A 288,358-nucleotide genomic window follows, 5' to 3' on the forward strand; every position below is an offset into this window, starting at 1 on the left:
GGGAACTGTCTGTACCACTATTCCACATACAAACATAATACCATTATATTGTATCAATATATAGCACTGCATCCCACATATTCAGACAACCCATTCCATCTAAGAGAGTCAAATAAGGCTGCATTCACACGACAGTATGGGGGACGTATGTATGGCCGCAAGCTTGCAGCCGTCCATACGTCCTCCATAGATAGCAATAGCCTCACGGAGCGATATAAAGTCCCAATCTTTTAAAATGTAATAATGGTTATTCCTGGCTCTGGACCCTGTAATGGAAAATATAGCCCAAATGTCTGAATTGCCACTTTTTTGCAGCACATTAAAAATGTAATAAAAAGTGATCAAAAGGTCATACAGTCCCCAAAACGGTAACAATGAAAACATTATCATGTCCTGCAAAGATGACATCTTACGCTGCCATGTACTGTTTTAAAACTCTATTACATAATAAAGCCTATATAAAGTTGATATCCCTGTGATTGTACCAACACAAGGAATAAATAAGATGTGAAAGCTGTAAAAACTGTGTCCTCAAGAAATTGTCGCAAATGTGGTTTTTCTACAGTTTTATGGCATTTGGAATTTTTTTCCAGCTTTTTTATATTTAATATGAAATGCTGTCACTAGGAAGTACATTTTGCAGAAATAAAGCTCTCATAAAGCTTTGTAAATGTGAAAAAATTCTGTTTTTAAAAAAATGGGGGGTGAAAAATGGAAACGCAAAAAATAAAAATGACATAGTCCTTAAAGGGTTAAACACGGGTATAATACAAAGTTATAACATTTTCTGTTCTCAGCTAGTTGTCAGAAATCTACCTCAGAAGAAGTGAAGTGGGCGGATACTAACCTATTCCTTTCATTGCGCTAAATCTGAGCCAGTTATAACCTGCCCTTACATCCCATGATGCTTTTGTTCTCTCATTCAGTGATGTAGAAAATAAAGTGAGATACCTACAAGTAAAAGTTCTAAACATTGCATAGAGCAGTGGTGGTGAACCTATGTCATGGGTAACAGAGGTGGCACTCGGAACAGTCTCTGTGGGCACCCAGGCCATGAACACACCACAGAGTTTCCAGACAGGACTCAAAACCTCCTGTAGTCCCTGGCCACCCGGGATGTGCTGTGATAAGTGCTACTTTAACCCCTTCCCGCCGCAGCCCTTTTTCGTTTTTGCGTTTTAATTTTTCACTCCCCACTTCAAAAATCTGTAACTTTTTAATTTTTCCATGTACAGAGCTGTGTGATGGTTTATTTTCTGCGAAACAAATTACACTTCAAAATGGTGGTATTTAATATTCCATGCCGTGTACTGGGAAGCGGGAAAAAAATTCCAAATGCAGTGAAATTGGTAAAAAAACGCATTTGTGCCGTATTCTTGTGGGCTTGGATTTTACGGATTTCACTGTGCACCCCAAATGACATGTCTACTTTATTCTTTGGGTCGGTACAATTACGGGGATACCAAATTTGTATAGGTTTTAGAATGTTTTCATACATTTAAAAAAATTAAAACCTCCTGTACAAAAATTTTTAGGGGGATTTTGCCATCTCTTGGCGCTAATAACTTTTTCATACTTTGATGTATGGAGCTGTGGGTAGTGCCGTTTTTTGCGGATTTTGATGACGTTTACAATGTTATCATTTTTAGGACTGTATAACCTTTTGATCACTTTTTATAGAATTTTAATTTTTTTTTTAAATGGCAAAAAAGTGCCATTTTCGACTCGATTTTCCGTTACGGTGTTAAACGAAGTGAAAAACCATTATCATATTTTGATAGATCGGGCATTTTCGGACGCGGCGATACCTAATGTGTTTATGATTTTTACTGTTTATTTATATTTATATCAGTTCTAGGGAAAGGGGGGGTGATTTGAATTTTTAGGTTTTTTTAATATAATTTTTTTTTAAACTTTTTTTTATTTTTTATTTTTACAATTTTTCAGACTCCCTAGGGTACTTTAGCCCTAGGGTGTCTGTACGATCCTATCATATACTGCCATACTACAGTATGGCAGTATATGGGGATTTTACTACTCATACGGGGAGCGATGATCCTCAGAAAGGATCACCTTTGCGATCAGCAGGAAAACACCCGCGGTCGCTGCCGGCACCGATCGCGGGTGTTACCGGTAAGCCTTTGCTGCAATATGCAGCAAAGACTTACCGGCTATGGAGAGGGCTCGGCCCGCGAGCCCTCTCCATGTACCGGGACCCGACATGTGACGTACTATTACAGCACATGTCGGGAAGGGGTTAAAGTTACACATCCTTAGCTGCCTGGGACTACAGGAGGAGCAAGGAGATGCAGACAAGTATGCATTATTACTGGAGCTCCTGCTATGGGCCCCGCAATTCTTCCTGTTCAGAGGACCCTGGAAGGAAGCTACAATGATAATTTGAATTTCTCCTCTTTCTCAGGATGCAGATACAATTAAAATCCGTGACAAAACAGGTAGCAACATGTTACTGCTTAAATTGCCATGTTGGCACTTTGCATTTAAATGAGTGGGTTTGGTTGTAGTTTGGGCACTCTAAAATGCCCGCCATCACTGGCATAGAGTATACATGGAGCATGGAATAAGTAGTAGAAACCATCAGTGAAATAGTTACATGAAGTGTATAGTCAGTAATGTATGATCACTAAGGGATAACAGCTTGCCTGTTGTGTAGATAGTGTCGGGATACTATTTGTTAATTTTTAGATTTGCAATTCTACTTCTCTTAAAGCTCTGGTGCAGCTGGGTTGAGACCTAGCTGCTGTAACTCACTGAACCCCCTGCCCTTTGTATATCTTGATTGTATTCTGACACCTCAGTCAACTTCTGCAGGAAGGTGGCATTCGGGAGCAATTTCAAAGTAAAAATAAAAAATTTCGAAGGAGGCAGGAGGGAGGATGATAATAATCAATGCAAGAGGAGAAGGAAACACTTTCCTTTGATAAGATATTATACCTGAACAATTAATTTAAACTAATTTTACTGTGTACTATCCCTGTACCAAAAGACAACAGTACTAACCATTGTGATACCACTCATAGCCCCAGATTGAGCTACATTCTCCACACTTATGCATTCTTATGCATGCATGTGGCTCTCAGAGTAATACCGGTTGGTATAATCTAAAACACTAAAGTAACATGGTATTCAGCATACTGGTATCATAAGTCTATGATTATAACCATGTAGATATTTTAGGACTTGTAGGTCCTTCATGATATTTTAACATGATAAACTGATTATGTATTTGTGTGCTGTGTGCTTACAGGTATAATACATATTACGTTATTATGTATATTATGTATTATAAAAAATACATACCTTATAAAACATGCAACACGGCAGTGGATTGTTTAACTAAATGTTATTATAGGCTTAAAGCCATATAGAACCAAAACACTTCTACACCAGCTTTATAAATATGTGAGGAAAAGAAGAAAGAACAGCAGTAAAAAGGAAGGTTCACAATCCAACAATATTATTTATGAAACTATTGATGGGAAGACATTTTGTGTGTTAAATTAATAAATCTGTAATAATGTAGTTGGATTTTTTATCAGAAGAGGTTAATGTTGCCACCGTTTAGGGATGAGAGGTGTGAAGTGAAGCGAGATACTGCTTTTTAAACTGACACCTTCTTTTTTTATTAGAAGACATTATTATTATCAGACATCTGCAGGTAGAGAATTAAAATTAAAATCGCTTTCAACAATTCAATACACTTTTTTATCAGCCATCTATCTGAAAATCATGAACATTCATCATCTGAGCCATTCTCCCTGAAAACAAGAACCCATTCAAATTTTATACAAATTATCATATTTATCATAGTCTGGAACTCCTCTGTAACATCTCTGCAAAGTGTCTACAGAGTCCCCGGGGAGTGGAGGAATTCACTCATATCTGTTACTGCCTGAAAATCATTCTTCCTTTCCTCGCTGTCCCTTCCACATTCATTACTTCCCACTGCCCCAGCCGGCAAGAATCCAGTATAATGATGAAGGAAAGAAGTAAATAGCTTCTGTCTGAAATGACCGGTTCTATAAAAGTATATATTTTCAGCAGCTTATATTCAACAGTATTGTTATTGCCGATACTTGTGTAAGTTTATTTCAAATATTTGATGCACCGGAAATTTGGAACCAATAAAATTTATGATATAGTCCTCTTTGTCCTGCATGTCTGTATATAACTTCATTAGTTTCCATATGATTATGCCCAGTAGGTCGGTTTTATTGGATAGGTGCACTGCACTTATTCTGCTCAGAAATGGTTAAAGGGTAATTATGATAGAATCAGAAAAGTGATTTGTGCAAAAGCAAAAATGGGACCTGGGTCATGCTGGCTAATATCACATGATTATTCTCACCAATGGACAACTTGGGGCTTGTTTGTCATCTTAATAAAATCTTCCAAAATAAGAGAGACTTACCAGAGGCCCCCGTCTAAAGATTCAAACTAAAGTACCCATAGAGCACAAGTGATAGATACACTTGACATGGACATGATTCTTTAGGGTACCTATGAAATACACCTTGTTTGTCTCTATATTATGTATGCACTGGATCTCCAAAAATATTTGTCAAGACAGCAGAACAGTTACCACAATGTCCTACATAATTTTTTACGAAGATACTTTGCTTTCACATGGAGATCCAACTTGCTTGGATGTTTATTGTCAGGGGAAAAGTATGAAAATTTGCTTTCCTCCAGAAGTAAGAAACATTTACTAGGGATTTCAGACGAACTATAGAATAAGGCCTCTTTCAGACGACCAAATATGTATACTAGCTGTACGAACGGCAGCTGTGCATGTACACACACATATGTCACGTGGAATCGCCGGAAGAATGAAAGAGTGTGCCCTATCTTTCACAGCCTGGCAGCATGCCTTCCTATGGAGGGGGAATGAGTGAGGAGCACCCCTCCACCTCTCCAGCCAGACTTATGCTACGTCTGGTTCCCAGCTCAGACGTTGCACATATTTTAATGAAAGAAGCCTAAGGTTGTGAGATGTCCTTTAATCAGCTTTTTAGTTCACTTTAATATTTTGTGCTTCTACATTAAAATAAATTTGGGAAAAAAGTTGAGTATAAAAAGCCTTAGGTTACATGCAGACGCCCGTTGCCCGCGGTGCCATAGCACGGAGGGCACACGGCAGTGCGCTGGGAGAAGAGGTGGAGGTGAGCGCTGCTCACCCCTGCCCCTCTCCTTCGGGATATATGGCACATTGCGCCTTATGCCGTGAAAAGATAGTCTTACTGCCAGTATTTTTTGGCTTGTTTTTTTTTTAACCAACTTTTTATTGGGTCCAAGTGTACAACAAGTACAACATAGTAGTGCATATGTCTTACCGACACAATGTACAGCAAAGATACGATCCATTTTTTTTTTTATACAATAATAATTGTAACAAACTACAAACATTTTATCAGACTTATAGGGATCTTGAATATCAATTGCATATTTTGGCTTGCTTTTATGGCTTTTTTTATCATAGGTGTGTACCTTGCAATTTTTGTTTAAAACTTACAATTTTTGGCTCAAAAAATGTCAGTTTCTTCTAGCCACGTTCACCACCTGAGATTAGGGGAGCATTTGCACATTTTTAGCAACGTAGTCAACACAACGAACATGCGACTAAACATCTATAATAATAGGATAAATATAGTAATAATAGTTAATAATAATATAGCTAATGATAGATAATGCACCATGAGTTGCAGTGAAAATAAGAAAAAGTTGCAAAAAATTTGGAAAATCACAATTTTTGGTTCTAAAAAAAAACAATAAAAAAGATATCTCTCTCCAATAGTCTACTGGTATAGGTGAGCAAATCATTCAAAATTCAGTTCGCTGAAGCTTTACAGAATTTTTCAAAAGATATTTCAGCTTTGATTCGGTTCCTAAAAAATGGCAGATTTGTACCGAGTTTAAAAACCAACAAATGTATTATCTCTATCTGTTCACGTTCATGCATTGTTTAATTTTTTGCATTGCAAGTTACACTTTCCATTAGGGTCAATGCTGCCTGGTTTCGGATTACAATTTAAGGTTTAGGTAAGGTTTTGGTTATTTAGAGAGTTTTTTTTTATCTGTCACCGTTTTCATCTATTTGAGCCATCATCAATTCATCATCAACATGCAGTTCCTGGCATCTACTGGACCTTCCCATTTTCTTCTAGTTCCTGTTAACTGCTATGTCAAAAAATGTACTAATGCAGCACCATATAATATAGTTTTTGTTGCAATTTTCTAATATGCTTTTATATGCTCCTTTTAGAATATAAAATATTTCATGTTCAGTTCAGAGATTGATCAGATGGATTCGGATGCTGGTGCTGGTGAGTTTTCTAGCTTTTTGACAATTTCTCAATTTAAAATTTTTACGCTTGATAATCTTCTGTATGGACTATTATTGGCGATAACCCTGATCTGATACAATTCATTTTCTCCATTTTAAATCAGAAAACTGGACTTCACTGAGATGGATTTACATCAATCTCCGAGGCTCAAGACATTACTAACAGATAAGGGCTCATTTACTAAGGGTCTGAATCGTGCACTTTCGTCTGGTTTCCCGGTGACTTCCAATTTGCGCCGAAATTGCCCCAGGATTGCCCCCCCGCAATCAGATTTTGGCACATCGGCACCGGCTTTCACGCAACAGAAATTGGGGGGGCGTGGCCGTCGGACAACCCAATGGATTCGGAAAAACCCCGGAATTTAAGAAAGAATTTGTGTCGCAAGATCAACACTTACATGCACCGGGACGAAGGTGAACTCTGGCAGTCCTGCGCGCAGCAGTGACACATGGTGGATATCGGGCGCACGGACCTGAGTGAATTCCAGCAGACCCCAATCCTCGTCGGACAACGCACCACGGGATCGCGACTGGACCGGTTGACACTGCTGGGCTCCAAAGCACCCACCTACTATATGACATTTATGTTATAAGAGACTTTGACCCCCTTAGGCTTTGGGGTATGGGTATGTTTATTACTTTTCCACCCCTCTAGATCTTTCACTGGACCAACCTGCTGCTGTATTTTAATCAGCTATGGCAAAAAGGTTTATCAGGCGGTTTGTTTTAGTAAATGCTTCATCTTTATGCAAAAGGGAAATGAAATAAAAAATACCTGATTCAATTATCCAGAACAGCTGGGAAAACCCTGCAGAACTACATTTTTTTCTCTAAAGATCCATATGATCACATATTATCCTGAAGTTACAGAACTTCCAGTATCTCTCCCCCAGCAGTGAAGAAAAGTAGTCCCCCCACACAATATTTGTTAACTAGGTTATCCAGGCTGCAGAAGATTTTAATGTTGAATTTTATAGCTCCACCACGCTCTACAGTCCTTGTGAATATTGTAATATTGCATTTTTTACAAGTTACTCTTCTGTTAATGTTCCAGCTAGTAAGTTTTATAATCCTCCTCAATGAAATTTTTTTGTATTCTTCCGCACCGTTAACCTCAATGGCGGCACCTCAGCCCCTGGCAGGAGGCAGAGATGAAATGAATTCCTCTTTAATCAGAAATAATAATAATAAAAACACACACAAGGATCTCTGTGCGTTTTATTTCATCTTATTTTATCTGTACGGATTGCTTGGAAACCTCAATTACTCTAAACACTAGTTTTGCAGTCATGGAGGACACTCTTGCCTGTGGTTAGAGGTTAAGTAGCTATCATCAGAACTTCAGATGCTTCTTTACTTGGTGAATACTTTTCCTGTATGGCAGATCTTCTTTTCTTTGTTTCCGCATTTATATTTACAGTCAATTTCCAAGAATAACTTGTTTTGAGTAAAGTCACACAAACTAATAAGAGTAGCTCATGGTGGGTAAATGGGGAGGTGGAACAAAGTTTAGATTGTGAGCCCCATGGGGACAGGGACCAATTTGACATGCTTTGTGCAGCGCTGCGTAATCTGTGTGCGCTATATAAATAAAGAATTATTATAAAGAATTATAACATAACTTTTATAGACTCTCTTCAGCCTGTAAATAACTTTATAACATAAAAATTGGATATTTAGAAGCCTTCATTTTTTTCTATTTCAAGTGAAATAGACGTAAAAAAGAGATATTCTGTAGTGAGCTGTATTTATTAATGGCTCCAGCTTGAGGAATTTGTAAAGTGTCAAGTAAGTTTTAGTGGAGTCTGAGAAAGAAAGAAATCAATCCTCTTTTTGTTATTTTACACAGAGCATGGCCCCTCCCTTCTCCATTGCAATGCATTAAATACGACCCATATCATGGGGAAAGATAGAACATGTCCTATCTTTTCCCCGTGTACAGAGTTGTACAGTGCTGCACATGTGGATATTGAATATTTTTCAATTTTTTCAAAAATAATAAAGTGAAAAGTGGGGGGGTGCAATATTATTCTGCCACTTTACTTTCAGTGCAGCAAACTCTCTCCAGAAGTTCGGTCTCTGATCCCTGAATGAACCAATGTTGTCCTAAATGACTTATGATGATAAATATAATCCTCCTGTGTGTAATCAGATCTCTGTATAAATACACCTCCTCTGTGATAGTCTCAGGGTTCTGCATCATGAAGACCAAGGAACACCCCAGGCAGGTCCTGATACTGTGGAGACGTTTAAAGCCGGATTTAAACATCCCAAGGAGCCCTGTGAAAGTTTCATATCAAAATAGAAATAGTATCAGACCACTGCAAATCAGCCAAGACCCGGCCGTCCCTCTAAACTTTCATCTCAAACGAAGAGAAGACTGATCGGAGATGCAGCCAAGAGGCCCATGATCCTCTGGATGGATTGCAGAGATCTATAGGTTAGGTGGGAGAGTCTGTCCATAGGACAACAATCAGTCGTACACTGCACAAATCTGGCCCATATGGAAGAGTGCAAGAAGAAATTTCGTTCCACTTCACAATTGTGTCCCACTTGTTGTTGATTTGTCACCAAAAATATGACAATTTTATACCTTTTTGTTTGAAGCCTGAAATGTGGCAAAAGGTAGAAAAGTACAAGGGGCCGAATTCTTTCACAAGGCACTGTACACGTAGCTGTGTTCCTGTTGATAGTCATCATCCCTTCATCCTCAACATTTCTTGTAATTTTAGTTTTAAAGATTTGCTACTTAGGCTATGGGGCTACTGTGTGTATAACGGTATTTGCTCACTGTTCGGCTAATTGTTCATGGCTCTTGCAGCCATCTATGCCCTCCTCTTTCCTCCCCTGAAGATAGCGAACACATTTGCTGGAATTCCTACATCAGCAGCTCTCAGGCCATGGGAGGGGATGGAGGATTGCATAGATGCTCACAAGAGGTGTGAATAGTTAGCGAAACATGGAGCAAGAAAGGTCTACTGTGATGTACACAGTAGCCCTTGAGTCTAGTTGGCATATTTTTAAAACTCAAATTACAGGCAGTCCCTGGGTTACATACAAGATAGGGTTTGTAGGTTTGTTTTTAAGTTGAATCTGTATGTAAGTCGGAACTGTATATTTTATCATTGTAATCCCAGCCAGAACTTTTTTGGTCTCTGTGACAATTGGATTTTAAAAATGTTGGGTTGTCATAAGAACCAGGATTAACAAAAAAGCTTCATTACAGACACGTTTGATAACTGTTATAGCTGATTATTGTAGCCTAGGACTAAAGTACAATAAATTACCAATATCCAGTGGTCCATTTGTAACTAGGGGTCGTATGTAAGTTGAGTGTTCTTAAGTAGGGGACCGCCTGTAAAAAAAATACTGGGGATTTCAGGGCTATTGAAGATAAGCTCCAGGATCATCAGGCATATAACTACTTGTAAGTGTACTTAGGTTGAAAACTGATGGTAGATTTCCCTTCAGGCTTCTCCATAAGCATAAATGTCTGACCAGTAAGGATACATATCTTCCCTGACAAGACATTTAGACCAATGGTTGGTTCAATAACATGCAACGGAACTATGGATGAAGCTCTTGAGTATATTACACAAATTGCAACTTCAATCTCATTCCCACAAACGTAATAGGAACCGATATGCGATCGCACCATTTGAGGCTGCATATCAGTCCCTATTGACATCTATGGTGCCTGGTCACAGTGAAGAGGGCACACGATTCACTGCACCGTGACCGCGCACGACGAAATATATGGCACATGTCTTATATTTCGCTGTAAAATGGAAGAAGTGGGAAATCCACTCACCAAGGTTCACTGACGATCCTTAGACCATTTAGCAAAAATGAGTGTTTTTATTAGACTCCAGTCTGCACCGCAGGAGGAACATCTCCCCTCCCGCCCTTGGTATGTACTCCCTTGATGCCTAATAAAGACACTTGTTTTTTGCTACATGGTCTAAGGATTGTCAGTGAACCTTGGTGAGTGCCATCCCAATTCTTCCATTTTACATTCACCTCTGCATCACTTTGTTGGATTGAGCACCACCTACATTGACTGGGACCATTCCCCTACAGGACGCAGGGTCTCCTCCAGGAGCACATGTTATAACTCTGAGCGGAACACCCAAGGGGTTGCAGTGCCGGCTCTATCCGTTTTCTTATATTTCGCTGTGTTATGGCACTGACCCTGCACTACTCTATGGAGAGGGGAAGGGTGAGCAGCACTCATCCCTCCTCCCCTCCAGAGTGGTGACGTATGCTCGCCCGGCCGTGCGTGTACCCTAAGAATCAGTCCATGACATGTAATGGAATGTATTTACAATGTTGCACAGTTTTCCATGCTCATTAAATCGACATACAAATTGCAAGTTCGAGTTCATTTTTTAAGTAAAGTAAGTTACAACAAAAGCCTGAGATAAAAAAATGTGGAGATTGAAATATGAATTGAACCCTGTAAGTGACAGTGAAGAAACAATAAATACAGGAACATCGAAGCTTTTACTGTGCTGTGATAAAGAGAGTTCGATAGGGGCATGTTTATGATCCATAGACATATAAGTGAAGTATACAGGGAAACAAATTAGGACTTGTTCAAGCATGACACAGATCATAGAACATAAGACGTAAACTAAACCAGGTAATGGAGCTGTTAAGATTTGGGGTAAGAATACATTTTTCATGAAAGGGTAATCAGAATTTAGAACGCACGTCTAAGACAGCAGCTAGATTTAGGGACCATCCTCTCTCACTAATAATTTGACATCAATATATTTGACAGAAAGTGCTATACCTGTGTAATGTCATTAGCGCTCTCTAATACTACTGCTTGTGAACAATATATGCTGCCACCTTGCTGATAACGTCTGGATGAGTCTCATTCCATTACTCACTGCAGTACTTCTCTATCATGCCTCGATATGCTGTAGATAGGCTGTATTGTTCAACATAGTCCTGCTGCTACTAACAACACACACAAGTTATGGTTAGACAAATCTTCAGTTCTGCTACATAAGACTGTCTGTAGCTTTTTTATGGCCAAAACTGCTGGTAGGTCCCCTTTAAATGTTGATGTTAGACGTTTTTGTAAACTCTATAAATATCAAAATATTAAAACTTTCATTTTATATAACATTTGACATAATTTGGTATAATCTGGGATATGTATGCTATCATCTTAAAGGGGTTTCCCAGTCCCAGGGTCAACATCTGCAAAAAGTTTGTATGTTCCCTCTGTGTTTGCGTGGGTTACCTCTGGGTCCTCCGGTTTCCTCCTTAGACAGTGAGCGCCATGGGGACAGGGGACAGTTTGATAAGCTTTGTGCAGCGCTGCATAATCTGTGTGCACTATATAAAGGAATTATTATTATTAATTATTAGGCTAAAACTATCTATAAACTATCCACAGAATAGATTTGATACGTGGGGGCTCCAACACTCAGAACTTCTACAGATAAACACCCCCTACACAGAGAATGGAACAGGAGGCAGAAATCTCTGTGTAATGACGTATCTCAGTGGATCTGCAGTAACCTGGTCTGACCACTACACTGATAAATGTGCTTATTTTTCATTTTCTGTTACTTAATAACCACTGATCTGTGATGGTGCGTGGTGTTCCCCCTCTGCTGGTTTTGAGAATTATTCTAGTTTTAAAAACCTTTAGTTATGATTTGTACATTGGTGACATATTACTTGGAATCCATTGAGGAATTTTATTTGAAGTTGATGTTTTTGTATACCCCTGATATGTCATGAACACACTGTTTGCATTGGCTAGGGTCTAACATTCCTCCATGTGCCCTCAAGGCACTTCTTAAAGTTCCTTTAGAAAATACAGACCAGAGAACACAGATGGAAAAGCATCATTCCCCGAGGGCGGACTCTTGGTCCTTGTTTATACTTTCAGGAGCAAACAATCCAGTTGTACTAGGGTTTCTAAGATGTTGGAGATACTTAAGTACCAGACTTGTGGATGCTAATCCCTTGGTGAGGGGGGATAGTGATTAATAAGACAAGACTTCCTGTCTGAATCCATCTTTATTGGGAAACATTTTGACAATGATAAACACTGAGAATGGAAAACCAATTGCACATCTGTGCAAGGTTCTAACATTAGCAAATTATTTTGTTTCTCTAGACTATGGTTTCATCAAGATGTAGTCAACTCATACAATTGAATGTTTACTAATTCCTCAGTCAACGTTTTTCATCCCCATTAGCATTCCTTACAAAGGCAGACTCAATAGAAGTATTAAGACTTGTTCATCATCGATTTTACTAGAATGTGATCTACTAGATCTTACACTGCCCACCAAAGTCTTATATAGTAAAAAACTGAAAACACACAAAGAAGTAGAGTTGATTGTGTAGTACTTTGCAGGTAGATTGTTTTTATCAACATATAATATAGTTCTCTCTCCTGTGAACTTGTTATACTATATATTTTTAACTATTGGATCTAATAAATTTACAGAATGGATTGCACCTCTTTTTTTTGGATCCTAGACCTGGTTTTATGGCTAACTCCAGCCACTGATGTTTTACAAATGCAGGAAATTAGTGCTAATAATAAAGAATGTTTTGCTACACTGGATTAAGATTCAGAAACCTTCCATGATTTTGGGATGAGATGGAGAACTTCTCCTGAACTGTGTTAGAGATGACCTGTCCATCCAAACAATACTGAATTCTATACCAATGGCAATAGTTTTCTGAAGATCTGATTGGCTGGTATGATAAAAAAAGCTGTCTAGGCAGATAAAGAGGTTATTGCCCAAAGCTAACTGTCACAGGTGTCCCTGCAAGCCGTGCCCCTCTATGTTCCCTTGGTGCACCACGGCTGGCTCACCTACCTGTCCATGCCCCAGCAATGGCTCCGGCAGTCCGGCACGTGTATCCCCGCGCAAAGGCTTCCAGAGATTACACTACTTGGCACTGGCCACCTGCTACTTAATAAATAGCCAGCCTCTTCCCTCATGCCCCACCAGATCTTTGTGCCTTAATGAAAAGTTTGTTCCTATGCCCTGCGATTATTTGGTGAATTCCCATTGTGACCCCGATTCTGTCCCCGACTTTGCTACTCTGCTGCCTGCCTTGACTTTTTGCCTTGCTCCAGACCTCGATCCTGTGGTGCCTGTCTCAACCTCCTACCTGTCACCAACCACGATTGGCAAGTCCAACCCACTTTGCGGCGGGTTTTGGTGAAGACCAGGTGCCAATTAGACTCCACTCCTAGGTGTCGGCTTACGTCATCGTCCGCGATGGTACAGTGGGTCCACTACCCCTGAATCCTGACACTAACCCATTAACCCTGTACCTGACTATTTGCCCACACTGCACTAACCCGCAGGGGACAGCTGAAAAACAGTCCCTACTCTTAGTAGTTGTATCAAAAAGTAAGCTGACTTGCCAAATATATTTTTATGTCACTGTCTAAACAACCATGGAGAGAACCTTTGTCACACCATAGAGTTGTATATAGTCCAAGCTTAATTTCTCCATCATTAGACTTTTACATTAGTCAATAAAGTCTTATGTCTTTTATGCAATTCAGCTTGAAATGAAAGGATTATGTTCCTCCTATTTGGTTACATTGTCTCTAGACCAAATTAGCATTGCACCAATAATAAAAATAACAGGCTTTTGCCTATAAAAACACCTCCATTTTAGATTTGTAGGTGAGGCATGCGCTGAATCCAATTTCTAATTGCTTTGAACATTAAGAGGAGGGCAAGATAGTCTTTGTTTTCTCTCGCACAGCTGATATTGCTCATGCCCGTCTGGCCATCTTGTCAATTGTCATGTTTCTCAATCATTTCCCGTGGCATCTTTCCACTATTCAGTGAGATGTCCTCAAAGTCTGCAAAGGATTAGCACAAATTAGAAATGACTTTGGCAGCTTTCCGTGTGCCATTTGTAATTTGTTTGGATTCATTTCCTGTGCCCTGATAGGATAGTAAAACAGATTAGGATGAGAATTATCACATTTCGGCTTAATAAGGCAACCCCGCAAATGGCATAAAAGGAATATTATAATGTAGCAGACACAATAGATAATATTTGATGTAAAATTGCTTACTGTAGCTACATCCTTTAGATTTTGCTTTTCTATTGAACCTTGTCTATGGAATTATAGCAGTGTTATCATTCAGTAATTGTTTTCTACTGGTATCAAAAAATCCCACAGCCTCATACATTTTGCTACTGAATCATAGAAACTTCTGTTATTTTTATGGGTTCCTTCTTTTAATATAGTGACTGACAGCAATGGAAGTAGCAATGCAGAGGGTAAACCTATTGATATAAACATATTACAAAGGCTAGAAGCACACAAATGTGTTTATCCCATGAATCATGGACTGTGCAATAGTTGGATTTCATAGATTGATCATAGTCTGATCATAGTCTGTGATACATGATGCAAGGAGTCCCTCATTCCTCATGGTACAGCATCGCTGAACTGTTGGGAAGAAGGGACATTTTGCATCATATATCTTTATGATGTTCGGAGTAATAATAATTCCTATATTTATATAGCACACAGATTACGCAGCGCTGCACAGAGCTTGCCAAATCGGTCCCTGTCTCAGTGTGTTTTTGGAGTGTGGGAGGAAACCAGAGAACGCAAACTCTTTGCAGATGTTGATCTGGATGGGACCTGAAACCAGGACCCAAATTCCGCAAGGCTGTAATGCTAACCACTGAGTCACCATGCTGCCCTTGACCATGGTTGGATTCTTCTCATGAATAGCTTCTCTTGTCTGCACACAGCAGTACTCTTTGCCTCCTGTCCCTCTCCCCCGCATTACAAGACCAGCTCAGACACAGTCACTTCCTGCCAGCAAGCAGCCTGCAGAAACTTACTCTATTAGCTATAGACAGATAAGGTCTTTATGCAGGGGAGGAGGAGGGTGTCATATAGCAGACTGACTCTGTGGGGCTCATTTACTAAGGGTCTGCAGACCGCAAAAACGTTGGATATTCCGATGATTACTGTTTTGTGGCGCATTTAAAAGCAGATTGTGGCGCACACGATTGGATTCTGGTGCAAACATGCTGACTTTCATGTGTCAGAAATTGGGGGGCGGGCCGACGGACGATCCGTCGGATTCAGACAACACGTGGGATTTAACATTCAAAATTGTGTCGCAAGCTATGCACTCACATGCATCGGGAAGAAGATGGTGAACAAAGGCGGACCTGAGCAGGGAAGCGACATATGCAGGAAATTGGACGCACGATCTTAGTGAATCGCGGCAGCTCCGAATCCTTGTGGGACAACGCACCTTGGAGATCACGACAGTAAATGTGCCCCTGTGTGTGTTATAGGGGAGTTAGCAGAGCTGAGCGTGTCATTGTGTTTTATATCCATCTCATGGATCTCATCATCACTCATCTCTCTTTTCCTATGTGTCAGATAATAGTAGACTGTTCAGATGCTAAATAAAAGTGTAGATAAACCCTGTACCCTGATGATCTAAGTATATTGTCAGTACACGGCATCTCGTAGCACAGATGAATCATGAACTGTCTAATTAGAGATTCTCTGCCCACACTCTGGAATCTTACACTGACCATCCCTGAGTTATAGGAGCTAAAGCAGCAATAAAACGGAGTAAAATTGTAAAATAAGGGAGTTAAAAATGTTCTTTATTGTGTAGAACTCACTAGAGGATTACATTTTGAGAACTTTCTTTCATGGGCAAACCCCTTTAATTTAGATCAAGGAAACCTTTCTTTATACTTTGCTATCCTGGAAAAGATACAGTAATTTATAGCCTTGTAGGGCAGACAGACACTTGACCCCATAAACAAGCGAGTGGGCCTGTAAGTTTGAGGATATTACCTCCAGTCCTTAGAAGAGGAAAGAACAATATTATTTGATATGAGATACTTATGCTTACATGTGTGTCTACAGGAAGTGTATTTCACTGTGATTTGTGGCCTCGCTTCCATAATGTTGTATGTAAAAGAGTCTATCATTACTGATGGCAAATGAAAGGCCTGCTTTTCCAAGGTGAATGCCTGACTGTTGTGAACAAGTTATAAAAGCTTTTTTCAACAATTAATGGGGCACAAAATGGCCATTCTTTGTAATTTGTTTGCCCACTGCATGTAGCACAATAATACCAGGGAAATTGAAAATTGCTGCTGTCCTTTAACACTTCCCCCTTGTTTGGAAACATTTTTATGAAGATTGCAGTCCTTATATCATCCATATAAGTGATGCCACTCACTTATTATCGCTGTATTTATTGGCCCGTGGTTAATTCTATTAATGAATATGGAATTTCTAGAACACAATCAAGTTTTGTGGTGCGGGAGTGTTTAAAATACATTTTATTCCTTCCTTTTTCACTATTTTATTTCCTCTATTTCTGCACCGTTGCACCAATTGTTTTATTTCTTTATACTTTAATAATTTGAAAAAGAATCTGCGCTCGTGTGGTGGATACAAATTAAAAAACAGACTTTTGCAGATACATGTTCAGCGTGGAAATGGAAGGACCTGAGAAGTGGACCAGGAATCTGCGCTTTGTAGACATGTAAATACACACTTTAAGCAGTGTTATGACTGAAATAACATAACGCAATATCTATCATCACTTCCACCACTATAACAATGGTCGGGCTTACTGTGTAAATAAGAAATGAAAACTTCCACTTATTGTCAGTCTTTGTTATATTGGAGTCTTATATGGACAATTTATAATAGATACATTTTTGTTATAAAGAGGTCTTTTAACATACCTGTTTTTAGAAAATACTTGTGCAGGCAGTCCCCGACTTAAGGACACCCAACTTACAGACAACACCCCAGTTAAAGACGGACCCCTGTGACCCCTGGTGAAGCTCTCTGGCTACTTAATGTTGTTAAGGTTGTAATGATCAGCTGTAAGGTGTATGTAATAAAGTTTTATTGATTTTCCTTGTTCCCATGAATGCACAAAATTTTACAATTATGAAATATACCTGTTCTGACTTGAATAGAAATTCTACTTAAGTACAAACCTAAAGAATCGATCTTGTGACTAACCCGGGGACTGTCTGTATCTACTACATAAAAAAATATTAAAGCACCTTTCTTTTCAGGAATCAGTAAGCAAACTGGCTAGTACAGGAGGTCCACTGCTTAGGGACACCTGACTTACAGACGACCCCTAATTATAGACACACCTCTCTGACCACTGTGACCTCTGGTGAAGCTCTCTGGATGCTTTACTATAGTCCCAGACTACAATGATCAGCTGTAAAGTGTCTGTAATTAAGTTTTATTGATAATCCTTGGTCCCATTAAGGCAAAAAATTGTCAATGGGGCAAAAAAAAATTTGTCTGGAGCTACAATGATAAAATATACAGTTCCGACTTACATACAAATTACATACTTAAGTACAAACCCAAGGAACCTATCTTACGTAATCCGTACAAGGAACAGGTCCTATTGCTGCCCAGGAAGGCTTTTTCTGCAGTCGTTGGCGTGTGAGTGGACCTCAGAAGACGTTGTCACATGGGCAGCAAACAACAGAACATGAGCCCGTTGTTTGTGGCCTGTAACATGTATGAGGCCTTTGCGGGAGGCAAACAAAGGTACATGATCCCTTGTTAGTGGCCCGTCTGTCATCAGTGGGTAAGCGCCACTAATACGGCAGTTGACGATACAAGATGAATGCCTGGGCCTCATAGAAGGGCATGAATAGGACCTGATTTGCAAGATGTGGCACGGGCAGTTGGGCAGCCTAGGTGAAGTTGTGGGCATGACAAAGTAATGGACATGTGTGTTGGCCATTGAAAAAATGGCTAACACTTGTCCAAAAACGCTTTTGGGCACAAGGCTTTACTCTGTGTATTCCATTATTATTACCCTTTTTTTTAATAAAAGAATGTACAAGTGTGTGTCGTATGTATACTAATAAGACCTACCGTATATACTCGAGTATAAGCCGAGTTTTTCAGCACAATTTTTGTGCTGAAAATTCCCCACTCGGCTTATACTCGAGTATGTAAAAAAATATAAACTCAATACTCACTATTCCGACGCCCCGGGCTGCTCTGCTTCCATCATCATGTCCACGGCAGGTCCGCGGCAGGTCCGCGGCAGCTTCGTCTGCAGCGCCTCTTCTCCTTCAGGCCGGCGCTAGGACCGCGACATCACCGTACGCACGACCCGGCCGGCACACAACTGTGACATCAGCAACTGTGATGTCACAGTTATGTGCCAACCGGGCCGTGTGTACTAAGACATCGCGATCCTAGCGCTGGCCTAAAGGAGAAGAGGCGCTGCAGACGGAGATGCCGCGGACCCGCCGCGGACATGAAGATGGAAGCGGAGCTGCCCAGGCTGTTGGAATGGTGAGTACTGAGTTTATTATTTTTGGGGGCTGGCAGGCTGGCTGTATACAATGGGGGGCTGACAGGCTGGCTGTATACAACGGGGGGCTGACAGGCTGGCTGTATACAACGGGGGGCTGACAGGCTGGCTGTATACAACAGGGGGCTGACAGGCTGGCTGTATACAACAGGGGGCTGACAGGCTGGCTGTATACAACAGGGGGCTGACAGGATGGCTGTATACAACAGGGGGCTGACAGGCTGGCTGTATACAACAGGGGGCTGACAGGCTGGCTGTATACAACAGGGTGCTGACAGGCTGGCTGTATACAACAGGGGGCTGACAGGCTGGCTGTATACAACAGGGGGCTGACAGGCTGGCAGTATACAACAGGGGGCTGGCTATATACTGGGGAGGCTGTGGGAAATGCATTTCCCACCCTCGGCTTATACTCGAGTCAATAGGTTTTTCCAGGTTTTTTGTGTTAAAATTAGGGGTCTCGGCTTATACTCGGGTCGGCTTATACTCGAGTATATACGGTACTTGTCAATTATATTTAAATATTATGACAAAAAAACACGCTAAAATATCTTTTTGATAAAGATGTAAGTTCAGCTGTCTTATAACTCCACCTTTATTGATCAGGAAAATTGCCTAGTATTCAGGGAAACTTTCTCCAACCTGTAATGTTTGGGTTGCATTGGCATTATTGGTTTTTTGTTTTTTAAAGTTTGCTTTAGGGGTCCTTTGCTGCTCTGGTGTCCTTTTTTTTACATAGATACACCATGCCTGATACAAATGTGTTAAGAACAGAAATAAATCAAAGTTAAACAGTAGCCATGTGCAATGGTTTAGCCATGAATAACACAACACCTAGCAGCAAGGGCTAATCAGAATGTCAGGTTCTGGAGGATTAAATCCTTTATCTATTAAATCAAGTCAGAGCTGATATACCACAGCATTGTAACGTTGATAGAGGGGGATGCTTCATTTCCAGAAAACATATCCTGCGCGGGTGAGAAAAGTAACACACAGACAGATCACTGAGCAATATTCCAAGTAAAATGGTTCATAATGGTAACATATATATTTTGCATCCTATATATGGAAACAGCTATTATAGGAACTATATGGTCATATGGGAATATCATGAAGCAGGTACCTATGGTGTACAGGCATAAACCCATATAATTATTATTTAAACAATAGAATTTGTTTCTGCACTAATAAAAAGACACTGGGCCACATTTATCAAAACTAGTGCAAACTGTACTATGCGGAATCTGCTTGTGTAGTGTGCAGAGTGCGGCAGATTCATGAAATGTGGCGCATGCTCTTCATGTATCTGGCACCTACTGCACTGCTCTGACACAGTGCACTAACACTTCTGTTGGACTTTGCATGATAAATGTTGCGCACAGTCCGACTGTGCACCGAAATGCCCCTTTTAGTGCAGAATTTTGCATCACATCGGGTATAGTGCAGCTGTGACACAAATGTGTCCAGAACACTTAATAAGTACATATCCAAGCAGTTTGCACTGAAAAGATCATGGAAAATGAGACAAAACATTGGGGCAGGGGCTTTAATAAATGTCGGACACAGTATTAAGGTATATTGATGCAGGGAAGGACACTTGATGCGTTCAGCTCTTGTTGACTGAGGTATGCCACCAAGGTATCTACCCATTAGATGGTTACTGGTGAGGTTAGTGAGGAATAAGCCACAGACAACTGTCTGTATATTCATTTCTCTGTAGCTATGACCTAAAATAGAATATTTTATGCTCCATACATTTGAAGCCACAGTCCTATTGAAATGGAAGGAGCACTGGTTGCACTTATGTTTATTCAAGTAGTGAATTAATGGACACCTCCAGGACTCGATTATCATAAATAATTACTGTTGGTCTCACCAGTTGGATCCAGGGCCACACCTACTATGAGGCAAGTTGAGCCTTTGGCCTCAGGGTGAAATAAATCAGGGTGGCATTACCTCCAGCTAAATTAGGACTTTTGCACTTTGTAGCTTCTGTAACCGCCTGTAACTTTGTAGCCCCCTTCTCCTTCTGCCCTTAGAAAGAATAACACTGCGCGATGCAGCAAAGACACATATATGCACAGGCACAATGAATAACGCAGCACTGGGCACAAGTAATAGACCATCCCACCCCTTTCATACATAACTCTACACAGCAAGTGTATGTCTTTGTATTAGATTTGTGAACTATATACAGATGTACCAAACATAGGATACAGCCCCGGGTTTGATTTTTAATGTTCAGACATTTATCACCTATCACCTTAGAAAACCATTGCAATGTCATTTTGGCCTATAATTTGTGAAAAAAAATGTTCGTTTCTTAGTTTCTAATATACCCAAAATGAAGTAGAATTGACACAAAAAGCCATGTGAAGCTTTATCTCTTGCATTTTTCTCTACATTTAAGAGTCCGCATGGTCCATATATTACAGCCGAAGGGCAACTAAGGACCTGCCTGCCTACATTTAATGTCTTTCATGTTATTAATGTTTATGATCAGAAAAATGTTACACATTTGTGTAACACTATGTATATGAAATAATATAGAATTGTTCATATAACAGTGGTAACACATTTATACAGTATGACATCTGAAACCTACTATTTGTAAAATATTACAGTCACTATGATTTCTCCCCCCCCATACATCATATAAATAAAACCGTACTACAGCTGCAGACGATGGAAACTTGTGCCAGAGAAGAGTTAAGCAGTAGAACTCTGGCTTTGCGTATTTAGAGTGACTAAAGGTTTAATTACCAAACGATGACAGTGTCATATGGTTTCCGTGATAGTCAGTGGCATCGGATGAATGCAGAAGAAGGGAGGAAGTGAGAAAGGCACTGAGTGACAGTGGGAAGCGAGAAAGCTAAAAATGCAAAAGACAGTAAAACATCTGTAATTTGCAATTCACTGGTGTTCACTGAATGCTCATGGATTAAAGATTAAAATCTATTCTCTGGCAGATGGGAAGGAGAGAGAGGGGGAATATAGTCAGTATATATACATCTGCATTTCATTCTGCTCTCATGATGCAAAAGAAATAAACCCAGATTTGCTTAGCAAGAAACATGTAGCCATTATGGGATGTAATAGGGATGCAGCTTCTAAACACTGTTGTAGCCCATATGGCAGTAGGGATGTGCCGTGTATGACAGATATGTTTTACCATGTGGATTTAACTGCTCTCAACTGATTTTTAGGCCCTGCAGAAACCTACGTTAATATTTGCTTTTCTATTTTTTTTCCATATTATTTGATTTTAAAATAAAAAAAAATAAAATAAATAAATAAATATTATATATATGCACAGATATATACAGTTTTATAATATTATTTCACTTTGGATGATCGTTTTATATTTATTTTTAAATTTTTTTTCTCCAGTAAATTTTATTTAATTTAGAGGTCTTCTCTGTGACTGTGATTTATTTGTACAGCATTGAAACCATTAGATAAAATACCTTCTCTAACAGAATGTGGTAGTAACGCTGCCCTGCCTTTAAAAAGAATTTCCTTCTCCAAAATAAAAGGGAAAATTTGTTAAATACAAGAAACAAAAATCATAAAATAATTAATCTTTATGATAAATTCTCCTCACCTGACAGCATTCAAATCATTATTTATTTTGATAATACTCATGTCTGATTCCTTAATGAATAATACACTATTTATGTTGTATATTGCTTTATTTGATAAATATTTTAAAAGGGATTGTATGGCCACAGAGATTGACAGTCACGATGTGCATTATTGTTGACAATCGCTAATTTAATGTTATTAAAGGGATATTCCAGGAAAAAGCATAATTCATATACAAACGGGTCCTTTAAATATAAGCCAATATGTAATTAGTTATTTATAATTTTGCTTCCCTCAGCAGATAAATTCTGTTGACACACACTATAATGAAGAATTAAAATGCTACTACCCCTTTAATCAGTCTGCTGATTTTCAGAGGACAGAGGATGGCCACAGGTAACATGTCCACAACACATGTCCTGCACCTGCCTAGGTAGTTCATGTGATCATCACTATATTTGTCTGTAGTCGGTTGGTTGCAGTTAGAGATGAGCGAACATGCTCGTCCGAAACCAGGAGACTTACAGCTGGAAATGGGATATGAAACAGCAGTCTTACAGCTTGCTCAGGGGCTGACACAGGTGCCTTCCAGCCTGCTTTTGGGGTAGCCCAATGGTCTAACAGCTCGCACTGTGGTAGGCCTCAGAGCCTTACAGGCCGATCTGGGGGTGACGCAGAAGTCTTCCATCCGGCCCCGATGGTGTTCCAGGGGTCCGCACAGGCGCAGGTTTTAGCACAACTTTAAGTCAGGTAGGGTATTTCATAAAGATTTACGCCAATGCCGCCAAATGTTAAATAATTAAAGAGGCTGGACCCTTCTGATATATCTGGCATGCTGATATATCCGATGCCAGCGTTTTCATCATACAATAGCGCACAATGTGCCAGAGTATGATAAAATCCTCCCATAGTACAATACAGAACCAGATACAAAATCATTTGGTTACACTTTGTAAGGTTAACGGAAAACCAAGTAAAGGGGTTCTCCAGTGACATACAAGTTAGCACCTATCCAAAGGACTGGGGGTGACTTCTTGATCGTTAAACATTAGAGATGAGCGAACATGCTCGTCCGAGCTTGATGCTCGGTCGAGCATTAGGGTACTCGAAACTGCTCGTTACTCGGACGAATACTTCGCCCGCTCGAGAAAATGGCAGCTCCCGCCGTTTTGCTTTTTGGCGGCCAGAAACAGAGCCAATCACAAGCCAGGAGACTCTGCACTCCACCCAGCATGACGTGGTACCCTTACACGTCGATAGCAGTGGTTGGCTGGCCAGATCAGGTGACCCTGGGATAGACTAGCCGCTGGCCGCGCTGCTCGGATCATTCTGTCTCTGGATGCCGCTAGGGAGAGAGCTGCTGCTGGTCAGGGAAAGCGTTAGGGTGTTCTATTAGCTTACTGTTAGGCAGGAGTGATTCTCAAAGAACCCAACAGCCCTTCTTAGGGCTACAATAACGTTCTACTTTTTTTATTTTAATTTGCATCTTTTACCATTTTGTGAGGAATTAGCAGGGGGACTTGCTACCGTTGTGTTTAGCTCTTAGTGGCACACATATCCATAGCAAAGACCGAAGTGGGAAAATTCAGTAGGGGTTGGATTTCTATTAGGCAATAACTCAGTGTCATCTCATCTGGCATAGTAGTGTGCTTCCTTTGATACTTGGCTAGAAAATAGCCATAGGAGAATACAAACAGCTTCTTGAAGCCTACAGTAGCGTTCTATATATTTGATTTCTGGTTGATCTGCTGGTGGCTGTAGTTTCTGCAGTGCATGTACTTGCCAATTCTGAGCAATTTGTAGTGAGACTTGCGACCGCTGTGTTCTGCGCTTAGTGGCGCACATATCCATAGCAAAGGCCGAAGTGGCAAAATTCAGTAGGGGTTGGATTTCTATTAGGCAATAACTCAGTGTCATCTCATCTGGCATAGTAGTGTGCTTCCTTTGATACTTGGCTAGAAAATAGCCATAGGAGAATACAAACAGCTTCTTGAAGCCTACAGTAGCGTTCTATATATTTGATTTCTGGTTGATCTGCTGGTGGCTGTAGTTTCTGCAGTGCATGTACTTGCCAATTCTGAGCAATTTGTAGTGAGACTTGCGACCGCTGTGTTCTGCGCTTAGTGGCGCACATATCCATAGCAAAGGCCGAAGTGGCAAAATTCAGTAGGGGTTGGATTTCTATTAGGCACTAACTCAGTGTCATCTCATCTGGCATAGTAGTGTGCTTCCTTTGATACTTGGCTAGAAAATAGCCATAGCAATAGGATAGGATTGTTTGGTTTTAAAAACTCAAAAAAAAACAAAAAACACAAAAAAAAAAAAAAACACAAAAAAACACAAAAAAAAACAAAAAGAAGTAAAAAAAAAAAAAAAAGTTATAACTCTCATTTTAAAAATGTTTAACCCGAGGGCTAGGGGTAGAGGACGAGGGCGGGGACGTGGGAGTCCAACTACTGCAGGGGTCAGAGGCCGTGGTCCTGGGCGGGGTGAGACACCACCTGCTGATGAGGGAGCAGGGGAACGCCGCAGAGCTACACTCCCTAGGTTCATGTCTGAAGTTACTGGGACTCGTGGTAGAGCACTGTTGAGGCCAGAACAGTGCGAACAGGTGATGTCGTGGATTGCTGACAATGCTTCGAGCAATTTGTCCACCACCAGTCAGTCTTCCACGCAGTCCACCCATGTCACCGAAATCCCCACTCCTCCAGCTCCTGCACCTCAGCCTCCTCCCCCCCAGTCTGCCCCCTCCCAGGAAAATTTGGCATTTGAACCGGCATACTCTGAGGAACTGTTTTCTGGACCCTTCCCACAGTCACAAACCACTTGTCCGGTTGCTGCTGAGCAATTTTCCGATGCCCAGGTTTTCCACCAGTCACAGTCTGTGGGTGATGATGACCTTCTTGACGTAGTGGAAGTGTGTAAAGAGGTGTCCGACGATGAGGAGACACGGTTGTCAGACAGTGGGGAAGTTGTTGTCAGGGCAGGAAGTCCGAGGGGGGAGCAGACTGAGGGATCGGAGGATGATGAGGTGACAGACCCAAGCTGGGTTGAGAGGCCGGGTGAACACAGTGCTTCTGAGACGGAGGAGAGTCCTCGACCTGAACAGGTTGGAAGAGGCAGTGGTGGGGCCAGACGGAGAGGCAGGGCCAGAGCTGGTGCATCAGCGCCACTGTCAACTAGTGAAGCTCCCGTGGTGAGGGCTCTTGCGGCGAGGGCTAGATCTTCAGAAGTGTGGAGGTTCTTTAAGGAAACACCGGATGACCGACGGACTGTGGTGTGCAACATTTGCCAAACCAGGCTCAGCAGGGGTTCCACCACTACTAGCTTAACTACCACCAGTATGCGCAGGCATATGAATGCTAAGCACCCCACTCAGTGGCAACAAGCCCGTTCACCTCCGGCCGTGCACACCACTGCTCCTTCCCCTGTGTCAGCTGCTAGTCAGCCCCCTGCCCAGGACCCTGGCACAAAAACCCCATCGTCGCCTCCACGATCCTCCACAGCATCCACCAGCGTTCAGCTCTCCATACCCCAGACGCTGGAGCGGAAACGCAAATATAGTGCAACCCACCCGCACGCCCAAGCCCTTAATGTGCACATCTCCAGATTGCTTAGCCTGGAGATGCTGCCCTATAGGCTAGTAGAGACCGAGGCCTTTCGCAACCTCATGGCGGCGGCCGCCCCTCGGTATTCGGTCCCCAGCCGCCACTACTTTTCCCGATGTGCCGTCCCAGCCCTGCACCAGCACGTGTCAGACAACATCATCCGTGCCCTGACCAACGCCGTTTCTGACAAGGTCCACCTGACCACGGACACGTGGACGAGTGCTGCCGGGCAGGGCCACTATATATCGCTGACGGCACATTGGGTTAACTTGGTGGAGGCTGGGACCGAGTCTGACCCTGGGGCTGCTCATATACTGCCGACGCCGAGGATTGCGGGGCCTACCTCGGTCCAGGTGTTTCAGGCCTACTATGCCTCCTCCTCCTCCCACCCCTCCTCCACCTCCTCCTCCGAACTACCATCCGTGGGCACGGCGCCATCAGTCGGTAGCTCTAGGCACAGCAGCAGTGCCGTCGCTAAGCGACAGCAGGCGGTGCTCAAACTGCTGAGCCTAGGCGACAAAAGGCACACCGCCCAAGAGCTATTACAGGGCATCACGGCGCAGACTGATCTGTGGCTGGCACCGCTGAACCTCAAGCCGGGAATGGTTGTGTGTGACAACGGCCGTAACCTGGTGGCGGCTCTGCAACTCGGCAGACTGACACATGTGCCATGCCTGGCCCATGTGTTAAATCTGATAGTGCAGCGTTTCCTCAAGACATACCCCAATCTGTCTGATTTGCTCACGAAGGTGCGCCGCATCTGTGCGCATTTCAGGAAGTCCAGCCCAGATGCTGCCACTCTCAGGGCAGCGCAGCGCCGCCTCCAACTGCCCGCTCACCGACTGTTGTGCGACGTGCCCACGAGGTGGAATTCAACACTGACCATGTTATCCAGAGTTTACCAGCAGCGCAGAGCGATTGTAGACTGCCAGATGTCAACTTCCACCAGAACTGGTAGTCAGGTCAGTCAGCTTCCTCAAGTCTACAATGAGGAGTGGACGTGGATGTCTGATATCTGTCAGGTGCTGAGTAACTTTGAGGAGTCAACACAGATGGTCAGTGGCGATGCCGCCATCATCAGCCTCACCATCCCGCTGCTTGGCCTGTTGAAAAACTCTCTGGTCAGCATGAAGTCGGAAGCTTTGCGCTCGTCACAAGAGACGGGGGAAGAATATTCCCTTGTTGATAGCCAAAGCACCCTGAGGTCTGTTTCTCAGCGCATATCGGAGGAGGTGGAGGTGGAGGAGGATGAGGAGGAAGAGGAGGAGAATGTTGGCGAGACACAAGAGGGGACCATTGTTGAGTCCTTCACTGTTCAGCGTGTATGGGCAGAAGAAGAGGAGTTGGAGGAGTTGGAGGAGGAGGAAATGGACAGTCAGGCCAGTGAGGGGAGTGAATTCTTACGCGTTGGTACTCTGGCGCATATGGCAGATTTCATGCTAGGCTGCCTATCCCGTGACCCTCGCGTTCAAAGAATTTATTCCAGCACCGATTACTGGGTGTTCACTCTCCTGGACCCACGGTACAAGCAAAATCTTCCCACTCTCATCCCTGGAGAGGAAAGGAGTGTGAGAATGCATGAATACCAGCAGGCCCTGGTGCACAAGCTGAAACAGTATTTCCCTTCTGACAGCGCTAGCGGCAGAGTGCGTAGTTCTGCGGGACAAGTAGCGAGGGAGAGTAGGCGAGCAGGCAGCTTGTCCAGCACTGGCAAGGGTACGCTTTACAAGGCTTTTGCCAGCTTTATGTCACCCCAGCAAGACACTGTCACCTGTCCCCAGTCTCGGCAGAGTAGGGCTGATCTTTACAGAAAGATGGTGAGGGAGTACGTAGCTGACCATACCATCGTCCTAAATGATCACACAGCTCCCTACAACTACTGGGTTTCAAAGCTGGACATGTGGCACGAACTGGCGCTGTACGCCTTGGAGGTTCTTGCCTGCCCTGCCGCTAGCGTCTTGTCCGAGCGGGTTTTCAGTGCAGCTGGTGGCATCATCACCGATAAGCGTACACGCCTGTCGACTGACAGCGCTGACAGGCTGACGCTTATTAAAATGAATAAAGGCTGGATTTCTCAGAATTTCCAATCTCCACCAGGTGAAGGAAGCTCAACCTGAATAATTGATCCACTCCTCCTCCTCCTCCTCATTTTCCTCCTTCTCCTCCTCTTTGTACAGTAAAGCAGAGGAAAATGGCTATTTTTTGACAGGGCCCACTGGCTCTTGCTATAGTACTTCATGCATTTAATTTTTCTGGAGGGCCACCTACCCGGTCCTCTGTTTGAAACAATTTTTGTGAGTGCCACATACAGGCACTCAATCTATTCCATTTTTCTGGAGGGCCACCTACCCGGTCCTCTGTTTTAAAAATTTTTTGGGACTGCCACATACAGGCACTCAATCTATTCCATTTTACTGGAGGGCCACCTACCTGCTCCTCTGGTTTGAAACATTTTTGGGACTGCCACATACAGGCACTCAATCTATTCCATTTTACTGCAGGGCCACCTACCTGCTCCTCTGGTTTGAACAATTTTTGGGACTGCCACATACAGGCACTCAATCTATTCCATTTTACTGGAGGGCCACCTACCTGCTCCTCTGGTTTGAAACATTTTTGGGACTGCCACATACAGGCACTCAATCTATTCCATTTTACTGCAGGGCCACCTACCTGCTCCTCTGGTTTGAACAATTTTTGGGACTGCCACATACAGGCACTCAATCTATTCCATTTTACTGGAGGGCCACCTACCTGCTCCTCTGGTTTGAAACATTTTTGGGACTGCCACATACAGGCACTCAATCTATCCCATTTTACTGGAGGGCCACCTACCTGCTCCTCTGGTTTGAAAAATGTTTGGGACTGCCACATACAGGCACTATCCAAATTAAATTGTCTCCATAGCAGCCTCCACACGTTGTCTCCATTGCTACCTCCAAAAGTCGTCCATATAGCTGCCTCCATACATCGTCCCTTTATCAAACGAGGTGTGTCAGGCAGAAATTTGGGTTGTTTTCATGGATTCCACATCAAAGTTGTTAACTTTGTCGCCACCCTGCTGTGTTATCCACAAAATATACTGGCAAACTTTTACCATTTAGGGATATTATTTCAGCGCTTCTTGCGCATCTGTTTACATTCCCCTCACCCGGCATATCCTAAACTTATAAGAACGCTACTACACTTGATCTTATACAAAAGGTTCTTAGAAGTGCTGTTTGGGGAGTAGCCTAGAGACAGGGGCTTGGATTGGCGAAAGCTCGCCTGGCAGCGGAACGCCAGCTCCATGCGCATCATGCGCTTCTTGCGCATCTGTTTACATTCCCCTCACCCGCCATATCCCAAACTTATAAGAACGCTACTACACTTAACTTGGTGCAGGCTGGGACCGAGTCTGACCCTGGGGCTGGTCATATACTGCCGACGCAGAGAATTGCGGGGCCTACCTCGGTCCAGGTCTCAAAGGCCTACTATAAATCCTCCCACCCCTCCTCCACCTCCTCCGAATTACCATCCGTGGGCATGGCGCCATCAGTCGGTAGCTCTAGGCACAGCAGCAGTGCCGTCGCTAAGCGACAGCAGGCGGTGCTGAAACTGCTGAGCCTAGGCGATAAAAGGCACACCGCCCAAGAGCTATTACAGGGCATTCCACATCAAAGTTGTTAACTTTGTCGCCACCCTGCTGTGTAATCCACAAAATATACTTGCAAACTTTTACCATTTAGGGATATTATTTCAGCGCTTCTTGCGCATCTGTTTACATTCCCCTCACCCGCCATATCCTAGACTTATAAGAACGCTACTACACTTGATCTTATACAAAAGGTTCTTAGAAGTGCTGTTTGGGGAGTAGCCTATAGACAGGGGCTTGGATTGGCGAAAGCTCGCCTGGCAGCGGAGCGCCAGCTCCATGCCAAGATCCAACTAACATAGTTTTAACTGCAGCACCTTTAATCTACTACTAGTTCACTGCCTCCATACATGGTCCCCTTATCAAACGAGCTGTGTCAGGCAGAATTTTGGGTTGTTTTCATGGCTTCCATGTTAACTTTGTCGCCACCCTGCTGTGTAATCCACAAAATATACTGGCAAACTTTTATCATGTACCGATATTATTTGAGCGCTTCTTGCTCACCTCCTTTGGTTCCTCTCTGCCACCCATTGGTTTGAAGCCTGAGTCCATTTAGGGTATGTCGCCATGACACTCTCTAGCCTGCTGCCGCTGCCTCTGCATGCCGTCCCCTATAGTGTCAGGGTCAATTATTGGATGTTTTAGATGCTATCTAGCTTCATTCTGTCACTCTGTCATGGCCATGCTGTTGCCCATAATTTTGGCATAATGGTGCGATTAGGCAGCCTCAGAGGCATCCATGCATGCTGCCCCTGCTGTTTCCTGTCCATTTCCGTGGTGTTTCCATCCTTTTCTGAGGTTCCCAGGTGTTTGGCCAAGCTTCCCTGTGCAGAGCCTTGGTCCCCTTGAAAAATGCTCGAGTCTCCCATTGACTTCAATGGGGTTCGTTATTCGAGACGAGCACTCGAGCATCGGGAAAAGTTCGTCTCGAATAACGAGTACCCGAGCATTTTAGTGTTCGCTCATCTCTAGTTGCAGTGCATCCAGTATGGCTGGTGTTGTGGTGAGACCCATCTCAGTGATGTAATGTGCAGTAATGGCAGTTACACATCATTACTATGGTAACAGTGCAGGATCATCACTGGCAGCAGTGCATAAGAGGGAGGAGGGGTTACTGGGAAACTAAACTATCATGGGACTTGTAGTTTCCAGTGGCAGCCATCTTGGTGATAACTCCACCTACTTTAGAAAGCCCATAACATGTGAATCAAAAAATCTAACTATTTAAGCTCCATTTTGTGACTTATGACATTAAGTTGTTATAATTAATTTATCTATTGCATTATGGGTTTTTGTATCAGACATTCATATTGCCAGAATACCCTTTTAACAATTCCTGATTATTTTTTAGCTAATCAAATGTGGGAGCATTTCCTGAGACTAGAAGTTTTCATGCATAGTGCGGTGGCCATCTTTAGTCCTCGTTTCATGCCACAAGCGATAGAAGGCAAAAAGTGTTTTAATAAACAAATTTCAAAACAAAAAAAAACCCCCATCAATTTGTGGTTTCACCTCACATATTCAAAATACATATAAAGTATAAATGATTATTTTAAATAGTATTGGTATGTATATGGTAGATGTTGGTATACAGCAGTACTGCTCGTGGGGAAACAACCATAAGCATATCAAGGCACTTGTAGACTTAAAGGGGTATTTTTTCGTTTTGCCTTTTTTATTAATGGATCACTTATCCTTAGTATAGATGATGAATTCAAGATCAGTGGTGGTCCTATTCCTGGAAACCCCACTGATCGACTGCCTTATACTATGCTGGCACTCTGGTGGATGCAACTTCTGCTTTCCAGGTCAGTGACGTTATGTCTGTTCATCATGTGAATTCAAGGAAATGGGACTGCAATTGTAGAATATATTGTTCTGTGCTTATACCACATCGATTGGCTTTTCATGTGCTAAAACCCTTAATAAGACTTTATGGAAATCTACCATCAATATAAACCATGAAAACCAGGAGCACCTACCCATAGAGGTTGTGTCGCATGGAAGCAGCGCAGCTGTGCCAAAAACCGATCACATACAACACAATCCCAGCGCAGACACCTGTTACATACCTGTCCAAGCCGTGCAATCCCCCAAAAAGTCAAATGGTCCGACAAAAGTGTTATCCGCTTCCCTTAGTAAATGAGCCCCAATGCATTACTCCTTTCTTATGTGCATTTTCTAAATTTAACAGTACAACATAAAAGCAGATGGTTAGCATTGCACAAATACATTTTGAATACTTATTTAAGATAGTAAAACAGGTGATATGTGCATAATACATCATAATGCATAATATATCAGGAATATCACAATATTTGTAAGCTATAGTTGATTTCAAATGGTAAGGATTTTGGCATGGATCCTCTGCCACTTTACAAGAACCCATTATTTCCTTTACTAAAGGATTGTGATCTTGTATCATCTGGCAGATGGGCCAGTAACTGTGTGATAAGAGTAATGGAAAATACACGTTGGAAATGAATGTATTCCTTGAGAGCTAAACTGTATTGGTAGAAAGCATCTGCCTTGTACTATGTGAATTATAGTCATAACCATTAGTAGTAAATCAAACAATTAGCAAAGAGTGTTCCCCATTTATTCTTCCACTTTGCTCAGTTAGAAGTTCACAATGGAGGGACAGTTCTGTTCGGTATATACCGCCCTTGTGTATGTGAATTATTAAGAGGGAAGACTAAAATGTCAGCAAGCTCCTAAGGTAACGCAGTCACGCACTTGTAGGGAAGGAGAAGAAGTGAAACTCAGCTTACTACATGTTTAATGCCTTGTAAGTGGTTAAACATTGGGAAGACTCTGATTAGATCTAAGTATTTTCACAGAGGCCGCTTGTAACATGCACTGCGGAGACGGAGAGTAAATAATGGCGCCTAGTATAGCTATTTGTATATAGATATAATAAAATCAGAATGTAGGTAAAGGAGATATGTGGCTACGATTTAGAGATGGAAAGAAAGACTATGCTGTTAACCACCACTTACTGTCAAAAGTATACCAGCTAAAGAATGGTGTATAATAAAATCCAGGGCATACTCTGACAAGCATGCAAGTCATTAAATCTTCTCATTTTAGTATTGGAAATTCGTCAACTCCATGGTGTATCAGCGATGCAGAAATATATATAATTCCAAAAAAAGCATAAATCTATCCAGATTCAGGAGCATAAATCAATTTATTTTATCCACGATCAAACACAAGAGGTGTTAAGGTCTTGGGAGACTGTGAACTGGGCCGTTCAGGAGGAGTCCCGATTTATAATGTTCTTCTGAATTCGCCTTATTGGATCAAGGGAGCGTCTATGGGGAACCATTGATTAACCATGTGGCAGCCGCCTCCAAGAAACGTTTTGTATCATAAAAGGCCAAGATAGGAAGCTTCGTATAATGCACTCTTTTACATTCCACTTCTGATTACTTTTCCACACCGAAGCACCACAATATCTTTTGTTTTAGAACGGCAAAGGAAATGGGTTTGACAATATCTACATGGCCAAGTATTCCTTAGAGCCTGAGAGCAAGGGAGAAAAATGTATTTTATGGCAAAGAATGCATAATAGGAATAGTTATTATAACAATGGGCATAGTAAGAAAGACAAATAACAGCAAACTGTATTATAGGGAATGTAGAATAAGCTAATCCTCCATCAAGATTAACCAACTGCTCAGTGTCTATGGAAAGGCAGTGCATTTCATGGCAGCTGTATTTTATGAACATAGGATTGAAGTTAAGAGCTTTTGTTAGTCTTATATATAAAGCATTTATAGGAAAACAGTCACATTCTAAGTTTCTAAGCTAAATTCTACATTCAGAGCATTAGCTACAAGGGGGGGGGGGGGCACTCTTCGCATTTGAATTCAGACTCTGAAATATGAGAGTGCCTCAATGTCCATCTGCCACATAATATGAGGCCCAATTCATGACGCATTGTGGGAGCTGTTATTTATTTTTCATTGGGGTCTATAACACCTGTTTGTAAATGAACGTGCCCCCCAAAGCTGTCTATACAGATGTGATTTATGGAAGGTTTCACCAACAATTACAGGGGTACAGGATGACCACCAAATGTTTATGCGGGACTCTCCATTCTCCCCTGGTGGAAGGGACTTTTGAGCAAAGAGTGCATTTATGTAGGGAGGTTAGTGTAAAGCTCTTTTTACAAATACCAGGCAGTCCCCAGGTTACATACAAGATAGGTTCCATAGGTTTGTTCTTAAGTTGAATATGTATGTAAGTCGAAACTGTATACATTATAATTGTAGATCCAGACAAAATCTTTTTTTGCCCCAGTGACAATTAGAGTTTCACATTTTTTTTACTATAATTGGACCACGGATTATCAATAAAGCTTCATTGCAGACACCTTACAGGTGATTATTGCAGTCTGGGACTATAGTAAAGCATCCAGAGAGCTTCACCAGAGATCACAGTGGGCAGAGGGGTCCGTCTTTAACTAGGGGTCATCTGTAAGTCGGGTGTCCTTAAGTAGGGGACCGCTTGTAATACATCACAGGCGGTCCCCTTTTGTGGTGCGAGCAGTTGGCCCATTCGCGGCCTGGTGATGCCAGATGCCCTATTTTGTGCAGCTAACTCACGGCCAAAGCACCATTGGTTCACTTTGGTCTTTTATTCCTCCTCGGTAATTAGTTTCTTTAACTTACATCTTGACGGACTTTTACCTCATGAACACTGTGTTCATTTTTTATTCTCACAAGTGCCTCCTGCCCTCTGTGATGATGTCATTAAACCCCACCCCTTTCACTTCATGGCTCATTTCACAAATCCTACATCGGAACAATTTATAGGAGTAAGGAAAGAATCATCAGTGAACAATCGTCCCATATATCCGACGATATATTCTTCCCTGTCACTCAAACAAATGTATGATAGGTTTTGCAAAAAATTAGATAATAACAAGCAATGAGCTATTGACCGTTATGTGACCAGTTAAGTTTTTGACAACTCTTAAGGGACTTTGGCATGCCTGGCATCTTCAGCATGCCTCAACATATAGTCAAATAATTAATCTACTCCATGGCTCGTGCATCAGGGGGTATGCCTAGATGCAGCATAGAGTGAGCAGTTTCCAGGACCTCTGCCCAGAGATGCATCTTCCTGGATTCTGGATTCTCAAAAATCTAATTGTGTAGCATAAAAATAATAAAGATAAATATGCATGCAGATTCTATATCAGGAGAAATAACTGTTGGCTGACTGAATCAGTCCTTGAAATTCATGGAATTTTTGTTTTTAAGCATTCAGCTATACTTAAAAAAAGTTTTTGGAGAAGACCTAAAGTTTTCCATGAGTACAGTTTAGACTATCATCTTATCACCCAGACATGTGCATCCATGGCACGTACGCCTTGTATCATGTATTGATAAATCACAGCAAATATTCTGAAATTTACCATATTATATAACACTAAGCGGGAATGCTGATTTCTCACAACTTTAACTTTTTTAAAATTTAGATCATATGATCGTCTAAGTTCTGGGTGTGTAAAACAGGCATTAGACAATTAAAATCTCTGAAATAATAACATAAGGAAAAAGTCCTTAGCATATATTTATCTCAAGTACTAGAATTACTGTATATGTAAAAGTTGATCTGGCTAGTTTTTGGTTTAGTTTGATTCCTCTTTACGTCAAATATCTGACGTAAAGTCTGAATAAACCGTGAACAAAAGATCCATGGTAAAAGAGGGAGGCAGCATGTCAGATTTAATTAATTACTGCATATTAAAATGTTGGTTTACAGGAATGAGCAGCTACAAGAGGTCTGATGTTAATTAATTTACAGCATTCTTTACAAGCTCCCCTGGCATGTTGGCAAGAAGAAAGCAGCTCCATGGCAGGTATGCCCATGTCTCTTTAGATTTCTGTTATCATTTTTGAGTTACATTGGAAAGACAGTGAAGATGCATCTGCTCATGTTACTAAGGAACGGTTTACAAGAAGATAATTTTGGAATGTAGTTGAGTTCTCCATAAAACAAGCAGCGTAACACTTAAAACATTCCCAAGACATTTACTAAGTTTCACTTCTAATATACCATTAATAAGGTTAAGAAAGCATACCTTATCGTTTAAGAAAAGTAAAAAATTCAAATATTATGTTTTGGCTAATTTCTTGGTTTAATTGTTGGTCTTTCTTCCCTGCCCCTCAAATAAATGTATGATACTTAATAACAAGCAATGAGCTATTGACCTCTATGTAACTAGTTAAGTTCTTGACAACTCTTCGAGGACTTTGGCATGCCTGGCATCTTCAGCATGCCTCCAATAGAGTCAAATCATGCTGGTACTCTGGGGCTCGTGCATCAGGGAGGCATGTCAGATGCAGAATAGAGTGAGCAGTTTCCATAGCCTCTGACCTATTGATTTAGATTCTGGATTCTCCTTACATTAAAGAGACTCATTTTCTGGATACTCCTGGTATTAAATGGGAAGACAGTTGGGACTCATTGGAGTATGAGAGACTGCAGAAAAAGACAAATTCACAGTAGACACACTTGAGGATGGTACAATCTAGGACTAGTTTCTAATGCAGTGCCACCGGGATAACTATTTTGTCACCTTCTTTTTAATATGTTTGTTAATAAATAGAGATGAGCGAGTATACTCGTCCGAGCTTGATGCTCGTTCGAGTATTAGCGTACTCAAAACGGCTCGTTGCTCGGACGAGTATTTTGCCCGCTCAGGATCGAGCTTTTACTTAAGAAAACACAGTGAAGAACAGTGATACCGTTCTGCACTCGTGTCTTCTGATAAGTTAGCAGATGTATGGAAACATCTGCAATGTGTTCTTCACTATTTCCGTACATCTGCTAACTTATCAGAAGACACGAGTGCAGAACGGTGTTCTTCACAATAGTATGTGAAGAACAATGTGTGTGAAGATTCTTATTTCTCAATAAAATGACACATTTTATTGCAGAGCCTTGGTCCCCTTAAATAATGCTCGAGTCTCCCATTGACTTCAATGGGGTTCGTTATTTGATACGAGCACTCGAGCATTTTACTGCTCGCTCATCTCTATTAATAAACTCATAGAGGGTTTGCAGAATAGAGTTTCAATATTTGCAGATAATACTAAGCTCTGTAAAGTAATTAATACAGAGGCAGTTAGCATAAGTGGAAACTGGAGGCTTTAGTTAAGAAATGGCTAACAAAGTTTAATGTAGATAAATGTATGGTTATGCACTTGAGCTGAGTAAAAAAAAGGACAGTTATTTTTTAAATAGTGATTTACTTGGCAAAACTTCATCAGAAGACGACTAGGGGGTATTTGTGGACAGTAAAATTTATATTAGTAACCAATGCAACACAGTTTCTGCCAAAGCAAACTAATTTATGAGAGGCCTGTATGCTCATGTAGGTTTTCAGGTTAAGCACATCACTAATCTGTCTACACATGTTATATTGTGTACAGTATTTGGCAACAGTGTATGAGACATAAAAATCTACAATGTCTGGAAAAGTAAATACTAAAGGATAAGTCACATCAAGTTTAATTAAAATACTTGCTTTATTTTAAATCATATTACAAGATATTTAAGAAGAGATTAAAAGTTCACACCAATCAGGACCTGCGAAAAACCATTAGAAAATTATATTGGACCCTCAAAGTATATTACTGGCAAGATAGTATTGATTTAATATTGTGGCATGTACCTGCTATCACATTAAGGCTGCATTCACACACATGTATGGGGGATGTATATATGGCCGACGTATGTACGGCCGATATACGTCCCCCATACACTTCTATGGGCTCACGGCATGGTACGAGCGCGGTACGGTGCTGCACACGTGCGGCACCGTACCGTTCTGTAGCCCGGGAAAAGATAGGACATGTCCTATCTTTTCCCGTATTATGGCGCCGTGGCCGATATGTTCCTATGGAGAGGGGCGGGGGTGAGCTGCGCTCACCTCCTCCTCTCCCCGCGCGCTGCCGTGTGCCTGCCGTGCAGCACAGGGCTTGCCAAATCAGTCCCTGTCCCCAATGGGGCTCACAATCTAATCAACGTACCAGTATGTTTTGGAGTGAGGGAGAAAACCAGAGGACCCGGAGGGTGTATGTGGATCTTTTGTGGTCGGGACAATGTATTCTATGGCATTATCCTTTTGGGGAAAAAAATGCTGGGCAAAAATTCAAAGATCCAAGTCCATTTAATAATCATTATCACATCTACATTGGTGGTTCCATTAGAAGCTTCTATTGCAGATTATCATCAATTTTGTCTCGAGAACTAAGAGAGACTATATTTAATAGGGATCATCGGGTTCCACTTGCGTCTGTTATATAATGGATTTTTCCAAGCCTTTTGGGATTTCTACTTTATGGTTTTTTTATGGAAAAGAAAAATGGAAATCTGATGGAGAGGCGAAATAGCTTTAGTCAATGGGTTCAAATAGGATATATCACACAACTGACTCTGCACATTCACTGATGCTGACCTTTTCGTTCCTGTGGCTTCATTTTCTGTAAAAGGTCCTGTGACCAAAACGTTACTATAATTGTGGATTGCTACATGAAAATAAAGAAATATATATGGCAATGCAATTGGAGTGCTGATTTATTGTTAAATATTGCTATGAGGCAGTACCCTACCTTAGCATCACCTTTTCCTGAAGGAGTGATGTGCATTATTACACAAACACAAGTGTGGCTTGAGGAGTTGCTCTTACGCAGGGTTATGGAGGCCTCTGAAGTGTGGAAGGGACCATAAAAATACATGTGTTCTATCTGTTCAAACATCAGATAGAATATGGGCAAAAACATATGCATGAGGCCTTAGTTTGCTTCCTGCAGAGTAATTTCCGCAACTGTTCTGCAGGTAATAATAATGTTACATCTCCAAGATGAACTTTACCAATTTCAAATTTAAACCGATAAAACCTGTTGGAATCTGGACTAAATGCCCAGAACATAATTTTCCTTTTTTGTGGGGATTATAACTCCCGTAAGGCACGGAGACTAAATTAATAATAATACTAATATAAAACTTCTGATAATAATAAACCTATAATCTTGTAGAATCTAAAATAGAACGTTCACAAAATCAATAAGTCAAACCTAGAACGCCAAGTCCAATACATTTGCTGTCAACCAATTTCATCCCCCTAATTTTATTATATTACAATCCCACAGCGTTTTTAGAAATGACACGTGTATGCGTGCCGCTGAAGCCATGAAAAATGGGACAAATCCTACCTACTCCATGCAACATAATGTAACTCTTTAGGGGGCTCCCATGAAAGCGTCCTGATGAACGAGCCCCTTGGTGAGAGTTGGAATTACCAATTGTCGCACTGAAAATTTACAATCATAAATTTAAGGCGATCTCCATTGTCCAGTGTTCATAAAGTGTCACACTAAGCAAATCGGTGTCACTTCTCACAGCAGGACATGCTGGGTACTTGATAAATGGACATTAGATTCTAAATGAAAGAAAACACTAGATCTTTTCAACATTTACAACCCTGGGAGAATTGAGATTTTGCTAATTTAGTTATTTCACTTATTTAATCTATACATATACGGTATTATATGTTGCTGATTTACTAGTTTATATTAGAAGTATTTTAAAAAAATACATTTTGCAATTTTTATATTAGATTTTAGGACCAGAACATAATCAAAAATGTATTTCCTGTTTAACTGTTGAATAAACGGATCCCTCCATGTTCCCATACAGCAGATTTATACAAGAGTCTTGCTCCGCGTGCCCTTCTGATTGCCCTTCAGTTGACTAAGGCAACAAGCACTTAGCTATGTCCATGTGTCATCCATTAATCCGATGGATAGAACACAGAATAACTAATTTCCATGGGCTCATAAACATGGCCCGATGTGTGTGACTACTGGCCACAACAGAAACATCGCCAGCAGGTCCAATTCCTGCCTGTGTTTGGAGTTTAGTTAGTCTTTTATACATCATCAGGTTCCGAAAGAAATAATAAGCCAAACCATAGAACTGTTGTTTGCAGTCCAAGAAAACACATGGGGGTGTGCGAGTAGTGTTACATAAATATGCACACTCCTGGCAACTCTCTGGTAGTAGCTTATGAGAGAGTACCCACACACAGTAATTGACAGCTATCTCTGTATCAGTCTTAATAAACATAAGTGGCGTAACTAAAAGCTGTCAGGCCTCAGTGCAAAATGTGTGCCAGACCCCCCAATTATAATGTGTGGTTAATAGTACTAGTCTTCTCCTATAGGAAAGGTACACCATATGGGCCCCCTAAGCGTCTTAGTCCGGTTGTGTCCGCACCCACTGGACCTCCTCAAGTAACACCCCTGTGTCCATTACTGGATGTGGGTGGGGTAATCAGAACTGTTATTCTCTCTCCTAGGAGGCCCAGTAGGTTTTACTGCTTTTTCATCAGCTTCTTATAGACAAGGTGCTAAAAATATTTTCAATTCTGGTTCATTTCCCCATATTAACTACTTCTGACCTTGAAAGCCCTACTGAAAACAGTATTTTTTCTTAAATGTAGTCTATAGAGCAAAATGTTATCATGGAAGGACAATACATATGTAAAATATAGGGGGAGATTTATCACTGCTTCTACTCCAGTGTAAGAATTTGCAATTCCAATAGTGACTATACCTCCATGCTATGTGGGCATGGAAGGGGCATGAAGGGGCGTAGAAGGGCATGGCAGCCAGTGGAGTGGGCCAGCACGAGGCATGCCTTCGCTCTTTTAAAATAGCAGCAAATTTTTACATAAAACTACGGTAGGTCAGACCTGGCGTACTCTTGCCCGGTGCCCAGGCAGGCCTAAGCTTCTTTATGTATCCAGCGTGACAAGATCGGGCTTGACCGCAACCATACGCTGCCGCAGGAGTACCGGCTGCTACAGATCAGTCTGTTTATTATTACTGCTAATATTATTATTTGTGATTTTCTTTTTGACCTTTTTTTGTTTTAAGAATGATTACAGGAAATCTTATTGTGTCCAATAAATAGTCAGTACAATATTACAGCATTATTAATTTACATTCTTCCAAGATTCTGCCTACAGTTATAGCGTTAAAATGCTGGGACTCAAAGAAGATCAGTGGTGATGTCAGTGAAGAAACTGAATTGGTCACCCTCTCCCTCTCTCTCTTTCTCTGCCTGACCCCTTTATGGTATGGTTCATGAAATCGGCAAAACTCTGTGACACAGAAAGTAGGAGACACTTGATCTGTCTGTAACAATTTTCATTCCCTTTGACGAGAATTGGCAATGGAGCAAGGAAGAGAAGTAGAGAGAGAGAGAAAAAAAATCCATTTGTTTTGCTGGGGTTGTGTTCTCATCTTTATTTTTAGCTTCTTCATCTGTTTTTTTCCTTTCGGAGTACCTCTTTATCTAGTGAAAGGGGATGGATCTATGTGCTCCATCAACATCCACTGGAAGAGAAGCACCACTATAAACAGTGACGCAGCGTGTGACAAATTCTACATGGTCTACTACATCTTCTGCCGTGTCAGCTTCCACATTTGTCTGTTCTAGCACATAGAACATGGCCAAGGGCTGAATGATAATTCTGTAAATACTGAAATATTGGAGTTGGGGTAAAAATGAATAAACAATAAGACCAGAAGACAGTGCTGTAATAATAAAAGCTTCTATCTTGCTGATTTACACAGAGTAATAAGATGAGGAGCTCATGGACAATCATCCAAAATTCCCACATTTTTTGAAACAGTGACTAAGACTTTTGCAATTCTTCTCTCCCCTATTTTCAAAATTAGTTGATATTGTCTTCTCAAGACAGATAAATTTTCTGTTGGTAAATTTTCTATATTGTGGATAAAAAGTAGGGTTTTATTACTTTTTTAACTCTAAGGACCATACATATTCTACAGTATTTTAGTGTGTATTTACTTAAAGAGAATCTACCATCAAAATCAAACATGATAAATCAGGGACACTTACTCATATATCCAGCCACTGTGACTGTGGTAATCTTCCTAATTTTTTTTTATCAGCGGCCTCCTTCCAAGATCAACTTTTAAAATTATGCTAATTAGCCCAAGGGTCTCTGTTTTTTTTTACTGAGCCCCTCAGTGATGTCCTATTTATTTGTTGTTACAATGATATATATATATTGATGGCTTATCCATAGGATAATCAGAAGTTGATTCACACACAGAAGACAGGAACGGGAAGTGCAGTTATGCTTTGCAGCTCAGTTCATCTAAATGTCAGACCCCCCCCTCCCGATATGATATAAATAGCCTGTCCTATGGATTAGTTTTTGTAAATGACTGGGTCCAAAACATGAAACATGTACAAATTCATTTACAGACCATATAGTAAGCCAGAATACTTCAGGTACTGTATATCCAAAGTGAACTGACCCACTGTGTACTTTTTGTCTGGATGAGTCCATACCTTTGTTTGGAAAACTATTATAAGGTTCATTTTTGGTTCACTGGAAAACTGTTGGGAGGACAGGGTCCGGGGATAATAATTAAAGGAAATTATACTTACCTTGCTCAGACTCCCTGGCACAACAACCACCATTCTCTTTGAACACATTCTCAAGAACATCACTGATATATCATACTTAGGGCTCTTTCACATTGGGTTTTTTTTCATGAAAGCCATTTTGGCTTGTGGACACACACAGATTTTTATCCTTTTCCTGGCTTCAGTGATTTTTCACTGATGCCTTACTGAACCACTCTTTTCAATGGGCTTTTTCACACTTCAATTTTTTCCAGTGAAATAAATTTAGAACCTAAATTTGAAGCTGATGTGAAAAAAAATGGCAACCCCTGGTAATATCTATTAATCATTACAATGGTTGTCCAGTTTCAGCAAATACATGTTATAATTTGTTTAATAAAAGTTTTAGAACATTTTCCAATATGCTTTCTGTATCAGTTCTGATTTTCTAGATCTGTTTCCCGAGGAACAAAGTTGATTTTGTTTACTGCCAGTGGATGGTCATCTGTCCATGGTCATGTGATGTCACACAGATGCCGAGCTATTTTCTGAAACTGTACAACCCCTTTAAAGTCACATTTCCTAAGATTATGTCATGATTATGTAAGACAATATAGGAATAGAACGATTAAAAACTAAAGTAAAAAAATGGATGCCCCAAAAACCTATTTTCTGACGTTGAAGTGTCCTTTATTTTACCAGGGCATTTATATCTATTCAAGAGAATCAGCAATAGAGAAATATACTTAATATAATAAAAAATCATTATAAGGTTTGTAAAACTAAAACAGGTATCTTCACGGCAACAAAATGAATAGCTTTAAGCTGATTAAATTGTATTATATATAATTGCACTGAAAAAATCTAGATAGCTGTGGGGTTTGTTTGGGTTTATTAAATTTTACCACATATTGAAGTTTTTAAATAATTGTACATTACAAGGGGAATTGAATCATTTCTGATGGCTTCCACATCAAATTTGCACAATGACAGGAATTAGTACAAATCTTAGGAGCAAGAAGAGATTTTCATTTCTGTATTTGATAAAATGATTTTAAAGTATGCATGTGCATGAGTATTGAATAAAAATGTAGTTTTTACTCTTGAATAAATATATAATAAAAAAAAAAAAATAAAAAATATATATATATAATTTCGTTGTTCAATAATTTCATTACAAATTTGTAAATTGTTGAATAATAAATAGAAGTGTAAAAATAAGACTGAATTATAAATATATATTAATAATATTACTTTTGATGTTAGTACTACGATGTGTAGTTATGTTCAATGTTTGTGTATAATATTTTATCTTTTTTTATTCCGAACAAATCAGGCTGAGTGTACAGTTTTATCTTTATTGGTTTATTCTCAGTCCAAAATTATTATGTAATGGGCCTGTATTGAAGAAAAGGGGATTATTTCCTACTTTACTTCTTTATTAAATAAGCTAATTGTTCTTGGATGCCTTTAATAAGAATTTTATCTGACAGCGGGCATCATCATCACGATCATGATTTACAGAAGAATGAAGAGGATTATAGAGTAGGACAACTGCCACCAAAGTGAGGGGACTTGATTTGTGCGCCTATGTGTTTGTGTGCGTTTGCATGTGTATGTGCCTGGGGAGGGATGTCCTGACCTCTCGTCACATCACTCCCTGTCCCCATCTGAAGGCCGGGCATATCCACTCTCACTACTTAATGATACTGACATTACACAGCCGCCCAACATCGCTGTGCTTTTGTCTTCATTCACGGAGAAATGAAGTTCTCTTGGGCGTACTTATCAATCACTCCGTGGCTCCAGCTGTTCAGTCGGCTCTGGATCGACTTCAACAGCCGTGCTTACAAATTGTTTCTCAATAGCACCGAGCTGAGACCCCCTTTTTTGTCATTGTCTTCCGACAAATGTTTTTTTTCTGCAGCCTTTCCCAGACATTGCCGCCTGCCTTCTGCTGCTGATTATTGAAACCAAGCTGTTTTGCATTCGTATGAGTGGGACCTGGGTTCAGAGATCTCTCCCTGACTGCCATTCCACCCAGAGCACGGTGCCAAATACAATTACATGGATAGTTTTGCTGATTGCATTAAAATCATTAGAACGAAATATTCTGAAATCGTACATTAAGGGGTGAAATTAGCAAAAAGCTTTAGAGGCAGACTGAGTTGTCCCAAAAGTAACAGTGACACAATTAGCCTAAATTGTGTTAATATACACACAGAACATAGAACACTTTCTGTACAAATGATCACTTTGCAGATTGCATCAATCTATTAGCCTAGATTGGAATGGATAGGGTTAAGTGGTAGTCATGTTGGAACCAGGAAACTGTATGTCCCTGTTTGGAGACACGATAGCATGTTACTTTGTCAGGGTGTAGAAAAACACTGGAGTATTTGGGATATTTATGCCTCTTCTTCTTTTGCTAATGTCATCATCTGATATGAGCCATCTAGGGGCATAAACTCAAAGTGAATTACATGATGCATTAGAACAAAAAGTTTCAGTTGCCAACAGCTTTCTGGAAATTAGAATTAAAGCTTGCCAGTTGGGTTACCATAGTGCAATTTTAGGTATTGCATGACATAGGGATCCATGTAAGACTAGGTCAATAATAGTTCCAATATCAGATATAAAATCTGAAGCCTTTTCATGCATTCAAACGCGCCAAATCTCAACCCTGAAAAAAAAGATATTTTCTATTTATTTTCACAGCCGATTTGCCCCAGTCTAGCATAAGTTTTTCATGGATCCTCATGCACTTTAGTCATTGAATGAGCCATTGGATATGCTCTACTTTTATCAGATCTATCACACAATCCAATAAAATAACATATTGCATTTAGTGCAGGTCTTACCTCTTAGAGTGGGGTGTATTCTCTTACGGTTGGATCGTGGCCAATCAGTGGTGACAGTGTTAGATATTATAGGGACACAATCCGTTGACATGAGGAATGATAACCCCTATTTTTCAATGAATTCACAAAGGTCTAGGAAAAATTGTAACAGGTGAATGTAATGTTTAGTTAATAGGTAACGCATCAAATAAATGAGGGAAGTTGATATTCCCCCCTTTAAATATGAACACCTGTTCTTATACAGGCGGTCCCCTACTTAAGGACACCCGACTTACAGACAACCCATAGTTACAGACGGACCCCTCTGCCCACTGTAACCTCTGGTGAAGCTCTCTGGATGCTTTACTACAGTCCTAGACTGCAATGATCAGCTGTAAGGTGTCTGTAATGAAGCTTTATTGATAATTCTTGGTCCAATGACACCAAAAATTTTGAAACTCCAATTGTCACTGGGGCAAAGGAAAAAAAATTGTCTAGAACTTCCATTATAAAATATACAGTTTCGACTTACATACAAATTCAACTTAAGAACAAACCTCCAGACCCTATCTTGTATGTAACCCGGGGACTGCCTGTATTCTTAAAAGGGGTTTTCATGACTAATAATGGCCTATCCTTAGAAAATTTAAGGTGGTGGGAGTCCAAAACACCACAATGTATGAAGGCAGAAGCAGGTGTACTATGTGTAAGAAGACATCAGATAATTGAGGGACCCAACTATCCTCAGGAAATGTCATCACTATATAATTGGTGAGGGGTTGACACCTGTCTGTCCCCTAAACCTGTCAGCTAAAACTGATAGCAATAGACACCAGTCTCCATAGAATTACTCGGCACCATAACTGCAGATATGGCATCTATTCACATCAATGGAAACTAAAACTGTAGTTAAAATTACTAGACCTCTGCACATAGCATGGAGCCATGGTCTTCTGACTCCAGGCTCAGTAATTTTCCAGACCCAAACAGCTGGTTGTATGTTATAGGTCCCTCATCCATAAGGTATTGATGGCCTCTCCTGAGGATAAACCATCAATGTTAAATTATGGCTGATTCCCTTAATACATATCTTCTGTTCATTTCCAAAATATCAGGACAATGGGGGACACTGAGGTTCTTCAAGAACTGAATTGTCAAAATAGGGACATTTTATCAGGCTCCATTATCCTCTTATCTCTCAACTGTTAATGGATACAGAACAGAGAACTGATTTACACAAACTGCTTAAAGTGTAACCATCATTTGAGATAATTTTTTTTTATATTGTGTTTGTGGGGTGGGGGCATTCTTATAATATATTTAATTAACAACAGTTGGTAAAAAAATTCAAGCGACTCCCTATTCCAGCCATATTCCAGCCTGTACAGTGTGTGTCTATGGAGGCTTCATGAGCTCACATCTAATCTCCCTGTGTTTGGTTAAACAGATGGGAGGGTAAGCTCCTTCACTTTCAGCTGGATTTTTGAAGATAGTATACAACAGCCTGGGAGAGAATAGGAAGGGTTAACATTCACATCTGTGTAACAAACAGGAGAGGAGAGAGACCTGTCTTCAATCCTGCAGAAAGTAGAAGTAACATTGAAACTAAGGGGCACATTGTAGCCATTTTTTTACAAACTAAGCAGAAGTTCTTAGTGAAATATATTACAAAAATGCTCACAATTTCCAAAATTATCCAAAATGACTGTTACTCTTTAAATAAAGAAGAAAGGCAGAGGAAAAAGAAAGGCACGGGAACATATTGTTTTCATTTAGTATGTTACAAAGTTTATTATTATCATCTGAACTGTTAATGTATGCAATTTTGTCAAAGACTTAGTAATTCTTTAACAAAAACAGAAAAATATGCTGAACTTTTTTGTAAAAAATATTAAGTAAACCTTTACTCCGTCCATATAAATTAGAAGGGTAATTACAGGAAGGTATGACCAGTTTTTATGAAGGTAAAAACAGACATTTTGGGGCATGTATGTGTTTTTATACAATGCCAATAAGGAAAATAGATGCCCTGCCACATTCTCCTCAAGGTCAGAAAGTGTATTGTCCAAAGAAATTGCTAAACAAAAAAATCAAGTACTCCATTTCAGAATCTATAAGCAGTGGAGGGAAGACATAACACATCTGAGACTAACATAACATGGCAGCTGTAGTTTCAAAAGTTGCATCTGAACAAGCCACAAGACTTCTGGAACATTGTCCTCTTGACAAATAAAAACCACATTTCCATCATAGCATCACACTACAAACCCTCATACCAAGTATGATGTTGAGGGTTGATGCTATGGGTGTTGATCACAAGCACACCAGCAAATTTACATACAATGGTTAAAACAAGAAAATCAGGGTGTTGCAATGGTCCTCTGTGGATTTGAGAATAATAAACTTGGGAAAGCCCTTAAAAAATCTGGCCAAAATTCCTCCAGAACAAAAAGATAGTCATACAGAAAGCTATTTCTTCCCGTTATTGCCACTAGAAATGGTTCTACAAGCTATTCATTCATGAGGTGTATTTAGTTTTTCACATATGACTCTCCTATTTTGGCTGAATGTTTATTGAATAAATAATTATCTAGTAGAATCTGCTGCATGCAGTCGTATTCTGTTGTACACCCAAAATATTTACTTTATGTTAAGACCTTCTAGGACCTAATGTCTTAATGCAGAAAGCCATCAAATTCTAAGCGACTAGACTTTCATTTTTCTTTTACCTTGATTGTATTCTGTGTATTTTATTACGTTACCTTGATTTTACATCTTTTACCAATGTCCTCTATAAGTTAATTTAGTTAAGAAGTTTTTTATACAGGTTATTGTGAGCTAAAACCAGGACATAAGGTGTAAAGGAAAATGTGTAGTCTCCACTCTTCAAAAGCTATGTTATGAAATGACGGAGATGTAAACCAGCACTTAGTTTGCATTTTTTTTCCTTCTCTTCATATTGTTTCTATATCATTCTTTTTCTCATTCAAGATCAAAGTTATTTTTCTTTTACTTTAGATACTATTATATTTTTTATGTAATTTTTTTTAAATCAAATGTTTGGTGCCTGATATACGTTGTACAATTTTGTGTTTTCTTTTCTCATCTCTTGCTATTTTTGTTTTAGTTCACAATCACTGTACCCACTATCATAACATAATCATTTATTGTAAAGATTGTAATGATTACAGTGTTCTTTTATATGTTTTTATTATATATATATATATATATATATAAGGTAGGTTCAATAAGTACCCGTGTTTGACGACAGAGGGCGTTCCTGAGAGAAGTTGGTGTTATCATTGTGTGCTGCCATCTATCAAATGACGGCAAAACAAATTGCAGACTGATTCGGTAATTTGCTTTTTGTTTTTGGATGGGAAAAAAATGCGAGATAAAAGCAAAGTTAGATGCTGTTATGGGGACACTTATCCTGGTCACTCCTCCATTTGATGAGAAGTGACCAGGACGCCCAGCAGACTTGTTTACTGAGGAAATCATTCAAAAAGTCCACGGCAAGATCGACGAATGAAAGTGCGCAAAGTAGCAGAGGCTGTAGGTGTGTCAACCGAAACGGCAATTAATATTTTACATGATAAGTTGGCGATGAAAAAAATTGTCGGCCAGATGGGTGCCGCGATTGCTCGAAGCAATTTAAGCGAGATTCGAAGGAATATTTGCGTCTAGTTGGCACCGTTGATGAAACCTGGATTCATCATTACACATCAGAAACTAAGCAACAATAAAAACAATGGATTTCTCTAGGTAAATCTGCTCCAAAGAAGGCAAAGACGTCCCATCAGCCTACAAAGGTCATGGCGACGATTTTTTGGGATGTGAATGGCGTCATCCTCATGGATTTTGTAGAAAAAGGAAGAACGATCACTGGACAATACTAGAGTGAGTTATTGGACTGCTTCGACAAAAAATAAAAGAAGACACGGCTGCATTTGGCGAAAAAGAAGGTGCTGTTTCAACAAGATAACGCACCCGCACATTCATCCAGAGTTGTCGCCGCCAAACTGCAAGAATTCCATTACGAATTACTGCGGCACCCCCCGTATTCATCCGATCTGGCTCGCTGCGATCATTTCTTGTTCCCTAACATGAAAAAATGGCGTATTTTGGAGAGTATTTTTTGGAGGGGTTAAAAATGGCAGAAATGTTGGGAGAAGTGTATCTTTCTAAAAGGGGACTATGTTTAAAAATAAAAATAATTATTTTGAAAAAATGGTGTCTTCATTTCTAACATGGGTACTTATTGAACTGCCCTCGTGTATATATATATATATACACACTCACCGGCCACTTTATTAGGTACACCTGTCCAACTGCTCGTTAACACTTAATTTCTTATCAGCCAATCATATGGCGGCAACTCAGTGCATTTAGGCATGTAGACATTGTCAAGACCATCTCCTGCAGTTCAAACCGAGCATGAGTGTGGGGAAGAAAGGTGATTTGAGTGCCTTTGAACGTGGCATGGTTGTTGGTGCCAGAAGGGCTGGTCTAAGTATTTTAGAAACTGCTGATCTACTGGGATTTTCACGCACAACCATCTCTTGGTTTCCAGAGAATGGTCCGAAAAAGAAAAAACATCCAGTGAGCGGCAGTTCTGTGGGCGGAAATGCCTTGTTGATGCCAGAGGTCAGAGGAGAATGGGCAGACTGGTTCGAGCTGATATAAAGGCAACAGTGACTCAAATCACCACCCGTTACAACCAAGGTAGGCAGAAGAGCATCTCTGAACGTACAGTACGTCGAACTTTGAGGCAGATGGGCTACAGCAGCAGAAGACCACACCGGGTGCCACTCCTATCAGCTAAGAACAGGAAACTGAGGCTACAATTTGCACAAGCTCATCGAAATTGGACAGTAGAAGATTGGAAAAACGTTGCCTGGTCTGATGAGTCTCGATTTCTGCTGCGACATTCGGATGGTAGGGTCAGAATTTGGCGTCAACAACATGAAAGCATGTATCCATCCTGCCTTGTATCAACGGTTCAGGCTGGTGGTGGTGGTGTCATGGTGTGGGGAATATTTTCTTGGCACTCTTTGGGCCCCTTGGTACCAATTGAGCATCGTTGCAACGCCACAGCCTACCTGAGTATTGTTGCTGACCATGTCCATCCCTTTATGACCACAATGTACCCAACATCTGATGGCTACTTTCAGCAGGATAATGCGCCATGTCATAAAGCTGGAATCATCTCAGACTGGTTTCTTGAACATGACAGTGAGTTCACTGTACTCAAATGGCCTCCACAGTCACCAGATCTCAATCCAATAGAGCATCTTTGGGATGTGGTGGAACGGGAGATTCGCATCATGGATGTGCAGCCGACAAATCTGCGGCAACTATGTGATGCCATCATGTCAATATGGACCAAAATCTCTGAGGAATGCTTCCAGCACCTTGTTGAATCTATGCCACGAAGAATTGAGGCAGTTCTGAAGGCAAAAGGGGGTCCAACCCGTTACTAGCATGGTGTACCTAATAAAGTGGCCGGTGAGTGTAAATAATATTTTATATGTTACAGCTGGAATGCCTCTACTACTAGCATGGGCACAGCAGTAGAGGCATGAGTATGTTATGTCCCTGCTTACTCAGAATACTTTTACAAGTAATCCATGAATTATAGATGTTTTTATTTGAATGGGATGTTTTTTTAATTCTGCTAAAAATTAATCTCAATCTATTGGCAATTTTTTTATATTGAAACTAATGTACAAAACAATGGAAAGCATTACTAAATCAATATCCATGAAAAAAATAAAAAAAATATTACTCTTGAAATAAAATGAGGCAAAAACAAAAAGTAAAAAAAAAACCTACAGCCGGGAAGCATCAGTTATGTTATAAACTTTGTTTCCATCACACATTAAAGACTTTTCATCAGTTTGGTCAATAACGTTATTTGTTATGTAGCCTATCAGAAACTGACTTGAGTTGCAAATGGTTATCTCTAAAGTTAACACCAACTGGGGTTGTATTTGAAAGCCCAATTTTGTCTAGGTTCCCTTTAGGTACCTAATTTACTTGGGTGGGCCAGTGTAACCATGTATCCTGCCATATGAAGGCAGCACAAATCAGTATTAGAGTTTATGTATCTAATAATTAGAGATAGGCGAATCGATTCTAACTTCGGTTATAATTTCAGGAAAACTTTGATTCATTGTCATGAATCCAAAGTATACTGTGATTCATGGGAACAAAGCTTTTTTTTCTTCTTTATTACCAAAATGGGCGCGAGCACAACGTGTTACATGGGGCAGAGAACTCTGGGAAGGAGAAAGGAACACCCTCTATCACATGTGCTGACCTGTAAGCGAACGGCAGGCTTATGTGATGTCACACAGCCCTATAAAAACAGGCAGCCATTTTCAATCTCGGCACTTCACACTTCATGTGGTGCCTGTAGCATCCAGCTGCTTCTGCTGTACAGTGTTGTAGTGATTTATACTCCAAGGGTGTCCCGTTTGTATACCCCAAATAGCAGTTCTTTTTTGTTTCTGAAGTGAATAGGAAGAAATCAGTGTGAAATCCAGATACTTTCTGTAGTGATTTCTGCTCCAAACCCAGGTTGTCTGTTTTGGGGGATCTGTATATCCCAAATAGCAGTTCTTTTTTGTTTCTGAAGTGAATAGGAAACCCACATACTTTTTGTAGTTATTTCTGCTACACACCCCACTTCGGAGGTCCAAGTAAGCACTGCTACAGGGGCTCAGCAAGGCAGCGGCATTAGTAGTCACTCAGTGCAGAGCGTTGGCAGTAAAATCACCACCTCGGCAGTGTGGCAGTTTTTTGTTAAGACACCAGGGGAGCCGAGCGAGTGTATATGTAGAATCAGGGCCGGCTCCAGGTTTCAGTGGGCCCCTGGGTGACAGTGCCTCACTGGACCCCTTATCAGTGAACTCATGTGGTGGCATTAAAAACTCAGAACCTTAAGATACCAATATTAATATACACCCCCCAGTCAGGCGCCATTAATTAATATACACCCTCCCCAGCCAGAATACAGTAATAAATATACCCTCCAGGCTCCATTATTAATATACACCCCCCCTCCAGGCTCCATTATTAATATACACCCCCCCAGGCTCCATTAATTAATATACACCCCCCCCAGGCCTCCATAAATTAATATATACCCTCCCCAGGCTCCATTAATTAATATACCCCCCCCCCCAGGCTCCATTCATTAATATACCCCGCAGACAGGCTCCATTAAATAATATACCCCCCCCCCCCCCCCAGGCTCCATTAATTAATATACCCCGCAGACAGGCTCCATGAATTAATAAAAAACACATTAAAAGTGACCAGATAAAAATAATAAACGCTAACTTACCTGAAGCGTTGCACACATCTTCTACATCTTCCAAGTGACAGCAGTGTCTACCGTGCAGCAGCAGGGACGCTGGCGGCGTGATGTCATCACGTCGGCAGCGTCCTGCACAGTATTAGACGCTCCGCGGCAGAAATACATTGGCCGCGCCGATGCACTTACATTGTGTGAGGATCCACTTGCGGTGCCGCCCCCTGTGAGTACGGCGCTTCTCTCAATTACATCGGCGAAGTATGCCGCTGTAAATTGAGCTTACTTATGCTGCCAGTTTGTGCTGTGGGCCCCTCTGGGACCCCTGGGGCCACAGCACTTGCCCGGGTAAGCCCGGTGCTGGCGCCGGCCATGTGTAGAATCAACAGGCATAAAGTGCTAATGTTGGCTAATGTTGGCACCACGGCCCTGAGTCAACACATGCAGCATCACCATCCAAATGACTGGGAGAAACGTGGAACAGATGTGGAGGTCCATCCTGCCGCCGCAGCAACAGCACCTAGTGGCACACATGCCATTTCAGCCAATCAAGGCTCCAGCACCTCTGCCGAAGGGAGCTGTTTGTCTTTGACATCATCTCCCGGCCCAGATGCTCCTGCTCCTCGTTACGCATGGCACCATCAGTCGTTGAAAGAGGCGATAACAAAGAGACAACTGTATGCGTCCAGCCATCCTAAGGTGCAGAAGCTGACCATGCTCTTGTCCAAGTTGTTGGTACTGCAGTCCCTACCTTTCCAAGTCGTGGACTCTGCACCCTTCAGAGAATTAATGGCGTGTGTCGAACCGAGGTGGAGTTCCAAGCCGCAATTTATTTTCCAAAAAGGCACAGCCAGCCCTTCACAAGTATGTAGAACAGAAGGTGGACCAGTACATGAGCTTCTCGGTTTCTGCACGGCAGCGCATACATGTGGAGCTGTAACTATGGTCAGGGCAAGTACATGTCCTTTACGGCCCACTGGGTGAATGTGCTTCTCACCAAGCCACACCAACAACTTGAGATGCCGCTTTCTCCTCCACTTTGTCAAACTGCTGCTCATGTGCCAGTGTCCACCTCCTCCTCCTCCTTCTCCACCACCACCTCTGCCTCCACAAGTCTAAGTGCTGCTCCATCATACCACAAATGCAGGGCACAGCGGTGTCACACAGTTCTACACCTGGTTTGCCTGGGCGAATGAAGTCACACAGGGGAGGGACTGCTACTTGTCATGCAACAAGAAATTAATCTGTGGCTTTCTCCACGACAACTGAAAATCTGAACCATTTTGACATACAATGGGAGGAACATGGTGTCCGCGCTGCACCCGGAGAGGGATGACCCATGCTCCCTGCATGGCGGACCTGTTCAATTTGCTTGTCAACAGGTACCTCAAGTATTCCACCCATCTGCAAGACATTCTAAATATGGCCAGGAAACTGTGCATGCACTTCAGCCATTGTTACAAAGCCAAGCACACCCTCCTCGAGTTGCAGCATCAGAACAGCCTACCTCAGCATAGTCTGATATGCGATGTTTCCCCCCGTTGGAATTCCAGCCTCCATATGCCAGTATGAACAGAGAATAAGAGTATTCCCCAGTGTAACTTTGATGTCAGCCACTGGTAATGTGGAGAGACTTACCTTTGTCAAGATTAATCAGGCTTGGATCGGTCCGGATTTCAACTCACATTATGCATCTGATTAGATAAATAATGCCTCCACCAAATGTTGAGAAATGAGTCTGCATTCTAACTACCTGCCTCAGCCACTATTCTGATGCTGCCACCTGCCTGATGCCACACATCTGCCAGTTGCATCTGCCAGTTGCTCCATCTGCCTCCTGCCATCTTTATCAGGGACTGGAATTGTCCGCCACCGCCACACTCTATCATTGTGCCACTCAGTGGGCTCCTGTTGCTGCTGACACCACCTCCACACTCTATCATTGTGCCACTCTGTGGCTTACCAGTTTGCCGCCACCTCCACACTATATCATTGTGCCACTCTGCGGCCTACTTATGCTGCTACCAACTGACCGCTGTCTCCCTCAAACACCCTGTGATTTCCATAATGACCCTCCACCACTCTATAACGTTGCCACTATGTTTAGTTTTCCCCTTCATTTCATCTGTCAGATGGAATGGAAAGCCTCAGGATTGATAGCCAAAAGCAGGAGTGGATACAGATACAGTGGATATATGAAATATTCCATTTACTGGCCATCTCTGTTTTTGATCCACTCCTGTTTGTTTTTGTCTTTAGCAATACTGATGATGGATTATTGACCAATTGAAAGCGGACACTGACGGATGAAATGAAGGGCAAAATGATCAGTTACGTCAATGCAGAATTACTGGCCAACACCCTCTGCACTCTTTTGGGGGGTTTCTACATTTATCTGCGTTTAACAGAACTGGTTCTGTCTTAATCTATGGAATCATCTGATGTCAGTGTAAAAAGAGTGCACTCTGATGTTATAGTGGGATCTTGGCCCACAGCTCAGTCCTTTTGAGCTGGCACAGACGTTACCTTGTCAGGCTGCATTCCCGCTTTGCTTATTTGGTGAAGTTGGCCTCTATAAGTGCACCCCAGAATTGAAGAGTGAAGCGATTCTAAGAGCGGTGGCTGTCATGTGCGTGTCATACTAAACCACAGAATTGTTTGAAGACAAAACCACGCTCCCTATGCAAATTTAAACATGTCACAACGTTCTACAACACCCTACAGCAGTGGTGGCGAACCCATGGCACGGGTGGCAGAGGTGGCACTTGGAGCCCTTTCTGTGGGCACCCAGGCCTTCACCACAACACAGAGTTTGCCAGCTAAGACTCAAGGCTTTCTCCTGTGATCCAATACAGCCCAGGACGTGCCATGCTCAGCGCTATTTGGCTTCTAGGACTACAGGAGGAGCAAGAAGGTGTGGATAAAGATGGATTGTTATTGGAGCTCCTGCTCTGAGTCCCCTGATCCTTCCTCTTCAGGGGATCCTGGAGGAAATCTACAATCCAAATTTCTCCATTATCTTTATATTGTATTGGTGAACTCAGGGCACCAATACGATTAAAACCTGTGATACAGCAAGAAGCAAGTTACTGCTCAAATTGTCATGTTGGCACTTTACAACATATAAGTGGGTTTTGGTTGTAGCTTGGGCACTCTGTCTCCAAAAGGTTCGTCATCACTGCCCTACAGGCTCTCTGCAGCCAGGAAATACCTTTTTTTTAACATGATTCGTCATGATTCGGTTCGAATCAAATTTAAAAAAAAAATCCGGCGTATCAGGTCGAACCGAATTTCAACAAATTCTCCCATCTTTACTAATAATAATATAAAGTAGAAAAGCCTTCAGAATATAACATGTTTACTGTGGATTTTCCCCCCATTAGCTTACAAAAAACTTGGTGGATAAAGCTATGAAACTCAAATAAATTCATTCTCTTTACGTCATTTCAACAGAGAAGTGAAATTATTTTAAAACAGCATTGAAATTGGTCTTTAAAATATAAAGCCAATGCAACTATATTATTAAATGTGTTCCCAGAAGTAGCTCTAGATGGCCTTAGGTCAAAGATAGAGCAACTACAGAACCGTTACAGACATATGTATTTAATGGAGTACAAGGTGCTGTGGGAACCCCTAAGGATTAGCTCAAGACTAATTTAACCTGTGAACAAGTGGGAGAGGCTGGAAGAAAAAGGCTTGCCTATGGACAACATAGTTTGTCAGGGAGAAATGGCTGCTATGATTTTTCACCTTCTGGCTCCCAGTTAAAATATTGTTCTTCCCCTGTTGAAGATATTTCCTTAATCTGCTTTATATATGTGATGTATTTAAGTGTCTAATCTCAGGGACAAGGAATATGTCATTCCAGAGTCCTCTTAAGAGAGTCATGGATTCTTGTAGATGAAACTAATAGAAGAAGGAGCGGAGAAATGTGAAGACAGGTATGCTTTGGGAAAATAATTATGTTTGATCCACTGGGGTGAGCATTCTACTATTGCTTGAAGGAATGGTTTAATAGTGATATGATAGTCCTTGTAAAACATAAGAATATTGATAGGTATTTATGCTGTTTTGGTGGCGTGAGACAAAGGAGATGAATAGTTATTTAGTTGTAAATTGTATATGAATAAAATATTACCCAAGCCCCAACTACAAATGACCAAAATATATTGCATCGGATAAAGTCAGATTAGATATTACTATACATAGTCCAAATATATGAATGGGAATACAACTCAACACTTAACAATATAAAAAAGAATAATGGGCACAACAATAAAAATTCAAATAAGTATCAGAACTTTCTGAATTGACTCCTTTTTTGCTGGTAGACGGCTCAGCAAATCAGTTCTTCTGGGTTGGAACCACACCTGCTTGTTATGTTGCTGCAGTTGTGTCTCAGGGGCCAACTGGAGTCATGACCAAACCAATCGTCGGCATCCGGCCTATTTAAGATTGCCAGTTTTCTATTCTTTGGGATAGTTTTTCACACCTTTTCTAGTGATAGTCTGAGATTCTCTGCTGTAGTGCTAACTGTTTGCTTGAACCTATTCTTCTACTTCAAACTATTCTTCCGGTTCATAATTATGTAAGTCACTGCCATCTAGTCTTTTACTTGCCTTTTTAGACTTTGCCTTGTTTCTGTCTTGTCCTCTCTGTTTGTCTTTCTGAGCTGTGCATGTATCCAGAGTAGGGACTGTAGCCTAGTTGTCGTCTGTGACTAAGTTAGAGCCAGCAAGTAGGCAGCGTCAGAGATTGTGCTAAGTCCAAGGCTCACACTTCTTCTCTGTTTTGACCACAAGAAGACATGATCCAGAAACATCAATCTAAAGTTTAAAAAAATCTGAAATATTGAAATCATTATGTGCTTTATTATAAAATTTTCAAAATACTGTAAATATATTTTGCACTGGTTTTCTACTTTTTAGTCTTTCATTTGTTAGTAACAGAAAATAATGTAAAGAATGTTTACATTATGTCAATGTCAATGGTTTTCAAGTATATGTAAAAGTGGCCTGCAAAGAAAATTTCAATAGGGAGAATGATCTCTCACCATGCCAAATCAGTTCCCTACATTGTACTGATGAGGAACCATAATTAGGCAACAGTGCTTTTTACAGTGGGTGTTCTATTCCTTTTTTAAGATACTTACAATGTTGGATATTATTCCATTGATTACATGGGTGTAAAGGGAGCTGCCTTAGTTTCTTTTTTCCAGCCTGGAAAACCTATTTTCATATTTTCTCCCAGAATCCTCAGTGAAGTATGCATGGACTTAAGGACGGAGGGTTTTTCGGCTAATTTCTCGCTCTCCAACTTCAAAAATCCATAACTTTTTCATTTTTACGTGTACAGACCTGTGTGAGGGCTTATTTTGTGCGTAACAAATTTTACTTTCCCTTAATGTTATTTATTTTAACATGCCGTGTACTGCGAAGCTGAAAAAAAATTCCAAATGTGGAAAAATTGAAAAAAAAACGCACGTGCTTGTGGGCTCAGTTTTTACGACTTTCACTCTTTGCTCCAAATAACACGCCTACTTTATTCTTTGATTCGGTGTGATCGCGGTGATGCCAAATTTATATAGGTTTATTGTGTTTTAATACATTTTCTAAAATTAAACGAATGTGTACAAAAAAGAAAAAAATTTTTTTGCCATCTTCTGACGCTAATAACTTTTTCATACTTTGGCACACGGAGATGTGTGAGGGGTCATTTTTTGCGAAATGAGGCGGCGTTTTCATTGCTACCATTTTGAGGTCTGTGCGACATTTTGATAATTTTTTATTTCATTTTTTATGTTATGTAAAAAGGTGTAAAAGTCGCATTTCGGACATTTGGGTGCCATTTCCCGCCTCGGAGGTCACCGCCGGCCGTAACCGGTTTTATATTTTGATAGATCGGGCATTTTGGGACGCGGCGATACCTAATATGTCTGTGATTTTTACTGTTTGTTATGTTTTATATCCGTTCTAGGGAAAGGGGGGTGATTTGAACTTTTAATATTTTATTAATTTTTTTTATTTTTTAAACTTTTTTTTTTCACTATCTTTTAGACCATCTAGGGTACATTAATCCTAGATGGTCAGTTCGCTCCTACCATATACTGCAATACTACAGTATTGCAATATATGGCATTTTTGCAGGTCATACATTACAATGAGCCACTGGCTCATTGTAACGAACCTGCATAAACCATGTAGCCTCGTGTCAAAAGAAGACCCGAGGCTACCATGGTAACCGATCGCCGCCCCCCGATGACGTTCGGGGGCGTGGCGATCGAAAAAAAGATGGCGGCGACCGCGCGCCGCCGTCTTTTAAACGCCGCCGTCGACTTTGCCGGCGGCGTTTAGAGGGTTAATAGCCGCGATCGGTGCAAGCACCGACCGCGGTTATTAGCGGTGGGGGTTTTGTGCAAAATGCAAAAACCCCCACCTCTGTATGAAGAGGACTCAGCCCGTGAGCCCTATTCATACATCCCTTACACCTCTGCGCCGTAGAGCTACGGCGCAGAGCGTTAAGGGGTTAAGACCCTTAACATCTGTAAAGGTAGCCTGAAATGGCAATATCTTTGAGGAGAATTAATTCCTTCCTGACCCACTGTGTGTTTTGGCAGTCTGAGAGACAGGGATTCTTTACGGTAAGAGCATTGACACTGTAAAACTTATTGCGACATAAAGTTGTTATGGTTGATACCTTGGAGAGTCTTGAATATACATTATGATTTATTAAAAGTGTCTTAAAGTAAAATGTTACACAGTTAGACTAGCTGGACTTATGCTGCACTAAATTTATCAAAGTGTTTGATACTAGATCATAGATCTGGTTGGCCTCAAACCACCACAATATAGCATGTATGAAGTAATCAGAGGAGTTTGAGGTCATAGAGTACAGAAATAAACAGGGTAGGACATCAAATATTTCAACTTGCTTTTTGTATTTTTTGTGAAAGTTTTATTGTGAAGCATAGGGTTTGCTTAATTTATTTCATGTTTTAAGTGAGGTCAAGGTAGGTCTATTGATAACCATAAATTAACATGGCGGTTGTAGAGTGAAGTAAAAATATCGGATTGCTGTTTAGTGATCGAAGTGGATAAAAATGTGCGGACAGAAGGCTTGCTAGACATGGAAAGGTAATAATGAATGTTAAGTGAGATAATTAGGTGATCTTTGTCCCTAAACTCATGTAAGAAGTTCATCAAGGGATAATCTTCTAGTAATAGACATATAAATGTGGTTGTAATTGGGTCTGTTTTGGGTTTGATGTTCTGTGAACCTGCTACCACTGATAAATTGTGGCAAACTTACCAAGAGAGTGTAAAAGATTACTCAGAAAGTAGATGACTGAAGTGGAGGAGGCCTGAAAATACATTCAGTATTTTACCGGGGGTGGAAAAATGGAATTGTCATGGCACAATGGATGAACTGTATACAGTTTCTCTTTTGGAACTCAGAGAATAATTAAGATAGATGGGCCGATGAATTAGCTGTCCTGCAAGGTCAAAAGTGGCTTGCCTTATTACTCTATTATTTCACTGTTGTAGAGCTATCACCACTGATGCCTTTTTTCATGATATTTTGTACATCGACACAAAAAAAAAAGATACAAATTGATTGTTTGGTTCTCATATCAGTCTTAGTCAATGCCGGCAGTGTTTGGATTAATGGGATTGAAGGCTGTTGGTTGAAGGAAGAAGACGGGCTGAAAAACAAGAGAAATTGGCTTGGACCCTTGGGAATGAAACTGATGTGAGATGTATGGATACACTTTGATGTCGTTTTAAATTGTATGAAAATCATAGATGTCAAAATGTAATGTTTCACAAATTCTGATCTCCAAAAAAAATTCCTTCCCTAAAATGTTTAAAATATATTAAAAATGGTCATGCTATTTTTTACAAAAACATAGCAATGTATGGAGATCATAAAATAGTATAATACAAATTCACTCACAATTAACCATTGCACCTGAAAAAGAAAAGAAAGTGAGAAGATATTCAAGGACTGGAATTTCATTCTGTATAAATAATAGCCTGCAGAATATATAATTTCCCCATTTAACTATTAATTTGTAGACATCATGTTTGTATGGTTTCCTTATTTCCTGGACCAACTATAGTCCTAGCTGTAGGACTCACAAAAGGATAGTCCTCTGTCATTTTGTGACTCCCAGTGGGATTACTGTCCCCTACTGTGTTCATGTATCCATGTAACTCTATTAATATATTGACATAAGGATATAATTATGGCTCTCAGATACAGTTGTGCCTGTTGGACTTCAACTGAAACGTTATCATCCATCCAAACCCATTCAATGCAATCCATTGATCGGAAGCTCCCAAATACTTTCAGAGGCTATCCACTATGGCTTATAAGTAAGATTCCTGGGGCAAGGACTCTCCTCTATAACATTCTGATTTTTCCAATTCGGTTTTATAGGACTACACAGACAGTCCCTGGGTTACGTACAAGATGGGTTCTGTAGGTTTGTTCTTAAGTTGAATTTGTATGAGTCTAAGTGGCACCCGTTTTTCACCAGAGCCCACCGCAAAACGGGTCGGACTGGCTGCGGTGGGATACCACCAGGTTGCACCAAAGGCACAACTTTGCTTGCGGTGGCGGCCAAGGCAAGGTCAGATGAAACTGCTCAGGAAGCTCCACTGTCTCTGTAGTGTTTGGACCATGTTACTGCAGATGCGTTCCCATTCATTTAAATGTGAGTCCATGGACTTCTACACCACCCCATGCCTCCATGGACTTCTATTTCTCCCCCTATATGGGGGAGATGTTGTAGATGTAACAGGACCTTAGATGACATCACCCTGGTCACATGACATGAAGTGCTGAATACTTACAAGAGGCATGGGACATAGGGAGGAGAAGATGGAAGGGGCCGGCTGAGCACATCTCCTATGATGCCAGGGAATATAACATAAAGTTGATTTCTGGAGATGTAGGGGGAACTAAAGAAGGCTGTCAGTTAGTTAATAGGGCTGTAAGAGAATCTATCTCTAACTGTATTTGTGAAAATGTGGTGCAGGTTCCATTTAAGCTGTATCGACTTGGTTCAGCCATTACATAGGGGACGGAGCCCTCTGCTTATCTGTTGAGAACAGCTGATCTTTGGCAGTGCTGATGTTGGTCAGTGTACATTGGATAGGTTATTAATATTGATAGTCTGAAAAACAAGTCACTTTTATCTATAAATCTACATAATTTTTAGCTAAAAACTGATCTATGACATCTGCTCATAATGACATGCTGTGTTGGAAACTATCAAAAACCTAAGATTTATGCAATTAGAACAAAACCTGTTTGGATCATTTGTGGGTTATCTCTTTTCTAAAGGTCGTATCTTTAGCTACAGAATAGGATCTACAGTAATAGTTTGACTTAACCCATTGCACTGATTTGATTGAATTCTGTTATCTCTTGCTGTGTTTTCCACCCACCAGAACTGTCTATGGCCATGGCAGCATCCCCAGAAATGCAGCAGCCACACAGCTTTTATTCCTGGCCAAGAACCCTGTGAAATTAATCCACATCTCGCTGAAATCCTACTCTGCGTTCGGGTCACTGCCTCGTTCCAGCACCGCAAAAGGCAGGGATCCCATGATGATTTATTACCAGCCGCAGCGCACATATTATTATGAAATGAGTTTATTAGACTCTAAATCTCCTGTTAATGTGCTACTGTTTTAATCCTTTTATCCAATTTTCAGTCTAGCAGGCTTGGCTGCTGTTCCCTTGCACAAAACTCTCCATTTTGAAGGTTTTATTGTATCATATCCATATTCATTTGTCGGCCTGTTCGGCTACAGAATCCAGGAAACAAGAAGAAAGAAGAGCAGATTGGCGAGTAAAGAGAAATACGATGGATGTGTGAGCGCAAGGCTTTGTAAAAAGCTGAAAAATATAAAAATGTTATTGTAAATGATCAATAATCACATGTTCAAAATGTGCATATTTCAGATAAGCATCTTAGTTGTTGTAACATCAAAAAACAAAGAGGAAAAACAAAGACAAAATATATAATTTCGGGCCTGGATTTTGGCCCAGAGTTTATTAGATACTTTCAAGGGGATTTCTCACTTTACTAAAAGTTAAACAATACCTTAGTATTGACTAAATAAGAAAAGGCAAATATTTCATTTATCCTTTACAAGTCCCTGATTCACACTGCTTTAGTCCATTTCAGACAGTCCTTGGTCTCAGCAGTGATCTGTACACTCCGCAATGTTACCATAGCCAGAAGCACAGCTCCTTCCATGCATTGTCGGACAGAAATGATCCTCCGTTGGAACCGCAGAGGTCCAGAAGAAGACAACCCAATTTGAAGGCTGCTTGTTACTATTTCCTAGGGGTTAAGGGAGTATGGTCCTCCAGAATAAGTTTCTCTGGTGGGCCCAGTTTGACACTAGGCCCTTAATAATGGGTATGAATGAGAGCTAAGCCAAGGTTTTCTGCTTCTTGAAATTCAATTATTTTGTCCACAATGTAAATTGGATGTACATTTCCTGCAAAATGTATTATTATATTATTTCCTGTTTCACCCTATAGGCAAAAACAACATAATGAACATGAATGAAGAACTAGATATACCAGTTGATGGACACTGGTGTTTCCATGTCTTCTGATTTACAGATTAAATCTGTGACACAGTCTCGAAACTTAGCCTCTAACACTGCTGTGAATATACCCCTAAAGACACATTAAAAATCTATGAAAAAAATCAATCTATATGTGTGTTTTTTTTTTTTATCAAGTTCTTATGCAAAGGGATAACAGTCAATAAAAGGTCCAGGTACAGATAAGTGTAGAAGTAGGAATGAATAACAGGGGGCTTAACTACAGTGGTAGCAGCCATAGCATCTGCTATGGGGCCCACAGTGTGAGGGGGGTCGGCATCTGGGTTATTGGGTGTATGCTCTATGTGTGTATGTGGTGTGTGTATATAAGGTAAATGTATGTATATGCTGTATGTCTGTATTGTATGTATGTGTGTATTTGCTGTATGTGTGTATATGTGATGCATGAATGTATATGGTACTCTATGTGTGTGTATATGCTGTATGTATATGGGGTGTGTGTATACTGTATGTATGTTTATGATGTATGTCTATATACTGTATAGAAATGTGTGTTTATATGAGTGTGTGATATGTATATTTTTTAAGGGGGGTAGGGGGTCCAATTCAGAATCTGCTATGGGACCCAGCCTCTCCTAGTTATGCCCCTGAACAGTAACATATGTTGTATTTCTTGAAACATTGGGATTAATTAATCCTTTGCTCTTTTGTACCTAGATAGAAAGCATAAACCCGCTGACCCTTTGAATTTGCAATGTACACCTTCCAGCAGGGTTTCATCTGTGTCAGTGACCACCCTGTCCCTCTGGGTTAGAAGATGCTGCAGAAATGAGGCATGCCTTCAGTGTACAGCGTCTGTTACAAGCCGCATCATGTGTCAGCACACCCTAACCTTGCATTATTGACTATTGGATTTTGAATTGGATGTGTCTCGTGGCAGACACACACAGCATGAGGAAATATACTATGGCATGTAATGATCCCTCTAAACCAATTCAATACAATCCATTATTCTGAAGCCTCCCGCACAGGTCGCTGCCAGTTTGCTACTTGCAGCACATGTTATCTGAAGCATATGGTGTGGAGAGATGTTTTAGCCATCAGAAATGGTCTTCGCTCAGGCTTTGGCAAACAACGATAGAATTTATTGTGAGCAAAATACAAAAAAGAAAAACAAAATATAGTCAGGGAAAAAAGGTGTTAAGCTGCTGCTGTGTTAGGATCAAGTAGCACTCCAAAGATCATATCACACGCTCAGCGCTCAGATAAAATTTAGTGTGTTTTTTGGGGAAACAGTTTAAAAAAAATTATAATAAATGAAAGGAAATCTACCATTTGTTTTTATGCATTGTGAACCAAACATACCTTGAGAATGCCGTAGCTACACTGATGCAGAAACATGTCATGTTTAATTCTTGAACCAAGTGGTTTTGCTCAAAAAACTATTATAAAATTCAGGACTTTGGGAAAGCTGGGTGCAGGCTGGCTACCGTACATAATAGAGCTGCTTGAACTGTCCAGACAGGACTAATCAACCTGAGCTGGACAACTCATACACAGCAGCTGGGTGATGGTGCAGCGATTGATTACTTCTGGCTGTCAGGGACAACACAGTGATGACATATTCTCAGCTTATGCTGGACAGGACAAGGCTGGAGCAGTGCATAATTAGGGTGAGGAGAGCACCGAGGCAGAAACAGGAGCAACAGAGCCTCATTATCATAATTTTATAATTGTTCTTTCAGCAAAACCACTCAGTTCAGGGATTAAACAAGATATGTTTCTGCATCAGTGTAGCTACAGCATTCTCAAGGTATGTTTGGTTCATAATGCACAAAAGCAAATGGTAGATTTGCTTTAACTTTATACTATGCATACTATACTATATGTTTGGGGAACAATTTTTTGTCTCCATAGAGAACTTGGACTGTGGTTTTCTAGATCTCTGCTTGCTGTTCTGCTATAGAAAGCTTCTATGTTTTCTTCCAGAGGATAGAAATCTGTCCATGGTTTTGTGATGGACACGCAGGTGCACGCACAGTTAGTATCACTCGGCTCTGAATACACTCTGTGATAATAACGAGCCGTGCACCTGTGTGACATCACATGACCATGGACGTCTATACACTGGAAGTAATAATTGATGCTTTCTATAGCAGGACAGCAAGCAGAGATCTAGAAAACCGTGAGGAATTGATACAGAAAGTATATTGGAAAATTCTATAACTTTTTCTTACAAAAACTATATTAATTATTTGCGGAAAGTGGACAACCCCTTTAAGGACTTTAGTTCAGCAGAAGCATTAAAGAAGCAAAGTACAGGAATACACCAGCAAGTAATGGGTGAGGAACCTTTTCTTTCGGATATGTTTCGGAACATGGCTGACATCTTGAAAACTGGTTCAAGGGCAAGTTTTTCCAAAGGTGGTCATGTAGCATATCACAGATGACCAGAATTGTCTCAGAAATTGCTGCCATCAGATTTGTAATACTTCTTGTGGTTAATCTTCTTATATTTGCTATACATGGCCTCCTTATTTCCAAATTCAACATTAAAAATTATGCTAATGAGTCTGAAGAGCTCCAGGGGGTGTTAACCGACCCCCCCCCCCCGTGCTGTAACTTCACAGACTGTTACACTGTTAGGAGCATTTCCCCCCTCGCAATTTGTGCTGAAACTTCCTCTGCTGCATTGAGACTACACCAGGCAGGGAGAAGGAGAGATGTTGACAGTGTAACAGCCTCATTAGCATAATTGTAAAAGTTGCTTTTTAGAAGGAATATAACAAATATAAGAAGATTACCACAGTCCAGTGTCTGGATCTATGAGTAAGAGTCCAGGGTTTATCATGATGGATTCTGATGGTAGATGTACTTTAAAGGACATCTACCACCAGGATGAAGGATTGTAAAGCAAGCACACTAATATAGTGGTGTGTGCCCCCTCTGCCAGGATCTGCTCTTCACTTAGCTTTTCATGCCCTTGTTTTCATTAAAAAAAGGCTTTAAAAATTATGCAAATGAGTCTGTGGAGCTCCAGGCTCCATAGGTGTTAATGGAGCCTGGAGCCGTTAGGCTAATTTGCATAATTTTAAATACTTTTTTCTTTAAAACCAGGGCATAAGAAGCTTAAAGAAGAGCAGATCCTGCCAGAGGATGCACACACCAGTATGTCAGTGTGCTTGGTTTACACACCTTCATCCTGGTGGTAGATTTTCTTTAAGAACCTGCATGATAATCTATGGAGAGTCTGAAATTTAACAAATCTGATAGTGGTAATCGATTTCTTAGACAATTCTGGTAGTCTTTGATATGCTTTATGATCACATTCCCATTGGCAAAACTTGTCCTTGATCCAATAAGGTACAATATAGTTATAGGTAGGCTGAAGTTTCTTTATAAGGTAAAACATATTTGCTTATTTGGCTTTTTACCATTAGGATAAAAACTGCATAAAAGGCAGCATCAAAAATGCTGTAGTGATGCGGTTTTGTGAAGATGCCATAAATGGAAATGAGAATTTAATGATCACAATCCACAGTTCTTCATTATACTAGAAATTCTGGTAGTTTATCTTCAGTCAGTTTCAGGAAACATGAATTGTGTGAGATCAGATTAACGCTTTGACAATTTTGGCATTTTGAGATACGACAAGTTCCATTTGCACACAGTTGTGGCTGGTCCAGGAAATGTGCCCGTTAAATAGTGTAAGGAAGACTTGCTTAAATCAGGTTTACTACACTGACTAATGCTCTGCAATTTTGGGATAAACTGCAATACCAACTACTACCACTGTACAATGTATGGAGATGGGCTTGGTAGCATTGGTTTTAATGCTTTGGTCTTTTTTTTTTTACCATTCCTTGACTTTTTATAGGAGACAATAGTCTATTGCTAAATTTAGTACAGGGCACTTAAATATAGTGTTTTACCTGATAAATAAAGAAACTTCAGCCTACCTATAACTATATTGTAATTTTTTGGATCAAGGGCACATTTTGGCAATGGGAATGTGATCATAAAGCATATCAAAGACTACCAGAATTGTCTAAGAAATCGATTACCATCAGATTTGCTAAATTTCAGAGACTCTCCATAGATTATCATGCAGGTTCTTAAAGTACATCTACCATCAGAATCCATCATGATAAACCCTGGACTCTTACTCATAGATCCAGGCACAGTGACTGTGGTAATCTTCTTATATTTGTTATATTCCTTCTAAAAATCAAATTTTAAAATTATGCTAATGATCAACCAAATCAATCAAATCACATTGCAGTTTGCAGTTAAAATACAAGATCATTTCCCATGATCTAAATTCAAAAGATCTAGAAACTACATTGGAAGGAGCAATAATCCGCATGCTCAGTTACTTACAGCCGGGTCCTGCCAGTAAGGCAGAACCCGGCGAGAAGAGGAGCCGGAAGCCCCGGGGCACTCGTCGGACTCCGGGGCAGCGGTAGAATGGATCGAATCCCCCGGTAAGCACACAGGGGGGTCCGATCCACGGTGGACATACTTACCACTGCATGACCACGGCGTGTAAGGCGTTATACACCTGGGATCAGAGTTTTTCTGATCCCAGGTGTTAGTTCCGGGCTGTGACCCGGTGTCCTGAAATCTTCTTCTGACGCGCCACCGTAGAAAGGTGTCGCATCAGAAGAAGTACCCTTGATGACCGCCATAGATTCCCAATAGGGCGGTCGTTAAGGGGTTAAAGCTCATTTTTTAATGTTGTAAACCAATAGTGCAGGTGATAATAGCAAACTTTGTAAAATACTTCATTACGGAAAGCAGATTCTCTGTGGCTTTTTTCAGCTCTTATTTCCGTAGGGTGAGTAGTGTATATGAATGCCTTCTGAGGACCTCTTCAGACAGATAAGGAGGCTAATGACTAACTCTTTCAATATGTAGAGCATAGTTCCCTTAATGATTCAGCTATCTGAGGAGATTAGACTATCTATGGACTGTAGGTGGAGTGGCTGATCGATGAGTGGTCCATTTCCATTTCCTATCCTCAATTGAAAAACTTGGACAATACGTAGGCCAGAATGCAAAGTCTATACCAGGTCCCTCAGGTATAACGTATTGTAACCTTCCAGAACATTACTTTTTTGCTACTTGGAAAAACAATGAAGGTATTTAAAGGTAACAGCATGCATTTCAATGTGATCATGAGGTAGCCTGGCAATCATGAGGTGATGTCACACTTGAAAGCTGGTGATCTCCAGCTAGAGATGCTCGCAGTCCGATCTATCGCTCCAGTGGTGACAGGTTGAAGTGAAAAGGAAATAATCCTCACCAGTCACACAGGAGTGATTTAGCTCATAAAACATTGTGTGCAGCTTCTTCTCAGCTTAATCGCATCTGATTGCTTTTCTGACTAGAAGCTGCCATGATGATTTCTATCAAGATATATGATACTGTGATATACAATTTTTATTTTATTATGAAAAGCTTTGCGCTGATTATATTTTGCGGGTCAGTCACAAGGTATTTTTTGAGAGTTTGTGTATTATCCAAAGTCGTAGAACCGCCTAGGAAGTTTTGTAACAAAATGGTTGTGGCCGGTGAAAATCCTTGTTCTAGGTACAGTATAGGCAGCTGCTTGAGGCGCTTTTTATTCAAAATAATTTTTAGACCTAAAAATAACATGGAAGTTATGGAACTGTCCCGTTGTCCATGCCATGCCATTCTCCCGGAGCAGCATGCGCCATGTTTATCTTTAGCGCACTGTATGTGTTGGCATCAGACCAGTGATTCTGTACAAGGGGCTGTTTGCTCAATTCATTAACTAAACTCACCCTCTTGTCTGTCTGTATAACACAGAGACTACAGTTGAGCTGAAAGGAAAGGAGACTGTCTTCTGTTTCGGAACAAATGTTAAATGGTCACTAACTTTTCAAAATCTTTTAAGAAATACACAGTACAATAAATATTGTAAACTAGGTTGTTATACTCCTCTTTCATTCTTCTTATCTACTTTTCACTCAAAAATGTATGAATGGTTTCCTCTTTCTAAGAAGACAAAGGCTCTGTGGTGTCTCAGAACATAGAATTTCTATGGAGAAGGCAATGGGGAGGAGTTAGCATGAGCTGAGTTGCAGGAGCTAGCTCTCCTCCCGCCAGCTCAGGAAATAGGATAGGTAAATTTAAAAGGATCCTGTCATCAGGGAGGTTATTTTTATCTGAAGACTGGTTCCAGTAGCCTATGGCATGTTCACTTCAAAAATGTCTCTGTCAGCAATAGGAATAAATCAAGTGCTTTATAATCAATTAGTTTACCTGGCTCCCTGCCAACAGTGTGTGGTGAATCCCGTTGAGAAGGGGTGTAGTTCAAATGGCACAAGATGTCTTCTTCTCAATTCCTCCTCCATTCTCTAATGGGGACTCTGGACTCAGGGATGACAAATATGACAGTGTACCCAAAGAGCCCTTTTTGCCTCTGCATATCCTAGGTGATATGGGACAACCATGAAGATGGTCCCTCCCTATGTCAAAGTGCAGACACAAAATAAGACAAATAAACAGATAAACACAATGAGGGTGGTGAACAACTGAGATAGAATATAAGGTACAGAATTGCATACTCAGGAGGATAGTCAAGAATGAGAGCCACATATTGGAAACCAGAAGTAGAGAACTTAAGAAAGTGAATTGTGGTCAAGGGGTGTTTCCCTGGCCAATCACAACCATGGCTAGTAGCTAGGGACATAAATTTGCCAGATTGACTGTTCTGCCACCAATCCTGCAATATGTCCTGGTCGTGCGGCCAAACACAAACATCGGGTGTCCTTATCTCTAATAATAACAATAGGTGCTCTACATACCAGTAGTGAATTATAATATAGGTGGTTTGTAAAGAAGGGCCCAAGCCTAATAGTGGACCCATGGCCACCCAAACCACTCTCCAAATTTTGTACTGGGAAGGGCCTTCATACATAAAAACCTCATACATCTGTTCTTGCTCTCAATACATGTGTACACAAAAGCCATTTCAGGACCTTTTGACATTTGACGGTTCTCCAAAGGTCTAGAAACTGCACATTAAAAGCAGGCACAAGAATACTTCCTTTATATGTACAAAGTTAATTCCGGATTTGTACAGGCTATAATATTCATACAGCTCTGGGCCCATGGCAGTCTTAATCTCCCTCTGCTACACACATCTGGTAAAGGAAACGCTTACCCTAGAGGGGTTGTTTCATAAACAGACCAATCCCTTATCCAAAGGCTAGAAGATATATTTCAGATCACTAAAAGTCTGACATGCTATTGGGGGAATGAGAACTGAAAGAACCCTGTTAATGAAGTGTCAATGCATATGTTGTAACTTTGCTTTACCATTGTCTGCCAGCCCCATAGAAATGAATGAAGCTATGGTTATGCATGCACATCACTTCTTAATTCTCTAGGAGGGCTTACAGTCCCTCAATTACCTAACACAACAGTTGGACCCATTGCGATATAAGCAACATATGAAGCCACCTCTCTGTAAGGCTGTGCTCCACTTCTGTGGCTTAGTGGCAGCACCTTCAGTAGACGCAGATGAGATCAGATTGCCCATAAGATGGATGAACATAGCCATTGTGCCATCTGTTTCATGATTGGATGTCACCAATGCCATATACTTTTAACTGAGCAGTGGCCACAGCCATAATTTTAATGGACCATGCTCCCAATCCCTTAGAAAGTAGAACATGTCAGAATAATTTATACTATGCTTTACGAGTATCCATGAAAAAACGAATGCTGGATTGAAAGTAATCAGCCATGAAGGTACCATGTAGGTAATAAAAAATGCTAAATAAAAAAACAAAGAGCACATTCAATAAAAAGTGTTAGTAGAAACTCCTAGTTCCCCGTCATTTCATTATATTCTGGCTTAGATTTCGAAACAACTAGAAAAAGTCAAACCAACTTTATGACATTTATTCTATAAACGGGTTAAAAAATACAAGTTATTCAACAACTCCACTAATCCTTGACACCTATTTTATACCCCTCTTCTGCCACCCCACCGTATTTTTTTCCATTCCCCTCTTCGTTATTCCCGATATTCCCTGCTCCCCTCCCTTCCATTCTTCCTCTGGTGCTCGGCTCTTGCCTCTACACTCTGACACAGCCTGTACAACTTCCAAGGCTCCTGCTGTCAGCTGGGGAATAGATAAAGATAAATGATATTATGTTAAATTCCACTTAATGACAAATTTTTAATTTTCTGAACATGGTCATTTTCTGGCTAGTGAATCAAGTGTAGGGAGCTAATTACATGAAGATCTGAGCAAAAATAACTCCTAATTTTCAAGGATAATGGAAGAGAAATGCTGGAGATTAATGGCACTATTTATCTTTTTTAAATTTCTATCTTTCTCTGTGATAGCAGTGCTCCCCAAGGAAAATATTCATAAAATGAAATTGAAGTCGTAACTTAATAGGTTATTAAAATTTTTGAGTGCATATCACTTTCCTTTCGCAGCACTGTAAATTTAAATTGAAGTTTGCGGCTCCCAGAGTCACCAGCAGAGATTTTTTTTATGATGGCACAATAGAGGGAAACATGCATCTTTGTCAGGAGGTATTTGCTATTCTAATTTTATGGCAGGCCGGATTATCAGAAAGGAATGTCAGAGCTCGGGGAAGCTGACAACACTACAGCCTTTAGCCATGTGTTTCCATTAGCGCCCAATGCCGTCCTGGGGTTTGTCTGGACTGTTATTTTTCATTTCAGTCTTTTATCTTGATTTAAAGTGATGGTGGCTGGAAATTCAGCTCTTGTCATTTTTCTCGCTCAGGCTCTTTCTTTCTTCCTATTTGCTCATACATTCTTTTTCCCTGCAGTCACTGCATTTGGGCTCTGGATCGGACGGCTTTTATATTTTATGAGTGATAATGGTATCAGTTTCAGGATGCAAAAGAATATTGATTGCAGGTGCAGGATTAGAGAAATTCTGGAGTTGTTGCCAGAACAGGTGTAAGAACTAAAGAAGGAATAGATAAAGGTTCCAGAACAAAATTCTTCAGATCAGCTGCTTTATATATTTGCTGTGACAAATGACACAAAATGCACTATTGCAGTGATGGCAAACCTTTTGGAGGCCGAGTGCCCAAACTACAACAAAGACCCGCTTATTTATTGCAAAATGCCAACACAGAAATTTAATTTGTGATTTATACTCCCTTCTCTGTCACAGTTTTCATTGATACCAGCACCTGAGGACACCAATAAAGCAGAAAATAGTCCCAGGTAGAGCTGTCACTTTAAAATAGCTCTGTGCACAGCAAGTCCTGGGCTGTCTGGGACTGCAGGAAGATACCTGGAGTCATCTCTGGTGATGGCCTGAGTGCCCACAGAAAGGGCTCCGAGTGCCACCTCTGGCACCAGTGCCATAGGTTAGCCATCACTGCACTATTGTATTAATTCACTTAAAGAGATTTAGGAGGAGCTGACCAAGAACAAAACACTAAATAACATTCTGCTGTTGTACCCCTGCTGCACCCCTGATCAATTAAAATTTCTCTAACCATTCGAGAGATATAGCACCCAGAAGTTTATAGGTGAATTACCTCATACCAACCAAAAGGGCAGTAACTTGTGATAAGCGATTCAGCAAAGATTCACTTCATACAGGCTTCATCGTGTTTTTTTTTAAAAGAGTAAGATTCGGAAACAAATCAGTACAAACTAGAGATGAGCGAACATACTCGTCCGAGCTTGATGCTCGTTCGAGCATTAGCGTACTCGAAACTGCTCGTTGCTCGGACGAATACTTCGCCCGCTCGAGAAAATGGCATCTCCCGCCGTTTTGCTTTTTGGCGGCCAGAAACAGAGCCAATCACAAGCCAGGAGACTCTGCACTCCACTCAGCATGACGTGGTACCCTTACACGTCGATAGCAGTGGTTGGCTGGCCAGATCAGGTGACCCTGGAATAGACTAGCCCCTGCCTGCGCTGCTCGGATCATTCTGTGTCTGGATGCCGCTAGGGAGAGAGCTGCTGCTGTTCAGGGAAAGCGTAAGGCTGTTCTATTAGAATAGTGTTAGGCAGGAGTGATTCAACAAGAACCCAACAGCCCTTCTTAGGGCTACAATAACGTTATACATTTTTTTTTTTTATTTGCAGCTAGTACCATATTGTGAGGAATTTGCAGGGGGACTTGCTACCGTTGTGTTTAGCTCTTAGTGACACACATATCCACCTCAAACACCAAAGTGGGACAATTTATTAGGGGTTTGATTTCAATTAGGCACAGTCTGCCAGTTTCTTTTTATTTTACGTTTATTTTTTGATAACTCAGCGTCATCTCATCTGGCATAGCAGTGTGCTTTCATAGTTGGCTAGAAAATAGCCATAGGAGAATCCAAACGGCTTACTTAGGCCTACAATAGGGTTATATATTTTATTTCTGGTTGATCTGCTGGTGGCTGGCCTTGCTGCAGTGCATATACTAGCCAATTGTGAGGAATTTGGAGTGAGACTTGCGACCGCTGTGTTTAGCGCTTAGTGACGCACATATCCATCGCAAAGACCGAAGTGGGAAAATTTATTAGGGGTTGGATTTCAATTAGGCACAGTCTGCCATTTACTTTTTATTTTACGTTTATTTTTTCATAACTCAGCGTCATCTCATCTGGCATAGCAGTGTGCTTTCATAGTTGGCTAGAAAATAGCCATAGCAATAGGATAGCATCGTTTGGTTTTAAAAACTAAAAAACACACAAAAAAACACAAAAAAAACACAAAAAAAAAGTAAAAAAAAAATTAAAGTTATAACTTTCATTTTCAAAATGTTTAACCCGAGGGCTAGGGGTAGAGGACGAGGGCGGGGACGTGGGCGTCCAACTACTGCAGGGGTCAGAGGCCGTGGTCCTGGGCGGGGTGAGACACCACCTGCTGATGAGGGAGCAGGGGAACGCCGCAGAGCTACACTCCCTAGGTTCATGTCTGAAGTTACTGGGACTCGTGGTAGAGCACTGTTGAGGCCAGAACAGTGCGAACAGGTGATGTCGTGGATTGCCGACAATGCTTCGAGCAATTTGTCCACCAGTCAGTCTTCCACGCAGTCCACCCATGTCACCGAAATCGCCACTCCTCCAGCTCCTGCACCTCAGCCTCCTCCCCCCCAGTCTGCCCCCTCCCAGGAAAATTTGGCATTTGAACCGGCATACTCTGAGGAACTGTTTTCTGGACCCTTCCCACAGTCACAAACAACTTGTCCGGTTGCTGCTGAGCAATTTTCCGATGCCCAGGTTTTCCACCAGTCGCAGTCTGTGGGTGATGATGACCTTCTTGACGTAGTGGAAGAAGTGTGTAAAGAGGTGTCCGACGATGAGGAGACACGGTTGTCAGACAGTGGTGAAGTTGTTGTCAGGGCAGGAAGTCTGAAAGGGGAGCAGACTGAGGGATCGGAGGATGATGAGGTGACAGACCCAAGCTGGGTTGAGAGGCCGGGTGAACACAGTGCTTCTGAGACGGAGGAGAGTCCTCGACCAGAACAGGTTGGAAGAGGCAGTGGTGGGGCCAGACGGAGAGGCAGGGCCAGAGCTGGTGCATCAGCGCCAAATGTGTCACGTAGTGAAGCTCCCGTGGCGAGGGCTTCCGCGGCGAGGGCTAGATTTTCAGAAGTCTGGAGGTTCTTTAAGGAAACACCGGATGACCGACGGACTGTGGTGTGCAAACTTTGCCAAACCAGGATCAGCAGGGGTTCCACCACTACTAGCTTAACTACCACCAGTATGCGCAGGCATATGAATGCTAAACACCCCACTCAGTGGCACCAAGCCCGTTCACCTCCGGCCGTGCACACCACTGCTCCTTCCCCTGTGTCAGCTGATAGTCAGCCCCCTGCCCAGGACCCTGGCCCAAAAACCCCATCGTCGCCTCCACGATCCTCCACAGCATCCACCAGCGTTCAGCTCTCCATACCCCAGACGCTGGAGCGGAAAAGGAAATATAGTGCAACCCACCCGCACGCCCAAGCCCTCAATGTCCACATCTCCAGATTGCTTAGCCTGGAGATGCTGCCCTATAGGCTGGTAGAGACCGAGGCCTTTCGCAACCTCATGGCGGCGGCCGCCCCTCGGTTTTCGGTCCCCAGCCGCCACTACTTTTCCCGATGTGCCGTCCCAGCCCTGCACCAGCACGTGTCAGAGAACATCATCCGTGCCCTGACCAACGCCGTTTCTGACAAGGTCCACCTGACCACGGACACGTGGACGAGTGCTGCCAGGCAGGGCCACTATATATCGCTGACGGCACATTGGGTTAACTTGGTGGAGGCTGGGACCGAGTCTGACCCTGCGGCTGGTCATATACTGCCGACGCCGAGGATTGCGGGGCCTACCTCGGTCGAGGTCTTTCAGGCCTACTATGCCTCCTCCTCCTCCCACCCCTCCTCCACCTCCTCCTCCGAACTACCATCCGTGGGCATGGCGCCATCAGTCGCTAGCTCTAGGCACAGCAGCAGTGCCGTCGCTAAGCGACAGCAGGCGGTGCTCAAACTGCTGAGCCTAGGCGATAAAAGGCACACCGCCCAAGAACTATTACAGGGCATCACGGCGCAGACTGATCTGTGGCTGGCACCGCTGAACCTGAAGCCAGGCATGGTTGTGTGTGACAACGGCCGTAACCTGGTGGCGGCTCTGCAACTCGGCAGACTGACACATGTGCCATGCCTGGCCCATGTGTTAAATCTGATAGTTCAGCGTTTCCTCAAGACATACCCCAATCTGTCTGATTTGCTCACGAAGGTGCGCCGCATCTGTGCGCATTTCAGGAAGTCCAGCACAGATGCTGCCACTCTCAGGGCAGCGCAGCTCCGCCTCCAACTGCCTGCTCACCGACTGTTGTGCGACTTGCCCACGAGGTGGAATTCAACATTAACCATGTTATCCAGAGTTTACCAGCAGCGCAGAGCGATTGTAGACTGCCAGATGTCAACTTCCACCAGAACTGGTAGTCAGGTCAGTCAGCTTCCTCAAGTCTACAATGAGGAGTGGACGTGGATGTCTGATATCTGTCAGGTGCTGAGTAATTCGAGGAGTCAACACAGATGGTCAGTGGCGATGCCGCCATCATCAGCCTCACCATCCCGCTGCTTGGCCTGTTGAAAAACTCTCTGATCAGCATGAAGTCGGAAGCTTTGCGCTCGTCACAAGAGACGGGGGAAGAAGATTCCCTTGTTGATAGCCAAAGCACCCTCAGGTCTGTTTCTCAGCGCATATCGGAGGAGGTGGAGGAGGTGGAGGAGGATGAGGAGGAAGAGGAGGAGAATGTTGGCGAGACACAAGAGGGGACCATTGTTCAGTCCTTCACTGTTCAGCGTGTATGGGCAGAAGAAGAGGAGTTGGAGGAGTTGGAGGAGGAGGAAATGGACAGTCAGGCCAGTGAGGGGAGTGAATTCTTGCGCGTTGGGACTCTGGCGCATATGGCAGATTTCATGCTAGGCTGCCTATCCTGTGACCCTCGCGTTCAAAGAATTTATTCCAGCACCGATTACTGAGTATTCACTCTCCTGGACCCACGGTACAAGCAAAATCTTTCCACTCTCATCCCTGGAGAGGAAAGGAGTGTGAGAATGCATGAATACCAGCAGGCCCTGGTGCACAAGCTGAAACAGTATTTCCCTTCTGACAGCGCTAGCGGCAGAGTGCGTAGTTCTGCGGGACAAGTAGCGAGGGAGAGTAGGCGAGCAGGCAGCTTGTCCAGCACTGGCAAGGGTACGCTTTACAAGGCTTTTGCCAGCTTTATGTCACCCCAGCAAGACACTGTCACCTGTCCCCAGTCTCGGCAGAGTAGGGCTGATCTTTACAAAAAGATGGTGAGGGAGTACGTAGCTGACCATACCATCATCCTAAATGATCACACAGCTCCCTACAACTACTGGGTTTCAAAGCTGGACATGTGGCATGAACTGGCGCTGTACGCCTTGGAGGTTCTTGCCTGCCCTGCCGCTAGCGTGTTGTCCGAGCGGGTTTTCAGTGCAGCTGGTGGCATCATCACCGATAAGCGTACACGCCTGTCGACTGACAGCGCTGACAGGCTGACGCTTATTAAGATGAATAAAGCCTGGATTTCTCATAATTTCCAATCTCCACCAGGTGAAGGAAGCTCAACCTGAATAATTTATGCACTCCTCCTCCTCATTTTCCTCCTTCTCCTCCTCTTTGTACACTAAAGCAGAGGAAACTGGCTATTTTTTGACAGGGCCCACTGGCTCTAGCTATAGTACTCTACACATTTAATTTTTCTGGAGGGCCACCTTCCCGGTCCTCTGTTTTAAACAATTTTTGGGACTGCCACATACAGGCACTCAATCTATTCAATTTTTCTGGAGGGCCACCTACCTGCTCCTCTGGTTTGAAAACTTTTTTGGACTGCCACATACAGGCACTATCCAAATTAAATTGTCTCCATAGCAGCCTCCACACGTTGTCTCCATTGCTACCTCCAAAAGTCGTCCATATAGCTGCCTCCATACATCGTCCCCTTATCAAACGAGGTGTGTCAGGCAGAAATTTGGGTTGTTTTCATGGATTCCACATCAAAGTTGTTAACTTTGTCGCCACCCTGCTGTGTTATCCACAAAATATACTGGCAAACTTTTATGATTAACCGATATTATTTCAGCGCTTCATGCACATCTGTTTACATTCCCCTCACCTGCCATATCCCAAACTTATAAGAACGCTACTACACTTAACTTGGTGGAGGCTGGGACCAAGTCTGACCCTGGGGCTGGTCATATACTGCCGACGCCGAGGATTGCGGGGCCTACCTCGGTCCAGGTCTCAAAGGCCTACTATACCTCCTCCTCCTCCAACCCCTCCTCCACCTCCTCCTCCTCCGAATTACCATCCGTGGGCATGGTGCCATCTGTCGGTAGCTCTAGGCACAGCAGCAGTGCCGTCGCTAAGCGACAGCAGGCGGTGCTCAAACTGCTGAGCCTAGGCGATAAAAGGCACACCGCCCAAGAGCTATTACAGGGCATTCCACATCAAACTTGTTAACTTTGTCGCCACCCTGCTGTGTAATCCACAAAATATACTGCCAAACTTTTACCATTTACCGATATTATTTCAGCGCTTGTTGCGCATCTGTTTACATTCCCCTCACCCGCCATATCCCAAACTTATAAGAACGCTACTACACTTGATCTTATACAAAAGGTTCTTAGAAGTGCTGTTTGGGGAGTAGCCTAGAGACAGGGGCTTGGATTGGCGAAAGCTCGTCTGGCAGCGGAGCACCAGCTCCATCCCAAGATCCAACTAACATAGTTTTAACTACAGCACCTTTAATCTACTACTAGTTCATTGCCTCCATACATGGTCCCCTTATCAAACGAGCTGTGTCAGGCAGAATTTTCAGGTGTTTCACCACATACATAGTGGAACTCGGCGCATCTGTCGCCGCCATGCTGGAGACCTGCAGTTGCAATCATAGAAGCGCAATATGGATGCCCCATACTGTCGCTCTTAATCATGGAAGTCCTCTCCATGGCTGCCTCCAAATGTCGTCCCCTTATCAAACGAGCTGTGTTAGGCTCATTTTTCGGGTGTTTCACCAGATACGTTATGGAACTTGGTCACTATGTCGCCACCATGCTGTGTTATCGACTAAATATACCGTCAACCTTTTGTTCACAGAGGAAATAATTTCAGCGCTTCTTGCTCACCTCCTTTGGTTCCTCTCTGCCACCCATTGGTTTGAAGCCTGAGTCCATTTAGGGTATGTCGCCATGCCACTCTCTAGCCTGCCGCTGCTGCCGCTGCCGCTGCATGCCGTCCCCTATAGTGTCAGGGTCAATTATTGGATGTTTTAGATGCTATCTAGCTTCATTCTGTCACTCTGTCATGGCCATGCTGTTGCCCATAATTTTGGCATAATGATGCGTTTAAGCAGCCTCAGAGGCATCCATGCATGCTGCCCCTGCTGTTTCCTGTCCATTTCCGTGGTATTTCCATCCTTTTCTGAGGTTTCCAGGTGTTTGGCCAAGCTTCCCTGTGCAGAGCCTTGGTCCCCTTGAAAAATGCTCGAGTCTCCCATTGACTTCAATGGGGCTCGTTATTCGAGACGAGCACTCGAGCATCGGGAAAAGTTCGTCTCGAATAACGAGTACCCGAGCATTTTAGTGCTCGCTCATCTCTAGTACAAACCAATATTGCTTCAATTGTCCTGGAAATTGGTATACATCCCCTATAGTCTTCTAGAATGCATTACAAGACTCACCCAAAGCAAGTCAGAAAAAATTCTAATCAGATTCAAATTAGTCCTTGAAATAAGGTTAGATTCGTACCAAATCTATGAACCAATGAATAGATCCAGGTATGCACCGTGTTGGGAACGCTTGGACAGAGAGGGCTCTCCATAGTGGATTCAATCGGTTACTATTACAGCCCCAGGTCTATATTGGATTCCAAGCCTGTCATTCAGCCAACTGTATTGCAGTATACGGTAGAAGCCAAGGGTTAAAGTACCCTGGGGGGAATGAAAAAGCTTAAAGAGGACCTGTTAACCCCCAAAAAGATCCCCACCAAATATGCCCCCCATAATCCTCCCCCTAGCCCCTTTCTATTTATGCCATTTTAATTAAAATTTATGTTGGGAAAGTTTGTTTTAATTGATCCGACCTCTTACCAAATAAGAGGTAGGATCCTTGTATTGTGTCCTCTGCAGTTGGCCTTATTCATGAGTGGGGTGCCCAACACCCCCCCCTCCACGTCCCTGTCAGCGGGGACCTGGAAGAATAGCCGGTAGCAGCGCAGAACTGGTACCGACCTTTATTATTGTAACCCTGCCAGGAGGAAACTGCTGCTGGAAGCAAACTCATATTTTCCATGGATTCTAAGCTGCCAAACCCAGAAACAGTTGTTGTGACGTACGTTGCGAAACCTGTGCAGGGGACCTATAAAAAAAAAAAATGAAGCGAGAACTATTTACAGTGCATGCGTTTGTGTTTTTCAAGGTCTCAGTTTTTTCAGGTTATGTTTCATCTGCTGAGAGTTTCAGGATAAATTGATCTGAAGACCACACCATGACAAATTGGGTTCAGCCTAAAACCCTGAAAGCCCTACAACTGGGCAATAAATTCATAAATGAATACTTCGAGCAACTAAATGACCTTACGAAAACAAAGTCTTCAATGCCGTTTCCACCAGTTTTGTGATGGAAAAGGGAGTGTAAAAACCATTTTTCCTTACATTTTTGTTAGGTAAAGCAAACGCCTGCTGAGGCTCTTAGTAAATTCAGCATTCTGTACGCCAATGGGGGGGAAAAATTAAGGCTGGCATACTGAAGGCCAATCTTACTAACTTTTTTTCCAACATGCTAGATCAGTTCAATTGCATTGAGTACAGCTTGACAAAGACCATGCATGTTGGTCCAAACTCTCCTGTGTACTATGTGCAAGAACAGTACTTGCTCTATTATAAAGCTCATCGATGATATTCTTTTAGCTGAGTTTACTTTGAACAACTGATCATAAATTAATAAAAATTTCCTTTATTTATAATAGTGGGGACATTATGTATGAGTTAAGAGCATTAATTACTAAATGCATTACTAAAACCATTCCAACTTTTCATGTGGCCCCATGGGAAAATTAATTGCTCACCCCTGCTCTATGGCATCTTTTGCAGTAAGTCATAAGGTTAGGCTGTCCACTAAGAATATTAAGTTGTTGGGTATCTGCAGACATTGCAAAATGGCTGCAAGATTTACACTATAGGCTTGTTAACGTAATAGGTCACTGCTGCAGCAGCAAAATCTGCTGCAGTAAGGTTTTTACAATGCAGTTTTTTATATTCCATGCTTTATGTATTACGATTGGATTACCATCAAATCCATACACCACAACGGCAATCTATTATGCTTTGGCATAGCAAAGATGTAGGTATTCTACAATGTATGCAGATATCTGAAGATTCCCATAAAACTAGGCTTTAAATGTATTCTACATGAGGTTTCTGAGGTTATGAACCCTCAAGGTTTTCAATTACCAGTATGTTTTTAAAATGCAAAATGTCTTTCAAATATACTGATCTCCATTCCATCCTATAGAAGCTGGTATTTGAGGATGGGGAAATTGATTTGTGATAAGATCTTTACAATAACTTCATTGGCAAGTATATAGGCTAGAAGAAAGACATTTAGTGCCCACCAGACCAATTCAGTCACGTGATGGGATCCCTTTAAGTAGAGGACATTATCTTATTTAGTTGCTGCTTTCAAAAAGTTTAACCTAGAGCTTTAGTGGTGTCCAGCATGAAACAAATGATGGATGTGTGAGGACATTGCCAATTGACTGCTTTATAAATTCATCCAAGGGACACATTTTTTCCCTTTTGTCCAATAAACTGCTGTGAAGAAGCTATAGAAGCTGAAGGATGCTGTAGTTCCCCTTTCAAGTAACCTTCCTGTGTGATTACTTTAATCCATCTTGCTGTAGTGTGAGTTTACTATTTCTGAAAACTTGTACTTTTCCTTGCATCGCAGAGGGAGAATTGGCTGAACCGTTCCAAAAATACAAAGAAATGCAAATGCAGCTGGGCATAATGTTTCCGCAGCAAGAAGGGGTCCTCGATGAAGAAACCCAATCATTGTACTGTATTACTGCACCACCCCCTTGACTAGTATGAGCTGATTCAAATACAGGTGGTCCCCTACTTAAGAACACCCGGCTTACATACGACTCCTAGTTACAAACGGACCTCTGGATGTTGGTAATTTACTGTACTTAAGTCCAAGGCTCCAATAACCAGCTATTAAGCTTAATTGTTAATCCTGGTTCTTATGACAATCCAACATTTTTAAAATACAATTGTCACATAGACCAAAAAAATTTGGCTGGGGTTACAATTATAAAATTTATAGTTCTTACATACAAATTCAACTTAAGAACAAACCTACAGAACCTATCTTGTATGTAAACCGGGGATTGCCTGGATTAAATTCCAGAGGCCATATATTTTGGACTGATAGACAGATGTAAGTAAAACAAATATCAAAATTATCAAGAACTCTCAATAGAATGAGGTATGTTTTTTAACAAGCCCCATAAATAGTGGAGTGAGCAACATGGGAAAACAAGGCAACTGGAGGGAAGGCATGGAGGAAAATAGAATGTAAGGAGGAGGCAGAAGAAGATGAAGCAGGTGTGACTAAGTTGCCAGTGGTCAGTTAAGGAACAAGAAGCAAAGTCCTGCCAGCCAAGTAATTTTAACAGAAATGGGGCATGGTGGGGAAATTTTGGACAGGGTCATTAGACGTACTATAAGATAAATCACACATAAAATTGGGAACATGATACTGTCGGAATACTTGGTATTTATGGCAACAGGTGGACTGGACCTCTTTCAGGTAGTCTTGGACCTGAGGAGTTTTGATGGACAATCCACTATGTGTAAAGGTGGCAAGCACACAGAGTGGAGGAGGGATTTAAAAAGATTTGGAGAAAGGGTCAAAAGACTGCAGGGACTCTTCCTGCAATTATCGGGATTAGTTATTTGGATATCAAAAAGTTAATTTAGACATTGGAATGTTATTTAAACATTATTTAAAGGAAACCTACCATGAGGAATCTAACATGATAAGTAGATCTGCTGGTAGGTTACTCCTGCCTGCCTCTGCCCTAATCTGTAATTTAATAATCCTGAATTCTAACCTAAATTTATTTTAGTAATATGTAAATTAACTGCAGAGGCTACTGGGGCGTGTGCTAACCTTGCCGGGCACTGGGAGCTCAGGCTACTCCACGCCCCAGTAGCCTCTGCAGTTATTTTACATATTACTAAAATGAGGTTTTTAACAAGTTAGGTTCCAGGATTATTAAATTACAGATCAGGGCAGAGGCAGGCAGAGGCAATCTACCAGCAGATCTACTTCTCATGGTAGATTCCTCATGGTAAGTTTCCTTTAATTTGTGACGGTGCTATTTAAACAGTAAAAAGAAATTACATTTAAAAATAAAGGCAACTGCTGTGACCTTTTCAACCAATACTTGGTGTCCAGTTTTATTCCAAGGAAGGAGATAACATGTGGGAAGTTATACAAGGGGTGGGGGAAATGTGTTGGAATATCTTATATCACCATAGTCACACATTTTGGGCTTTGTGACAGTTTCTCCAAAATGTAAAAATTGTTATAGTAATTTTTTTTTTTTTAAAGATAAGGTTTGTTTTGGAACTCTAGGCAGCTGTATATGATGGACTAGGGTTGAGGTACAGGCTCTACCATGCAGTTTACTTTCTGGTATTCCCATTGAACTTAGCTTCTGGTTACAATGGTACAAGTACCAAACAATGGCCCACATGTATTAAAGCCCTTGCACCAGTTTCTTGTCTGACTTTGCGCCTTATTTTCAGTGCAAACTACTTGCAAATGTACTTATCAAGTGTCTGCGGCACATTTTTGCCGTGGTTGCACTTTACCCGACGCAACACAAAATTATGCACCGGATTATAAGGCGCACCATCAATAAGTGCCTGCTGAAAGATCTAGGTTCATATATAAGGCGCACCGGATTATAAGGCGCACCTGATTATAAGGATGAATGACCAGCAGGTGGCAGACCTGTGCACCTGTTGTCTGTAAGTACGGTAAGTACGGTGTTTTAGTATACTGTATAAGGTTAATAATGTATAAAAGAAGAAAATGTAAAGGAAACTTTGTTTTTTTTAATCATCCTTTGGAAGGATAAATGTTAGTATGATCTGCATTTTCTATGGTGTGCAAAAAATCTATAAAAATTGGATTTTAAACAAAAAAAAAAGTATGGTTCATATACAAGGCGCACTGTACTATAAGGCGCTCCTTTGATTTCTGAGAAAATCAAAGGATTTTATGTGCGCCATATAGTCCGGAAAATACGGTATGCCACAGTCTTATCAGAATGTGTCTTTAAATGTAAAATAGAGAGTTTTTCATGTAAATCTAATATCATTCCAATTACTGTTCCCTGCTATAAAGCATTTTGTTGACTATGTTCGGAGGAGATCTGAATGAAGAATTTGCTGACCAAGCTTCCCGCTCTTTCTGTCTCGTGATGTGTGAATTAGGCCGGTGCTGACATGGTGTTGACTGTTTTAACACTTATAAGTACATGCTTCATGTGCTTATGGCAGTATTGATTTCTTATTATCCATTGGTTCTCATCCAGTGTCTTTACATCTACATTAATAACCCGATAAGTCAACTGTGACGGCGCATCAATCACATCGCCTGCTTTAATACAATAAAGTTGTTTCTCTAGCAAGATGCAATGTACTGTGCATCACAAAACAGCAAGAGGGAGAGAATAAAACATACAGATAAGCAGCCATATTATTAGAGGCTGGATAGTAGCAGGGACTAATTATAACCAGAGGGACTTTCTTTTCTCCTGATGGACAGCAATATCCAGCTGTGTCTTTTTTAGAAACAAAAACACTTACATAGGTGCCATTTAGAGATGAGCGAGTATACTCGTCCGAGCTTGATGCTCGTTCGAGTATTAAGGTACTCGAAACGGCTCGTTGCTCGGACGAGTATTTCCCCTGCTCGAGATCGAGCATTTAATTAAAAAAACACAGTGAAGAACAATGAAGAATAGAATAAAAACAGTGAACACAGGATCATTTAAGTGAAAAACACAGTAAAGAACACAGTGAAGAATAGATTACAGATGTTCGGCACATCTGCTTACTTGTCGGAAGATACCCGCGGAACAAAATAGTATGTGAAGAACAATATATATGTGTGAAGAACACATTGAAGAACACGGGGAGCAGCCCAGAGACACCGGGGAGCAGCACAGAGACACCGGGGAGCAGCACAGAGACACCGGGGGAACAGCACAGAGACACCGGGGGAGCAGCACAGAGACACCGGGGGAGCAGCACAGAGACACCGGGGGAGCAGCACAGAGACACCGGGGGAGCATCGAGGCTGGGGCAGCACGGATACATCGGGGCTGGGGCAGCACGGATACATTGTGGGAACGGGCAGAACGGAGACATCGGGGGAACGGGCAGAACGGAGACATCGGGGGAATGGGCAGAACGGAGACATCGGGGGAATGGGCAGAACGGAGACATCGGGGGAATGGGCAGAACGGAGACATCGGGGGAATGGGCAGAACGGAGACATCGGGGGAATGTGCAGAATGGAGACATCGGGGGAATGGGCAGAACGGAGACATCGGGGGAATGTGCAGAATGGAGACATTGGGGGAATGGGCAGAACGGAGACATCGGGGGAATGGGCAGAATGGAGACATCGGGGGAATGGGCAGAACGGAGACATCGGGGGAATGTGCAGAATGGAGACATTGGGGGAATGGGCAGAACGGAGACATCGGGGGAATGGGCAGAACGGAGACATCGGGGGAATGGGCAGAACGGAGACATCGGGGGAATGGGCAGAACGGAGACATCGGGGGAATGTGCAGAATGGAGACATTGGGGGAATGGGCAGAACGGAGACATCGGGGGAATGGGCAGAACGGAGACATCGGGGGAATGGGCAGAACGGAGACATCGGGGGAATGGGCAGAACGGAGACATCGGGGGAACGGGCAGAACGGAGACATCGGGGGAACGGGCAGAACGGAGACATCGGGGGAATGGGCAGAATGGAGACACCGGGGGAACGGGCAGAACGGAGACACCGGGGGAACGGGCAGAACGGAGACATCGGGGGAATGGGCAGAATGGAGACATCGGGGGAACGGGCAGAACGGAGACATCGGGGGAACGGGCAGAACGGAGACATCGGGGGAACGGGCAGAACAGAGACATCGGGGGAACGGGCAGAACGGAGACATCGGGGGAACGGGCAGAACGGAGACATCGGGGAAATGGGCAGAACGGAGACACCGGGGGAACGGGCAGAACGGAGACACCGGGGGAACGGGCAGAACGGAGACATCGGGGGAATGGGCAGAATGGAGACATCGGGAAAATGGGCAGAACGGAGACATCGGGGAAATGGGCAGAATGGAGACATCGGGGGAATGGGCAGAACGGAGACATCGGGGGAATGTGCAGAATGGAGACATTGGGGGAATGGGCAGAACGGAGACATCGGGGGAATGGGCAGAATGGAGACATCGGGGGAATGGGCAGAATGGAGACATCGGGGGAATGGGCAGAATGGAGACATCGGGGCTGGGGCAGAACGGAGACATCGGGGGAACGGGCAGAACGGAGACATCGGGGCTGATACATCAGGGCAGCACGGAGACACTCACGGAGGGGCAGCAGGGAGACACTCGGGGAGGGGCACACACTCGGGGAGGGGCAGCACAGAGACACCGGGGAGCAGCAGCACGGATCCCGACAAGTAAGCAGATGTGCCGAACATCTGCAATCTATTCTTCACTGTGTTTTTCACAGCGTTTTTCACTTAAATGATCCCGTGTTCACTGTTTTTATTCTATTCTTCACTGTTCTTCACATCTGCTAACTTGTCGGGAGATAATATACACGTAGAACAGTGAAGAATAGATTGCAGATGTTTGCATACATCTGCTAACTTATCAGAAGACATTCTTTTTCAATTAAATAACACATTTTATTCCCGAACCATGGTCCCTTTGAAAAATGCTCGAGTCTCCCATTGACTTCAATGGGGCTCGTTATTCGAGACGAGCACTCGAGCATCAGGAAAAGTTCGTCTCGAATAACGAGCACTCGAGCATTTTAGTGCTCGCTCATCTCTAGTGCCATTATATTAGGTTATGTGCAGTGGCGTAACTAGAAGCTGATGGGCCCCAGTGCAAAGTCTGTGCCAGGCCTCCGACTATAATGTTTGGTTTATAGTAATAGTCTTGAGAAAGTGACACCATAAGGGCCCCCTAAACCTCTTGGGCCCAGGTGCGATCCCAACCTCTGCACCCCCTAAAGTTACGCCCCCGGTTATGTGTGACTTTATTCTTACCTTATCCTCAGCATACCCAGTGACTGGTGCAGTGTAGAGACAGTGGTTAAAGTTGGAACAGAAAGACGAGTCTCGTTGCTACATTAGAGACAACAGATACTCACTCTAGGAATTATGGTTGTGCCACATGTGGAAAACATTAGGTAAGAGACTGCATCTTTTGTGGCTTTTTAAAATGAGCATAATTTTTTGGCCTGCAGAGTTCAGGTTTTTCTTATTTATCGTTGTACAGAATTTACATTCTATGAGTTATTAAAGAGGACCGTGGAAAACCCACCCACCAAATGTGCCCCCCATAATCCTCCTCCCAGCCCCTTTTCTCCCTAGCCGTTTTTTTTTAAATTTATGTGCAGTAAATTGATTTAAAATGATCGAGTCGGCGTTATTCATTAGGGGGCGTGCCGATACACCCCCAGCACGCCCCTGCCAGCGGTCACATTGTACGAGAAGCCGGCAGTATCGCATCGCTGTTGGCTCTCCATGCTGATGTAAATTAGCCCGGCTCGGCCACAGTACAGCGCGGCCGGCCATGTGAATAAGCCAGGTTGCGGCCGCAGCCACTGTTAGTGCAGTGCGGCTGCACTGCGGAGAGTCGACAGCGATGCGATGCTGCCGGCTTCTTGGAAAAAAATGGCTAGGGAGAAAAGGGCTGGGGGGGGGGGGTTATAGGGAGCACATTTGGTGGGTGGGTTTTCTGCGGTGACAGGTCCTCTTTAAGCATTGTCCTTTTTCAGAAAATGAATGTCATTGTTCGTATAATGAAAAGTTACAAAGTTTTCCAAAATACTTTCTTTATCAATTCCTTATATTGATCTCTGTTTGCCATCAGGAAACTTCATTGTTTATTTCCAGTTGGTAAAAATCTGTAAATAGATGCATGGTTCATTATATTCCTTGCCATGTGATGTCACACAGATGCACTGCTTGTTATATCCCTGGCCGAGTGATGGCACACAGGTGCACGCCTCGTTAGTATCACAGAGAGTAATCAGAACCATGTACTATAATGAGCCATGCACCTGCATGTTAATCACATGACCTAGAATATAACGAGCCATGCATCTTTGTGACATCACATGACCAGGGATATAACGAGCCATGCATCTATGTGACATCACATGACCAGGGATATAACGAGCCATGCATCTTTGTGACATCACATGACCAGGGATATAACGAGCAATGCATCTATTTGACATCACATGACCAGGGATATAATGAGCCATGCATCTTTGTGACATCACATGACCTGGGATATAACGAGCCATGCATCTATGTGACATCACATGACCAGGGATATAATGAGCCCTGCATCTATGTGACATCACATGATCAGGGATATAATGAGCCCTGCATCTATGTGACATCACATGACCAGGGATATAATGAGCCATGCACCTGCATGTTAATCACATGACCTAGAATATAACAAGCCATAAATCTATGTTACATCACATGACCAGGGATATAACGAGCCATGCATCTATGTGACATCACATGGCTAGGGATATAACGAGCCATGCATCTATGTGACATCACATGACCAGGGATATAACGAGCCATGCATCTATTTGACATCACATGACCAGGGATATAACGAGCCATGCATCTTCGTGACATCACATGACCAGGGATATAACGAGCCATGCATCTATGTGACATCACATGGCCAGGAATATAACGAGCCATGCATCTTTGTGACATCACATGACCAGTGATATAACAAGCCATGCATCTATGTGACATCACATGACCAGGGATATAACGAGCCATGCATATGTGACATCACATGACCAGGAATATAACGAGCCATGCATCTTTGTGACAACACATGACCAGGGATATAACGAGCCATGCATCTATGTGATATCACATGACCTCTAGGAAGTCTATCAAGCACAGTGGAAGCATAGGTATAGTGGCTGTGCTTTATGTGGTCCCATTCACTTAATTGGGAATGAGTGGGTCTATGGAATAAAAGCCCTACTCATTGGAGCACCATGACCGCTTCAAACATTTTATTATTGGTTGTCCTTGATGTTGGAACCCATCTTACTGGATATAGAAGCAATAGTACCAAGTATTTTTGTTATTCCTAATCCACAAGATGAGGAATAACAATCTAATAGGTGGGGTTCTGACTGCTGGGACATCAATCACAAAAATGATTCCTCACCGATGAGCGGCGCTCCGTTCTCACTTGAATGAAGCGGCAAGTCAAACAAGTGTCCTTCTGGTCCATTGAGACTGTAGGAAACTTGGGAGAAGATAGCCAGCCGATGTGCTCTGCAATTTCCAATGCTGCAGTGTTGAATACAGCATCAAGGCGCAGGACCAGGGTGCCTAGGGCCCATCAGTGAAATTAATTCTGGGGCCCTGACAAATGCTTCAAGTAAATATAACTTAATGATGGTAAAAATGCTGTTATATTTAAGTTGCCTTTTCTTGTGCTTGCAATGTGTTTTAAAATGCAATGCAAATACAAAATGTGAATGCAGCCTAAGACTATATTCACAAAATGCTAATGAATTACATTTTAAAATGCATTTCAAGCACATCTGCAATATCTTCTCCCTGAAAACAGATCTGTTTAGAGCTAAATGCTTGTATTTGATAAGAAGCACCAAGTGTTTTGCAGTGTGAAAAAAACCCCACTTGTTGCACTTGAAATGAATTTTAAATGCAATTAGATAGGACCTCTTACTTATATCAATATGTGCCTACGCCAGCTCCCCCTCATATTGTGGCCCCAAACATCTCTCCCTCTAATATTGTGACCCCATCTCAACTCCCCTTCATATTGTGAATATTGTGGACCCTCTCAACTCCCCCTCATAGTGTAGCCCCATCAGGTGCATAACTACAGTACTAGTACTAGCAGTAATAGCAGCTGCTATGGGGCACACAGTGTGAGGGTGCCCTAGCATCTGGGGTATTGGGCATATGCTTTATGTGTGTATGGCGTGTATATGCTGTATGTCTGTATATGGTATTGTATGTATGTGTGTATTTATGATGTGTATATGCTGCATGGGTGTATACGGTACTGTATGTATATGTGGTGTGTGTATAATGTATGTATGTATAATGTGTGTAATATGTATATTTTTTAAGGGGGAAGGAGGACCCAAATTCGAAATCTGCAATGGGACCCAGCCTCTCATAGTTACCCCCCTGGGTCCCATCTCATCTCCCCCTCATATTGTGGCCCTTCGCATGTACCCCTCATCTTGTGGACCCCTCTGATTGCTTGCTATTCTGTGGATAGGGGATAACAATAATACTTGGCACAACCCCTTTAAGAGCAATATGATAGAAATAATTTTGGGAAAATGTGAAATATAATTTGGAACATATCAATCAAAATCTGTGCTCTTTCTGGATTTAGCAATCCAATGATGGTCCTATTTATAAATTCATGGATAGGTTTGCTCTAAAATTTCCTAATGGGTGAATTTATTTGACTTTTTATTTTTAATCCAGTTCTATTTATGTACTCACAGCTTAATAGTCTGTCCTGAGCAGCACTGGCAATTGCTTCTATAGGAACATAGATAGGAACTTATTATAGTTCATATGAATCATAATTCAATGTTCCTGGTGATTTATTCTTTGGGGAAACCTTTTTTTGTCAAATGGATCTGCCCATCATCAATATAGATGCAGCGCTGATGACACAATCTCTAAAATACTTCTCGTGGCCTTTATGAAATTCAGACGTCTCTAAGGGATGGAGAGAAAAGGAAATAAATGGTTTTGCATTTTCGATACCCCTTCCCCTTTGCCCATAAGGAATCTGAGTAACAAATGAAACACTTATCTTTGCATTAGACTGATGTATTTCTTTACATTTAGCAGGGCCCTAGAAGTCATAGAATAGAAGGAAGAGATTGCGCTTGGGGGGGGGAAGGGGTGATGAGGTTTTATCCTATGCACTCTATGAATGCATTTTGATAGCCAATCACACCAGGACGCTACAAGCATTAGAGCCTCTAGACAACATGTTACCTTGGACAATCATTCAAAAGATGCTGGGATTCTTAGCAGATATTGGGAAGCCACTAACAGGAAATACATATTCTCCCTCAGGGAGTTCTGTGCCTAGACATGCATTACAATCTTGTCTTACATCTTGCTTTTTCGTATAAAAATAACATATCCAAAGCAGGCAAATATTTCAATATGCAGCTCGATGTGTCAGTTTTGAGAAAGTAGGATATCAATGGCTTGGCAGATTTGCGCTGAAAGGAGACAGCTCGTTTCTCCACCAACTGTCCATTGATTAATGTCCTCACTTAATTTCCCTCTATCCAATAGACTGGCTAATGTGAGCAGATTGGGCAGCACCCAGTGGGGTGGGGACTGACCTTACCACCTCTTTCAGACAACAAGGCCAATCAACCTTTAGTAATTGAACATTAATGGACTTGGGCAAGAAAAGACTATTCTCCCAAGGGAAGTCCCCAGGTGGTGATAGACCGAGGTTTCTCATTCATATTCACTTTTTGATTTGTGGGGAAAGTGAGACCCTGCGCACACACCCAGAAAAGGGAGAAGGTTGGGGATGTAGAGTTTAAAGTCGCCTCCTGCATTTACCGTTGTATTGACATAACAGTATATCTTCATTCTATAGTTTTCTTCACAGCTGTACTCATGGGAAACCTGTGTCTTCATAGCTCTTCCTTAACACAGGCAAGTCCCTCACCTCTAAATCTATCTTCCAGCACCCATTCTCCTATACACAATCTCTTCTACTGACACACAGTGTATCTTCATAACCCGTGAAACTTAAAAAGACAACCTGAACAGTATATCTTCATAACCTCTCCTGTCACATATAGACCAGCACTTCTCCCTTCTATCAAGGCACAGCCATTTCTGATCATGAATTCTGAGGCAATTACTTCCTAAGCTACACACTGTCATAGGTTTTTTTTTCTCAAAGTCGGCCCCTTTGTAACTTCTATTAACCGCCTCAATGCCATGAATGTCCAAAGAAATTAACATTTCTAAGGACAAGGCTAACGCATGCTGTGTCTAGGACCAATTTCAAGAGTATTGTCATGTTTTCTGCAGAGAGAAAAGTTTTATCTTAAATTTTTTTTCACTTTTTATAAAATCCCCAAACTCCAGTGAGCCAGTTCACATCCGTTAGCAGTTTTTTTTTAATATTAGTTATTTTGAGCCAAAACCAGGTGTTACCCAAACACCCAAAATGTTGAAAATCTTTCTGTTATACCTTACTTCAGAGTATGTAATCACTCCGGATTCTGCTTTACAAGAAATGATTAAAAAAATTAAAGAAATAACTGAGATTTGAACTGGCTTCAATAATTTTCCTTGATTTCAGGATTGGGTGGTGCAGGGCATCATAGAAAGAAGAAAATGGGTGCACCAGCAGACATGGCCATGTCCTATTGTGTGGAATCCAATTTTCTCTATTCAGTGCCTGCCTCTGATTGCCCCTATGATGAAAATCTGGATAATTTCAAGAATATCAAAACAACCATCTGCTTTTATTAACAACACTCTAATGCTCCCAATTGCCTTCCATTTTTTGTTGACCCATTGACAGTACATTGACAGTAGATACAGTACGAAAATATACCGGTTACAATAACAAATAGACAGACAGTAGTTACTACTGTAGGGTTGCCGGTGCAGTCATACTGGTATTGTGATGAAACAGGGGTGTGCTGCTGTTGGTTTGTCAGAAGAGACACTCCCCGTAGCTCAGATTTTGCCCTGTTTTGGAGCTTAAGCTGCCTGTGCTGGCTACCACTGGATCCTTTGTACAACGTTCCTCTTGACTTGCGTTAAGGCACTGGTTGTGATCACTTGCATTTCAAGTGCTCCGATGACGCCGTTACTGGTGTTCTTGGCTGCCAGGTCCCAGTTTTGGTGCTCTGTTGCACCCAGTTGTATGGCATGGAGCTCCTGCTGCTTCTGATGTGCTTGGTGGTACAGGGGGGTGACAGGGTGAGAGTGCCAAGTTGGTGTCAGAGGGTAGGTTGGGGGTCAAAAGTCAGAGCCAATTCACAGGCAGCCATCAAAAGTGGCATAATCTTGACAGTGCGTCTTTCTAAGTGCCACTACAAGTCCACAAGATTTGGAGTGATTGTCTTTAATTCAGGTATAATTCAGTTTGTGCACTTATGTAGCGGTGCTTAGAAATATAGCTGCACTTAGAAGACCACAGTCAGGTAAGACCTGTAGTTTTCAATTTATACACCCATCAAGAGGGTGGAGAGAAAGAAAGGAGTCAGGAAGCCTCCAGGAAACAGCAGGGAAATAAATGGCATGTGTCTGCTTTATTATACAGATGGCCACTTTTTAACAATTTTAAAAGTGCTAATAATTACAAAAAGTGATCAAAATGTCATATATTTTCTAAAATGGTATCAATGAAAATGTTTTTTTTTTCAAATGAATATGAAAGGCATTAAAACAACACAAAAAAGTACAAGAAGTATACAGTATATATATTAGCCATCTCCATAAATGTGCTGACACAAAGAATAAAAGGGTTGGATTGCACAGTGAAAGCCTTACAAACAAATCCCGGAAGAAAATGTTGACTGTACTGTTTGTAACTTTCACTGCATTTGGAATTTGTTTCCAGCTTCCCAGTACATCATATGTAATATTAAGTGCGGCCAGTAGGAAGTACTACTTGTTCCACAAAAAACTAACCCTTACACCTCTGTAAACTAAATAAAAAGCAAGTTACCGCAGAAAAAACTGATATGTGGAGGTAAAGTATTAATGTAGTAATAAAATAGTAAGTGTAGGGCGGCACGGTGGCTTAGTGGTTAGCATTACATCCTAGTAGTGTGGGGTCCTGGGTTCAATTCTGCAAACATCTGCAAAGAGTTTGTATATTCTCTCTGTGTTTATGTGGGTTTCCTCCGGGTCCTCCGGTTTCCTCCCACACTCCAAAACATACTGTTAGGTTTATTAGATTGTGAGCCCATTGGGGACAGGGACTGATTTGCAAGCTCTGTTGCAGCGCTGTGTAATCTGTGAGTACTAAAATAATAAAAAAATATTATTTTTATAGGAAGTTTTCTATGTCTATATAGTTTACCTTCCATTAAGTGGGCATACAATTACAATACATATAACATGTGTATATAAAGTAGAACAGTCTGCAGATGCAATGCTATCATTGTATATGAATATGTTCAGCTAAAAGTTTTGTAAGCAATCACATTTCTGGCTTTTGAACTTTGTGTGCCGGTCTCTGCATGAGTGTGCTGGTAAACAGGAAGAAGGAATTAAAATTGGTAATTAAAGTGTTTTCATCAGGCTTGTGCTGCCTATTAAGTTGTGCAGTTTTGCAGAGAAAATCATTAATATCTTTAATGCAGGCAGGATGCAGCCGGGGAAAGGGGGCTTGGCTGCAAACCAATAGATCAAACGCATCTCCTATTCACGTGAGGCATGTTACTGGTGAAAATGAGATAGCAGAAGCTGCACTGTGAACATAACTCTATGGTTATTTGGTTTAATCACCTCACTGCCCAAGTGTATTAAGCCTTCTGCCAATATACACCTTTCAAATTGGAAAGTGTTAAAATATTCTTTATTCCACCCTGTTCACTAAAAGATAAGGGATGAGGACTGAAGGGATTTTGGTTGTGCAAGTACAAAATGTTCCCCCAGAGACCCAACACCAAAACATTGGAAATTCATACAATTAAATATGTATCTAGGTAATCGATTCTGTGCTAGAGGTTGATAAAATATCTTAATAAGGATAATAACACAATAAATATAGATTTTCGTAAGAAGACCATTGTTGGCAATATAGATCAATGTGTCTTGCCAAATATATCCAGCTCGAAACATAAGGGTTTATTAATACAGGCAGTCCCCGGGTTACGTACAAGATAGGGTCCGGAGGTTTGTTCTTAAGCTGAATGTGTATGTAAGTCAAAACTGTATATTTTATAACTGTAGATCCAGACAAAAAAATTTTGGCCCCAGTGACAATTGGAGTTTTTTGCTGTAATGGGACCAAGAATTATCAATAAAGCTTCATTGCAGACACCTTAAAGCTGATTATTGCTACTTGGGACTATATTAAAGCATTTAGAAATCTTCACCAGAGGTCAGAGGGGTCTGTCTGTAACAATGCCTGTAAGTCGGGAGTCCTTAAGTAGGGGACCGCCTGTACTGTTATATCTTCAGTCGAAGGAATGTTTCCCTTCATATATAGAGGATTCCCCTTACCCTTCATGCCTCCCACCCACTATTATTATTATAGCGTATTATATTGTTTCAGCATTTTTGGACCTTCATCAGTATATATATAAAGAGGAAAAAGTAAAACATAAAGGGGGCAACTCACCAAAACAAAAGTATATGGAGAGTATCGGCACTAGTATGGTCTGTGTTTACCTGTATACACCACATAACAAAGATGGAGTACAACACAACTGTTGGTAAAAACGATGATCACTAGTTTTATTAGCCACATGTGGACCGGCTGCCACAGATCGCTTAACCACCGAACTGACTGTGACATAAAATATAAAAACTGTAGAATACAAAAACAATATAAAAACAATACCCCTTAAGGGCTATACTGTTCAAAAATAATACCCTTTAAGGGTACACTGTTCAAGGGGTAATCTTTTTCTAGTGTTTTTGTATTCTACAGTTTTTATATTTTTTGTCACAATCTGTATAGTGGTTAATCGATCTGTGGCAGCAGGTCCACTTATAGTAAATAAAACTAGTGATTACAGGTTTTCCCAACAGTTGCGTTGTTCTCCATCTTTGTTATGAGGTGTCTATACAAATAAACAGAGACCATACCGGTACTAGTGCCGATATTCTCCAAATGTATAAGGATGGTTAGGATACAGTCATCCTCTCGATCAACATCATAGGATTGAGCTTTTTTCCATCCTCATCTTATATGAAACTGTGAAAAGATGGTCGTTGTGTGCTTCTGGCTACAAATGTTTCTGCTACTATTACAGTAATAATTAATGAATGTTTTTGAATTTTGCGTTCAACACAGTTATATTTAATAATTACATTATCCTAAGTACAGCTTATAGAGATCTTCTTGGATTCTAGGAAATTGGTATAATTAATAGTTGTTATTTAAAATTTTGTTCCCCATAACAGAAAAATGCTGTTGACATACACTGTAATAAAAAATAAAATGTTACTATAATCAGTCCATTGATTTTCTCAGCGTGGAACAGACACAGGACAGAAGATGGCCGCTGGTCACATGTCCACATCACATGACCACTACGTTTGGCTGTGGTCGGTTGGTTGCAGTGCATCTAGAATGGCCTGTGTTGTGGTGATGTGCAGTGATGGCAGTTACACATCATCACTGGGAGCAGAGCATAAGAGGGAGGAGGAGTTGCTGAGAACTAAAGGACTCGGCCTACTTTAGAAAGTCCATAACATTTTGTGAATCATAAAATCAAACTATTTAAGCTCCTTTTTGTGACTTACGACATTGAGTTTTGTTATAATTCATTTATAGCATTATGGTCTTTTTTATCAGACATCCATATTCGTGGAATACTCTACCTAGTTAGGGTTAGCTAGTTGAGTGTTTGGTCAACAGCTTTTTTTTTAAAGAATTGGCTACTGATTAGGTTTGAAACTGTGAGAGATAGGACCCCAAAGCACACTTCTGAATGGGGCCCTGCCTTCGCTCTTAAAAAAATATACATATAGGTATACTCACACATGTGGGTTACAATCACACACATGTATACAATTTATACACACAGTTCTTTACCCATAATGGTGCACATCCTCCTTTCTTTGCTGTGTCCGGTCGGCTGCTGTGGCCCCATGACACTGCGGGTCCCATAGCAGCTGCAGCAGAAGTAAGAGCGAGCAGCCATTTGCGTCAGCATCCACTAGTGATGACTAAATACAGGATAAACAATGGTCTGAGTATAACCCATCAGTTTCACATAAAAGTGACCTTATGGCAATAACAGTGAAATAAAATAACATACAGTATTTTTCGGACTTTAAGGCATACCGGATTATAAGGCGCACCATCAATAAATGCCTGTTAAATTGTCTAGGTTCATATAAAAGGCGCACCGGATTATAAGGTGCACCTGATTATAAGGATGAATGACCAGCAGGTGGCAGACCTGTGCACAGTTCAAGGCAGCTGTCTGTATGTACGGTTCATATATAAGGCACACTGGACTATAAGGCGCACCTTAGATTTCTGAGAAAATCAAAGGATTTTTTGTGTGCCTCATAGTCCAAAAAATACTTTATTTTTTATTTGAATTAAGATACATTGATTAATTTTTTATTTGAATTAAGATACAGATTCCAATAGGCTGTCCATCTTCACTTTCATATGTCAGTTATCGGATCAATGATTTTGCCCAAACCAGGGAAGGTTAATGTATAATGGAAGTTGAACCACACCTGGTTTGGGCTCATCATAAGACTGGTTTTCCATGTCCCACGTTCAAAACCAAGAATGGATTGAAAGTCATTTACACTTTCTCTCCTCTGAGCCACACCTGGGTTTGGCTGCTGTGACATGACACATTTGCTTCCATTAGTTACCTTCTGTGACATCACAAATATCTTTCTCAGGTAAGTGACTGTGATGAGTCATTGCCCATTCAAGAACTATATTCCTGAATTTTTGGAGAAAAAGAAACCATTGTCTTGGGCGGCCACAGATCACTACATACATGTGGCAGAAGCCACAGATCACTACGTAAATGTTGGGTCATCTCTTCAGGACCTTTTTTTATTGTCAAATAAAGTACAGCCAATGGTCAGATGACTCATTCAATTACCGTCTAATATGGAACCCCCCATAAGAGGTATATAATATATATGATGGGAACCCTACAATGGCACCAGATAGGAGGAACCCATTTCTCATTACTCCAGCATTGTGTGCCTCATTAACAATTATATCCTATTAAATAAAAGCCCAAATAACGCTCGCATCTCCATGCAGGATCATGGATCCTAAATAAAAGGCCGGGTGTTGTTTATTTGGAGTTAATTCTTCAGTCATTAAGCGACACAATACAGGAATTAGTTAGCATGGAGAGCCGAATGTGGAGAGTAGACATCCTGTCTTGTAGGAAGAGGCAATGAGCAGAGAGGAATAAAACTTTAAGCTGATTATCGCTGCAGCCACACAATGCGCTTTTCCCCATTATTTTAGGATCATTCAGTTACCTGGCTGGATTTCAATGGATCATACAAGCTCAGTCTTATGAGACTGGAAACATTCGCTGCCTTCATTCTTGTCTTCTGCTGCCTTCAGGCCCAGCTGAGTTGAATCCATCTCGGGCTCCCCAGCCACAGCGTCTCGTTAGAAAGAAATTAAAAGCCACTCAATTTTGGCTAATATCCCTCTGTAGGCCTTTAACTCCACCTGTGACTAACCCTTTCATAATAGCTCTGGCTTACTGGCTGACGCAGAGTCTCAATTCATTTGCTATGACAGATATATTTCCAGGCTTCTGCCTGGCCTCCATTAATCCTGAACATCATCTTATCTTAGGACATTATGAGAAAAGTGTTACATTTTGCTCCTTCGCCAAATCTAAATGCTTTACTGCAGACCACTTCCAAAATCTAGAGATATGTTGGTCATATGTAGATATTTGACTTATATCTATGTCGCAGCAGTTCACATTTTCTTGAAGGCCCTTGAAGGTTCTCTAGGTTTTTTGTAAAACAAATATGGCCGCAATGCATGGTCCTAAAAAGACTGGAGCAGGTCCCTGTATCAGTCTACAAAGAGCAGGAATGGGAGCCAGAGTATACCACAAATAGGAATTACTTATTGTCAATTGGTCTATATTATATTATCATCAGGCCCGGATACTATTAATTTAATATAAGTAAATACATTTGCATTGTATGTGCATGCAAAATAATATCCACTAAGGGAAAAGACAGTTGCATATACATGATGTCTGGATCTGTAGGCAGCATATTATAAACCAGGAGCAGCAGATTTTAAATAGTGTCATATCTAAAGGCAGAAGATTATAGAGCAGAAGGAGCTGAGCAGATTGTACATACTGTCCTATTTCTAGCAGCATGTTATAAACCAGGAGGAGCAGATTTTAAATAATGTCATATTTGAAGGCAGAACGTTATAGAGCAGGAGGAGCTAAGCAGATTGTACATACTGTCCTATTTCTAGCAGCATGTTATAAAGCAAGGTGAGCAGATTGTAAATAGTGTCCTATATGCAGGCAGCACATTATAGAGCAGGAGGAGCAGATTGTACAGAGTGTAATATCTGCAGGCAACACGTTACAGAGCAGGAAAAGCAGATTCTATATTGTGTCCTATCTGCAGGTAGCACATTATAGAGCAGGAGGAGCAGATGGTACATAGTGTCCTATATACAGACAGCATGCTACAGAGCAGGAGGAGCAGATTGTACATATATAGTTTCCTATCTGCAGGCAGCATGTTGTATAGTAGGAGGAGCTGGGCAGATTGTGTATAGTGTCCTATCTGCAGGAACCATGTTATGGAACAGGAGAAGCAGATTGTAAAACGTGTCATATCTGCAGGCAGCATGTTATAGAGCAGGGGAGTTGAGCAGATTGTACATACATATACCTGAGCAGAAGACAAAAATACAGTGTGCACTTTTTGCTCCGTCCTGTAGTCACTCAGAAAGTGGAGGAACAGGTGATAGTCCTGCAGAAACACCTCAACAGTCAAAAGGATGGACAAACAGGATCTCTCTGGTTCCAGCAGCTCAGGTTTCCCCTAGGGCAGTGGTGGCGAACCTATGGCACGAGTGCCAGAGGAGGCACTTCAAGCTCTTTCTGTGGGCACCCGGGCCATCGCCCAAGCACACCAGACAGAACTCAAAGAATCTTCCTGCAGTTCCGGGAACTTAAAAGATGCTGCTTTCAGTGATATTTTAAAGTGATACGTACTTGGCTACTTTGGACTGTAGGAAGAGGGGAATGTGTAGACAGGACATAATTATCTTTGGAGGACACAGAAAAGAAGCTACAATTATGCAAATTTTCCATCTTTTTTTCTTTTATGTTGGTGTCCTTAGGAGGCCAGTATGATTGAACATTGTTTAAGAACAGGGAGTAATAAGTCACTGCTTTATTTGGGGGGCTTTGGGGTTGCAGTTCGGGCACTCGGTCCCTAAAAGGTTCGCCATCACTGCCCTAGGGTCCCAGACAGTAGAGTGTTCCTTAGTTTTAGATTATCTCACTATGGAACACTATCACACTCATTGAACAGAAAAGTGACAACATGGTGTTTTTATTATACTCACAAGATAAAATTCTTAAAAAGGCCTTGTACAAGTAAAATCAACAGTGGTTGGGTCACAACAATACAACAATGAATTTATTATCTTTATATGGTGACATCACTGCTTGTATTAATTATCTGTGACATCACTGAGAAACTCCTGGTCATAATGTGACTTTAGTCAGTAGAATGCTTGTACTGTGACATCAACCAAGTGGTGTTTGTGCTGTGACATCACTGTGTAGATTATGTTTATAAGATCACCTTGTACATTGTCTTTGTACTGTGACATCACGGAGTAGATTATACTTATGGAAAATATAGTAAGATCAAGGTGCGCAATATCCTTTCACTGTAACATCGCTGTGTAGATTCTTGTACTGTGATGTCACTGAGTAGAATATTCTTATGGACAATATATTAATAATAATAATTCTTTATTTATATAGCACACACAGATTATCCAGCGCTGCGCAAAGCATGGCAAATTGGTCCCTGTCACCAATGGGGCTCACAATCTAAACAACCTACTAGTATGTTATTTTTTTGGAGTGTGGGAGGAAACCTGAGGACCCAGAGGAAACCCATGCAAACATGGAAAGAACATACAAACTCTTTGCAGATGTTGACCTTGGTGTGACTCGAACCCAGGACTCCAGTGCTGCAAGGCAGAAGTGCTACCCATTCAGCCACCGTGCTGCCCTAAAAAAAGGTGCATTATCCTTTTACTGTGATGTCACTGTGTCGATTCTTGTACTGTGATGTCACTTACTAGAATTTTCTTATGGACAACATATTGTATTCAGATCCAGGTGTGCATTATCCTTTTATTGTGACATCCCTGTGTAAATGCTTGTACTGTGATGTCACTGAGTAGAATATTCTTATGGAAAATATATAGTAAGATCAAAGTGTGCATTATCCTTTTACTGTCACATCACTGTGTAGGTATTTGAACTGTGATTGGCACAGTTGGCACTGAGTAGAATATTCTTATGGAAAATATAGTAAGATCAAGGTGTGCATAATCCTTTTACTGTGACATCACTTAGCACATTAACCAACTATGACATCACTCACATTGATCCTGCACTCTGTAATATCACAATAATAATTCTGTGTTGAGACATAACTTTTGGCATAAGTATTGGATAAGACAAGGTAATCATAAAGTTTTCTGAAATTATTCCTATATATAGTGGACACTACTTCAAGTTTTGTATAGGGTCTCTAGGATTACTTCTTAGGGCAGTGTTGGTATTTAGATCACCCTGACGTTACCTGTTTGAGTTTTTAACCTTACAAAACTTCTGCCAGTCCTATCTAAGTAAAGATCCTGAAATGTATAAATGGATTTCAAAATTAGAGAAATTTTATTTAAAGGGTCTCAAAATGTATCACAATGTTATGGACCATGTTTGGGAAATTTTATTAATGTATTGGATATGTATTAAAATGAACCAACATTGGTCTATGAATAATAGAAATACCAATATTTCCCACATTTTATTTTTAATATGTAAGGAAGGTGATGCCTATAGCAGTATATATGTATATATATATATATATATATATATACAGTATATATATATATATCTTTTCTCTAATAGGCAAACTTGTGTGGCATAACATGCTGAACTATACTGCTATTGATATTTGTATGTGATCACATAAGTGGCTATTTGTATATCAGTCCCTTGCCCCATTATCATGTGTTCTACTCTATTTCCTCTCTAATGACTCTTCTCTTCTTCCTGTCACCTTAACACCTTTCCTCTGTATCTGCTCATTTTACTCTCTTTCTGCCTCATTCACCTCTGTTTCTTCTCTGTATCCATCCATTCCATTACATAGCCTCTGTCTTGTCCCTCATAAGCGATAGCATCCACCTTACTAAACTGTTACACTTAATAGGATTATTTTACTGCCCGCTATAAAGGCAGCACAGCAAATAACACAAAATCAAGATAAATCAAAGCCTATAGTACAAAAATGAGCATACTTTTCACGTAGAATAAATGATCATAATGAATAAAATGATGTTGTAAGATAAAGCACACACACACACACACATATATATATATATATATATGTAAATATATATTGGAGGTCAGTGAATATGTTGAGGGCTATCCATGGATGCTTAAAAAACATTCAAATTCAATGAATGCCAATGTAGGGGGAAATTAAATAAAAATCGAAGATTCGAATTGGATTTTTTTTCAATGTAATTTCAGGCCTTGTTTAAATTTGGGGTTAAACACTATGTAATTATCATTTTTGTTCATTTTATGGTGTTTTTCATTTCCCGACATTTTTTTTTTAATCTTCTCTCTTTTTATCTCAATTATTAATGCTAAAAGCTAAAACATCACATCAGTAATTTCTGAGTGAGTTTTGCATTGAAATCGGGCCTTATCAACCTCTCCCGGGTACCACAAATTTTACTTTTGCAATTTCACGCCTTTGGTTATTATCAGACTGCTCCATCCCTGCTCCATCTCTCTCTTTCCCTCTCCCTCCTTCCCACCCTCTGGAGAGAGTACTTAAACTTGTTTTCATTCCCTTATTCTTTATTTTTTTTAATGTCCACTCTCTCTGGAACCGGTAATGTTCCTCCTCTTTTTTTCTTCTCCCATTTTGTGTTAATTCTCCACCATCTGCCTTAGCATCTGTTAAAAATAAAATTTCCCTCACAATGAAAAGGCCTCCCAGCTTCTTCATTCCAGCCACTGCCCCTCCTCTCCCTTACTGTCCCAGTCCAAGCCTAGTGATGGGGAGTTCATGCACAATCATTAGTTCACCTTTAGCAATAAGTGTTGGGCCAAAATTCTAAAAATTAAAAAAAAATATATTGGCCACTGGGCGAAGACTTTTGGTTTAGGAAAATAGTGTATTGCTCGATATATATATATATATGTAGATATATATATAGATGTATATGTATATATATATGTAAATTATTAACAACGTCTTACAAATTGTATTTATCTGAAATTATATTTATAAAAAGCTTGTTATTATATTTTCAGATTCTATAATCACTTAAAGGATTATTCTAATTCTGATATATCATTTCATGCATCAGTGATCTTAATGCAGTCAAAGGCATATGGCAATATGGTCCTATTGTGTTTAAATGGAAATTTGATTCGTATTCAAAGAGTGATGATGTCATCAATTATGCCATGATGTCAACACAGAGCGTCAAAGACTAAAATGTCACGAGATTTTCAATAACTTAAATTGTATAGATCGAAAATAAACAGAAAGGAAAATGTAACCCCCTTTGTATGTGAACAATGGTATTAAAATAAGCCATTATTTAATGTGCACTTGCTTGGACAGGTCCGGCGTTATTCTTAATAATGGTAGATTATTAATTTTGAAAACCTATTCTATCATTTTAGATATGTATCAAATGATGGGAAGGATAATGGCTGGATTATGGGGTACACATGATATATTTCTAGACCTTGTAGTCATACATTTCCTAGTTTATATGCTAAACTATTGAGGTATAAGGTAATGGGGCACTTTTTTAAGCATATAATGTTGTTTATCAAATTAGGAATTGGAAAAAAGTCTTTACATGAAAAATAATAATATGGAGTTATCCAGTTTTCATATATTACATACAAAAACTACGTAGCCCATAGTGAACATAACTTTATTGATAACCCCATATGTGACCCAGTCACATGTATTTCGGTTGCTACATTGTCACTATTGTGCTCTGGTATCAGCATAACATAAAATAGTATTATTATTAATGTTAAAATGACTTTCAAGGAAGATGGTAGTGTCCAATGATCTGCTTCATTGAGCCATTGATCCTTTATTGTAAAATCTTTTAAAATCCTTTTACATCATAACTAGTGATGAGCGAGTATACTCGTCCGAGCTTGATGCTCGGTCGAGTATTAGCATACTCGGACCGGCTCGTTGCTCGGACGAGTATTTGCCCTGCTCGATAACGAGCATTTAATTAAAAAAAAAGAAGTGAAGAACAATAAAAAAATACAATTAAAACATTTAATTTAATCGTTTAATTGAAGAAAACAGTGAAATAACACAGTGCAGAATAGATTGCAGATGTTCGGGAACATCTGCGATCTGTTCCGGAGACACGCGTGCAGAACGGTGTTCTCCACAATAGTATTTGAAGAACAATATGTGTAGAGAACAACTTGCAGATGTTTGGCAACATCTGCAAGTTGTTCTCTACACATATTGTTCTTCAAATACTATTGCGGAGAACACCGTTCTGCACGGGTGTCTCCGGAGCAGATCGCAGATGTCCCGGAGACACGCGTGCAGAACGGTGTTCTCCGCAATAGTATTTGAAGAACAATATGTGTGAAGAACAACTTGCAGATGTTTCCAAACATCTGCAAGTTGTTCTCTACACATATTGTTCTTCAAATACTATTGTGGAGAACACCGTTCTGCACGCGTGTCTCCGGAACAGATCGCAGATGTTCCCGAACATCTGCAATCTGTTCTGCACTGTGTTATTTCACTGTGCTCGGTCAGTTTGTCATTTTACTGAAAAATGCTCGGGTCTCCCATTGATTTCAATGGGGCTCGTTACTCGAAACGAGCACTCGAGCATCGGGAAATGTTCGGTTCGAGTAACGAGCACCCGAGCATTTTAGTGCTCGCTCATCTCTAATCATAACTGATTCAGATTACTTTCTATTGTAAAAGGAATGTGTTCTTTAATACTTTTTTTAGTGTGGATTCAATACAAAATATATAAATATGAGATATATACATATATAATATAAAAGAACATAGAGGGGCCGATTTATCAAAATTGGTGCATACTGCACTATGCGCAATTTGCCTGTTTAGTGTGCAGGGTGCACCAGATTTAGGAATTCTGGCACACGTTTTTAATGAATCTGGCACTCCTACACTGCTGTCGGACTCTGCATGATAAATGTGGCGAACAGTCCAACTGTGCACCGGATCACCCCTTTTAGTGGAGAAATATATGTCGCTTTGGGTATAGTGCAGTCATGCCACAAATGTGTCATATGCGACACTTATGTGTCTCGGACACATCTTTAATCCATGTGCAAGCAATATAAAAATCTTAGGGTGTTGCACACTTGGCTCCTAGGAGCTGACAACGGCTCAGGACCGGTCCACAAAAAGTCCCACAATTAAAACAGAAAAAAAGAGAAAAATGATTCTGACTGGAGCTCCAAAGGGTCTTTTATAAATTCTTAATGATCCAATAAAATGCGTTGCTTGGTGTATCAATCTTTCTCAACAGATTTTGCACGTCTCAACAGATCTCCAACAAGAATAGGTCACCATTCAGACCAACTCCATTTTTTTTAAATCCTCCTTCATTGCCATCTTTAAGGAAATTCGCTAAAAGAAATACACGTATGGATAGTGTAGTATGTTCTTAATATTTTACATTTTATTTAAAAATATACTCACAAAGTATTTGTAAAAATGGGCATATCTAGGTACAAGCAGGACACCGGTCTCACATATCCACCCAGTTTGCACATAAAAGAATGAGCAAACTCCAACAGAAACAGAAACTGGCGCAGGTGCTTTAGTAAATGTGGCCCAGACTTTCCCATGGTATTAACCTAGTATCCACTTGGGCATTTTCAGATAATAATGAGGTCCCATGAACTCCCTCCACTAGGAGTTAGAGGCCATAGTCTCTACTAAAACATGGGCATATCGTATCTAGTATTTACACAAGCGCAAGAATCCTGCAGATCAATTACTTTGTTTCAGGCTGTAGAGATAATAATATTGGCGCATCTTTATTCAATCAAGGCTATACCACTAATTGGTTGACTTTGTGCTTAATCTTGTGTGCCTACCCATCAAATTGAAAATCACAAACCACACCCTTATTGTTAAAACACACCTATTTCCTCTCTAACCCCAGTATATATGTAAATTGTTGTGCATATTTCTTAGTAGACCTTCATCAATCTGCTAGGGTAAAAAATTAGCTTACATTATGCAAAACATGAGCTATGCTTATGATCATAATATATACATTACATATATTATGATCTTATATATTATGTAACTTGAAATTATAATGTGATTTCCAATGGATCCAATAGTACACTGTATCATCCAACATGCTTGGATGATACAGTGGACTGTACAGGTGGTCCCCTACTTAAGAACACTCGACTTACATACGACCCCTAGTTACAAACAGACCTCTGGATATTGGTAATTTACTGTACTTTAGTCCTAGGCTATAATAATCAGCTATAACAGTTATCACAGGCGTCTGTAATGAAGCTTTAGTGTTAATATTGATTCTTATGACAATCCAACATTTTTAAAATCCAATTGTCACAGAGACCAAAAAAGTTCTGTCTGGGATTACAATGATAAAACATACAGTTCCGACTTACATACAAATTCAACTTAAGAACAAACCTACAGACCCTATCTTGAATGTAACCCGGGGACTGCCTGTACTTTATCTGTGAACCTCTTTGCTGAGGCCAGTGATGGGTCACAGTTGGCATATGTATAGGGTCCATATAAGTGGCAGCAATGGGGGATTAAGCAACTGCACAAATGATTTTTTTTTTAACTTTATGACCTACATTTCCCTTTATATAGGATAATAAATTGATATGACATTTATTTTTACAATTTTTTCTTAATTTTGTACATTTTCTCATAGAAATAAAATTTGCAGCATCCAGATTTCCCGTCTGTATTTTATGATTGCACGTGCTGCCGTTCCTCTGCAGCGCCAAGAAAGTTTTTGCCTTATTGAGTTTTATTTTTCAATCAGAGAGATCCGAGGGAACAGATAACAGCGTGCCGAGCATCATCCAATGATTTGTCTTATATGAAGGATAGCTAATTGGCAGGAATTGATAGTGACGGCTAATGAAGCAGCACACTTTAGGTTGTAAACTTTCCTGACAGGTGTTTGTGTCGGTGTTTGCATGTGTGCACTGAGACGAACATATGTGCCGGGGTCAGGCTAGGGTTAGTGATGTAAGGTGAAAGGTGACAAGTGTATAGAATAGTATAAGCTAAGAAGGAAGCCATTCCTTCCTGTTCTTGTGCTCTTGTACCCTGCTGCTGCTCTGTTAATATCCACATTCAACAAGATCAGAAAGACTGAGAATTTCTCCGTAGACAAAGCTTCTAACTGACTTTGATAGTAAAATAAAGGGAACTCTTCAGCTTCTGTCTGTCTGTGTGCTCACTAGCCTCTCCATTACTTTCCTCTTCTCTTTGAGCCTTGCCGACAAAAGTGCGGCTTGCTGCAGTGCCCATCACAAGCCGGCCATCTGAACAATGCCCCATAGAGCTTACAGGAATTCTTCACGAGTCGTGTGGTTGCTGAGGAGAGGAGTGGGACCCTTGTCACTCCAAACACCATCTCACTACCTCAGGCTCTTTTTTTTTATTCTGCCTCATGTTTGACAGACACTGAGCCACAATAATCTCTCCGTCTTCCCCAAGGGGGTCAACAGCATTTGTGAAACAGATTTTTACAAACCGATTTGACCCTTTCAAGCCCTTTCTACCCCCCCCCCCCTTTTCATCCCAGATCACTGGCTGTATCAGTGTCACATAATTAAATCAGCCGCCTTATTTTCCTCTGCTTCCTGCTAATTGTTTGCTCACAGCCAGGATTAGAGAAACGGAGAGGGGTAAAGGCAATGATAGACAAGTAGAAACGTGATGTCACTACGAGACTAAAAGTTTTTGCTATATGTTGGGTGTAAAAGAAATATTGCAATAAGGTATTCAGAGGTATACAATGTCCAGATACATATAAAACATAAAAAATGAGAACGTAATATTAAGCCAAAAAAAGATTTTCAAAGTGTGTTGTGACTCAATGAAAAAAAAAAAATGGCTGGGATTTAAAAAAAAAATTCATGATGCAGGGAGGGGTTTAAAATGTCATTTATCTTGAAAAAAAAACTCAGAAATAAAAAAAAATTACAACAAAAGGAAAATTAAATATATAACACAAGCAAAAATGAAAATAACATGCGAAAATGATCATAAATTCAGTTTGTAGTTCTTCAAAAAATATAACAAGCAATAACAGGGAAGTAAAATATACAATATATAAAAATATAATATATAATATTTGGTTAAACATCAGTAGAATTTTTTTCTAGTGTCCCATTCATGCCCACATATAGACATAGTGAACAAGTACCTTAAATCTACATGCATCCTATAAACCTTCTACCTCTCATTTATGTCTGTCTTTGTCTACCGTATGCCTAACTCTGTCCTTCTGCTCTACACTTGTTCCCAGGTGAGGTTCTCCTTGCACTTTGATGCAAGTTTTTTTTTTTAGCTGGTCATAAATGAAGTGGACAAATGTATTTTTTTGGATTTCACATTTTCAAACAAGTTGATTTTAAGAAAATTATTTTATTAAATTTTGTATATTAATATATAATGTACAGGCAGTCCCCGGGTTACATACAAGGTTGGTTCTGTAGGTTTGTTCTTAAGTTGAGATTGTATGTAAGTCAAAACCGTATACTTTAATATTGTAACCCCAGTCAAAATTTTTTTGGTCTCTGTGACAATTTGATTTTAAAAATGTTGGTTTGTCATAAGAACCAGGATTAACAATAAATCTTCATTACAGTCAACATTGATAACTGTTAAAGCTGTTTATTGTAGCCTAGGACTAAAGTACAGTAAATTTCCAAAATCCAGAGGTCCGTTTGTAATTAGGGGTCGTATGTAAGTCAGGTGTTCTTAAGTAGGGGACCGCCTGTATTTGATTTTTTTGGAGTAGGCAATGTCCTGGGTTGGAGGCCTGAGTAATAATTTTTCTCAGGACATTGCGAAAACACCTTTTTACAACTAATTTGGGACAAAAGTGTCCTTCATTTCATAAAGGGAATTAAGAAAGGTTATATTTTAGAAGTTTCTAAGTTTTCTGTGAGTTTCTTTGGAGACAATTTAATTATGCCTTGCTGACGGGCTGAATGTCAGGCTCTGTGATTTTTTTTAAAGAAAATTAGAAATATAAAAGGAAGGCTGAAACTTTTCTTCTGGATTTGGCATTATTACCTGCTGGGGCATTTTTTCAAACAAAGCAGTGTTTGTAACAATAAGGCAAATTTCACAGACAGGGGGTGATTTATCTTGGGTTTTTTTCCCCTAACTCTTGGGTCATTGGAAGATTTGTGCAAACATATTCAACTTTTCACTCACTTAGCAAAGTTACTGCAACGAGTTTTCAATGTTGCTCCTCACTTATCTTTGGAATCCAGATGTTGACATTTTAAAATTTGCAATGTTTTGTGCAACACCGGAAAAAAAGAAAAATCCCCCTCTCTTGCTGGCATAGGAAAAAGATTAGAAGGGGTGGCTCAAAAATTGAGATTTTTATAAAAAAATCGCAAAAAGCCAAGAAACTCATATATCAGATTTAAAACCCAAATTAAATAAGCCCAAAAAGACAGACACAAATTTCCACACTAAAGATAATTGAACCCCACAGTTTTTATGTAAGTGTCTGATACACATTTTTGAACCAAAGCTGCTAAATTTAGTGGGAATATTTTCTTTAGAGTTATTTTCCCTTATGTATCCTCTCAAAAATCTTGCTACAAAAAAATTAAACCATAGCATGTGTCAAAAAATATCTCTGCTGGATTCCTGGTACAGCAAAAAAAAAAAAAAAAATCACAGATTTTTTACTTTGGATATCTTCCACTGCCCATCTGCAATGCAAAGGTTGATATCATGGGGTAGATCATAGAGAGTGCAAAGTAAGAAATCGCTTGGATATTAAGATTACATATATGAACTTTTGACCAACATTCGGACAAATAAATTGTGTATCTCATTGAAAAAATGTATTAAAACATTTCACTATATTAAAGTTGGATTATTCCACAACGATCATGCATGGGAACATTCCTACATAGGAGCAGACTTGTATGGTTAGTAAACTTCCCTGTCTCCGACCATCTTTAGGGATGTTTGTTTCTCTGTTCCACTGCACAATATTTAACTTGCAGCTATTGATTGCCTTAAATAATTCCTCTACCAGTGTTTGCCATCTCCTGGATTTATCCTCTCCCCTCCTGACGTTTATAGCTTGGAATATCCGTTCTGTGAACATTTTCCTCTTTCCTCAGCTCCAAGTGTCTTTAATTGTACATATTTTAACGTAAAATCCATATTACAATTCCCCCAATTTATAACACCATACAAATGAGTAAACAGATTAGTATTTCTCCGGCACTAACGCAAGGATGTTTTTGGAGCGGTTTTTATGACTCTTTAATGATATAGATCTTTTCAATCCATAGTGTAAATGAATAGGTCATTGACTAGCATTAACACACATTTATATATAATGGTGATATGGCTTGTGTGTTGTTAAATTTTACTTACTCTTCTCTTCTCTTTTTAGTTCACAGATTAACTATTTTGCTAGGATCTATCCATGGTACTGAATAGGATGTAAAACACATATTCTCTCACAAGTCCAAAAAACTGCATAAAGTAAAGAATTAGACTGTATAAGTGCCATTCCATAAAACATGATATTCAACTTCTTCAGTTATCTCCCATACTCCAAAAACAAAATTAGGTTTACAAAAATATATACATTGAGCAAATAAATGATATATATCTGAATTAGTTATGTCCTTGTGGCTTCTTAGGGGAATACAAATATCAAAAAAGAAAGTCCCCATGCTCAGGACCACCAGAGCAAGGACCCACTAAGGGCCTCCTCAGACCTTCATCTATTAAAAGGTCAACCACTCATGTCAATGACTGATATGCAAGATGCTAAACTTCTCCACAATATTATTACAGTAAATACAGTTGTTTGCAAGAGTTTCAGGTGGAAACTGTCTTTAGGGGTCATATGTGAAACCTTTTAATCATACTAATTAAGTGAATATCAGGTCTTCATATGCCAATAATTTGGTCTTTGATATTCACAATATAATGAATATAATGGTATATAAACTACTTGTTGAATTTCCTACTTTCTCCTGCAGTCAGCAGTGTATATGAAAACCTTCTGAGCTCCATCCACTTCAGACAGATAAGAAGGCTAATGATTATCTCTTTCCACACTTAGAGAATATTTCCCTTGATGATTCATCTCTCTGAGGTGATTGGAACATCCAGGGACTGTCTGTAAAGAGTTAAGCCATCAGACACTTTATCAGGTTCCTTTATCTCTCAGCTTTCAGTGGATACAGCTGAGAGATACACAAACTGCTTAAATAAGGAAGAAAGGTAGTGGAAAAAGAAGGGTTTTTTAAACTATAGTATATTAGAAAGTTTACTTTTATCATGTACATTACCGATTTGTAACAAATCAGGAACATATAACCAATTTCTTAAAAATCTGATTATAGTAAAAAGTGAAGCTTGACTTTAACAGTAATGATTCTGCACATTGCTCTGCTTGTTCAAACAAGAGCACAAGGTGTCACCATTTGGTAAATGCCCGGCACATTTCCACAACATGATTTACTGATTGAAAACCCATTGAGTAGCTCTTGTTGAAGACAAGAAATACTTCTTCTAAGCACATGATAGAAAATGGAAGGTGCTTTAATTGAAAGAAGTGAGGCTTCTGAACTCAGTTACAGGCTAATGGGAAAGGTAGGATTGATGACAGTTCTCTGTTAATATATTAGTGTAGGTCTAATTCTAGCGGTATGGGATAACTAACCCCTGCAATGGCCTTTCTTGCTTTATTAGCAAATGTTCTGTTCTCATGAAAAGAAATCAATCCGTACACTGAAGTTGCAGGTAGACTGGAATTACTTGGTTAAAATGCTGAATCCAAGACTGAGATTGAATAAGACTAGAGGCCCATAATCAAATCTGTGTATCTAATGCTACCACCAGGAGGGGTTCATCGCTGGAGCAACAACTCTAAAGTCAAGTGTAAAGAGAATTTACCATATATAAGATATACAATCCATTAAAATGAAATCAAAGAACCTTTCAGACTGTATGGGGGATATTTATCATACGCTGGCGCTTGTGCGTCAGCGTATGATCGCCCCGCCCCTGCGAATTCGCAGCCCGATACATCAAGAGGCTTCTGCTGCAGGCTGCCAGTAGCACAGTCGCCTGGCGTAGAAAAGAATGCAGCCGGCGACTTTTCACGTATGGAAAGTCGCCGGCAGCAGCGAGTGCGCAGGCGCGGGGACAGTAACACCCCACTGGCGTGAAGGTGGCGGATTGGGGAAAATAATCGCAAAAGCTAGCAATAAGCTAGCATTTGCGATTATTTCAGGGCCTCTGTGCCACTGGCGGTCCTGATAAATATGCCCCTATGTCCATATTTATGATAGCATTTACACATTTACATAATGTACAAGCGGTCCCTGGGTTACGTACAAGATAGGTTCTGTAGGTTTGTTCTTAAGTTGAATTTGTATGTAAGTCAGAACTGTATATTTTATAATTGTAACCCCAGCCAAAATCTTTTTGGTCCCTATGACAATTGGATTTTAAAAATGTTAGATTGTCATCAGAACTAGGATTAACAATAAAGCTTTATTACAGACACCTTTGAAAACTGTTATAGCTGTTCGTTTGTAACTAGGGGTTGTCTGTAAGTCGGGTGTTCTTAAGTAGGGGACTGCCTGTATACTCACCTGAATTCCACTTCTCAATGGATCTCTGCTTCCTGGTCTCCAACAATGATGTTACAACACATCAAATTTATATACAATTTGTTAGTAATTTGATAAGAGCTCATTCGGCAACAGGGGTATTTAATTTGGTAATTTGGTATTTAATTTATGTCACAAATAAAAAATTTACATGTGATAACTTCCTAGCTTCGAAATCTGAATTGTCTAAAGTTATTTCACTGTTACGCCAGTATGTAGGAGTAGCAGTATCGGTATAGACTTTCCTCCTGACTCTAAGCTTGAGTCTGCAGAATACAGACTATCATTTATGGTTTGAATTGAACACATTTTCATAATTTTATTCCTGTCCTTAATTTTCATTTACCTAACTTGAGTTAAATAACCTGAGATTATGTAAAAATAGCAGATACTAGGAACTTTACAATGTGCCAAATGAATATAGTCAATGTGCTCCGTTACGTTTGACGACGGTTCCTCATCTGTGTTCTTTGTTACACAATTCCACACACAAACTACCTAGAATGATGATTGTGAGGCAGAGAAGTATTTATGTTTAGGCATTCTGTGTTTCATTATATATTACCATAGTAAATTGAACTTAAATGAGTCTTTAAGAAAAATAAATCAAAGGGATAATAGTACCATCTTTTTATCTCATTTGTTCCCATACAATTAGGAGTTTTACTGCCCTGTTGTGACAGGTGACTGTGTTTGACCTTTGCCGCTTGGTTGGCTGACTGGTGCTGAAACTAATGAAGACCCTTTAATGGATTGGATTCTCTGTGTCTCTCAGTACTAGGTGAAGACTGAGTGGTGCTGCAGTGCACAGAGTCCATTGAAGATCCTTCAATTAAACCTGAAGTCTATTAGCCAAGAAATATTGGGTAGGTTGAGAGTTAGAAATGATTTAGCCATAAAACCTTCTAGGTGATTCGTTAGAATTAAAATCCTCCTGTTACTTATTAGACTGGAGAGGCAGACAATGATTTTTGGCCACATTAAATTATCGGGTGGAAGTTTATTCACTGTCACATTTGTTGTTTAAACTGCAAAAACTGGAAAATTTGTCAAATTGTTTTACGTGGGTACATTTGCTCATTTTGAATATTCTGTGCTGTTACCTTTTACCCATAGTTTTTATAAATCATCACAGTGCACTTCAAGTATCACATGCATCTAGCCCATATATATGAGGAAATTTTACAGAGAACAACTTTTTGGAAAATTAGGTAATAAGAAACATTTTGCTCACTTTAGGCATGCCTCGTGCAAAAATGGCCCGAAAATAGGGGTAGTTCCAGCCTGGTGGATATGGAAGTGGTATGCGTTCTTCACCCGTCCTATCTTCACAGAAACCTAACGGCTATTCCTATGGACAGGAATAGAACCTACTCTATATTTTGTGGCATGGTCATCCAGATCTGTCACCGTGCAATGAGAAACAGTATGCACAATAGACCTCAATGGCAGCCGTGAGCTACCTGCCTATATGGTCATGTGCATGGGGTCTGGGGTATATTCATTAGAACACTAGAAAGGAGTTATTCTTTGTCGTACATTGGTAACATGATATCTTGGTAACTGTAAATAAGTCGTTGTGATATCGCAAGTTTCAGTCAAATAAGTGACATCAAAACCACAGTTGTAAATCTGTGAGCCCATACTCTGTTCATGAGCAGAGGTTTTGCATTGTTGTTGGTAGCTCGTAGGTGAGCTATGCTGATATCACAAGTTTCTTTTTACTTTATAGCACTTTCATGCCTATTTCAGAAACGTGTTGTCAATGAATATTGTTATTTCATACATGCTTTAGAATAGTGTTTTCAGAGAATATTGCTCAAAAAAGTGCTGTTGTCAGTGGGAATACTGCACACTAATACATGGCTCAGAAAAGTGTTAGTTTCAGAGAATATTATACTTTAATATGTGGCTCAGGAAAGTGTTTTTGTCACAGAATAGCGCACACTAATACGTGAATCATAAAAGTAGTATTGTCAGTGAATAGCATTCAGTGAAACCTTGAACATAAAGATGTCAGTGAATAGTGTGCAGATACCTAGAACAATAATGTTCATTAAGTTCTGAAGTATGTTTGACATATGGATTGCTTTTGGTTACTGTACTGTAAAATATTCAAGCTCCATCTACAATACATAGAGGGAGAAGCGATATGTACCAATTCCTCTCTGGTGTGGTGCAGACTCCTCTATAAAGTTTTTATAGAGGAGCTGAAGCAAGAAGAGCAGCCGAGAAGCCAGAAGAGGAGCCGCGATGACATCGGGGTAGCAGCGCTGCGCATCGGGGCCACCAGAGGGTGAGTATATAAGTTTATTATTTTTTGAGTCCATTTTTAATTAATTTTTGGTAGTATTGACTCGTGTATAAGCTGAGGGGACGTTTTTCAGCACATTTTTTGTGCTGAAAAACTCGGCTTATACACGAGTATATACGGTAACTCCTGATACCACAGTGCTGCACAGGTAGTTTAAAAAAGGATTTGATACTTGAATAAAATGTTGTTACAAAGCCTAATACGCATCGCAGCAGATTTATGAAAGGGGTATTCGCACAAAGACAAGTTTTTAACGACCTGACCCTTTTTTGTTTTTTCATTTCCATTTTTCACATACCACCTTCAAAAATCTATAACTTTTTTTTATTTTTACACATAAAGAGCTCTGTGCGGGCTTGTTTTCTGCGTAACAAATTGCAATTCATAGTAATGGTATTGAATATTGCATGCCGTGTACTAGTAAGCGGAAAAAAGTCCAAATGCAGTCAAAATGGTGAAAAAACGCATCTGCGCATTTTTCTTGTGGGCTTGGATTTTACGGCTTTCACTATGCGCCTCAAATGACATGTCTACTTTATTCATTGGCTCGGTATGATCACGGGGATACCAAATTTGTAAAGGTTTTATAATGTTTTCATACATTTACAAAAATTAAAACCTCCAGTACAAAAATGTTTTTTTTTTTTTAATTTTGCCATCTTCTGGCGCTAATAGCATTTTCATACTTTGGTGTATGGAGCTGTGGGTGGTGTCATTTTGTGCGACTTTTGATGATGTTTTCAATGCTACCATGTTTAGGACTTTTTGATATTTAGGATTTTTGATCACTTTTTATAGTTTTTTAATATTTTTCAAAATGGCAAAAAAGTGCCATTTTCAGCTTTGGGCACTATTTTCCACTATGGGGTTAAACACAGTGAAAACCGCTATTATATTTTAAAAGATTTTTTATAAATATATTTTATGTTTATCATGAAAGGGAGTGATTTGAATTTTTATTTTTTTATTATAATTTTTTTTTACTTTTTTACATTTTTACTTTCACTATTTTTCAGACCCCCAAGGGTGCTTTAACCCTAGGATCTCTGATTAATTCTACCATGTACTGCCATGCTACAGTATAGCAGTATATGGGAATTTTCCACCTCATTTATTAAAATGTGCAAATCGCACATTGTAATGAATGGGTTAAAACGAGACAGTCTTGGGTCTTCGAAAAACCAAAGGCTGTTTTGGCCCGTGAGCCCTCTCCATGCATCCGGACCTGACGTATGCATACTATTGAGGCACATGTCGGGAAGGGGTTAAATATACTCTGGATAACAAAATAACACTTTTCCAATTCCATGTCCTTAACAAAAATACAACATTTCCCAGAAATAATTCCAAGTTGTCTATCAGTCTTGGTGTACACAATTTCAGTTGCCACTGGTTTCCGACCCTGTATCTGCTGACTTATGGGGCCGGCAGCCATCTTGTCTGATACTCATCTCATCTTTGATCTGTCTCATCTCTCTGTGTCAGATACTAGTACAATGTTCAGATGGTAAATGAAAGTTTAGATAAACCTTGTACCCTGTTAATCTAAGCACATTGTCAGCACACAGCATCTCATAGCACAGAGGAATCATGATGTGTCTGCTTAGAGAGTCCCCATCCCACACTGACCGTCACTGAGTAATAGGATCTAAAACAGCTGTAAGGGATTAAAAATGGGGTTAAAATCTTTATTGTGTAAACATCCCTAGGGGTTTGAAATTTTAGAATTTTCTTTTGTGGGCAATCCCATTTAAGAATCATTAAGAAAAAAGAATTCAGTTTTTATCATGGGGTTTAGACACTTCTCCAACGAGTAAGATGACAATGGGGCTGGCTTTGCAAGAAAAAGTCAGTTGGCCAAAAAGTATGCAAATGGGCCAACATTATGATGCTGTTTTAAAATCTAAACTACATCAACTAACAAGGAGTACAAAGTTCAAGAACAAGGTATAAAACTGCACCAAATGTATAAACCACCTTCTAACACAGTGATAAATTTTTCAATGCATAATATTCAAACCTCCCACTCTCCAGGAATTCCCTTGAGCTGCACCAATTCTCTGGGATGCCCTAACTCGAACTACCACCAATAATTGATACTATTAAACAGGTTACTCAGCAGACGGTGGCTCTCTGGTTTTTATAACAGTGGTGGCTGGTGACTGGTTCATTCTGAATTTTTAAATTTATTTTATCCCTTTTAACCCCTTAACGCTCTGCGCCGTAGCTCTACGGCGCAGAGGTATAAGGGAAGTATGAAGAGGGCTCACGGGCTGAGTCCTCTTCATACAGAGGTGGGGGTTTTTGCATTTTGCACAAAACCCCCACCGCTAATAACCGCGGTCGGTGCTTGCACCGATTGCGGCTATTAACCCTCTAAACGCCGCCCGCAAAGTCGCGGGCGGCGTTTAAAAGACGGCGGCGCGTCGGCGCCGCCATCTTTTTTTCGATCGCCACGCCCCCGAACGTCATCGGGGGGCGGCGATCGGTTACCATGGTAGCCTCGGGTCTTCTCTTGACACGAGGCTACATGGTTTATGCAGGTTCGTTACAATGAGCCAGTGGCTCATTGTATTGTAAGACCTGCAAAAACGCCATATATTGCAATACTGTAGTATTGCAGTATATGGTAGGAGCGATCTGATCATCTAGGGTTATTGTACCCTAGATGGTCTAAAAAATAGTGAAAAAAAAAAGAAAAAAAAAAGTTTAAAAAATAAAAAAAATTAATAAAATATTAAAAGTTCAAATCACCCCCCTTTCCCTAGAACGGATATAAAACATAACAAACAGTAAAAATCACAGACATATTAGGTATCGCCGCGTCCCAAAATGCCCGATCTATCAAAATATAAAAACGGTTACGGCCGGCGGTGACCTCCGAGGCGGGAAATGGCGCCCAAATGTCCGAAATGCGACTTTTACACCTTTTTACATAACATAAAAAATGAAATAAAAAATGATCAAAATGTCGCACAGACCTCAAAATGGTAGCAATGAAAACGTCGCCTCATTTCGCAAAAAATGACCCCTCACACATTTCCGTGCGCCAAAGTATGAAAAAGTTATTAGCGTCAGAAGATGGCAAAAATTTTTTTTTCTTTTTTGTACACATTCGTTTAATTTTTGAAAATGTATTAAAACACAATAAAACCTATATAAATTTGGTATCACCGCGATCGCACCAAACCAAAGAATAAAGTAGGCGTGTTATTTGGAGCGAAGAGTGAAAGTCGTAAAAACTGAGCCCACAAGAACGTGACGCACGTGCGTTTTTTTTTCAATTTTTCCACATTTGGAATTTTTTTTCAGCTTCGCAGTACACGGCATGTTAAAATAAATAACATTACGGGAAAGTAAAATTTGTTACGCACAAAATAAGCCCTCACACAGGTCTGTATACGGAAAAATGAAAAAGTTATGGATTTTTGAAGTTGGAGAGCGAGAAATGAGCCGGAAAACCCTCCGTCCTTAAGGGGTTAAAGAATGGCGGGACCATTGTATGAGCACTGTCCCCTCCGGTGTCATCCCTTTCATCCTCATAGATTGTAAGTTCTTCCGAGCAAGGCCCTCACTCCTATCTGACCATGTTATTACTCTGCAATGTCTTATTTTATTTGAAGGCATACTAGTGATCTGTATAGAACTGTGTAATATGACGGGGCTGTATAAAATGTATTATTATTATTGTTATTGCCTAGTCTGTGTGATGTTAATTTGCAACACTTTTGACAAATCTTGCCCACTATTTTTACCTAAAACAGAGTGGACTGTTGTTGTAGAGTGTATATTGAATACAGCATTTTCTCTGTCTATACTAAAAAAAAAACTTTTCAGAAATAACTTACAAGACCTTATATGTAAGCCATAGCATATTTAGCGTATATACTCGAGTATAGGCCACGCAAGTATAAGCTGAGGCCCCTAATTTTACCACAAAAACCTGGAGAAACCTATTGACTCGAGTATAAGCCGAGGGTAGGAAATGCATTGGTCACAGCCTCCCCATTATATAGCCTGCTGGACCCTGCCCCATAGTATATAGGCAGCACCTGCCCCCCAGTATAAAGCCTGCCAGCCCATATCCCCCAGTATATAGCCAGCCACCTGCCCCAGTATATAGCCAGCAGCGGGGGAAGCCGGAAAGGTGAGTTTTAATTTTTTTTTACTCAAGTATAAGCCGAGTTTGGGTTTTCAGCACATTTTTTTGTGCTGAAAAACTAGGCTTATACTCGAGTATATATGTACTTTGAGTTTTTTATTGCTTTTTCTATATGTTCCCTGAAAATGCCATTAATGTCACTATTATGTGTAGCTCTGTGTATGTTAACATGGAAAGTTTACAAGTTTTCCCCGTAACATGGTCACTGCTTCCATCCCTTTTCTGTGTTGTTCTGTACTATTACCCCGTTTAATGTGTCATTCTTATAGTATTTATTTCATACTGTATTCTCATATCTTCACTGCATCATTCTGCTCTTTTTATCTTTTTCCTTGGACATCATTTTCCATGATATCCGCTAACTTTTTCTCTCCATGGCCTTTTTAAATTCCCCTTGCCTATTTTATGGCTAGGATTGTAATGGTTATCTCCCAGCTCTGCCTCTGGCTATCACGTAGGGAATAAACAGAAGCTGACACAGTAATTTACTTAAATCTTCTCCGCACTTTTGTAGCATTTTACTCCAGAGGATACCCCTGAAACAACAATTATTTTAAATGTCACGCTTTTCTGCCCTTGGGCTACAGACAAATGAACATTAAATCTATTAACGATGGCGAAAAAAAAAAATTAAGTGTTTACTTTTCAGAGTAGGTGAGTAAAAAAAAACAGAGCTTGATTCTATAAATTCTCCCTCAATAATAAAGTGAGGTACTTAATGCTGTCTCTGCAGACACTGATGATACGTCTGTTATTCTACACAGGATTTTTAGATACAGTCGTACACTGGTAACCCTTCATGTGTCATTTAACCTTATCTAACGCTTTTTACCTTATCTAAAACTTTGTTTTATATTAGTTACTAACATTTGATTCTCACTTTTACTCATGATTTCAATGGAAGGGTAATCTGTGGAGACAATCAAGTCTAAGATCCGGTCTACCTCCCCAGAGGGAGTGAAAGACAGATCTAGCTTGTTGCATGTCGGCTGTAGTTCCTGGCACTAACCCCTGTCTCATTCATTGCCATTTGTCATTTTACTCTGCAACAAATTTCCCCAGAAACTATTGGAACAAATGAGATTTTCAAATTCATATTTTTTTCTGTTGTTTGTGTTATTAGTATCAAAGCCTCTGAAAATCCAAGGCAACACTTTAGGCCTGACCAATATATACTGTGATATCATAATTGAATAACCCATGGAAAATAATACTTGTCTCTCTGAGCAGATACTTGTAATTTTATCATAAAATTGACAGCTGGGTGTAACTATTTCCAATCCAAGGAGCATGTGAGGAGAGGGTGAGCTTGAGCGATGCTGAGTGCTGAGTGGTCGCACTACAAATCAGGCCAGGAATAGGACCTGCTTTATCATTCAGTGAGCAGCTGCCCGGCTCGGACACTGTATGGTGAGACACTATGGGTCACATTTAAATACGATAATGAACTGTGCCTGCAATTCGCTAAGATTGTGCGCCCAATATCCTGCATTCGTCGCTTCCCCGTTCAGGTCCGACAGAGTTCACCATCTTTTTAGTGGAGCATCTAAGTGCTAGGGTTTGTGATTCTAATTGAATGTTAAATCCTGTGGTCAATCGGAGCGTTAGATCGAGTGCCCCCCAAGAAATGATCGCGTGCGCCAAAATCTCAGCGTAGACACTTGCTAAATACCTGCGCAAGCTGTGTAATCCCTGAAAAAGGCGAACAGTCCCGCGATAGCAGATGAGCCCCAAGATGTGTTCACTGCACGGTGTCCATGCACGTCTATTTGTGGCTACTTCACAGCCGCTACTTCCGGATGTGTGACTGTACCAGTGAGACCGTCAAAGTTACAGAGCATGTAGGTGCACAACACCAAGTGATAATATCCCATTTTCAATTTACGCAAATATTTTTTGGGGAAAATTGTATTGTTTATGAAAACAGAAAAGTCAAATCAAATAGGTGGTTCTTTTTGAGATGAGGAGTAGATTTCCTTTTAGCCATGCAGATAAAATTATTCATCTTTAATCTTTGACTGAAATGCAGGAGACATTGTAAGGTCAAACGAGTTATTGGTCAAAAGTGAATTGGGACATAAGAAAAAACCTTTAACTCTACAGACACATTAGAAATGTATCGGATCATCCTCCAAGATTCTGATTGGTTCTGCTAACCTATTAACATGTGCATTGTTAAGAGAAAAAGTTGAGCTATGAAATGATGTGCAGCTCAGACTAGTCTTTGTTGGTGAAACAGAAGTGTCTTTATTTTATTTTTTGAAGAGAGGAACAATGTGCCAATGTGAGCAGGACCACAAGACACAGTGGGTGCAGGAACGCTGTGTTTTATCCTACTTATCTACTAAAGTGAATGAGAGTATCCAGATTCTTCTTCAGTGGTGGATGTAAGTGAGATTGAAAATAACCACACAACTGTGGTTAGTCTGTAAATCTTTAACTGTGCACTGGCTGGAATTCAAGGACCAAACACAGTACAGTGGACCGCCGAGGAAGCTAGGAGGTCCTTCTTCACTGCAAAACAGCAATTCAAAACTGTAATCATTACTCTAGTTATATCATGCATAGACCTGTTGGCACCAATTTTCTCCCAACTTTCAGTTCAGTTCAAACTTAACATTCAACTGAGCCAATCATTTATGTGTATGGTGGACATGTACGAGATCACATCAAACTTGCATGTGTGCTTTCTGGGACATCTGGCCCGAACACTCATAAACCAGAACTGAACTCAGCATATTAGTCCAGTTACGGTTTATGAGTGCTAGGGCCGGACATTCCAGCAAGCACATGATACGAGTTTGATGTGAGTTTCACGAATCAAACGCTCTTGTGGGCAATAGGCCTTAATCAAAGTTGCCAAAGTCAACGCCATTTGGTTTTGTCACCTGATGGACCTTTATGTGCCATAATTGTTTTGTTCTTTGGTAAATCAGAATCTTTTGTGAGGAATCTATAGATTCATGCAATTTATGTCAAATATCTGATACTACTGTATTAAGTGGAAATCCCTCTATATTGGTAGAAAGCGCAATGTTCTATAGTAATGTATATACTGTAATGAACACATATGACACAGGATTATTTGATTTATTTAGAAAAATATCATGGAATATTAGCACATTTACATGAAATACCCCTAAACATTACTCAACAGGCTGCACATCTTTTGATCCATTCAGCAAAGTTCTTCTATCTTTTCTCTGTATTGTCTTGTCTCTGATGAATGCACTTTCATTTACACAAAGTCACTTTGCATACTGTGAAAGTTTTTTTCTTTTAACCTCCTTTGACAAAAGCTAAAAGGAGTTTGAAAATTAAATAAATAAAAGACACTAGTAGCCAAAAAAAAATCTTAGTCTGGAACTTAATCCTGTTTTGAGTTCCTGTGTCCTTCTATTACATTCCTGCCAGGTTTTTTTGTTGCTGTCTTTTCTCATTTCCGTGTTTCTCTTCTTGGTTGCGTTGTTGTAAGTTGCTAAGAGGAACGGAATGTGGTTGATGTCATGTAGCGCACACTGGGCACAGGATCAACACAACTTGGCTTACCTCTCCTGCTTAACCACTCCATATCCTTAGGGGTCAAAGTCCAGGATATTAGCTACTAAATGCAGTGATTGCTTTGGAGCTTGAGAATAATATCACAAGAATAAAGTCAGATAAAGATATTTAATTTTGCTAATTGACGTGTAACCCGTTGACATTCTTAAAATAACATTTCAGGCTTCGAAACTACTGTAGAGTTGACATACAAACAAGTTTAATCCTATATGCAGTACATGACTGCTCATAACAGTAGGATAGTTATAAGAGTTCAGTTTATAGGAATTATATGAATATTTGATGTGCATTGGGTAATAAATTTCCAAAGAACTATGAAGTCTTAAAGTCAGTTCTTCCTCAATTCAATCTCCTTTTTACTTGACTTATAAAGGTGGGGGTAGAACTACTGCTGAAACTCCTGAAAAACGTTCCCGCAGGCAGGTAGGGGGCAACATCATCAGAGAAGTCAACCACAAAAAAGCAGGTGTAGGAGGCACCAAGGACACATGATGCATGGTCTCCCCACTTGGAACAAGAAATAACATGACATATTACAACATGGAGCAAATGAAGAGTCACTAGACCAAAATATACAAAATTGTACTACTTTATTAGATGAATTTAACCTAAAAAACAAAAGATTAAACAGTAAAAGTTACATAATAGACATTATCCCCACTATATGGCCATTAATGGTCTCGTAAATAACATAACAATGATGGAAAGTGACATAAGAGAATAATCTGCCCATAAAGTAAAATAACTCCCTAGATAGAATACATCTATATATCTATATGAATATAGAAAAATGTGTACAATACGTATAACTATAATAAATCAACCAAAAAAATCAAGATATATCACCATGATCATGCAGATGTAGGATTTAATAGTGGGTGAAAACCCCTACATGTATTACCCAACAATGTGCTTTCCTCAGGAATAATGTTTCCAAGAAAGGCATAGTCCTGATATAGGGTGCTTCACCTACAAGGCCATATATTCTTTTTACGTGACCCAGGAGTTGACGGACTCCCTTAAATTTTGCCCTTACGCTTAAAAGTTTATTAAGGCCCACCGTAATTAAACTAATATTCATGGTAAGTCTGTGGACGTGATTTATTGTTATACACTGCTGGGGTATCATACAAATTGATAACCATCAACTGGCAGATCTTCACTAGGTTTCTTTTGATTGGTTGAGGAAGATACTTCTTCCCGGTGTATGTGAGTGCATGTCTTGCGACACAATTTGAATTTTAAATCCCGCACTTAGTCCGAATCAGTTGAGTTGTCCGACGGCCACGTCCCCTGCTTTGTGTCGCATGAAAACCCCTGTTAAATGCGGAGCAAATTGGAAACTTGCCCCAGGTGCTCAAAGTTCCTCAAACTTTAGTGTTCCCATCTATGTTCCCCTTCCTTTTCAGGGTTTGTAGAGGGCATCTCGACCACAGGCCCCCAACAACATTTCTGAAGTGTCACTATACTATATCTAGCACTTTATAATATGACACTTTAACAGCTAGGCACTGATAATACACTGATAATACACTAATCTTTTTCTAAGCAGCACCTATTCAGTAAAGAACCGATATTCCCGAATGTGGACACTTAATAAGGAAATGATATTCTAAAAGACTGCCAGCCATATTTGCTCCTCAGCCTGTGTAGTCACACACTGCTTTGTAGCATTAGTTCCCAGTAGCTTGGAGTAGTTAATTGACTAAGTTTATCATTATTGTGGCAGGATTGTGGCTCCCTTATTACGGCCATTGCCTTGTATAATCGTTTGAGATGTGGCCATAACGGCAAGTCGAGCATTGGACTATGGCAAAATAGACGGTTTAAGTGCAAATGGGGTTATTGAGTGGAGATTCTGCATAGCCTACAACATGCTCAGAATTAGAGTGAGGACATTATATGCCTGAAGAGACGACCACAGTCTGTTCACTATATGTCTCTCCACCAAACATGTTTCCCCATTCAAGACAAATAGCTCTTATCTTATTGACACTGTACATACAACTGATTTAAAGCTTCTATCCCTAAAATCTATATATCTGCATTGAATAATTGGTTCATCCTTTGTAAGAATTGTTTTGAAACAAAATAATTTGCATTCCTTTAAAAATACAGCACCTCTCATATGCCTTTTATTGGATTTCAACCCTTACCTGAAGGGAAATAAGCTGAAATACCAGATCTAGCCATTGATCCAGGGAGGTACTGTTTCGGTTTTTAAAGCACACTTACAACCCCTGTAGCACACTACATATTCATCATCTATGATATTAAGACCACTGATTCAGTCATGAATAACATAGATTATCCTGTGACAATGGTAGCTGTCAAAGTGGGGGGATATACTAGGCAGCAAGCACGCAGTCAGTTCCTGTAGCCGACAAATGGAAGGATCTAAGTGGCTATGCCAAGGGCTTGAGTGAGACTGATATACAGCTGGGTCAGAGCATAACCTAGATGACATGTCTTGTGGGATGTTCCTTGGATGTGGTGATCTAAGGTGGGACAACCGGTAAACTTAGCAATGTAGACTTTCGTAAAAATTCCGAAAAGTGATGCCTTGATGGGTCACAGCCAAGACATAACAAAATTGCATACTTTTCTGAATGTCAACTTGGCTATCAATACACCCCAAGCACCAGAATTGCTGCAAATTTTAGTAGATAAGTAGCTCAAAGATTTTTATATATGATCAACAGCACTTTCAAATACCACCCATCTTGTCCAGCAAGTGATACATCAAAAGAAAGAACTGAATGGATATTTAGGATTTTATTGTAAGATTTAATTTTTTTTTTAAACTTGGTAAGAATTGGTCTTCAGAGTTTTTTATAGTGAAAATATTCCATGTTCATTGTCTCTAACCTTAGTTAATTGCAATTGTGATCTGCGTTTAAATGAGTTATCATCCGGTCCAATGTTTCCCCTGGAAGTGGTAGGGTCCCTTTTCTCTTTGTATTATTTAAATCCAATAGGCCCTTTGCTTAAGAGATTACCTTGGGACATAAGAAGCTTACATCTAAATTTGCATATATTTGGCATCAGTGCAGTCTGACACAAAAGAAATGTTTCTTCGGGCATTATGTAGTTAATTGCATTATCATAGGGCTAATCTTCTAAGATATGTCGGTTTCTGCTCATAGAAAACCACGTGTCAGTGCAGATTATCCTTTAGGAGGCCAGACTTCTAAGGTGCATTTAGCAGATAAGACTCTCAGTTTTAAAGGGCTTTTAACTGTAGTGTGTAGCACCAAAACTCAAATCAGCTGTAATAAAAAAAAATCCTATTACATCATTACTAAATAAGCATGGACATGTTCTTGTAGGGTCTTAGACCTGGAGTTTGGGGGCAGACTACACTTTCTGCACTTCCTTTCAGTAATCCCATTAAAACCATTACAACCATCTTCACTTCCCCGGAAATGCTGCATAGAAGAGTAGAAATTGGAAGAAATATGGTTGTTTTCTAATTATCCTTTTAATACAATGACACATATGTATCACTTAAAATATTTACCAATCGTTCTTTTCACCAAGATCACATTAGCATTTTTTGCAGTGATTAATTCAGCGAAGTTCACACTACTGACTTTTTTTAACCTTACCTCCGTTAAAAAAAGTAAAGAATGGAGGTTGAACGTATCAGTTAAAAATCTCTTTGGCATCAGTGTAAATTTTATGTCTTTGGTTACGGTCAGTTAGGCAGGGATCCGTTATCCATGTGTTTTTTTGAAACGGAGGAGTAGTACTGCAGCCTCCGTTATTTTTTTCCGTCCAAAAAACGCATGGATAACGGATCCCTGCCTCAACGGAACATAACGGAAGACATACAATTTGCATTGATGTCAATGGGATTTTTAATTGTTATGTTAAACCTCCATCCTTTACTTTTTTTTTAACACAGACAAGGAACGGAGGTTTGAACCGTAGTGTGAACTTGGCCTTATTTAGTTTATCCAAATCGCTGGCAAATTTCATTCCTTCATTGGACTAAACTGTAAACTCAACCACGGGTTTGTAGAATATTTCACATTTTTTCTTATTTTTAATTTTCCTTTTGAAATGCAGTGGTCCCACAAGGGATGATGTTGGGGTCTCATTTTCAATGCGCATAGGACCTGTGCATGTACATATAGCACATAATCTCATAAAGTACAATATTTCAAAATAATAAGAGACAAACTCTAATTTAAAGTGATTGCTCCAAAGTTAAGTTCAAAAGACCTTTTATGGCCCTTTGTAACGAGAATATCTCATGGTGGGGCCGACTGACCCTCAAAGTTGCCTTCCCTAGCAAAATTAGCATTTCTCCAAAGTTTTTAGATCTAAATTCCACTGCTGCTCTTTTAGTTAATGGGTTGTCTGGGATTATGTAACCTTTTATACTGTCTTAGAGAAAGCATACTGCTTGCTTAGAGTTGTCACTTTTAAGTCTCCCAGCTGGCATTGGATTAGGGAGAGTAAACTCTATTTCTGTAAAAAAAAAAAAAAAAAAGAAACAAAACAAAACAACAAAAGAAACTGTAAATTCTAAACTTTTTGAGGTATGACCTTGAGTTTATGGGCCCAAAGCCAAATATGTACCGTAATAAAGCTCTCAACAACTTTGTGACTAAAGTAATGTTTGGAGACAAGGTTTACTTATTACACACTTATTACATTTGCCTTTGACAGCGTTTTCTAAAAATATAAGAAATTGGCAAGATAAACATAAAAAAAGTATTTAAGTAAAGAATAAAGCAGTTGCAGTTTTGCAGAACTGAGGGACTACTAATGCCTATTGGGATCCTTCATATATAAATTAAGGCAACGATTCTACCTTGCCAGCAGTCTATTTATTTCATAACAAGCATAATCTATAATCATTGGAACAGCAATGCATCAAGAGTGACAGGAGTTACCGCCGTTACCACGTTTGGCCATACACTCAAACACTTTCTAACATCACGAGGGAAAGCTCATAGTGGAGGAATTTCTTAGGATTTATTCTTCAAAGAAGAAAGTGTTGTCAGAATGTTATAAAGTAGAAACATTTTATCTTTTTCAAGTTAGTAAGGGAATAACAACAACAACAACATTCACATATTTTCTCTTGAAATAATTTTTATTGAGTCAAAATTGAATAGTTACATACATGCAGTGGTAACATGGGTAGACTCATTTATATTTATAAGCATTTTAACTTTTCTTTTAAGTGTAATTTAGAATACATTCATAAATTTTCAAGCTGTTAAAAATATGTGTCCATATTGGAAAAGTATAAAAAGTCTAAGACACACCAATATTATTGTATGCGAACTTACAGGACAACTTTATTATTATTCAGAAAAGAACAGTATTATAGGTACTCTTTAACATAATGGGGCTCATTTACTAAGGGCCCCATGGACCGCACTTTCGTCGGACATCCCAACGATTTCCATTTTGCTGGGACAGGGATTTAAAAAGGGTTTTCTGGCGCACGCGCTCGGATTTTGTGCTTTCATGCGACAGATCCGACGGATTCAGACAAACCGCGGAATTTAACTTCAGAATTGTGTCGCAAGTAGAGATGAGCGAACATACTCGTCCGAGTTTGATGCTCGTTCGAGCATTAGCGTACTCGAAACTGCTCGTTGCTCGGACGAATACTTCGCCCGCTCGAGAAAATGGCATCTCCCGCCGTTTTGCTTTTTGGCGGCCAGAAACAGAGCCAATCACAAGCCAGGAGACTCTGCACTCCACCGAGCATGACGTGGTACCCTTACACGTCGATAGCAGTGGTTGGCTGGCCAGATCAGGTGACCCTGGAATAGACTAGCCCCTGCCCGCGCTGCTCGGATCATTCTGTGTCTGGATGCCGCTAGGGAGAGAGCTGCTGCTGGTCAGCGAAAGCGTTAGGGTGTTCTATTAGAATAGTGTTAGGCAGGAGTGATTCTACAAGAACCCAACAGCCCTTCTTAGGGCTACAATAACGTTATACATTTTTTTTTTTATTTGCTTGTGGCTGGGCTTTCTTGCACTAGTAGTGTAGCTAGTACCATATTGTGAGGAATTTGCAGGGGGACTTGCTACCGTTGTGTTTAGCTCTTAGTGACACACATATCCACCTCAAACACAAAAGGGGGACAATTTATTAGGGGTTTGATTACAATTAGGCAGAGTCTGCTGATTTTTTTTTTTTTTTACCTTTATTTAATTTTATAGCTCAAACTCATCTTGCAAAGCAGTGTGCTTTCAGTGTAGGCTACAAAATAGCCATAGGAGAACCCCAACGGCTTACTTAGGCCTACAATAGCGTTATATTTTCCTTTTTTTTGTTTGCTTGTGGCTGGGCTTGCTGGCATTAGTAGTGCAGCTAGTACTATATTGTGAGGAATTTGCAGGGAGACTTGCGACAGTTGTGTTTAGCTCTTAGTGACACGCATATCCACCTCAAACACCGAAGTGGGACAATTTATTAGGGGTTTGATTAGAATTAGGCAGAGTCTGCTGATTTATTTTTTTTTTACCTTTATTTCATTTTATAGCTCAAACTCATCAGGCACAGCACAAAATCCAGTTGTGTGCTGTCAGTGTAGGTTAGAAACTAGCCATAGCAATAGGATAGCATCGTTTTGTTAAAAAAAAAAATAAAAAAATAAACACAAAAAAAAAAAAAAAATTAAAAGTTTACACTTTAATTAGGAAAATGTTTAACCCGAGGGCTAGGGGTAGAGGACAAGGGCGTGGACGTGGGTGTCCAACTACTGCAGGGGTCAGAGGCCGTGGTCCTGGGCGGGGTGAGACACCACCTGCTGATGAGGGAGCAGGGGAACGCCGCAGAGCTACACTCCCTAGGTTCATCATGTCTCAAGTTACTAGGACTCGTGGTAGAGCACTGTTGAGGCCAGAACAGTGCGAAGAGGTGATGTCGTGGATTGCGGACAATGCTTCTAGCCATTTGTCCACCAGTCAGTCTTCCACGCAGTCCACCCATGTCACCGAAATCAGCACTCCTCCAGCTCCTCCACCTCAGCCTCCTTCCCCCCAGTCTGCCCCCTCCCAGCAAAATTTGGCATTTGAACCGGGATACTCTGAGGAACTGTTTTCTGGACCCTTCCCACAGTCACAAACCACTTGTCCGGTTGCTGCTGAGCAATTTTCCGATGCCCAGGTTTTCCACCAGTCGCAGTCTGTGGGTGATGATGACATTATTGACGTAGTGGAAGAAGTGTGTAAAGAGGTGTCGGACGATGAGGAGACACGGTTGTCAGACAGTGGTGAAGTTGTTGTCAGGGCAGGAAGTCCGAGGGGGGAGCAGACTGAGGGATCGGAGGATGATGAGGTGACAGACCCAAGCTGGGTTGATAGGCCGGGTGAACACAGTGCTTCTGAGACGGAGGCGAGTCCTATAGCAGAACAGGTTGGAAGAGGCAGTGGTGGGGCCAGATGGAGAGGCAGGGCCAGAGCTGGTGCATCAGCGCCAAATGTTGCCCCTAGTCAAACTCCCGTGGCGAGGGCTAGATTTTCAGAAGTCTGGAGGTTCTTTAAAGAAACACCGGATGACCGACGGACTGTCGTGTGCAACCTTTGCCAAACCAGGATCAGCAGGGGTTCCACCACTACTAGCTTAACTACCACCAGTATGCGCAGGCATATGAATGCTAAACACCCCACTCAATGGCACCAAGCCCGTTCACCTCCGGCCGGGCACACCACTGCTCCTTCCCCTGTGTCATCTGCTAGTCAGCCCCCTGCCCAGGACCACGGCCCAAACACCTCCCATGCGAAAACCCCATCCTCGCCTCCACGATCCTCCACAGCATCCACCAGCGTTCAGTTCTCCATACCCCAGACGCTGGAGCGCAAAAGGAAGTATAGCGCAACCCACCCACACGCCCAAGCCCTCAACGTCCACATCTCCAAGTTGCTTAGCCTGGAGATGCTGCCCTATAGGCTGGTAGAGACCGAGGCCTTTCGAAACCTCATGGCGGCTGCCGCCCCTCGGTATTCGGTCCCCAGCCGCCACTACTTTTCCTGATGTGCCGTCCCAGCCCTGCACAAGCACGTGTCAGAGAACATCATCCGTGCCCTGACCAACGCCGTTTCTGACAAGGTCCACCTGACCATGGACACGTGGACGAGTGCTGCCGGGCAGGGCCACTATATATCGATGACGGCACATTGGGTTAACTTGGTGGAGACTGGGACCGAGTCTGACCGTGGGGCTGCTCATATACTGCCGACGCCGAGGATTACGGGGCCTACCTCGGTCCAGGTCTCAAAGGCCTACTATGCCTCCTCCTCCTCCCACCCCTCCTCCACCTCCTCCTTCTCCGAATTACCATCCGTGGGCATGGCGCCATCAGTCGGTAGCTCTAGGCACAGCAGCAGTGCCATCGCTAAGCGACAGCAGGCGGTGCTCAAACTGCTGAGCCTAGGCGATAAAAGGCACACCGCCCAAGAGCTATTACAGGGCATCACGGCGCAGACTGATCTGTGGCTGGCACCGCTGAACCTGAAGCCAGGCATGGTTGTGTGTGACAACGGCCGTAACCTGGTGGCGGCTCTGCAACTCGGCAGACTGACACATGTGCCATGCCTGGCCTTTGTGTTAAATCTCATAGTTCAGCGTTTCCTCAAGACATACCCCAATCTGTCTGATTTGCTCACGAAGGTGCGCCGCATCTGTGCGCATTTCAGGAAGTCCAGCACAGATGCTGCCACTCTCAGGGCATCGCAGCGCCGCCTCCAACTGCCCGCTCACCGACTGTTGTGCGACGTGCCCACGAGGTGGATTTCAACATTAACCATGTTATCCAGAGTTTACCAGCAGCGCAGAGCGATTGTAGACTGCCAGGTGTCAACTTCCACCAGAACTGGTAGTCAGGTCAGTCAGCTTCCTCAAGTCTACAATGAGGAGTGGACGTGGATGTCTGATATCTGTCAGGTGCTGAGTAACTTTGAGGAGTCAACACAGATGGTCAGTGGCGATGCCGCCATCATCAGCCTCACCATCCCGCTGCTTGGCCTGTTGAAAAACTCTCTGGTCAGCATGAAGTCGGAAGCTTTGCGCTCGTCACAAGAGACGGGGGAAGAAGATTCCCTTGTTGATAGCCAAAGCACCCTTAGGTCTGTTTCTCAGCGCATATCGGAGGAGGTGGAGGAGGAGAATGTTGGCGAGACAGAAGAGGGGACCATTGTTCAGTACTTCACTGTTCAGCGTGTATGGGCAGAAGAAGAGGAGTTGGAGGAGGAGGAAATGGGCAGTCAGGCCAGTGAGGGGAGTGAATTCTTGCGCGTTGTAACTCTGGCACATATGGCAGATTTCATGCTAGGCTGCCTATCCCGTGACCCTCGCATTCAAAGAATTTATTCCAGCACCGATTACTGGGGATTACTGGGTAATCTTTCCACTCTCATCCCTGGAGAGGAAAGGAGTGGGAGAATGCATGAATACCAGCAGGCCCTGGTGCACAAGCTGAAACAGTATTTCCCTTCTGACAGCGCTAGCGGCAGAGGGCGTACTTCTGCGGGACAAGTAGCGAGGGAGAGTAGGCGAGCAGGCAGCTTTTCCAGCACTGGCAGGGGTACGCTTTACAAGGCCTTTGCCAGTTTTATGTCACCCCAGCAAGACACTGTCACCTGTCCCCAGTCTCGGCAGAGTAGGGCTGATCTTTACAGAAAGATGGTGAGGGAGTACGTAGCTGACCATACCATCGTCCTAAATGATCACACAGCTCCCTACAACTACTGGGTTTCAAAGCTGGACATGTGGCACGAACTGGCGCTGTACGCCTTGGAGGTTCTTGCCTGCCCTGCCGCTAGCGTGTTGTCCGAGCGGGTTTTCAGTGCAGCTGGTGGCATCATCACCGATAAGCGTACACGCCTGTCGACTGACAGCGCTGACAGGCTGACGCTTATCAAGATGAATAAAGCCTGGATTTCTCCGGATTTTCATTCTCCACCAGGTGAAAGAAGCTGAACCTGAATAATGTATGCACTCCTCCTCCTCATTGTCCTCCTTCTCCTCCTCTTTGTACACTAAAGCATAGGAAACTGGCTATTTTTTGCCAGGGCCAACTGGCTCTAGCTATAGTACTCTATGTATTTAATTTTTCTGGAGGACCACCTACCTGCTCCTCTGGTTTGAAAACTTTTTTGGACTGCCACATACAGGCACTCAATTTATTTATTTTTTCTGGAGGACCACCTACCTGTTCCTCTGGTTTGAAAACTTTTTTGGACTGCCACCTACTGGCACTATCCAAATTAAATTGTCTCCATAGCAGCCTCCACATGTCGTCTTTTTAGCTGGCTCCACGCGTTGTCTCCATTGCTACCTCCACACGTCATCGCCATAGCTGCCTCCAAAAGTGGTCCATATAGCTGCCTCCAAACATTGTCTCCTTATCAAACGAACTGTGTCAGGCAGAATTTAGGGTTGTTTTCATGGATTCCACATGAAACTTGTTAACTTTGTCGCCACCCTGCTGTGTAATCCACAAAATATACTGGCAAACTTTTATCATTTACCAATATTATTTCAGCGCTTCTTGCGCATCTGTTTACATTCCCCTCACCCGCCATATCCCAAACTTATAAGAACGCTACTACACTTGATCTTATACAAAAGGTTCTTAGAAGTGCTGTTTGGGGAGTAGCCTAGAGACAGGGGCTTGGATTGGCGAAAGCTCGCCTGGCAGCGGAGCGCCAGCTCCATCTCAAGATCCAACTAACATAGTTTTAACTGCAGCACCTTTAATCTACTGCTAGTTCACTGCCTCCATACATCGTCCCCTTATCAAACGAGCTGTGTCGGGCCGAATTTTGGGTTGTTTTCATGGCTTTCACATCAAACTTGTTAACTTTGTCGCCACCCTGCTGTGTAATCCACAAAATATACTGGCAAACTTTTATCATTTACCAATATTATTTCAGCGCTTCTTGCGCATCTGTTTACATTCCCCTCACCCACCATATCCTAAACTTATAAGAACGCTACTACACTTGATCTTATACAAAAGGTTCTTAGAAGTGCTGTTTGGGGAGTAGCCTAGAGACAGGGGCTTGGATTGGTGAAAGCTCGCCTGGCAGCGGAGCGCCAGCTCCATCTCAAGATCCAACTAACATAGTTTTAACTGCAGCACCTTTAATCTGCTACTAGTTCACTGCCTCCATACATCGTCCCCTTATCAAACGAGCTGTGTCAGGCAGAATTTTCAGGTGTTTCACCAGATACATAGTGGAACTCGGCCCATCTGTCGCCGCCATGCTGGAGACCTGAAGTTGCAATCATAGCAGCGCAATATGGATGCCCCATACTGTCGCTCTTAATCATGGAACCATTTCCGTAAAAACAATTAAAAATAGAACCACTATGCTATTCCATTATTCCTAGGTGAAATATTCAAACGACTCGGCCTGATTTGAAAATTATAATTTTTTCAAAGTAAACGCTTCTGGCCCCCAGGCCCATTTTGGGTGGGGAGGAGCCGAGAGACAGGGGCTTGGACAGGCGAAAGCTCGCCTGGCAGTGGACCGCCAGCTCCATCCCAAGATTAGGCAGCCTCAGAGGCATCCATGCATGCTGCCCCTGCTGTTTCCTGTCCATTTTGCCTCCACGATCCTCCACAGCGTCCACCAATGTCTCATTTCAACTCTCTATACCCCAGACGCTGGAGCACGAGAGGATATGCAGCACATCATCCCCTTATCAAACGAGCTGTGTCAGGCAGAATTTTCAGGTGTTTCACCAGATATATAGTGGAACTCGGCCCATCTGTCGCCGCCATGCTGGAGACCTGAAGTTGCAATCATAGCAGCGCAATATGAATGCCCCATACTGTCGCTCTTAATCATGGAAGTCGTCTCCATGGCTGCCTCCACATGTCGTCCCCTTATCAAAAGAGCTGTGTCAGGCTCATTTTTCGGGTGTTTCACCAGATACGTTATGGAACTTGGCCACTATGTCGCCACCATGCTGTGTTATCGACTAAATATACCGTCAACCTTTTGTTCACATAGGAAATCATTTCACCTCCTTTGGTGAAACCTGAGTCCATTTAGGGTATGTCGCCATGAGACTCTCTAGCCTGCCACTGCTGCCGCTGCCTCTGCATGCCGTCCCCTATAGTGTCAGGGTTAATTATTGGATGTTTTAGATGCTATCTAGCCTCATTTGGTCACTCTGTCATGGCCATGCTGTTGCCCATAATTTTGGCATAATGGTGCGATTAAGCAGCCTCAGAGGCATCCATGCATGCTGCCCCTGCTGTTTCCTGTCCATTTCCGTGGTGTTTCCATCCTTTCCTGAGGTTCCCAGGTGTTTGGCCAAGCTTCCCTGTGCAGAGCCTTGGTCCCCTTGAAAAATGCTCGAGTCTCCCATTGACTTCAATGGGGCTCGTTATTCGAGACGAGCACTCGAGCCTCGGGAAAAGGTTGTCTCGAATAACGAATACCCGAGCATTTTAGTGCTCGCTCATCTCTAGTCGCAAGCCAAGCACTTACATGCACCAGGAAGAAGATAGTGAACTCCGGCGGACCTAAGGGGGGAAGCAACAGATGCAGGAAATCGGGCACACAATCTAAGTGAATGGCGGCACAGTGCATTCCGGACAGACAATGCACTTTCGGGAACTCAGAGTGACCGGGTAAGTAAATGTGCCTCAATATGTTAAATTCATGTGAATTATCACTAAGATGCAGCTCTACTTGTTATCGTTGTCAGGGTTGTGCATATCTGGACCACTGCGGGAGATGGTACTAGCTGACATCTAGTTCTAAGTACACCTGCTCTTCACCAGAGCCCGCCGCAAAGCAAAATGGTACCCTGGTGGCGTACCACCAGGTCGCTCCACAGGTGCGACTTGCCTTTGGTGGCAGCCAAGGTAGCAATGCAGGAGACAGTAGGACTCACGTCAGAAACCCGGAGCTGGCACATGGGACAGGAACACAGGATACGCTGGAGACACTGAACCACAGGAGACACTGGACCACTGTAGACACTGGACCGCTGGAGACACTGGACCGCTGGAGACACTGGACCGCTGGAGACACTGGACCGCTGGAGACACTGGACCGCTGGAGACACTGGACCGCTGGAGACACTGGACCGCTGGAGACACTGGACCGCTGGAGACACAGGACCACTGGAGACACAGGACCACTGGAGACACAGGACCACTGGAGACACAGGACCACTGGAGACACAGGAACACTGGAGACACAGGAACACGGAGGAATACTGGTAACGCTGGAGACACAGGAACACGGAGAGCTTTCTCTTCACATGAATGCTTGAAGATCCGACAAGGGTCACAGGAAGGGGCAGGAACTTATGGCGCGCTGGCCCTTTAAATCTTTGTGAGACAGCACGTGTGCCCCCTAGGAGACGGGGATGCGTGCGCTGAGCCGCTGAAGCCAGAGAGACCACCGCTGGAGCCAGGGGAGGTAATTTCCGCCGGGATCTGGGGGCACGCGCAGTGACACGGGCACGCCCACAATCCGAGATAGGGATCACGGGAGCAACCGTGACAATCATTAGCAGGTACTGCCTGGCAATTAATGGCAATTCTTATGCATTTTCCTACACAAGGATGAGTACCCATTGAGACCTCTACTGATGTCCATTTCATTTTGTGATGACCATGCTGATCATGGTGCAGTTTTTACCGCACAAGGTATAATTAAGTTGTTGAGGTGGGTGCATGCAACAGATTTAGCAACTTTTTGCACCTTTTGCAACATGTGCACCACTTGTTAAAAAAGTGGGTGGGGTACAAGGGGCTCCAGCCAAATCACTATCAAGTTACTGATTAAAATGGTTACTGATTCTAAGCGTTATACACTATTCACTGAGTATAATGTAAAATAATACAATGAAAATTTTCAGTATTCCACATTATGCTCAGTGAAAACTGTCAGATATAGTAGAAACCTTTGCCAATTTGGACCTGGTTTAATTTTCAATTTTGGCGCTGAACCCGAATAACTAGGAGGTCAGAACGTCTTCATAAATCTCCAATATCTAGCTCCATAAAGACTCTTGCACATGGCGTCAGTTATCATACATCGACCCCTTTATTTTTAGTCCTCCTTCAACCCCTTTACCTATCGGACACATGTACACTTGGTGAAACCAAGAATGTAGCTGTATGGCAGTTTGTATGGAAAAGCTGAAGCCAAATACTTGTTAAATCGGTTTGATCAACACTAAAGTTCATTTTTATCTCTTGGAGGAAAGCTCAGGATTCTGACATATTTGAGTAACTATGAGATTTGTAGAAAAAAATGTATCCAAAAATTAGCAAATTGGATGTACTACTTTTTTGAGTCTTAAAATATTGACAATTTTAAAAAATTTTTATTTAGAATATTATAATTATTTCTAATAATCTAATACATTTATTATCCCCTGATGCTAATAGTCTTCAATGCTTCCTAATTTTCATTTTGGAAATGTCATTTGATTCTGCGATGAAAGCAAAACTTTTTTTTTGCGAGATCGACAACTACCAAATTTTATTAATTTGTCAACGGCTACAACAATGTGATACATCATTTTTGCATAGGTAATTAACTTTATGTAGAGAACATACCTCATACAGCAGAGATCCTATACACAAACACTGCTCCGTTTGACAATGCATGTCCCAATCAGTGACTTTTAACCATGTGGAACAGGTTCATTGTAACAACAAACAAAATAAATGACAGTTGTGTCACAGGTAATGATTCATTTCAAAGTATTCAGCAAAAAAATGACACAAAAAGTTTTTTTTCTTGCACTGTATACACTTTCATGATGCATGGAGCTCTCTATTGATATTTTTTTATATGATATTAATATTGCAAAATATTTTACCTATCATTTAAAATACATATATTATAATCATTTGGTACATGGTTTCATATTTTGATGGTGTATTAAAAAACTATTTGGTTAGGCATAGACTTTACTATATTTAGTATAATATTTTTAGTATGTTATCGTTTATTAATTGAAGTGTAGTTATGATACTGTTTGTGATTTTGTTTTTTTTTTAAATTTTGGTTTTATCTATTGTATTTTGGTACATATCTTTAATCCCTGCTTTTTACAGTATTTGCATTCGGAAATTTGTTGGAATATGTGAAAGCTGTAAAAAAAGGTTTTATGTTTTATTTTTCATGTTAATTAGGCCCATTTTACACTACTGTTTACACCTACATTCCTTTGAAAATCTTTTTAATTATGGCTAAGTTCACACTTAAGTTCATTATTTTAAGTCATCCGTTATGGTCAGTTAAGCAGGTATCTGTTATCCATGTGTGTTTTTAAAATCGAGAAAAAGTACTGCAGCCACCTTCATTTTTTCATTCTAACAACTAGCTGTCTAAAAGGAACATAATGGATGACATAAAATTTACATTGATGTCCAAAGGATTTTTAATTGATATGTTAAACATTCATTCTTTACTTTTTTAATCAGATTGAAGAAACTGATGTTTGAATGGTAGTGAAAACTCAGCCTAAGTAGAAAAAGTAATATGATTTAATCTTAAAGGGATTTTACCAAGTTTTCATAGTGTAGGGGAAGACAACCTGACTGGTGAGGGCCTACTGAAGGGACCCCCACCAATCGTGAGAACAGGGCTCCAGTAATCCGGAGAATGGGGTGCCCCTTTTCACAGGAGGAGGAGCATGTACCACTGCTATTGCTATGGATGTGTCATCAATTTCTGACAGTCTTACTATTGAATGGTTTAGCAGAGCACATGCCGATTGATAAGATATTCTTATGATCTGTGATAGCCTCAGCTGTCAGCTTGGATAAGGGATAACTTTCAAACTTAGTGCAACCCCTTTAAGATTATGAAATGAAGAGGTTGCAATAAGAAGTACCTTTAAAGGAAACATACCATCAGATATCTAACCTGTTAGCACATTTTTCAAAAATACAACTAGTGTCAGGTTCCCATAGAGCCCTATTAACTAACTGACACTCTTCTTTTAGCTAAAAGTTGGTTATCCCATGCATATATCTGATCTGTCAGCAGGCATGCTGTGATTTCATGTGATCAGACATATGCATGGTATACAGTTTGCTAATGTTAAGAGGCTAAAGGATCTGAGATGATGTTACATAACATTAATGCTGCATGCTAAGAAAGCATAGGCATGAGTTACTGGATACTGGATTCATGGGCATGAGTTACTGCCCATGCCCCCCCCCCTCGACTCCCTATAGATATCCCTGGATACCAGGTAAAATGATAAAGTTATTTATAGGGATCTGAGGGACACAATTTTTAGCTAAAAGAAGGCTGTCAGTTAGTTAATAGGGCTCTATGGGAACCTGACACTAGCTGTATTTGTGAAAAATGTGGTGACAGGTTCCCTTTAAAGTAGATCTAAAGGTAGATTGCCACCTACATTCTAAACTCTAACCTATCTTTAGTTGGTAATATTCTACTATTTACTGATATGTTAATTTATGCAGAGGCTACTGGGGCGAGGAGTTGCCTCATCGTGGAGCAGGATCAAAGGCTACAAAGGACTAGTAGCCTCTGCTGTCTCTGCCTACCCTCTTGTCTTCCAGTGCACAGTGTTCCTGACTGTGCGTCCTTGGAATCGATACGTGCAGACTCATATCTATACAGAGAGCGTGCATATATAGGAGCCCCGTTGGCTCTGAAGCTGGAGCTACTGCTCATATGCTCTGCATAGATTTGAGTATATGCAGACCTCATACACATAGCGGCGCCAAGGACATGCAATCATGGAAACAGCATGCTGGGGATGGGCAGGTAGTTAGGGACAGCAGAGGCTACTGGGGTGTGGAGTAGCCTTTGCCTCCGCTACATGGGGAGGCTACTCAACGCCGCTGTAGTCTCACCAGAAATGAGCATATTAGTAAGATACGCTGTAGTGTAGTATAGTATTATCTAAAGACAGATTAGGGTTTAGAATGTAGGCGGCAATCTACCATCAGATCTACCTTAATAGGTAGATATCTGATGGGAGGTTTCCTGAACAGTGTGCATAAAAAATTTGAATCACGTTCTATAAATATGTTGTATCAAGGGAGGAGAGAAAGGAGCGGGAGAGGGGGGAGAGGGAGGAGAGGGAGGAGAGGGAGGAGAGGGAGGAGAGGGAGGAGAGGGGGGAGAGGGAGGAGAGGGGGGAGAGGGAGGAGAGGGAGGAGAGGGGGGAGAGGGAGGAGAGGAAGGAGAGGGAGAGGAAGGAGAGAGAGAGAGGGAGAGGAAGGAGAGAGAGAGAGGGAGAGGGAGGAGAGAGAGAGAGGGAGAGGGAGGAGAGAGAGAGAGGGAGAGGGAGGAGAGAGAGAGAGGGAGAGGGAGGAGAGAGGGGGAGGGAGGAGAGAGGGAGAGGGAGAGGGAGGAGAGGGAGAGGGAGAGGGAGGAGAGGGAGAGGGAGAGGGAGGAGAGGGAGAGGGAGGAGAGGGAGAGGGAGGAGAGGGAGGGGGAGGAGAGGGAGAGGGAGGAGAGGGAGGGGGAGGAGAGGGAGAGGGAGGAGAGGGAGGGGGAGGAGAGGGAGGGGGAGGAGAGGGAGGGGGAGGAGAGAGAGAGGGAGGGGAGAGGGAGAGGGAGGGGAGAGGGAGAGGGAGGAGAGAGGGAGCGGGAGGAGAGAGGGAGCGGGAGGAGAGAGGGAGCGGGAGGAGAGAGGGAGCGGGAGGAGAGAGGGAGAGGGAGGAGAGAGGGAGCGGGAGGAAAGAGGGAGCGGGAGGAGAGAGGGAGCGGGAGGAGAGAGGGAGCGGGAGGAGAGAGGGAGAGAGGGAGAGGGAGGAGAGAGGGAGGAGAGAGGGAGGAGAGAGGGAGGAGAGAGGGAGGAGAGAGGGAGGAGAGAGGGAGGAGAGAGGGAGGAGAGAGGGAGCGGGAGGAAAGAGGGAGCGGGAGGAAAGAGGGAGCGGGAGGAAAGAGGGAGCGGGAGGAGAGAGGGAGCGGGAGGAGAGAGGGAGCGGGAGGAGAGAGGGAGCGGGAGGAGAGAGGGAGAGGGAGGAGAGAGGGAGGAGAGAGGGAGAGGGAGGAGAGAGGGAGGAGAGAGGGAGAGGGAGGAAAGAGGGAGGAAAGAGGGAGGAGAGAGGGAGAGGGAGGAGAGAGGGAGAGGGAGGAGAGAGGGAGGAGAGAGGGAGCGGGAAGAGAGGGGAAGAGAGGGGAAGAGGGAGACATGTTCTGCTCATTGAAATAGCCCGTGGTACTGCAGCACTGAGGGGCTCTGGAAACACCCACCAGTGCCCCTCAAGGTCATTAGCATAATTTTAGAAAGAAGGAGGCCATGGGTAAAACATATAAGTAGGTTATCACAGTCACGATGCCTGCATATATGAGAAAGTGTCCCTGGTTTATCCATGCTTGATTTTGATGATAGATTTCCTTTAAATATATATAAAAGTTTACATTTACCCCTCTAAAAATACAATTTGAACTTTTCAGTCTCAAGTTAGAATTAAATGGTTTGTCCGGAGGTTGAAAAAAAACTGTCCTGTTATTCCAGCTCAGTTGTGTAGAGATTAAAGGAGATTAGTTGCAATACCACACACTACCCATGATCAGGTGTGGAGCTGTTTTGGGAAAAAAAGCAGCCATATATTTCAACCTCTGGACAACCTCTTTAAAGTTTGACCAAAGGGATTTTTTACTGAAGATCCAGTGCACAGAACTATCACAAATCAAATAACAGCAACAACTCTATTATTTCCCCCCCAACATTGGAATGTTTTTTCTCAACCACAGTGTACATATATATTATTTACAGAACAGGTCAGAAAAATGTTATCTGCTTTATTGTTAGACATTAAAAAAATGCAAGGAGAATGTATCTCAACCCTAAGTGTGGTAGCACTGCTAAGTAGATCTGACCCTTACTAAAGCTATTACTAGAGTGGCTTCAGTGCTTTTTTCCGTAACAAGTGACTGAATCATCATTACACAATGAGTGGGCTGCAATTTATTCCTCATACTTGAGATATTAAACACATGATTTTACCATGCTGCACGATAGCGGGTCATAAACCGCACAACTCTCCTGTCTCCCCGGTGCAGAGTCTCTGACCTCTATAGATCTTTCACCTTTCTAGAGAATACAGCTCACTACAGATACAGTCAAGCTTGCTAAAAACTTAAATCTGTGATATTCTTCCTTTTAAAAAAGAACTGGTATGTCCCATCCCCATCAGAACTTCTAATTATATTGCATATTGCAACTGCTCAATTTATTATTCCATTCTAAAGCTAGTCATGTTAGAGTATTGCCAGTCGGAGAAGCTAATTTTGGTAAGGCTAGCCCCCTATATAAGGTGTATGGGGCCCTCCTGATTAATTCCCCCAACGTGTAATATTTTAGCGTATAATATTCTAATTCTCAGGCAGGGGAAGACGAGATTCTGGGGGTTATTTCCATATCCCAATTAAAGCGCTGGAGCACAGGTTTCAGGTCCCATCCAGGTCATCATCTACAAAGAGATTGTATGTTATCTCCTTGAGTTTCCTCCGGATCCTCCAGTCTCCTCCCACACTCCAAAACATAATGGTAGGTTGATTAGATTGTGTTTGCTCCATTGGGGACAGGAACTGATTTGACAAGCTCTGTGTAGCACTGCGTTATCAGTTTTCGCTATATAAAGGAATTATTATTATGCCTGTGTATTAGGTGGAATATTGTCTGGAAAAAATATCATTTGGCTACTGAAGGTGTGTGGTCCCTTTTAGACCATACCCTCTTGTGGTTGGACAAATAGTACAGGATTTAGTGTCTGTCAGATATTTGCTTTAAAAGAAAAGACTTTTTAAAATTTGCTTTGAAAGGATGGTTTTCCAGATACGAGCACAAAGAAATAATGACACCTGGGAGGTAAATGAGCATCCATATATAAAAAAAGATTTATACATTGCCTATGAGATATGCAGGATTTGTGAGGCTGGATGGATGAACGGCTATCACATTATTCACTAGTGGCCCTTAAAACAACTATTAGAATACAAAAAGTGGTGGTAGCTATCTATGGAAATCATGGACTGGAAAAAACAATTATCCATTGCTCTGGATGGAAAAGGCATTTTTTACAATTCAAATTTCATGTCTTCCTTACTTAATGCTGGTAGTATTAAAGGGCCAGTAGAGCCACATTAAAAAAAATACAGTACAGGACTGACCCCCCCAGCTGCTCCTTGTAATGGAATTGGTGGGGCTCAGTTAGATAAATCATTTCAATTCTTCAAGCAATTGAAATCCTTAACTTAGTAGCGTAATTTTATTTTACCAGCTAGACAACCCCTTTGATCTGTTTAAGAAAATTCAAAGAGGAACTTTTATCTACTTCAACTATTTAGAGGTCAATTAACTACTTCTGGAACTTTTGGAAGTTTTTCTGTACTCCCTACCCATTACTGGTAAGACTGCGTAGACACGTAATATTTGCAAACAATGTAAAATACATGGTCCTTGTTACTAATTGCAAGCGTTTCAGTAGAAATGCAACTGCAATCGGACTAAGCCCCTCCCGTTTCGGACTAGCCTATTCTTTGTGTTTCAAAATACAACATAAACACAGTGGGGGTTATTTATCATTAGACCAGCTCCTTGGGACAGTTCTATGTCTATTTTTGGAGCTCTGCTGCGCATCAGATTCATTAAAGTGGCTTTGGCCCTTTAATAAATGTTCTTTCCAAAAGTCCCAAAAAAGTCTCAAAATGCATCAAAAGTCTCAGCACATAGACCAGCAGAGGACTCTAATGATCATGAGACTTTTTGAGATACTTTTTGCAAAAGTCTTCAGTCATGAATCTGGCTGTGGATTTTGCACTAGCAGTAGTTCTATATTTATACCAGATTAATAAAGAGGTGTATATAGTCCTGTGAGACTTTTTAGCAGTGAAAACTATTAAAAAACCTCAATCCAACTACTTTGCAACTTCTTTAACATCAAAAACGCCCAGGGAAGCCAATGATAAATAACCCCCGTGTGTGAATGTGGCCTGAGCAATAGTGATGAGCAGACTTGCCGTTCCCATTCGGGGTCAGCACTCGGGTTTTACCATGTGATACGGTGACATTGCTGGATCGAACAGCAAATCTGGCAAATTGGCAGCCAGAAAATCTGTTCGGCTGCCAATCTGGCAAAATGTCTGGGTCATGCGGTTGAACCTGAACGGGAACGACAGGTCCTCTCATCACTACTAATTACCCTATTTGTCAGGTGGGTAGTCCTAGACTGAAGGAGACAGCCTAAACCACCAACCTGACTACATAGAGCCAAATCAACATATTACACCCCAACAATAAGGACTCTTTCACATTGGCGTCGGTGTTGCGTGTGTGTTGATAATGGATCAGTTGTGTCTCCATTTTCACTTCCGTTTTTTTCTCCGCTTTGTCTCTGTGTCCGCAAAGAAAACTGAAGCTTTAATATTGCTTTGAAAACATCACACCTGTTTTTCAGCCTCATTGAAACAAATGTTTCATACATTTTTTGCAGACCCATAGACTTCTATTGCCTTCCGTGATCCGCACCAGTGAAAAAAAATTGGACATGTTTCAGAATTTTTTCCACGAACAACGGATCAGTGAAAATACAATCCAATGTGAAAACACCAAAAAAAAATTAGTGGCTTTGTGAAGCATCCGTTCAAATCAATGAACCATTGACGTGAAAAACAATGCCAATGGCAAAGAGCCCTTATGGCATCAAATGTTCAGACCTCATGTTTGAGAAAAAATAAACTAAAATAAAAAATTTAGCTCGGATCTCCCCTAAATTAGAATTCCTCCCACTTTTTTGGTTTTGGTATTGATTTTCTGCCATTATTACCATAGCATTTCATAGATGTCTAAAAATAAAGTCATACTAGTAAGGATGAATCTAATAAACTAAACCCAGACTGTACCTTGTTCTTTTTTGACTTCCATCTACTTCCCATTTAGTGGATTCATCTCATTGTAAACCCCAAACACTTTCTGAACCCTGTAATGGAGAGTCGTGGTGTATGTTGTGAAATACAAATATTAGCTCCATGATTTATGTTAGAATGATAAAGCGGATGGGGACAGGGTTATTGGTCAGAGACCCATAACTCAGCGTTTCCAAACTTTTATTACACTTGACGTTGACCCATAACACTCCCTTGGCATCGTTTTTTTAATGAATCGTCCTAGTTAGTTTGTACATCACTGCTTCCGCTGACAGTGCTCTGCTGGAAATAAAATACTTTATTTTCCCACTCAACCACATTTGTTCTCCTTTTTTTTCCCTCTGTGGTTCATTCTCTTAGACGAAATTCAATGGTATGGAAAATGCAAAGGTAAACTCTTCTGGCAAAAAAAAAAAAATACTGCTGCAATGCTCTCAAAAGCCATAAAGCCAAAATCTCTATTAGAGGATGAGGCCATTAATAGCAGCAGTGTCCAAGTGCGGTTTTGGATAAGTAAAGTGATTTCCATCTTCACCCAGTGTGTAACAATGCTTATGAATTGTCAGTATTGTTCATCCATGATTACATATATAACCGGAACGCACCCATGCAAGCTCTTGGAGTATCCCTGTGTGCACATGGGGATGGATGGAAGGAAGGTGTGGGTGAATGCTGTTTAAATGTATGAAAAAAAAAATATTAAAACAAAAAAAAAAAAGAGGAGGAAAGGAAGTGAATCAGGGTCGTTTCCATTTTAATTGTAAAACAGATAAGCACTAAACACTTTGAAAAAGTAAATGACTTGAGAATAATTACTATCTATTACTCTGCATCCCAGGGGTGCAGTTTGAGGAGCCCAGATGGCTACAAAAATGGGATTTAGCAGAAAATTGAAGACATTATTCACCGTAACACATTATCAATTACCTTCATATCAATTACAATAACCTTACATTAGAAGAGGGGCCAGGAGATTTCCTGTAGCCCCCTAGACTTAATGGTAATTGTGCGCTCCATGCAGATTCTGCAAAGGAGACATAGGGGAGGGGAGAGTGAAACAAGTGAAAACATTAACCCCCCTACCACTGCAGCTCTGCTATACTTGTCACTCCCTCCGCTTCTTGTTCATGCCTCCCTCATAAAGGTTTCTCTTGTCCTATTTGTTTAATTGTACTCACCGCTTCTTACTTGCCGGCATAGTAATAGACTATATAATATGGTTATAGTAGTAAGGATAAAGGGGTGCTCCCATGTAGAACACTGATCCCCTATCCATGATGAGATATAGGTGACTGATCACCAAGGGTCCTTCTTCTGTATCAGTAGAGCAGAAGCATCCAGAACGTCCATCGCTTTCCTAACAAGAGCACTTCCTTCTCCAGCTCTGTGGAGCCGCCATTTTAGTTGTCACATGGGTCATTGTGGTAGAGTTGATTATAACTTTTATTTTGTTGTCCACTTTATTTAACAATTGCTTATGGTGCTGTATCTTCTGTTTCATCATCCCTGTAACCAGGGATATAAATGGTTTGTTTTGGTATATTCCTATATTTCCTGTCAAGTAAACCTGGAACATCTTTTCTCATGACTCTTAGTCCTGGCCTGTTACTCTTCTATGCCTCCTAAAAATGTATAATTTAAATGCCAATTAGGTGTTAAAGGCATTCACATTTATATCCAGGTCAACATCTGAAAAGGGTTTATATGTTCTTGTGGTTTATATGTGTTTGTGTGGGTTTCCTCCGGGTCCTCTGGTTTCCTCCCACAATCCAAAACATACTGGTAGGTTGATTAGATTGTGAGCCCCATTGGGGACAAGTTCTGTTTTGGCAAACTCTGTGCAGTGCTGTGTAATCTGTGTGCGCTATATAAATAAAATAATTCTTATTATTATAGGATAGTTTCTACCAGGCTCAGACTGGCCTACAGTTGAATCCACTGGTGGGCCACGGAGTTTGGTAGGTCAGAGTACAACATACAAATATTCGTCATACAGCATTGTAACCACCCTACAATAATCTTGATAGATTATCTTTGTAGATGCAATGGATGACTGGGATAACAACTTCCCCCTTGGCTCCACCTTCTAAATTACATTGCAGCATATTTATGGACATGTATTCCTGGCTCACACAGCTAAGAAAGCCTACATTAAAGGCAAGACATGTCAGCAGATTAAGGACCAAACAACCCAAGGCAAGGGATAGAAAGTAATTTGTGAACACATTTCAGGTAATAGTTGAATACCTGTTCTGTGGTGGACCCCATGAAAATATTTTACTGTTGGGCACAGAAAAAAAGGAACAGAAAAAAAAAACACAGAAAAAAATTAATTCCAAAAAGAGAAACATTTTTCCTACAAAACTCCAAGTAAGCCCATTTAATCATGGAAACCTGTCCATTTTTGATCTCCTCAGGTCAAATATCCACTACAATATAATAGTGGATATTGTGGATATGTAAGCTATTACATGACTTATTTTTAAGCAGTGTCTTGACAACTTCAGTGTCTTGGCAGTTTTTTTTGGAAAAAAACACTCATCATGTACAGATAACTAGTTAAGTGGACTTAACATAATTGGGAGGAGGAAAACAATTAGGTGTTCTGACTCCAAACTCTTAATTAAGTTTACATAATACCAATTTAGTATGTGTTCATATAGCGCAGCTTGGTGAGTAATGTACACAACTTAGTAAAATTCACATATTTTTCAAATCTGTTGTAGTTTCTGATGGTCTTTCAATGTGTCAATGGCAAAATGTGCAGAATCCTATACTGCTATTCTGTAGTATAGTAACATTTGGTAGGATTGATCAGACAACCTAGGGGGTCTGAAAAATAACAACAAAAAATAAATAAATAGAAAAGTAAAAAAAAAAAAAATTAAAAAAAACCCCTAAAAGTTCAAAATTGCAGTATAGCCACGCCACAAAAGTTCCAATCTCTCAATATATTAAAATTGTTATTCTTAATAGTGAACCCTGCAACAAAAAATTGTGCCGTAATTTACAAAAATAATTTTTTTGCCATTTTTCAACAAAAAAAATAAAAAATAAAATGTGATTAAAAGGTCATACAGTCCCATAAATAATATCAGTGTAAAATGTCATCACATCCTGCAAAAAGTGACAACTTACACTCCACCATGCTCCATACTCCAAAGTATGAAAAAGTTATTAGCGTCAGAACATGGAAAAATAAAGAAGTTATTTTTGTGCAAAAGAAGTAATTTTTTAAAACCTAATAAAAACTATATAAATTTGCTATTCCTGTAATTGTGCCGACCCAAATAATAAAGAGGAGGTGTCATTTGGAGCACAAAGTAAAATATTAAAAAAAAGAGCCCACCAGAAAATGGTGAACATTTTTGTCAAGTTCACTGCATTTTTTTGCTGCTTCCAAGTACACGGAAAAGAAAATTAAATACCGTCACTAGAAAGTACAACTTTTTACACAGTAAATAAGCTCTTATAAAGCTCGTTGCACAGAAAATGCAAACACAAAAATGACAAAGGGCATCATCGGTAAGTAGTTAAACCTAGGGATAAAAGTATGACAAAGATTTTGCATATTTCCATAACTCCTTATTTTTTGTCCTTTTTTAGGAGGGGGCTGCTCCTACTGCAGTGTGTTGCAACAACGATGTTGAGGTGAAGGAAAAACATGGCTGACATTAATAACGCGTATAAATTGCTTTTATTTTTTACATTTTATCCAGTGTTCATTGTAATATGAAACAAATTATGATCAAAGTACAGGAGGAGATCAAGCTAGGAATTTAAGAGAGGTTTGACTTTTATGTGGCACATCCCTCTTTATACATACGCTTTGCTTATAGTAGTATTCTGGGAATATAAACGTCTGATACAAAAACCCTTAATGTTATAAATAAATGAATATAATTAAACTCAATGCCATTAGTCACAAAATGGAGCTTAAATAGTTTGATTTGATGATTCACAAAATGTTATGGGCTTTCTAAAGTAGGTGGAGTAATCACCGAGATGCCTGCCACTGGAAACTACAAGTCCCATGATCCTTTAGTTCTCAGTAACTCCTCCTCCCTCTTATGCTCTGCTCCCAGTAATGATGCAATAGACTGTCCTGCTCTGTGACCATAGTAATGTTGTGTAGCTGCAATCACGGCACATTACCTCCCTGAGACGGGTCTCACCACAACACCGGCCATACTGGATGCACTGCAACCAACCGACTACAGCCAAACAAAGTGATGATCACATGACCTACCCATGCAGGTGCAGAATGTTTGATGTGGACATGTGACCAGCGGCCATCTTCTGTCCTGTGTTTGCTTCGCATGGAGAAAATCAATGGACTGATTAAAGGGGCAGTATCATTTTAATTCTCCATCATAGTGTATGTCCACAGCATTTTTCTGCTAAGGGGAGAAAAAATGTAAATAACAACTAATTGCACATTAGCTTATATTTTAAGGACTCATTTATTTGCTTATTCCTGGAATACCCCTTTAACCTCTACAATATTTTTTAAATTCATGCACAAATGCAAAATGCACAGAGATATGGGGTCATATGGAGGGGGGGGGGGTCATGTGCAACATCCCCCACCGGGGCCTAGCCCTTGAGGTTAGGCCTGGAGACAGCCGGGGCCCGCGGTACCGGAGTGGCTGGCGGTTGCGGCCTGAGCACGCTATTGTCACGGTGCTTGGTACGGGGGAACCGGAGGGCTGTCCTACAGCCTGGCAGGTCTCCAGCAGGGTGGTGTTGGCAAGAAATGATGAGGGAGAGGCTGCTATAGCGGATCTCCCTGGGGCAACCCCTTAATGTCCCGAGTGTGAGTCTCTGTGTGATGGACAGGGTGCCGGTGATGAAGGCAGCCGTATTAGCAGGGACCAGACGGAGACAGAAGTTGAAGAAAACAACTTACAGTTCTTTATTTGAACCGGCAGGAACCGCAGCAACGTGCCTTTAACAGGTAGATGGAGTGCTGAGATGCTTTTGGAGGGAGCCTCAGGAGATAGTTCACCAGCCTGGATGTAGAGGGCAGGCTGGGAGGCAGCTGTGTCCTGGTAGGAAGCTTCAGCTTGTCCTGTAGGGCTTCAGGTATCACCTTTAAAGGTAAGATGATACCCCTTTTCCTCACTATACTAACTCTAGTCTGATACTCCACTCTTCAGAGGCAGGGGCTAGGCTCTTCCTGCTCTGGTATGGGCTAGACAGAGATTACTCACTCACTCACTGATCTCTAGGATTCTCCTACACTGGAATCTCTCTGAGTGTTCTGAGACCTAGAATCCCCCAGAACATTCCTGGCCAGGGGGTTTTATTACCTCCCTTTGGTCAGGTGGTGGCTGCTCCTCCAATCACATCTCAGCTTACAAAGGGACAGGATGTAACACAGATCATTGGACAATAGCATCTGGCATCATACAAAACACTTAACTCCTGCCTTGCCAGGCAGGATTCACCACTGCAATGCCCCTATGTCCTATCAGGACCATGTTGTGTAGTGTGATTACATGCAGGTGGGACGTATTCGCAAAACCTCCCTCGCCATTGCATCGGCGAGGGTGTTGCATACCCCGGGGGCAATTGAAAGAGCCGCCCTCGGCTCGACTACAGATGGCTTGAGCGGGCAGAGGTGGATAAGGGCACTTCTGGGAAGTGCAGGCTATGTGAGGTGTAGGGACAAACCGCCCATGGTCCTGGAGACAGGCACCTGGGTTGGTGTCGGACTAAGACAAAAAACATGTAGCTGTATGACAGTTGGTCGCTGACGCCATTAAACCGAACTGTACAGTAGGAAAGGTGTGGTGTCATGTCCTGTAATCCACTCCTTGCACCAAGGCCTGTATATTTGTTATATCAACGCTTCTTCCCTGGCGGCAATTATATAGTGTGTATATCTGCATCGCGTTAGCATATGCGACACGAGTACCTCCTGACTGGCATCCTTACCCATGTATGGGTGGCATCCAGGTGCTATCTTTGTAACACCCCCGGTCCCCTAAAGACCCGCAGTTTACGGACTACCCCCAGGTGCAAACCTCGGTTTGAGGGATCAGGTAGCGGTCAGTGTTTTACACAAAAAGACGGTCCGACACAGCCACACTACAACCTGTAAAGCCTATGAAAGGGTTAATGCAGACTACTGGCATATATGACAGTGTGCAAACAGGTTAATTCACATTGGCTTAGGAGCCCAATGGGTACACATCTTGAACGTTACAAACGTTACAGAGGTAGATAGGCTACTCAGGGTAGCAAGATAGCAAATGTCTCTTTTCCTGCAAAGAAAAGGCATGGACAGTGCAAGCATAATGTCCGTACCTAAAAAGGAAGGCATTAAGTGCAAAATGATAATAAATTACATTGCAACTTTTCCTGGTAGTATCTGGCAAAAGTCTCACAGAAGGTCTCTAATGACAAAGTCCAACTTCTGGGTATAGCCCTTGAGGTGGGGAAAAGTGCACTAAAGAAACAAAGGGTCTCCTCTTTGTGTAGAGGGACAGAGTCCTTTGAAGAAATCTCTGCTGTGGCAGAGGAAGGGGTGCTATCATAGCACATGACAATAATCAGTTCAAGGAGAGTCTCTTGACTGAGATAAATAGGGATGAGAGTCTCAGGAAAGTCTCTGGCTCTTTAGGGAAAATGGAGATAACTATACATATATACACAGTACCTGAAGTGGGCTACAGCCCTTCAGGGGTTACTCAGTATCTTCTTCGGTGGTAAGTACTTCGGTGTCAGAAAAGCGTACCTGCCTCCTCCTTCTGTGTGACACCAGCTGATACTCCTGCAGGTACGCAGGAGCTTTACCTTTTGTCTCCCTTTGAGACCTCCGCAGTTCCGGCTGGGAGAAGATAACAATCTCCTCATCGTCCTCTTCTGATTCAGGCGCTGGAGTCGGAGTCTCAGCTGGATCTGATGTTTCAGGGGTTGCAGACAGTGGAGCCGGATCATCCTCCACAGGCAGCAGTATTGGAGACTGCGGTGGGGATGATGGTCTCTCCGTGGTACCTCTTACTGGAGTGGAAACAAAACAGAATTGAGGCACAGTCAAAAGTTCCAAGAAACTGGGGGTAGGCGAACACAAGGAGGTCTGTAAGTTGGGGGTCGAGGTGAGAGGTGTGGACATAGGGGCAAAAGGACGAAGACATCTCTTCAGCCGGTTCCGATGTACCCGGAGTGGTGGACGGTCTCCTCTTGAAATCTCGTAGACTTCAGGGGAGAGACTGTCCCTAACTAGGTATGGCTCACGCTCCCAACGCCCATCTAGCTTACTGGTAGGATGGTTGTTGCGCAGCCACACTCGATCTCCTGGGGCAAGAGGCTCAGCACAGGCATTACGATCGAAGTCCCTTTTTTGTTTCTCTCGGGCCTCTTCCAACCGCAGATCCACAACTTCTCTGGCATCCGCCAGGCGCCTCTGGTGTTCGTGAACCCATTCAGTCTGGGGGAGTAAAGACTGGGAATCAGGAGACTCCATGTCCCAGGTCATATCCGCAGGGAGATGGCCGTGCCTCCCGAACATCAGATAATACGGGGTGTATCCTGTGGAGCAATGAGTGGTATTGTTGTACAGGTACACTAATTCGGGCAACAGTTTTGGCCAGTCAGCCCTTTTCGCAGGGGTCAGAGTCCTCAGCATATTGATTAGAGTCTGATTCATCTTTTCACAAAGCCCGTTGCCTTGGGGATGATAGGCTGTGGTCCTCAGCTTCTTGCAGCCATATAGAGTGCACAGCTCCTGGAAGACTTGGGACTCAAATGCTGTTCCTTGGTCTGTAAGGATCTGGTCTGGACAGCCATAGGGGAGGATGAAGCTCTTCCACAGGGCCGCTGCGGTAGTCCTTGCAGACAGATCTCTGACAGGTACTGCAACCACAAATTTGGTATAGTGGTCGATGATCGTAAGAGCATAACTGTGACCGGATCTGCTGGGCTCCAACTTCACGTGGTCCAATGCCAGGATCTCCAAGGGCCGTTGGCTCACAATGGGACGTAGAGGGGCCCTTTGATTGTGTCGCTCTCCTCGAGCGATGGCGCAGGCTGGGCATTCTCGACACCAGGCTTCAATGTCGGACTTCATGTTGACCCAGAAGAATCGCCTTCGGAGGGTGGCTTCAGTCTTCTGAGCGCCAAAGTGTCCGGACTGGTCATGGTACATTTCCAGTACTATCTTGGCGTCCCTCTGGTATAGCCGGTCATAAGTGATAGGGTCCAGAGTTCTTCTCTTTAGCAGACCCTGGTGCATGCTCAGAGTTTTTCTCTGGCGCCACAATTGAGACAGTTCTCCATCAGCTCTTCTGCGCCGGATTCTTTCAGGCACTCGCCCACTAGAGAGATAGTCCATTACTTCTCCTATGGCACGGCTATCAGCCTGAAGACTCATCCAGAGGTCCTTTTCCGCAGGGGGCTCTGACTCTTCTTGAGGAGTAGCTGGCGCTGCCTCTGTCGGTAGGGAGTAAACTCTCTGGGCATCTTGACGCACAAACCGGGCATAGAATGCTGGCATCTCGACATCTTCCCACTGAGCATCCGTGGAGGGTCCCTCCCACTGGTCAGGGAGACGGGACAGAGCGTCGGCGTTGTCATTGGTCTTACCAGCCCGGTACTTGATGGTAAAGTTGAAGTTGGCAAGTCTGGAGGCCCACCGTTGTTCCAGTGCTCGAAGACGAGCGGTGTTCAGGTGCGCCAAGGGATTATTGTCTGTGAAGACAGTGAAAGATGATGCAGCCAGGTAGTCCTTGAACTTTTCGGTCACAGCCCAGACTAACGCCAGAAACTCCAACTTGAAGGAACTGTAGTTCTGGTCGTTTTGCTCCGGTTCTCGGAGGGAACGGCTGGCGTAGGCTATGACCCTTTCAGTTCCGTTTTGGAGCTGGGATAGTACAGCCCCTAGGCCTTGCTTGCTGGCATCAGTGTATAGGGTGAAAGGCAGACTGTAGTCTGGATATCCCAACACCAGAGGCTCAGTCAACCGTTGCTTGAGCATCTGGAAGGCAGCTTCTCGTTCGGCCATCCACTCAATGGATACTCGGGAACGTTGGCTCTCTTTTGGCAGGCCCCTTAGAAGCTCTTGCAGGGGAGCCGCCAGCTGGGCAAACTTCGGGATGAAACGCCTGTAATAACTGGCAAATCCCAGGAAGCTTTTGATGTCCCGTACGGTTGATGGGGTAGGCCAGTCGTGGACAGCTGCAATCTTCTCTGGATCTGGCTCAATTCCATGAGTGCTCACCACATGTCCCAGGTACTTGACGCTAGGTTGTAGCAGGTGGCACTTGGATGGCTTGACCTTCAACCCATGTTGGGTCAGGATTTGGAAGACTTCAGCCAGATGGTGGAGGTGGTCTTCATAAGTCTTGGAGTAGATGATGATGTCGTCCAAATATAGCAGGACGGTCTCGAAGTTGCGATGACCCAAACATCTCTCCATCAGCCGTTGAAATGTGCCTGGGGCGTTGCATAGCCCGAACGGCATGTTGTTGAACTCGAACAGGCCCATTGGGGTGGTGAAAGCCGTCTTCTCTCTGTCTTCCGGCGCCATGGCCACTTGCCAGTAGCCACTGGTCAGGTCCAGGGTAGAGGAGTAGGCAGCTGACCCTAGGGCTGCGAGGGATTCCTCGATTCGAGGCAGAGGATAGGCATCCTTGTGGGCGATATTGTTGATCTTCCTATAGTCAACACAGAATCGAAGGGTTCCATCCTTCTTCTTCACAAGGACCAGCGGGGCAGCCCATGGGCTGTGACTCTCCCGGATAACGTTGGCTGTCTTCATCTCTTGTACCAGCTTCTTCACCTCTTGGTAGCGGGCTGGAGGTATGGGCCGGTATCGTTCCTTGATAGGAGGATGAGAGCCAGTAGGGATGGTGTGTTGGATCAGAGTAGTCTGCCCAAAATCCAGTGGGTGTTTGCTGAAGGCCTGGTGGTGCTTCATAACGACATCCAGGACACCTTGTACTCGGTCTGCAGGAGTAAAATCGTCGTCTCCAATATTGAGCTCAAGCCACCAGGATTGTTCGGCAGGCCCACCTTCAGCACTGTGCTTCACTTCCAACTGTTGGGAGGCAGACAGAGAGGTTTCCACCAAGTCTTCAGGATGGACACTGAAGAGAGTGGCTACGGCTTGGTACTTTCTCAGATCCACTGGGGAGTCTCCCACATTTAGTAATCGAATGGGTACTTGTCCTCGGGATACAGTGACTAGGCTCCTGGCGGCTAGAATGGGCAGGTCTTCATCAGCTGGTAGAGGTTCTACTATCGCCTTGTAGTCTTGACCTTGGACGCCCATGCAGGCTCGACACCATACTAACGTCTCAGTCCCAGGTTGAAGGCGGACAGGTTGGGGATCCTTGATCCGGGCTCTGCAGATTTCACCATTAGGGCCAGCAAACTTCTGTTGCGCCGCTTGAACCTGCATAGTCTCCTGAATTACCTTCCGGGAACCGTTGGGCACTGTTGGCAGGGAGTCGTGGAGAGCCTTCAGCACTTCAGTGTAGCAGTTGCGGAGGACATTGGTACCCAGTACCAGGGAGAAGTTACCGTTTTCGGGCACACGTGTCACCACTATACCCTGTCTGGTTAACTCAGTGTCTCCAATGGTTAGCGTGGGCTCCCAGTAGCCACGGATGGGAACGGGTTTTCCGTTCGTAGCAATAATGTTCAAGTAAGCCTTGGGAGGCTGGACTAAGGATGCTTTTCCTCGGCATTTCTCGAAGGCAGCACTCCGGAGGGTGGTCACTTGAGAGCCGGTATCAATTAAGGCCGGTAGGGTAACTCCGTTGATGGTTACATGAACCATGGGGCGAGTCCCCACGAACCTGGGCATCCAGTTAGCATCTCGGGGACTTACAAGTTCTTCCCTTGGAGGTCGTCCCTTAGCTCCAAGGGTTTGTCGTTTAACTGACGACAATCATTCTCTTCATGCCCATATTTATGGCAGTAGCTGCACCGCTGGTGGGGTTTCTGACTCCAGGTGCTTAACGACTTAGCTTCTTTTGGGCGCTGTTTAGTCGGAGATTCACGAGGAGTAGCTGACCGTACCGGGTTCTCTGGAGGTTTCTTCCTCATAGCGGAGACAGTTACTTCCAACTGGGTCAACCGATCGAGAATTTGATGCAGGGTGTCCGTCAGATTAGGGACCGGTCCTGTTATGCCAGTAACTTCCATAGCCGCAGGAGTAGGTGATGCTGACTGCGTGGGATGGCAAGCGAGAGCAGATTCTTCCATTTCCACTGATTCAGGCTCTTTCTGCAGCCCAGTAGGTGGTCGGTCTCCTAATATGTCAATGGCAATTTCCTTAAATTCAAGGAAAGAGGCCTGGGCATGTTGAGAAGAGATGATCTTTAGTTGACACCTTTGATTTCTATCAACAAGTCCATTAATAAATTGTTCCCTTAAGGTTTGATCAGAGGTTTCAGCGTCTTTGGGCTCAAGGTAGGTGATGGCCTTCCATGTCTCCTGTAGGGAGAGGGCAAAGTCTCGGAGGGACTCTTGGGGCTTCTGTCTTTTCCCGAAGAATTTCTGCTTCAACTCGGAGACAGTACACTTGTCAAAGGTGTTACGTAGCCTATCAAGAATCTGGACCACATTCTGACACTGTTCTCGGGGCCAAGACTTGACTTCCCGGAGAGCGGGTCCTTTCAACTGCCCGATGAGGATGCCCACTTTCTGTTCCTCTGTGAACGGGAGCAAGGCGAAGGTAGCTAACAACTTGTCCCTGAATTCAGGGAGAGTATGTGAATCTCCCTCGTAGTAGGGTAACCAGGGGGCCCCCAGATAGTAGGGTATAGTCAGAGGCATCATGGTGGGAGTCCCAGGGACAGGACAGCTCCGGTGCACGAAGGTCTCCGTTCCCGATGTCCGGCAGGCAGCAGGGCTCGGTGATGCTCAGCAGTGTTCTCCAGTCGCAGGACACGTGCGCCGGAACTCCGGATGAGGCGCACACGGCTGGAAGGCTTCAGGCGCAGCCTGCGCCGAAATCCAAGATGGCCGATTAACCCTCTTCGTTGCCGGCCGCACTCGCTCCAGCTCCTCCTCCACGGTAGTTCGCGCAACTCGCGCAGGGGGCGGAGCCTAGTGACACCTCTGGAGTTCCCGCCAGTGAGGATTTGGCGGGCTGGAAATACTTGCTGCGCCACACGCCTCTGAGGTAAATGCTTCAGGCGCAGCAGCGCCGGATGTAGCAGAGCTGACACAGTTCTTTGCAGGGATTAACCTCTTGAGTGCTGGAGCGGCGCTCGACAGCACGTGGCAGCAGTATAACAGTTCAATGAGAAACACACAATCACTTGGGCCTAAACCCGGATGGCAGCACAGTCTTTTTAATAAAGGAAAGTCTTTAATGCCGTAATAAGGCACAGAAGTATCATCCTGTTCGTGACGCCACTTGCAACATCCCCCACCGGGGCCTAGCCCTTGAGGTGAGGCCTGGAGACAGCCGGGGCCCGCGGTACCGGAGTGGCTGGCGGTTGTGGCCTGAGCACGCTATTGTCACGGTGCTTGGTACGGGGGAACCGGAGGGCTGTCCTACAGCCTGGCAGGTCTCCAGCAGGGTGGTGTTGGCAAGAAATGATGAGGGAGAGGCTGCTATAGCGGATCTCCCTGGGGCAACCCCTTAATGTCTCGAGTGTGAGTCTCTGTGTGATGGACAGGGTGCCGGTGATGAAGGCAGCCGTATTAGCAGGGACCAGACGGAGACAGAAGTTGAAGAAAACAACTTACAGTTCTTTATTTGAACCGGCAGGAACCGCAGCAACGTGCCTTTAACAGGTAGATGGAGTGCTGAGATGCTTTTGGAGGGAGCCTCAGGAGATAGTTCACCAGCCTGGATGTAGAGGGCAGGCTGGGAGGCAGCTGTGTCCTGGTAGGAAGCTTCAGCTTGTCCTGTAGGGCTTCAGGTATCACCTTTAAAGGTAAGATGATACCCCTTTTCCTCACTATACTAACTCTAGTCTGATACTCCACTCTTCAGAGGCAGGGGCTAGGCTCTTCCTGCTCTGGTATAGGCTAGACAGAGATTACTCACTCACTCACTGATCTCTAGGATTCTCCTACACTGGAATCTCTCTGAGTGTTCTGAGACCTAGAATCCCCCAGAACATTCCTGGCCAGGGGGTTTTATTACCTCCCTTTGGTCAGGTGGTGGCTGCTCCTCCAATCACATCTCAGCTTACAAAGGGACAGGATGTAACACAGATCATTGGACAATAGCATCTGGCATCATACAAAACACTTAACTCCTGCCTTGCCAGGCAGGATTCACCACTGCAATACCCCTATGTCCTATCAGGACCATGTTGTGTAGTGTGATTACATGCAGGTGGGACGTATTCGCAAACCCTCCCTCGCCATTGCATCGGCGAGGGTGTTGCACATGTATGGGGTCATATCTCAACCCCACAGCCCTTTCCATTCAAGCTACAAAGAACAGAACCCGAAATCCATCCTTGTTTTTGTGTATTGGTGCCAAAATGAGGCTTAGGGTCTTCTACAGTGAATAGGATACTAGCCTCAGTTTGTGAGGCCAGCCTTTACACAGAGAAAAAGCACTTCTGTGGTTTCTGCGGTTGGACTCACTGTGATTAGATATTGATGACCTTTCCTAGGGATATGGTCATCAGAATCTCAAAACTAAAAATCTTTTTAAAACATATCTATAATTCAAGAAACTTTGCAAAAAATTATACAGGGTATGCACATAAAAAGTAATACCATTCCTGATCATAAAATGAATTGCATTTACCGTAGATATTTTCCCCTCTGCAAGCTCTATCTTCAATTCACAGTAGCCTCACAGGTGGTTGGTAGGAACTATCTGTTCTGGTACAAGGATTATCAATAAAGCTTCATTACAGAGACCTTACAGCTTGCACCATGGGCCTAAATTGAAGCATCCAAAGAGGTCCGTTTGTAAATAGGGGTCTTCCTTAAGTTGGGGACTGACAGTATTTGAGTTTCTTATCTCCACATGTAATACTGATTTATGGGAAGTGGTTTATAAAGTAAGATTAACCTTTAATTACTTTGTAATTAATGGATCAATAGAGTTGTATTGTATTGTACTGCATTTTGGGAATGGTAAATGCCCTTGAAGCCACTATATGTATAAATCATAAGCTGGGGGTATTGTGTTGGCAAAACTTTGATAAAGAATTTTCCTGTATTCAGGATTTTGGAAACCTTAACAATAATTTCAAATTCTTTGTTGCTCTACTATTCCGGAATATGCCATGTATATTTGTAAAATTGATTAGCTTTGTTTAGGTTGTGTATTATTGGATTATCTTTATTTGATATAAACATAATAGAATAAAAAGGGCTTCCTATGAGTTTGTAGGGGATCGGAGGCCTCCTAAGTAAACACGTACACATTCCTTACTTGTGTTGATTAGCAAAGGGTCACAAACTTCAAACAAAAGGAAAATAGAGGTCTAATCTTATTCAGTACAGAGGGAAAACTGAAAGCACAAAACAAAAGTTGCATAAACTGTTTTCACTGACTCATCCCAACTGACCTCATTTCTGGCAGTTTCCTTACTCCGTCATTTGTGACTTATGCATGAGGCACCAGGAAATCTATTAATTAACCAAAATACTTAGTCTGGCTATGAATGCCCTCAACACTATTTAGAAGCTTATATGTAGTCTGTCATTTTCCCAGAGGTTGAAGCCAATTTTCTTTGGAATTGAATTATCATCATGAGCGAAGAAAAAGCTAAGAATGCACTAATTCTCTAAATTTTTAGCTGTAGTGTTTTGCCGGTTTACTTTTTTAATTGGAACAACTAAAATAGTCATTTAGAGGTAAATTAGAGCAAAACTTTAGCTAACAAAAATATAAGATTTAAAAAATTATATTTCGATTCCACTAATCAAGAGGATCTGTCAAAATTCGAAATAAATTTTGAACCATAAAATTTCTTGGGCTCAGTTCAAACAACAATTCAGATTTCCGTTTCTAGCTTCCGCTAAAAAAAGTAAGGAACTGAAATTGAACGGATCCTTTATAAATCCCATTGAATGTCAATGAAATTATTAATGTCATCCATTGTCATCTGTTAGAAAGGGATTTTTAAAAAAAGTTTTTTGGACAGAAAAAATTCGGGAGTTTGAAGTATATTTTTTTGTTAAAAATCGGATTCCTTACGGATTATGCCTGACCATAACGGATGACATTCAGTTATCTTTTACATTAAAGTCAATAGGGACGGATAGTAAGTGTCAGTTTTTACAATTTTTTTTAGATAAAAAGAAATAGACAGGAATAATGATAAAGAATAGATGAAGGATAGGTGGGTAGATTGCTAAGTAGATAGATAGAAAAGGAAGATCAAAAGGTAGGTATCATAGTATCATTGTATATAAGGCCGGAAAAAGACGCAAGTCCATCAAGTCCAACCTTTAATAATTAAATAAATGTTTTATCCCCATTACCCTGATTTTTTTATTCTCCCCAGAAAGTCATCCAGGCCTCTCTTGAACATGTACATAGAGTCCGCCATAACAACCTCCTGCGGCAGAGAGTTCCACAGTCTCACTGCTCGTACAGTAAAGAACCTTTGTCTATGTTGATGGTAGAATCGCCTCTCCTGTAGGCGTAGAGGATGCCCCCTTGTCCTGGTCACAGGCCTAGGTATAAAAAGATCTTTGGAGAGATCCTTGTACTGTCCGTTCAGGTATTTTTACATTGTAATGAGGTCTCGCCTCAGTCGTTTTTTTTCTAAACTGAATAATCCCAAATTTTGTAATCTGTCATTGTATTCTAATCCCTATTCCCCTAATAATCTTGGTTGCTCTCCTCTGCACACGTTTCAGTGCTACTATGTCCTTTTTATACACTGGTGCCCAAAACTGTACACAATATTCCATGTGTGGTCTGACCAGGGATTTTTATAAGGGCAAAACTATGTCTTTATCATGAGAATCTATTCCTCTCTTGATACATCTCATAATTTTATTTGCTTTAGCAGCAGCCGCCTAGCTCTGGTCCCTAAAATTAAGTTTACCGTCCACCAATACCCCCCAAGTCCTTTTCAGCTCCAGTTTTACCAATTAATTGACTGTTTAAAACATAATTATACTTTTTGTTTCCATGGCCCAAGTGCATAACTTTACATTTATCTACATTAAACCTCATCAACCATTTCTCTGCCCACTCCTCAAGCTTCCACAAATCCCTCTGTAATGCTAAACTATCAACCTCAGTATTTATTACTTTACACAGCTTAGTATCATCTGCAAATATTGAAACTTGACTGTCTGAACCCACTACAAGGTCATTAATAAAAATATTAAAAAGAAGTGGCCCCAATACTGACCCCTGTGGCATTCCACTGGTGACATCAACCCAATCTGAGAATGTGCCATTAATAATGACCCTCTGTTTTCTATCACTAAGCCAATGACTTACCCACATACACAGATTTTCCCCTAGTTCCAGCAGTCTCATTCTATGTACCAACCATTCATCCGGCACGGTGTCAAATGCCTTTGAAAAGTCCAGATATACAACATCCACAGAGCCCCCCAGATCCAGTCTGGAACTTACTTCCTTGTAGAAGCCAAACAGATTAGTCTGACAGGACCGATCTCTCATAAACTCATGCTGACGCTGGGTTATAAAGTTATGTACAGTGAGATACTCCAGGATAGCATTTCTAACAAACCCCTCAAATATTTTTCCCACCAGAGAAGTTAGAATCACAGGTCTGTGGTTTCCAGGATCGCTTTTTGATCCTTTTTTGTATATTGGTACCATACAGAATTTTTTTGGTGACAATTGAATTTAAAAAATGTTGGATTGTCATAAGAACCAGAATGAACTATAAAGCGTAATTGCAGACACCTGTGATAACTGTTACAGCTGATTATTGTAGCAGTAAATTACTAACACCCAAAGCTCAGTTTGTAACTAGAGGTCATCTATAAGTCAGGTGTTCTTAAGTAGGGGCCGCCTGTACAGTTTTGATAATTGTATTATAGAGTTCTACAAATATTGCCATCTATTTGTTCCCTTAAATCTTGTGACAAATTTTGGAATAAGAAATAATAGTATAACAAATGAACATAGCATTAGACTAGAACTTTAAGTTATTCCTACACCTGATTTTGTGTTGTTCATAAGAGAAAAGGGATATACATTGTGTATGATGAATTCTATAGAAGACTAATTTTACACTACTGTCAGGATTTCTGCTTATTTACCTCAGTAACAAAAAGATAACGGGTGGTAAATAAACGGTAATACAACTGAACATAACAGGGGACAGCATCTGTTACAGTAACAATCACTTAGTTACACTTTCAATACATTGATCAATGGGAGAGATGTATCATCAAGTTTCTGAGGTCAAACTGTTCTAGATGCCCATGGAAACCAATCAGAGCTCAGTTTTAATTTTATAAACTGATTGGTTGCCATGAGCAACTAGAACAGTTCTGCTCTAAGAGACGTTTGATAAATCTCCCCCTATATCTATCTATCCATCCCTCAAATCTATCTATTTATCTGTCTATCAATATGGAAAGAACCAATAGCACTCCAATTTCAGTAAAAAATTCAAAGTGGTGATGATTCGGTGGCCTTCACCTTTCTCAAGCCTAGGTCACAAAAAAGTCACCACTTTGAAATAAACTTACACCCTGGATTCTGGACTGAATTGGAGTGCTGCTGGTTCTTTCCATAGTGATATCAAAAGAGGTTTGTGTGCCAGAACCTATGCAGACTATGCACCCTCTCTTATTGGGATAAACTACACTGTGCTGCCTCAGACTTATCTATCTATCTATCTATCTATCTATCTATCTATCTATCTATCTATCTATCCCTCATAGATGTCATCATATAGATGTCATTTCTACCTACCTATGGATCCTGCTTTTGTATCTATTTACATATCTATCTTCCTATTGATCTCTTATTTCTATTTGCCTACCGTTAACTATTTCTGTCTATATCTCTCTATTTCGACATCTAAAAAACTGTATAAACTGGCACTTACTATCTGTCCCCATTGACTTCAATGTAAAAGATAATTTATCCGGTTCACGACCGCCCACCGTGTAGCCGGTAAGTCTTTGCTCCAGCGATCGCTGCCGGCAAAGATGCCGGCATCTTGCCTAGGATATTCGCTCCCCTTGAAGTCATCAGGGAGCAGCAATCCATCACCATGACAGCCTCGGGTCTTCTGAAGACGTGAGGCTGTCTCGTTTCAACCCTTTCATTACAATGTGCTGTCAGCACATTGTAAAGAATGAGGAGGAAAATCCCCATATACTGCCATACAGTAGTATGGCAGTATATGAAAGGATCAATCAGACAACCTAGGGTTAAAGTACCCTAGGGAGTCTGAAAAAAAGTAAAAATAAAAAAAGTTAATAAAAAACCTAAAAATTAAAATCACTCCACTTTCCCTAGAACTGATATAAATATAAATAAACAGTAAAAATCATAAACACATTAGGTATCGACGTGTCCGAAAATGCCGGATCTATCAAAATATACTAATGGGTTTTCACTGTGTTTCACCCCATAATGGAAAATAGCGCCCAAAGTTGAAAATGCCACTTCTTTGCCATTTTGAAAAATATTAAAAAAATCTATAAAAAAATTATCAAAAGGTCATACAGTCTTAAAAATGATATCATTGAAAATATTATCAAATGTTGCAAAAAATGACACCACCCACAACTCCGTACAACAAAGTATAAAAAAGTTATTAGCGGCAGAAGATGGCAAAATCAAAACAACGTTTTTTGTACAGGAGGTTTTAATTTTTGTAAATGTATGAAAACAATATAAAACCTATACAAATTTGGTATCTCCGTGATCGTACCGACCCAAAGAATAAAGTAGATATGTAATTTGGGGCACACAGTGAAAGACGTAAAATCAAAGCCCACAAGAAAACACTGCAAATGCGTTTTTTCACCATTTTTAATGCATATGGAATTTTTTTCCCACTTCCCAGTACATGGGATATTCAATACCATCACTATGAAGTACAATTTGTTACGCAGAAAACAAGCCATCACGCAGATCTTTACGTGTAAAAATAAAAAAGTTACAGATTTTTGAATGTGGGGAGTGAAAAATGGAAATGAAAAAACTGGAAAGGGTCCGGTCCTTAACCGGTTAAAGGGGTTGTCCACTTTCAGCACATATTTGATATGGTTTGGGTAAGGAAAAGTTATAAAATATTCCAATATACTTTTCGTATCAATTCCTTATGGTTTTCTAGATCTCTGCTTGCAGGTGCAGGAGCCATTATTATCACACAGCTCCTATTACTCTCTGTAATAATAACAGCGCATGCACCTGCATGTCCATCACATGACCATGGACAGATTTCTATTACCAGGAAGAACATAGAAGCTTCCAAAGAATTACAGCAAGCAGAGATCTAGAAAACTGTGAGAAATTGATCCAGAAAGTATATTGGAAAATTAGATAACTTTTCCTTACACAAACCTTATCAATTATTTGCAGAACGTGGACAACCACTTTCAACCCCTTTAATGTCATCTTTTAATGTTTAGTTAGGTATCATCCCTTATGCCGCCCAAAAAGCAGAGGAATAACGGATGACTGTCTAACCGATGACATAAACATTGACATTGATTTCAATGTTATTTATAATGGATACGTTCAACTTCAGTGTTTTACTTTTTTAAAGGGGAAGGTACAAGCGGAAAAGCTGGCGGTAGTGTGAAAAGACAATAAAATATGTTTAGGCCAATGAGTTACTCAAATCTCTGCCTAGGTTTTTTTACCAATTAAATTGCCTCATTAGTTTATGGAATAGAAGCATCTAGAAAATTGTTGTATAGGTGGTACTATCCAAGTTACAGATTATTCTTTATATACCCAAGGTACTCAAGTACAGGTGATCTCCTACTTAAGGACACCCAACTTACAGGCGACCCGTAGTTACAGACGGACCCCTCTGCCCACTGTGACCTCTGGTGAAGCTCTCTGAATGCTTTACTATAGTCACAAACTGCAATGATCAGCTGTGAGGTGTCTGTAATGAAGCTTTATTGATAATCCTTGGTCCCATTACAGAAAAAATTTTTGAAACTCCAATTGTCACTTGGACAAAAAAAAAATTGTCTAGAACTTCAATCATAAAATATACAGTTTCGACTTGCATACAAATTCAACTTAAGAACAAACCTATGGACCCTATCTTGTACGTAACCCGGGGACTGCCTGTATGTATTGGAGATGTAATGTAATTTATACTTACATCAAGCCTACTAGACCCAGCCTTCCATAAAAGGCAGATGTAGGGGGCCATTGGGAAGACAGAGGGAAGAACCTTCCCCTAGTCTTACTCCTTAGACATTGGGGCAGATTTACTTACCCGGCCCATTCGCGATCCAGCGGTGCATTCTCTGCGGTGGATTCGGGTCTTCCGGCGATTCACTAAGGCAGTTCCCTCCGACGTCCACCAGGTGTCGCTGCTGTGCTGAAGTCCCACGAGGCCCGTTGGAGTTCACGATCCTATACTTGGTGAAGGTAAGTGGGTGTCCCGCGACACTTTTTTTTAAAAATGCGTCGGTTTCTCCGAATCTGTCGGGTTTTCATTCGGCCACACCCCCCGATTTCCGTCGCGTGCATGCCGGCGCTGATGCGCCACAATCCGATCGCGTGCGCCAAAAACCCGGGGCAATAAAGGGAAAATCGGCGCAAATCAGAAATATTCGGGTAACACGTCGGGAAAACGCGAATCGGGCCATTAGTAAATGACCACCAGTGTGGTCACCATAGGCCTTGGCATCTAAGGAGCTCAATTGCCCTGAACCAGCTTTTTCTCCACTGAGGTAAGTGCCTGTTTCTCACTTCTGATCACATGGGTAGACTGGCACTGCCTGCGCGATCACCAGTTAATGCACGTTCATACTAGGGCAAGATCTGACGCCTAATGAGAATGAATGTACACATCCTGAGTCATCAACAACATAAAATTAACTAATCCACTGTAATGTACTTCCTTATTTGCTTCCTTATTTACTTCCAATGAAATGGATTCACTCAGATTCAAATAATTTCCCTGCATTATAGAATATTAGCTATTATTTCATAACACATTTCATCTTGTGAAAATACTGATTTGTGAGCGGCCTGATCGGTGAACCATTTTGACAGATCAGCTTGGGACTGATTCCCAGATCTATTAATTGGGATGATATTAAATATGAAGGCTCGGAGGTAGTCTTTGTGAATGAACACTGACAAATTGTAACACAATCCCATTGACAGCCGAAGTCATCGCAGACCGAGGTACAAGGAGGTGGTTGCTAAGAAAAAGCAGATGTGACTTTAACAATAATTACATATAAACGGTCCTTACAAAATCAGTAGGAATGCCCTGCAGTCTCTGTGACATATGCTCTAATATTGCAGACACCACCTTTCAATTGTTCAGCAGATGTAAAGTATTGCAATAATGGTTAAGTTAGACAGAAAAAACGAAAGAAGCAGAAAATGCTGCGGGCGTTTACCATGGAAAATGGTGCAAACCGCAACCTCGTCTTAACCTATTATTAGCCAATTCAAAAAGCCTTAAATAGTTAAAATGTTATGTAGTATTCTCTGCTGATAACCTACCAAGGTTAATATTGTATAGGAAGATTACAATGAGCTTATGTTAATGATGGTTAAGCATTTAATTTCTGTGAGAAGTAACAATGTATAGACCAGCTCTAGTCAGTGTGAGTGTCCAACCTCAAACCTTTCTAAAGCCGCAATCTCTAAAAATTTAGTTTTTTCAGGCTTGCTTCAAAAAGGGCACATAACAAAATGGAGCCGTAAGGGCACCTCCCCATGTGGCATTTTTCTTGCGTTTTTAACGCATCCAAAACGAAAGTGGGAGGGGGTCTGCCAGAAACGCATGCATTGCCATTTAGACTCATGTGTTTAATTGTAAACGCATATGCGTTTTGGCCAAACCCCCTCCCACTTTAGTTTTGGATGCGTTTAAAAAATGCGAGAAAAACGCAATGTGGGAAGGCGCCCTAAGTCATCCAGAAACAGTGTATGAGAGGTCATGGTCATGGTCTCCTGTCCTTTATGTCTACTTCCTATATACACATTATTTTATAAGAAGGGGCACTCACTTTTCAACAATTTTTATATAATAGAATTTTATCATGGAACCAAATGAAAGAAATGTTGTAACCCTTGCTGGACAGGGTTGCAGGGAACTGGGTGTGGCTCAATCAATCAATCTCAACACAGCAGCAAGACAGAACAGAATAAATGCCTTCTAAGTTGCCTTCTGCAAACAGAAGAGGATGCTGGCATGGATGTTAGAGGGAACTAACACTTGCATGATTGTTTGGCCATAAATTGGAAACTGTGGGGCATATTTATCAGGGCCTCTGTGCCACATCATTAGCATAAAAGCCATGAAATAATCGCAAATGCTAGCTTATTGCTTGCACTTGGGATGACTTAGCCCAGTGGTTCTCAACCTGTGGGTCGGGACCCCAGGAGGGGTTGAACGACCAAAACCGGGGGTCGCCTAAAGCCATCGGAGCTGCAATTTTACTGTGTTTTTACTGCAAGTTGCATGGTTTGGGGTCACCACAGCATGAGGAACTGTATTGCGGGGTCACAGCATTACAAAGGTTGAGAACCACTGACTTAGCCCAATCCGCCACCTTCACGCCAGTGGGAAACGAAAGGGCGTGGCCGGGAGTGGGCCATCTTGGGGCATTGCTGTCCCCACGCCTGCACACTCGCTGCCGCTGGCGACTTTTCACATGGAAAATTTCGTCGGCGGCTTTTATTTCTACCCCAGGCAGGCTTTGCAAGACCCTCCTGGATACATCAAGAAGCCGTCATGCGCCGGCGTATGATAAATCTGCCCCTGTGAGTTAACAATAGATTAGCTGTGTTTGGTCATCCGTTCAACTAACCTTAGCAAAGACAACTCCCTGTTTCCTTTATAATTTACCCTTCCATTCTCTATGTTCTATATATGACACACATAGTGGCTATCCTCCCATTCCCGCACACGAATAAATTGCTTACAAGGGGTGACATTCCAGCACAAAACATGTACCATCTAGGAACTAGCCATACAAACTTTTAGGAGCCAAACTTAAATAAAAGCATTATGTATGTATACTAAGAATCAGATTCATGGCAGAGTGTACCACCCCTTTAGTGCAAAATTTTGTGTTGCATCGAGTATAGGGCAGCCGCGCCACACCAGAAATATATCTCTCGGACACTTTGTAAATACCTGAAATGAAAAGAACGTGCAAGGTCTGATTGAAAACTGGTGCACAGCCTTTAGTAAATGTGGGCCATGATGTCTTCAGTTTCACTTAAATCATCTGAAATACTATAGGACTACATTAGCCTGAAATGGTAACTTTGGGCTTCATTGGTTTTATTTTTTCTCTTAAGACTTTGATGGGTATTTGGATGGTCCTTAGGTGCAGGGTGCACAAGAAGATAAGAAACAAACAAGTATTGTATCACAGTGCCTTTGTTGTGCAGGGTCAGAGAGGAGACAAAGTAGACATTGTATAGCAGGACAACTAGGATCACCTTCAGGTAAATAGCAAGGGTTCTGTGGGTACAGAAGCGTGGGGTCTGAACAATGATGCAGCTGTGTAGTGACAAAATGTGTTGTACCTCGGGTACCATGCCATAATGCCAGTGTTTGTTATGTAACTAGTCATGCAGTTGGTAACTGAAATTTTATAATGCAAAGAAATTACTTTAAATGTATGTATCTAAGTGACATAACCTGTTATGTGCCTGTGAGAGGAAAACTGCAGACTTCTAGCAAGTAAATAGGAAACTTTTTTTTATTGCATGTACCTATAGTTGGCAAGTCTCACAGGGCCGGCGCCAGCACCCGGCAAACCCGAGCAAGTGCCGGGGCCCACAGCTGCTGGGAGGGCCCATTCGTGGCCAAATCTCATTCCCCAGCAGCCGGGCCATGCCGGGTGCTGGCACCGTAAAGCAGCGCTCCGTTTGCCACAAGACGCTGCCGTGCAGCGAATCCCCCGTCCCAATCAGCAGTGCCGTGCCGGGTTCTAGCGCCGGGAAGTGAAGCTCCGTGTACTGCAGGATGCTGCGCATGAAGCACTGTGCAGCCACCGGCAGGAGGAGGAAGACGGTGAAGGGGAAGCTCCGGACCTGACCAGAAGACTGAGGTGAGTATTATTCTTTTATTTTTAATGGTCACATTCACTAGTGCATGGGGGGGGGGGGGTGAGGAGGCTGCTGTATATAATAAATGGGGTGGGAGGGTGCAGGGGGCTGCATATAATGGGTGGTGAAGGGGGTGCATATAATCCATGGGGATGTGGGGCTGCATATAATTAAACTATGTGTGGTGAATGGGGCCTGGGCTGTATATAATTAATTTATGGGGGTGAGGAGGCTGTATTTAATGAATCCATGCCGCTACACCAGTTTACTGCAAAGTGGCCCACTGAAGCTCTGTTGCCCAAGGGCCCACTGAAACCTGGAGCCGGCCCTGCTCACCGGCACTCACCAGCAGTGTACAGTACCGGCAGTCCATGCAATTTAACAACAGCTCAATTACATTCTGCACTAAGAACCCAAAGCTTAAAGGGGTTGTTGTCCGCGTTCAGCAAATAATCGATAATGAATGTATAATAAAAATGTATACGATTTTCCAATATACTTTGTGCATTATTTCCTCACAGTTTTCTAGATCTCTGCTTGCTGTTATAGAAATCAGTCCATGGTCATGTGATGTAACACAGGTGTAGGAGCTGTTCGTATCACAATTCAAAAGTCTCTAAACAGCACTTCCATTTTGTTTTAACCTACGTGAAACACTTATAGGGTTAATAGACTTAATAGAAGTTGTTTTACATACAGTACATTAAGGGGTGTAGTTTTGTATAGTGGGGTAATTTAGGGGGTTTTACTATTATTTAGGCCTTTCAAAGTCACTTGAAAGCTGAGTTGTCCCTCAAAATGTGCGTTTTGGTGATTTTCATGAAAATAAGAAAAATCGCATCTAGTGTTCTAAGCCTCATAACATCCTAGAAAAATGAGAGGACGCATAAAATATCATTCCAACATAAAGCAGACATTCTGGAAATGTTTATTACATAGCTTTTGGGTAGTTTAACTACCTGCCTGGAAAGCAGAACATTTCAAACTTCTAACTTTGAAAATTAAGAAATTTTGCCAAATTTTCATTTTTTTTTTTCAGAATGAAACCCAAAACTTATCATTTAAATTTTACAACTAACATGAACTACAGCGGAGAGGTGGGTATTTCCATTTTTTATGGCTACCATGGCTATTGGCAGTAAAGGGGTCCTGTGACTATTGACTAGCAAGGGGCCATGTGACTATGGGCTACTGGAGGCAGTGTGTGGTGCACTGTGATTAAGAGTTACTGGGGCATGGTGATAATTGGCTACTGTGGGGAAACTGCTGCTATATTGGCTGCTGTCGGGGTCATGTGACTATATTGATTAAAGAGTGGGGCCCTGTAACTACATTGGCTACTATGGGGCACAATTACTATATTGGCTACTGTGGAAGCACTGTTTTATATACTTTGTTGTAGGAGCACTGTTTTTATATTAACTAGTATTGGGGCACTGCAGTTTTATTGGCAAATGTAGAGACATTGTTATTATATTGGCTACTGTGGGGGCACTGTGACTATATTGGCTAGCCTGTTGGCATTGTTACAATATTGGATAATGTGGGGGCATAATAATGATCTATAGGGGGAGTAAGAGAACAGTATTATGTTTGTATTAAGAAGGGGGAGGAGACCATAATTACCTTATATACTCGAGTATAAGCCTAGTTTTTCAGCACAAAAAATGTGCTGAAAAACCCAAACTCGGCTTATACTCGAGTCAAAAAAATAAATCAAAACTCACCTTTCCGGCAGCCCCCGTAGATCTTCTGTGTGATCCATCCGCTACAATGGTATTGTTGTGCTGCACAACGGGGGGGGGGGGGGGTTATATACACTGGGGTAGGGCCTATCAGGCTATATACACTGGGGCAGGGGCTGGCAGGCTATATACACTGGGGCAGGGGCTGGCAGGCTATATACTGGGGAGGCTGTGACCAATGCATTTCCCACCCCCGGCTTATACTCGAGTCAATAGATTTTCCCATTTTTTTGGTAAAATTAGGGGCCTCGGCTTATACTCGGGTCGGCTTATACTCGAGTATATACGGTAAGTCTTGAGAGACAAAGCATGGCTGAAGGAAACTGACATGGTGGACAGGCAGAAAAAGAAAAGTAGGCTTAGTTCTGGTACCGTATCAATGTAGTAAGTTTATTTTTTGTACTGTCCCCATGTTATACCAGTTGTGATGTTACCGTTTTACGCAACAATTTTTGTTATTTTTACACCCCACAAAAAACCGGTGTGGGGGCCACCTTCTCTTTACAGCTCTCACCTTTAATTTTATGCATAACATGTGGTGAAGAAGAAGAAACAAATGTGTGGTAGTTGGTTTTGCACATAGAACCCTGAACTTGGTGCTATTATCCTGGTGATAGGTCAGAAGTGAGAAATCGACAGAAACAGAGGGCTGTAATAAGGACAAAATAAACAGATTCATATATTCCACCAATGCTGACATAACTTGGAAGTACCGATTGTATGGTAATAAGATGGAGAAGATCTGTTAGTACAGGACTCTCACCAATATACAAAATCTGCTGCTTAGGAGTGATCTTTGACTTTGCCTTATCCTTAAAGGGGTTGTCCGAGTTTTGAAAAAAAAAAAAGAATGTGGCCGGGAGCGGGCTGCCTTAAACAATAAAGCTGTACTTACCTTCCGGTGCCCTCCCGTATCCATTCAGCTTCCGGCCGGACACGACAACCTTCCGGCCCCCATACACAATGCTGTGTATAGGGACGGATAGGCGTACCCGGCCACGGCCGGCCTCCCGGAAGCTGAATGCAGCGCTGCTCCGGCGGCCATGTTTGTTTACATGGCGCCCGGACCGGAGCGACAGCAGCGCTGGATACCGGAGGGCACCGGATGGCACCGGAAGTACAGCTTTATTACTTTATGCAGCCCGCTCCCGGCCACATATATATATATATATATATATTTTTTTTTTAAACTCGGACAACCCCTTTAAAACCTCACATCCAGTCCGTTACTACTACCTGCCGCCTCCATCTCAAGAACATCTCTCGCATCCAACCCTTTCTCAACCCAGGAGTCTACAAAATTTCTAGTTCATGCCCTCATGAACCGCTTGGCTACTGCAATATTCTTCTCTGTGCTATCGGAGCTAACTCTGCAACGCCCCGCCAATTTATCCTCTGCTTTTCAGCTAATCTATCTGTTTTCTCACTTCTCCTCTTTGCCAGTCTCTCCATCGGTTACCCATTGTACAACAAATTCAGTTTACGATGACTTGCATAGCCATCTACAACCTGTCCCCTCCATATATTTCTGAACAAATCAGCCAATAACGTCCTACACGTAATCTGCGTTACAGGACCTTCAGCTTCACTCTTTTACCTTTACAACCATCTCCAGGACTTCTACTGTACATCCCCCATACTCTGGAACCCTCTAACAAAATGTGTCAGACTGTCCCCAACTTTCCAAACCTTCACACATAACCTGAAAACCCACCAGTTCAAGATTGCCTACAGCACACAATAACTGCTCTGCTCCCTCACCTTGTGTCTCCATCTACCCTCCCATATAGATTGTGAGTAGAGATGAGCGAGTATACTCGTCCGAGCTTGATGCTCGTTCGAGTATTAAGGTACTCGAAACGGCTCGTTGCTCGGACGAGTATTTCCCCTGCTCGAGATCGAGCATTTAATTAAAAAAACACAGTGAAGAACAGTGAAGAATAGAATAAAAACAGTGAACACAGTGAACACAGGATCATTTAAGTGAAAAAGACAGTGAAGAACACAGTGAAGAATAGATTACAGATGTTCTGCACATCTGCTTACTTGTCGGAAGAAACGCGCGGAACGGCAGCAGGGAGACATCGGGCAGCGGGGAGACATCGGGCAGCACGGGGGAGACATCGGGCAGCACGGGGGAGACATCGGGCAGCACGGGGGAGACATCGGGCAGCACGGGGGAGACATCGGGCAGCACGGGGGAGACATCGGGCAGCACGGGGGAGACATCGGGCAGCACGGGGGAGACATCGGGCAGCACGGGGAGACTTCAGTGGAAGAAGAGGAGCGGATCCCGGGACAGCGTATCACCCCGACAAGTAAGCAGATGTGCCGAACATCTGTAATCTATTCTTCACTGTGTTTTTCACTGCGTTTTTCACTTAAATGATACTGTGTTCACTGTTTTTATTCTATTCTTCACTGTTCTTCACATCTGATAACTTGTCGGGAGATAATATACGCGCGGAACAGTGAAGAATAGATTGCAGATGTTTGCATACATCTGCTAACTTATCAGAAGACATTCTTTTTCAATTAAATAACACATTTTATTCCTGAACCATGGTCCCTTTGAAAAATGCTCGGGTCTCCCATTGACTTCAATGGGGCTCGTTATTCGAGACGAGCACTCGAGCATCTGGAAAAGTTCGTCTCGAATAACGAGCACCCGAGCATTTTAGTGCTCGCTCATCTCTAATTGTGAGCCCTCATGGGTCCTCCTCCCACATGTTCCAGATCTCTCAAGATTTTGGATTTGCTTTACCATTTCCCTAGACAAAGGGGTGGGTCCAGACATAATCAACTGGTAGAATTGATTGAATAGTATCAGACTTTGAAGGGACAAACCAACTGTTTACACCATATATATGACTATAGACTAAACAGATTTTGTATTGTTTCCTAGCAGCTTTTAGTTATGCCTCTGCTCATTCCACAATTATAGGTGATATAACTTGTGTTCACTGTATTCTCACATCTGAAAGTTCTTGCTGCACATGTATGACGATTACATTGTGCGTGGTAAATGTAGGTAGCTAATGTTGTCCTGCACTACATATGCAAATGTGCATATTTTATGCCAGGTTTTGCACTTACTGATCACACAGTGAGCCATATGGGGTTAACCCGCTGGCAGGCCCTTCCATCCTGCCATCACACAAAGAAGTGTGTCCACTGGGTGAAAGGACTAATTGCTATTAAAAGCATTTTATCAGGGAGATTAGTGCTGGCTCCAGGCACTGTTTTCACAGGATGGAGATGTTTCCGATGCGAGGAACGAGAATTTGTCCTGCTGTTTTGTTGATAGAAAATCATTTTCCCCTCTTTTTTTCTCCTTTGTCTCCCCTCCCTCCCGCTCTCTCGTCTACTAGATGAAATCTCTGCTTATTTGCAGTACGTCACCATCTTCACCTCAAATTATAATTAATAGGATTCTTTGCAATAGTTGGTATTCAGATTATGGAGCCCCCAGATTGGTCGTCTTCAGGGGCCGATGAAAAAAAAGCAAACCTCCAGCTTCTGGTTGGAAGAGAATTGAGTAGAAGCTGTGAGATGGGAAACTGCTTTTTATTAGATCTAATGATGTTTGCTTTCTTTTCTACTGAATTATTGCTGTTTACTGTAACACACAATGAAAAATGGCTTCATTTGTGTAATGGCATTTCATTCTATACAATAAGGTCTAACATCACCCCTATAACCTTGTATGCATTGCTGGAAATATATGACTGCTTAGGAAATATTTCTACATCTATGTTGCCATTTATTTTTTCTTTTGTTTGACTGTTTTGTTGACTTCTTTAAAACAGTTTTAATCTGTTAAATGTTTTTATCTATTATTGGACTTTTATTGGACTTTTTCTTTCCAAAATGATCACCTACGGTAGCAATGGGGCTCTCTCCTTAGCTGATCATCCACATAGATTTTGAATAAAGCAACATTCCATATAAATGGGGTACAGAGGATTTGTGATCTTCGGCATTCCTTATTATGATGGCATGATGGTGCCATCCGTGTCTCTCGGTGTGGCACGGAGCCCCTCAGCCCGGACTTACCTCTCCACGAGCCTGCGTCCTGTCCGACCAGACCCGTGCCTGCTCTTCTGGACTTAAAGGGTCAGCATCCTCCTGATTGAAGCTGGATAATCCGGCTCAGCCCTTGTAATCCGGCACCTCCCTTCCATTCAGCATAATTTCTTGCTAAGTGAAAGCCCTCCAGTGTTCCTGTGTTTCCAGTGTTCTTCTGTGTTCCTGCCTGTACTGTGTACCAGTCCGTCCCTGCCTGTACTGTGTGCCAGTCCGTCCCTGCCTGCCTGTACCGTGTGCCACCTCCCGTGTTCCTGCCGTGAGTTCCAGCTCATCCTCCAAGCTGTTCTCCTGCTGTCACCCCAGGCTCGGACTGTGTCCTGCATCGCCATACTTCCTTGGCTGCCACCTCAGGCCTAGCCGCACCCGTGGAACGACCTGGTGGCACCCAGCAGCAGCATGACCATCCCACTCTGTGGCGGGCTCTGGTGAAGACCAGGTGCCACTTAGATTCTGGTCCCGAGTGTCGGCTAGTACCATCATCTCCCGCAGTGGTCCATAGGGTCCACAGACTCTTTCCTAAGAGACTCTTGCTCTTGGTACTTCCTAATACCCTCCGTGTCCCAGACAGTCGTCCCTATGAGCTGTCGACATACTCCTTTCTTTGTGACATGGTGGAAACATGAAATTTTAAAATTGTAAAATATTGCATCAGATAGTAAGGGTACGTACAAAATGGAAGCTCTAGCACCCTGCTAGGCTACATGGAGGCATGTATGGCTCTGTTTGGTATACTGCATAGCATTTGCCCATAGATGTTGTAATTGGGCATGTAGATCCTCCATGGTTGTAGGTTTCTGAACCTGGCTTCCAAATTGCTTCCATTATGTTTGGTAATGAATCTGGTGAGTGGACAGGCCAAAGTAGTTTGAGATTTGGTGGACACATTCCTGTGTGTGGTAGAGCCTTATTCTGCTGAAATATGCCAGTTGAAATCCCTGCCCTGAGTCACAACAAATGTGGGCACAGGATGTCCTGCACATTACGGTGACCTCTCATTGTCTTTGGTATCACTGTCATATGCGACAGCATTGTCACACCAGCATTTGGGGCAGTGTGTCATTCTACACTCAAGTCAAGATAGAAGGATTTACCAAGAGGCTTCCATACTTGGACTTGACCACTGTCTGATCTTAAACAGGACAGTTCCAGTCTATGGTAGTTCCATATTTCTTTTTTCTGGCACAATGACAATGGTGGGTAGCTGTCAATGACAGGACACTTAGTGGACACCATGACACCAATACTCTTCTGCTTTATACCTGAAAGTACAGAGAAAAGAATGTGTAATTAGGTACCATCTTTATCGGGATGTGTTTGCGGGTTGTGGATTTCCTCACATAACTACTGCTTCCAACAACAGCCAAATTGGTAAGCTATTCATCAAAATTACCATTCTGCTCCATTCAGATGAAAGATGGGTCCTCTCCCAACAGTGCAAAATGTCTTTGAGTCTGTCATAGGAACATGTGAACAATTTGTTTTACCAAGAGGTGCACTATACAAAAGTAGCCACTGAGAGTTTGTTTTGTGTTCTCTCTTGACTCCAACTACATACTGGTTTATTTGATAATGACTAGGGTTCTCACATAAGTGTTGGGCTCTAAGATTATAAACACTAGGTCAATATACAATATAAACACTCAGGAAGTAACCATGCATCCTTAGTCCTTCTGGTTTCACTAATGTATCTGTGCTGTAGGCCATTTTGGCCCCTATACTGGGGGTATCAGCCAGGTGCTTCAGGAAAGTGTACATTTTTTTTGTGGATACTTGGCTACTCATAAATCTTTCTCCTTTCCTTCTCTCCTTTTCTGTGAGCTGATCTGAAGTCCCTTTGAAGTACTTAAGGATACCAATCCAAACATGGGGAAACCTTGGATTATGACCAGGGTGCTCAAGTTTTATCAATTTTAAGATGACGCAAAATATTTCAAGAATAAGAAGCGTCCCTGAGAACAGGCCCTCCAGTTTCAACAAAAGAGAAGGCAGGGGATAGAGGGGTGGAAACTAGTGTAATAATATTTTTTTAGAAGAGTGCAATTAGCAGGCGGTCAGTTGGACTCTCACCTGACTTTGCACTTTGATAATGCAAGTGGCAGTCGGTCTCTTTAGTGAATGGGCTATCCCCACTCCAGGTCACAGGAAGGAGAGGTAAAAATGCACATCTAGCCCCAAAGATATATGTAAGGTGCCCAACTCTCGTAAGAACTTTGACAGCATTGGGCTTTGAAGGTACTATATGTGTTTTAGGCTCAAATGCATTTCTTACAAAATCCACTGCTTAAGTGTTCTTCATCATGATACTCAAGTTTTTCAGAGCACCGGATACCTCATATCTATTCTCTGGGCTAGAAGTGTGCAAATATTTCAGGAAACTATTTGGGGTTCAACAAAAATATACCTGCTATATGAACCAAATGCAGTCTATTTGTCCAGGACTTTGTTGCTGAGGGTTCCATAGACACTTTTGTCTAACCACAACAGTAACAGGGCTTGATTGTGAACCATTGACATAAAAAAAGGTTTTCCCTTTGTATATGGTAACCCTTCTTCACGCTTTGCAGTGAATGGAATGGCTTTTTGCAGAATTTGCAATTTAAATGCTGTCAAAAGGTGCCATCATGATTTCTACTGGAGACCTGACAGTTTACAACTGTGAAATCTGAGTCTCCAGTTCAGAATACTCATATTTTAGCCAGTACAATGATTGGCCACATAAAGAACTTCTTTCTCTAGAGGACCCAGGTCTTCTATGCTGCACAGTTTGAGAATACTTCATCCCCCTCACCCTACACGCATACAGTAATGTTAGGTTATGTCTTGGGAGCACAGCTAAGAACCCATCAAACAAAATAGTTTAACCTTTAAAGGAGTTGTACCATAAATGAAAGTTCCTAAAGGGACAGTTGATTGCCACTGGACGTATAACACAATGGGGCAGATTTACTTACCCGGCCCATTCGCGATCCAGCGGCGCGTTCTCTGCGGTGGATTCGGGTCCGGCCGGGATTCACTAAGGCAGTTCCTGCTGCGCTGAAGAGCATCGGAACACACTCAAATACACCGAGCCGGGCTGAGTGAAGGTAAGTGCAAGCTCCGTGACACTTTTTGTTTTTTAAATGCGGCGTTTTTTCCGAATCCGTCGGGTTTTCGTTCAGCCACGCCCCCGATTTCCGTTGCGTTCATGCCAGCGCCGATGCGCCAAAATCCCAGGGCAATACAGGGAAAATCGGCGCAAATCGGTAATATTCGGGTAACACGTCGGGAAAATGTGAATCGGCCCTTAGTAAATGACCCCCAATTAGTCAGGAGATGCAACGGGCTCCATAAAATGAGGTTGTGTAACACATAATCAGTAAGTAGATGTTACAAGCTCAATTTTGACCAATGGTAAATGACCCTTAAATTGGCCTCAGAATTCCAGCAATAGTTATAATAATTCTTAGAATTTTAACCTTATAAATTCATGCCCTAGTGATGTCCATGGTCATGGATGAACTGGTAATCATGCCCAACCTGTGGGCTGTTTGAGCCGGGGGTTGCAGAACTGGCTGTGCTCTGCAGCTTTAAGAGGAGCACGGCCCGCCCCGAACACCCTCCCACCCTGTACCACTTTGCCAGGGCCTGGCCACATGTGGGGGCAGTATCCGGGGATATTTATTCCCGGGCGCGGAGCTTCCCGTCCTCTTTCATGACAGCTCCGCACTCCAGGAAAGATCCCACCCGCCCTCCCGATTTTTATTAATTATATTTTTTTGTTAACCCCTTCCCGACGCGCGCCGTACTAGTACGGCGCGCGCCGGGTCCCGGTGCATGGAGAGGGCTCGCGGGCCGAGCCCTCTCCATAGCCGGTAAGTCTTTGCTGCATATTGCAGCAAAGGCTTACCGGCAACACTCGCGATCGGTGCTAGCACCGATCGCGGGTGCTTTCACCGCGATCGCCTCCGGCAATGCTGCCGGAGGCTTCAAAAAGATGGCGCCGCATGGGCGCCGCTATCTTGGCGCGGATCTCCGCTCCCCGATGACGTCACGGGGAGCGGTGATCCGTTGCCATGACAGCATCGGGCCTCACGAAGGCCCGAAGCTGTCTCGTTTTAACCTATTCATTACAATGTGCTATCAGCACATTGTAATGAATGAGGAGTAAAATCCCCATATACTGCCATATTGCAGTATGGCAGTATATGGTAGGATCGATCAGACAACCTAGGATTAAAGTACCCTAGGGAGTCTGAAAAATAGTTAAAGTAAAAGTAAAAAAAAGTTAAAAAAAAAAAAATTATATTAAAAAAACCTAAAAATTCAAATCACCCCCCTTTCCCTAGAACTGATATTAATATTAATAAACAGTAAAAATCATAAACACATTAGGTATCACCGCGTCCGAAAATGTCCGATCTATCAAAATATTATAACGGTTTTTCACTGCGTTTAACCCCGTAACGGAAAATAGCGTCCAAAGTCAAAAATGACATTTTTTTGCCATTTTGGAAAATATAAAAAAATTAATAAAAAGTGATCAAAAGGTCGCACAGTCCTAACAATGATAGCAATGAAAACGCCATCAAAAGTCGCAAAAAATGACACCACCCACAGCTTCGTACACCAAAGTATGAAAAAGTTATTAGCGCCAGAAGATGGCAAAATCAAAAAAAATATTTTGTACAGGAGGTTTTAATTTTTTTAAATGTATGAAAACATTATAAAACCTGTACAAATGTGGTATCCCTGTGATCGTAGCAACCCAAAGAATAAAGTAGACATGGCATTTGGGACGCAGAGTGAAAGCTGTGAAATCCAAGCCCACAAGAAAACGTCGCAAATGTGTTTTTTCACCATTTTCACTGCATTTGGAATTTTTTTCCCGCTTCCCAGTACGCGCCATGGAATATTAAATACCGTCACTACGAAGTGCAATTTGTTACGCAGAAAATAAGCCATAACAGAGCTCTTTATGTGGAAAAATAAAAAAGTTATAGATTTTTGAAGGTGGGGTGTGAAAAATGGAAGTGAAAAAACTAAAAAAGGCCAAGTCGTGAAGGGGTTAATTTAGTGTTACCTACATTTTTTGATTGTTATAATATTAATAATGTTGTTGGTAGTCACAGCTTTGGCCTATGGCAGAATCCTTGACCCTCTCTGGAGTTACCACAAGATTACCTGATGGATCAACTAGAACATGCCCCCGCGGAGGCGGGGCTTGGCATGCTAGGCGAAAGTAGGTAGGGTCTATGGTTCCCCATTGGACCACCTAGTTTTTACTTTGTTAAAGATTGAAGCTGTGGCTGACCCCCCACTTTTTCTCCCAACATACTTGTTTGTGCCTTTATTTCGGGCCGCGTGGGAATGCTGGGTACATTAACGTTAGTACAGCCAGTCTTACCAATATTATTAATAAAATTACATTTTGTAATGCTTTATGTTCTGTAATTCCCAGGAACTATTAAAGGTGCATATTGATCTATGCGAATTAATACTGTTACTCCGGCCACAACTATCCTCATTATTTACAGCATATTTGTACATACATACATTAATATGCATGTAAACATTCCATTACTCACATCTAAAGCAAATATTCAGCACTCATTGTCCCTTGCAAGGATTGATTTATATCCACAGGCTAGACTAGAAAGTAGAACCTCTTGATTGCAGCGTGGGGCATATATTTGAGATTGCAGTGAAGTGATATATCAGTGTCAAACAAGCAGCCTTAAACGATATATTAAGGCACATCTATCAATGGGCTCCAAAACCTGGGCCCCCAACAGGACACTCATGTTTTATTTTCCTTTTCTATATATAATTCCTAAAATGTCAAAGTCGCAAATTTTGTTGTTGAAGCAGCCACTCAAAAAAAAAATAGTGGAAATGGAAATACACAATAAAAAAATAGGATTTAAAATAGAATAAATAGAATAAAAATATGAATATACAGTAGATATAGATGAGTTGATTCTCATAGTTCATGCACAGGATCCCAAACCTACAGCAGGCTCCAGATTAAGTTTAGCAATTGTTTAAAAGTTTTTTTAATTACATTTTTAAATACATAACTTTCACCTCCCTTTTTCAGGTTACCTGTTGTTTTTTCTACCCAATAAAGGAGGAAATGTTTTAAGGATTCATTGCTGCTTTGCATTTCGGTTCTTTCTGGATTCCCCACTAGTTTTTACTTCTTGGTCCCCATTTATACAGAGGAATTAGCATTCAGCCAATCAGAGGCTTAGGTGGGTCACTGTTGCAGATGGTGATTGGCTGAATCATAATTTACTGTATGTTGAGAAAGAAGTGGAAACCAGCAGGAAACATCACATTGGTAAGAGAATATAACTGATATTTTTACGAAAAAAAAAAAAATTCTTGCCCTTTAAGGTTTAAAATATTTTAATAAACTAATGAGCATTAGATTTCCGTGGATATGTGACATAATTTGTATGTGCATTTAATATCTTGTAAATGTAGAGCAATAGTCTAGCTGTAACATAAATTGAGATCCCCTTATAGATATTCCCTAATAACAATTGTTTGCATCTTAAGAAGAGATTCACATTCTCCATGTCAATATCCGAAAACCCCAAGAGGCATTAAGTAAAAGAACTTAATCATTTCATTATGTACTCACTTCCATATGTCCCTGGTGACTATTCTTACTGAAGTGTCACTGCTATATCCCCTGTCTTCCAGTAATTATCAGAGAGATTGATTAGCAAACTTTACAAACTATAGGATTCCAAGTTGAGATTTACACCAAGGAGCCTCAGTGTTTTCCAGAATAAATCAGGCAAAAAATCCATAAAAAAAAAATCAGCACTTCTCTCCTAACAGTACAAATGGGGAATAATAGATAGCACACAGGGCTTAAATAATTGTTTATGATGCAAATATGTTTAAAAGAACAGCATTGCTTCCCCTGGGAAAAGGAGTTTAAAATTGAAGTCTAATGAAAACAAATGATTGTTAATGAGTTGTCTAAACATAATAGATGGTAAGAATTAAAAGCCCAGAATACACAGTGTTTCATTAAGACACAATAAAGAAACAACACAGGGTTCATAACAGTGAATAAATAGGCCCCATGCTGTGAACGGGGAAATATAGGAGCCCTAACGCAGATATGTACAGAAAGGAGCGGGCTATCCTCTTTAACAGTCAACTGTTCTCTGTCTAAAAGACAAGAATACCATGAATATTTGGGTTGTAAATAAAGTAAAATAACAAAATTTCATATGCCAAATTTCAGTAAGTATTGGGGGCCGTAAAATGTTGGCATGGATATTTAATGAGAAATGAAGAAATGTGAGTAAAATATAATTATCCATTTTCAGCTCTTAGTGTGTTGCAGACATTGGGGGATTAATACTTCTTGGACTTCTTTTGGCTTTAAAAAGAACTTTTGCAACTTTTTGGACTTCAGTAAAAATTAAGCAAATTTTATTTTGGACATTTTAAAATCACTCACTATAGTATTAAAAATGTATGTGGGAATAGGTGGGGAGAGCCAGATTTGCTAAATTTATTAAGTGAGACTCGTTCTCCCTCCATCAACAGGGGGTTGAGCAGGTACCGTATATAAAAAAATGACATATAGCTGGTATGGCTTTAAAAATAATAGTTTTATATTTTTATATACTTCAATAACCCCTTTAAAGATGCACAAGATATATTTGGTGCATCCTAAAGCCATTAGCAAAGAAATTCATGATACTAAATTTTTCCCCAATGTGTTAGAAGTTTTTGGCTGTACTAATTCTTCAACATTTTACTTATTGCAGCTTCAGTTGCATCTTGTATCGGTGACTTTTCTTTATGGTTCTTTAATACAAGTATGTAATGAATAAAACACAACAAACCGCAGAATAAGTTCTTTTAGTCCAAAACTAGGAGAGGTCAAACACAGGAAAGACTTAAAACTGTTCTTTATGTTCCATCACTCCTTATTTTGTCTCAAAATAACAGAAGACCTAATAGAGATGTGAACTAGCCATTAGCATGATATCATTGAAAGGGCATTGTAGATGGTGTAGATTATGTCTTCATGTTGATATCCATGATACTAGTTACTGAGGTTACTGAATATCCTGAATCATGGAGCAAATTCACCAAAACATATCCAAATTGAAGGGGTGTGCCCATGAAAGAAAATTATCGAATTTCAATCCCCTAGTGATATTTACACAAAAAAAAATCATTTTTAACCCCTTTACAATTTTAGTTTTATTGCTGTTGTAGCGTCTATCACTCAGTGATGGTCAGTGTAAAATCCCAGAGTGTGGGCAGGGACTCTCTAAGCAGACACTTCATGATTCCTCTAATGCTGTGTGCTGACAATGTGGTTAGATTATCAGGCTACAGGTTTATCTAAACTTTCATTTTGCTTCTGAACATTCTATAAGTATCTGACACATAGAATAAGAGAGATGAGACAAATCAGAGATGATGAAATCCATGAGATATGCATTACACATAACAATCTCAGCTCTACTACCAGAGACACAACATACACAGCTCTGCTATATACCTCCGGGCCCCTCCCCAGGATAAAGATCTTATCTGCCTGTAGCTTGTAGCTTTACTCTCCTCACTACATGCAGGACGTCAGTGTGTGTAAGCTCATCCTGGAATGTGGGGTCCAGAGGGAGAGAGGAGCTCAGCTCAGTGCAGCTTCAGACAGAAGAACAATATGTCTGCCAACCCTAAACTCATAAGATCCAGGGTCGGGTCTATAGGAAACCAAAATTGTGTACACCAGGTCTGATAGAGACAGATTGGAATTATATCTGTGAAATTATGTATTTTTGTTAACATTATTAAATAGAAAATGGGTTATCTTCATGGGAATACCCTTTTAAGGGACATTTGTACAAGATATTTGGATATTTACTTCACTTGCCCAACAGAAACTGCACACTTTGCTCTATATACAGTACTAATAATCCACTTAATAACACTTTAAATTTCTTGATCCTTCATGAAAGGTTTAAAAAAGTTGATATCATGAAGACAACTCCTTTAGGGTATTTGAAGCCAGCTGGATGAGTTTATTATTTAGGCTCTAGCTAAACTATCCATCTGGCAATGATGAATGGAAGATACTGCCATGCTAAAAATCTTCAAGTCACTAAATAAATGGCACCCAGGCTGTATGTGCTTTGATGTCACTTAACTTTGGTCTCAACTAGATAAATTGAGGTATATGGATTTGTTTACCATGAAGGATGTGTCACAACCTGGTGCATGGTGTGCCAGCGTATGATATCCCACCCCTTCCCATGGCACACGGTGTATGTATAGTATAGTATGTTATATTTTGACCTATAAAATGTGTTTATTTGTGTCCTAATACCTCCATTGTATCAGACATAAAAAAAAATTGCATCATTGCTATATTTTTGGATGTTTGGATTCTGTTAATGGATTCTCACCCAATAAAGGGCAGAAATTTGCTGATGTGAAGAAAGCAGCTGACGTTGATGAATCTCATTGTGTTCTTTTAATGTCCTGGACAAGAGATGGAAAGAGACAAAAGGCGAGCAGCCATTAACTCCTTTGTCATGATTTCCTATATTTTACAAGCTGTTGTCCAGGAGGTTTGCACATGGGACCAGCAAGCCACAGCCTGTCTTATGCTGTCACTTGTCAGCTGAGGATCGAAATCAGAAGATGTAACTGAGTGATGATTTACTGACAGGCCTAGTGCTGTTAAGCTAACGCCTACAGCATGCCCATGTTAGCATTGCCAGGCAGGAAGAAAGGATAGCTATTAATCAAAGAGATCTCATCATGACAGCTGTCTCACAGGCAGTCACCAAAAATTAAATCAGAGGGTGTGTGTTGGTTGATGTAGTAGATTATAGCCAGAGCACCTAATGCAACAACTTCATTAATGAGAACTACCTCCTATCATTGCCTTGTCATTTACATAGAAATTTGGTGCTAATGAAATGTGTAAAATGCACCTCTTTACACATAGGCATTGTTACCTTTTCCTCTTGTATATCCGTGTCTCACTCATCAAGTCATTAGTACATTGTACCAGCAATAGCAATAATAAGACAACGGTCCTATAACACAGAATGTTCACAATCCGTTATCAATTGGTTGAAAGGTATCAGTAGTCTAAAATGTGACAGATCTTGTACATAGAAGTTTTAGATATGTGGACCATGTCAGGCTCTACCTGGTGACACAAATGGGAAACTTGTGTACTTTGGAATTTTCGGACTATAAGGCGCACAAAAAATCTTTTGATTTTCTCAATAATCAAAGGTTCGCCTTAAAGTCCAGTGCGCCTTATATATGAACTGTACTTACAGACAACAGTTGCCTTGAACTGTGCACAGGTCTGCCATCTGCTGGTCATTCATCCTTATAATAAGGTGCGCCTTATAATCCGGTGCGCCTTATATATGAACCTAGACGTTTAAGCAGGCATTTATTGATGGTGCACCTTATAGTCCAAAAAATACTGATCTTGTTTGAGATAATAATACAAAATAGTTGAATAACGAACTAGATTAATAGCAGTAGTTGTTTTTTTTTTATTAATATTGGTGGCTCTTGATCCAAAACACCCCATGCCTCTGTCAGTTTCAGCCACCAGACTACTAGCCTTTAGCACCTCCCTCCCAGGTCTTTCACATCGGCGTTGTTTTCCACGTCCATGGTTCAGTGATTTCCACGGATTTCCAATGTTTTCACATTGGCTTTATTTTTACTGATATGTTGTCTGTCAAAAATTATGAAAGATGTCCTATTTTTTTCATGGATGCGGATCACATAAGGCAATAGAAGTCTATGGGTTCGCGAAAAAAAAAATTTAATATCCTTTTTTTTTCACTGATGAGGCTGAAAAACTTTTTTTTGCGGACACGGAGACAAAACAGATCCATCATAGAAATAAAACGGAAGAAAAACTGAGACACAATAGAGAAAAACGCAACAGATGCGCAACTGAAGCTGAGAACCAACAGCAATGTGACTGAGCCCTAAAAGTGTCTGATAATAAAAGCAAAGTTCCTACCAGAATAATGTCCTGCAAAGGAGAACCTGGGCTTGAGCTGTGAGTCTTTTACTATATCCTCATTTCTTTGCAAAAACAGGTTATTACTAGAGATGAGCGAACATACTCGTCCGAGCTTGATGCTCGTTCGAGCATTAGCGTACTCGAAACTGCTCGTTGCTCGGACGAATACTTCGCCCGCTCGAGAAAATGGCAGCTCCCGCCGTTTTGCTTTTTGGGGCCAGAAACAGAGCCAATCACAAGCCAGGAGACTCTGCACTCCACCCAGCATGACGTGGTACCCTTACACGTCGATAGCAGTGGTTGGCTGGCCAGATCAGGTGACCCTGGGATACACTAGCCGCTGCCCGCGCTGCTCGGATCATTCTGTGTCTGGATGCCGCTAGGGAGAGAGCTGCTGCTGGTCAGGGAAAGCGTTAGGGTGTTCTATTAGAATAGTGTTAGGCAGGAGTGATTCAACAAGAACCCAACAGCCCTTCTTAGGGCTACAATAACGTTATACTTTTTTTTTTTTGTTTGCTTGTGGCTGGGCTTGCTGGCACTAGTAGTGCAGCTAGTACCATATTGTGAGGAATTTGCAGGGGGACTTGCTACCGTTGTGTTTAGCTCTTAGTGACACACATATCCACCTCAAACACCAAAGTGGGAAAATTTATTAGGGGTTTGATTTCAATTAGGCACAGTCTGCCATTTCCTTTTTATTTTACGTTTATTTTTTCATAACTCAGCGTCATCTCATCAGTGTGCTTTCATACTTGGCTAGAAAATAGCCAAAGGAGAATCCAAACGGCTTACTTACGCCTACAATCACGTTATATATATTTTATTTCTGGTTGATCTGCTGGTGGCTGTCCTTGCTGCAGTGCATATACTAGCCAATTGTCAGGAATTTGGAGTGAGACTTGCGACCGCTGTGTTTAGCGCTTAGTGACGCACATATCCATCGCAAAGACTGAAGTGGGAAAATTTATTAGGGGTTGGATTTCAATTAGGCACAGTCTGGCAGTTTCTTTTTATTTTACGTTTATTTTTTCATAACTCAGCGTCATCTCATCAGTGTGCTTTCATACTTGGCTAGAAAATAGCCAAAGGAGAATCCAAACGGCTTACTTACGCCTACAATAGCGTTATATATATTTTATTTCTGGTTGATCTGCTGGTGGCTGTCCTTGCTGCAGTGCATCTACTAGCCAATTGTCAGGAATTTGGAGTGAGACTTGCGACCGCTGTGTTTAGCGCTTAGTGACGCACATATCCATCGCAAAGACTGAAGTGGGAAAATTTATTAGGGGTTGGATTTCAATTAGGCACAGTCTGGCAGTTTCTTTTTATTTTACGTTTATTTTTTCATAACTCAGCGTCATCTCATCAGTGTGCTTTCATACTTGGCTAGAAAATAGCCAAAGGAGAATCCAAACGGCTTACTTACGCCTACAATAGCGTTATATATATTTTATTTCTGGTTGATCTGCTGGTGGCTGTCCTTGCTGCAGTGCATCTACTAGCCAATTGTCAGGAATTTGGAGTGAGACTTGCGACCGCTGTGTTTAGCGCTTAGTGACGCACATATCCATCGCAAAGACCGAAGTGGGAAAATTTATTAGGGGTTGGATTTCAATTAGGCACAGTCTGGCAGTTTCTTTTTATTTTACGTTTATTTTTTCATAACTCAGCGTCATCTCATCAGTGTGCTTTCATACTTGGCTAGAAAATAGCCAAAGGAGAATCCAAACGGCTTACTTACGCCTACAATAGCGTTATATATATTTTATTTCTGGTTGATCTGCTGGTGGCTGTCCTTGCTGCAGTGCATATACTAGCCAATTGTCAGGAATTTGGAGTGAGACTTGCGACCGCTGTGTTTAGCGCTTAGTGACGCACATATCCATTGCAAAGACTAAAGTGGGAAAATTTATTAGGGGTTGGATTTCAATTAGGCACAGTCTGGCAGTTTCTTTTTATTTTACGTTTATTTTTTCATAACTCAGCGTCATCTCATCAGTGTGCTTTCATACTTGGCTAGAAAATAGCCAAAGGAGAATCCAAACGGCTTACTTACGCCTACAATAGCGTTATATATATTTTATTTCTGGTTGATCTGCTGGTGGCTGTCCTTGCTGCAGTGCATATACTAGCCAATTGTCAGGAATTTGGAGTGAGACTTGCTACCGCTGTGTTTAGCGCTTAGTGACGCACATATCCATCGCAAAGACCAAAGTGGGAAAATTTATTAGGGGTTGGATTTCAATTAGGCACAGTCTGCCATTTTCTTTTTATTTTACGTTTATTTTTTCATAACTCAGCGTCATCTCATCTGGCATAGCAGTGTGCTTTCATACTTGGCTAGAAAATAGCCATAGCAATAGGATAGCATTGTTTGGTTTTAAAAACTAAAAAACACAAAAAACACAAAAAAACACAAAAAAAAAGTAAAAAAAAAATTAAAGTTATAACTTTCATTTTCAAAATGTTTAACCCGAGGGCTAGGGGTAGAGGACGAGGGCGGGGACGTGGGCGTCCAACTACTGCAGGGGTCAGAGGCCGTGGTCCTGGGCGGGGTGAGACACCACCTGCTGATGAGGGAGCAGGGGACCGCCGCAGAGCTACACTCCCTAGGTTCATGTCTCAAGTTACTGGGACTCGTGGTAGAGCACTGTTGAGGCCAGAACAGTGCGAACAGGTGATGTCGTGGATTGCCGACAATGCTTTGAGCAATTTGTCCACCAGTCAGTCTTCCACGCAGTCCACCCATGTCACCAAAATCGGCACTCCTCCAGCTCCTGCACCTCAGCCTCCTCCCCCCCAGTCTGCCCCCTCCCAGGAAAATTTGCCATTTGAACTGGCATACTCTGAGGAACTGTTTTCTGGACCCTTCCCACAGTCACAAACCACTTGTCCGGTTGCTGCTGAGCAATTTTCCGATGCCCAGGTTTTCCACCAGTCGCAGTCTGTGGGTGATGATGACCTTCTTGACGTAGTGGAAGAAGTGTGTAAAGAGGTGTCCGACGATGAGGAGACACGGTTGTCAGACAGTGGTGAAGTTGTTGTCAGGGCAGGAAGTCCGAGGGGGGAGCAGACTGAGGGATCGGAGGATGATGAGGTGACAGACCCAAGCTGGGTTGAGAGGCCGGGTGAACACAGTGCTTCTGAGACGGAGGAGAGTCCTCGACCAGAACAGGTTGGAAGAGGCAGTGGTGGGGCCAGATGGAGAGGCAGGGCCAGAGCAGGTGCATCAGCGCCAAATGTGTCACGTAGTGAAGCTCCCGTGGCGAGGGCTCCCGCGGCGAGGGCTAGATTTTCAGAAGTCTGGAGGTTCTTTAAGGAAACACCGGATGACCGACGGACTGTGGTGTGCAACCTTTGCCAAACCAGGATCAGCAGGGGTTCCACCACTACTAGCTTAACTACCACCAGTATGCACGGGGATATGAATGCTAAACACCCCACTCAGTGGCACCAAGCCCGTTCACCTCCGGCCGTGCACACCACTGCTCCTTCCCCTGTGTCAGCTGATAGTCAGCCCCCTGCCCAGGACCCTGGCACAAAAACCCCATCGTCGCCTCCACGATCCTCCACAGCATCCACCAGCGTTCAGCTCTCTATACCCCAGACGCTGGAGCGGAAACGTAAATATAGTGCAACCCACCCGCACGCCCAAGCCCTTAATGTCCACATCTCCAGATTGCTTAGCCTGGAGATGTTGCCCTATAGGCTAGTAGAGACCGAGGCCTTTCGCAACCTCATGGCGGCGGCCGCCCCTCGGTATTCGGTCCCCAGCCGCCACTACTTTTCCCGATGTGCCGTCCCAGCCCTGCACCAGCACGTGTCAGACAACATCATCCGTGCCCTGACCAACGCCGTTTCTGACAAGGTCCACCTGACCACGGACACGTGGACGAGTGCTGCCAGGCAGGGCCACTATATATCGCTGATGGCACATTGGGTTAACTTGGTGGAGGCTGGGACCGAGTCTGACCCTGCGGCTGCTCATATACTGCCGACGCCGAGGATTGCGGGGCCTACCTCGGTCCAGGTCTTTCAGGCCTACTATGCCTCCTCCTCCTCCCACCCCTCCTCCGAACTACCATCCGTGGCCATGCCGCCATCAGTCGGTAGCTCTAGGCACAGCAGCAGTGCCGTCGCTAAGCGACAGCAGGCGTTGCTCAAACTGCTGAGCCTAGGCGATAAAAGGCACACCGCCCAAGAGCTATTACAGGGCATCACGGCGCAGACTGATCTGTGGCTGGCACCGCTGAACCTGAAGCCAGGCATGGTTGTGTGTGACAACGGCCGTAACCTGGTGGCGGCTCTGCAACTCGGCAGACTGACACATGTGCCATGCCTGGCCCATGTGTTAAATCTGATAGTTCAGCGTTTCCTCAAGACATACCCCAATCTGTCAGATTTGCTCACGAAGGTGCGCCGCATCTGTGCGCATTTCAGGAAGTCCAGCACAGATGCTGCCTTTCTCAGGGCAGCGCAGCGCCGCCTCCAACTGCCCGCTCACCGACTGTTGTGCGACGTGCCCACGAGGTGGAATTCAACATTAACCATGTTATCCAGAGTTTACCAGCAGCGCAGAGCGATTGTAGACTGCCAGATGTCAACTTCCACCAGAACTGGTAGTCAGGTCAGTCAGCTTCCTCAAGTCTACAATGAGGAGTGGACGTGGATGTCTGTTATCTGTCAGGTGCTGAGTAACTTTGAGGAGTCAACACAGATGGTCAGTGGCAATGCCGCCATCATCAGCCTCACCATCCCGCTGCTTGGCCTGTTGAAAAACTCTCTGATCAGCATGAAGTCGGAAGCTTTGCACTCGTCACAAGAGACGGGGGAAGAAGATTCCCTTGTTGATAGCCAAAGCACCCTTAGGTCTGTTTCTCAGCGCATATCGGAGGAGGTGGAGGAGGATGAGGAGGAAGAGGAGGAGAATGTTGGTGAGACACAAGAGGGGACCATTGTTGAGTCCTTCACTGTTCAGCGTGTATGGGCAGAAGAAGAGGAGTTGGAGGAGTTGGAGGAGGAGGAAATGGACAGTCAGGCCAGTGAGGGGAGTGAATTCTTACGTGTTGGTACTCTGGCGCATATGGCAGATTTCATGCTAGGCTGCCTATCCCGTGACCCTCGCGTTCAAAGAATTTATTCCAGCACCGATTACTGGGTATTCACTCTCCTGGACCCACGGTACAAGCAAAATCTTTCCACTCTCATCCCTGGAGAGGAAAGGAGTGTGAGAATGCATGAATACCAGCAGGCCCTGGTGCACAAGCTGAAACACTATTTCCCTTCTGACAGCGCTAGCGGCAGAGTGCGTAGTTCTGCGGGACAAGAAGCGAGGGAGAGTAGGCGAGCAGGCAGCTTGTCCAGCACTGGCAAGGGTACGCTTTACAAGGCTTTTGCCAGCTTTATGTCACCCCAGCAAGACACTGTCACCTGTCCCCAGTCTCGGCAGAGTAGGGCTGATCTTTACAGAAAGATGGTGAGGGAGTACGTAGCTGACCATACCATCGTCCTAAATGATCTCACAGCTCCCTACAACTACTGGGTTTCAAAGCTGGACATGTGGCACGAACTGGCGCTGTACGCCTTGGAGGTTCTTGCCTGCCCTGCCGCTAGCGTGTTGTCCGAGCGGGTTTTCAGTGCAGCTGGTGGCATCATCATCGATAAGCGTACACGCCTGTCGACTGACAGCGCTGACAGGCTGACGCTTATTAAGATGAATAAAGCCTGGATTTCTCATAATTTCCAATCTCCACCAGGTGAAGGAAGCTCAACCTGAATAATTTATGCACTCCTCCTCCTCCTCATTTTCCTCCTTCTCCTCCTCTTTGTACACTAAAGCAGAGGAAACTGGCTATTTTTTGACAGGGCCCACTGGCTCTAGCTATAGTACTTTATGCATTTAATTTTTCTGGAGGGCCACCTACCCGGTCCTCTGTTTTAAACAATTTTTGGGAGTGCCACATACAGGCACTCAATCTATTCAATTTTTCTGGAGGGCCACCTACCTGCTCCTCTGGTTTGAAAACTTTTTTGGACTGCCACATACAGGCACTCAATCTATTCAATTTTTCTGGAGGGCCACCTACCTGCTCCTCTGGTTTGAAAACTTTTTTGGACTGCCACATACAGGCACTCAATCTATTTCATTTTTCTGGAGGGCCACCTACCTGCTCCTCTGGTTTGAAAACTTTTTTGGACTGCCACATACAGGCATTATCCAAATTAAATTGTCTCCATAGCAGCCTCCACACGTTGTCTCCATTGCTACCTCCAAAAGTCGTCCATATAGCTGCCTCCATACATCGTCCCCTTATCAAACGAGGTGTGTCAGGCAGAAATTTGGGTTGTTTTCATGGATTCCACATCAAAGTTGTTAACTTTGTCGCCACCCTGCTGTGTTATCCACAATATATACTGGCAAACTTTTATCATTTACCAATATTATTTCAGCGCTTCTTGCGCATCTGTTTACATTCCCCTCACCCGCCATATCCTAAACTTATAAGAACGCTACTACACTTGATCTTATACAAAAGGTTCTTAGAAGTGCTGTTTGGGGAGTAGCCTAGAGACAGGGGCTTGGATTGGGGAAAGCTCGCCTGGCAGCGGAGCGCCAGCTCCATGCGCATCATGCGCTTCTTGCGCATCTGTTTACATTCCCCTCACCCGCCATATCCCAAACTTATAAGAACACTACTACACTTAACTTGGTGCAGGCTGGGACCGAGTCTGACCCTGGGGCTGGTCATATACTGCCGACGCAGAGAATTGCGGGGCCTACCTCGGTCCAGGTCTCAAAGGTCTAGTATACCTCCTCCTCCTCCCACCCCTCCTCCACCTCCTCCGAATTGCCATCCGTGGCCATGGCGCCATCAGTCGGTAGCTCTAGGCATAGCAGCAGTGCCGTCGCTAAGCGACAGCAGGCGGTGCTCAAACTGCTGAGCCTAGGCGATAAAAGGCACACCGCCCAAGAGCTATTACAGGGCATTCCACATCAAACTTGTTAACTTTGTCGCCACCCTGCTGTGTAATCCACAAAATATACTTGCAAACTTTTATCATTTACCGATATTATTTCAGCGCTTCTTGCGCATCTGTTTACATTCCCCTCACCCGCCATATCCCAAACTTATAAGAACGCTACTACACTTGATCTTATACAAAAGGTTCTTAGAAGTGCTGTTTGGGGAGTAGCCTAGAGACAGGGGCTTGGATTGGCGAAAGCTCACCTGGCAGCGGAGCGCCAGCTCCATGCGCATCATGCGCTTCTTGCGCATCTGTTTACATTCCCCTCACCCGCCATATCCCAAACTTATAAGAACGCTACTACACTTGATCTTATACAAAAGGTTCTTAGAAGTGCTGTTTGGGGAGTAGCCTAGAGACAGGGGCTTGGATTGGCGAAAGCTCGCCTGGCAGCGGAGCGCCAGCTCCATGCCAAAATCCAACTAACATAGTTTTAACTGCAGCACCTTTAATCTACTACTAGTTCACTGCCTCCATACATGGTCCCCTTATCAAACGAGCTGTGTCAGGCAGAATTTTGGGTTGTTTTCATGGCTTCCATGTTAACTTTGTCGCCACCCTGCTGTGTAATCCACAAAATATACTGGCAAACTTTTATCATGTACCGATATTATTTGAGCGCTTCTTGCTCACCTCCTTTGGTTCCTCCCTGCCACCCATTGGTTTGAAGCCTGAGTCCATTTAGGGTATGTCGCCATGCCACTCTCTAGCCTGCCGCTGCTGCCGCTGCCTCTGCATGCCGTCCCCTATAGTGTCAGGGTCAATTATTGGATGTTTTACATGCTATCTAGCTTCATTCTGTCACTCTGTCATGGCCATGCTGTTGCCCATAGTTTTGGCATAATGGTGCGATTAAGCAGCCTCAGAGGCATCCATGCATGCTGCCCCTGCTGTTTCCTGTCCATTTCCGTGGTGTTTCCATCCTTTTCTGAGGTGCCAGGTGTTTGACCAAGCTTCCCTGTGCAGAGCCTTGGTCCCCTTGAAAAATGCTTCAATGGGGCTCGTTATTCGAGACGAGCACTCGAGCATCGGGAAAAGTTCGTCTCGAATAACGAGTACCCGAGCATTTTAGTGCTCGCTTATCTCTAGTTATTACCAGTTAATCAGAATTTAGCGCAGCCTTCCTTACTTTCAACGTAATCTTTGACTACATAAGAAAGCTGCCTGCCCTGACCTTGACCTGCTCTGGACCATTCTCTGCATGCCCCCTAGAACACACCAAAATCGTTTGACACCTATTCATAATACTACTAATCTAAGGGATAGCGACCTGGTTTATTTGGATTGTAGCTGGACCTGGAGCACTTTGGTGCACTAGTGTATGAGCACAGCTCATTCCTTTCCCCTGAGTAACTGCTGTTAAAATTTAACAAGAAGCTTACTACTGCAGTGACTTATAACAGAGGGGCTGTGCTTTGATCAGTTAAGAAATTTCAAGTCCAGCTAAAATCCGGGAATACAAAATGCATTTTTCAGTCTTGGCGCTACTAACAAAACGGGTTTGGTTACATAAATCTAAAGCTTTCGAGCTAACATTGTTTGCAACTGCTGTCAGATTCTACTTAACAGGGTGAACAGCAAGGACTGAAAGTTCCCTTGGGAGTAGTGCAAAGCCAAAAAATGTAGGTGTCACTTGGTCACCTTCTACCTGGCACATGCTGGAATATATTTAGTGTAATTTTTTAGATTGTTTGTCTAGTTCATAACATTCATAACATTTCATTTCTTACTCTAAAATAGAATTTTGGGACAAATTTGTGTTTTGACAAACCCCACCTCTACCTCTTGCACAGTGAATGTAAGTTCCCATATTAGGCTTTATTTTTAAAGCACATAAGTTTCCCTAAGTTTTTAGAGAACTCTTACAACCATCTTTTGGGGATGTCTCCTGTAAGATGTGAGTTATCAATGATATGTAATGGTTCAATAGGAGGGGTCCTCAATTTCTTTATCCTCTCCAATTTTGACCAGTCTTAAGTGACTAACATCCATACTTACTCATAGATCCAGCCACCGTGACTGTGATAATCTTCTTATATTTGTTATCCATGGCCCCATTTCTTCTAAAATCAACTTTTACAATTATGCTAATGAGCACAAGGGGCAACCTCAGACTGTTCACTGTCTAACCCTCCCTCCTGCCTCCTCAGCACTTGTGCAGTGAGCAGGGGATTTTCACTATTAGACAAACATCAAAGGGAAGCTGTATTTTAGTTCACAAATCACCCCAAAACTGTTTTAAAGTAAATACCTAGGGAGACAGAGGGGTAGAATAATCGCACTCTATCTGGTGGGGGCCCACATTGAATGTAGTCCAGACAGGGAATAGCAATCACTGTATAAAGCCTCCCCAGTGATAACTATATACAGCCCCCCAGGAAAAAAAATATATTCGGCCCCCTAGCAATAAATATATACAGCCCCCCAGCAATAAATATTTAAAGCCCCCCAGTAATTGCTTTATACAGCCCCAAGCAATAACTATATACAGACCCCATTTAACTATATACAGCCCTAAGTAAAATAATAAAATTGTACTCACCTTCCTCTGTAACCCCAAAGCGCATTGGCCTCCCGTTTGTGTATTACTGTTCCTTGTGAACTTATAGTTCCCTCGCTCTGCTTACATACTGCCCAGAGCTCTGAACTGGCTGGTAAAGCAGCAACTAGTTCAGTGAAAAGCGGAGCTGAACCTGCTGTTGGCGATTTGGGCGGTCATGCGACCGCCTAAATCACCCAAATTTGGTGGGGGCCCCGGGCTGCGCCCCCAAAGCCCCCAAAGCCCCCCCTATAATCTGCTGGATGGATACCCCCTATAAGATACCAGGATGGATGTGAGCAGTTTGCTCAGCAGAGACACCTGTTTTTGACCCCACAGTTGCTGAGAAGATTTAATATCACCTTTTATGACAAAGAACACAAGAAATGTCCCATATTGATAAGACAACAGCACTTGTGGTAAGATGGAAACTTGTGATTTGCAGTAACTTGTGTTTAAAAGTGTCTGCACTTTCTCACACTGCAGATGTGCTCACTACTCCCCCTATCCTCTATATACAGTTCAATAATGAGTTAATTCATCAACAATGTCTCATTTTGCTAGAATAATTTTCAGAAACTAAGTTAGATAAAAAGGGAGGGAAAGGGTCTGATAAGGAAAATAAACATTTTGCTCTTTTAAAATACATTTTTAAGTTTATTGTGTTTCCCTGTAATATTGGTATGACATATGGAAAGTTTGTTGAAAAGTTAGTGACCAATCATATTGTGCTTATGGTTAAGTCTTGGTGGCCGATCTAGTTATATGTTCATGGTCACATCGCAAGGACAGGTAGTAAACCTACTGTACATTCCCTAAAACACTTGCAATTATTTATGGAGAAACATTAGATCTGATGAGCTTTACATTTGTCAGGGGTTGTTTTTTCTACTCCACGCCCCAGTAGCCTCTTTGATCATCCTACCCAGACATCTTCAGCGTGCAGCTCGTCCGTGAAGCGCATGCGCAGAACTGAAGATGTCTGGGTAGGATCAAAGAGGCTACTAGGGCAGCTCTTTTCTTTGGTATTTTTGGTATTAGCGGTTAGAGAGTTGTTTGGCTTTGGCTGTGCCATAATATGTAGGGGCACATTTGTTTTTTGTTGTATCAGCTCTGGCTACTTACCCTGATTAAAACATTAGAAAAGATAGAAGGGAGTAAAGGATTAGCCCTAAAAAGGACTATCCTTACATTCGTTAGATGCACCTTTCCAGGATCTCATATAAAAGCTGTAGTCTCTTCACTTCCTAACGGATTCATTGTCATACATCAGCTGGGAAGATCAACCCAGTTACATGAACGGTACTGGCTGTGACAAATAAAAGTGATATAAGTGGCTTGTGTGTGGACCCGACACTCACAGGTGCACCATGGCAAATCCAAATGGCTGATCGGTCAGTTGTCAGACCCACCACAAATCTCAAATTAATCACCTAGAAATAACCAAACAGTTCTCACATATCAGAAAACCTGGTATTGGAATAGAAAGGAGCACACAGGTTCCTCCTTCCTACAGCGTCCAAAAGTTAAAAAAACGCCCCTTTAACAGCACCTACACTGATGCGATAAAGGAAAACAATGTTTTGAACTTTTGTCTTTTAGGCTCCATATCTTATCATTCACTAGAGCTTTGAAGGTTTTATAGACATCATCTTGACATATATTTGACTTTCAATTATTTAGCATATGCTTATTTATGCAAATTATTTTTATGTAACTACAAAGTTACTGCTCCTAAAAATAAAAAATTTCATTTTTAATATTTTATTAGTATTTTGTAAATCCCACTTTAACTTTCAACACTGCCTGAAAGCTTCTGAACATGCTCTCGATCAGGTTCAAGCATGTCCCTTTTACACTGACCCTTTTTCTCATCAGTGTAAGGCTGGGTTCACATCACTTTTTTGAAGTCTGTTGTAAGGGGATTCCCAATGTACATCATATATTAATTGTATAACCGTTGCTGTATTTATTACCTTTGCACTTTATATTTAATTTGCACTTTATACACAATGTATGGCTTTCTTTAATAGATTTCTTTCAGGTCCTTTTATTATTTATTTTTTTATCCGGTTTGCTATTAATTGCCAGCGTTCATCTGGCACAATTTATGGTTTCCTTATTTGACGATATTTTGGCGCTTGTTATACCTACCATGTATATTATGGCGCACGCATCCCTTAATGAATGAATGATTTGCGACATATGTATGTGACAGAGCTGATCGCGGCTGTCACATCCACTGCGGCTGCATGGTACAGCTTCATAATCTTTCCGGTGATGACATACCGTCCACTTCTGGTGCATGACACGCACCATATGCAGGTGGAACGTATGACACCTTCTTCCGCTTCTGGTGTGTGGTGCGCATGCTGGCTGGCTTGAACCGAATAACGCACCTGTTCTGTGTTGGACTTCAGGGGTAGGAACACCATATATATACCTCTCATTTGTTTGTTGCATGTCACCCCTGAGGAAGCCTGTATAATCAGGTGGCAAGCGTGGGGATTCTCTCCAACTATGGCATTGTAATTATCTATATATATTCTGTATTTATATCATATGAATTTGATTTTGTTGTCCGTTCTAGATATGTGATTGGACTTTGGCTTTACTTCTTCTTTGCCTAGTGATTATTTTGTCTTCCTTCTGTGGACACCGGGACTATTGTTGTTGTCTTATGCACTAATGGTGCTTTTTAATTGTTCTTAACTAAATGTATTTTGGATTTATAATAAAGTTATAATTATTTGAATATGGGCATCCCTCTTTATTTATTTAGCTTAAAGGGATTCCCAATGTACAACTACAGGTATGGCTGAAATTTGCCTATTGTGGGTTCAGTGGTGTAACTTGAAGCTGATGGGCCCCAGTGCAAATTCTGTGGCAGGCCCCTGAATAAAATGTACGCTTGATAGTACTAGTCTTCTCATATGGGTGACACCCTGTGGGCCCCGTAAGACTCTTGGGCCCGGTTGCAAGTTAAGCTCCTTATATGGACAGTGACATCACTTGGGACCTCCCAGAGTATATGCTCAGCAGAGTTCGGGGGTAAATGTGGTACTTTGAATCCACCCCCATTGCCTTTAAAGGCCTCTGCTGAGCATATATGTTGTTCAGCTGGAAGGATCAGGATTGAAAGGGGAAGCTTGCTTTAGCTTTCCATCCTGTATATACCATAGACTATGCATATATCTATGTACACGCTCAGTATATACGTAAAACGAGATGTGAATCTAGCCTAAGAAGTGATCCTATTAAAACCCAAGCTAATAATTCAGAAGGCTCTTCTTATCTCTCGGTCTTTCTCTCTTTCCATTGCTGGCTTTCTGTTTTACAGACATTATCCTAACCAACCTGCAAATGCAGACATGTAAAAAAAACAAAACTTAATTTGGATTTTTGGGTTACTCCCAGTATGCATTTGGGCTTTAGCCCATAATGATATGTATAATTGCAAAGGCCTGCCAAAAAAAGCAGGCCGGATTTAATTGAGTCAACACACTGCTATTAATAATAAAATGGCAGAGGCTTTGCTATTAATCACTCGCGCTGGCTGCATTGCAGGCAGACCCGGCTATCTGGCTACCAAACAAGAGCCTTAAAAAATGGAATATGTGATAAAGCGGCTATGAGAACACACCTGCTAATGCCTTGTGTAGTTAAATAGCATCGATTCTTCTTATAGACTGTCAGCCACAAGGTACAAGGACCAAATGTCATGTATTATAATGGCTTATATGTATCATGTGTATATCTATATCAATCATAAGATTATATGTCCGCATATACAAATGATTGGAAAACCCCCTCGAAACCCCTAAGCTGCATATTTTGTTAATGCAGTTTATTTCTCGGCCATTTTCATGTATTATGTTTTGTATGCTGGAAGCCAAAATGAATAAATAAAACCCCCCAAAGGCTGAACAAGGCAGTATTCCTGTTACCTTCCTGCCAGCCTTACGCCAGCTCCTGGGAGAAAATCACTTCATTGTTAGAAATAGCTGAAATTGGCTTGCAACTAGTAAAGATGCCAGGAATTTGCACCTTGCTCTGTGACCTAAAGCAAAATGACATGAACATTGACAAATTTGACAAGGAAATTTGTGCAAAAAACAACTTCTATTTGGCTAGCCAAGCAGCAAATATGTCGGATGATATGCTTTATTAAGCAATCCATTTTTCAACAGTAGCTGCGCCATCTGCAAAGGTTAGTGTACATCAGACTTTCTACAGAATTTCATCTGCGTTTGCAGCTAGGTGCAACACACGAACACATTTTTCATGTACATACAATTTTGAATGCAAATAGAATACTTGATGAAAGAGATGACCTTCCAGCCTGGCTTCTCCGTGCAGTAAAGTCACTCTCAGGATTGGAGGGGAGAAGAGCTCACAGTTCTTAGAGGATTAACCCTAAAGATACCACAATGGCTGCCAAGTGATTTTTCCATACAACCCGTAAAGGAAACGAGTACCCGAAGTTTAAAACAAAGCTATCTACCGATGCCAAATTATTTTATTATCTATGTCTATCCGTCTATCTTTCACTTTAGATGAGAGGTAGGTGACGGAGGGGGACAAATTTATTGAATTTATTTAAATTGGCCTTTAATTTCAATTTTATGTGTCCAAGATGTTCATGTAGCTATACAAGGGTATGATAGTGCATCATGTTGAGTATGGATCATACTCCAATGATTTTTGTGGTCGTTACCCGACTAGCCAACAAGATTGCATACTGGCTATGCTGTGCTAAATGGATGTTATCCTTCTATTTAGGGGAAAACGGATTGTATGTACTATTTATATGAAGAATGATGAAAAGTGACCAAGAGGTTAATTTACTCAATAATAGCACATCCAACATCTATCATGCATTTAGTATACCAAACATTTCCACAAACTACAGAGTGAGTCTTTGTATCAGTATTTGTATATGAGTATAGATGAGCGGACCACAACTTCCTGTTCGGGTTCAGGGTTCGAGTGTGCCCTGCATGACCTGGACATATTCCCGGATTGGCTGCCAGGAAATTAACGCCCCCTAGCTTATAGCCATGGAAGTGATTGATGAAGGGGACAATTGGGTTCTGCGTTTGGGCTGCTGAGCAGTCCATCCACCAGCTTTTCACAACCCAGCACCTGCGATTGGTACTGGCCGCGATTGTGGGTGTTAACTCTTTAAATACCATGGGCAACCCACACAGCCAATTTTTATAGGACATCACAGGGAGCAACGGTCCTTGGAAAAATGGCACAGTGCACACCCTAACAAGGGTTAACACTTGTAATCAGGCTGGGTGTTAGCAGTTTGTTCGGGGACCCAAAAATAACTTTTCTTCCAGGTTCTCCAAACTACAACCTTAATGGGTCAGCTCATACCTACTGGTAAACCTTCTCTTCTGTCTGTACAATATACACTCACCGGCCACTTTATTAGGTACACCTGTCCAACTGCTCATTAACACTTAATTTCTAATTAACCAATCACATGGCAGCAACTCATGGTCAACATGGTCAAGACAATCTCCTGCATTTCAAACCAAGCATCAGTATGGGAAGGAAAGGTGATTTGAGTGCCTTTGAACGTGGCATGGTTGTTGGTGCCAAAAGGGCTGGTCTGAGTATTTCAGAAACTGCTGATCTACTGGGATTTTCACGCACAACCATCTCTAGGGTTTACAGAGAATGGTCTGAAAAAGAAAAAACATCCAGTGAGTGGCAGTTCTGTGGGTGGAAATGCCTTGTTGATGCCAGAGGTCAGAGGAGAATGGGCAGACTGGTTCGAGCTTTGAGGCAGATGGGCTACAGCAGCAGAAGACCACACCGGGTGCCACTCCTATCAGCTAAGAACAGGAAACTGAGGCTACAATTTGCACAAGCTCATCGAAATTGGACAGTAGAAGATTGGAAAAACGTTGCCTGGTCTGATGAGTCTCGATTTCTGCTGCGACATTCGGATGGTAGGGCCAGAATTTGGCGTCAACAACATGAAAGCATGTATCCATCCTGCCTTGTATCAACGGTTCAGGCTGGTGGTGGTGGTGTCATGGTGTGGGGAATATTTTTTTGGCACTCTTTGGGCCCCTTGGTACCAATTGAGCATCGTTGCAACGCCACAGCCTACCTGAGTATTGTTGCTGACCATGTCCATCCCTTTATGACCACAATGTACCCAACATCTGATGGCTACTTTCAGCAGGATAATGCGCCATGTCATAAAGCTGGAATCATCTCAGACTGGTTTCTTGAACATGACAATGAGTTCACTGTACTCAAATGGCCTCCACAGTCACCAGATCTCAATCCAATAGAGCATCTTTGGGATGTGGTGGAACGGGAGATTCGCATCATGGATGTGCAGCCGACAAATCTGCGGCAACTGTGTGATGCCATCATGTCAATATGGACCAAAATCTCTGAGGAATGCTTCCAGCACCTTGTTGTATCTATGCCACAAAGAATTGAGGCAGTTCTGAAGGCAAAAGGGGGTCCAACACGTTACTAGCATGGTCTACCTAATAAAGTGGCCAGTGAGTGTAAGTTACCCTGCTAGGGTATCGTATGTAACTTAGTAAACTTTCATATTCATTAACTTTGACCCAACAGTGAAGGCAACATTCAGCATTCATAAACTGGGCCTCTAACTAAGAAAGTAGTAGAAAGATCCCGTTCTTGTTCCTACTACCTTAACTCCAGTAATAGTTCTTCCTTCAGATGAATATCTGAGACCTTTGAAACATGGATATGTTTCTCAATGACCCCAGACTTCTGAGTCCTGTAAAGTAAGATTCAATGATCGGAGGGAAGTCACAATTAAAATAGCTCACAATTCTTGGGGCTGTTAATTAATCAATCTGTTTCTAATGACAAGCCCTTGAATAAAGGCCTAGGTTTTATGAATTGTAGCCCAAGCAAGTCATTATTTAGTTGTTCATAGACTGCTTAGGCCCAGGGTAAATTAGCACTGTACTGGCAGTAGAGAAGGTAAAATGTATAAAAAGCATATTAAGAGCAGTTATCTAATTTTATCAAATTTTTATCTCACTTTACAAATGTATTTACAGCAAGAAAGTTGCTATGACATCATGCTACATCATCAAGAATGTTATGCTGTGTGGTCATTCCAAGTGCCAAGACATCACAAGTAATTTTCGGGATTTTTTGTTCCTATGGGTTTTTCTTACCATGTTAAATTTGTTCAATCTCAAGTTTAGAAAAAAAAAGGCACCAACCAGTGCTACAGCACATTCTGGGAAAAGCAGTTGTGTCTTCTAATAGCAAACATTGGGCCCACAGCCGCACTTTCGTTGTTTTTTTCCGATGTTTTCGGGATTTACGCCGCTGAGACAGGTATTTAACTGGGGATTGTTTCGCGGCTACACTGGCTTTCAGGTGACAAATCGGGGGATGGGCTGTCGGACAATATGACTGATTTGGGCTGAGTGCGGGGTTTAACTTTCAAATTGTGTCACAAGATCAAGCACTTACATGCACCAGGAAGAAGAAGGTGAACTTTGTCGACCTGAGTGGGGAAGTGACACATGCATGATATCGGGCGCATGATCTTAGTGAATCGTGGCACGGTGCATCAACATCGGACAATGCACTTTTGTGAGCTCCGCCGGACCAGGTAAGTAAATTTGCCACACTGTGATATCACATCCACTGAGCAAAGTGTCTATTTGTTTTGCTTGGCCTAGTTTTGCGCCTTTTTTGGCACTTCTACCCTGCTAAGATAAAAAGGGCCAACCTGAGACAGCAAACTACTTCTCTAATTTTAAACAATGGATTGAATAGATGCAAAAGAAGACGCAAATAAGGCCCCAAACACTCAACGGCTCAACAAAAGAGAAAAAAAAAAAAAAAACTATCTCCTTTCTATCATGATGGACTTTATGCTTTTAAAGAAGTTTTAATCAAGATAAAAATAATGAATTGGAATTGTTATCAGTTTCAGTTATACCGCAAGCCAGTGATGGAAGCTCCCCACCTCTCCTTGATCAGTGCATAGAACTGGGTCTGTGTATAAGGAGCAGAAGGAACTTTCTGCAGCGACAATAACACAAACACAAACCGGATCTTAGAAATGTCCAAGGAGAGGATCATATAAATTGCCAGGCAGCCCTGTTTGGAGAGCTGCAAGTGTTTAAAAACAAAAAATATGGCCAAAAAATGAAGACGAATATCCATTCTGCCGCGGCAATTCCCTCACACAGTGAGGGAATAACTAGGTTCTTTACCTGGGACCTCTTTGGATTAGAATTTTTGTTGTTTTGTTTGTTATGATATTGACAATAGTTTGATATTTTGATAAAAAGCTGGGATTCTATTAACCATTTTTGTATTTTCTTACATTCTTTTCAAATATCAAAAACTTTAAATTATTCTTTATCACCCCCCCCCCCCAATCATAAAACCTTATTCAGTATAATAAGGTTAAGCAACCATGAAGGATAATGGCTTAATATTACCGTATTTGTGGAGAGTAAAGCAAAATTTAAACTCAAGAGTTGTTGAATGTGTTTGTCTGAAGTAGCAATTTGGTATAGTGCTTGGACCATCAACAATTAAATATGACATAATAAAGAACTGTGGCCATCCACAAAATAACCCTATCCTTAAAGTCGGGGAAAAAACACAGATAATTAAAATGTAATTCATTTTTATTAGGGTTAAAATGTTTAATATGGATGAGGTCTTTGTGACTCTTTTTTTACTTTCGTGGAAAATAAACCACAATTAGAGATGAGCGAGCACTAAAATGCTCGGGTACTCGTTATTCGAGACGAACTTTTCCCGATGCTCGAGTGCTCGTCTCGAATAACGAACCCCATTGAAGTCAATGGGAGACTCGAGCATTTTTCAAGGGGACCAAGGCTCTGCACAGGGAAGCTTGGCCAAACACCTGGGAACCTCAGAAAAGGATGGAAACACCACGGAAATGGACAGGAAACAGCAGGGGCAGCATGCATGGATGCCTCTGAGGCTGCATAATCGCACCATTATGCCAAAATTATGGGCAACAGCATGGCCATGACAGAGTGACAGAATGAAGCTAGATAGCATCTAAAACATGCAATAATTGACCCTGACACTATAGGGGACGGCATGCAGAGGCAGCGGCAGCAGGCTAGTGAGTGGCATGGCGACATACCCTAAATGGACTCAGGCTTCAAACCAATGGGTGGCAGAGAGGAACCAAAGGAGGTGAGCAAGAAGCGCTCAAATAATATCGGTACATGATAAAAGTTTGCCAGTATATTTTGTGGATTACACAGCAGGGTGGCGACAAAGTTAACATAGAAGCCATGAAAACAACCCAAAATTCTACCTGACACAGCTCGTTTGATACCATGTATGGAGGCAGTGAACTAGTAGTAGATTAAAGGTGCTGCAGTTAAAACTATGTTAGTTGGATCTTGGCATGGAGCTGGCGCTCCGCTGCCAGGCGAGCTTTCGCCAATCCAAGCCCCTGTCTCTAGGCTACTCCCCAAACAGCACTTCTAAGAACCTTTTGTATAAGATCAAGTGTAGTAGCGTTCTTATAAGTTTAGGATATGCCGGGTGAGGGGAATGTAAACAGATGCGCAAGAAGCGCTGAAATAATATCGGTAAATGATAAAAGTTTGCAAGTATATTTTGTGGATTACACAGCAGGGTGGCGACAAAGTTAACAAGTTTGATGTGGAATGCCCTGTAATAGCTCTTGGGCGGTGTGCCTTTTATCGCCTAGGCTCAGCAGTTTGAGCACCGCCTGCTGTCGCTTAGCGACGGCACTGCTGCTGTGCCTAGAGCTACCGACTGATGGCGCCATGCCCACGGATGGTAATTCGGAGGAGGAGGAGGTGGAGGAGGGTTGGGAGGAGGTATAGTAGGCCTTTGAGACCTGGACCGAGGTAGGCCCCGCAATTCTCTGCGTCGGCAGTATATGACCAGCCCCAGGGTCAGACTCTGTCCCAGCCTGCACCAAATTAAGTGTAGTAGCGTTCTTATAAGTTTGGGATATGGCGGCTGAGGGGAATGTAAACAGATGCGCAAGAAGCGGCTGATGCGCATGGAGCTGGCGCTCCGCTGCCAGGCGAGCTTTCGCCAATCCAAGCCCCTGTCTCTAGGCTACTCCCCAAACAGCACTTCTAAGAACCTTTTGTATAAGATCAAGTGTAGTAGCGTTCTTATAAGTTTAGGATATGCCAGGTGAGGGGAATGTAAACAGATGCGCAAGAAGCGCTGAAATAATATTGGTAAATGATAAAAGTTTGCCAGTATATTTTGTGGATAACACAGCAGGGTGGCGACAAAGTTAACAACTTTGATGTGGAATCCATGAAAACAACCCAAATTTCTGCCTGACACACCTCGTTTGATAAAGGGACGATGTATGGAGGCAGCTATATGGACGACTTTTGGAGGTAGCAATGGAGACAACGTGTGGAGGCTGCTATGGAGACAATTTAATTTGGATAGTGCCTGTATGTGGCAGTCCCAAAAATTTTTCAAACCAGAGGAGCAGGTAGGTGGCCCTCCAGTAAAATGGAATAGATTGAGTGCCTGTATGTGGCAGTCCAAAAAAATTTTCAAACCAGAGGAGCAGGTAGGTGGCCCTCCAGAAAAATTGAATAGATTGAGTGCCTGTATGTGGCACTCCCAAAAATTGTTTAAAACAGAGGACCGGGTAGGTGGCCCTCCAGAAAAATTAAATGCATAAAGTACTATAGCTAGAGCCAGTGGGCCCTGTCAAAAAATAGCCAGTTTCCTCTGCTTTACTGTACAAAGAGGAGGAGAAGGAGGAAAATGAGGAGGAGGAGGAGTGGATCAATTATTCAGGTTGAGCTTCCTTCACCTGGTGGAGATTGGAAATTATGAGAAATCCAGGCTTTATTCATCTTAATAAGCGTCAGCCTGTCAGCGCTGTCAGTCGACAGGCGTGTACGCTTATCGGTGATAATGCCACCAGCTGCACTGAAAACCCGCTCGGACAAGACGCTAGCGGCAGGGCAGGCAAGAACCTCCAAGGCGTACAGCGCCAGTTCGTGCCACATGTCCAGCTTTGAAACCCAGTAGTTGTAGGGAGCTGTGTGATCATTTAGGACGATGGTATGGTCAGCTACGTACTCCCTCACCATCTTTCTGTAAAGATCAGCCCTACTCTGCCGAGACTGGGGACAGGTGACAGTGTCTTGCTGGGGTGACATAAAGCTGGCAAAAGCCTTGTAAAGCGTACCCTTGCCAGTGCTGGACAAGCTGCCTGCTCGCCTACTCTCCCTCGCTACTTGTCCCGCAGAACTACGCACTCTGCCGCTAGCGCTGTCAGAAGGGAAATACTGTTTCAGCTTGTGCACCAGGGCCTGCTGGTATTCATGCATTCTCACACTCCTTTCCTCTGCAGGGATGAGAGTGGAAAGATTTTGCTTGTACCGTGGGTCCAGGAGAGTGAACACCCAGTAATCGGGGCTGGAATAAATACTTTGAACGCGAGGGTCACGGGATAGGCAGCCTAGCATGAAATCTGCCATATGCGCCAGAGTACCAACGCGTAAGAATTCACTCCCCTCACTGGCCTGACTGTCCATTTCCTCCTCCTCCAACTCCTCCAACTCCTCTTCTTCTGCCCATACACGCTGAACAGTGAAGGACTCAACAATGGTCCCCTCTTGTGTCTCGCCAACATTCTCCTCCTCTTCCTCCTCATCCTCCTCCACCTCCACCTCCTCCGATATGCGCTGAGAAACAGACCTGAGGGTGCTTTGGCTATCAACAAGGGAATCTTCTTCCCCCGTCTCTTGTGACGAGCGCAAAGCTTCCGACTTCATGCTGATCAGAGAGTTTTTCAACAGGCCAAGCAGCGGGATGGTGAGGCTGATGATGGCGGCATCGCCACTGACCATCTGTGTTGACTCCTCAAAGTTACTCAGCACCTGACAGATATCAGACATCCACGTCCACTCCTCATTGTAGACTTGAGGAAGCTGACTGACCTGACTACCAGTTCTGGTGGAAGTTGACATCTGGCAGTCTACAATCGCTCGGCGCTGCTGGTAAACTCTGGATAACATGGTCAGTGTTGAATTCCACCTCGTGGGCACGTCGCACAACAGTCGGTGAGCGGGCAGTTGGAGGCGGCGCTGCGCTGCCCTGAGAGTGGCAGCATCTGTGCTGGACTTCCTGAAATGCGCACAGATGCGGCGCACCTTCGTGAGCAAATCAGACAGATTGGGGTATGTCTTGAGGAAACGCTGAACTATCAGATTTAACACATGGGCCAGGCATGGCACATGTGTCAGTCTGCCGAGTTGCAGAGCCGCCACCAGGTTACGGCCGTTGTCACACACAACCATGCCTGGCTTCAGGTTCAGCGGTGCCAGCCACAGATCAGTCTGCGCCGTGATGCCCTGTAATAGCTCTTGGGCGGTGTGCCTTTTATCGCCTAGGCTCAGCAGTTTGAGCACCGCCTGCTGTCGCTTAGCGACGGCACTGCTGCTGTGCCTAGAGCTACCGACTGATGGCGCCGTGCCCACGGATGGTAGTTCGGAGGAGGAGGTGGAGGAGGGGTGGGAGGAGGAGGAGGCATAGTAGGCCTGAAACACCTGGACCGAGGTAGGCCCCGCAATCCTCGGCGTCGGCAGTATATGACCAGCCGCAGGGTCAGACTCGCTCCCAGCCTCCACCAAGTTAACCCAATGTGCCGTCAGTGATATATAGTGGCCCTGCCCGGCAGCACTCGTCCACGTGTCCGTGGTCAGGTGGACCTTGTCAGAAACGGCGTTGGTCAGGGCACGGATGATGTTGTCTGACACGTGCTGGTGCAGGGCTGGGACGGCACATCGGGAAAAGTAGTGGCGGCTGGGGACCGAATACCGAGGGGCGGCCGCCGCCATGAGGTTGCGAAAGGCCTCGGTCTCTACTAGCCTATAGGGCAGCATCTCCAGGCTAAGCAATCTGGAGATGTGCACATTAAGGGCTTGGGCGTGCGGGTGGGTTGCACTATATTTGCGTTTCCGCTCCAGCGTCTGGGGTATGGAGAGCTGAACGCTGGTGGATGCTGTGGAGGATCGTGGAGGCGACGATGGGGTTTTTGTGGCAGGGTCCTGGGCAGGGGGCTGACTATCAGCTGACACAGGGGAAGGAGCAGTGGTGTGCACGGCCGGAGGTGAACGGGCTTGTTGCCACTGAGTGGGGTGTTTAGCATTCATATGCCTGCGCATACTGGTGGTAGTTAAGCTAGTAGTGGTGGAACCCCTGCTGAGCCTGGTTTGGCAAATGTTGCACACCACAGTCCGTCGGTCATCCGGTGTTTCCTTAAAGAACCTCCAGACTTCTGAAGATCTAGCCCTCGCCACGGGAGCTTCACTAGTTGACACATTTGGCGCTGATGCACCAGCTCTGGCCCTGCCTCTCCGTCTGGCCCCACCACTGCCTCTTCCAACCTGTTCTGGTCGAGGACTCTCCTCCGTCTCAGAAGCACTGTGTTCACCCGGCCTCTCAACCCAGCTTGGGTCTGTCACCTCATCATCCTCCGATCCCTCAGTCTGCTCCCCCCTCGGACTTCCTGCCCTGACAACAACTTCCCCACTGTCTGACAACCGTGTCTCCTCATCGTCGGACACCTCTTTACACACTTCCACTACGTCAAGAAGGTCATCATCACCCACAGACTGTGACTGGTGGAAAACCTGGGCATCGGAAAATTGCTCAGCAGCAACCGGACAAGTGGTTTGTGACTGTGGGAAGGGTCCAGAAAACAGTTCCTCAGAGTATGCCGGTTCAAATGCCAAATTTTCCTGGGAGGGGGCAGACTGGGGGGGGAGGAGGCTGAGGTGCAGGAGCTGGAGGAGTGGCGATTTCGGTGACATGGGTGGACTGCGTGGAAGACTGACTGGTGGACAAATTGCTCGAAGCATTGTCAGCAATCCACGACATCACCTGTTCGCACTGTTCTGGCCTCAACAGTGCTCTACCACGAGTCCCAGTAACTTTAGACATGAACCTAGGGAGTGTAGCTCTGCGGCGTTCCCCTGCTCCCTCATAAGCAGGTGGTGTCTCACCCCGGCCAGGACCACGGCCTCTGACCCCTGCAGTAGTTGGACGCCCACGTCCCCGCCCTCGTCCTCTACCCCTAGCCCTCGGGTTAAACATTTTTAAAATGAGAGTTATAGCTTTAATTTTTTTTTAACTTTTTTTTGTGTTTTTTTTTTTTTTTTGTTTTTGAGTTTTTTAAACCAAACGATGCTATCCTATTGCTATGGCTATTTTCTAGCCAAGTATGAAAGCACACTACTATGCCAGATGAGATGACACTGAGTTATTAAACAAAATAAACGTAAAATAAAAAAGGACAAATGGCAGACTGTGCCTAATTGAAATCCAACCCCTACTAAATTTTCCCACTTCGGTCTTTGCAATGGATATGTGCGTCACTAAGCGCAAAACACAGCGGTCGCAAGTCTCACTACAAATTGCTCACAATTGGCTAGTAGATGCACTGCAGCAAGTACAGCCACCAGCAGATCAACCAGAAATCAAATATATAACGCTACTGTAGGCGTAAGTAAGCCGTTTGGATTCTCCTATGGCTATTTTCTAGCCAAGTATGAAAGCACACTACTATGCCAGATGAGATGACGCTGAGTTATTAAACAAAATAAACGTAAAATAAAAAAGGACAAATGGCAGACTGTGCCTAATTGAAATCCAACCCCTACTAAATTTTCCCACTTCGGTCTTTGCAATGGATATGTGCGTCACTAAGCGCAAAACACAGCGGTCTCAAGTCTCACTACAAATTGCTCACAATTGGCTAGTAGATGCACTGCAGCAAGTACAGCCACCAGCAGATCAACCAGAAATCAAATATATAACGCTACTGTAGGCGTAAGTAAGCCGTTTGGATTCTCCTATGGCTATTTTCTAGCCAAGTATGAAAGCACACTACTATGCCAGATGAGATGACGCTGAGTTATTAAACAAAATAAACGTAAAATAAAAAAGGACAAATGGCAGACTGTGCCTAATTAAAATCCAACCCCTACTAAATTTTCCCACTTCGGTCTTTGCAATGGATATATGCGTCACTAAGCGCAAAACACAGCGGTCGCAAGTCTCACTACAAATTGCTCACAATTGGCTAGTAGATGCACTGCAGCAAGTACAGCCACCAGCAGATCAACCAGAAATCAAATATATAACGCTACTGTAGGCGTAAGTAAGCCGTTTGGATTCTCCTATGGCTATTTTCTAGCCAAGTATGAAAGCACACTACTATGCCAGATGAGATGACGCTGAGTTATTAAACAAAATAAACGTAAAATAAAAAAGGACAAATGGCAGACTGTGCCTAATTGAAATCCAACCCCTACTAAATTTTCCCACTTCGGTCTTTGCAATGGATATGTGCGTCACTAAGCGCAAAACACAGCGGTCGCAAGTCTCACTACAAATTGCTCACAATTGGCTAGTAGATGCACTGCAGCAAGTACAGCCACCAGCAGATCAACCAGAAATCAAATATATAACGCTACTGTAGGCGTAAGTAAGCCGTTTGGATTCTCCTATGGCTATTTTCTAGCCAAGTATGAAAGCACACTACTATGCCAGATGAGATGACGCTGAGTTATTAAACAAAATAAACGTAAAATAAAAAAGGACAAATGGCAGACTGTGCCTAATTGAAATCCAACCCCTACTAAATTTTCCCACTTCGGTCTTTGCAATGGATATGTGCGTCACTAAGCGCAAAACACAGCGGTCGCAAGTCTCACTACAAATTGCTCACAATTGGCTAGTAGATGCACTGCAGCAAGTACAGCCACCAGCAGATCAACCAGAAATCAAATATATAACGCTACTGTAGGCGTAAGTAAGCCGTTTGGATTCTCCTATGGCTATTTTCTAGCCAAGTATGAAAGCACACTACTATGCCAGATGAGATGACACTGAGTTATTAAACAAAATAAACGTAAAATAAAAAAGGAAAAATGGCAGACTGTGCCTAATTGAAATCCAACCCCTACTAAATTTTCCCACTTTGGTGTTTGAGGTGGATATGTGTGCCACTAAGAGCTAAACACAACGGTAGCAAGTCCCCCTGCTAATTCCTCACAAAATGGTACTAGATGCAAATAAAAAAAAAAAAAAGTAGAACGTTATTGTAGCCCTAAGAAGGGCTGTTGGGTTCTTGGAGAATCACTCCTGCCTAACACTATTCTAATAGAACAGCCTAACGCTTTCCCTGACCAGCAGCAGCTCTCTCCCTAGCGGCATCCAGACACAGAATGATCCGAGCAGCGCGGGCAGCGGCTAGTCTATCCCAGGGTCACCTGATCTGGCCAGCCAACCACTGCTATCGACGTGTAAGGGTACCACGTCATGCTGGGCTGAGTGCAGAGTCTCCTGGCTTGTGATTGGCTCTGTTTCTGGCCGCCAAAAAGCAAAACGGCGGGAGCTGCCATTTTCTCGAGCGGGCGAAGTATTCGTCCGAGCAACGAGCAGTTTCGAGTACGCTAATGCTCGAACGAGCATCAAGCTCGGACGAGCATGTTTGCTCATCTCTAACCACAATCCAAAAAAGTCTCCAAAAATTTTTAAGCTTGCAACCCACATCACAGGACCCCATCTCCTATGAATCCCCATGCTAACTATCTACAATAGTTGTCAATAGTCTGTTAATAGCATCAATCTGCTGGGGAACTGCATCCTCTAAATAAATAAATTAGGAGGAAGTCAGCCCTGCCGTTCCCAATTATCCAATGGAGAGTATGGTCCAGGAGGATAGACAGTGTTGGATGATGTTTCTCCCGGTCACCACCTGAAGCAACATTGTGGATCTGAATGAAGTTGTGAAGAACAATGCAGGCTTGCACTACCATCTGGGCATTGTACGGTTCTATCTGAATTCAAGCTAAGAAGCACCCGCCATTTGCCATTAAGAATGCCAAAGCCACACTCCATATACCATTTCGGTGAGCCATTAGTTCAAAATGCAGCTCTGCTCATGCAAACCATACCAAGGGACCACACAGAAGCCGGTCAAATATGAAAATGGACATCCCAACATAGTTGTCAAACTTGCCTGGCTCAGCGCAAAGGTTTCTGAAATAGTCCTGATCCGTCCAAAGCTGCTGGGTGACAATGGGATGAACCCAATAACGCCTGGTCCTATTCAGTTCCTCTTCATGCAAGAATAATTGCTTTCAGAGGTACCTAAGAATCACCCAGAACAGGAGCTGGTTGTCCACAGGGTTGTATGCTATTGTAAGAGCCAGAAAATGCTATGGAGTCCAAACTCGATCTAAGTAAAGAGAAAGTGGAGTTTGGACTGGTCAGGTGACAACATATGGGGCTGGACAAACCAGTGACATAATTTACCAGCCTACTGTTATATTTGCTGGTACAGATTGCTTGCGGTGTCAAATGTGCTCAGACAGATGTCACATGGGCCATATATATGGGACTGCAAAAAATATGTTTGCTGTTGCTAGCCTGGAGCTATATTGTAAACTATGGGGGTTCTACTTATATCTCAAGAGACTCCCTGGTGACTCATCATTTCCACAATGCGTTGGTAGCAACAATCCTGACAGTTACGGTATATGACCTACAGCATAAAGCAAAATTCACAAAATGTACTATTAAGTCCTTCTAGATGTAAACAAATGTGAGGCATAACAATAGGTCAATAAAAATGGAAATAGAAAAAATAGAAATGGATCTAAGATTTGCTGCAGTGACTCTTTAAGCTCCAAGAGCAATGTGATGTTGATAACCAGAAATATAGCATTGTATGAGGCTTTTATTCCCCGTCTGCAGGTTGTGATCTTCTGAACAAGTGGCTTAAATGATCTGGAAAAGCTATGTATTACACCAATGAAAAATGAATCACAACAGTGAAAATCTGTGTTCTCCAGGATCAATAGAACTGTTCGAACTCTATACTGCAAATTGAGACCAGAGATTAAATGATAACAACAGAGCTTTAACCATGGTCAAGGTTGGGTGATATGAGTGTGTTTCACTTATTTTTTATTTACAAAGACATACCCACAGTTCCCTTCTCAACAAGAACTGATTTATTCTAGGCCTGTCCCTATACATATAATTTATTATTGCATCACTCAAAGCTGAAACTATCCATGATACTGAATTTCTTGGTTCTGCAGCCTAAAGGATCTTCCTTCATAACATGCAACTGATTCATTTACAATAGGTTTAAATACAATACTTTCACAATAGGCAAATAAGGAATGTATTGTTCAATTTTTATTGCATTCCTTTATGTACACATTGACTACACTGTATTTATTATCAAAGAACAAATCTCTATTACAAGAGTCTCTTCTGGTCACAAGTCTATGATGTGGAAAGGGTAGAATGCATATGCAAATGAACTACTAAATTGAAGGTTTGGTTAGGTAGGATGCTGCAGCAGATAAATGATGGTAAAGACCCGGAGTTGGTCTAAGTTTTTTATTTAAAGCTCTGGTAATAAAATAACTGAAATTTTAGAGCTTACAAGACTATGGGGCTCATTTACTAAGGGTCTGTGGACCGCGATTCTGTCGGGTTTCCCAAATATTTCCTTTTTGCGCCGAATTGCCCTGGGTTTGTGGCGCATCGGCGCTGGCTTGCATACAGCAGAAATGGGGGGGGGGGGGGCGCCGTCAGACAACCCACGGAATTTAGAAATGAGATTGTATCGCAAGATCAAGCACTTACATGCACCAGGAAGAAGAAGGGGAACTCCAGCGGATCTCAGCGGGGAAGCAACACATGAAGGAAATTGGACGCATGACCTTAGTGAATTGCGGCAGACCCAGATCCTTGTCGGACAATGCACCGCGGGATCACGACAGGACTGGTTAAGTAAATCTGCCCCAATATGTCTAAAAAAGCGATTTGAATTTAGGATTTTGTTTTGGGGTTCTACAGTGGATACAGAAAATATTCAAACCCCTTTAAATTTTTCACTCTGCACCCGATCTTTTTTAATAAAAAATGTAGATAGTTTTGTTAATTTATTAAACATGAAAAACTGAAATATCACATGATGTCCATTTACTCCTTCATTGGAGTCCAGCTGAGTTTTATTTATCTGAATAGACTTTATTAGGAAATGTACACACCTGTCTAAGACCCTACAGCTCACAATGCATGAAAGAGCACATGAGAATAAAGAGGTCTAAGGAACTGCCCATAGAGCTCAGAGACAGATCTGGCCATGGTTATAAAAGAATTTCTTCAGCACTCAAGGTTCCTAAGAGCACAGTAGCCTCCATAAGTGTTGGATGACCACAACTCTTCCTCGAACTGGCTGTCCAGCCAAACTAAGCAATTATTGGAGAAGAGCCTTGGTAAGAGAGGTAAAGAAGAACTCAAAGATCACTGAAGCTGAGCTCCAGAGATGCAGTAGGAAGATTAGAGAAAGTGCCACAAAGTTAGCTATCACTGCAGCCCTCCACCAGTCATGGCTTCATGGCAGAGTATGTCTATGGAAGCCCATCCTCAGTGCAATGAAGCCCACATACAGTTTGCAAAAAAAAAAAAAAAATACTTGAAGGACTCCCAGACTATGAGAAATAAGATTCTTTGGTCTGATGAGATGAAAATTGAACTTTTTGGTGTTAATTTTAAGTGGTATGTGTGGAGAAAACAAGGCACTGCACATCACCTTTCCAATACAATCCCAATAATGAAACATTCTGGTGGCAGCATCATACTATGGGGGTGGTTTACAGCTGCAGGGACAGGATGACAAAGCAACTGGCCGGAGAGGAACAGAAGGGGCAGTGCACCTTCCGAACATGAGATCTGGAGCTAGAGCAGTGTGTAGGGGAGCACCGGCACTCCGCAGTCACCATTACATTCTGAACAACTCTGTGACCATTCATACCTGGCCCAGCCAGATCCCTGAACAGAGCAACTCTGAGCATCTGAAAAACTCTGAAGAGACTTAAAAATGGCTTCCACCAACGTCCAACCTGAGAGAGGAACTGGAGATGATCTACAAGGAAGAATGGAAGAGGATCCTCAAATCCAGGTGTGAAAAACTCGTTGCATCATTCCTAAGGAGACTCATGGATGTACTAACTAAAAAGCTGCTTCTACTTAATATTGAGCAAAGAGGCTGAATACTTATGACCATGAGATATTTCAGTTTTTCTTGTTTAATAAATAAGAAAAAATATCTACTTTTCAGTTTTTTTCTGTCAAGATAGGATTCAGGGTGTCCATTACTGAGCTAAAAAACTACTTTTTTGATCTTACCAATTGGCTGCAATGAAGCAAAGTGTGAAAAATGTAAAGGGGTCACAATATTTTCCTTACCCAATATAGTGTATGATGAAGCTGCATCCTATTTTCGACTTTAGACCACTGCATCTTTTCATTGTTTGATATCTGAATTTCAAAAGGTTCCATAAATTAGTTATTTTTCCATAACTTTTCTGTATTTCTCAATAGACATAACTTTATAAAGACTGAAATATGGTACAATTTTAGTGGACATGTAACCTTCCCCCACCATTAAAACCACTTGGATGCTGAGATGATAATGAAGGGTGTCAGGCATCCTGTTATAAATGAGCAATGCAATGTCATAATAAGTCAATGATGTGATCACTTTGAGTATGTCTCCTTATAACCTATAGTTTCACTGTAGGTGATGTAGCCTGATAGGATTCTGGATAAGTAGAGCTCTTCTCATGAGCCTCAACATAGATACAGTGATCTTCTCAGTGGGACAGAAAGCTTATATAACCATTGGACATCACATCTCTATCATTTGGGTAACATCTCAGGTCAGTAACTTCTCACCAAGCCTGTTCTTCATAATGTGTTTAATATTATATCTCCTGCTGATGTTGTAACATGTAGATGACCTGTCTAGTGAGTTTTAGAGATTTTAACAACACGTTTATAAAATGTCCATACTGTGTAGATCGCTCATTGGATAACTTTACATTATCTATAATATAAGGCAGGAAACCTCATGCAGGCATTGCTCCTTTTTTTTTTTGTAAATCAAACAATTTTGCCAGTGATAACTAAACATAGAGTTGATATCCTATTCTCAGGAATGGATTAAAATAATGGGATCAAATCACATAGAGCAAATAATATATACCGGTACATATTTTTCACCATATGTAGGTCTTATTTACTTGTGTTGAGTTGTACTGTAAATAGGAGTTATCAACTTCTATGTCGCATATGACCTACAAGTATGGACTTCCTGCTAAAGAAGCAACTTTTCCTGTTTTACAATTTGCTGTTATCCCTATGAAACTGGCATCGATAGGTATAGAGAGGGGCCGCTCGTGCTACAGGGGGTGTGCATCAATAGGTGAATGAAGTGGCAGCTAGCGATGCCGGTTCCCTGAGGTGTTCGGATGACCCAGTCTGAGCTCCCCAGGCTAATTTGCATAACTTCTGCATTTGCCCTATAGTGGGATATAGAGTTATAGTAAAGGTAGTCAGGAACTTCTTACTAGAACACATCTACCATCACTAAACTGATGGTAAATGTCATTTAAAGGGGTATTCTCGTCTGGGCATTCACATTTAGTTTCATTAATCTGCCATATATAAACATTTCTTCAATTAGATGTTATTAAAAATAATTTACCTGTGTGCAGATAATTTCCCATAAATGTAGTTATATGGATCCTTAGGAACAAGACTGTGTCCTTAGATACGGCCACCTCTGCTGGTGTGATTGCACAAAGAAACAAAAAGTTTTTGTATATGAAATGTCCGGGAGTTACTGTATATACTACAGCCGTCCTGTGGTAATAAACACTGAAGCCAAGCGGTCAGACAGAGCTCAATACTGCATGTCTGGCCACTGCTGCCAAAATGTGAGGTGGTCGTATCCAAGGATGGTTTCTAAGGGACAACATGAGATATTATCTTCACACAGGAACATTTTTTTTTATTAACATCCAATTGAAAAAATGTTTATATATGGCAAATGAATTAAATTAAATGTGAATGCCCAGATGGGAAAACCCCTATAAGAAAAAAATATTTCCCTGAAAATTGGTGGCTCCCTGGCATCTTCTGGCTTCTGCAGTTATGTAGTCCTTCTTTACTGATTTGCTATGCAAAAGGCAGATTAGTAAACCTCAACTTGGAATCTGACATGAGATACCATTGGACCTTCTGATTTTGGGAAATACATAAATAGAGAACCCATTTTCGGGAAAATAGCTTTTTAGTTTATTTAAGTGCACATTTAAGTATAACCAATGAAAGTCGTGTTGAAATCCATTGTTCAAGGTGAAAATGTTTATATGAAGACTGCAAATATCCTTTTTTTTGGCTTGAAGTATGTCACACTATGAGTGCTATAAAATGTTACTTTATATAATTTTTTCATCTCCGTAAGGAATAGTGAGATTTAAGAAATTTAACTAAGGGCCATGAAGTTTCAGACTAATGGACACCTACAAGTTCTAGACTTTACTGCACTGAATGTAACACATTTTAATTATTTTTTACTTTCTGTGTTTATGAAATATGGTGCAGAATGTGTTTCTTATAATTGCTGCTGGGTGACCTTCTGTGGTGAGTGCTGCATGATGTGATGTTCCTACACAATGGGGAACACTCAGGTCTCCTTGTACTTGGCAAAGAAAGAAACAACTTTTTAATCTCAGTGCATGAATTATTGACAGTGTTTGAAGTGGCTCCAAAAAGTTTTATTCTAACTGACTTTTCTCAGAAGATTTGTCATAGGTTTGGGATTCTGAAAAGACTATATTAGAGGAGTAATTGAAGGCCGACATTTGCTACCTCTTAAACTTTCCAGTATCTGACTCCTTGCTAATATGTTTAAAACATCAAACATCCCATCACAGGGCTACTGCTTGGAGATATACTGAATCACTGTGTGGAAGATGAAAAATTGATATGAGGTCATTTCTTTATGGAGTTAAATGTAAATCATTGTAAAAAATTGTGGTTCAAAAAATCTGACATTAGTGGAATAAGAAATGAAAACTAATTCTGAGAGTTAAAATATGTCCTCAAATAAACCTATGAGTAACATTAACCGGTAAAAACCTTACAGTATACTTGTATTGCATTTTGGGAAAAAAATGTTTTGTATAAAATTTCAACTTGTTGTGGGTGATATTGTACTCTTGATAAGCTACTTTTCTACATAAAGTTGCAATCGATTTGGCACGTTCTGGCACATGGAATGCCGGAGATTCCTCCAATTTATAAAGTTCTACAATAAGAACCTTTTGAGAATTTCGGCCCAAATAACTCCAAAGCAGAAGAGATCAACAATTTGTAGTATCTGGTCTGAGCTCTACTCCTTAGTTCTCCATAAAGTGCAATAAGTACTAATCTGATCCTCCACCTATCAGCAACATTAAGAATAGTGGAAAACCAGCCAGTAAAGGACACTGGCGACACCGTTTGATTTCTAACAGTACACAGTACAAGTCACCGAGATATACTTTAATAAAAGCAGTTTTAATACATACTCAAAAAGAAGACTCAAATCAAAGTGTATCCAACGGCTTAGCCCCGACCTGGGATTTGCCCTTTTGGCATATTCTCCCGGGGCACGACTGCCAAATGAAATAACCTATGTCAGTGATGGCGAACCTTTTAGAGACCGGGTGCCCAAACTACAACCAAAGCCTACTTATTTATGATCAAGTGCCAACATGACAATTTAAACAGTAACTTTTTGTTCCTGTTGTTCCACAACATTCAATCATATCGCCCCCCTGAGGACACCAATACAGTTGAAAGCAGGAGGGAAAATTCAGATATCATTGTAGCTTCTCTCCAGGGTCTCTCTGTACAAGAAGAATTGGGGGGCCAGCAGTAGGACCTCCAAAAATATTCTGGCCCTGTTCACACCTTCTTACTCCTCTTGCGGTTCCAATCAGTCAAGGATACATCACTTTAAAAGAGTGTCGAGAGCTGCATCTCAATTGTCTAGGACTGCAGGAAGATACAAGTCCTGTCTGGTGAACTTTGTCCTGGAGCGACAGCCTGGGTGCCCACAGATATGTCTCTGAGTGACACCTCTGGCACCCATGCCATTGGTTCGCCATCACTGTGGCGCAGCTGCACTAGGTTCCATGCAACACAAATTAGGGGGCGTTCTGGTGCGCAGTCGGACCATGCCCCAGATTTAACATGCAAAGCCAGACAGAATTGTGTTGCACACCCCATGCTAAAGGTGCACCAAAAGAAAGTGGTGCACTCTATCAGAGCAGTGCAGGGGGCGCCAGATTCATGCAGAACATGCACCAGAAATCCCGAATTTGGTGCAGCCTGCACACTACACAGGCAAACTGCATTTAGTGCAGTTTGCACTGTTGTTACTTAATGTGCCCGGATTTGTTTTCAAAACCTGACAAGAACTTGTCATAACACACTTTAGGACCCTATGGCTATAAAACACCTTGTACAATGACTGTGTGACTTTACATCATTTACATCATTACTAGTTGACACCAATAAAAGAATTTTTTCACATAATCATATTTTACTGATATACAAATGTTACATCACTTGATGTCTGGATCATAAAAAACGAAAAAAAAAGAATTAATGGCTGTAACATTAAAAACACAGTGTGACACGTTAGAAAGAAAAAAGATAAAAAATTAACAGGCCATTTGTCTTGTGCTTCTCCATCACCTTCAGACCCAATGAGGGAGAGCGTAGAGTGTCTACAACTGTAAACTGCACCAGCCGCGCACGCTACAGTAACCAGGAATGTGTATTTCTGCAGATGATTAAATCAATAGAATTTTGACAAGACTTGTTGGAACATGCTTCTTTATTTTACGCAATTCCTTCCCTTTTGTCGAGGGCATTTATCAACCTGCCTGGCTGTCAGCTAATGGAGATTGTTCTTTAGACTGCACTTGATAGAAGGACGTGGTTATGATGCATGCCAATAGTTAGCCAAGATATCGTTGGGGGAACAAAGAGCTTAGCTGGGGCTCAGGGCCTTTTAGTCAGGGTGAGATTTTCCTGACAATAAAGTATTAGGATAACAACGTTTTCTCACCGTATTAATGGACTTTGTTGATGACTATTGTGGATCGTTCTCTAGATTCTTAAAAGAAATCCTGTCTGATTGTTGCTGTGTCTTTCCAGAACAGTTTTTTTTTTACTGGCGCCGTATAAAATAAAATAATGTTTCATCATTTTCAGACCTGTTCTAGATATTGAGTCCGATGCATTAGATTGTGTGGCCGTCTTAATCCTAAGTGCACAAGATGCCGGAATTACTAAGAGGTTGCTACCCCATCTGCCATCTGCACACATTGCCCATTACATGTGGATTGTAGTAAATCTGCAGCGAAGTAGCAAAGTGAATGCACATTAAAATGAATACGATTTGGAAATAGTAATGTAGAAGATGTATTTTTTTTCTGCGCAGAAATTGTTGCTCAATGCGGAAAATGAAAAAAACGATCATGTCACTTTCATTCATTTACATTCTAGTCTATAAGCATGTGGAAATCTGCATCAGGTTTTTGCTTCGCATGACATCAGATCAGGTTAAACAAAAGAAAAAATGGAAGTAAATCCACGTCAAAAACCACACAAAAAATACCACAAATCCGCATTAAAAATGCACATAAATACAGTGTGTATTTGCAGATTTCCCTTTGACAATCCACAACGCATTCCCATGTGGCAATTGCATTGTATTTTGAAATGCAACAAAAAGGGTCCTCCTGTGATCACGTTAAAGTAACATTGTATTTTCATTGTGTTTAGTAAATGCGATGCAAACACAGTTTTATCTCAACATCTGGTTGCAGGAGGAGCCTTTGAAACGCAATGCAAATGCAACACAATCGAATGCGGCCTTAGTAATTGCGGCACCGCAGATGTGTGGCAGAATGGAAATCTATGCCAGGTCCTACTGTTGAGACGTGTTTTCTAGCGGTTATATAAAGTCATCATTCAGCCTTTTAGGTGAAAATGCTCATATTTATTTGAGCAAACATCACAAAAAGTGGACAAACACAGTTTACAGAAAAATCAGGGGACATCTTGGTATCAAGTAGCACCCCTTTGGTCAGCTCAGACAATAACCAACCATTCCCAGACTCCTACAGTCTTAGCACCCATTCTCATGGCTGTAATTGTGGTTGTGGTCTGGCCGCACAAATTACAACCAAATCAGTGTCTCAATAGAAGTCAATGGCTCCGAGCCACGATGCTGTGAGCACATGGTGTATCACCATACCATGATCAAGGTGGGCGACCACTCGGCTTTCGATGGAGAATGGAGGGGTTTAGGAGCACCACTCCCCCTCCCTTCTCCACCTGGCCATGCCCCCCCCCCTCTAATGGGATATTGATAACCTATCAATGGCTAGGCAATAATATCAATGGGCCAGTTCCCATATGCATTGTGGCTTCCTTGCAGTTTCCAGGGATCCACTGATCAGTTTTTCTTCCAGCGATTTCAATAGACTTGCCATAGTGTTTGTTAGCATCTGTTTTTCCATTTACCATTAGACCTTCTGTAATTGTGGGAATAAAAAAACAGATGGCTATAAAATAATGCAAAATGACTAATGGAAAGAATGTTTTTGTAAACTGATCATTTTTAGACTCATTTTACAGTGATCCGTTTAGCATAACGGATCTTTGCCAAACTGACCATAACGGATGACATAAAATTTACATTGATGTCAATGTGATTCTTTAATTTATTAAACGAATTTAAGGAAACGGAGAGAAAGAATGGTGGTGGTATTTTAGCATTTGTTTAAATTACAATTTTTTTTAAATGGAAACTGGCACTAAACAACTTCTTTAAATGGTCACTAACATTTAACTATCTTTGCGTAGATAAATAGGGAGATGGATGAAAACTATTTGTATCCGTTTTACCCTCTGCGGACTCTTAACATGAAGCTGCTGGATGGAAACTAGCGGACAACACATGGAAAAAAATAATGAAGTTCGTTTTCTTGGGGCATTTCTTGTGGTGTTTTTGTAGAAGGGCTTTTCACCAGAATTTGTCTCCAGCCCATTTTAATGGTGGAATTAATTGGTGTGACTTATCTGACCATGGTTTCAGTAGGGCATGGCAGATAGAAAGCGAAGTTTATGGATTTCTGTTGTGTGAACTCATCCTTAATCACTGGGGCACATTTACTTAACCGTTCCGCGGAGCCACCAAAAGTGCATTGTCCTACTATAATGCACTGTGCCGCTAAGATTCACTAAGATCGTGCGCCCGATATCCTGCATGTGTCGCTTCCGTGCTCAGGTCTGACAGAGTTCACCATCTTTTTAGTGGTGTATGTAAGTGCATTGTCTTGCGACACAATTTGAAAGATAAATCCTGCACTCAGTCCGAATCTGTCGGATCGTCTGATGGCAGGCCCTCCCAATTTGTGTTGCATTGGAGACAGCGCAGCTGCGCCAAAAACCGATCTCTTGTGACACAATCCCAGAGCACACACCTGTTAAATACCTGTCAAAGGTACGATGAACGACCCTTTGTAAATAAGCCCCACTGACTCACATCATGGCAGCCAGTCTCCATCCACTTGCACACACACAGTGGTTGATACTGGAAATTCACCTGACACAACAGGTACACATCAAATACATAGCTTCTAATCATTATTGACTCTAGGTACTGCACTTTGCTCATCCATTTTCTAGTGTTTCCATTAAATGAAAGTCCCTAGAATAAAAAATAGCCTTGGATAGCGGGACAGATCCCATTCTAGCTGGAAATGCATTAAAACAGAATTAAGAAGAAGAATTATACAAAAGTATCATCTTCCTCAATGTCGACCTTCTTATGGGCTTAATGAGCGCTTGGAAATAGCCCTAATGGAACAAGAAAGGCAGGAGCCATTTATTTCCAGAGGTAACGCTGTAGAAAGCGGAAAAGAAGTATTCATATGCAAATGATCTGTCACACTACTTATATGCACAGATTTATTCACAATTCAGTATTTTTAAATACGCACTATACATAATATATATATATATATATATATATATATATATGCACATACATATATGTATAAACATATATCCCATATAGATACAGGGATGCATAGTAAACGGTTGATTCCGCATAGTCTGCTGATTGTGGTGGAGAAGCTGCTCGCTCAAGTGTGACTTTACAAGTAATCCTGTTTGTAAGTTATTATTTATCTTCAAGAAAGTTTGTCAAACTCTGGCTTTGATTTTTCCCCCTGATTTCCCTCTTGTGGCGCGCTCTCACACATGCTCCCCATATAATTTATGACTGCCTCTGGTCCTGATGACAGATTATTAAAAGTAGAATTAGTTTTTGCGCTGAATTTTTCCACTGGGAATTGGGAAGGCAGGCGCTCTCCGTGGAAGGTCTCCTCCGAGGTCTCCATTACTAATAGAAGTTTTTTGATGGGGTGAGGAGACTAATGATTTGAATTTACTGTGGCAGCAGTCACGTGGGCTGCCAGGCATCAGCAGAACAGACAAGAGGTTAACTTCCTCCCTGTGGAGAGGTTTATTGGATTGTTTAGCAGCAGAAGGATAATGCTTTTGTCATAGACTGCTATTGCTGTGCAGCACAACAGCAGCCACCGGCGCCAGTACAGAGGCAGAACTAACGTGTGAGCACAGTGGAAATGATGACCACAATTGTCTAGTTACTTTGGGGTGGAGGGAGTAATGTTAATTCTGTATGCATGAACATGTATATTCATTTTTACTTACTAATGGGGGAAAGAGGAGGGGTTGGTCTCTAGATCTTCTCAGAGCTTTTTGCAGCACACTTGGAGCAAGGAATCCTATACCACAGTTATATTATCATACACATTCCCTATTTATGGATTAATTCACATCTGCATTTTTACTCATTTTTTCTTGATTATAAACACAAGCTACTGTACAATAAAGATGAGCGGATATAAATTTCCTGTCGTGCAACCCGGACACATCGCCGGTTTGGTTGTCAAACAGATAATCCAGCATTTTGTATGTCCCTGGCAAATAGCCATGGCTTTGATTGTGCAGGGGTATCCCCTTGGCCAATCAAAGCCATGGCTAGTAGCTGGAGGCGTTAATTTGCCAAATTGACTGGGGCGGGGCTCCTGAACCTGAACATTAAGTTCGGGTCTGCTCATTCCTAATGTAGGGATGTATGGAAAGGGCTTATAGATTGAACCACTTCTATACAGGGTGGGTGTTTGCTGCATAATTCAGCTAACACCCATGATCAGTGAAGTAGTATTCCAGTATATGGTATGATCGATAAGACCCCTAGGGTGCATAAAGAATAGAAAAAACTTTTCCCAAAAAAAAAGCCAATACAAAAAACAATACAAAACACAATCCCCAAAATGGTGGCAATTAAAATGGCAGCTCATTCTGCAAATTACACTTTACACAGGTCCGAAATATAAAAAAAAAAATTATTGGCGCCAATAAAACAGCAAAATGAAACATTTTTGTTTGCACCAAAGAGTAAAATGAGGGAAGGAAAAAACTGAAACGCAAAAGCAAATATGGCATCAGCAGTGTGAGACTTATCACACGCCATCATGTTAACAGCTGTATTATAGTTCAGGACAATCTCCCTAATGTACCATTCATTTAGATTCCATCTAGTATGGGGTAACTAATCACCATGCAGTGGCAAACTGCAGCTGCATTGTACTGGACTGCAGGCACACCATGTGGAACCATACAGTCTCCATACAGCACTGCATGTGCATAAGGCCCAAAGTGATCCTGCAATCTCTACTATAAATGCATAAAAAATGTTCTTTTGAGCTACCTCTAAACTTGAAATGAATGAAATGAATTTCCAGAAATGAAGACCAAGTATAAGGGAAAATCCTTGCCAAAAGGTATCCAGAGCATCCAAATGCGATTCAAAATAGATGCTATGTAGAACTATATTGCAGTCTTTACTAAGGAACAGCCCCGGCCAGCGGGTTATTCGCACACGCACACAGTCCTTAAAGAATGATGTCCCTCATTGTATGAATCATCCAGGAGGTAACCTCTCCTCCAACGTGTTTATATAGAACATCTTCGTTGAAGTATATGGGCAAGGACTTGTACTTAAACTCAGCCTCCAAGAGTGTTGATTTACATCCCGATACCATAGTTATCCCGGTACCACTAATTATCTATGCTGATTGTATGCTTCATTATTGTTTAGCCATATACTTCTGTAACAGTGCAGGTACTATTTTCCTCTTTATTCTATAACTTTGTTGCACAGAAGCATTTTCCAGATAACAGACACAGGGAGTACCCAGAATTGGTTAATAAAGAATTAAAGGTGCATGCAGTTAGTGAGTGTGATAGAGTTTTAAGAAAACATGAAGCATTGGGGTTGGGTATTAGTTTGATAGAGCGGAGTATTCCAGAGAATTGGTGCAGCTCTGGAGAAATCCTGGAGACTTGTATGGGAAGTTTGAATAGAAAAAGAGAATAATCTATGATCACTACAGATCAAAGATAGCACAGTTTTAAGAAGAAAGCGTCCATACTTCTAATCCTGATAAACCATTATAAATACACTATTGCTTTCTCTTCTAGCCTATATTGTAAATTGATGTATTTACACAATTTGATATGCATAAAATGATTTCTAAAAATGGAGGCTGCATTTAAATAACAGTCATTGCCCCTCTACCTCGATGAATATGTTCTATAGAAACACGTTGGAGGAGATGTTTCCTTCTGGATGATCCATACAATGAGTAGCGTCACTCTTTCAGGACTGTGTGCGGGAATGACCCGCTGGTTGGTGCTGTTCCACAGTAGAGACTGCAATAGAGTCTTACACAGGATGTATTTTGAATCGCATGATGCTATGGATACTTTTTGGCAAGAATTTGCCCTTCTACTCAGTCTGCATTTCTAGAAATGGGTTTACATCCCAAAACCATAGTTATGCAGGTAACATTCTTTATCTAAGCTGATTGTATGCTTCATCATTGTTAAGTAACAGTGCAGGTACAATTTTCATTTTTATTCAATATTATAGCTTAGCTCTAGAAGTGAGCAAATTCAAGAGTTTTTTTAGAATTTTTGAAAGATTTGATTTGGGTCCCAATCTATTCAGTCACAACCAAAATTGGTATTTTTCCCCTTTTAGTCATTTAAAACACATATTTTTTTAAATGAAAAGGTCCTATCTAATTTTGTTAATTTTTAACAAAGTAAAATTTTTTTTTAGTTTCCACTAAATCGATAACAAAAGACTAATGAACGTGGTGCAAACAGACAATGACATACTATCCAAAGTCTTTTGGATCAATGGCCATTTTAATGGGTCCATTGTAGTTCTTTTATTATCACATATACAAGATTCATCCTAAGCGAATCAGAAAATATTTGAATTTGATTTTCCACCAGAAAATGCCTAGATTTGTACCGAATCGTTGAAAAGTTTCACTTAACTCTAATTGGCTCCATTAAAGTGTGTGTAACGTGTGTAAAAATAATAGATGCAATACCACACAAAACCTGTAGTGAAGTGTCGTGCTGTTTTTGGAAGGAGCATGTTTTTCAATTACTAGTCAACCTTTTTTAATGTAGAATTTCAACTACAACGTGTAGCAGTGCAGTCATATCTGTGGCTTTTGTCCTTTATTTTAAGGATGTGTTAAGGGGAATGATTGTGGCATTTGCAGCGTTCTTTATTCCAGCTATGAGATTCCCTTAAGGCTGACCCTTGTTTACCAATTCATCAGCTCACTAAAGTGAATGAGCGTAGAAGAAAACATATGAATTCAGGAGCATAGAAACAATAGTCTGAAGTTAGAGGCGAGGCAGCTGGGTAATAATGCATTCACCGTTTCTATGGGAGTACGAGGCTGTATTCTTCATCCAAGGGTTAATAAACAACATGCAGGCTACTTGAGCGGAGATCCTGCGAAAACATAAATATACGAGTTTGTATTAAGACGGCAGCACGGATAATGGATCCATGTAAGAACATGGTGTTTCTATGTTTCACCTGCAGCAAATGGTCACTCGGCAGATTGCCCCTCAGACCACTAACCAACTAATATAAAAATAAAGAAGGATGTAGGTTGGAGGAGGGGGATCGGGGGCGAAAAATGAGATGTTAGCAAAATTCACCTGGTTGTCCGTTTGGAACTTGTACTCCCAGCATGCCTTTACAACATGGGAACCGGAGGGGAGTCACAGCGCAGCTGAGAGTCTCGGCTTAATCTTATGCACCATTAAGCACTCAGCAGCAAGCCAGTACTGTTCATATACATCATCCACGCTTAATAAACATAATGATGACATAAGATGTAATTCTAGATGAATTTTCATTTTATAGGGAAATGGAGAATTCCAGTAGAAGGGAAAAAAGTAAATTATCTGGGAAGTACAAAATAAATGATGTTTCTCTGAGATGAATAGAGGTGTTAGCAGAAAAGACGAGAAGGGGGAAAAGGGAGAAGGAATTGGGTAAGGAGAAGTGAGAAGAGGAAAAAAAAAAAAAGAGTGAGGAAGTTTCTAATAAAATGGGGAAATAAAACAAAGAACGTAGGAAGAAGGGAGGCATAGGATCTGTTCTGTGCGGCCTTGGGTGTTGTGTTATTTTTATTATTGCAAGCTGTGATAGACAGGGAGACCTCATCCATCACTGCGAGAAAGAAAGCCTGTGAATTTGGGATGGTGTTAACTTTCGACAAGAAAATTGAATTCTGATGAAAGTAGGAAAAGAAATTGGCGCTCAGCATCAGAAAGGCCAAGAGAGGGCCAAGAGCTTTAGCAATAGCCAAGCTCCTAGTATGTGAATGGGGGGAGGGAAAGACATTGTCACTCATAAACTATCTTCATTACAGCAAACCATCTCCTCCCAGAAGTGTTGACTGCCGCCTTCTAGTGCTGACGTAGGCTCAGGTCTGACCTTGCCCATCCCGGAGAGCTCCCTGAGATTCCTATTAAAGTATGAGATCCGCGCAGTTATGTCCTCTTCACAAGATGTGTTTAGTTTGTCAACTGATGTGAGGGAGAACTGGCATCTACAAATGCAGTTTTGGTACAGTGTTCTTGGGCTGTTAAAAAAGGCACATGAGGAGTGATGTTGATTGAAAGGCAGTGAAATGTCTGATAGGAAACATTGTGTAAGGTTGCTGGAATGGCCCTGAGGGATGGATAGAGCTGTAGGCACACCAACTTCAGCGTACAGTACACGCATAAATCACATCTCTCATGTGCTATGACTGCTTGCTTTATGTAGACAACAGGGCTGATCCAGGGAGAAAACTCTGTTTTCAGTTGATTTTTTTTTTCTCTCTCTCTCCGAGAACGGAAAGAAGAAGCCTCAATGATTTGTTTCTGCTCATTGGTTTCATTTCCGATGGATCACCAACCGGTTCAGGTTTAATTTGGTGATGTTTAATTTGGAGTTCCTCCAGCTTCATGTGCTGCTGTTTGGTTTTCTATGGCTGCTCTACACAGGAGAGTTTAATGATAGTGTTCCCTCAAATACTTGTTTAATAGAACAATTGAGTTAAATTTATCTATATGCCTCTACACTACTTATACAGAGATATCTCACTTTGTATAGTTATTTCATTTGCATAAATGTAAATTAGTCATGTTAGCCATTTCTTGCAAAATTCTATTAATTTTAAAGGCGCAAACTGCTGTCACGGTTAATTCATTCATGAGAAATAGATTGGGCTGCAATACTAAGCATAGCCACCGTACAATGTAAGGCTTTGAGTCTGGTCCCCAGTGAGGAGATTGTAGCACTCATTTTCTCAAACAGCTGATTTGTGGGGAGGCCGCTGCTGATCCAATATCAGTGACCTCTCAAGAGAATAGGTGCTAACCATTGAAATCCTAGAATACACATGTAACTTTATTTTCTGAACCATCCCAATGGTGATCTTCAAACAAAAATGGTCAGACACATTGCTATTGGTTGAAGACTTCCTAGACGGAATGGGGCACATTTACTTACCCGGTCCCTCGGAGTTCCCAAAGATCGTGCGCCCGATTTCCTGCATCTGTCGCTTCCCTGCTCAGGTCCGCCAGAGTTCACCATCTTCCTCTCGGTGCATGTAAGTGCCTGGCTTGTGACACAATTTTTAAGTCAAATTATGCGGTTTGTCCGAATCCGTCAGATTGACCGACAGCCCGCCCCCCAATTTCTGTTGCATGTATTTCCTGCATTTTTTGTCCATGGTTATTGGGGCCGCAAAGAAAATCTGTCCAGACTGTAAAGAAAAGTAGCTAGAGTGAGAAAGAGAGTACTGTAGTACTTTTTATTAAATATATAGATGATGATAATGAAACATTTCTAAAAAATAATGCTTGAACAAATCCTAGAAAAAAATAAAAATAAACAAAATAAAAAATAAACATGTCAAAAGTTATCCAGCAGTACCAGTAACCAAAGTAGGTGCACACCGTGGACTTTAACTATCCATCAGGAAATAATATGAAAATGGGGAGCACACCAATGGTTCAGTAGCAAAATGTGAGGGTACTATTTTCCACCCAGAGAACATAAAGGCAGTGAGGGTGATTTATCATAGGCTGGCGCTCATGCACAGCCAGATACATCAAGAGGCTCCGGCCTCTTGATGTTTCTGGTGGGGTCCTCCGTAGGGTCTCTCTCTATGCCAGAAAGCCCCACATCGGCCCACTCCCCGCCGCGCCAATCCCACCTGACGGAGAGGTGGGGATTGAGGAAAATAATTGCAAGTGCTAGCAATACACTAGCATTCGTGATTATTTCAGTGCTTCAACGCCAGTGTCTAGGCACAGAAGCCCTAAAGCAGTGATGGCGAACCTTTTAGAGCCCGAGTGCCCAAACTTAGCAGTAATTTATTTCTCCTTGTTCTTTGACAACTTTCAATCGTTCAGCCTCCTAAAGACACCAACGTAGTTGAAAGGAGGAGGGCAAATTCATCTATCATTGTAGGAAGATTCTGTAGGAAGATTATTTGAGTGCTGTCTGGTGAACTTCATGCTGGGGTGATGGCCTGAGTGCCCACAGAGAGGGCTCAGAGTGCCGCCTCTGGCACCAGTGTCATAGGTTCGCCACCACTGCCCTAAAGGATATCCCCAAATGTTTCCATCCGTATTCAGGAACCTTTGCCAAGCCTTTAAACTATATTGAAAATAGGTAATTTTGGGGTGTCACCATGTCTTTTCAGTTAATAATGGGGATTAAGTCACTGGTAGACACCATTAGTGGCACTTTACCAGAATAATGCTACCTGCATGTGAACATTTGCTTTTCATGGGGGCCATTAATCATTGGTGTGTAAGGTCCATTTACCCGCTGGTGATGGTAGAAAAGACTGCCTGAGTCACAAACTGGGGCAGGTATAGGATCTGTTCTGAGTTTTGTGGAGGTTCCCAGTAGGTTCCCATGCAGACCTGTATAAATAAGGCTTATTATGGCTTCAATAAAACTACACAGACAATAAAGTTCAGCATACAGGAATTTTTCATTTGCTAAAATGTCCAACATCATAATCAAAACTAATAGACCCCATTATAGAGGTGTAAAAACATCTTAAAGGGGTATTCTGGAAATATGAACGTCTGATACAAAAACTCATAATTTTATAAATAAATGAATACAAAATAACTCAATGTCATTAATTACAAAACAGAGCTTAAATAGTGTACTTTTATGATTCACAAAATTTTATGGGCTTTCTAAAGTCAGTGGAGTTATCTCCAAGATGGCCACCGCCTACAAATCCCATGATCCCTCGGTTTTCAGTAACAGCTCCTCCCTCTCATGCTCTGCTCCCAGTGATGAAGTAACATACTGTCCTGTTACCATAGTGATGATGTCTGTAACTGCCATCACTGTACATGGTATCACTGAGATGGGTCTCACCACAACACTGGCCATACTGAATGCACTGCAATTAACCGACTACAGACAAATACAGTGATGATTACATGACTTGCCCAGGCATGTGCAGGACATGTGATGTGGACATGTGACCAGCGGCTATTTTCTGTCCTGTGTCTGCTGATTAAAAGGCCAGTAGCATTTTAATTCTTTATTATGGTGTATGTCAACAGTATTTTTTTGCTAAGGGGAGTTAAATTTTAAATAACTAATTACATATTAGCTTATATTTTAATGACCCATTTGAATATGAATTATGCTTCCTGAAACCCCCCTTTAAGGTTATGTGTCTTTTGTGACTTTCACTGCAGTAGCCATAGTGGTGCAAAGTGGCCCAGCAGGATCAGCTATGGGGGTTGGTGGGACGAACTGGGCAACTATAGCTATATAGGTCCACTCAAGTACTACTCCTGACACAAAAACAAATATTTGAACCCAAACAACATCATTGATTCCTCTCTGTACACAACATGAAATCTTGCATGTGTGGTTACCAGCTATGCTTTTTGGTTTTTACTCTTTTTCTGCTCTGCAATAGAGCTGGACAGTAGACACTTCATGCTTAAACCATGATGAAAAAAAAGTCTGTTACTGACTAATTGATTATGTAATAAATCACTGTTCTATACAACCGGTTTGACTGTGGGCCACCTATAAAGTCCCCCTTTCAATACAATACCGGGATCTTCTGGCGGTATATCCAAAGACCAATGCCTCTGTAGCTGCTCCTGCAGTGAATTGCCCAGTCGGCAAGAGACACCAATGCATAACACAGACAGGTCATGAAACAAATAGCAATTAATACCTTTAACAGATCAGTGTAAAAAAAAAAACTTGATACCTTGCTTTCCGTTAGTGGCAGTTTCCATTTTTCAGTCTTTTATAGTCATCCATTTTTTTTTAATTCCTACTAGCTAACGGTAGATGTAAAAACAAGATACAAACGGACACCATTGCAAGTCCATTGATCTGTTATTCATCATTTTTTAAAACAGAAGGCAAAATGCAGATGGGAACTGGCTCTTAGGAAACAATACAAGGAGCAAAAAAGTTCAATCAACAAGGCAGGATTTACCATACAGCAGGCCAAAACTAGCTAAGAATCTTTACTCAGACACTGAGGAAAGGGCAGGCTTGGTCCTCAAGCCTTGGATGGTAGCAGATAGGCTAAGGGCATTTTATTGGGTGCGGACAATGGTCCTTTATGAAGCAGAGAGAGAAGACGTCTGCCAGCACATGATGCCAGGAGATGGGAGGAGGACAGGAGAGTAAGAGGCTTAGAGAAAATAGAATGTACAGCAGCCAAATATAACCTACCGGGGAGGAGGGTGTGCAGGAGTGGAACCCTCCTCTAGTGTTAGGCTACCTGAACACTATTAGTGCAGTTAGACGGGACTTGTGTCATACCTAGGTGAGCTCACCAGGAATAGGACCTGCTCAATCTTTTGCATTTCAGGGAGTATGCGAATGTTGTGGAATCCACATCTGTGTGCATGAGCCCAAAGCAGTGAATTAGGAAGTATGCTAGTTGTAGAAAGAACATCAACCAAAAGTCCTAAAATCTAAGTTGTGAGTAGGTAGCCTTCCAGAGATCATTTTCCCTGAGGTTTCCGGGTGATAAAACCCTTAATATGCTATACTTCCATTATATTATTGCTTATTCAATACAATCAATAAAAGGGCCACTGTAGACTTGTTACATGACGCGCCCATTCCTGTTCCGAAACATTGCCCATGCAGATTCTGTATTCCACAGAGGGTTTTCTGTGTGCATGACAGAGCATCAGTAGGCCCTTGGGCAGCAAAGCCTCAGTAGGCCCCTGGGCCGACAGAGCCTCAGTAGGCCCCTTTGCTGTGAACTCATGTGGTGGCATTATAATTTCAGAAACTGAAATATTACCTAGTTTATCATACCAAACAGCCCCCTCATGGTTATTTTAATATAAAGCCCCCTCACCCTGGATTCATTAGTTACAGCCCCCCTCAGCCCCATGGATTAATAATGTACAGCCTTATGTGGACCCCGGCACTTGCCTGGCTATGCCCCGTGCTGCGCTGGCCTATTGTGTAGCCTGTGGAAACATATGTACAGGGCTGGATTAACGTTGGTGGAGACCCCACTAAGAGTGTGATAGCATCATAGAAGGGGTGTGGCCTACTCCCTATCCACTAGTCATGTGACCTAGGAAGTGTGATGTCAGTGAAGGGTTGGGGCTTTCTGCTCACTATCCACATGGCATATCGCTCGCAGAGTTACAGTCAGCTCTGTCACTCTCTGGGAGCAATGTGCAGGGGCAGTGTCGCACCTACACTTACACTTTGCTGCTGGTGGAGGCTCCCCCTAGTGGTAAATTGGTGCGGGACTTAGAAGTCCACCCGATAATCTGGACCTGCATAATGTATATGTATGTACAGTAAAATGGATCTAGAATTACAATGATTAAATAGTTTACAGATCCTATATTCAGGATTAAAGGGATGTTACTGTATGAACATATCTGAAGGTATCCACAGACTATCTACCTTTCTGAGATCTGCCAGATTCGGTCATTACATAGCACTTTTTCTGTATAAAAGCGTTTGGTAATGAAGCTTTTAAAATGGCGATAGAACCAAACTGCTAATGTGGAAGAAAGATCATTTTCCAGCAGCCTTCCCCTGCCACCAGGGAAAAGTCGTGGTAATTGCAGCAGGGTGAAACCCAACATCAAAGGCAAAGAAGCTGTCAGCACATTTAACTTTTCAACAAACTCTTCAGCTAATGAAAAAAGGGATGACCTCGCCGCAACGTAGACTTACCGCTCCCAGGAGAATAATCAGCGTCTGCCTTTTACTTTCAATGCTCACTCCAGAGGCACAAAATAAAATGTCTAGTAATAATTCCACATAATTGTTGTTGGCTTGAAATGGCTGCATTGTGTCTTTATCAAGCTCGTTCATCTCGCAGAAGATTTCAGTTTCACTATTTAATTTTCTTAACCCCATCCTTGCCATATTGCACGTGTCGTGTGTTGCTTTACGTGCTGTTGAATACCCAGATTATCGTTCAAGCACAACCAAATGCTATTGCTGGTTTGCGGAGCACACAAGTAGTGCACCTGTTACATACAACTTTAGACATAATTTACTATAAAATCTAGGCTTAAAGTGTGGGGCAACTAAAGATAACATCACTGCTTTACACACTGAATGATGACGATGTCCCTCAACAGGACACAAGAGATGAATATTCACTTATACCCAAGTGCTGCACAAGTTTGTGTTAAGTCAACCTTAGGCCACGTTCACACATTGGGTTTTGAAACGCATTACAACAGCTGAGGAGATAATTATATAACTGTTAACAGTTGTGTTTACTAAATGCATGCATTAATGCGATGTTATCGCATGTGTTAACATAGCATTAACATAGGCCGCAGTCACAAGTACCGCTAGGCGTCCATCACAACACGACGCTAGCGCACAGGGGGAGGTCCTCGGCCCGAACGCACATGCGTTTCCAGAGAAAGGCATGCGATCGGCTTAACAATCACATGCGTTTCCCTAGAAACGCATGTGCGTTCGGGCCGAGGACCTCCCCCTGTGTGCTAGCGTTGCGTTATGATGGACGCCTAACGGTACGTGTGACCGCGGCCATACAGTAATGCTAACAGTAATGTAATTGGGCAAATCTCCTCTCCTCAGCTGTTGTAATGCGTTTCAAAATGGAATGTATACGCCACCAAAACGCAACATGTGAACATGGCTTTATGTTTGGTGCGTTATCGAATGCACTGAAAACACATGCGCTCTTGCATGTTTACCATGCTTTTGGCTGGTTTGAATCCGTTTTTCATCATTTCTGTATGTGTAAGCAGCTGCTTACACTTGCTGAAATTAAGGAAAACGGATTTAAACCAGTAAATGCATGGTAAACATGTAAAAATGCAAGCGTCTTCAGTGCGTTTATAAATGCAACAAGAACTGACCCAGAATGCACCGTGTGACCGGACCCTTAGGCCTCCTGCACATAGAGATTTTTTCCTATGGCCTCAAAAAAAAAAACCCCGCCGTATTACCCATTTTTATGGCCCATGTGTCAATAGTATTCACATATTCACAATATGGCCACATAAACAGGCCATATGACACCAGTTTATCATCCGGATTCGAAAAACCCCCTTAAAAAAGGGGAGTTTGTTACCTAGCAACACACCATAAATACGAATAACAGATGGATGACACAAACTATGAAAGAACAGAGAAGCAAACACAGCCAAGAGTAGGACATGGTCCGAGTATTCCTGTGTGTATGAGTCCATAGGAATACATGGAGTCATGGGACAGCTGCAAAAACTTCAGCCATATTACATGAGTGTGAATGAGGCCTTAGGGTGATGCCACACATGGCGTTTTGAACACGTTTCAAATCTGTTTTTGGCCCGTTTTTATGCAAAAGCATGCTTTTTGCTTAAAAACGGGCCAAAAACTGACTCAAAGTGGTTTTAAAATGGACTCAAAATGGGTTCAAAACACTGTGTGTTCATAACGCGATGCTAGCGCACAGGGGGCGGGGCCCAGGACGATCGCATATGCGTTTTCCAGGAAACGCATACGATTGATAACCCGATTGCATGCTTTTCTCTGGAACCTGTGAACACACCCTCTGGGTGATGCCACACATGGCGTTTTGAACCCGTTTTTGTTCCTTTTTTAAGCAGTCCGTAAAAAAAAACACATGCATTTTTTGAAAACGCATCCGTTTTTGACAGGTTTTACCAATTATCTTAATCAAAACTGGTCAAAAACGGATGCATTTTCCAAAGACGGATGCGGTTTTTAACACATACCTTTTTGGACAGACTGCTTAAAAACGGACCAAAAACGGGTTAAAAACACCATGTGTGGCATCACCCTTAGATGTGAGATGACAACCTAGATGAGATGTGACATGACAGCAGGACATGTTTTCACTAGAAGCAGCAGGAACTAATGATGAACTAGAAAAGATCAAATCTAAAAATTCCTGAAGATCTAAGGAAGATGCAGTATATTCTTTTCTGATAAATAATAAGCTATGCTTATACATTTTTATGGACATGGAAAACAAGAGGTTTTTAAATACATGGATCCGAAAGAGAAACCAAATGACATTAGTCGCTACCTATTTCCCGTAGGGTGTTGCCACACGTGGCGTTTTTAACCCGTTTTTGGTCCATTTTTAAACAGTCCGTTGAAAAACTTTTCAAAAAACGCATACGTTTTTGGACGAACACCTTAAAAAAGGACCAAAAACGGGTTCAAAACGCCATGCGTGGCATCACCCTTACATTAGTTTCACCAAACTCTACTCAATATTTTCTGTCTATGTAGATTTCTTCACCTTCACAACTTCTCCCTCAGTCTACGTTTTCTTCACCTGTTGCCAGAACACGGATGGATTAGCAAGCGATAGACTGTCATTGCCACACTTGCAGCTTTGCCTTCCTCCCCACACCTTGATAAATATCATTTGTCTGCGCTTTCAGATGCTTTGATGAGTAATGAATGTCTTTTTACAAGTTTTCAGTTTCTCGCGACGCTTTCAGTACCTTCCAGCTTGAACATTAGCAATGGAAAGATTAATGATCAGAGAAGATTTATGATCAGGCCCTATTTGTTATCTTTGATGTAACCATAGCGACATTAATTGCAAAAACTAAATCTTGTGTTCATTTCTTTGGGCTTGATGTATAACCTGAAACCAGGGAATATACGTATAATGGGCTATTTACTACAGGATATATTTCTGTAAGGACTGGGGTAAACTACAGGATAAGCGTCCAGGAAGTCATAGTATTTAGGCATGGGAACGCAAAGCTTTAGGCCGTGTTCATACGTTGCATTCTGAAACGCATTACAACAGCTGAGAGTCGATTCGCCTAATTACATTGCTCTTTACAATTTTGTTTACAAAACGCATTGAAAATGTGATGTTAACGTGTGCGTTAACAACACTTTAACAAATGTAACTCCTCTGCTGTTGTAATGGGTTTCTAAACGCATTGAAAACACAACCAAAACGCAACGTGTGAACACGCCTTTATTACGAGTTTTTATAACGTGCACCATCCTCCAGGGGATAGAGGAGGGATAGATAGATAATATAGTACTTTAGATGAATAATGGCCACTTACATTGTGCGCCACCAATATGTCCAAGTATTTATAGCCAAGGAGGGGACGTGAGCGATGCTTTAACTAAAATATATCTTTTATTAGTTAATTTTAATTGAATCTTTATGTGGAGGAGATTTAGCAAAAGTGTCTGAGGTAAAGCCTTTGGCAACCTATCAGAGCTCAGCTGTAATTTTATAAACATTTGCTGGAAAATGAAAGCAGAGCTCTGATTGGTTTTCACAGGCAACTGCAACAGTTCTGCTCTCACACTGATAAATCTCCCCCAATAATTATATTATAAGTGCTGTATAGACATCAAATTACCCCCACTGCAGAGTTCCTGTTATTTTATGAAGTCCTATTCACACGCAGCGTTTGTGAGAGGCTAGCCCGATCGTAGATGCTCTTCTACTGGAACGCTTGTGATTGCTAACAAGCACCATGTGTTTTGAATTGTTTCTCTGCAAAACTTGTGGATATTATTCCCGATCACAAGTGTTTCAATAAAAAAAGCATCTGTGATCTACAAGCCCCTCCAAAAATTACGTCTCTGTAGATGACCACTGCTGAAATTACTACTACAGAGGGTGTGCCCCTGCCTAAACTGGAGAGGTTTCACTATAGTTTGCCATTTGGGGAGGGGGATGGGGGTGTCTGCCAAACATGTTTCACTGAGAGGCCTCAGCTTCTTCCTGGGGAAAGGGGCGGCCGCATTTTGAAGCCCTATATACCTGTCATTTGACTGACAGGTTAACTGATCAATCAGTGACCGGCATCTGATCTCAATTGGAGATATGCTGCGTGTGGGGCATGGTTAAAGGGAAAGTATTTAAAGGGGCGTGTTATTCAAAACTATTTGGGGTAAAACCCATATTTAAGAATATAAGAAGATTTGCTGGATTCTCTATCAATCGAATGATGTTTTAAATCCTGGTCAAGAGGGAGTTCTGTCTTGTGAAGGTCTCATGCATTTCTGGCCACTTCTCATGATGGTGTAATGTCCTCTATCATTGTTTTAAGGAGTATGGAGGGGGGGGGGAGTGGTTGTTGCGCCAATTGAAATTGCACAAAAGTCTCAAATTCTGCAACCCCCTTCTAAATTTTCACCTATTCCTGCTCAGGACTGGAGTATATACGCTCCAATATTGCACCATTTTACCACAATTTGCAAAGAATTTCTACTTTTTTAATACATCCACAACTGTATTTTAAAAATGTCATTTTGTTTGAAACGCATTACAACAGCTGAGGAGGGGTGATTTGCCTAATTACATCACTGCTAACATTTCCGTTTACAAAACGCGATGTTAACGCATGCGTTAACAACGCATTAACACATGTGTTCTGTTAACGCATGCATTAACATTGCGTTTACAAGTGTAAACGGTAATGTAATTAGGCAAACCACCTCTAATCAACCGTTGTATATGCGTTTCAAACGCAATTAAAACGCGACCAAAACGCAATGTGTGAACGCGCCTTCAGGCACAACACTGAAAAGTTCTTGGGCATCTAACTTTGCTAGGCAAGTGGAAAAGTTGCGAATTCTGCTACGAATATGGCAAAAAAGTTCACAAATATATGAGAAAAAAGGGAAAAACCTAAGATGATTGATCCCCATAGAGTTTAATAGAGTAACATAAGTGACAACTCAAGTGGAAAGCCATTAGAAATAGGGGCAACAGGGAGCTATAGTATTTTGTAGTGAGGCACTGAGGGGTCTTAATCAATATGAATTGGGGTACATTTAGTAATATTCTTTAAATGTGGGATCAAAATTGATTAACATTAAAGATGGGCGAATTTGTCAAAATTCGATTCCACCAGGTTCGCCAAATTTTTTGGAAAAATTTGATTCAACCCGAATCGAATCATGACAAATCATGTTAAAAAAACAGGTATTTCCTGGCTGCACATAGCCTGTAGAGTGTTGTAAAGCATTGTGCCATGCTAAAATATGCAGTTCAGCCCCCACCGGACTCATGTGGCCATGAGATGTAGTCGCCACTTCTCCAGTGCCTTGACCAGACAGATTTTGCAGCATCAGATTTTGCTCCAGGACATGAAGCAGTGGAATGACGTTATTCATCCCGCAGTCCTGGGGACTGACAAATAACGTGGCCTCTTCAAAGTGTCTGGGCAAACGACAGGTGTCACACATGGGCTGCCAGTGGCTGACATCAAAGTTACAGGGGAGTACTCCGGTCCGCTTGCATCATCAAAAAATCATTAATGGCTTTTCTCTGTTCATAAAGAATTCCAACATCGGGTGGAAACATCGCATATCAGAATATGTTGGGGGAGGCCGCTGCTTGGCTTTGTAAGATTGGCTGAAGAGCATGCACAGTTTCATGGCCATTTTTAGAATATATTGCAGATGGGTGGAAGACTTGAGGAACCTTTTGATAACCAGATTGAATACATGCGCCATGCAGGGCGCATGGGCCATCCCTCCTAGGTGCAGCGCGGACACCATGTTCCTCCCATTGTCTGTCACCATGGTTTAGATTTGCAGTTATCGCGGAGAAAACCACAGATTGATTTCTTGGCATGTGTGCCACAAGGTGCTGCTGCTATTGCTGCAGTGGCAGGATGAACCTCCACGTGTGACACCCGTTTCTCCCAGGCCATTGGATGGTGACGCTGCATGTGTTGATGCAGGGCCGTGGTGCCAACGTTAGCTCCCTGGCCACGCTTCCCTTTCTGCCCACAGATTCTACATATACACATGCTCGGCTCCTCTGGTGTCTTAACAAAAAACTGCCACACCGCCAAGGTGGTGATTTTACTGCCAACACTCTGCACTGACTACTAAGGCCACTGCCTCACTGAGCCCCTGTGCCACTGCTTATTTGGGCCTGCTAAGCAGGGTTTGTATCCCGCTGCCGTTTGGCTCCCGTTCTCGCACTGCTGCCACCCTTATGACTCACGGCCACAGCAGCGACTTGCTGTCTGCTTTGCTGCCTGACACACAAGCTGACGCCCTCTTCTCCCGACAATGATGATGAATCCCTGAATTCACCCGGCTCTCAAGTGCGATTGGCTACATCATTATCGATTTGTGTTTCCCTGTCACTGCTATTCTCCTCAGCGGTCTTAGTATGCACAGCCCGACTACTTACAAGTGCAACATAACCTCCCCTGCCACTTTCCACCTCTCTACTTTCCCGCCTACTGCAGGAAGCAGCGGATGTCTGCCCCACCTCTTCACTGCCAAGCAGCTGCTGACTGTCCTCAAAGAATTCATCCGCACTGTATAGTGGCACAGCCCAGACCACCTACTAGATCTCGATGAGGGAAATGAACAGGACAGAGGCTGGTTGAGGACAGGTGAGGGCCGCTGACCTGCTCCTGGGCCATGCCAACTAAAGGTTGTATCTAACAAACCCACAGACTCTTGGCTGGGGTTGTCAGATGTCATTTGGGAGGAAGTGGATGACCTAGTCAACCAATCGACAACCTTTGGGTTGTTTATCAACACACTGCCACTAGATGACACCGGCAGTTCTGGCCTCACAGAGTCACCCCTGCCGCGACGTCCCCTTACTGTGCTGCGACCTCTGCCTGCTCCACCTGCCACCATTCTGTCTGGCATATTGGTTAATCAACTGTTGATTTGACACAGATCTACTTTATCTACCAAAAGAACTTGAAATTCGGGGTATACAGAAGCATAAGAACTGACACCCTGGAATAGTAGCAAAAATCATTGCAGCAAATGTGTGGATTTTATGCAGATTTCTTGCTATTAACTTCAGCAACAAAAAAGACCACCAATTTGGGGTATACAGATGCTGGACACAGCTCATGCAGTGTGAAATGCCATGATTGGAAATGGCTGCCTGTTTTTATAGGCTGTGTGACAACACATAAACCTGCCGGTCGCTGATTGGCTTACAGATTTGCACTTGTCATCGAGGGTGTTCCTTTCTTCTTCCCAGAGTTCTCTGCCCCATGTAACACGTTGTGCTTGTGTGCATTTTGGTAATAAAGGAGAGGAAAAAAAATTGTTCCCACGAATCACCGTAAACCTCAGTTTTGTGACGTATCGAATTTCCCCTGAAATTCGGACCGAATTCCACGCTGTTAGAATCGATTCGCCCATCTGTAGTTAACATTACTAAGAGAAAGAGATAGTTGTCAAATTTTTATGGGCCTTTAATGGGGACGTCTAAAGATTTACTACCTAGGGCAGATTAATCTGTAAAAATGGCCCTGACCTTTACTAAATCAAACTTTTTGCATTCTTTGATAGTAACTCCACTAATTCTGGAACATTGGGATTTTCTCTAGGATCTCACTATTCCCGAGAAATCAGTTTGGGACATGATATGCTAATTAGGCTCTCTTCTGTCCTGGGTTGAGCAGTAGAGCACCTAATTCGAATATTGGTTGACAATGTTTGCAGGAAAAAAGTCAGAATTGAGGCATATAGGAGGCATATAGTTGGAGTTGTTGGACTATTAAGACTTTAGGCTCCATACATACATCCTGATAAATGTTGTGTAGCAGGAAGCAGAAGAAAGAGAGGACCCAGTGTGGCCATGTACGACTATCTATGATGCAAGTGCAATAAATATTGACTGCTGTTATTCTTATGGACATCTAACTAAGAATCATGTAGAAAATGTGTTATCAACGAGTCTTGAGTTATTACTTTATTTTTCTTTAATGTGCAGTTTTATAGCGAATTGGACCTTCAAAAGAGAAAAAAAAATTCCATGGTGTTATGGAGAAGAAATGGGTTAAATGAGTTGACCAGCCTTTGAAAACATACGTTCTTTGAAAAATAGCCCTGTGTCTACAGGCTTTGCGTGGTATTGCAACTCATTTTTATTAACTTCAAAAGAGCAGAGCTGCAATACCACACATAACCTGTTGATAGGAGTGGTGCTGTTTTTGAAAAAAACCTGATCCCTCTGGCCACATGATCCCAGCTTCCCACTTGGTTTTAATTACTGCACCTCCTGTTCTAGTAACTTGTTATTTCTGTGGAGGCCATTAATCAATATTTTACCAGATGCCCGTTACAACTCTTACTTATAGCATCGAGAAGTCCAGCTACAATCCTGGAATATCGATATTTTTCCACAGCCCTGCTCCTTCCACACAGGTATGATTATACAGCTCTTAATGGTTAATGCTGAAAAAATTCCTTTAAGTGGACTAGGTAGCACTTAAAGGGAAAAGCAAATATTTTAATAATTAATGTCTTTTTTCTCAAAATATAAGTCTAATGTAAGTAGTCCATGAAGTGCCACAACCATGTCTAGTAAGATGGGCCAAATATTGCTACACTTTATACAATTTGCTTTATTTTCACCGTTTTATAAAATCCTGAATTTTATGAGAACACAGCTAATGCTCTCCCTGGTCTAATGATTTCATTAAAATCTATTGTTATTATTAATGATAATATAAATAATAAGTAGATTGTTAAGCTTCAGAAATTTCTACGTACATATTGTAGCTGTCAAATCTGCTTGCAGGTTGTGTATATAAATCATTTAAGGATTATTATCCCGTATTATTCCAATATGTAAATGCAACTTGCTGTGTGAAATTTAACACTTGTCCACTGGGCCTACATATTAAAGTGTACATTACTGCTCAATCCAGATTTGTTATACTCAATTTTCCCACATTTATTAAGAGCCCTGACACATCTGAGCTGTAAAGTGTCTGGCGGAGCTGTGGGGGGCCATAACACGCAGCTCCTCAACCAGGTTACTTGTCAGAAAAGCTGAAACAGGGAATACAATAGGTTTTAGGCAAATTAACAGCTGAAACCTTTATTTGTTGCCAATATCAACCAATCATTGCATGGTTATTATTTTTAAAGAGCCCTATAATAAATGAAAACTGCGCTGTGATTGGTTGCTAAATGCAACAAAAGCAGTTTCATCCACTACCCCCCCTCCATTCCTTCAAAATGGGGCACATTTACTTACCCCTCCCGTCGTGATCCTCGAGGTGTGTTGTCCAACGAGGATTAAGAGCTGCCGCGATTCACTCGTGCATCCAAATTTCTGCATGTGTCGCTTCCCGGTTGAGGTCCGCCAGAGTTCGCTGTGCATGAAAGTACTTGGCTTGCGAAACAATTTTGAATGTTAAATCCTGTGCGTTGTCCGAATCCAACGACCTGCCACCAGCCCCCCCCCCCCCCCCGATTTGTGTTGCGTAAAAGCCGGCGAAATATTGCGGCAAAATTCGATTGCATGTGCCAAAAACCCCAGTTAAGTGCGGCACAAAACGTAAAAAGTCGGGAAACCTGACAAAAATGCGGTCCTCGGAACCTTAGTAAATGTGCCCCTATATGTAGTGACGGTGGTAGAACACTTGTACTTTTTATGTGCAAAAATAGCTCAATTTTCTTGTCTGTTTGAGGCTGTCACCATTAACATCACATATAACTGTATAGCTTTCCAGTACAGCTACTGCTGATATCCAGGCTAAAATATGTGTGGTCACAAGAACTCACAATCTACAGCCGCTTTCCACCGCAAAATGAGGCCTATATTAAAGTCTGTCATATATTTTGCATTATCCCAAATGATATTGACTCTTTATTTTTATTTTACGACTCCCTCTACATGACATGCGCTAAGACATCTAATCCGATAAACCTTATGTGCTACTATCCCACTGCGTTTGCACTACTTGATATGTTTCCAGCTCTTCTCTAATGAGCACTGCAGAATTACAACTAATTACCGATGTAAATGATGCTGGTGAAGAAGAGGAGGGGGTGAGAAATAGGGCTGGCTGCGTGCAACTTTGCAGTAAAGAGCTTTCTACCTCAGCAGAAAATTTATCTTAGAAGACAATGTCAACTTTTTCTAATTAACAACCATGTTTTTTTTTTTACCAGTTAACTGTTTCCTGGCTGTTTTATAATTTTACACTTACTTTACAACTATACTACTCCCTATTACTGTTAATTGCACATTGACATTGAGAAGAGCACATCGCTTCCGATTTGTTTAGGCCATGTCCAAATTTCACATTCTCAGTGACCTATGGTTGAGCGCTATAATGTACAGGAAAGGGTATTTATAATTTATAATATTGTGTGGGAGGAGTGTTGTATACATTTTTCTAATATCTTTATTAAGAAATTCTGCTTTCTTACTTTGTAAAAAATCAGACTCCAGAGCACCCTCTTGTAGAGATCCATATTTCAGGCTGTATAGTATGTGTCTATGGAGGCTGAATATGGCTATACATCTAATCTCCCTGTGTTTTTTACACAGCTCTGGGCAGTAAGGATTAACCCCTTCACTTACATCTTCAGATTTGAAAATAATAACATACTACAGCCAGAGAGGAAAAAGCATTAACACTTACAGCTCGGAGTTGTGTAACCAAACAGATAGGAGAAGAGAGAAAGTCCTGTCTTCAGGCTGGTAGACAGATTTTCCTTGACAACAGAGATGTAACTCTATTACTAAGGGGCACTTTGCAGCTTGTTTCTATAGAAACTAAGCAGAATTGGTTAATAAACCATATTAGAAAAATACTCACAATGCCCACTGGCCTTCCCACCGTCTCCCCACACACAACATTAAAAATCATCTCAAATGACAGTTACTCTTTAAGGAAAAAAAAACTTGTAATGTAAGATACCTTTGTATTGTAACATCTAAGTTCACACACTGTAATATTGAAGCTATAAAAGTCTATGGGGCCTCAATGTAATCTTACCACCTCTTACCACCTCTTAATGATATGTGCATGTGTAGTCTATAAACTGCCAGCTCCATAGGAGAAAACTATGCTTCAAAATGGTTGTGATTCTGTCGCTGTACATACGCCTCTATTTTTATTAATGTAAATTTATGTTTCTTCTGTATTAAGATTTCACTGCTGTGCTGCTTTGGGAAGAGTAACTTGCTAATAGAGAGATCAGATCTTCTGTGAATTAACTTATTCCTCTTCTGATTACTGTTAATACGGCAACGGTTTTATTTTAAGCCTTGTAATTATTCGCATGGCATAATGGGAAAGCACATACTATCCCGGATCCAGCCAAGTGAATGATGCCTTGCTGAGCTGCGGAATCCAAACTTTTTTTAGTGGAAAGTTTCTTGTTTTGCCGGAACACAGTGCATTGTAATAAAAACCTTGCCGAGCAACACCGGTTTACGGTATGATACCTCGTTCCCATTAGCAGCATGAATGCAGTTTACCTCTGGTCATAAGACCTTACAAATATGGTCACAACACAGATAAGCTCAAGTACAGAAAATATCGGTTCCCCCCCCCTCTCTCTGTGTTTCCTCAGACACATTCCCTGCTCTTTTTCTAGTCATTAAGCTGGTGCCTGGGAGATGATGTACCAGCCCTATGTGGGCCTCTGAAAACCACTTCTAGGCGTGCAGGAGTCGTGCTGAGTGGCTCTGATAGCAGAGATAATGGGAGCGAATGGGATGCAACGAACTGTTCTAATGACACCAGCAAGGGAAGAGACAACAGCAAGAATAAATAAATGTTAACTATTTTCCTCTTAGAGACATTTGCATTTATTGCCATTAAGTTCATTTAACTAAAAGCAGAAGAAAAAAAAAGAAAAAAGGCCTCAGTACTTGTATAATGAAAGTCTAAAATAAATGAAGAGTCTTGGGGTGCACTTAAGGCCATTTTTAACAAATGTCAGACCCTGCATCCATATATATAGGAATTCTCTGTATATTCTTGTACATTATTATATTTTTTTAATAGTTATAAAAAAGACTACTCTCTCTCTTATTTTTTTTACTGTTTCCGGGAAACATTTGTACGCTTTTAATTTGGGCCATGTAATTTCGGTACCAACGCTTGGTCGCTTTTCGTTGTGAAATTGGGAGGAATGCAAACAAGATTTCAGCTCATTAAACAGGGGCAAACAGTAGAGAAATTGCAGTTACTTATGGAAATGACTTTTAAACATGCACAGCATTTACTTGCATTGCCTGCGCTGAAATTTTGCAAAGATTATACATTTGAATAATTCACTGCAGGACAATTAAAGGGTTGGCTTCATTTCCAAAGTCCTACATCTCTTCTCAATGGAGAAAAGGACTGCTGTGATTCACAAGGTATAGGAGGAGAAAGATGGAGTCAGTGTGGTACACAAGTACATGCAAAGATAAAGGAAGGAACAATGTAAAGAATAAGGCTAATGAACTAGAATTATTTTAGAGCTCCTCACGGTAACAGACATTAAAAATAATTGGTATGCAATTCACAGAAATGTCTTAGAAATATCAGAATAGATTTATTATGGCTTCTGTGTACTGCCAGAAATTGCACCTATAGTGGGTACGGAAAGTATTTAAACTGCTATAAATATTTCACTCTTTGTTTCATTGAACCCACGTGGTAAGATCAAAAAAGTTTTTTGCACACTGTATGCAGCTTTCATACATCTTGCACTGAGGAGAGGCTTCCGTATGGCACACTCTGCCAATAAACCCAGTGGGGGGCTGCTGTGACTTTGTGGAACTTTCTCCCTACTGCATGTCTGGAGCTCAGCCAGTGTTGTTGGGGTCTTTACCTCTCTTGCCAAGGCTATTCTCTCACAATTGCTTGGTTTGGCTGGACAGCCAAGCCAATAAAGAGCTGTGGCCAGTCCAAACTTCTTCCATTTAATTATTATGGAGGCCATTGTGCTCTTAGGAATCTTGAGTGCTGCAGAAATTATTTTGTAACCTTGGCCAGATCTTTGCCTTGCCAAATTCTGGGCAGCTCCTTGATTCTCATGTGCTCTGACATGCACTGTGAGCTGTGAGGTCCCATATAGACAGGTGTGTGCCTTTCCAAATCATGCCCAATCAGTTAAATTAAACACAGCTGGAATACATTGAAGGAGTAGAACCATCTCAATGAGGATCAGAAGGAAATGGACAGTATGTGAGTTAAATATAAATGTCACAGCAAAGGGTTTGAAAACTTATGACCATCTGATACTTCAGTTTTTCTTGTTTAATAAATTAGAAAAAATATCTACATTTAATTTTTTTCTGTCTAGATGGGGTGCAGAGTGTACATTAATGAACAATTAAAAAAAACCCTTTTTTATCTTACCAATTGGCTGCAATGAAACAAATGTAAAGGGGTCTGAATACTTTCCATGCCCACTGTATTTCCCCCTTTACGCAACCTGCACACTAAGTGGGCGTGGAGAGGTGTGAAAGGGGATGTGGCTGGTGGCTGAGTGGGCTGGTGCAGGACATTTCTGGCTCATGTCTACACCTGTTCAGGTGCTGGCTACAGCGTAATTCTATTCCAGGCTATAGCACATTTGTATGCCAGGCTGGATCTGGCATAGAAAAGCTCTGGCCAGGGCTTCCTGATAAATTCAGTGTGGCAGGAATAACATCACATGGTGGTGCATCTAGCTTATAATAAATCTCACCATAATCTCTATTTTTAGCACTTTGGTTTTTGATATGGGATCTAGCAAAGGTATGCTCACCACCTTGTCCGGGAATCAAGGATCACATAGATTGTGTAGAACATTGCCTGAATGCCAAGATGTCACTTTTAATATCTTTTTATGAAAAAGTAGAAAGTTAGTCCAATTTATCAAGTTAGTCCATTGAACTATTTGACTTGGCTCTTTAGGATGTAGCCAGTATTTCACCCACGGAGTAAATTTAGCAGTGGACCTTCCTTAAGACAAGTGATTCACAGTTACCATCCAACCATATTCAATAGGTCCACCAATATCACAACATTTCTCCAAGAACAAATTTTTCAGGAGCAAATATCCCAATTTTTTATCAATCATTGTAATTTGTGACATGAATTCCGTACCTTTATCATACATGGAAAGCATAAATATTTACACTGCAAATGCCCACAACATTAAATTTGACTCTCTTGAATTCATCTTTATAATACCATTTATACTCGTGTATAAGCCGAGTTTTTCAGCACAAAAAATTTGCTGAAAAACTCCACCTCAGCTTATACATGAGTCAATTAAAAAAAATTATATACTGACCCATCGGCGGCCCCGATGGTCAGCGCAGGTCCCCGATGTTGGCGTGGCTCCTTTTCTGTCTTCCCCGAGGCTCCTCTTCTGTCTTCTGTCTAAAGAAATAGCCGGCAGACATGCGGCCATGTTATCTCCTGGCCAGCGCATACTATGACTTAAGCAGCGGCCACGTCATAGTATGCGCCTGCTGCCGGAGGGTGGCCGCCGGAGGGTGAGTATATTAGTTATTAGTGCTGGCTGGCTGTATACTACAGGGGGCTGGCAGGGCTGGCTGTATAGTACAGGGGGCTGGCTGTGCTGGCTGTATACTACAGGGGGCTGGCTGGGCTGGCTATATACTAAAGAGGGCAGGCTGGCTGTATACTACATGGGGCTGTCTGGCTTTGTACTACATTGGGCTGTCTGTCTGTATACTACAGGGGGAAGGCTGGCTGTATACTACATGGGGCAGGCTGTCTGTATACTACAGTGGGCGGGCTGGCTGTATTCTGCATGGGGCTGGCTGTATACTACAGGGGGCTGGCTGGCTGTATACTACATGGGGCAGGCTGTCTGTATACTACAGTGGGTGGGCTGGGCTAGCTGTATACTACAGGGGGCTGGCTGGGCTGGCTGTATAGTACAGGGGGCTGGCTGTGCTGGCTGTATACTACAGGGGGCTGGCTGGGCTGGCTATATACTAAAGAGGGCAGGCTGGCTGTATACAACATGGGGCTGGCTGGCTTTGTACTACATTGGGCTGTCTGTCTGTATACTACAGGGGGAAGGCTGGCTGTATACTACATGGGGAAGGCTGTCTGTATACTACAGTGGGCGGGCTGGCTGTATTCTGCATGGGGCTGGCTGTATACTACAGGGGGCTGGCTGGCTGTATACTACATGGGGCAGGCTGTCTGTATACTACAGTGGGTGGGCTGGGCTAGCTGTATACTACAGGGGGCTGGTTGGGCTGGCTGTATACTACAGGGGACTAGCTGGGCTGGCTGTATACTACAGGGGGCTGGCTGGGCTGGCTGTATACTACAGGGGGCAGGCTGTCTGTATACTACAGGGGGCAGGCTGGCTGTATACTACAGGGGGCAGGCTGGCTGTATACTACAGGGGGCAGGCTGGCTATATTCCTGTGTTAATTAATGGCTGGCTGTATACTACAGGGGGCTAGCTGGGCTGGCTGTATACTACAGGGGGCTGGCTGGGCTGGCTGTATACTACAGGGGGCAGGCTGGCTGTATACTACTTGGGGCTGGCTGGCTGTATACTACTGGGGGCAGGCTGGCTATATACTACTGGGGGCAGGCTGGCTGTATACTACTGGGGGCAGGCTGGCTGTATACTACAGGGGGCAGGCTGGCTATATACTACTGGGGGCAGGCTGGCTATATACTGGGAGGCTGTGACCAATGCATTTCACACCCTCGGCTTACACTCAAGTCAATAGGTTTTCCAATAGGTGGTAAAATTAGGGGTCTCAGCTTATACTGGGGTCGGCTTAAACTTGAGTATATATGGTATTTTATTCATTTATTTAGTATGAAGTAGAGATATTTACCAGTGATGTTATTAGTATCACTATAACTTCTAATACTACAGTTACCAATACACTAATAAATCATCTCTGGTGTCTTTACATTTGAAAATTGACAAAGTGAATATCTTACTTCAGAGCCTGCAATGGAGAAAAGCTTTAACATGCCACAATGTAACGTGATTATAAAAAGCTATAATTATAACAAGAAAATATTTCATATTCAATAACTTAAAAAATCATGTTCAAGTACTTTCTTTTTATTTTTCTACAATTTTCATGGCCTGTTTGCAGAACCATGAAATGAATTCTTAATCTATGTCACAGTCATTAAAGTAAATGGTCAGACCCCACAAAAAATGACAGACTTCTTGGAATATGTTATTAAAATGGAGTAATATGATTTGTCTGAATGATTATGCCTTTTTCTATTCACACATTATAGAGCTAAAGGTGACTTAAGTTCTATAATCTCAATGACTTTAAAAATGCTACAGTTCACGTTGGGAGAATATTTAGCACTAACTAAGCAGAATAAAATTTTTCCTGTGTTAATGAATGCAAATGGAAAAGAGAGATCCACGTTCACAACCTGGGCCTATTTCAATAGGAATAATATCAGGATTTCTCAATATGGTTGACCATTTGAGTACCTATATACTCGAGTATAAGCCGGGGCCCCTAATTTTACCACCAAAAACTGGGAAAACCTATTGACAGCTCCCAGTAGTATATAGCCAGCCTGCCCCCTGTAGTATACAGCCAGCCTGCCTCCTGTAATATATAGCCAACCTGCCCCCTGTAGTATACAGCCAGCTAACTATTGTATACAGCCTGCCAGCCCCCAGTAGTATACAGCCAGCTCCCTATAGTACACAGCCAGCCCACCCAGCACTTAGCAAAATAAACTTATATACTCACCCTCCGGCAGCCCCAATGCTCAGTGTGTCTCCCTGATATCAGCTCGGCCTCCTCTCGTGTCTTCCCCATGGTTGTTACAGAAGACAGAAGAAAGCAGAGGAGCCGCAGGGAAGACAGAAGAGGAGCCGCGCCAACATCTTGGAGCCGCGCTGAGCATCGGGGCCACCGGAGGATGAGTATATAAATTTACTTTTTATTGGCTCGTGTATAAGCCGAGGTGAGTTTTTTAAGCACATTTTTCAGCACTTGGCTTTTGCACGAGTATATACAGTATATTTGCTTCCAGGTGGGCTACATGCTCAATGCGATGTACCTTTATGTTCTGGGTTTTCCTCATGTCACTTCCTACAGATATGGGCACATAAAAAATTACAAAAGATTCTGCTTTTATGGAAGTGTTCATGCCTGCTCAATTGATAAATAACGTGTGATTAACAGAACACTGCGCCTACATTTTGTCCAAAACGTAAGGATTAGAGATGAGCGAGTATACTCGTCCGAGTATACTGCTCGGTCGAGTATTAGCATACTCGGACCGGCTCGTTACTCGGACGAGTATCTCGCCGGCTCGAGATCGAGCAGTAAATTAATAAAATAAATTGAATAAAAGTATTTTTATTGTAAAAAAAAAATATTACACATGTTTCCATATGTTTTACTTGTAAGAACACATTGAAATAACACTATTCTTCACTTTCCAGGTGTTCGCGCGTGTCTCCCGCTAATTTAGGAGATGTTCGGAACATCTGGAATGTGAAGAATAGTGTTCTTTCAATGTGTTCTGCACTTAAATGGTCCTGTATTCACTGTTTTTAATGTTTTAATTCTATTCTTCACTTTGCAGCTGTGCGTGCGTATCTCCGAACCTATCGGGAGACACGCGCGCACACCTGCAATGTGAAGAATAGAATTAAAACATTAAAAACAGTGAACACAGGAGCATTTAAGTGCAGAACACATTGAAAGAACAATATTCTTCACATTCCAGATGTTCGTGCACATCTCCTAACTTAGCGGGAGATACGCGCGAACACCTGCAAAGTGAAGAATAGTGTTATTTCAATGTGTTCTTACAAGTAAAACATCTGCAAACATCTGGAATTTTTTTTTTTGCACTGTTCTTTTACTGTTCAGTTTTATTAAAAAAATGCTCGGGTCTCCCATTGACTTCAATGGGGCTCGTTATTCGAGACGAGCACTTGAGCATCTGGAAAAGTTCGTCTCGAATAACGAGCACCCGAGCATTTTAGTGCTCGCTCATCTCTAGTAAGGATACATTTGAATTTTTTATAAGTTGTTGTTCAACTGAGGTTGTACTTATTTTAATGTGTAGAGGCTTATGACATTAGGCTTCCTAAAAGTTATTCCTGATGGTAAGATCAGTCAGTAATGATACATTTGGTCAGTCAGTAAAGATACATTTGAAATTTTATAAGTTGTTATTCATCTGAGGTTGTACGTATTTTAGCGTGTGAAGACTTATGACATTAGGCTTCCTGAAAGTCATACTTGATGGTAAGCTCAGTCGGTAATCACTTCCCTCAAAAATTTGATAAATGTTTCTCTACACTAACATCGAAAAATTCACTGAGGATGTGTAGGGAAAATAAAATGTAACTTTTATTATTCTTCTCATTAAAAAACATCAATTAGATGTCAACAAAAACCTCTTCAGCTTGGTGGTAGTTTTGGGTCACACACCTTTGGGTTTTTGTTGACATCTAATTGATGTTTTTCAATGAGAAGATTAATCAAGGTTACATTTTATTTTCCCTACACATCCTCAGTAAGGTCAGTCAGTACTGATACATTCGGTCAGTCAGTAATAATACATTCAAATTATTTTATAAGCTAGTGTTCGTCTGAGCTTGTACTTATTTAAACGTGTGGAGACTTATTACATTAGGCTTTCTGAAAGTCATGCTTGATGGTAAGGGGGCTTCCTTAAAAGAGGCTTGTAGTCCTTCTCCCATCCTGGAAAACTTATTTGCATATTTCCCAGAATCCTCTGGTGGAGCATTAATGGACATAAGTCTCCACACACATGAAAGGTGGGCTTAATTGGAAAAATTCTTATTTCTTGAACCTAATCAAAAGCCTCTAACTCAGCTAAACCAAAGACACAACCACGTCAAAACAGTGCTCTCTGGGAATTTGAATTTGTTCTTCTGGACTGGATATACTGCTTTGGCTTTAATCTCACATTATGTCATTAGGCTTCCTGAAAGTCATGCTTGATGGTAAGGGGCTGCCTTAAAAGAGGCATGGTTTCCTTGTCCCACCCTGGAAAACTTTTGCATAGACTACAGTTACAAATATGTTAGGAGCTATGGACAGTAACTCTTTACCAGCAGTTACATGCAGTCACCTCACATCATCTACTTAGGTGGGACCACTGGGGTATGGCTGCTGGATCACTAATTTTAACATTTGAGAAATTATGGACCGTGTCTAAATCAAAGCAAATACAGTAGTCTTCATGCTTCAGCATGTTGTTTTACTTTTAAAGTATGGTCTTCTTTGATATGGCTTCTCACTTAACACATTTTACAGAATTAAAGGGTTTAAAGGGGTTTGTCACATTCCTGTTAAAATTCTGAACTGCTGTTACAAATTCACATGACCTCCACAAATGATGCAGTGCATAAAAAATGCATCATACTCTTATTAAGGTTATATTGGGTCTCTAATGTATAACATATCATTATGTATAAAAGTTAGGATTACTTGAAGTCTCTTCCCATCCCATATATTGTCTGATACAGGGTTATCATGTGATTGGCTCATCCACATGAGCTTGATTACTTTCAGTCACAGGATAGAGGACCTCTCCAGTTATGACTAGACACAGTCGCTGTCAGTACATATCCTCTAGGTATCCAGACTGCAGGAAGTAGTGATGCATCACTTGACATGCATCACTTCAAGTCCACACGCAAACTGATATAAGGCAGATCTCCTGATGGTGTCCGTGTAGTCGTCACTTCCACAAGTCCAGGGGGAGATTCCATTAGTGTATTATTTGCTGATTACTGAAGACTTCTTGACAAATGCAGTTGTCTCGTGTTGGCTGGAGGGGCACCATGTGAATGATAGTAAATGTGGAGATGTAGAAGAGCCAGTCACATGATGTCCCTGTAGACCTCTGTAGACCCCCTGGGTCATTTGTGGGGACCATGTTTATTTGTGTCAGCAGTTTCAGAATTTTAACTGGAAAGTGGGCAACCCCTTTAACTCTACATGTGACCACACCCTTACACAGTAAAATTATTTGAAACCTAAAGTTATTGATATTGCAGATATCTGTTATGCATGATAAAAAATAATAGACCAGATTTCATACAATATTTTGCTCCACATTTAACTTTACCTGACTTACAATATGTAGCTCTTATTAGCTAAGCACTCTCTTCTTTGTATACTCAGCTATTCCTCTTGTATGTTTTACAACCCCTTAATTTACTTAGGTTTCAATGGAGGTGAAGAATGGGAGTAATGAGCTGAAGTCTTTACAAGGGGAAAAAAGTACGAGATGGGTTGGCTCCTTACTTAGCTTCCTACTGTGAATCCCTCATTTTAGTACCAAAATGTCAATTAGAATGCCTCTTTATGTGTTTGCTCATCTCCCGCTGTACAGCAAGCTCTCGTTCTGGTCCCCATACCATGTTAACGACCCCTTAAAGGGCAAAACACATGTTCAGTGCTGTTGACCCAACTTGAGAAATTAAATTCACATTAAACATTCACAATCCATCTGCACTGGTAAATGTAGAGATTGGTACGACTGAAAGTGGCTCGATTTACCTTTCAGTTGTTCTTTTTCATTGTCTTACAAATTTACAGGGCTTAATAAAGTTTACTATAACTCGGCCCTTATGGTTCTAATACTAGTTTTGAAGGACCTATTAAGTGAATAAAATGTTACTTCAAATAAGAATATTAAAGGACATCTACCACCAGGATGAAGGATTGTAAACCAAGCCCACTGACAGGATCTGCTTTTCTTTTAGTTTCTTATTCTGTTTAAATAAAAATAATAATCAAATGAGTCTAAGGGGCTCCAAGCACCATAGGATTCAATGGAGCCTGGAACCCCTAAGGCTTATTTGCATAGTTTTTAAAACTTTTTATTATTAAACTCAAGAGCATCCTTGGCAGAGGTTGCATATACCAGTATGTCAGTGTCCTTGGTTTACAATACTTTATCCTGGTGGTAGATTTCTTGTGGAACTGTGCACCATTTTTGGGGCTAAAACGACTTGCACAGGTATTTAATAAGTGTGTACACTGGTATTGTGGTGCACACGACCCCTTTTCTGGAGCAGGTGCGCTGGCCTCTATGTGACACAATTTAGGGGGCATGCCGTCAGACAGGGATTTAATTTCCAATTTGTGATGCAAGCCCCAGCACTTAGATGCAACACTAAAAAGATGGTGAACTGTGTCGGACCTGAGCGTGGAAACAACACATTCATGACTTCAGGCGCACGATCTTAGTGAAGTGTGGCATGTTGCATTATAGTCCAACAATGCACTTTCTGTAAACTCCGGTGACCCGGAAAGTAAATGTGCCCTATTGTGTTTTTTTGCTGTCGCAAATTCATAATTGTGACAATGAAACTGTTGCAGTTTAAGACTCTCAAGTTATACTTTTAGATTTGCTTTTAGCTGGTGTAAACTGTGCACCCAAATTTGATGGTCCCTCTTAATTTTTGTGATGCACAAACTATTTCCTGTCCAACCATGCTACCTTTTCCTGAGACCAAACCTCCTCTCTTGAGGCCCCTTTGTCAGACAACTAAGAAAAAAGGAAAAAAAATTTCTAAAAGCCTTCATAAATATGTCAGAGGATGTTTATGGCACAACTTGCGCCAGAAGTCTGGCCAAGGGGGCTCCATAAATTACTCCAAATATTTCTTGAAATTTTCCTTTATTATGACACTAAAATGCATTGGTACTCTAATACTCAATGGTGGCACATCAAGACTCAAGCTATTAAAGCTCTCAGATGATTGTTAGAAGTTGCTTAGGGCTTGTACAGAGGAACAGATGTTGGTACGCCACAACTTGGTGGAACCGTTAAACATTTGTATTCTTGAAGCCATTAGGTGTGCCGAGGTATATGTGTAGCCTATACATTAATTGGTAATTCAGAACTTGTTGTTCTTGAAAGAATACTTCAGTAAGCAGCAATGTAGAAAAAAACTATGGATGACCTTCGTAGAGGCTGCAATAGGAGTATTCTGCCTCTTGTTGGAGGCCAAGTTTCGAGACGGTAACATCAAGAATTTGCCTCTGGAGGGCCACAAAAGTGAATGATGAGTTGGCCTGTTGTGGGGTAGGTCATATTATCTCCTACTAGACATTCACATTTGTGGCTATGTACACAGAGGCTACAAATGAGTTGTGAATGGTGTGGTAGAATCTAATATAATGTCTTGTCCCCATTGTCAGTAACTTTTGTTTTGTATCTTTTAGGAGTGGCGGATTTAATATAAGTAAAACTTTTGCAAATGAGCCTTAGGCACTCTACTGAGCGCCTCTAATGAGCGCCTCTTGGCTTCTCCGATTAACACGCCTACACTGTGTTGAAAAAGCCAGGGACTTCACCGTCTCTGTGTAGAGAGGGAAAGTTATGCTTGTGCAACATCCGCCACCGGGGCCTAGCCTTTTCTTGGGGCCTGGAGACAGCCTGGGCCCGCAGTACCTGAGTGGCTGGCGGTTGCGGCCTAAGCGCGCTTGTGTCACGGTGCTTGGTATGGGGGAACCGGAGGGCTGTCCTACAGCCTGGCAGGTCTCCAGTAGGGTGGTGTTGGCAAGAAATGATGAGGGAGAGGCTGCTGTAGCGGATCTCCCTGGGGCAACCCTTTGGTGTCTAGAGTATGAGTCTCTGTGTGGTGGACAGGGTGCCCGTGATGGTGACAGCCGGAGTAGCAGGGACCAGACGGAGGCAGAGGTTGAACAGAAACACTTACAGTTCTTTATTGGAACCGACAGGAACATCAGCAACGTGCCTTTAACAAGATGGTGGAGTACTGGAGAGGTATTTGGAGGGAGCCACAGGATGTAGATCACCAGCCTGGATGCAATGGCAGGCTGGGAGGTAGCTGTGTCCTGGAAGGATGCTTCAGCTTGATCCTGGATATCTTCAGGTATCACCCTTGAAGGTAGGATGATACCCCTTTCCTCACTAACTAGCTATTAGCTCCACTTCAGGCAGAGGCTAGGCTCTTCCTGCTCTGGTCTGGTGTGCTAGCTGTACAGACTCCGAAGAGTCTGTACTGGAGAGACTCCAGTCTGCTTCTGAGCTACTGCTCAGCTAACTGCTCTCTAGAATATTCTTGGCCAGGGGTTTTATTATCTCCCCTTGGTCAGGTGGTGGCTGCTCCTCCAATTACCTCTCAGCTCACAGAGACAGAGTGTAACACAGATCATTGGATAATAGACTCTTACATCATACACAGATTAACTTCTGCCTTGCCAGGCAGGATTAACCACTGCAATGTCCCCTGTGTGATGTGGTGACATGCTGTGGGGCTTATTCGCAAGCACTCCTTCGCCATTGCATCGGTGAGGGTGTTGCACTTGCGCATAGCACAAGAGTAGCAGAGGGAGAGCCGGGGATGTCGCCGGCTCTCTTACCACAGTGTAGGTGTCCTAATCGGCCGAGGCGCCTGAATAAATTACTTATTGTAGGAGCACCTCAAGTTTGTTGTATAGTTCAAAAAGTTTTATTTATACAAAATCTGGCACTTGTACAAGATACAAAACTAAGGTTATTGGCAATTGGGACAGGACAATGAGGTAAGTTGTAAGCATCTAGCATCAGATAAGAAGAAATCTGGGCAAAGTTAAAGTTGCAGTAGGGTGCAGAAAAGTAAACACAGAAGAAGTACTGACAGTTTTTAATATTATACTTAATTGATGTTCCTAAAATAACCATTTTGGAACAATTTTTAACTACAGCTCGATCAATATATATCCAGATAGATAAATACATTGACTGATAGATACTGTCCCAGGTGATCAAATGCTATTGAAAGACCCCATTAGTGCTACACACTTGAATAACACGCTTAGATAAGAAGCGTTTAATTGACTATTAATTAGATATATCCTAAAAACAGCTAACACCATGACAGGATAATTCTAGTCTGTGACCCGTAATGAATGCAAACTACATCTTTTCTATGCCTGTCCTTGTCCTGACCCAAATCTGTCTTGTTATTCTCGTATTTATGGTAGCGCTACCCACGTTTAATGCGCATATCAGCTGGAAATGTGATCATCATCCAGTAACAATAATCACTGGAAGTTTTAGAATATAATAACATTTGTGATAATGTCCCCAGTAATACTCCTTTATAACTTAATATTATGTTTTACACCAATCTGCAGCACCTTAACATTTTTCAGTTTCCTTTATAATTTCATTTGCCATTAATGTTTATTAATCTGTGATATCTAATGTCGGTGAAGGAAAAAGTTGAACTTGCTTTACTTCCTTGAAGAAAAAATCTAAATCTACTTAGCATACAAAGTGCAGCAATTAAAGTCTCCCGATATCCCCAGAAGGTAATTCATTTAGTCTGTTATATGCTTTCTGTGAACTTTATATTCTTCTTATCTCAGATAATGCAATACATTTCAGGAAGTCATGTTTGTGGAATTACAATTATTAACATGTGAATTTGACTTTAACCAAAGATCAAAAAAGAAGGGTTGTTGTGTTACTCACCTGTGTGGACCATTGGGTAAATTGAGCTTTATTTGAAGTTTTACTAGATAAAAATATATTTTACACAATAATAATAATAATAATAATGATGATAATTTGTTCAGAATTTTTTATACAACCAACATTGTGGAGCAAATATTCCAACGTTTCAATCTTCTATATTTAACTTCTTTTTCTATTTTTTTTAATTTTGATGATGCCATTGCTCTTAGCTGTTTCACCCTTGGGGGAGTTGATACAAAGACTATAAGACGTCTTAGGCTGGCAACGCATCATATACAGCAGCTGTACTGGGAGAGAAGTCCTACTTTTTTACCCTTCAATTTATTTCTCATTATTACCAATAAAGTTCACAGCAAAGAAGCATTATTACTATAGGAGTACTATTACTAATAGGAGTCATATAAGGGGGGTTTTATTATTATAAGGGACACCTTTACCACAGGGATTTACAAAGAGTGGGGCACATTTACTTATTGGGTCCCTCGGAGTTCCCGAAAGTGCATTGTCTGTCTGGAATGCACTCTGCCGCAATTCACTTAGATTGTGCGCCCGATTTCCTGCATCTGTCGCTTCCCTGCTCAGGTCCGCCGGAGTTCACCATCTTCTTCCCAGTGCATGTAAGTGTTTGGGCTTGCGACACAATTTTGAAGTTATATACCGCGGTTTGTCCGAATCCGTCGGATCGTCCGACGGCCCGTCCCCCAATTTGCGTCGTATGAAAGCTGGCACAATTACGCCAAAATCTGATTGCGTACGCCAAAAAGCCCTTTTAAATCCCTGTCCCTTCAGCGCAAAATGGAAATCTTCAGGATGCCTGACGAAAGTGCAGTCCGCAGGGCCCTTAGTAAATGAGCCCCAGTGAGTATAGTATAGTACAGTGATGGCGAACCTTTTAGAGGCCGAGTGCCCAAAATGCAACCCAAACCCTTCTGACTTGAAGTGAAGTGCCAACACAAAAATGTAACTAGAATAACAAGGTTTTAATTGAGAAAACGAGCCATAGAGAGACGCCCCCCCCCCATATACGTAATATAGTATAAAATGCATACAGCTTGTCGCCATGTAGTATAAAATGCATAAAGCTTGTCGCCATGTAGTATAAAATGCATACAGCTTGTCGCCATGTAGTATAAAATGCATACAGAATGCCGCCATGTAGTATAAAATGCATACAGAATGCCGCCAAGTAGTATAAAATGCATACAGAATGCCGCCAAGTAGTATAAAATGCATACAGAATGCCGCCAAGTAGTATAAAATGCATACAGAATGCCGCCATGTAGTATAAAATACATACAGAATGCCGCCAAGTAGTATAAAATGCATACAGAATGCCGCCATGTAGTATAAAATACATACAGAATATATATATATTATATATATATATATATGTATACACATATAAACACCTACATATACACATCACATACATATACACCCACATATGCACATCACATACATATGCACATCACATACATATACACATCACATACATATACACATTACATACATATACACATACACATTACATACATATACACATACATATACACATTACATACATATACACATACATATACTCATTACATACATATACATATTACATACATATACACAGATAAACTTACTTTATTTTCTTTTATTCTACAGGTAGGTTCTCCAGGAATGCATGCAGGTTACGCTGTATGCATTCTCCACTCCCACCTGGAGCGGAGGAGAGGGGGGCTACGGAGCGGAGGAGAGGGGGGCTACGGAGCGCTAGAGAGGGGGGCTATGGAGCGGAGGAGAGGGGGGCTACGGAACGGGACAGAGGGAGCAAAGCAGTGCGGAGCGGACCGGGACAGAGTAGAGCGGACAGGAAGAGAGCGGACAGGAAGAGAGCAGAGCGGAGCGGCCCGGGATAATTAATGCGCATGCGCAGTTTCTATGGGAGCGACTGAAACTTTCAGCGCTTGCCAAGTTACCGCACATGCGCAAAAACTCTGCGGTTCTGTCTATGGAGCGGCGCGTAGTTCCCCCGCTCGCATAGACCAAATTTTTATGGGCAGCGGGCAGAGGCTTACTGGCGACGGTACGCGTGCCAACAGAAACGGCTTCGCGTGCCGTCTGTGGCACGCGTGCCATAGGTTCGCCATCGCTGGTATAGTATTAGCAACACTGTTATTAATAGGGGTCACAGTGCAACACTATAATTATTAAAGGGACAGTGTTACCAATGTAAGCATTCCAGAATATTATTGCTACTATAGAGAGTACTATTGTCAATAGTAGCATATTACTATTATTGTGGGCATTTTTGACAGTGGGGCAGATTTACTTACCCGGTCCATTCGCGATCCAGCGGCGCCTTCTCTGCACAGGATTCGGGTCCGGCCGGGATTTATGAAGGTAGTTCCTCCGCCGTCCACCAGGTGGCGCTGCTGCGCTGAAACCATCTCAACGCGCCGGAATGCACCACCTCGGACCAGGTGAAGGTAAGCGCTCCCCAAGCGACACTTTTTCGGTTTTTAAATGCGGCGGTTTTTCCGAATACGTCGGGTTTTCGTTCGGCCACGCCCCCCGATTTCCGTTGCGCGCATGCCGGCGCGGATACGCCACAATCTGATCGCGTGCGCCACAATCCCGGGGCAATTCAGGTACAATCGGCGCAAATCGGAAATATTCGGGTAACACGTCGGGAAAACGCGAATCGGGCCCTTAGTAAATGACCCCCAATGTGTGTCTTCTGGGGAAGAGTTAGTACTACTGGGGGCAGTATTTTCTGAGGATAATTCTTTGGGCAATGTGTCACACTTGGGTGTCCTCAGATGCACTATTTGACTAGCACTAGTTTTTTAATGATAGGAGGTATTTGTATGGCAATAGAACTTAGGAGGCACCCTATCAGGATAGCAGTAGAATGACAATGGGGGGAATTTATCTTTATTTTTATTTCTGTTTTTTCTGTCTTTTTTTAGACATTTTTTGGCGCATTGCAATTTTTGTGCCTGTTTGGGGACATATTGAAATGTCCGCCCCAAATTTGTTTTTCATCAGTAAGACAAATTCATCTTCTATTCCAGATGTGCTAAACGTCACAAATGACATTTATAATTTCAAATTGTCTAAAATTTGCCACATTTTTTGGCGCAAAAAAACTCCTAAACCATGCTTTAAGGAAAACTTTAAGGAAAATGGAAAGAAGTGACTTTTCTGCGACATTTTTGTGACTTTTTTAACAAATGTCTCAAAAAGAGATCTTAACAAAATCCCTCGTTTAACACAAGAAAAAAGTGGGATGGATAAATTACCAAAGAAGCAGACAGAAAAACGACAGGCAAAAACTAGCCAAAACAAACAGAGATAAGATACCCCCACTGAGTTGTCTATTTTGCAAACTTAGTAGAGAATCTTTGGGTCAAAGCATAATGGAGAAAAGATAATGACTACAGTGTGAGGACATCTCCTATAATCACTGGATGTAACAGTGGGTGTTCTGTGTGTTGAGGAAGGGGACTGGTCACTTTTCAGAATTCAGTACATATGCCCTCCTTGACCTCATCGGGGGTGCTGAGATCTGCTTCTATGGTAGCCGAAACCAGTGTTGGGACATGAGGACAGGTGGGTGTGCCAGGCCGCTGGAAAAGGTTGGAGCAGAGGTGCCGATCCCTTGTAAACAAACAGGTGCACGACACTGAAGGACCATGGCATGGGAGATTGGGAGATCCATAGGAGGTAAGTAAAGGTTAATTTTTTTTAAAAGCCCTCCTTATAAAATCATAAACATTCAAATCACCACTCTCTACCCAGAATGCAAATAAAAATAAAGAAACATAATCATACATTAGTTATTACCATGTTCCAAATGGTATAAAAAATCAGACACAGGAGGATTTTCACTTCACTGGAAAATGGCTGAAGATCCAGCGAGGCAGGAAGGGAGGTGCCAGATAATAAAGCAGATTCGGATTGACCAGCGCCAATCACGAGGACGCTGGCCCTTTAAATCCTGAAGAGACGGCGCGCGCACGTGCCCTAGAGAATGGGGACGCGCCCGGCCTAGACGGATCCCGAGCAGGAGCGTGGACAGGTGAGTTCAGGCCTAGGAATGGGGCAGCGGGGACCGCGCCACAGAGAGGGGCATGGGTGTGGGGCACCCGTGACAGATGTAACAGGAGAACGGGGTAGGCACATGCATCTATACTAGATCACTGGAGTTCTGGGCACATGTTTTCCAACACTGGCAGCAGTGTGACTATTACAGTGACAAAAAGGTTGAAAACCTGAAAAATAAAGTACTTTTACCAATATCAGGCCACTGGTAATTCTAACCCACATAGCCCTTAGCCTTGGTGTGGAGTATTTTATGTTATCTATTTTTGTACACTCATGTTACAAACAACAAAAGTATTGTGGGTTCTGGAACCTGTCACGAAAATGCTACAAACTATAAAGCTTCTGAATGTTCCTATAAAATGACATAAAATACCATAACACCTGACCTCAAAATAGTCCAAAGTTCTTAATGGAATATCTGGCAACATTTTAGTCCACAAAAAGCACCTCAAAATGTAGTGTGAAATCGGCCTTAAAATGATTAACACTTTACAACTTAGTGTCATGAAAAGTATGAAAAATGACGGTCTATAACACAAATAACACATGGATTAAACTGTAAACAGGCTTCAAGCAGCAAAACAGAATGTTGAACAAGTACATGATCTGACAACAAACTGCTTGATACCTAATGTTAAGCAAATTGGGTGCATCCAACATATTGGCTGCTGCGCCTGACAATTACATGAAAAATAGAGAACCGAAAGACAACAGTTATCTTCTGCTTCAGCACAAAGTTGTCACTATGGGATTCATGAGATTTGGGAAGATATTGATATAGCTAAACCCAGAAATTAGCTTCATTTATTTTCACGTCCTCCTAATGACAGCTACTGTCTTGAGGCATTAAATCAGCAATCCTACGGAGGAAATTGAGAAACTGTGCAATCCTCATTTATTGACATTGTGTTTGACATCTCAGCCAAAGTTCGCCAACTCCCAAAGGCCTTGCAGATATGAGGCACCATCTGAAATCTGATTGTACTACGAAGAAATGGTGAAAATGATAGAGTGATCAAATCCCAGAGCGTACAAAAATAGAGATGAAACTCAATCCTGGGAAATCGAGACAAAATGAGTGGCGTGTAGACAATTAATATGCAATAGTATATGCCATGATGGGAAAAGCATGTATCCGTACTTTTATAAACTCATGGCTTCTGGTGATACATGTAGATGATACATATCATTTATAATGTCATCGATAGATTAACACACATGGCAAAGCAAAGATGAACTAAATACTGGAAAAATATAGACAATTTATTACTTGATAAAATGCCTTCTTTTTTTGTTTTACCACAAACTTACACTTTTTGAATTATTGAATACATAACCTACACACAAGGGGGTATTTATCAAGGTGTGTACTTAACATACAAATCTTAATAAAGCCACAATTCCTGGTGCAAGGCCCAGAATTGTGACTTTTCCACCCTTTACATCACAATATATACAATATACAGTACAATATATGCATCAACTTTAGTAGACAGGGTATCATGCCCCTAACAACACACCTCCAGTCAAAAAAGAAGGGTACACTATGAAGCCCTATAGTACATGCCTGTTAGTGGTATAGATTAGTAAAGCTGCACAGTTTTTGAATCCGGTATAATGATGAACACAAATACAAAACTCAATTAGCCCCCAGGTTATCTCTGCAAGAAAGTAATGGTTACCCCAACCTCAATACTCAATGGTTAATACAAAAATAGCTAAAGACAGGTATATACAATTGTCAATATAATGCAGTAGTATGGCCCAAGAACACGTAGGGACACAGTAAGGCAGTCACCTAAGGCAGCTTCCTCAGGGGTGAGATGACATACCGTACTCCTTTGACATGGGAATTGTTACACCCAGTAGTTAATTTCTAAGTAATATTCTCCTAGCAATAAAATGAAGGGACAACACAGCATAGGGGGTCACAAATTGTTAGTCAGGACATTGTGCGTGTCTTATTTTGCTTTTTTGGGGTTTTGGACTTGTTTCATTTATTTTAGATGGTTGGTGTTTTGAACCTTTTTTTCACCTTCATTTTTTCTGAGTTTTGCCTATGCTTGCTTAGGACTGGAGTTTATTACCACAATTTGCAGCAAAATTGCAACTTTTTTCCCCATGTCCCCATGTGGCCTTTTATAGTGAAATATTCTTGTGCGTCTAACTTTGTGGTATAGTCACAAATTTTGTCACAAATATGAAAATGCTCCATAAAAAGTTACAAATTTAAGATAAAAAAAAGCCTAAGATAAAAAACCCCAAAGAATTATAACACTGTTAATTTCTTAATCTGTTTAGCTTTAGATTTTTTCTGATCCTATTACAGGTTTCAGGTTTATTTTATTAGTCGTGGTGGTTTTTGAAACAGTAAAACCGTTATGGGTGGAAGGGGTGTTCGGAAGCTTCCATTTTATTGTGAAATTCTGTACATATGTGTAGGATATGTTATAATATGAACATTAACACGATGAAATATCTGCAACAAACGCTGTTGACTAACCGCTGAGACCACTGGAATCTGCAGAATAGAGGGTAACTTTGGAATAAGAGTGTTGACCTACAACTGGTTTCCTGGATAATTCAGCAATCTCTATTTATCATATGACAATGCATCAGAAGGCAGGGGACAGACACTTATTTTTCTCTCCTGTAATCTTAAAACCATCCACTTATGGCATACCCATCTTCCTTGTCTTCACGCTGCAGTCAGCATAAATCTCTACTTATACTGTCATACATCAAATTAGCCCTGGACAGAAGAATACACTTTATTTTTCATCTACATATATATTATATATAGTGTATAAATTGTATTTTTGGCCCTCCAGCAAAATAGAATTGGAGAAAGAGAAAATAGAAAGAAAAGCATTTAATAATAGGACTGGTAGAACAGGAAAAGATAGATAATGGAAAAATTAGGAAGTCCTCTAAAAAATAACTAGCTGATAAAGCATCACATAAAACGTCTTATTTTATCACTTCTCTTTTTAATCATTTTTATTCCAAACATATTGGGAAACAATAGAACAGTGGGAAAACTTTAATTAAAACCTATTAACCTATTGATACATTTTGAAGCTGATTAATAAAAACTTCCAAATTATGTTTGCTTACATGTGAGCGTGGTGACATCATTCAGGAAATCAACTTAGAAGTTATAAGAAAATTAGTTGGGACGTCAAGCTGCCTCCATTTTGTTTGCCTGCTCTCTTGTGACCGACACAAATATTTTTCTCTTTTTAAAAGAAGAACCCATTGGGGGTCATTTATCTTTATTTTTCTTCCTGTTTTTTCTTTCTTTTTTGAGTTTTTTTTTGGCGCATTGCAAATTTTTTTGTCTTTTGGGGGACATTTTGAAATGGGGGACATTTTGAAATGACTATACAGTAAAAGAATAGTCAGATGTAGACTTGGACAGCAGTTGTATGAGAAAATCATTCATGGGCAAGAGACCTTAAAGGAAACCTACCATGAAGAATCTACCACCAGTAGTAGATCTGATGGTAGATTCCTCCTGCTGCCTCTGCCCTAATCTGTAATTTAATAATCCTGAAACCTAATCTAACTTGTTAAAAAACTTAAATTTAAGAATATGAAAATTAACTGCAGAGGCTTCTGGGGCATGTACTAGTCTTAGCCCTCAGTTCCCGGCCAGGCTAGTACACGCCCCAGTAGCCTCTGCAGTTGTGGAGTCAACTACTATACATACACTACATATTACGAAAATAAGTTTTTAACAAGTTATGTTAGGTTCCAGGATTATTAAATAATAGATTAGGGCAGAGGCCTTAGGCAGGATAATGGGCTTTAATGGTCTAAATCATCTTGTGACATAGTCCCTTTAAAGGAAACCTTCCATGAGGAATCTACTATTAGAAGTAGATGGATGGTAGATTCCTCACGGTAAGTTTCCTTTAAAGGGACTATGTCACCAGATGATTTAGCCTTTTAAAGCCCATTATCCGAAGCAAACTTAGATTCAGCTCTTAATGGGTCTTAAATAGAGATGAGCGAGCACTAAAATGCTCGGGTGCTCGTTATTCGAGACGAACTTTTCCAGATGCTCAAGTGCTCGTCTCGAATAACGAGCCCCATTGAAGTCAATGGGAGACCCGAGCATTTTTTTAATAAAACTGAACAGTGCAAAAAAAAAAATTCCAGATGTTTGCAGATGTTTTACTTGTTAGAACACATTGAAATAACACTATTCTTCACTTTGCAGGTGTTCGCGCATGTCTCCCGCTAAGTTAGGAGATGTGCACGAACATCTGGAATGTGAAGAATAGTGTTATTTCAATGTGTTCTGCACTTAAATGGTCCTGTATTCACTGTTTTTAATGTTTTAATTCTATTCTTCACATTGCAGGTGTGCGCGCGTGTCTCCCGATAGGTTCGGAGATACGCCCGCACATCTGCAAAGTGAAGAATAGTGTTATATCAATGTGTTCTGCCCTTAAATGTTCGTGTTTTCACTGTTTTTAATGTTTTAATTCTATTCTTCACATTGCAGGTGTGCGCGCGTGTCTCCCGATAGGTTTGGAGATACGCGCGCACAGCTGCAAAGTGAAGAATAGAATTAAAACATTAAAAACAGTGAATACAGGACCATTTAAGTGCAGAACACATTGAAATAACACTATTCTTCACATTCCAGATGTTCGTGCACATCTCCTAACTTAGCGGGAGACACGCGCGAACACCTGCAAAGTGAAGAATAGTGTTATTTCAATGTGTTCTTACAAGTAAAACATCTGCAAACATGTGTAATATTTTTTTTTTACAATAAAAATACTTTTATTCAATTTATTTTATTAATTTACTGCTCGATCTCGAGCCGGCGAGATACTCGTCCGAGTAACGAGCCGGTCCGTGTATGCTAATACTCGACCGAGCAGTATACTCGGACGAGTATACTCGCTCATCTCTAGTCTTAAATATAAGCAAATAAGCAAATGGCTCCATTGGCTTTTGGTCCTGAATGGAGTAAGTATGTCACCGAGTGAGGCAAGGCCTCTTGTGGAAGGGGTGTGGTTTCAAAAATTACATTACCGTGCAAGTCAGGAAGCAGCTGCAGCTGTTTAGTCCCCCCATCTTCCCTTCACATTTCACCCCCCTGATATTGTGGCCCTTTGATATTGTGCCCACTAGCTCCCTCTCATATTGCGACCCCGGCAGTTCCCCCTCTTATTGTACCCCCCAGCAGCTGCTTCCCATCTTATTACCCCCCCCCCCTCTTAATATGATGGGCCCCAACATCTCACAGGAGCACATACACATTAAGATTTCACCTGAAGAATAATTCAAGGTACCAACTATAACTAGCATTATGAGAATAGTGTATGGAGCGCGCTTCAAGTTTTGTTTATATAATTAGTGCACAAGTAGATAGCATGTTTTAACCTGCTGCTCCAGATAGAATTTAAAAAAAAAAGAAATTAGATCAGCACAAGAGAGCAGATATACATTTTAATATCTCATTTCTTTCTAATTTCATGCCAAGAAGCTTGTTGAAGTAAGCCAAGGAAATTCAGTAGGCTTGGCCAAAGGAACCTAACCAAGGACATGTGGTTCAATACCGCCGGTCCCCAGGTTACGTATAAGATAGGTTCTGTAGGTTTGTTCTTAAGTTGAATCTGTATGTAAGTCGGAACCGTATACTTTATAATTGTAACCCCAGTCAAATTTTTTTGGGTGACTGTGACAATTGGATTTTAAAAATGTTGGATTCTCATCAGAACCAGGATTATCAATTAAAATTAATTACACACCGCTTTGATAACTGTTATAGCTGTTTATTGTAATCTGGGGCTAAAGTACAGTAAATTACCAACATCCAGAGGTCTGTTTATAACTAGGGGTCATCTGTAAGTCGGGTGTTCTTAAGTAGGGGACCGCCTGTACGCCCAAGCATCTTCAATGTAATTGGAATAACACTTCTGGGACCCCAGTAGCAAAGAAAACTTGGTATCATACAAGTAACATTCCTTTACTTTATGGCTCAATAATGGAAAGATACTTTACAGAACGGATGAAGTGAAATTAAAAATAAAGTTGTAGGAATATCCATGTCAACCTACTGGTGGCAGCCAGCAAATAATAATAATTGCGAACAAAAAATAATAATAGGGGCAATAACCGAAGAGGTAATGAAACATTTTCCAAGCGGGCACATGTCAGAACTCATTATATTTGGAGCAGATTTGCATAATTCAAGAAGCATCAAATTAAATTTGCATAATTCCTTTGATTACACTTGTTATTAAATGTAAGTGACATTGATTTACAAAATGGTCCAATATAAGGTTAATAGCAAATGTCACCTTCTTACAGGGTGAAGAGTTTGCAGAGGAGGGGGAGACATTCTACAATGATAATATCAATGAAGTCTCGTATACATACAATATCCACAGCCCGGATTTCAAGAATTGGGTGGATTATTGCAGCTACAAAACTGAGGGTCTGTGTAGATTTATGTGGCCGGGGGACGGTTACGATTTGCTGCCAGTTGAAATTGATGGACCTCAGTTCCATTACCTTTTAGTTGCAATGGTAAGTCAATCCTTTGCTCAGTGCTCCATTAATAAGAACCCTGATGTGGAATCAGTCATTTTGTTCTGTTAGCCAAAAAGTTCATAAGTAGCACCATAAATTTGCATAACTTCACCATAATTAATCCCTTACTTCTGCCCCTATTTTACAACCTTAATGACCAGGCTGTTTCTCAGTTATTTTGTCAGAGCCTTCTACAAGCTCTAAATGTTTTCATTTTTCTGTCACTATAGTTGTATGGGGTCTTGTTTTTTGCAGGACTAAATGTAATTTTGTAGCACAATAGTGGGTTTCATATTTCCTACCAATTTTTTTATTAACCCTTTCTGTAGAGTATATTTAAAAAAGAACACAAATCCAGCATTTTTCCTAATTAAAAAAAGTGTGCATTTATTGTGGAACCTACATAAAAACCATACCAAATTTTCATTTATTTAAAAAAAATTCTGTCATTATAGTTATATGGGGTCTAGTTTTTACAGGACAAAATGTAGTTTTTAAGTTGTACAGTTTTGGTATTTATATATCCTACTTTATATTTCCTACCCTTTCTGTAGAGCGTATTTGAAAAAGAATAAAAATTAGACATTTTTTCTAATTAAAATATTCAGCAATCATCATAGAATCTAAACAACATTTTTCTCCGGGTCAATATGAATACAATGATTTTTTTTTTACAGTTTTCTAAAAGTAAGCCTTCATTTTCATAATGAAATCGGTAGAAACATTTCTTTTTGTATCTTCACCTTCTAGGAGCCAAACTTTTGAAATTTGAAGAATGTATACAAAACGTATGTGCTTTACCTTTTTTAAGGGGTGTGTGTTTTTTGTGGGATGTTATTTTTTCTTTATATTTTTTTTATTTAATTATTTCTAGGGGGGTCTGAAAAATTAGTGAAAAAGTTAAAAAGTTTAAAAAAAACAACTAATAGTTCAAATCATTCCCCTTTCCCTAAAACTGGTGAAAATAAACAATAAAATAATATACATGTTAGGTATCACTGCATCCAAAAATGCCTGATGTATCAAAATATAATAATGGTTATTAACCCAGTAATGTAAAATAACACCCGATTAGGTTTTTTTTTTTACCAATTTCACTTCATTTGAAATTTTTTACCCACTTCCCAGTACACGTCATGGAATATTAAATGGCATCACTAGGAAGTGCAACATGTTGCACAGAAAACATTGTACAGCTCTGTACATGGAAAAATAGAAAAGTTATAGATTTTTGAAGGTGGAGAGTATAAAATTGAACACAAAAATTGTCAAGTTATTAAGGGGTTAAAGAAAATATGACATTCCATTTTCTTATGTATAGTTATAAAGGAAAAATCTGGGTCCATGGTTTTGTTTTTTTTTTGTTTTTTTTAGGAGGAGCCAAACATGAGGCTTTTGAGGAAAAGTGTGTGTCTTGCTTTCTCTAAAATGAGGACTTTAGGACAGTTTGGGAAATAGCAGTATACTCACTAGCAGTAAACCTCATGAAATTTTTTTGGTTTCAAAGCCATAAATCTGTTTACTTCTCTTTTCACGGCACAGAAGCCAGCTGTACAATGGAATCTCTAGGGGCCAGTAATGTTCACTCAGGTTTGCCATATCCAATATTACCCACAATTCTAGTCTGTGACATACAAAACACAGATTTACCAGTAACTATTCCCACAGTAATTTCATCAAATATCAGTAAACGTCATAAGTTAATATCTAATGCATATTATAAGGTATCCATAAGGCTTAAACTATGGCAGAGAATGTACGATACATGGGTACACTGCTTGTCATCAATATTTTATACCAAGGAGATAACCTAGAAGGATTAAAAGGGTTCTGTTTGGATTATGGGGAACAGTTACAACTTGGCCCGATATTACCTTTGCATGTAGGAGTGTCTCCTTCCTTTGTAAAATTGAAGGAATCAATAAGAAGAAACCCCCCATAATGTCCACAGTCCCTAATTATTGTGTTTGTGTCCTCTGAATGGGATCAGGTTACAGACTTCTGTGCTTGAAAACCACTCCCATGGCTGCTTTTGATTGACAGCTGCCTTTCATGATCTGTTCCTTGGAAAAGCTGGGAGTCTCATTTTAAGCTTATTTTGTGTCCATCTATGGATTGAGTCATGGACGGCCTAGCCAATCTGCTGCTGGGGGCGGCGTCCAGGCACTCAAGTCCTGATGTCAGATTGCTGGTTAAATCACTCTTCTGATACTTTTGCCTTTTACTATTGATTTGCTATTCTGTATATTTGACCCTTGCTACATTATTTGACTATTCTCTTGCTATTCAACTTTGTGCCTCACTACCATCTTGGTTTTGACCCAGTTCATTCTGACGTCACTTGTCTGTCTATTATCTGTTTGTCCCTCTGTGTCTTGTCATTTTTCCTTTGCATTCACTTAATGTAGGGATTGTTGATCAGAAATCCCTGACCACTAGGGCTTCATGTACCTGTTAGGTAGATGATAGAGATTGTGGGTATGTTTAGGGGCTTGAATTCTACTATGACAGTTTGGCTAACCTAGCTAATCCTTTACAATTGATGTCTAAAATTTACATGAGAGAATATGTTTCCATTGGGAAGAAGAGCTAATCATAAGTGAATATAACAGTTTTCTAATATAGATACCACCCTATATATAGAGCATTGTGAAAGGTGTTTGGGTGTTCTAAAGTTTAAAATGACTCCATTTTGTAAAGCAAAGGAGGAAATTCAAACAATGCAAGACACCGAGTGCTGTTTACAGATTGCATTTGTTTCCATGGAAATGTATATGTGTTAGGGCCAAAGCCCACCCCTGGGTGTTTGTATTGCGTCTGGCCACACCCAATAAGAAGCTTCATATATCAAACTGTCCATGATCATGTGATGTCACACAGGTGCACAGCTTGCTATATCACAGAGAGTAATCAGAACTTTGTGTTATACCGAGCCGTGCAACTGTGTGACCCTGGAAAGATTAATATCTGTTTCCTACAGAATGACAACAAACTGTGAGGAATTGATACAGAATATGAATTTAAAAATTGAATAACTTTTCCGCATACAAACTAAAAAATGTATTTGGTGAAACGGGAAAACCCCTTTAAGTATATATTGGAGGGTTTATGGGACGTCTCTCTTAACATGTCTCTATTATTCCCCACCCCCGTGCTAAAACTTGGTGTTAGCCTTTATGCAGTGTCAACATAGTTTGGACATTATTAGACTTTGTAAGGACAGACCCCTACCTGGTAAAACTCATTTGTCAAATTTTTCTGAGACTTCTAGGAGGACTAATAAAGTGACAACTCAAAGAAAAAAATAGTTGATAATTGTTATTTCCCCAAGATTATAAGTGGCTTCATTCACCCATACAGCTAGCTCAGGTTCAGCTATTCCAGCTGATCAAGCCAGATAGATAGAATTTTATATATACCGTATATATATATATATATATATATATATATATATATATATATATTGTCTGATTGATATTTTTGAAAAAAAAGTCACCTAAAATGCCATTTATAACCTCCCATTTCTCTGAATGTCATTAGGAAGAATTGTCTTGAACTATTTGATGGTTGGTGGCATTTGAGGTGGATTGTCTTGATGTACTCCGCTCTTCCCAGCAGATGGTACATTACTTTCAACTCTTGTGTTGCACTTAATTACTGGCTCTGAGTATAAACAGGTTCAGCTCTATGAATATCATCCCATAACATCATATAATTGCACCTGCTTGTCAGTTTATGCTGCTTTTGTTTGCACCTTATTATCCTATATTTCCTCGAACTGAAGAGCTTACACTTCTGTCCCGCTGACATTGTATCTACTATAATAACTCAGATGTCCACTGCTTGCTTTTTTCCCCATTCTTGCCTGAAGGATTCTTTGACAGTGATACAGAGATAGCCCAGCAATTTGGATATGTCCCCCCCCCCCCATGTTAAAGTTATTGCCTGAGTCTGTGAAAGCTCAGGTAGGTAGATGAATGTAAAATGTTCCTCTCCATTACTATCTGCACTTGACTGGAGCCTCATTACATTACAATGGCTTTTTAGCAATGGAATGGGTCCTACATCTGGGTTCCGAACACCCCTTATTCCTTCTCTGATAACGTAAATTACCCTCCGCCTCATTGACTCAAATGATCAAACATCAAATTGCTAGTTAAAAAAAAAATGTATAAAAAGAAAAAAAAAAATCAAGAGGGATTGTGGAGATGCGGAACCACGGGTTGACTCTTAGGTGTTTGTCAGCAGCAGAGACGAGTCACTGGCTCTTAAACACTCGCTCAGAGATGAATCCACAGTGATTCTAACGCCGCCAAATGACACACCTGTAGAATACAAACAAAGCTTTATAACCCGATATTATGGGCAGTGTGTTTTGTCTGTGTGAAACAAAATGTGGGACTTGTTTTCTTATATTTATGGTTTCTGTGTAAAATAGTTTACATGTACTGTGAATCTCGCTGTGTGCCATAAAGTAATCCTCATTGTATGATCATGTACATAATCAATGGCTACGTGAACCAGAGACTTACAATGAGCAGTACCTATGAGACAAATTTATGAAGCAACGGGCTTTTGTGGGAACCCGTCATCAGGAAGGGCATTTTTACAGGATGACAGGTTCCAATAGCCTCTGGCAGACTGATGTCAAAAATGTTTTTGTCATGCATTTGCATTAATTCCACAGATTTTTAATTGTTTCTTTAACATTACCCGATTCTCTGCAGGCAGGGTGTGGTGAGTCCTGAGGTGGTGGGGTGAGGGGAGGAAGCAGAGAGGGAGAGGGCAATGCTGATGGCAGGGAGCCAGGTAATGGTAAAGAAATGATTAAAAATCTGTGGAATTAATCAGATTTACAACAAAGGCATTTTTTAAATCAACATTCCAGAGGCTATTGGAACCTGTCATCATGTAAAAATAACCTTCCTGATGACAGGTTCTCTTTAACCATTAATAGGTCAACAATATAGGATTTATAGAGTGATCAGCTGTCACATAATGTCATTATAATCCACTTTTTAATTGTTCATAGAACGTTGGACAGAACGTTGACACTTTGATAGCCTATTCTGCTAAGCACATGTCCGATGTTATACGTTGTCCATTGATTCGATCCGAGAAAATCACAACATGCACTACTCTAAAGCAAGTCGTGTTTGAAACTCACCCACTGAAACCAGTGGGCATGTGAAACAAAATGTAAAGAGCTGAGATGTCATCCTAGTTTGGTCTGTTTTATACATGTGTTTAATAAAAAAGTGTTAGTAGCTCAGAGCAGTGAAAATCACATTTGAAAATCTGGTACGACTCAGATGATACTATGGGGCACATGTACCTTTGTTATAGCTTGGCTTTTTTCATGACTTTTGTGCACCTTTGAGATTTTTTTTTTTGCCTACAACAACCTACCTTCAAAGTTTGTGGTCTAGTTTTCTGCAGTGTTCCCTGAGTTATCACCCAATTACAAATTTGGTGTAAATCAATACCTGCTCTTGGCAGTTATAGTAAACTGGTAATTGTGAAGATAATTGTGAATTTTTAGGGACTTTTTTGCACCTTTTGTTCAAAAAGACTAATCAACAGAAAAGCAGAAGAAGAATAAAAACAGCCAACTCACACAAACAATTTTAAGTTACATGTGCCCTTTTACTACAAAAATGGATAGTGACACAGCACCAGGATACAGTGCTTTAACAAGACTCCATTAGGCCCCTGTGTGATCATGCCCCATTTACCTAATCTCACCCTGCCACCCCGATCCTGGATATTGCACTTGAGAAACAGACATATACTCTCAACACCATGGGGCACATGGTCCAGTTGCGATCCCGTGGCGCGTTGTCCGACGCTGATTCGGGTCTGCCGGGATTCTCTAAGGTCCGTGTGCCCGATTTCCACCAGGTGTCGCTGCTGCGCCGAGGTCTACCGGAGTTCACCTTCTGCATGTAAGTGCTGATCTTGCGACACAAATTCTTTTTTAAATTCTGTGTTTTTTCTGAATCCGTCGGGTTTTCCGGCGGCTACGCCCCCCGATTTCTGTCGCCTGAAAGCTGGCGCCGATGCGACACAATCCGATCGCGTGTGCCAAAATCCCGGGGCAATTTGGTGCAAATTGGAAATATTCGGGAAACCCGTCTAAAGTGCGGTGTTCGGACCCTTAGTAAATGAGCCCCCATATTTATACCCTTTATATGTAGTCTACAGCAGCCCCATTTATTAATATACTGTCCAGCAACCTTCATTAATGAAATGTCCACTAGCCCCCTTAATAATAAAATGTCCAGTAGCAGCCTCCTTTAATAATGATACATCCAGTAGAAGTTCCCTTAAGGATATGTCCATAGCAGCCCCCTTAATAATAAAATGTACAATAGCCTCCTTAATAATAAAATGTCCAATAGCAGCCCCTTTAATAATGATACCTCCAGTAGGAGCCCCCTTAATAATGAGACGTTCACAGCAGTCCTCTTAATAGTGAAATGTCCAGTAGCCCTTTTAATAATGAAGTGTCCAATAGCTGCCTCCTTAATAGTGATATATCCACAGCAGAAGCCCCCTTAATAATATAACAATATTTACAGAAGCCTCCTTACTAATATAATGTCCACAGTAGCAGCAGGGTCCCTTGTCATATTAAAAAATAATAAACTCAATACTCACCTTCAGTGTGCAATTTTATGGCTTCCTCTTCTCTTTTCACATGCAGCAGCGCAGGCAGATGCGCATCCGTTCGTGTTCTCTGCCCATGCAAATTGTATGATGCAGCAGGGAAAAAATGTGTCTCTGTCTGTGGTGCTATTATAATCAATTGTATGGGTGTTTTACATCCCCCTGTGACCATGAATGTTACGCCCCTGCTAAGACAGTATTAAGATAAAAATCAAACTAAAATCGCCTTAAAATTAGAATGGAGAACTTTTTTTAGTTTGCATTGATGCTGATCTATTCCACCTTAAAATTGCACATTTTACTATTATATTCAGCAATCTTGCTTGAGGAGAACAGATTTGCTAACCAAGAGGCTTTGTGTGACATAGCGCTTGATAAATACTTACTTTTAATCCATTAACAGAACTACCTTTTGCCAATTGGCTCCTATTGAAGTCGTAAATGGCTTGTTGAATTAATTTTTTTCTCTGTTCTCTGAATAATTCCGCAAAGGGGTTGTCCAGGGATAGAAAAAAATGTATATTCTCTATGGCTGGGGGACTTTAAAAACAAGAAACCTCTTATACTCACCTCCTCCGGTGCTCCCGTTCTCCTGGCCCATCACTGCTTGTTTATAGTTGCTGGTAGTGCCACCCCAACCACTGCTGGTTACCTGCTACTATAATGTCAGGCAGTAGCAGGACAGCAGCTATGGTCAGGACGGAACTTATCGGGGCACATTTACTAACAAAAGTGCAGATTGCGCTAAATTCAGTTTGCCTTTGTAGTGTGCAGAGGGCGCATGATTCCGGATTTCTGTCGCCCGTTCTTCATGAATCTGGGGCCCTCTACACAGCTTTGACAGAGTGCACAAAATTTTGTGCCACATATATATTTTTTATTTCCCCACTGATGACTTATGCCACTTTTTAAGAAATCATTGCAGAAATCCATGTAAGTCAATCATGGTCACTTACTTTTTATTGCAATTCTACTTGGATCAGTAGATAAAAATTATTCTGGGAAGAAAACAATTTCTCCTCATCACACATTAGTCAGCTTTTTCACAGCAATGTTCGGAGTTTATTTTACTGGATCTATAGAGATATTCACTTTAGATTGATTCAATCTTAAATACATCAATGAAAGCCTCGTTTATTGTGTAACCATTTATATTTTCAGATGTGCCCAAAAAACTTAAAATAATAAAAATTAAAGTGACTGTGTAAAATCTTTTTGATGGCATTAAATTTGTGATAAGAATGATTTGTTCTGGAAGTGTTAACGAAGTGGGGGGGGGGGGGCAAACGATTTTTATCCTATCATAACTATTATCATAGCATTATTCATTTTATTTGTGTCCAAATTTTCAATTTTATTTATTTTCCTCCACAATGGAATAGCTTAGATAATAAATTCTCCCCCAAATGTTCTATGTATTCTATTATATTCTAGCATTCTGTTTTACTTATAATAAGTTGTAAATAGATGCGAGAAGAGTAACAAATTGGGTTATTTACATATAAGGGATCTGAATAAAAATGTGAAGAGTTCTCTTTTAAATGTTCTTCCAATGTGTTACAAAATGATCTCCCAACTTCTGAGCAAAATGAGTTTCCAACCAGGTAGATTGAGAACCTTCCAGTTCATTAACTCCTATTACATTAATTACCGCCTGCCACCTCCTCGATGTAAGGATACTCATTTTCAACCAGTTTGAAACTCATCTAAAGTTGGTGCTTTCAATTAATTTTCACCTTAGCCTAGAACTAATTCTAATGCTAAGTAAGTTCAATGTGGACCAGATTAAAAACAATCATTACTTTTTATTGTGGCGTCAGGTGTTTCCTTGTAAAAGAAGGTTTCGCGTAAATGTCTTTTTTTTTTTTATCAGAGGTGGATAAAAGAAGACGCGCTCTCGGAATCTAATATGGCCGTCGGGCATGTAATGTAGTGTAGAAAAGACGGCCTGTATTCTATTTGTGATATTTAAATGTGGTGTGTGCTTAATGTAGTGTTCAGAGGAATGTTTAAGCCTCTGATGTGGATGATGTTTAGTACAGTACTCAAGGAAAGGTCTGCTGCCGTATTTCACCGAGATTGTTCTGTGAACAGGACAAAAGGAGAAATTGCTCTGGCGTATAGGGGAATATTCAGTGCAATGGATACTGCAATATCAACAGCCATTTATTTAGTGCAGTATTTTCGAAAACTGATAGGTTGGAGTCGGGGAAGGGCATAAAGAACCAACTTTTTCTTTCAGGCTGAAAATCATGAATAATAAAAGAAAAAGCTATTGTTTATTGAAGCATTAAATATAGAAATGCAGGCATTTAGATATATGTACACCAAAGCCTGTTCCCTTATTTAAGCATTTTAGCTTTAAGGCAAGTATTAATATAATCTCTCTAGGCAGCATTTTCTAGAAACATGTATGTGCTTAACTTACCTAAATAGTAAAACCTACCTTACATAGTGAAGTGGAGAGTCAATAAATGGAAAATGTGAGACGATATATGTGGGCACATGAGGATGACCCTTTTAAACCATATTACCCTAAGATAAATGTAAAAAACATTGATATTTTTTATTCTTAAGCCAGTCTGGCAGTAGGTTTGGGTCAGTGTCCATTTGGAAGATACATTTGTGGCTAAGCTTTAACTTCCTGGCTGATGTCTTGAAATGTTGGTTCATTATGGCCAAATAATGGCTCACATTTACTAAGGTGCTTGCGCCAGTTTTCTGTCGGAATTTGCACTTTCTTTCTAATACAAACTGCCTGCACAGGTATTTAAGAAGTGTCCGTACCACATTTGTGTCGCAGCTGCACTAGGCACCATGCAACAAAGGGGGCGATCCGGTGCACTGTCGGACCGTGCGCCACATTCAACGTGCAAAGTCTGACAGAAGAGTCGCAAGGTCCATTTTAAAGTTGAACCAAAAAAAAGTGGTGCACTCTGTCAGAGCAGTGCAGGGGGTGAAAGATTAATGAATAATGGGCACCAGAAATCATGAATCGGACGTCCTCTGCAATATACATGGGCACAGTTTGTGCTAGTCTTAGTAAATGTGACCCAATGTTCTCTCTTCATGATCCCATCTATTTCGTGAAGCTCGCCAGTCCTGCAGCAGAATAACCACAAAACATGATGATGCCCCCGTGTTTCACAATTGGGATGGTGTTCCCAGGCTTGCAAGTTTCTCCCTTTATCCTCCATACATAGCAATGGTCATAAGGGCCAAAGAATTCAATGTTAGTTTAGTCAAACTATAGGGCAAGTGTCCAAAAATGAAGGTCTTTGTACCTGTGTGCATTTGCAAACATTTATCTGGCTTTTTAAGGTTTCTTTTGGAGTATTGACTTCTTCTTAGCAACATGGCCTTTTAGCTCATGGTGATGCTTTTGTTTTTGGGTTGATATGCACATTTCCGACCAAAGCACATTCATCTCTGGGACACAGAACTCCTTCCTGAGTGGTATGATGGGTAGGTGTTCCCATCTTATTTCTACTTGCGTATAATTGTTTGTAAAGATGAACGAGGCACCTTCTGGCTAATGGAAATAACACCAAGAACCAGACCAAGAACTAGACTTTAATTTGCTTTCTGATATCTTGTCTTTTTTATGAATTTACCATGATGTCACACAAAGAAGCAGTGTGTATCAGGTGTACCTTAATCTGGTTTGTACCAGTCTGCAAAAACTGGCGCCCCTGCACTGTAAGTGTGCACCAACATTTTTTTTGGTGCACCTTTAACTGAGAGTGTGAGCCACAATTCTGCTGTGTCACTATCATAAATGTGGTACATAGGAACCCACACCCCTTTAGGTGCAGAATTTTGTGGCACGGCGGACATAGTACAGCCGCTACACAATACTTCATAAATACATGTGCAAAGTCAGACAGAAAACTGGTGCAAACAATTATTGGGGCAGATTAATCAAGCTGTCTGAAAGTCAGGATATTCTCAGTTGCCGATGGAAACCAATCACAGCTCCCCTTTAAAATATTCAAAAGCACTGGTAAAATGAAAGCTGAGCTGTAATTGGCTGCCATGGGCAACTAAGAATATTCTGACTTTCAGACAGCTTGATAAATCTGCCCCATTGTGTTCAGGGTTGTATGAATATTCGCAAACGGCAGATGCTGAGGGAAAGATGATTTGGGCAGTCTAGAATGCAGTATACTCTGTCCTTTTGCTTTCACTGGATAAGTGTTTGGAAGTGGCTGATTCCCCTCTCCCTACTAAGTACACATGCATGCTCAGCATAGGAAATAATTGGCTTTAAAGGAAATCTACCATCTAAATCAAGCATGGATAAACCAGGGACACTTACTCATAGATCCAGGCACCCTGACTGTGGTAAACTTCCTATGTTTGTTATCCATGGTCTCTTTCCTTCTAAAATTAACATTTATAATTATTAGAGATGGGCGAATCGATTCTAACGAAGTTCATCAGGAACCCGAAGTTACGGTGATTAGTGGGAACTAAATCCCCCCCTTTTTTTAGCAAGATGGCCACGAGCACAATGTGTTACATGGGGCAGAGAACTTTGGGAAGAAGAAAGGAACACCCCATATCACATGTGCAGACATGTAAGCCAATCAGCGACTGGCAGGCTTATGTGATATCACAGCCCTAAAAAAGTTGATATCAAGAAATCGGTGTCATATCCACATAGTGCGCCATTGTCCATCCTCTGTCAGGTCTGACCTGGGGATTCCTGGCAGTCATTGCTCACGTACTACTGCCAAGGCTGCTGTGGGGAGATGGGGTGGGGTGGGGGGGTAGGATCAGTAGCAGCTCCATCAGCAGCAGTTTAAGTCTAGAGTCCTCAATGAGCAGCTTCCTTCACCCACCAGTGGTGGTGGCCTACTTGGACAGCACTCTACCACCTCAGGTGGAGGATCCCCTGGACTACTGGGCAGTAAAACTTGATGTGTGGCCGCAACTTGCGGAGTTTGCAGTAGAGAAGCTGTCCTGCTCGGCCAGTAGTGTGGCATTAGAGCAGGTGTTCAGTACCCCAAGGAGAACCCGTTTGTCCACCAGTAATGTGTAGAGACTGACCTTTGTCAAGATGAATCAGGCGTGGGTCGGCCAGGATTTCAACAGACAAATGACTTTTGCGTCAGATTAGATGAGCCATGACGCCTCCCCAAAATGTTGAGAAATGAATCTGGATTCTAACTACCTGCCTCAGCCACTATTCTGATGCTCCCATCCACCTGATGCCACACATCTGTTGCCAGTTGCTCTATCTGCTTCCCACCATCTTTACCAGGGACTGGAATTGTCACCCACCTCCTGTCATTGTGCCACTCTCTGACCTCCTGCTGCCGGCACCTCCACACTCTGTGATTGTGCCACACTGTGGCCCACCATGTTGCTGCCACCACCAAAATTTGTCATTGTGCCACTCTCTGGCCTCATGCTACTGCTACTGCTGCCACCCACCTCCACACACTGTGATTGTACCACTCTCTGACCACCTGCTATTGCTGCTGTTGCCATCTCCACACTTTGTCATTGTGCCACTCTGTGGCCTACCATGTTGCTGCCACCTCCAGAATTTGTCATTGTGCCAGGATTTCAACAGACAAATGACTTTTGCGTCAGATTAGATGAGCCATGACGCCTCCCCAAAATGTTGAGAAATGAATCTGGATTCTAACTACCTGCCTCAGCCACTATTCTGATGCTCCCATCCACCTGATGCCACACATCTGTTGCCAGTTGCTCTATCTGCTTCCCACCATCTTTACCAGGGACTGGAATTGTCACCCACCTCCTGTCATTGTGCCACTCTCTGACCTCCTGCTGCCGGCACCTCCACACTCTGTGATTGTGCCACACTGTGGCCCACCATGTTGCTGCCACCACCAAAATTTGTCATTGTGCCACTCTCTGGCCTCATGCTACTGCTACTGCTGCCACCCACCTCCACACACTGTGATTGTACCACTCTCTGACCACCTGCTATTGCTGCTGTTGCCATCTCCACACTTTGTCATTGTGCCACTCTGTGGCCTACCATGTTGCTGCCACCTCCAGAATTTGTCATTGTGCCAGGATTTCAACAGACAAATGACTTTTGCGTCAGATTAGATGAGCCATGACGCCTCCCCAAAATGTTGAGAAATGAATCTGGATTCTAACTACCTGCCTCAGCCACTATTCTGATGCTCCCATCCACCTGATGCCACACATCTGTTGCCAGTTGCTCTATCTGCTTCCCACCATCTTTACCAGGGACTGGAATTGTCACCCACCTCCTGTCATTGTGCCACTCTCTGACCTCCTGCTGCCGGCACCTCCACACTCTGTGATTGTGCCACACTGTGGCCCACCATGTTGCTGCCACCACCAAAATTTGTCATTGTGCCACTCTCTGGCCTCATGCTGCTGCTACTGCTGCCACCCACCTCCACACACTGTGATTGTACCACTCTCTGACCACCTGCTATTGCTGCTGTTGCCATCTCCACACTTTGTCATTGTGCCACTCTGTGGCCTACCATGTTGCTGCCACCTCCAGAATTTGTCATTGTGCCACTCATGCTGCAGCCACTGCCTACACACTTGGTCATTGTGCTATACTGTGGCCGACCAAGTTGCTGCCAGCACCAGAATTCGTCATTGTGCCACTCTCTGACCTCCTGCTGCTGCTGCAATCGCCACCTACACACTTTGTCATACATGCACCGGGACAAAGAAGGTGAACCCCGGCGGACCTCAGCGCAGCAGCAACACCTGCTGGATATCGGGTGCTTAAATATCCGACAGACTGGTAATTTGGCAAGAACTACAATTTCTGTAATGTTAAATGACAAAATCACAAATAGCAGCAAACACAAACAATTGAATGGAAAGACGGAATGTTTATCTGGTTTATCGTGCTTGATTTTGAAGGTAAATTTTCTTTAAAAAAAAAACAAAAAACGTATTTTTCTGTTTTGTAAGTAACATCTTCCTTAAATTGCTTTACGATGGCTCTCCATTTCAAACATTTGAGTTACAATGATCGATGTCGATCACACTAAGGATTACGGGATTGTCCAGCCACGAAAATAAAAAAGGCATAAATGGCCGTCACACGCCACCTATCGATCGCCCATTGTTTTTAACTCCTGGTGCCTGTCAACACACAGGTCATCACCGGATACAGCAATGGCTGCTTCAGAGAGTGAATACTGAGATGTAATTTCCTATATGTCAAAAGTAGTGGAAATTGCTGGTCAGACAACCCCTCTAACTATTTTCTATGGTTTTTCTCCCAGCTATAAGTTTCTAGAAGCAGGGACCAATCTCTCTCCGATAACACTTTACAGAAATCACATTTTCTGTTCTGGCAGGCGGTATCCTGACACTGAGGGGTTTTCTTTTTTTTCAATCTCATAGGTTTACATGAGAGAAAAAAAAAATCAAACAAATCAAATGAACTGGCAAGTTTTATATAGCTGTAGGATACCTTCAATGCTGAAACCTCTGGTAAATTGGGGTTTGGAAGGGAATAGAATGGTTGTATGCTTGGATAAACATTCCGTCTTTCCATTCAATTGTTTGTGTTTGCTGCTATTTGTGATTTTGTCATTTAACATTACAGAACTTGTAGTTCTTGCCAAATTACCAGTCTGTCGGATATTTTAGCATGCCATCTATAAAGAATTGAGTTTACTTGGTTAAACACTTCCCTTGTTCTCTGTTCTCTGTATCGCTACGTAAATGTATTATATTACACATTGTTCGCAAGGCGTCTTATTAAAAGCCATCTCTAGGACTGTGCCTCTGCATATTTGATTTTCAAGTCTTGCGCCCTCCATGAATTAATACATAATTCCACAGTCACATTTTGGAAGATGTCTTTATCCATCTTGACACTGAAAAGACCCTGCGTATCATAGACCGCTTCCCCTTTTCATTAACAATAAAATGGCCTTGTAACACCAAGAATCCATTTACTTAGCTTAACATATTCAGCTAGTTGAGTCTCGGGGCCCTCACAATGGAAGGCATATTTCCTTGGTCACCTTAGTGGTTATATATCATTGTGTAGAGATGGTGAGTGCTGTCATAATCCCTTGATTATTACTGTTGTGCTACAATATATATGGACAGAATGTCCCCAGGCATAATAGAATTGCCACCACTTCTGTGTCAGCATTAAAATATTCGCTTATCTTGAGTATTGCTGTAAACTGAAAGGGTTCTTGGATGGAATGTGCATCTCATTAAGTGAAGTCCAAATGCCATGTTAAACCTAGTGACAAGTGCTTAACCCCTAAGCTCCTAAACTACTTATATGCACAACTCCCATAATGCTTTGCCAGCCGCTGTTCGTTTTACTTCGTGCTCCTGCTAACTATAACTGTATTAAGGCGAATTAGAAACCCCTGAGAGTAAATAATATTGATCTCTGCAGACACAGATGAACAAATAGTACATTTGGGTTAAGCAAAAGTCCATTTTCTTTCTGAGACCTTTAAAGAATGCATGGAGAAAAGTTTACTGAAAACCAAACTTACAAATCGTTCAACGCCCTTTAACAGCATCTACTGTGTATGCTATCATATACCTTGGCCTTGTCACGGGTGCCCCTGAGACCCATGTCACACCAGTGCCCCTCTCTGTGCCGCCCGCTCCCACCGTGTTCACTCACCTCTCCCCGCTCCTGCTCCGGTGCTGGCTTCCCAGTGTGCGCTTACAGTAAGTCCATCCCTCTTTGCGGTGGGCTCTATTGATAACTGGGTACCACTTAGACTCCACTTCCAGGTGTCGGCTTACGCCATTGCTCGCAGTGGTTCAGAGCATCCACTACCTCAGATCCTGACAGGCCTGTTAGGACTGTTTTGGACTGAAATAGCTTTTGATTTCTGTGAATGTGACCTCCTAATGCTGAAAATTCAACAAATGAACATTTAGCCCATCATTATCAATGGGAGGTTTGTTCAATAAAATTCAATTTATACTCTAACAGGTGATGACTTTTACAATACTAACCGTCATTTGCATCAACCATTTCGGAAAATCAGAGATAAATATAATTTGCACAATAATTTGGAACAACGTGGTGTATAAATAATTTGTAATATCACATATGTTATTGTTACTGAATCTCCAATTGATGATAGAGCCGTGTGGCATTGACCAGGCAGGAATTGCCTGATCTCAGATACTGACATGTTTTTTTGATAACTAAACAAAACTCATAAGTAGAATGTCAACAATAATAACTTTATAACACAGCGTCAGCAGGGGGTTCGGTCCTGGCAGACTATTCTGATCAGCTTCAATGAGGAGGTAAGGTCTAGACTGGCATTGGTGGAGACTATGAATGTTGTGCATCTAGTCTTCACCAAGGCGTGTGATACTCTACCACCTAAAAGATTTGTATCTAAAATGATATTGCTGGAACTAAGGGAAAAATATGTGTTACAAATGCTCAGGGTTGCCATCAATAGCACATCCTCACAATGGGGCACATTTACTTCCCTGGTCCAGTCGCGGTCCCGCGGTGCGTTGTCCGACACTGATTCGGGTCTGCCGCGATTCACTAAGGCCCGTGCGCCCGATATCCACCAAGAGTCGCTGCTGCGCCGAGGTCCGCCGGAGTTCACCTTCTTCTTCAGGGTGCATGTGAGTGCTTGATCTTGCGGCACAAATTGTTTTTTAAATTCTGCGTTTTTTCCAAATCTGCCGCTGCGTCAAAATCCGATCGCATGCGCCAAAATCCCGGGGCAATTAGGCACAAATCGGAAATCGGCGGGAAAGTGCCGATTCGGACCCTTAGTAAATTAGCCCCAATGTGTTGCAATCATCAGACAGGTACCACAGGGGTCAGACCTAATGGTTTTATTTGCCAGGGATGACTCAGCCTCAGAGACTGGAGGAGATATCCATATCTTAGGTTCAATAGCAGCTACAACCATGGTTCTGGTATCAGTACTGAAAAGTACTGAATCACTTTTAACCGAAATATTCTCTTATGAGTACAAAACCTGAAATACAGGGAGTTAAAGACTTTGTAAGGAGTTGGATATTTATCCACAGCTTGCATTTCCGTCTAGTTACCTGCCCATATTTCTAGTTCTGTAGATCTCTTCTTTTATACAATATTAGAACCATGGTTCTACCTACTATATAACCCAAGATCTAGGCATATAAAATGACACCCAGAGCATGATTTTGTCATTTTCCTCCTTCCCTTTCCTCCTCAACTTTACACTTTAACAAAATGTTATTTTATTTTTCTTTTATTCCAAGTATAATGCACGCTATGGGAACAGACTGGAACATCAGACAAAGGCAGTGGGCTCTAATGCTCAACCTACTTTCCAGATGTCCCTGTCTGATTGCTTTGAAAGCCCTAGCAGTATCCCTCCCTGCTCCAAAGTGCAAACCACAAGAAAGGACAAAACAAAACCAGCAAGTAAGAGTTGTCAGCAGAGCTGGGTCAGAACTAAGAGGACAAATGCAGTACAAAATCACATGAACAGAGAGTAGTCAAAGCACAAGCCAAAAGTCAGAAAACCAAGAGACAGAGAAAGAAAATCTGAAGCTTACTAAGATATTTCTATAGCAGGCACCCTTACCTGGGTGATCAAAACTGTTATGGGATATTAGTATCCCAATAAAACTGATGTTAAAACAGAGCAGTATCACATTTAAATACCCATTAGCCAATCATATGGCCATGTATAACAAAGAACAGGTGTAGTATAGAAGTTGCCATACCAACCTGTAAAGCTGAACCCTGCATCGCATCCAAAAACCCGCAATCCCGTTGTATCACAGGATTAGATCACGTGATGTCAGTACGGCGTCACATCAGCAGTACAGAAAGAGTCAACAGAACCAACTCCCGCAAGACGACAGCCCCAGATATGGAGTGGAATCCACTCCATGCTCTGTTTTACCGGCACTCCCCCAGAAGAAGCCATTCAGTGGCATTATCTGTTGGGCATATGTAATAATGGTCCCTTTCCTTACCTTACTATGTGGTCCTAGTCAGAGCTTTATATTGTTCTTGGACTGACTCCGGTCCTACTTATTTTGCACTTTATTTCATGCTGGGAACATTAACAATCATCTCTATTTTGTTTACACCCGGGCCATGTAGAATTATTTGTCTGTATGTTACTCCTCTATTTGTATGTCAATTTTATTCACTTGGTGTTGTTATTGAACATAATAAAATTTATATTTTTTAATAAGTGATTGTAGGTATGTGTTGTTTTGATATATCTATGGGTGTAGTTGACTAACTTAGGGGTGTTAGTGGATAGCCCTATACTTCCACCTCTATCATTTTCTTTGGTGTGCTATTTGTAACAAGGAGTCTGTTAAGACATGCCTTTGGTAGGTCATAATGGACATACAATGATGGAAGTCAGTGTGGTGAGAGATCCTGTGTCAGTTGTAGCCTGGATTCCGCAGTGATTTCAGTGATCAGTTTTATATATATAGGCAGGACCGATTCTAGCATATTTGCTGCCTGAGCCGTATATATTAAAGTGCTGCCCCCCCCCTTACTCCTGTTCCATCACCCGCTGCCTGTTTAGTAAATGCTGAAAACTTTACTAACAATTAACATCCCCATAGGCAGACTCACTGACACTGACTGACTACAGGTTCTGAGAGTAATTAGTGGCATCTAGTACCTTATAGATGACAATCTCTTCCATCAGAAGGGCTTTATTCCGGGTTCTCCAATCCATGACGTATCGCTGCTGAATTCACGGCCAGATATCTTCAGCGCCATGGAGCACATCTCCACCCGGCGTCCCTAAAAATACCACAGTCACTTACAGTATAGAGTCTCCTAGATAACAACACTGTGCTCCTAAACCCCTCAAAACACAACTGACCGCATGCTCCCCCACATATAAAAAATCCCTTCATTTTATATATATATTCTACTGGAATTATAGCAAGAACAGCACACCAATCATTATACAACACCCCTAATGTATTACTGTATCCTCTTACAGCCCTCAGCTTAGTAATAAACTCTATTCCATATACAGTCCCCCCAGTATAAAACGATTCTGGCCCCATATAATAGATATAGCCCCCCCCCCCCCAGTATGAAACGATTCTGGCCCCATATAATATATACAGTCCCACCCCCCCTAGTATAAAACTATTCTGGCCCTACATAATATATATAGTCCCCCCCAGTATGAAACAATTCTGGCTGCATATAAATATATATATAGAGGCCCCCCACCCCTACCCCGTTTTATCAGTATTTGCCCCTATTAGTCACATTTAATTAATAACTGGACATGAAAAATAATAAAACTTATACTCACCTCCCAGCAGGGGGCTCCCAGGGCGCGCTGCTCCGGTCTTATCGCGGCTCTTCTGTGAGCCGCAGCTCCGCTCAGTGATTCAGGCGGTGTGACGTCATCATCCACAGCCAGAAAGGCGCTCCGCATATAAATTGCACATGTGTCTTAAAGAGACAAATGTGATTTATTTGTCATGTGGGTGATTCAGGTGCCCGAATCGTCCACATTAGAGCTCCAAATTTTGCCACTCTTTAAAGGGCTCCGCATTCCGCCGTCTGAGGCAAGACTTTCATCTTGCCGCATGGCAGATGCAGCCCTGTATATAGGGCACAATGTTGAGAATATTTCAGAAATTTACAATGATGCAATATTTTTCTTTTGTGACTTTTATCATGTGAAATAAATAAAATTAAAGCAATTAAAAAAAACTTCATGCAATACAATACAAT

The 288,358-nt window shown here is 41.8% G+C and overlaps 1 long non-coding RNA gene across 1 annotated transcript; it reads right to left on the bottom strand.

The window, feature by feature from the left end:
- Positions 1–226,578: 226,578 nt before the first annotated feature.
- LOC140106648 (uncharacterized) lies at positions 226,579–230,503 on the bottom strand. Its single transcript, XR_011850828.1, has 3 exons — positions 230,420–230,503; positions 229,094–229,349; positions 226,579–227,035 (listed from the first exon to the last, which is right to left on the bottom strand). It is a non-coding gene; the product is annotated as an uncharacterized lncRNA (long non-coding RNA).
- Between the last annotated feature and the right edge of the window lie 57,855 nt (positions 230,504–288,358).

This window comes from Engystomops pustulosus, chromosome 11 (genome assembly GCF_040894005.1).
Source record: "Engystomops pustulosus chromosome 11, aEngPut4.maternal, whole genome shotgun sequence".
Classification (NCBI taxonomy): Eukaryota; Metazoa; Chordata; class Amphibia; order Anura; family Leptodactylidae; genus Engystomops; species Engystomops pustulosus.